A 288,358-nucleotide genomic window follows, 5' to 3' on the forward strand; every position below is an offset into this window, starting at 1 on the left:
ACTATTTGGCAAGGTGAAGGTAAGCTATTGCGTTTTTATTCATCCAGGTTAATTTGACTATCACATCTTGATACTGTGCCACTTAAAAAGCAATAATATAGCAGAATAATATAGCATTCCCCTCATCTTATCCTAAATTGGTACTATAAAACACATAGGATGGGAAGGTAATGTTTTCAAATGGAATCAAGTGAAAGGCGTTAATTCTGTTAAAGGGAATAATTATAATTTTTCCTTAATAAAGTGATGATTATTCAAAACCTAGCCAAAAGCTTGTGTAACAGTTGGTTTTGAGGAGCTATTTTCACTTTATATCGGCTGATATGTCCAGAAAATGAGCATATTTTGATGAAATTGGATTAGACAACAGATATCAAACAGACAGATGAGCTCCTGGAATTTGTGCGGATCTTTTCTTCGCCGATTGGTGGCAGCTGGGAAGAAAATGATGGTACAAATTTATTTTTCCCACCAACAGCAACACAATACATCCATTCCCCCTGGTAACAACAACCGTGCATATAACCGAGTGAACTGTAAGAGAAACCCAAACCTCTTTAACATTGCAGGAGAGTGTACTACATGAAACCAGGTCTATATTTACAACCAGAGAAAATCCCTCCTCAAGAACACCCCCCGAGGGCAAAGCTACTATATTCCATACGAAGCCTCCTCCGTGGAGGTACATACGCTTTTTCTGAGTGCTTTCCAGTTCCACGTGTTCCACTCAGAATTCAAGCTAAGTCTTACCGCATGGTTGATCTGAGGTTGGCCGTTGATAAGTGAACAATAATGGTCCAATATGTTTGATGGGGCGTCATTAATAAGCGACACACAAAGAAGCCGCGCGGAGGCCATAGCGGAACAATTACCATGCATCCATAAAGTGGCATGTTAACAGAAAGCCCTCTGCTCTGCCTCACAATGATGGGCTTTATGGGGAATTTAATAAGCCCCTCTCTATGTATTGCCCACATGCCTTATCGCTGTCAATAGAAAAATATCAATTTGGCCTCTGACATTTTTAGAATTATGAGCCCTCGCTATTTATGAGCCCATCACCTCACACACTCTGCTGCCACTGCCCAGCTCATTTTGTGACTTATTGAATCTGCCCCCCCACCCCCCCCCCCACACACACACACACACACACCACCTCTATAGTTTTATCTTATACTGTAAAGGCAACATTCAGCCACTTAAGCCAAGGGCCGATCTGGATCTTCTTAAAAGACTAATTTCTTTGAGAATGGAGGCCTGCAGAGGTGGTGGTGGCGGTGCTGGGGGGGGGGGGGGGGGGGGGGGGGGGCATGGGGCACGGGTAGGGGACCAGCATTCACCTACTTGCCAGCCAAAAGCTGATATTTAATTAACAGCTTGCAAAGACGGCGGGATCAGTTTGCACGTTGTTTCATTCGTGATCATTTCGATCTAATGAGACTGCCGCTTTGCAAGAAGAGCCAAGGACATTAGCAACAGAATACTGCCGCAGCAGGAAGAATCTACTGGCGTGCACATGTGCCCAACACGGTGATTTTTGCTGATGTTATATAATGACACAAGTTCATTTATTTTATTGGAACACGGTATTTATTTCTTGCCACTGTTATTGTCCCTCCAAATCCTGAATAAAAGTAATGAAAATAGTCAGAATTTTCACCGTCTCTGTGTCATTGTCAGTTCATCAAATCAGGTCTTATTGTTTGTATGTGACAGCAGCAGGTTTGAGCTGTTGCCTCCAGGGCGGTGTCTCTTTAGATGGAAACACACACACACACACACACACACACACACACACACACACACACACACACACACACAAACATGCTCAGCTCTTTGCTTGTGCAATGACGCACAGAGCAAAAGTGCCAAGAATAGCACAGTTCAGTTTCGTTCTGCCACATAGTCTCTCCAGGATTAATAGACTCAATTGGGCAAAAACAATCTAGTTATGTATTTCATGTTAGTCGACTTGATTTTTTTTGTTGTTTTTGTGTTTTTTGATAAGTGGTACTAGAATTGGATTCTACAAAACTTAAGAGGTGGCCATTATTAACAACAACAACAACAAAAAAAAAAACACTTGAGAAAGAGAAAAATAACAGTGACAGACATTAATTATGAAGTCCGATTGGTTCTACCCGAGTGAGAAAACAATCATAACCTTCTAAATTGTTTCCTGGGTAATTGTTATTTCTGGCCAAAGACACCGCACAAATGATCGTCAAAAAGACTGAAGGACCTGCTGTTTGATAATTCACTCATTGTTCTTCACATTTGAACACTGTTTATCACCTGCAGATGTCTTAAATGAAAGATAAATGTTAATTGATCTGGTTTGTTTGTTTGAAGCTTTTTCGCCCAGTGGGGCCAAAGACATTAGCGATCGTCGCATTTTCTCTCTTCTGTCTACTTTGACTTTCTCCATGTGTGCATACAAGTGTGGTTTGATTAGTTTGTGAACTGCGGGCGCCAAACTCGCCTCACATACATCTGTGGTCTGTTTCGGCCTGAACGGAGACATTTGTCGCTTTGTAGAAGGGATTAAAAATGGCCCCCTTGTCTTCTTACAGCCATGAAAAATAACGACGGAGATATGGATGTAATTGATGCAGCTTCACATGGTGTTGTACTCAACATTAATCTTTAACGTGCAAATATTTCATGTTGTGAATACTAGACAAAACTGCAGATTGTGCGTTGACTTAATATAGCATCAGAGTAAACAATGTAAATCAGTGTTCTGTAAAGGAAGTCATATGTCACGGTTACAATGTCAGGCTGAATGAATGAATGAATAAAGAGGCAGCAGGGTTACTTTGATATACATCTGGCACTTTGAAATAACCACTGAGAGACTCAAAGTTGGTATTTGCTAACGGGATAATGAGGTTGAATGGGCCTACAAGTGCGGTTCTCACTGATATTATCTTATCTTTCCAGATTTCATCCAGAAGCATCAGACATATTTGATATTTATGAGTTGGAATATCGTTGTGTGAAAAGAACAGGGAAAGAATTCTGAGTAGAAACCCACAATAACCAGAGGAAGCAAAGCAGAAAGTGTTACCAACCCGATGTTTTGTCCGTTAGCTCATAGCACTAGCCTAGCTAGCGTTAGCCCCATTAAGACTAGCAATAAAACTTACTTCCAACTGTGTCATGCTAAATTTGTCCTCTTAAGTACCACTTTTCCACACAAGACATTGCACATATATCTTAACTCGTGTTCTTACAATTATATTTTAAAAGTTAGTTTAAATTTATCCCCCAGTTTTTAAAAAATGATCAAGATTTGAAACAAGAACAATGACCACCTTGAGAGAAAAAAGATGATGTATTATGAGTTTTATTTATATTTTTGATGTGATACTTTTAAAGAAACAAAGGTAGTTTTGCACTCACATTTTTGTTTTTGTCTCACTCTGAAACAATGGAACCATTCTTTACATCCGAAGGCCAGAGGCATCATGTTTTCAGCTTGCCCGTCCCGGTACTGGGTTGTATCAGGGATTCTTTAATGGAATTTCTTAAAATTTGGCCAAAATGCTTACTGGGACCCAAGGATGAACTGATAGGATTTGGGTGGTCAGTGGTCACTATGACAGTACATATTGTGTTGGCATAAAACAACAATACAGTATTTCAAGTTTTTAATGTCAAAAAAAAAAAAAATCAAGCCATTTTTGTGGAATAATCTTCCAATGAATTGATGAATTATCTTGTCATTTCAGCTCCAGTTAACATCTCTTCTTTACCTTCCCATCTGTTACTACATCATGGTCCTGGTAGTCTAACACGGGCTCCCTCATTATGCAAAAGAGTGTTGAAACTTTTGACGAAATCTCCTCTGTTTTGTCGTTTCCTCCTTAGGGACTTTTTGTTTCTAACCTGATTGTGTCTTCAATGTCTCAACAAGCCATAAACAAGCCTGGGCAATGAACAATTAATTTTTAGCCAGAAGCTAATACATTTTTGGAAGGGTCAAGTTTGTAATCATGTCATAAAATCCCTCAATCATGAAATTACAAAGGAGCCCTGAGATGAGTTGTTTGGGTTACAAGGGTCAGGGGGGGATGAGGGGGGAGGCGCGCTGGCAGTGACATCTTAAGTCTCATTACAGCAAAGAGAGTTTTTCATCCAGTGACATTAGTGAGTCCCCAAAGTCAAAGTGAGAAATTCAATTAAAGCCCTTTTAATTTAGCAATTAAGTAAGGATGTTAGAGTTGAGCAATGAAAGTCGTCTAGAACCCAGAGCGTTCAGGACTTCTGCGGTCCGTGCTTGTGAAGTACAGATGGGATTTGAGATGTTAATGTGACGGGATGCAGGAATTATTTCCTATAAACACTGTCAAAGTCTGTCATTACTTTACTGAATGGATTCTGATGACCTCTCGTTCATTTCCCATTATACAGGACACTTACCAAGTATTCATTACGTATATGTATTGCAGTCTAATACAACACCTAGGCCATGAATTTTCCATTTATGGCTCTTATAATTTCTCAATAGTTGTTGACACTGTCAGAAAAGGTCATGATTCTACTTGATGTTGATAACTGCAGCTTGTAGTGGGTGGCGTTTTAAAAGCTCATTTTATAGAAAAGTGTTTCTTTTTCATATTTGTAAATGTCAGCAACGCCTCCCGTTACAATGTAACTACAATCCGAACTGTCTCTCTACATCAATCAACTCTCATCACAACTGTTGTAAAGGCAGAAATCAATGCAGAACCGTTGGACTGGATCATATAAGATTGTACAAGAGTACCTAAAGAACTAAGTGCGTCACACTTTTTGCATGATGTGTTTTCTGAAGTCTTAGAAACTCCACACTCAGAATAACGTACGCAACTGGCTGAAACACAAGTAAACTAAAAAAAAATACCAGAGCAACTTTTATTGAAAAATATATAAAACCCTCAGTCAACACACTAGAAATGAGCAAATTCCAATTCATGGAGAGTTCTGAGAGGACACATAAAAGTGATGAACACGTCTGAATACACTTTTTTGTTCAATTCCACAGTACATTGTTGAAATATATTCAACCTCTTTTTCAAGAATACTAAAAGAAAACCGACTTCAACGGCGTCATGAGATGAGCTCTGGTCACAGCTGCCAAAATTAATAAAGTTAGGGAAAAACAAGTCTGTTCATCAATTTTAAGTTGTCATAAAGTGACGCGGAATGGGTCCTTAATACTGGACGTCGGTTTGCATGAACTTCTGGCTCCTTCATCTCAAATTCATTGGGATTATTTTGCCTCATTATTGGTTGAATTTATTAAATATTAGACTTAGATATCCAAATTAAATTCAGCAGCAAAAGTTAGCACGCTGGAGAATTTAAAAGTGTTTGTGTCTTAAAATGGTGGTTGCTAACAAGCATAAAGTGGAAGAAGGGCAAAGCCAGTTGAGGCAACACCGAAGCATAGCATAACGTTAGCTTTGTACTTCTACGATCGCATTTTCAAAAAAAGAAAACATTAGAGCGGTGTTAACGTGTGAAAATTATCATTAGAAACAATAAACCTCCAAACTCTGTTTCCACTGAGCTATTTTTTGAAACTCTGTTGTCCAAACGAATTTAGTCACGAATCATTTCCTACGTATTTTCCCGGATATTTGTCCATTTTTTCCCCCCTCAGACAATGAATCACCTATACTCACACTGTAGTGACTCATTTTTCATGGTTGACCCAAAACATCAGGAACAACCTGTATTCAGAATGCTGTACACCACCTCTGTCAAAGACTGCAAGATGTCATTTACCTGATCAAAATGTATGAAAGCACACACCATAAAGGAAGTAATGAATCTTGTCTTTTTTTTTTCCTTTTTTTTTATACTTCTGGAACATTACTATAGCTTTGGAACTTGTGAAAAACATTCTCTGCTTTCCTTTAACAGGTAATTTAACAGTAAATCATCAAGAGCAGAGAGTGCTGCTGTGTCGGTTTGAGGTTTGAAGGACGTTTCAGGCTACGCCGCACTGATGAACACACCTACTGTGATATCACAAGTGTGGAGAAAAGTGTAGCAAACCTGAAAATATCAGCCTGTGAGGAGGACGAACATGTGCAGCTTGCTAATGTAATACTCTTTATTGAAATTTGCCGTATTGCTTTAAATAATAGATAACACAGCTTTTTGCAAAACCTCTGCTTTTATGTGCATCTGACTGCTTTACACTTGGGGTGTATTTTCTGTATATAAATGACGCGTTTCCATCTGCATATTTCTTGCATATGTGCCATTTACTATCTGGGGTTGTTTCTGTTAGCTCTCCTGCATAAACGTGGGTAGGCAGATCTGATGGGGCTGGACAGAGCTGGCAGCTAGCCTCTGTATCTTAGTTAAAGGGCAGTGTGTGCATAATGCTGGCACGGCGGAGTATCAGGGTCTATAATCTCTTCTGGAGCAGTGTCATCATGGCGGGGTCAGAGTCCCCTCTCCCAGGCACAGAGGGAGAAGGAGAGCGGACTTGACAGTCTGGATACCGTAGGCCATGCTCAGTCAGGCTGCAGGCCAGCCAGGCACAAGGACAAATGACATATTGTAGCACACATTAGCATTTTTAGTCTGGCATAGCATTTAGTGTTAGAGTTAAGAAGTGATACAGATTTTCCATGTGATAGATGTGGTAAAATTAGCTCAGACCAAGCTGAAAGAATGTAAAATAATAAAAAAAAAACAGCACTAAATGGTGGTGCCACATAATGCCAACTGGTCATTGAATGTCCAACGTGGTCTTCTTCCGTCCTCCTTCACATCCCATCTGGACGATTTCAGAGCATTATTATTGTCTGATTTGTGCTGTAGTCTGCTGTCTAGTCATGACTTGCTGTGTTTACTTTAAGGAAAACATAATCTGCGCTGCATGTTAATCCCAAAAAAAAGAAAAAAGGGGCTAATTTAGTCTGTCTTTTCATGATAATTTTGATTCTGTACTTTGACGTGTTTTGTCTGTCAAGCTTCAAGCAAAAACCTGAGATAGGACACATCGCAGCAACATCACGTGATTTTTAGAAAACTGCAGCAAGTTTTGCTGTCGAAATGGTACGAGATAAAGTTTAGCTCGTCTGATTTAGATGCACGTTTAAACACAGAGGCTGTTTTACTTTGAAAATTAGCCACATTATCCAGCCAAAATGTCCATTTTACAGGGTCATTTGGACCAAAAAAGCACTCCACAGGTGTTCAAATCCCATAGAGTGTCGTTGAAAACATCCTTCACAACCACCCACAGTGCTTTTCTGACATTAACCAATTGTTTTTGTGTTGAATGGCGGGTACATCGGTGGTATAACCGCACACTCCCCTCAGTATCAAGTGCCTGGTTTTGTGTGGTTGATGTGGGATAAGAGGCAATGTGGAAACCCCACTTAAATTGAGTGTTACCTATCTAGGCTAACAGGCTAACTTCTGCTAACTAGCTCATGCTACTAGCATCTCCACCTGCGACCTCCGCAAGATCTATACCGTACTGGAACATCATAGAGCATTCTTACAATTTCATTTCAAGAAGCTGTCATGAGTGCTCAACAGTAAAATAGTTTTCTGAAAACGACATTAATCGTATCATAGTTTTACATGTCCGCCATAACAAAAGGATCCGTATGTACGCCAGGAAATGATTCTAATTAACATCCCCGTTTCCATGGTGACGGCACTTCATTTTAATGTTGCCACCGCCACGTAATATGCGGGAGGTCATGGTCACCTCACATATTTCTTTTAATCATTTTGAGATCAGGCTGTATTAGCATATTAGCATTCCGTGCATCAGCTAAGACGTCCTCCAAGGCCACGCCGGCTAACCCTTAGCACACTGACAGGCACTTTTCAAAGCATCAAAAGGAATGGTTGATTTTCGCCGTCTGCAAAGTCTTAGGTGAGCCTATTGTGAATTTTAAACCATTGCACTGCTTAAGGATGCACTGAATAGGCTACTGTTACACAGCTTACTCTGGCAGCTTACTCTAGCACTTAGCTCAGCGCAAACAACAAAGTGTTCTGGAAATAGAACTGCAACAACTGCAGATGTTCTAACAATGTCAAGAAACCGGCCCCCGTTTGCCATATTTGTGTTTTCTCTTCTTCGGATGATTACCCCAATAAGCTGATGGTGCACTCCGCTAGGCTGAGTGAAATGTACACAGAAGCAGGCTTCAACAAATGCTGCATGTATCCCCCCCCCCCCCCCCCCCCGACACCACCATCACCACCACCAAAAAAAAAAACCCCTCCCACTTTTTGCAAGTCGACAGTTTGAACGTCACAAGAGCTGCTTGTTTTTTTATTCTCACTCTTACTCATCTCTTCCCTCCTTCTGAGAGAGAGAGAGAGAGAGAGAGAGAGAGAGAGAGAGCTTGCGTCTTAAAATATTCATCCCATTTTTCCCTCGTACTTCTCAACTAACTTTTTGTCAAGAGAACAATTTTTAAAGTCTGTTCTCTTGCTCTTTTACAGCTCATGCTCTCTCTAATTCGCCCTCTCTCGTGTGTGGACTGTTTTGTTTGCCCCTCCAGACTTTCTGTTGTTGTTATCTGGGTCAGTTTGCGCGTGGCGTTTCTCCTCCCTTTAATATCCACCCCCCCACCCCCCCCCCAAAAAAAAACAAAACCAAAAAAACCCCAAAAGGGTGGATTCATCTATTCTTAGCCTTACACCAGTAACATGGCTCCTTGCATTGTACTCGGTGACATGAATATTGCACAAAAAAAAAGAGAGAGAAAAGGACATAGAGTGTGGGGAATGAATTAATGCTATTTTTCCACTTGAAAAAGGCCTGTCAGTCTCTGTTACACATATGCACCTGATTTTTCTGGGACACCTGCTCTCTTTCTCCTTTTTCTTCAACCTCAGCATAACAAAATGAGTGATGAATGTTTTATTATATTATTTCCCTGTTCCCACAGTTGCCAGGAGAAATACGCATGGGAGGCATTTTCTGCTGCCGCCTTTGTGACATTCCCCCAGGGTCCTACTGAGGATTGAAGCATAGCAGAAAAGATTAACGCTTGCATGTTTTGTATTATTACTCTAAACCCTGGAAGGTGAATGTGGAAGGTCACTATTGTATATTGTCTAATGTAAAGTATGCCCTTCCATTGTTGAGGATTAAGGCCTGTCCAATGGAATTATAATGGCCGCCACAGAGCAAGGGAAACTATCCCCGATGTCTTAAAGGAAGCAATGTGCAAGTCAATATTGTTAGTCATGCAATTTTTCATATAAACGAAGCATTGACGTGCTAATTTCTGAAAGTCGAGGCTTAATGACATTTCAATCAAGGGAATTGGAAACGGTTTAATCACCACGCCTTGTTTCGACAAACCTATGCAGATTTCTGGGATTACCTTAATGAAAGGTCACACTTCAAGGTCAAACAATTTTAGATTAATTCCACTCTATATCCGGACTCGTATCTGCACTGTAGTTGATCAAACTCTCGACGCCTCAGCTGCTAAACCAGGGGTGACGCCGTCCCATTGATTTTACTTATCTACTGCGCTTCTTTCTTTATTTTTTTATACGCCTCCTCCCTTATTGCCTGATTATTTTATCTAACTTGATAGGTTCTGTGTACCATCAATATTTTAGTCAGAGATTAATTTCACTGCCGAATCTAGGCATTGGAAAGCTCTCTGCAATCAGATAACATTTAAAGCCATGCTTGACCCTGAATGTGGAAGATGAAGGGACAGGGAGCGAGAGAGAGGGAGAGGCAGAGAGAGAGAGAGTTGAGGCGGGAGGACGCATGATTGCGGCTCGTCCACCTCCGACTTTCGCCACAGTAACTTGAAAACGACCCATGCTATATTTTAGCCGGTCCACGCCAAAAGTCGTCCGGGAAACCTCCCCCTCTCTCTCTATTTCGCCCCGTACCTACAAGCACGGTGTTGACTTCGTTCATTTTCACAGAGCACGCGGACAACATCGCATTAATCCTTCGCTAAGACTGCACGTTCAATCATATTAAATCCTAATACTTTCAAGGTGACCCTGGGCATGGATTCACTGGGCATATGGTCTCATTTTAAGCCTTGAAAATGCAACAGAAATGGAGGGAAAGGGAGAGAGGAAGGTGTTGGTGCATATTACTTTTCTTAAATTTTCATCCGCGCAATTTATGAAGACCTCTGTGAAATACCCTTTCCCCCGAAAACTACACATCTTTTTTTTTTTTTTTTCCATTTGTTTGTTGGCCGTCGTTAATTATTTCCCTCAAATTGAGTCACAGCTAGAAGACAGGTTCACAAGCATAAAAGCCAATAAACGAACGAACCCTTCAAGCCACAGTTTGCTTTTTAATTTCGATTTTTCCTCAGCTAGTTTTAATTGTCAATTTAAATAAGTGAAAGAGACCTATAGGGTGCCAAGCTAAACATATAAGTAATATATGACCTCATTACTGCTCTTTGACTCATTTATTATGGCTACAAAGTGTTGTAAGCACACTTAACCCAACCAAATGCTATATGGCACTACTGAGGAGTATTGATTGCAGGGCCACCGATACATCATCTAGTCCCATTATTGACAATTTTGTTGGAGGAGAATTGCCTGTATTTGGCCCACTGAGGGGTCTTTATCCCATCTATGTGTTGATGATTGAGATGTTTTTTCTGTATGCGCCTCGAGCAGCTGAGGCCCAGGGTGCCACTACAGGCTGTGACTGAGATGATATGCTGTTGCAGGACCCGCTGTACCGTTGCTGTACTTATTGATTTGAGCACAAGATTTATATTCATGCCACCTTTTTTAATTGTTAGGAGACACTTAAACATTCATAGCCTTCCAGCTCGGTAGATTAGTTCTACTGGTCGGGGGATCTGCCAGCTGAAAAACAAGCTGGGTGTGCTGGACGTGTAGTTCCTGGGGTGTATTGTTTATGTGACAGTCCTCTTATGGCGTTATTGTTTTACAAAGATGAACAGTCACATCGGTTTGTCTCGAACACCGACTATCCAGTCATCTGTGCAATGAGAATTTGCATGCATGTGCTTACTCAGCCAATCAGGAAAGAGCTGCACCCATTAAAAGGAAAGGAGGAAAAAAAAAAAGCACTGCACGGATAGTGGATAAACACAAACAGATGAAGAAATACTGCAAATAACCATCAGTTCCTACCAATGCTGAAAAATGATCCCCGCCTTCATTGTGCAGCAGTTCAGACGCACTGCGACATCGCCGACAACATCAGACAGTAGCGAATCAATAGTAAGCTGCGCTCATCAGAATCCTGCCTTACTTAGAAATCAATCAATGGCCTACAAAAGGCCATCGTGGCGTTCCACTGTGTAACAATTCCCAGCCGAACTTCCTTCAGCCAGACTGGCGAATCAATCACATTCCCTCGGATGGAGACGAGCGCCATTGTCATAACGGCGTTGGTTATCTCGGCAAACCAAATTAGAGGAATTGAGTTGAGACGCTCAGAAATGTACTATTCCAAAATATTGGCGCACAGCAGGCCCGCGGTTACGATTTTGCACCTTCTACTGTCACACTGGCCTGTTGCTGCTGTATTGATCTGTTGTCCTGTACTGTCTTTTGTTAAATGTGAACAGCTCCCGAGGACAGCTGGGACCACTTGTGCTCTTGTTTTCCCCGCTTAATTTCCACTGTGTTTCCAATGATAGTCGAGTGTGACTGTAATAGCTGGGTAAATATGAAAGTTTACCTCCAATTAATTAAATTGAATTGCAGAAAAATATCTCTTATCGTATCCTGTTTGCAGTGGAGTTGTCATGAGATGCTGCCGTTATGATAGTCATACTGAAAATAATCCAATATTTGGGGTTTTTTGTACCATTTTGTCTCATACTTCACCTCGAACCGCTCCTCTTTTGAATGTAATCAAAAAGAGAGAGAGCGAAAAAAAAACCCACGTTCAACAGATTTCCAGATGAACTTGACTGATAGCTTTGCCGTCGTTGTGATCACATTTGTCAGCGATCGCAATGATACAGTGAGTTCTTCAGTGCCTGCTTTTTTCCCCTCATTGTGTCGTGTAAATCTGTACTGTGACAGCCCTCGTCTGCGGTATAATCCTGTTTATCTTCCGACCCTGTCTCCTTAAATGTCACTCAGACATTACCTAACATATTTTCCTGATGAATTCAGGACTCGCTGTGCAGAAACGTCTTGGTTATCAACAGCTTTTTAGCACATAAAGCAGTGGAGATAAGTAAGCCCACATTCAGAAAACGGCCCGACTCAAAAACGGAAGAGTATATCCTTTGCATATAAGAATACATCCATCCATTTTCTATTGCTTATCCTGTTAAGGGTCGCGGGGGGGGGGGTGGAGCCTATCCCAGCAGCCTTTGGGCGAGAGGCGGGGTTCACCCTGGACAGGTCACCAGTCCATCACAGGGCCAACACATAGAGACAGACAACCATTCACACTCACAGTCACACCTACGGTCAATTTAGAGTATCAATCAGCCTCGTCCCCTCTTGATGTCTTTGGACTGTGGGAGGAAGCTGGAGTACCAGAGAGAACCCACACAGGAACAGTGAGAACATGCAGACTCCATACAGAAAGACCCTGCTGTAGTTTGCATGCCAGGACCCTAGATGGCAGTGTAACTTTCTTACACATATTTTACCATTTCTAAGAACGTAATCAAATACATCAAAAGTCCTGAACACAATTTTTTTTCCTGAAACCAAAGCTTCTAACATCATGAATTGGACTAGAAGGGATGCGCTCATATCTGACCTCTTCTTGTTGACCCTGTAAACACATCCCAGTTTGAAGGCATTGTCTTTACCTTCGTTGCATTTAGCAGTTCCTTTGTTCGAGCTTTGCAAGAATTGTGATATCCGAAAATGAAAAATTACACAGGTGTACAGCTCGCTATGGTTTTGTTGCTTAAGTAGGTCTTTGAGGCTTTGCGCACCATTTTGTTAATATTAACATGCCAAATAAAGATAAATAAATTCAGTTCATGGGGCAGCACGGTGGTGCAGTGGTCAGCACTGTGGCCTCACAGCAAGAAGGTTCCGGGTTCGAGTCCCGGCTCGGGCGCGGGATCTTTCTGTGTGGAGTTTGCATGTTTTCCCTGTTCCTGTGTGGGTTCTCTCTGGTACTCCAGCTTCCTCCCACAGTCCAAAGACATCAAGAGGGGACGAGGCTGATTGATACTCTAAATTGACCGTAGGTGTGACTGTGAGTGTGAATGGTTGTCTGTCTCTGTGTGTTGGCCCTGTGATGGACTGGCGACCTGTCCAGGGTGAACCCCGCCTCTCGCCCGTAGATGCTGGGATAGGCTCCAGCCCCCCCCCCGCGACCTTTACTAGTAAAGAATAAGCGGAAGACAACGATGGACGATGGAAATTCATCTCACGAGTCCCAAAGCCAGTACAGAGTCTCAAGTAACTTGTGCATGCTAGCTAATTCGAACTCTAGTCCAAAACCTTTTCTTTTTTTTGGGGGGGGGGGGGGGGGGGTTTACTACGTTCATATTCTGTCCAATAAAGGAGTGACTGACATCCAAAAGATATCACCATGATTAATCTGTGTTAAATCTCAGTGTTACATTTCATTAATTTGTTTCAGCAGCAAGAAACAAGCACTATAGGGGACCATTTAAAGTGTTACATCTCCATTCTTTGAAAGTGATCACAGGAAGTATGATTGCAAAGGTGCTGTTAAGTTACTTCTAATGGATTATCTTGAGGCCTTTTAATCATGAACACAAAGAGGGACTTAATAGAACAATCTACATCAGCAAGTAGATAAATCTCTCCATCAGGGTTTAACAACAGCACAGAAGTCCAAAGTCTCACACATACGCTTCCTAAATAGCCGATATGCATGCCTGTGATGTATTAAAAGACCGTTAATGACCGCTGACCCACTCGCGCAGGGATTTAGGTCACCGACAGAGTGATAGCTCATTATGATAGATTAACTAGTTGCATTTAGATCAGCACATGCCTTATGTTGATATATTAGAAAGCTATAATTAGCATATGAATGTATTTATAGAGTACTTAAATTGATGTAATTTAGATGTATGTTTAAGGGATTAATCCTTGCTGTGAGAGCGGAGAACTGTTCATAGAATTAGCTGTTTATTTCTAATACATCATACTTTCTTTTCCACTCCACGCTTTTATTTATGTTGATTCGAAATTGCCGTCACTCAAGCATCCCCGGCGAATCACACAGAGAAGCCGATAATGCCTCGAGGGTTGCACCAAATCATGGCGATGGAAAAATAGAAAGCTTTAGAATGACACAGTCGGCAGGAAACCCGCGATCACTGTGTGACCGCACTGTTGCTGCTCCGCTCTCCCTCTGAAATACCTAAGATTGATGTGTTCATTTAACATTAGCCTCCAGCACCACAAAGAGAGGATAAGCACCTGGGCCTCTAAAAATATCTCCTTTTTCAGATCATCCGAGGAGGAGAAAATCAGATGAGTGAAATTGCACTCCAAATGGGGCCCCCATTCATATGACACTGTCGTCCGTGCCAACAAGCCGCTGTCTTCAAAGTGACGCATCGCTTGGTACTGAAATATTGATATTCATATGGAAATGCTACCCTTTATTAACATAATAACATAAACAAATTAATTTGGGTCCAAAGAAAGAAGTGGCGTGGCAATTTTTGGCAAACTTGCCAGCAGTCAACAGCTGTGCATCTCGGCCTTGCGTGATGTATGCTGAGCTGACAGGCTTTTGCAGCTACATTTCCATATAAGGAGTATTTTGGGGCCAACATACTGAGCCTTCAGATTAGGATTAGGGTTAAACTAATGCATATTAATTTGAATGGCTGGACCCCACAAAGACAGAAATGTGTTAATGCAAATTGGAGGAGAGTTAAGCATGATTATAAATCTATAAGCTTGTTGTCATAGGAACAATGCCAGGCAGGGTTTATTCTACTTTTTTTTCCCCCTCTTTTATCGTCTAAGATAAACAAGTCTTGGGAGTAGAAAGCCAACAATTAACAACAGTGTGTCAGCCATTTATTCAAAATGAATGAATGTAGTATCACAGGAGGTGAAAAAAACAAAACGCTACTGTTCAGCCTATTTTTGAGCCGGCGCAAATTCAATGTGAACATTTACATTGAAAGTGCGCGTGTGTGCAAGTGTGGTACATAAAGTGTCATCCTAATTCAACAAGCAACACAAGTGGCTACCATTTTCCTCAATAACCCTCAATTCCACTCACTCCACAAGAGAAGAGGTAGCTGGTAAAGGTCAAACACTTAAAATAGATCCCTCCTTGTATGGGCAAATGGTGCAACAAGGCGGCGGGGGAAAAAAAAAACAACCCCACCGTGGCATAATGAGCCTAGTGTCACTCCTTCAAACAGCACGTTTTATCTTTTTATGGAGATATTATTCAGCAGCCATATCCGCTCTCATCACTCAGTGCTTCTCTCCATGTAAGTGAGATGGAAAGAATGGGGATGTGGTCAGTCAGTCATGTCTAAGAAGACCTTGGAGAACCAGAGGGAGCTTCACCACTGGGACTTGACAGTAGGAACCTGCTAGATCAAGCTGAGGCGAAAAACCGGGAGACCATGACTACAACTGGGACGTTTGATCCCACTGGACCATCATTAGGTTGATTCCCTCTAGGGCTTGAGGACTACTACAGTAGGTCCATTTCACGCTAGCAAAGCAAGTTTGGGTGGGGAGGAATATATCAAATCATGATAAAAATGTACAGCTGCAGCTAACGTTTAATCATCATCTTATCTGCAGATTTTTTTTTCCCCATCTATAAAGTGACTGAAAAATGCCCAACAGTTTCTCTTTTGATATCTCCGAAAGTTGTTGGATAAAAACAGAAAAGAAGGATTAGGCTTAACTCCTCGAAGTGGTGCTTGAACTTTTCAAAAGTTGCCCCCCCCCCCCCCCCCCCAAAAAAAGTGCCAAAAAGTTGTGTCTTTCTGAGTGAAAACCAGCAGCACCATATGTAGGGAAAACAAGTACATGGGAAAACAAATACAACGCTACCAGGGTGGACACTCAGCCCACGACGCTGTCACACTTTGGCCCAAATTAGGGGCCCTCGCATGGCACACAGGGAGTTAGGATATTTCAATTTTGCATGAAGGATTAGACCAATGCTTGCGATGGACATGTACTACATGTTACAGAGCAGACACTTGGAATATGTAATTCTGATGTCAATCAAATGATGCTTGTTCCATCAGTTTTACTTCCTGTTACCACAAGGGGGCATTATCGATTAAATTCAGCTTGAAGTTGTCTTCAGGATTCTCGTCATATGTGTGAAATGTTGTGAAGTTCTGACCATTTCCTCTTTTCCTGTCACCAGGTGGCACTATGACGAATCTGTTCAAAATCAGGTGACTTCTTATTCGCCCATTCTAAGCCCCCCCCCCCCCCCCCCTACATTTGGTGAAAATCGATGCACAGTTTTTTGTGTAACCCTGCTACCATCCTAATCATGAGCTCCTTGGTGAGGGTAATATTCATAGCAATGTCAATGTCAAAGCTCCAATACAATTTCTTTAAATGTATTGTAGTGGACATAAATCTAACTTAAAAATGGAGTTTCCATTTCTCCTCGAGAGATTATTTCTTTGTTGCACATATGAAACGACACCATTGACTTTGTAGTCACGCCACCCTGCAGCTTCTTTTGTGTACCCATCAGTCTTGCATACAATTATTCAGCGGCCATCAGGCGGGCACCAACAGTCGCAATTCCATCTGCCCGACGTGAAGGACAAATCACAGGGGTATGTTTGATTCATGTGCCCCCTGGTGAGAGAGGCCCCCGCTGTTTCACCCATTTATCCTGAAAACGTATCTGTGTCACACGCGCGGGGGATACTACGACTACTCCCGCCGTTCTCCTCAGTCCCCGTGGCCTCAAATAAAAACAAGAAAAGCCAGAGATCAGATTTGTTAATTGGGCACAATTTAGCATGTTCCCTCGAATCCAAGCAAACCCTGTACCACGCGCCAAAGCCAACAGCTAAGTGACCTGGTCTTAATTGCCATCTCTTAGTTCTACATGTTAATTAATCACCACCGCCAATGTAGACCCTTTATTTTCTGATATACGACTGAATTTATAGCTGAATGCATCTTTCTTGGATTGCAATGTTTAATTAGGAAATGTTTGCGACACCGCATCAAGTAATAAATATAACAGCAGGGAAGGGTTTTACTATATCCTCAATAATTATAATGGAATTACTACAAATGAATATGAAAAAAGTCATTTGGCTTATGCAATTATTTTGCTCGTAAGCCATGTGATTACCTCCTGAGAAGGCATAAAAACAGACCTTTTCATTGAAAAATGCAAAATAGATTGTTTCTTATCACAAAAAAATAAAGGTTCTGTATCTGAAAGAAGTTCCATTGTAGTTGTTTGGTGCAAAACCTGCAAAGTATATACAAATTACTCATGACTTAACTTGGTAAAGACCTAATTTCCTCAAATGATACCTAAATTAAGGCATTTTTGGTCTGATTTTGTCATTTTTAGTTAAAGTATACAGCAATTTTTCTTTTTTCTGCATCAAACACAAAAGGAATGGAAGAATTTGAGAGCTAAGAATTTGGTAGCTGAGAATTAGAGCTTGACAGTGGGTTTTCTATCAGTTAAGGTTTAAATCCCAAAAACAACACCTCAGTTGAGTTACTATGAGAGAAACTGGAGGCTTGAGGATACATTTTGACGCCTTTAAGGTGCAGTTAAATCTGTGCGAGTCATTTAGTTTTAGTTGTTTTTTTTTCCTGGTTTCTGAAACCATTGCATAGGTAGGTGTATGCCATGGATAAAATCTAGAAGTTGTAAAGCCTTTCACTGTGGAGGGAGAAGTCTCCTTCATCGAAAACGGACAGTTATAGACTGTGGCTGCGCATATTTCAGAGCGACAAGCTAATCGCTCCGAAAAAAAATATCGATGTAAAACAAGCGCAAAGTAAAGCATTCTTCCATGGCCAGTCCTACAGCCTTCTACTAAGTTTCACGTAGATGTTATATGGACACAAAGTTGCAGAATCAGCTGAAAATCATCCTCGGTGGGGGTAACATTCAACCTCAAGTTTTGCACTAAAATTAGACTAATTACTCTCCTTAAGAGTTGGCAACAACCCGGCCAGATCATTTCAGGTTTGGATCATTAAAATGCCAAACAAATTAAGGATTCCCTAACCTATCCTAATTATACCTGACACAGACCAGCTTGATGAATTTAGGAGAGGAGCAACATAATTATGCTTTGGAACTGAAGGAGGGGGAGGCTTGCTTATGCAGCTCCATGGACAGGTCAAGTTTCATTTACATGTCAAGAGAATTTAAAGCAAAACACTGGATATGACACAAAAAAGGAAACGTCAACTGGTTTGGAGTGAATATAAAAGGGTTCGTAATGGTGCCAGAAGGTGGCAGTATAGGCAATGTTACACATTGCTGTGATAAAAAGGGTACAAACAAACAACATAGCAGTCGGGCACATCGGGAACAATACGTCCAAGGAAGGTGCTGGACCACGCGGCGATAGAAAAACTTGAAATCGAGAAAGAAAGCACTCTGTAGCTCCCTTCACGTGTCATTTATTGACGCGTAGACAAGTGACGCTTTGTTTAGAAGAAGAGCATCAGATACAAAATGTCACTCATCGCGTGTTTGTTTTTAAGTCGTAAGAAGGAGGGCAAAGGGAAAACAGTCTCTCAGCATAATAACGGAGAGTACGAGCTAGCGCAGGACATGTTTCGTGCCGGTTGGAGACAAAGGTAAAGTTTGGGAATGTCTGTCAATATGACGGCCGTGGAATGAGCTGGTCAGTCACAAGTTCCAGGGTCGTAACTTCACAGCTTAGTCAAAAAGGGGTAATATTGTCATTATTGGCTTTTATTTTTTTAAATATCACTTAAACCCAAAAGCAAACCAACCACTTCAAGCAAAAAAAGCAAAACTGAAAAAAGCAAACCCCCCCATCAACTTTTCTCAACAGGATACTTATAAATGCGCAACAAAACTTTTTGGTACTTTATTTATTGCCTTTAAAGAAAATTTTTATTATAATGGGTCCGAATGACTTTTTTTTTTTTTTTTTTTTTAAGTACATCAGTGGTGGAATTCAGATGCCCACTACCCCTAAAAAAAAAAGCAGAAAAAGCATCTAGAAGAAGCTCACCAGCACCCCTCTGATCCAGTGTCCTTGAGCCAGACACTGACTCTCTTCTACAGTAGAACTGGCCCCTAAAGCCTTGGGGAGAGATTAAAAAGAGACTTTCCCTACTGGATCGATAAACTATAACTTTGTTTTTGAGAAAGTTGCCCCAGGCTTTTACATTAGCAACTTGTTTTCAGCATCAGTTGTAATGGAATGTTTGCTTGGTCGCTCACGTCGCCCTCGTCTGTATCGGCGTTATGCAAAGTAAACTCACCAATGTAAATGGTGCGATCAATTTCCTTTCTCCTGATGTGGCCTCACGAGAAAGTGTTGTAGGTCTGTTTTTACCAAGTAAGAACGTTTCACAAATGAGGCTTTTAGTTTAGTGGACAATTGCTTATTCATTGCTGCCCTATCACCATTAACATTGACCATTTACTATCACTTGTGCTGCCCAGAGACTCTGACGCCTCTGGAAAAGGCTCGCCGGTCTGATCCTGAATCAGTCTTCGCAGATCCACTAAGGTATTTGCCTTCACACGATAAGAAATTTGCTCTTCGCTTCATTTCCAGTTCAGTAAAGCAGATGAACATGTAGTCAATAGTTACCTGTAGCATTGGATGTAGTCAAGTCTATTCATAAAGATGGTAGCGACTGACAATTTTGCCATACATTGTTACTTCTTATTTTTGCTTTGTTCAGCCACAAAGGTCCCACTGACATACAAGATCTTCTTCCAGGGTCCAGTCCTCGTCAGACTCTCAAGGTTGTGTTTTTTTACCTTTTCAACGTGGTGGTGTACAGTTCAAGGAACCATAAAACACACAATTTTAGTTTTTACATTTCCATTCTTCACTATCAGACCCTCCCCTGACACATTCTGCCTTTATTTTTTTGGTTGCAAGGTTGGTGGGAAAGACGTTCAGAGTCGACATTGAAGCACCTTGTGCAGTAGCAAACCCTGGCTGAGTGCAAGGCCAAGTTGGGTGCCACCGTTCTCCACAGAGAACATGGACGTCAACCCATATCGGCCGCGAGTCCCAGGATCTGGCCTATGAAACTTGGACCCTTGCTATCCGAAGGAATCTTCCAAACCTGCTATTTTCCTTCTGCCAACAAGATACCCTTGGCCTTTCGCTGAATCCTGACTTCTACATTCACCTGCTCCTATTTCTGAATCATTTCCACCTGCCTTTAATGGTCTCATCATTCTCCTCATCTGCTCTCCAGCTTGTTTCCTTTGCCAGATTGTCAATGTTACTTTGTCGCTCATAGCCTTTGCATCCAGCCATCTGTTACCAGTTCCTGACCCGCTCGCCTGTCAAAACCTCTCGGGTTTGTTTGTCTGTTTGGACTGCTATGCTGGTGCCAACTTAAGATTGTTCCTGACTACATTTTTGATTCAGTTCTCACCCCATTGCCTGTAGCATAGATTTCCAAGGCTGTGTCTGTGATTACAGATCAGTACTTGCAGATGGTAAGTTTAGTTAAGTTCAGAACAATAGCCCTGGTGTAGTGTCAGGCCAAATGCAGCCCATTGAGACAAGTGTGGCAATGATCTCCTGACCTAGAAGTAATTGCAAGCCTTACAGGGATAGTTGAGCTCGTCCAGTTTACCCACAGTGTGTCACACTCACGGTGTACTTTAAAATTGCCAGTATGCATTAAAAAAACCTGGTGTGGCACCCTGTCAAGTCTGTACCTCACATGACGCTTTTAAACACAGGAGTCAATTATGTTTTACGTGTATGTTAATTGTTCCTAATTAGGGCACAGGCTAGTGTGATTGTTTTAATTGGCCTCAGTAGCATATGCGGTTCAGTTTAATGGGGATTACGGCAGCATATTAGGCATCAGTTTCATTTATGTGAGTCAAACCCATTTAAGGTTGTGCTTTTTAGAAAGGTTTTATTAGTTGGAGTAGCTCTTGATGACAGAAGGTGATGGCAGTCGTGACTCTAGTAATTTAGCAAATCGAGAATAATTGCCTCCGAATAAATGGCTTTCTGAAGAAAGGCATTTATCTCTTGGCTTCCCGTAGGTGGGTGAATGTGTGTCCTTAACAACTGATCAATAGTTCTAGATTTTGTTTCTTTTACAGTCTAGAAATAAAGTTAAATAGATGCACCCTCTTTTTGTTTCATCAGTAGGCTCACGCTCTACTCTCTGCATTGCATTCAGACGTCATTAGACGGCGTACATGGAGCATGGACATGGTTGAGTGTGTAGGTGTGTGTGCTGACAAGAGGACTCCTTGTCCCCTAGGCGTATTGTCGCTCTTGCTTAAACCGCATATGAGCTCAATCCAAAGTGAGCAAAACTAGCCCATTCTGCAGTCGCAGTTCCTCTGGTAAATGGCTGGTTGAGTGGCTGTAATTGCCTCCCACCCGACCACATCACACTTGGAAAAGCTGCAGAGGATGTAGAGCTGAGATTTTAAACCATATCCCCTACTGCATTAAACAAGTCGGGGTATTGTGGTATTGTGGTGTGCAAACCCCCCCCCCCCCCCCCCACCACCACCACCACCACCTTGCTGAGGAGCTGTACCCTAATATATTCAGAAACAAGGTTGCAGATTTCAAGCAAGGTCATTTTCCAATGAGACACAGAGATGAGAGAGATGTTTACTTATTTAAACTGAAAGGTCATTAGCAGGAGACATAAAAAAGGTCTGACAAATGAAGTCAAGCCCACTTAATGTTCCATTCTTGGAGAGAAGAGGAGGTAACTGAAAAGAAGATGAAAAAATAAATGGAAAATTGCTCTCGTTCTGTGTCTCAATTCCCTCAGTTAGAGTGTAGCTTCTTAGTCATCTTGAGAATGGGCTAAATAAACAGAAGTGTATACAGCCTCGTATTTTTCTTTCATATGCCTCAGACTGTCAACATATCCAAACAGCCCTCGGGCAACTTCTCATTTGATTTTAGCCAATATTGTATTCTCAATATACGATGGTATGATGCCTTTTCTTCTTGCAATTCCGGCTCAGACATCTGTTTGTATGGATGAACAGATGAGGGGGGGTTATTGAGAAAAATGCTTGCGTGACTTCCCATCCCCCTAACACTTCTGCTCTCTTTCTCAGTACATCTTGCCCTCGAGGACACAAGTGCTTAACTAGCACATGCGACTATCCCACCTACAGTGTTACACTATAACACACACACACTCGTATATGCTTACACATACAGTTATGAATGTGTGTCCGTGGTTATGCACATGGACACACAGGCTGCAGGCCAAGTTCACATGCTAGCTGGTGGCACAAAGTCACGTGTGGGACAAATATGTGTGAACGTACACGTGCACGTGCACATGTCAGTGTTAATTCTTGAATTCATGCGAAAGAGTCTGAAGTTGCGTGACAAGCAGGAAAGACTAGAAGACATATGAAGAGAAGCTCAGTGCACCAAGACGAGGCATTCGTGACATATGTTTAGATCAGTGATATAGAAGTGGCAGCAATGCACGTGTATGTGTGTGTGTGTGTGTGTGTGTGTGTGTGTGTGTGTGTGTGTGTGTGTGTGTGTGTGTGTGTGTGTGTCTCAGGGGACACCCCCATCACCGGCTCATCAAAGTAGCATATTAAAATGAGATGACTCATGACGCTGTGAGACCCGCTGCGCCAGCAGTGTAGCAAAGGATAACATGTTTGTCTCATTCTTGTCTTCTTCTACCCTCCCCGCACTTTTGGTCAAGTAAGGAGAAGCTATTTGTACCTGCTGGATTAACGACACATGGATTTTCCAACCATATCAGACACAGGCCAAGCTGTTTTACTGATCTGACAACAAGTCCTCCATCCCACAGCTATATAAAAAGTATTTTATGACCTTCTGAAAGACACAATTGTTAGCACGGTCCGGTTAGGTGGAGGCGTGAAAACATTACGTTTTAGGAAAAGATCATGGTTTGCTTTCAATTAAGTGCTGTTTTAATGGAAATACCGTTAGCAACTGTGCAGTATCCAGATAACCCCGCCCTTACAGGAGCCTTGAACATGAATCTCCTGTACTGTACTTCCTTATCTTTGCTATCTATCCACTGCTCCCTCTACCTCTGTATACGGATTCCCTCCTTTTGTATTGATGACATCTGCCTTCTAACTTTCCTGGGCTCATAGTTACTACAGCCACTAGATGGCAGTCATCATCTAGTTGTTCAGGGAGGACAGGATTGTAGAACTTGAGCTTCAGATATACTTTTATCATTCTAAGACACAAAAAATGACCATAATTCTCCAATTCTAAGAAAGAAATACTATGAATAGCTTGCACAATGCCAAATGCCACATACTGTAATGTTTCTGGTATTTTCACGCATCTACAATGATAAATAACCCATATTTGAGGTTAACAGGGTGGGAAGGTTGTTTGCAGTCTCAGTAAGGGCATTACCAGTTCCAAGTCTGTGCTGTCTCCAGAGAAATGTCTCATTGATCTTCAGTTCAAAGACTAGAGGCCGACGGCAATGGCTAACCATTATTAGGAAATATGCCGCTTACTTCCCTCGCAACACAACCGAGCACCTTTAAGGAGTAAGGATAGCTATTTTATGTAAGAATACACAAGGGCCAATTTGTACTGCACAGACTTTATAAAAAAAAAAAGAAAAAAGAATCAAATCAGTTTCCTTCAAAAATGTCACACTGCCTTTTAACTCTGGCTCTTCTTAGAATCTGCATTAAAACACAGAAAGTAATCTGCAATTACATAACAGCAGCTGCATGGCAGATGTTGTGACCCACTTGTCAATTCACTTGAGTGTCGCAGCAGTGATTGGTATGGATTTGGAGTGATTATTCAATATTTAATCAGATTTGCATATGTGAACACAGACAGGTGTGAAAGACAAATTGTCTGCCAACGGTGACCCAGAAGGTGCTTTAGATGTGGGCAAAAAACTGAATTGTCACAGAATGACTTTTGAAGAGAGCTCTAGTCATCATCAACCTGTCGTCTTGTAAAGAGCGCACACCTGGTAGCCTTCTGAAAACATGTCATTATAAAGTGAAAAGGTAATTCTGCTGTTCTTGTGTGTAACTGCGCACTGTTTAATATTTACTTTATAAAAAGGCAGAGCTCAGTTTTACATTTTTACACTCTTGTTAACTGTTTGTTTTTTAAAATCCCACCTCCAAGCTTTTAAATCTTTTGACAGCTTTTTGCCTCTTTTTCTGACAGATTTCTGTCATTTTCAAACAAAGTCTCAAAGCTGTCACTGACACAAATCATCAACGACCTTTGAGAGATATGGGAACTTTGCCCTAAAGTGAGTTCAGCCTCTGCACACTGATAACATGAATATACATATTTATAAATATAAATATATATGTGCCCTTGACATGATAAAGTGAGGTGGAGGTCCGTAAGTGGTCACATTGCATTAGCATCGAGCAGACCTGACTGGCTGACAGGGCAGTCTGACTGGAGCCCAGTGGTTGTAAAGGCAGCATGGATTGGGGGGGTTGGGGGTTCTACTGTCCTAGAGGCATTACATGGAAGAGTCAGTTGGGATCGGTCAACAACACCAAGCAGCCACCCATCAATGACTGAATCAGTCACAGTCAATATATTTTGGCATGAGATCCGGATGATCAAAACAAAAGACCCTGCAACTGACGTGTTTGGCAAGGGACGGGCGAGCGAGTTCAGTCTGTAAGACCGTGCATGCGTATAAAAACAAGCAGTCCACTGCCCACTTAAAAAGAAAAACCCGGCACAGCGAGTATTCCATTGCTCTTTATGGAGAAGATGACTTTTCACCACAACTGCAGCCCCTCTGTCAAATTAGATTAAGGGCTGCTTACTCATTATTGACAGGAGCTGCTTGCGGTAATGACCCACAGTGAGAGAGTCATTTACTTTGATGTTAAGAACACAGGCTACGCTGGACATTTCCCACAGCACAGCTCTTGAGGGGGAAAAGAGCCTTTTGATGGCTATTAGATTTTTGTGAATTATTTCACATCACAGGGCTCGTTCTCTGTCTGGCCAACTTTGATCTTAAAAGTGTCTGTGTGATTTTAATTTTTTTTTTTTTTTTTTTTTTTTTTACCCCCACACAACTCCCCTTCTTTGGCCCACCCTGAAGTCAGTTGACAGGAAGGTTAGACTTCATAAAAGCCCCTGGGAGTGTGTGTGCGTCGGCATTTCATTTGTTTGAGTTGGAAAGATGACAGAAGTCACATTTAATTACTGGGTTCTTGTGTCAGCCGAAGAGATAAGGGGGTATGTTGTGAATGCTTAATGCATACAGAATGAGAATAGTCTCTACTCTTCCATATTTCCTTTTCCGATGAAACAGATCTGGCCATTAGGGCTGGAGTGTACACAGCACAGGATGCATTTACAATTCCCACTCTAGATGCGTTTCCATTTAATTGTCAAGTGAAATTCGAAGTGAGATGTGGAGTTCTGTCCACCTTGCACAAAAAGCAAGGTGTTATTTTCCATCCACTGGTGAGGAGTCAATAAAATGAGCTACAGAATTCTGCCAGACTTAGTTTTAGGTAGTTTAGGCCACGTCACACAGTATTAGAAGACAAAAAGCCATGTATGAGCAAAAAATTGGCGAGGTCTTGATTTCATGGAGTCTAGACAAAGATGATTGAAATCGGGATTTTTATTTCCTGTTTTGTGCATTTCCTCTTTTTTGAAAAAGGCAAAAATCAAGTGAGCATGAAAACTTTTTTTTGCAAAATTGGAAGTTTTTTTCCCCTCTAATTTCACTGTTTCCATCGACCTTTTTGAGAGCAACACTTGAAAAATCTCATCAAAAAACTCAACTTTGGTCTCCAGCTACGTTTGGCAAGTATGTGGATCGATGCACAGTGTGTGTGTGTGTGTGTGTGTGTATATGCCTACTTGCTTCACATTCCTAATTACTTTTCAATTAGGATCAAACTTTTAATCTTTTATTCGGATCAGACCTTTGGACAAAACAGTTCAACGTGAGATCTCAGTTGCTCTTGGCAGCAGAGCTGAAGTTGCTAATCAAGGTCCAGCACCCAGAGCTGACAGTATGCTTTACTACTAGTGACAGAGACTGATCTGTTGCATAGCCTTGGTACCCAATGTCTCTCCAGTTGTAGATTTAAATGTGAGATTTGAGATGTCCTCCCTGTAAGCCATTGACCTGCCCAACCTGTCACCATGCTTCAACTCTGCGACTTGACTCATGTGCCATCTCCTCTCATCTCAGCGCATATGTTGCCGCCGACGTTTATAGGGCAATGGCAACGTTTCTCATGACAGCACGGTGACATTTTACATGATTTATTTCCTTGCTGATAATGTCCATCTCTGTTGGCCCAAAGGTGTATTGATAAAATCTACCACCCACTTTGTTTTTCTCATGGGGCTTTTGAATTGTGGATGGCTCTATTTATGTCTCTGAGTATGGGGCCTGGCCAGAAGAGTGTGATGTCACAGGGCATCAAAGCCAATTGATGTCAGCTGCTACTAATACAGGACCTCACCCTTTAATCTAGAGACAGCGCCAGTTGCCGTCCTAAAGCTTGATTTATTGTTGTGTGCCGAGTCCACGGGGACCCTGAGCCGTAACCTACACCATAGGTGAGAAGTTATACAATCACGCGATTATACCAACAAAACACAAGTGGGGGGCGATGCCACAGTGTTATGCTTCAGTGTTACGTTTGGCTTGATCAGGTGTCTGTCAATCCACAATTGGCCATGTTTGGAGATCCAAACATGGCATCTCTTCTGTTGGGTTGGGGCCCCCGATGGGGCAATTTAGCGCAAAGATTCAGTTGACAAATCACCATGTGATGGAGGAAGCAGGAGTAATTATTTACTGACGAAATAAAACGCAGAAAGGTTCAGATAAGGGGACAATGGACATGAGCATGCAGCAATGCGGAGGAGGAATGCCATGTTATGAAGTGAATCGGTCATAGCAGTTGTGGTCCATGTCGACACTGCAACATGGAGAAGTATCTGCTCTGCTGAGTGGGTGTGGCCTGTGCGTTAATAACTGACCCACTTCCATATAATACTGTGAGTTCGAGGTACTTCTCTTATATTCAGTTGTTTGTTGCTTTAAAAGAATGCAAATTCAGACTATGGGGGAGAAAAAAGTGGCTGCTGGCGCTGTTTCATTGAACGACTCTCCTGTGTGAAAATGTTAGGCGGAAGCAGAATCCGCAGGAATACAAAAGCACTTGATTGCAGCAATAGAACAAACAACCTCACCCCGTTTGCGCCCCCCAGCTTGCATCGCTGTATCCGGCTCTATGCGCCCAGTTCAAAGCAATCTGGCAGGTGGAGTTAGACAAGAGCACAATGTTGTCAAACAGAAATCAGATTTGCTCTACTCTCCATTAGCCTTAGCGCGCTCACTCTCCCCCCTGGAGATCACATTAAATGACATCTGCTATCATCAGGATAACCTGTGTCAGCTTCGTGACAAGACTGCAGATGTGGGACCACAGGCTGCGAGGGAATGGAGGATACAAGAGATACAGCTAGCTAAGGAGTCCTCACACTTACATTAGAGCTTGTTAGATCTGTCCCAGGATATAATTACCATATAAATCGATGCTGGTTCATAAACCAGGCATGGTACAGTTGAGAGGTGCATTATTCCTCTGAGGGGAAAGAAACGAGGGATGTTATTCAGAGTGTATTGCTGCAACTCATATCGCCAGTCAACTAACATACTGTAGGAGAAAGAGAATTGTGCATGTTCCACAAGAGTGAGGTTCCACTGCCAGGCTAAACCCAATAACAGAGTCCGCTGAGGGATCTGGAACGCCAGCCACAACCAAATAGCTCTCTTATCTTCTGACAGCACCATTTGGAGAGCTCACGCTATTCGATCATTTCACTTCCTCACTCTTTCATCGCATCGGCCCTCCGCTTTCCGCTTGGCAGTGCTAACATACCATATCTGTTGACCCGGTAATGAGAAAATGGGTCTCTTTGTCACTTGCTTCTTTAGCTTCCACTCCATTTTAAGCAGCTCTGCTTTGTTGCCTGTTTGAACACCTGTTTCTATCTATTTCGTCTTTTCAAAGAAGTGCTATCGCATGCCAACTCTTTAACAGCAACAGTTATCTTTGCCAAGCAGGTTTTATCTCTGCAATGCCTTTCAAGAGACCGAACCAGATTGTCTTTGAAACATGTGTGCATTGTGTTTCTGTTGAATCATCCGAGCCGCTAACCTCTTGAAGGCCTCTTTGAGCCATCCCTCTTGCGAACGGTCCTTAATTGTAGTTATTGTGCAGTATAGTGTGCACGCTTTGTGGCTCACCACTAGATATAACATTACCTCCAGGCTTGTGTCCAAGTCCCCATTGAATACTAATCATGTGGCAGAATGTGAATTCTGCTTTTCTGGAGGAAATCATTATAAAGCCTTGCAGAAAGCAGCCTCCAAATAGCCAGGGCTCAGACATTGTTGGACTGAGGCGTCTGCACAGGCGCCTGATTAAAAAAGAAGCATGGGCATTAATTGGCCAGCTGATGTTAGGTTGTCAGCAGTGGCTGATGGCTCATTATGCTGCCGGAGCGGAATAGCAAGAGGATGAGAGACGAGGGTGCCCCTTCACAAACTCTGGTTAGGCCATCCTCACACTGAGCGCACTCTGTAATTTGAACATCAGCACATCACTCAAAGAGTCTGGGGTGTTAGATAAAAAAAAAACTTCCATTCCCATGGATACATGCGAGGTGGGAGCAGCAGCGGAGAGATGGGTATGATTGTGTCTGTTTGTTTGTGAAGCAGGGATTCATGGGGACAGTTTGCTTGGCTAACAGAGTTGGCGGGCAGCACAGTGCTCTCTCAGGCGAGCAGCTAATTAGCAGGAGCAGATGAGAACATGGTGAGTGTGTGTCCAGGATCCAAAGACACACTGCTCAGCCAACCAGGAATTTGCTTCCAGTTTGTCCAATCAGAGGTCCTCAGCTGATATCTCCCTTCCTTATTTAGTGTCTATTGAGCCACTCACCGACATCTTGACCTTTCAACAGACTCTCCCACCTCTCCAATGAAGCTTCCATTTACCATGGCAATGACATGTGTCAAATGGCTCCTTAGCCCTGAGGGAATCTCACAAAAACAGAATCCATCAAGTACAGGGTCATTTAACGTTCACGTTCCCCGATGCTGCCGCTGCTACAGATGAACAATTGGAATGTGAGGAGGACTGTCCTTGAGACTGAATTGAGATTTTGAGCAATAAGAGCGGATGCAGGGGCACAAAGGCAGAATCGCTATGGTAACCGTGACGTCCTACGCCTTTTCTTTTACATTTCTGATAAACTTGAATAACGTCACGATAAAAAAAAAAAGAAAACAACCATAAGCAATTGTACGGAACAAAACAATCAGCATTTATAGACTCTTCCAACATCTGCAGGATTTCACTTCTCCATGTCCCTCTGTCCAAATGACTCCTTCAGGAAACATGGTTTTTCTTCTAATAGCGGCTCCGCGGTGAAACAGTGGGTCATGTCTCAACATCTTTCGGTGATTATACTGACACAAGAGCAAAAGGTGGAATATAGCTCATATTTCTTGGGTAACCATGGCAATGACTGCTGTTTCTGTGAAAGGCTGAACAGTTTGTACAGAGCGGCGCCTGCGACAGTCATGCATCATCATTTCTCCATAAAGGAGCTGAAGCTGGTTATTCCAGTAATTACAAAGATCTTTTGATAGAACAGAAGGAAATTAGGAGCTTCTAAATATTATGAGTACACTGTCTTTACACGCTCAAATCTCTGCTTTTATTTCGAGCCACAGCAATCACTGACCACACTGACAATTATGTTAGGGGTGAAGATTGCCCACAAGACCTCAGCTTTAACAGCTCATTTATCATTCATCTGGGGTCGGCCCAAACCAGCCAGCAGAAAATTCTGCGAAATGAGATTTCCTTGACATGCTATCTCGCTGCATGCACAAGTCACCTTGCAGCCTTGCAGTGTTAGCAACACCATCTGTATCCTCCTGCAGATATGAACAGAGCCCATCGCAGCGACTTTTTATTATGGAGCCCCACCACGATTGAACCAGCATTCCCCAGCTTTGGTGTATTTGCGCAGGAAACTAGAAAGAAGAATCTGATCGTTCTGTGGCATTATAAAGACATGGAGGGTGAGTGCACGCTATGATTGATGGGCCGTGTGCTCGGAGAAAACCTAATATGTCCAATAACTTGACCCTTCCTCTTCATGCGCTTGGCAATGCGATCCTCAAACCAGGACCATCAAAACCACAGCACTCATGAAACATTATACATGTTACAAAAAAATGAGCACGATTATTGGTGAAGATCCAGCAGCAAAAGTGATCAATGCGCCTGCACTACTCACTAACACCTTACTAGACATGCTGGCAACACACAGGACTCCTGTAAGGACGCCAAAGCGTTAGCTTGAATTCAAGGATCTCCTACAGATCAGGCAAAAAAATCCCATTTATTCATCATAGTCTTCATGAAAAATTCTGATAAAATCTTATGAAAAATTATGCACAATCATTTGTGTATTATGAATAGGAGCAATCACTGTGCCTGTGCAACTGTTGCCACACCGCTGTGCCGACTAAACCAAAACCTTATGTGTTTTGTTGCTTGCTCTTTGCTTGTGTCCCTACATCTACACCCTGTCCCTACACCCTACATCTGCACAAACTTCCATCCATCCATCCATCCATCCATCATCTACTGCTCATCCTGTTAAGGATCGCAGGGGGTGGGGGGGGGGGGGTGGAGCCTATCCCAGCAGCCTTTGGGCATAAGGCAGGGTTCACCCTGTACGGGTCGCCAGTCCATCACAGGGCCAACACGTATAGACAGACAACCATTCACACTCACAGCCACGCCTACGGTCAATTTAGATGATCAATCAGCCTCGTCCCCACTTGATGTCTTTGGACTGTGGGAGGAAGCCGGAGTACCAGAGAGAGCCCACGCAGGCACAGGGAGAACATGGAGACTCACACGGAAAGATCCTGTGCTCAAACCTGGAACCTTCTTGCTGTGAGGCCACAGTGCTGACCACTGCACCACCGTGCTGCACCCTGCACAAACTTGTACAGTGAAAAACTTATGCCAAATGATAGATATGCCTTCTCTATCAGTGGAACGTGGCACAAAAAAAACCTTGATTAGAATTATATGGATTGGATTAAAAATACACATTATTAAAAGACAGATGCTTAAAATATCCTGACTTCTCTTTAAAAACACCTGTTTTTCTGACAGAAACTGGTGGCACAGGTCACACTCTCTTGCTAAAAACACCTGTTTTTTTCACTCGAACAATGGCTGAAAATCTCCTGACGTCTCAGAAAAAGCACCTGGTTTTGCTGCTAGAGATATGGCTTAAAATGTTACCGCATTTTACCAAAACAAAATAAACAAAACAAAACAAAACAGTTTTGTTATTAGAAACACACCCATAAAAGCCTCAAAGTCTGGCTTACAACACCCGGGTTTGTCATGAGGCCAATGGCTGAAAATCTCGAGACATCTTGCCAAAAACACCAGAACGAAGGCTGACAGCACCGAACATGTGTTGCTCCTGGCTCCTCCCAGCTCATCATCACTTTATCATAGGCATCCCTTGTTGCAGGTGTAATGACGACTAGTGAATGAGAACAGACGGCATCATTCCATTCTGTCCCCATACCTAGCTCTGCTCTTTTTTGGTATTCCACTCATCTTCCCTGCCATTTTTGTAAGGGGGGCATAGCAGAGAATGTTTGACTACCCACTGTTCTGTGAAAATAGCTTTGATTTTCAACGGACTAAAAAAGCAAATAGTGGATTGGAGCTTCTCTGTATTGCTGCTACTACACATAAGTTGTGTGAAGAAATCCCCTGGCTATATGGAACCTTGATAAGGGAAATAATGCAAACACTGGCCAACTTACACATCTTGAAGGTGACAGATACATAAAAACTATAAAAGATAGCAAGGCTGGTAAACAAAGCAGAGCACATGTCAGACATTCCCCAAAAGGGTAAAGTGACACTTCAGGGAAACGCAGGGCAGGAGCAGCTGTCACAAATAACCTCACACACACAGACTGAACCCTACTGTCCTCACACAGCATATACATGTATATTTAACAAGCCCAGTTCCTGATAGATGTCATCAGGGAGCCGTTCTTGATGGTAACGCGCGCAGCACAGCGGTCAGAGCACTTCAGCAATGTAACACCCAGCATGTTATTCAATCATGGCGCCGGGTATTCACTCCCCTCCTGTGCGCACACAACAGGGTGAAAATCAGAGATTCTCCATCCGCCCTGAAGACAGAGGGAGACGCACATCTATTTTTCATGGTATATGTGGTCATGTGGAATGCAGCAGCCTCAGCAAATTGGCGCTCAGACACTAGCCAGTCTCCGAGGGGAGCCAATTACTACGTCCCCTTCAAAGTGGGGCCAAAATAACCAAAAATTCCCCAATTTTCCCTCAAGTGTGGACAAGGAGCAGCAAGGAAACTACCCGTCCCAGTTCCCCGTTGGCGTAGCCTCCTGGAAATTACACATCCCCTGCATTCATTATGTGCTAACAACTCATCATCCCTCGGAGACAGACGAGAGAAGGTGAAGGTTTAGAGGAAGATGAGGGAGGATCATCATCTCTGAAGACAGATGCGTCCCCGGAGAGGAGGATTTCCAGACTTGATACTGAACGTTCGATGTATGGATATAGTCAATATAGTTGTTTAGTCCACATGTGTAGAAATCCTGGGACTGCTGACCCTCACCTTTGGCGGGAAACACGAAATATCTCAAATCAGACCTCACATGTATGTAGAGACACTGATACAGCCCATTTATATTTGGCCCAAATACAGAGATGAGTAATGGGCCATGATAGACATTTGAACCTGTTGTCAAAAATATGCTGTAGTGCTTCATGTTCTAGATGAGGAGTGACACCCTGAATGACCCGTAGATAAGCCTGGACATTACGGTGTAGTTAATCTCAACCGTGTGACACATTTAGAATGAAATAAACTCAACTGAAAGGAAGTTATTGCTTAGAGGACAGCGGCCCGACCTCTTCCTGTCCTGCTACTTTGGCCAAACAAAACCCAATTTATCATCCAGCTGGGAGATATATTTCAAATTAAGACAACAGACTGCATGCACATAATAAAATCTGCTTATTTGGTGTTAACTTGCTATCTATTTTGTATTGGAAGAAAATATCTGCTATTTTAGATCCCATAATTGAAAAAGTTTACGTGCCCATTATAAATACATACATGTCAATGCGGCCGCCATATTGGTCAGGACCAGCTTGTTTCCTGCTGCAGAAGAAAGGAGAAACACCCACAATTATTATCCTCTCAACTCATTGAAAATGCAGCTGATTTAGAATCAGCTTCATGGCCGTGGACTGCCGTCTTACTCAGGTCATCTTGCCTATTAAGGTGCCTTCAGACTGGTACAAGATGTTGGACTTTAAGTTAACATAAACTAACTTCAACTCATGCGACTGCCCTGCTAGTAATTCAAGCTAGTTTATGTCAGGTAAAGGACAAATCAGATTCATGTTTTTTATTCAAGTAATATATCAATAAGGTGCTGACGATGATACTTGTCAAATAGCTACGTCATTAGATGTGCAACTGTGTTAAGTATGAGAAAACAAAACAGCTTGCAGTACCCTGTCTCATAACAACAAGCTGCCTCAAAAACCGGTTGAAAATTCAATGAGTTATGATGATTTCAAATGTAGATTGACCACCGTCCCTCTCCATCTGTTAGGCTGGTCCTGACCAACATGGCTGCCGCACTGACACACTGCTCCAATGTAGCGCAGCGGCCAAGGAACCGATTACCTTCGAATTCTAGGCTGATGGAACTTGAGAAGATACCTTGAAGTGATCTTGTAATGAATCGAAACAAATATACACCTCTTACAAAATCACGTCAACTTTTCTTCTCAAGTTCCAAAAATTTAAAATTCAAAGGGAAATGAGGACGCTAACATTTTAAAATCATAACAGTTGATTTTTGAAACAAGACTTGGAGTTGAACAGAAGTTTTTTTTTTTAATCCCAAATTTCTCTTGCATAATGCTTAAAAACTTCAAAGCTCCAGCTTTTTGTCTCCATGTTATACCTTTGCATATGATCGAAGCGAAGTGAAATCTGGTCAACTGGACGTAAGTTTATCTTGAGTTTATCTATTCAAGATAAACTTACGTCCAGTTGACCAGATTTCACTTCGCTTCGATCTACGATGACCTGGATGAATGAGAACCTACACAGACACCTTTGCATATGCAAACTTTCTACCCCGTTTTAACCTCCAGTTTTGCATTTTTACTCTACAGTCAACATGTACTCAAAGTTTTGGCCTTCTTTTCACATCAAAATTACATTAAATACATTTTTTTAAGTCTATTCTTCCTTTTAATGTTTAATCTGGCTAAAAAAGGGTTAAATACAAATTTAAAGGAGAGGTAGGCTCCCAGATTTCTAAGTGCTTCTTGTTATAATCCCTGAATTTGTCACGATGGCTCGATGGCAATCAAGAAACTATTTTGTTTAAAAAAGGAAGCATCAAAACCCCTAATAATACATAATGGCTGCAGGGCCGAATTTACCTCCACCCAATCAAAAACTGCTACCAGCAAGATCGGTTGGCCCGTTTAGCTGTCCATCAACTGCCGAAACCAGAATGCACCTGATTGGGCAGCTTAGCGGTCCGTCAAAAGGCTGAGACCGGGAAGCCTCAAGTGGGTATCAACGCCATGTTGGATCGGTGTTGGGAGAGCAGCATCAAGGAGGACGAGCATGAATCCAGAAGAAAACACAGCAAAAAAAAAAAAGAAGAGCAATCGATAAGAGAAAGTACGATAAAAGGCTCGGTGCAGCGCGAGTGATTCTTGGGGATTCGTTTGCTCGCTGGAGGAGTCTAAAAGAACCGAAAGGTTCAGTTACGGACGCGCAAGGAGCAGGACAGGTAAGAGACCCATTTGCCGACTTTGCTTCGAGCGAGAGAGGCTTTATTTGCGGTAATTTATTGTCAATGTAGGTGGTGAGCTAGAACAAAACGCTATGTAACAGTCGCTGATCTATTTAGTGACATCGTTTACCCATTTATCATATTTTGTAGCACTGGAAGAAACGCCTCTACTGTTATTGACCATAATGTCGCTCGTGATACAGGGGAAACAGTGTTATGTTATGTAGCTTGGTATGTTAGATACGTGTGGTGGATTGGGTTGCTAGAGGACGGAACATGATCACGTATCTGTAGCAATGCCATGGCTTCCTACTCTGGGTCATTAGAGGGTTTTAGGGGGAGGATGAGTGGGAGCCAGGAGGGAGCGTTCATGATCAGAGTATGATTCAAAAAAGGATTTGCAAAAGATTTATGCCACATTGTTTGTATATCGTGTTTCTTTTGTTAAATTAAAAAAGAAAATAAAAAAATACATAAAAAAAGAAAGGAAAGAAAAAAAAACGCCCAAAACAGGCGACGCCTACCCCTCCTTTAAATGTATCAAAGTGTGTCCAATATTGAGGGTATTTTCCATTAATGCTTCTCTCACTATCTAGCCAGTCCTTAATCTTTATATTTCAAACAAAACATAATACTGCAGAAATATAGATTCACCCTTGGCATACTTTACGAGCACGTACCCAGACTATAGTGACTTATCTTATCTTTCAACGGTAATTAACGGGGCTATGGCAATGTCAAATAAGACGTCTTTTTTTATCTGGAGTCTTTAAAGAGAAATATTAAGCGATCAGAATAGTATCATGTATCAATTATCACTCAGATCATACAGTAATGTGCAGATTTTACAGATGAGCCTCCGTGAGTTCACCGCGGTCGCAGTGGTGCAGCTAGAAAAACATGGCTAGCTTTTATCCATCAACTGTGTCTGAGTTTATGAGAGTTCAGAGACAAATACATGGAAAACATGGAACCAGTTTGCTGGACTTCAGAAACTTGGCACCACACTTGTGTGGGTAATTGCGTGGCAGCATTTTTTTTTTTTTGCTCTCGGGTGTAAATCTTTCAGTCTCAGTTGGCAGTTCCTTAATTGAAATCCAAGATGAGGTAAACAGTAAAAAAAAAAAAGCAACTGCTGTGAGTCAGTTTGAAGGTGTCGTGTCCATTTGTACACTGAATCTAGAGTATCAGCCAATCTGACATCAGATGATGCTACCACAGAAGTTCTGATTTCAGCACTCTTTGTCAGCAGGGTGACATGATCAGCAACAGGAAATGATGCGTGTTGTTTACACTTTGATGTACTCTGTTTAGAAGCACGTCACCATGCCAGCGAGTGGATATTAAACATGATTTTTTACGTCAAAGTTCCACTGTGCTGTCCTCAAATGATGTACGGTAGGCATGTGTTCTAGCGCCACCTAGAGGCAGTCCCATTTGCACCTATGAGCGGCATTAGTCCACGTCTTCATGCTTTTGGTCGAAGGGCTCAAACCGGCCTTTCAGCACCAGTTCCTTCGCTTCTCTGACCTTTATGCCACAGTTGCCCACCAATTAAAATCTGCTCTTCTGCAGTACACTGTGCTTTACTAACAACTAACGAGTTTCTTACATCAGAGTAGTGTCACGACCTCAAAAAAATGCCTCAAGGTTGTTTTTCTATGCACATGTTTTCAAAGAAAGAAACTGTTACATGCACAACAGTTTTTAACAGTCCGGTGGGTTATTTGTTGCTGCTGCCAAAATCATCGCTATGACCAACAAACTAACAACCTCAGTTTTGAATCTCAGAACTTAAATGTGTATTTGAGAGCAATGTAAAGACCTATTTATGAACAGAATTTGTCTATTCTTATGATACAGATTTGGTCAAATGACACCCATGTCTGCAATTTTCTACGGTGAAATAATTGTTCGTGTCTTTGTGAACTTGTGAGGCGAATTTGAAACAGTGCAGCAAAAACAAAATTAAAAAAACAAGAATAAAGTACAGCCAGCTGTGTTTTCTTACCAGAGTGAGGGGGGGGGGGGGGGGAATGTAGATTGTAATTACTCTCCACTCCACAAAATGTATGAGGCACTTGCTCACAATTATTGTTAAAGTCCAACCCCCACAGTGGGCTGAATTATTGCCATGGATTTTCTGTAGCATCGAATGAGTGTCTTAAAAAGGAGGGGGGGGGGACGGTATTTTCGGTGGCGTTGACTCACACCTTGTTCCCTACAGCAACAGATAAGGTGGTGCTCAAAATGCGACATGATGAAATGATTGTATCTACTCTGTAAGAAGTCCGCAGGGTGACTCATAGACATACTCGAGCTTCCGTCTGGCTACCTTTTCTATGTTTCCCGCACAACCTTAGAGAGAAAAAAAAAGTGTCATTATTGAGCATGCGCAGAGTATGTGTGTATCTCTGAAATCACCCCATGGACATTTACACAAAAAAAAAGAAGAAAAAAAATGGTGGTGTAAAGACTAGAAAGTCCACCCTGGGGTTTTCCTGAATTGGCTGTCACTCACAAAGCTGAGGACACACACTCTCTAGCCAAAGGGTCTCCTTAACTACCGGATCTACTGCTGATAAACTATGACTGCCCCTTCTGAGAGCTCCGTCTCTGAGGAGGACAGCAGGGTGCATCTTTTTCACTCTTCTACACTGGAGTTAACATCTTCTGCTGTGCAATGCATCCAAGTTCTAAAGCAACTTTTTAAAAACATTTTAGGAACACAGCAACATTTTGGGAAATTCGCTGATTTGTTGCCGTCCCCAGATGAAGACACAAAGCTAGATCGATGGTAGGGATTCCCTACATAGAAGTCATGGGGCGACACTTTATAGGTGGACCTGAATGTTATTTTCAGCTCCTGTTGTACTTTTGACACTCAACTTACTCTGTTTTTTTTACAATGTTGTTGTGGTTGGCTAACATTTCACGCCACTGCTAATTCTAGTGCTAATGCTCACTCCACCCCAACACCACACACCCAGAATTGTTTCTGGATGCTGAGACCCACTGAAACCAACTCCCTACTAGTTAGCTTAGCACCGTTAGCTTAGCAATGACTTGTAGTGGATGGGCGGTACAAGTTTATCATTATCGGCGGTGGCTATAAATCCAGGATGCAAGAAGGGTCCTTTGTTGCCCATCTTTACAACTACTGAACAAAATAACCCAACATACCTGATTGATCTTACAATCTGCATCAAAACTTGCAGGTTCCAGTGTATAGGTTGCTATCAGCTAGCTAGCTAGCTCAGAAGTTGTTGTTTCACAAAGTAAGAAGACTATGAAAAGCGCAGAAATTGGAATACTGACTTAAATAATCATTCAACAGCAAACTTCTCCCAACGACGTCCAAGACCTGGAGGACATCAGGTGTAGCATTTGGGGATCTGATGTGTCTAGATGTCAAGCCGTTAACTTGGTCCCTGCTTTAACCTGATAGCTTCCCGTCTCACAGACAGAGCTGACCGTGAGAGAAATGTTCATTACTTTAATCAGAGCCACAACACCTGCGGCGCCTGACACACTAAAGACTGAAGAAAATCTACTGATAGGTCTTCCCACAGGCTGTACCACTGATGGAGTTTTCTACCTGCACTTGGCTCATTCTTGTTAACACGATATGTCAAGAACACCTTGAGGGAATTCTTTCAAATTTTGGTCGTGTCCACTAGGACAGAGGGGCAACGTACGTGGCTCAGAGTGGCTGTCCAGCAACCGAAGACTCGCTGGTTCGACCCTCACTTCCCTCTGGTGGCTTAGTCCAAGTATCCTTGAGCGAGATACTGAGCCCCTAATTGCTCCTGATGACCCTGGCGACCCATCCAGGGTGAGACCCGCCTCTCACCCAATGTCAGCTGGGATAGGCTCCAGGATCAATGTCCACTAGGACTTGAGGATGAAATTACAATATTTTTTTGTGGTCAAAGGTCAAGGTCACCTCACCTAATGCAATATCTCTGTAAAGCCTCAAGGGATTTTTTTCCCCCTCTCTAAATTTTGTGTCAAATGTCCTCTGGGACATGAGGACGAAGTGAAAAGATTTTGGTGGTCGAAGGTGACGGTCGTCTCACGTGTACATGATTTACCGGGAACATTTACGGGAAACGTAAATCACCTCATCACCTGGGACTCATGGATGACCTGGAAACATGAGCCCATCTTTCTAAGTAACATTATTTTGCTGCTATAGATGTTGATTTAATATTCCTTTATGTTGCACCTGAGATAAAGGTGCACTGGCGTAGTTGTATCATGTCTTCTGCTTCATAACAAGAGCAAGAACACTTTTATGGACTTAATTTGTCGAGAAAAAAAAACGTCCCTAACCACTAAAACGTTCTGCTTCACAATGCTTGACTCCTTAAGGGTTTTATGCACGTAAGATGGTGCTAGAAGAGACGTGTAGAGTTTACCTCGCGGCCCCGGCAGCCTTTCACTCAGACACACACGACGCCCACTTGTCATACATCTATAAAACAGCATCGTCTTTGGAAGGCTTTCTTTATCCATACAGACATGCCCAAACATTGCCAGTGATTATTGGTAGAGGGACTTGTGATACTGTCGCTGCCTCTGTGTGTGTGTGTGTGTGTTTAAGTGCGTCACACGTGAAAATTGCTGCCAACAAATTTGGCCTCAGTCATGACACATGAGCTTTGTGTTGTTGTTTTTTTCTCTCTTTCTCTCTCCTTTTTTTTGCCGGCGTGCGTCACAATGAGGCGCAGCGGTTGCATCAAAGTAATCCAACTTCCATGGCACCACTTTTAACACTTACATCCACCTAATCTTTTATTCCCTTTTAATCTGAGAAGGAAGTGCAGCAGCCAAGGTGACACAAAAGAGGAATGCTTCTGCCCCTAACTCTATTTTCACTGAATCAAGCCCATCTGTTTAAACAGTATGCAATTACCAGCACTTAAAGAGCTAAACTCGTTAAAGTGATAAGCCTGTGTTTACCATAAGCCCTATTTTGTACACAAGATAACCGCTCTCATTTGCATATGCTAATGCTCTGTAATTAGCTATGCTCCGCCGGGTAATTCCTATTGAGCCCCCAACCTACAGGCAGTATGAGGTTTTATTTTTATTTTTATTTGGTCCTTTTTTTTATTTCAGAGCAGATTCAAAGCAACAGCAGGGGAAAAAAAAAAAGGATAATTCAATCAATCATGTAAAGGCTAATATATGCAGTAATAAGTGGCAGGGGGGGCCGTTTTAATGTCAAAAATCAAAAGATCTGAGGATTCTAGAAAGGCTGGAATGATTTAATTGTGCTGCTATGACAATTTACAGATTTAACGAGGGAACGCGCTTTACCCCCCCCCCACCAAAAAAAAAGAAGAAAAATCCTTTCTGTAATGAGTTGCCCACACAAACCTGTTGACGCATGATGAACAACGTGTTTTCCTTTTTTAAATTTTTGATTTTAGAGAGAGAGAGAGAGAGAGAGAGCGAGCGAGAGAGATCTAATTTGAGTTTAATGTGTGTTTGCGCTCCAAATTTGTTCTCGTCTCAATTCAAAGACATGATAAACTCTGGAGGCTGTTAGCGGCGAGGCACCTCTGCTCATCTCTTTTATCCTATTACCTTAGACTACACAGGGATATTACCACACCCAACAATATATCCATTCCCATCAAAGCTGAGGCCAGATAGAGGGCAGGTCATATTTTAGCCTCACCAACAAATGCCAAGACCATTAGGGAGATTGGAGAGATGCCAGGTGTGTGTGTGTGTGTGTGTGTGTGTGTGTGTGTGTGTGTGTGTGTGTGTGTGTGTGGTAAGAGAGGGTGGCAGTCGTCGGCTGCGAAACTGTCAATGCGGTGATTTATGGGGGAGATCATCCATGGTTACAGATTGGAAATAATTTTTCTTGTCAATTTTACCACTCAGTAACAGTGTCAACCCCCCCCCCCCTCCTCCCACCCCCCCCCCCAAAAAAAAATAGTATGAACAAATGAGAACAAACAAGTAATTTGTCGGAGCTCGTTTCTAATGCCACCCACGTCGTCTTTAATTCAAACTGAGGCCACTTTGTAAAATTAACAAGGTTTTCATTCATGCGCGATGAGTCAGCTTTTTTTCTAATCTGAGTGACAAGCAGGTGAGGGATTTCATTAACATTGTTTTTGACGCGGTGATGCGACTGAACAGATTCACCTTTACAGATTTTATTTATCTTTGCTCTCACTTGCACATTTATTTTCGTTGGTTTTTTTGTTTTGTTTTTTTCCCTTCACAAATCAGTGGGTCTTTTTCAAACACTCGCAGCTTCATTCAAATGGAGGATATAAATACAGGGTTTGAATCTTTTTGTAACCATGGAGAAAATAAAAATCCCTCTCCAAGCGCCTTCTTATTTTTTGATGCTTGCTTTGAGGAAAATATACAACGAACTACTGTTTTTAGACTAAAAAAAAAAAAAAAAAAAAAAAGTATTTGATCCTAAAAAAAATCTTATCAAATTATAATATTAATTGTCTTTCATGTCTAAATCAAAGTTTTATTCCCAATTTAGGTTTTAAAAGTCACTTCCATTCCAATAAGGATGACACCACTGCTGCACTTGTTAAGAGATTTCAAAGTGACAGACAGATTTCCAAAGTTAGACTAAAATCCGGAGTCTTGCTGGAGTTGCTGTGCGCTTCAGCGGCAGAAGGTTGTTTGGTTTAAGTTTTTCATGAAATTCGAGTCGGACGGTTTGGAGGCAGTCCTCCTCTGAGGCAGATTGTGCAGTTCAATGGCGTGAAGATTGTAAACAACCAAAAGGTGCGCTCTCGCTAGCGCAAAACAGGAAGCTGCGTACGAGCCGTGGAGGGGAGCGCGCAAAGAAACCCAATGGCGTAGAAGCCCCGCCGCCATCTGGCGCTTCGTCTCCGCGCAACACAGTCAGACCAGCACAGAAGTCTTAATGCTTTCCTCATCTTGTTTTGACTCTGAGAATCTATGGTCTATATGACTTGATCTATCACGGACAGAATCCATGATCTCTAAAGGAATTTCGTTGGACTCTTGTAGACACTGACCCGGCAAGATCCCTTGTCTCTCCTAAACCGTAGGGCGTTTTCGCACCCATCTTGAATCATCCCCCTGGTCCGTTACCTCTCTAGTTGCGGTTCGTTTGGGCGGGTGTGAACACAGCAGACCGAGACCTCCTCTGCAAGGAGTTCACAAACGAACTCCGGTGCGGTTTGATTGTGGTATGAACGTGATCCCACCTCGCGCTGACCCAGACGCGGGACGCACCTTGAATTCATGGTGGGTAAAACCCGCCACGGTAGCCTGCTGCGCTGGGATGATGACACTCTGTGTAAGCAGTTCTAGCTGATCGCTGTGCAACGTGAACCCAGGAGTTACCCTGGAGCGGCCAAGAAGTTTCGTCGCTGATCAGACATTTGTAATAACGCAAGACAATCTGGAAGAAAACTAGCTGGACTTCAACCCCACACCCCCCCCACCCCCCCATGTGATTTCTGACCAATGAAGAGGCGACAGCTCTCGTGGCTTCTGTTGATACATTCAGGTGCACTTGACATTTTGCCTGCGTGAAACCAAACCAACCCAAGAGGGAACCGCACCGAGTCCACCTACTCATCAACCATCCACAGCAAACAAACTATCGGTGCCAAAACACCTAAAAGAAGGCCAAGATGCACCAAAGTGGGAGTGCATAGGGAGAGAGTGGCAGAGGGCTGTTTTTTTTTTTTTTTATGAATATTTAACCAGTGAAACGAACCTTGTAACAAACATAAAGTGCCGCCCACAGCAGAGCCAATGGTACCGGAGACGAGGTGATTTTGTCTGACTCATCTTAAGTAAATAGATCAATAAAATGTTCAACAAATTCCTCATTTCCTTTCATTGTCAAGGTTCCTATCTGACAGCGACGATGACTTGTGGACTGAAAACATCTTTGATCATCAAAGAGTCGACGCGGCGAGGAGAACATCAGTCCTCCATTGGACTTTTATCTTGAGAGAACAGCAGCTCTGAACAGATGATAACTGGGAGTTTTTGCTTAAAATCAACTCGCACAATTTAATTGAATTAATTAGTTCCAGTATCTACTGATAAAATGATGGATTAAGTATTGTTCCAACTCAACAAACTCCTGTTATAATGATCCATTCTGCACGGCCATCGTTTTCTGTTCACGTGTTCAAGAGAGGTTTTAACCAAAATTTCCGAGGACACACAAGAAGAGAGCGTCCCCACGTTTGGCAAAATTTATCAGAGCCAAAAACGAATGTTTTCATCTTCACTGGGAGTATATTCCCTTTCATTTTTTGTCTCTAAAACGATACACAAGCGGAAACATATCACATTTGTTCATGCAAAAGGAAGTCAGTTGTCATGGTGATGGAAAAACTTCACAGGCATTTTATTTCCCAATCATCCAGACTTGGTTTAATGTTTACTGAAGCCATTTTCTTGACTGATAAGCAGCATTCATCTGTCTTGGTTGGTTAAAACGCCATTAACAAAAAACCCCAAAAAACAGAAAAACAGGACAACGTGATTTTTAAAAAAAATAGTTTACTCTCTTAAAAATATCTATTAAATTCATTAATCATCTCACCATTAAGTTAATAGTGGACTTTGGGTTTCATGCCTCCTCAAATGAAAGTAAGCGTGTGTGTGTTTGTGTGTGTGTGTGTGTGTGATGGACAGAAATCCGTAGGAAAAAGAAAGGGATGTGGCAGACCCTCTCTGTGGGAGGAGGTTGCCTTGGAGAATCACCTGGTGTTACCGGGGAAACTAGACAAGCTGGCGAAAAGGCTATTTATGAAAATCAGTGATAGCCATGGGTGGGGTGTGCATGTCAAGGCACACCTGACAGAGCCTGTCGCCATGGTGATGAGGAATTAAAAGTGGATCGAGAAGGGGTGGGGGTGGGGGTGGGGGTGGGGGTGAATATTTATATTTGATTTAGAGTGTGTCGGTACCTGAGTCTGCTCCGCGTTTCATCATGGCCGTATTACAGACAGCGGAATTCTAAAAAAGCTGCCATGACTGGATGAATATATGTGCTCAAAGGGGGGGGGCACATTTTTCCCTTAGAGGGCTAAAACTGAAATATAATGTGGTACTGTCTTTGCATCCCCTATTTTTCCCTTTCTTCTACTTACTGCCAAACAAACTTATTATTCAATGAAATTCCCCCCAAACATTGACCTCCCAGTATGCTTTACTTATTTAATTATCATCATGCATGTTACTTTTCGTGTTCATTTTACAATTTTTGTGGTTCAAATTTTGCCCGTGGGCCCTATTTTTGATCGCCTTGCAACGGAAGGTTTAAAGTGATACTTAACTCAAGAAAAAAAAAAAGAAAGAAGCCTTTTTCATTTCTACAAGCTACAAAGAAAAGGGTGTTTTTAGCTCACAAAGACCTTTTTGTCCTGCTAGCTCTTCTCCGTGACTCCAAAATGCACTAAGAGCTAGCCGTGTGTATTCATCTTGAAGCTAATAGCTATATTAGCCACCATCTACAAACAACCTCAAAACTGTCCGAAAAGTGTAAGTTTACAAACTTTCAAGTACAAAGTGTACTGTCACCCATGTTCTCTATAGCATTTAAAGAAAGGTTGAAGTCTGATTTGAGCTAAAAACAAAGTTTTGAGGGTGACTTAGTGCGCAGCCGGATAAAGCAAATTGGACTGGACAATGTGCTTCAGAGTTTGTGACCTGATTTTAGGGTAATTTTGCTGTCTTTTTGTTATTTTAGCTCCTGCTAGCCACCAAACAAGTTAGCTTCAAGCTACAACTGGCTGGCTTTGTCAGCGTAAAGGAGTAACAAAGACAAGATGATGGCCAGGAGCTCAGGACGCCTATTTGTGAGTATTTGAAAGACTTGAAAACATTGTCTTAGTGAACAGTAACTTCTCATTTCAACAAATGGAGGGTACATCCTCACATTTCTGCTGGTGCACAGTGAGCGAGCTCTAATGGGAAACCATAAAAAAGTTGCAGGTTTGTTTTCAAGTAGCCTGCAGCTTACGGGAGATTAGAACATGGCCATATGGGTATTGACATTTGGTGGGGAAAAAAAACAACAACAACAGAAAGTCCTCAAGCATTGAAAGGTTAGAAAACAAACAAAAAATATAACTCGACGCAAACAGATCTGCTGCGCTCAGGTCACACTTCTGGGTATCACAGAGGAACAGAGTGGAGCAGAACATATCTGCTGACAAGTGTTATGTAGAACCTGTTATGTAATCGTACCATGTCGTCGCGCTACATCTCAACATGCAGACTTCCCACTAACAGGCTCACTTGAAGGCCCGTGATGTCCCCAGCTGCCACCTGTCGTGGCAAGTGCCGTTTCCAGAGTTGCGGGGCATTACCGTGGTATGAAGCTGGCACAGCACAACTCCAGCTAGCACACATCACTCGAGGGGGAGGACGGAGAGGGTTCCTGGGCAGCAGGCACCCCCAGAGCTGTAGGATGTACAAGAGGAATCTTGCATACCACAGCAGGCACCAGAGAGGAGCAGTGTGCCGCTCGATAAGGTTGCTCCCCCTGGGTGGTTTACGCGATTGGCAAGCACATGTGAGCTTGAAGCCACGAGTGAAAAGAAGTGTTGGCTGGATACTTTGAGATATGTAGGCTGTATGTAGACTGACGTGTGTGGGAGGATGTGTTTATGTTTTGTATAAGGTACAAAACATGTCACCGGATGCGGTCACAAGTTGGAGGACAGGAGAGACGACGTGTGTGTGTCCTTGCTGTCATTGTGCGATATGCTTTTCCAATATGTATGCGCTTGGGTGTGTGTGGGTGTCCTGTACTTACATTGTCGGCTTGCCACTGTACCGGAAGTACAGCAAGGCGCAAGGAAAGAGACAGACGACTGGCCATGAAGCTCGCACCCTCTGGTGTGTGCTGTCATTTCAGAGGAGCGGTTCCTTGGTCCAGGCACAAAAGGAGAAGACAGCAAAGGTGAACAGGCGGTTTTTACTCTGATGGTGTGTGTGTATGTGTGTGTGTGTGTGTGTGGGGGGGGGGGGGGTTGGCCTCCTTTGGACTTCAGCCAACATCCCTTTAGTCCTTTCTTTTGTGTATTAGCATTCAACACTGATCTAACTTTCTAATGAAACATAAGTTAATTTTGGTTCTCGAGTACAAGATGCCATCATCCGAATTGAAGGTATATTGTGTTGAATTATACATGAGCTATTTAATTACATCTTCTTCATTAAATGTCATGGTAACCCTCTCTAATCAGATATGATGCATATTAACTACTTATTTGATTCCCTAAATGACTGAGTGAAAGGTTGGTGTCAATTAGTCCCCGGTTCCTTTAAAAGAGCATCATGGAGGTTCTTACTTTGCTCTTTCAAATCAATTATAAGCTGACATATAAATAATGACGTGTCAATATTAGCAGCCAAGACACCAATTTGAAGAAAAAAAAGATCTTTTTAGATCCCAGGAAATGTGTGTTTTATACCTTTGCAATGTCACAACTACCAATTTAAGATTGGCAAACCTATCACAAGGTAGTCTCTCACATGTATTGTGCAAAAATGCAACGCGGATCAGCTGCATGAAAAATTAGCTGTAGGTTTGGGAGGACTTATCCAAATAGCAGAGGAAGAAGAAGAATGTGTTTCCTCCCAATGATGTTCCGCAGAACAATGTAATCATACAGAGAACATCTGTGGGCTATAAATGCTACAACTACACATGGATCGCACCCAAAACATGTGATGCTAACACTAGCAGCTAGCTTTGTTTGGTGAATGTTTGCTAGTGGATATTAGCTACATTTGCACCGTGACACTTTCCTTGACTGAGTTGTCCCAGTGCTTATCCAGTATTGGGTGTACTCTCACTGACAAAATAGGCCTTTTACCATTTTCGGGATAGGGAGCTTATGGTGGCTCGCTGTGACTCATGAGGTCATTGTTCAAATCCTATGGTAAACTCAAAGTCTTTTTTCTGAAAATGATTTATCGCACAAGAACGTCGCGCAGCAGTGAGCAAGCGTATGAAGACTCCACAATAAAACTGTTTTACATGTGGTAGGTGCTTAAGTGAACAAAGACCTCTTCTTGTGATTATTTATTGATGAATTAGAAAAATTCATACGGTGGCACATCCTTTTTTACTTAATTATTCATTTATTTCAACTAGCTTGTGGATAGCTCTTGTGACTCCAGAGGTGCCTGTCAAGTACTTGGAAGGTTACTGGTTCCCCCAGGACCCCTCCACCCCCCACCCAGGACCCCAGAGACTACACTAAAGTGTCCTTGAGCAAGACACCAAAGCGCCAAGTGCTCCTGATGAGCTGGTTGGCATCGTGTGTGGCAGCAGCACCTGAGTCTGTGAGGATGGATGGATGAAACAAGTGGCAGGCACAGTAAAGCGCTTTGAATCAAAGTGCTATGTAAATGCAGTCCATTTACCATGTCAGCCTTCGCCAGCTCGGTGCAGTTAAAATAATTGTGGGTCTATAATAATATTTCAACAAAAAAAAAAAAAAAAAATTAGATGGACAGTTAAAGTGAGCTTGTAAAGGCCCTAGACTATTGTACTGAAATAGTAATCATTTGGCTGGCTTACCAAAAACAGTAAATTTTGTGTGATGGTGCAATAACTTAGGCTCTATCCTAAAGCTCGAAGATAGCAAGTATCAGATTATAAACAGTGAATGAATCATGTCATTTTTCCCCCTTCTTCAATTCAATATCGCCAATCCACCCTCTTTTACTTCCGTTGGGAACTACCAGGTAGCTCTTCACGACTTTCCAATCATCATCAGATCACATGGATCAAATTGTGACTGTGAAACGAGTCATTTCACCCGGGCGACGCCCATATCCATTTACAGCCAATAACATTATAGATTATTGCAGGCCTAAAGTGCATTTGTGGTCTGGAGCTTTAAATCTGAAACACAGTTGTCGGACATTACATCAGGGTGTTAAGTGAGAATTGATGCCATGCCTCAGATTAAAAAACTAAAATATTAAATTAGAAAAGGGCAATTATGTAGCCACAGCCAATAGACAATTCATTTAGAGAATATTACAATAATTTGATGCAGCCTTCATTAGATTTAATTCAATTAAACCTCATTTTCAAATAAATCAGCTGGCGAGGTGTCTTAAAGGAACATGAACACATTTCAAAGGATAACCGCAACATTTGGAGTACAGATAGAGCGAAGAAAATAAATGCTACTGATCAACACTGGGGAATCACATGTCTGGGCATGGACAACCTAACACCATGGATGACGCACACACTTGCTGCACAGAGGAGGAAAACAGACGTGTCTGAATGGCATCTGATGAGCCTGAAAGGCAGCGCAACCAGATCATTGTTAGATTGTTTAGGTCATTATTTAAACACACCAAATTTAAACGGATAAAGCTTCATTTTTGAGTATTTCGTAGTAAATCCAAAGGGCGACCTCTGTTGCTGTTTCCATCTCTGTTGCACCTTGTTTCCACGAAACTCTGTGTACTAAACTACATTTCTCCATCCATCCGTCCATTTTCTGTTAAGGGTCCCAGGGGGGACTGGAGCCTCTTCTAGCTCACTTTGGGCCAGAGGCGGGGTTTACCTTAGACGGGTCGCCAGTCCGTCAGGAGCAATTAGGGGTCTGTGTCTTGCTCAAGGGTGCTTCTCTTTCACCCCAAGTGGTCGAGGCAGATGGTTTACAGTTTTTCATCACAGCTGTTGCTCATGGGGAAGCGTTAAACTAAATCAAATCAAAGAGGAGTGGTTCGAGACGTCGTCCATTTTTAAGGTAGGTACCTGTTGTTGTAATTTTGAACTATGTCAATAAAAAATGAAGGGAAAAAAAAAAGGACTCAGTCAGACTTTTGTTTACTGAAAACCTTCAGCGTATTCTCAACGACGAGAGACCACAACTTTCTCACTCATACTGCTAAGGACAGCTAATGATATCTGAGTGGGTTACATAATCGCCACGCAACTAAAGTGCATTAGCGCTATAGTCATTCCCTGGGAGAACAGTGTGCTATACGTCAACACTTCATTGTCTGGGCAATGCACTTTAAGTGAATGCTGCCCCCTCCACCCAAATCAGAGTCAACTCGGGTCCAGAACATGACAAAGGTGGAGACTTTAATAGAGGCGCAGGCTCTTGGCCTTGACAGAGCAGCTGCTATGAATCAAGGCAGCAGAATGGTCTTTGAGAGAGGATGAACCTATATTTTCATTCAATTCCTCTTCGATTTGCTAATATTTTTTTTACTGACTTTTCTTCAACTGGCCATCAACAAAAATGTTATTCTGGATTGATTGGCAGCTACAGTCGCTGTCAACCCTGATTCAGACCTGTTTTAAGACTGTATGCCCTATTTATTTTCCAATACTGCAAAGACCCCGCCCCCCACTCCGCCTTTGATTGACAGGATGGGGGGGGGGGTAATGCTGACATAGTGCTGAGTGTGTTTGGAGTAGCCTCAGACAGACAGTAGAGAAAGCAGATTTTGACTCCATGTCTCAAAGATAACACAAATAATACATCCCATCTTGTACCTGGCGAACATTCTTTATTGATATGGGCTTCGTTTATTAAAATTGCCCTGTAGGCTTTGTTGACGTGATGATACACCAGAATGTATGAGGGTTTCAAGTCTATAAGACACAGTTCAAAGTATTTTAACGACCCCCTACTAAAATGTTTTACCTGTCTTGTATTCACTGACAACAGAAAATGAAATTAACATTATGTTTGTCATGTAATATTGGGAGGAAAATAGCAATGCCGTTGCCATGACAACAGTGGGAATTTTTTCCTAAAGCCGGCACCACACTAGAGGATAATGAGGTTGATTCGGGGGTCTGATTAACCCCTCCAGACAAACGTGGGGGCGTTTTAAATTCGAGGCTAGTCTGAACAGATTAGCTGCCCACCAGTGGTGTGATGGATTTACAGACATAATCTTTACGTTCGTGACTGGATTGGAGTCTCCCTAATTTCAACCTTCAATCCTGAAGCGAGAAAGTAACAGTGATATCCAGCAAGTCCACTCATTCTGATGGAAACCTCTGGAAACTCCAATGTGTCTGAAAAACTCCTCTTTCCATTTTTATGTTTGTTTAGCATAATGCTCATTTGTAGCAGTAGCTACTCCAACGGAAGCAGCCGCTACTCTAACGGTAGCGAGCACGAGCCTCATTCGGGACCAAAATGTTAATTCCAACTCTCCTCAAGTCTGTGCTGCAAATTATAGACCCCAACCCTTCCATCTTCAGCAATGAATTCATCTACAATTAATCCGCGCTGACGATGGCCGCTTGTGGGTTGTCCAATTTATTTATAGTTAGCATGATAACTCTGGATTGGGGAGTGTCACCTCACATTAACACCATGTTTTTGTTAACACTTTAAGGGTTTCTCTCCAAACATGATTCAGACAGACATCCACAGGTACACATACAACCCCGACGCGATATTTCCACTGTTTCTCTTCAAACGCTAACATTTAAAAGAAAATTTTAAAATCGGACATATCTGTGTTTTTAGTCCAAGGTTTCAGCATCCAGAGATAGTTTTCTTTCAGTCAGTATCCAGTACCGCATCCTGGCTTTGAAGATGATGAACACAGGTCACACTTGCATCAGTTGGACGGTATCAGCTTTCATTTCACGATCCGTGTCTCATGTATCAACTGACAGCGATGTTTAATCATATGAGGATGATGCATGCAGCCTTTATAACCTCTCACTTTCCCTCTGCTCCTCCGACTGAAGTGCATTTGCTCTCTTGTATGTGACTTTCAGTTTCGATTCCATCAGCGCTCAGATCAATTCGCACACCTACGTAGCGCAGTTCTGCTGTCAGGATATATATATGACCTTTGGGAGGGGTCAGTCTGCCACCTATACGAGTTCAGGCATTGCACCGTGTGCCTGGTCTGACAATCATCCTTCACTTATTGGAAGTAAAACATACAGTATATTGGAAAGTGAAGCCAACTTTTTTTTTTTTTTATATACGTAATTCCCATTCTTTGCTCTCTGATCTGAGTATAATGTTCAAAAGCATGTCTCAGGTGGTTCGACTGCTAATTAAATTAGCCTGCAGGATCAAATCCTCACTCCTGTGACCACAACAATAACTTTATCGTTTTCTTGGACCTCCAAAGAAAGAGGACTGCTGGTTGTAAGAGCTTTAGAAAAGAAAAGAAAAAAAAACACTCTAGGGTGTGAAAATGCTTAGAAGCATGATTGCACTGAAAAACTAAAATGAATTATATGTAAATCAATATATTCTGGATCATGTCTACCTAATTAAAGTTGAATCCTGGCTCTTGAGGGCGTCTTACACAAGTGAGTAGTTCTTCAAGCGGGTTGTTATTTCATTTTTTTTTTTTTTTGATGATTATTTTAAGATCCAACCTGCTTCCTTCTGGGAATTCAAAAGAACAAATTTGATTGTAGTATTCAAATAAACTGATGATAAACGGTGACATAAGAATAAACGTATGAGTGGCAGCTGAGACTACAGTGGGCGTGAATTCATTTAGCCTTAATACGATGAACGATGAAGCCGAGTGTGGACACTGGAGGTCCAGAGGGAACAGCAGTGGTGGACTGGGATCCCAGCGGCTAAGCTCAAAACCTTGTACTTTATTAACATTATGGCTGTGCGGATGTTCAAATATAATGGGTTGGAATAGAAAAGTTCACCCAGGACTCGCTGGACTGAGACTGATGAGATTGAAAAGGCAAACAGCTCCTCTGAGTATTACGGATTTCAAGCTAGTTTAATAAAAAAAAATTTAATTCATCGAGATTAGCGACAACCTTGAGAACCTGTCTGTTTGAAGCATTAAGAACTGGTATTAGTAGTTTTTATTAAAATTAATTTTCATATTAAATATGCAAATGTATTCTGAATTATATACTGCCTCCATGAGGAACGAGGAAGTGAGAAAGTTCTGTGTAAAGCGGTGTAATCACACTTCAAAGCTCACCTTTACCAGATGAGGGCCCATGAAACCGGGTAAATCTATTGTACTCTCATGTAATAATCTACTTGAAATGTATAATACATGCCAACATCAATGTGTGAAATGAACTGAAATTAATACAATAAAACCAACTGAGGGTCTTTACTTTATTGGAGGTTTGTACTTAAAGAGCTAATGTTAGCCTGTTAAACTCTCACTTCAATAATATTCTTGTTTGAGTCGTGACTTTCCATAGAATGACTCATTTTAACAGTGTTTTATAGATTTAAACAATATCATATTACATTCATATTCCACCTTACTAAAAAAAATATTTCCCCCCGTTAAAAAAACTGCCTTAAAAGGTGGAACCATTTCATGGCCCAATAGATGGCGCTAACAAGCCGGCCCATTAGTTGAAAACACAGATCTACACCGTATACCTGGGAGGAGCTCCGGGGCTTCCATGTACTCAAAGTCAGTACATACATAGTTTTGTGATATGAGCTGATTGTTTTTGAAAAAACAACCCTGACGTACACAGTCAGAAATGCCCGCAGAAGTAGTTTGATTTTAAATGCATCAATCGCAGCGTGGTTCTATGGCTACCCCCAGTGTGGTGCTATGGCTGGCCCAGCGTGGTTCTATGGCTACCCCCAGTGTGGTGCTATGGCTGGCCCAGCGTGGTGCTATGGCTATACCCAGCGTGGTGCTATGGCTACCCCTAGCATAGTGCTATGGCTGGCCCAGCGTGGTGCTACAGCTACCCCCATTGTGGTGCTATAGCTACCCCCAGCGTGGTGCTATGGCTACCCCAGCGTGGTGCTGTAGCTTCATCGCTACTGGCATTCCCGTTTCATTATTATGAGCTCAAATAGCATTATGTAATTTTTCTGAACAGTTGTGAGCTGTACTGTTAATTTGAGAATCAACAGATGGCCAACCACAATTTTATAACATGTTTTGAAGCGGGAGGTGGTGAATCAGTGAAGGCTGATCCTGACGTGACTGAGAGGATATAATAATGAGATAATAATGGTTAAACAGCAGGGGAAAAAAAACTTCTTTCGACTCAAGGTACTTACATCTTAAAAGGCAGTTGCTAACTGTTAGCTAGCTAGTTTTAAATTCAATGTGACCTGTGTAGTGTCCACAACAGTCCTAAATTACAGCCACGGCATGGGAGCATAACGTGCTAGCAAGGAGGCTGAAGCATGTTAGCATTCGCTGCCTTCAGGGATACTTAACCAAAAAAGTGTTTTATCCTTTCAAGTTAACAAATGTGTCGTATCAGTCTAAGCGACCCGTGTCTCATTTGATTTTCCCTCTCTTTTCCTGGACCCTAAATTGAAATTTTCATCTTCTTCTCAATGTCAGATCTAGCATTTAACAAAGGAAAGCGGTAGCATGAGCTAGCTTGTCACAATGTGACCTGTCCATGCACTTCTCTTTTCTTTATTTTACTGCATTCAGGTCTTCTCTGCAGCAGCTCAGCATAAGCGATGCAAAAGCAAAACACTCAAGCTAGTGATACAATTTTGCAGTTTGAAGGACTTTTTGATTTTTTTCATCATTTTGAGTTACGTCACTCATTTTTTTCCCAGTGTATTTCTGATATCAGCTGAACACACAAGGCAATTCTTTGATCATAATTCTCCATTTTGGAATAATCAGTATTCACTGAGTAATGCTGGTAACAGTAACTAAATAACACATAAACTGCCCTGCCAGAGGACATAAACAGTTAGTAATGAAATGTTTTTCTTCTGTGCAGCGTTTTCATGTGTCCCTCCTATGGGATCGCTCCAGGTGACTGGGCTCCTCCCACAAATCTAACAGGTTTTGTTAATTATCATGATAAAATTAAACTAACTTATGATAGTTCCCAGCAAAGTAATGCTATTCTGATGTTTATATGCAATTTTATTTCTTCCATTAACATTTTTAGCTCGCACAATAAAATCTCCAAATGCTGAAGTCATTTTACTGCACCATCTGTCTGATTCCCATGTAGTTCCAACCATTAGAGACCATTAGGCAGGCTCGTCACTGGGACACGCGTGAGCACAGTGCTGGTCACTTGTCCTGCAGTAAAAAAAATTCAAATAAAATAAAAAATACTGCAACTAATTTGATTCAAGTCATTTGATTAGTTAGTTTTACCTCCCTACAAGTGTAACATGGCATTCTGCACCAGTTTGATGTTTTATGAAGCATCATTCTTATACCAGACGGGCGGGAAAAGTCCAAGTACCACTGACGGTGGCTGTGAAGGTACATTTTCGGACATTGAGGGGAGGACAGAAAACGACAGGAGGCGCAATGAAATTAATGATAAATTAAGACTTTAGATGAGCAGATTGGTTTGATGGTGGAGGGGCGGAGCCAGTGAAGCACCATCTGTAGTTTGGAGAAGCCTCACACGACTGATCCAGGAACTTTATCCACTTTTGGATAAAATTACGACAAAGAAGTTACTTGATGACATCACCACACCCAGAGTGGGAAAAACTGGTGTCAAACTTCCTCTCTGTCTCTGTTTATCTGTAATTATTTCTTAAAAATTTGTCTTAAGGTGGAAAAGTCCTGCAGTTAAGCTCCATGCGCACCTTGCATTTTCCAAGCGAAAGACCCAGAACATCAAAAATCTAAGAATGTTTGTCAAAGTGCATGTCAGTTTGTACCTGGCTCAACTTTCCTTGTCTCTTTCTTCCCACTGCATCCATCAAACTGTGACCAGAATGAACTGGACTTTTACAATGCTTTATTTAATCAGTAGTAAAAGGGTCTAAATGCAAAGCACAAAGAATGAGAACACAATAAAGCCTTGCAATGGTAAATAAAGTCAAATCTAAGATAAATCATGTTGGGACTGGGCTGACGGGAAAGCTAATGCAGCGATCGACCCCCAAAAAATAAAGTCAATCATAAAATACGACAAAGGCTGCATTCATTCATGACTCAGGAAGTCCTTAAACACCACAGGAGGATCCCAAACACCGCAGGAGGACCCCAAACATCGCTCTCCTGCATCACTTCTTGATGACTCCCGAATGCAGTAAGAGCCGGCCACGTACATTTAGCTTTGAGCTAACAGCGACTGACGGCTAACAACTACAAAACTCGTTCAGCGCTAATTCACGTTCGCGCAGCCAGCGGCTACCAGCTGCTTCATCAGTTGGACAATAGCTACTTCGAGTTTAGCTCAAATTAAAGTTTTGCGGATGACTGAACACACGTGTGGGTAAAGTAGCCGGACGACTCCCTTGAGAGCTTCTAAACTGGCATTTTTTTTCCGGTAGGTGGTAGCTTCAAGCTAAGCGTACATGGCTTGGCTCTTTCCCGCATCCTGGAGTCAAAAATAAGTGACGCATCAGTGGAAAAAAAAACAAAAAAAAACGTTGTGAACTCACAAAATTGCTTCCGGTTACGTTCATGAGGTAACTTTCTCGTTGCGCTACAATCTTCTATTTATTTTAAGGGAGTGTCCATAGGGGATAGCATGTAGTCCTCAGCCTTGCGATACTGCTTTTTGGTCGAGATTTTTCAATGTTCTTGACACACACACACAATTTTACTTGCTTAAAACTTCTTGCACAACAAACCAGAGCATGTTTTTGCCTGCCTACTCTGCATTCAGAGCACAGAATCCGTTCATAACGATAAAGGAACTTTTAAAGATTGCAGCATTTCCAGGATAAGTCAGGCGACTTCTTATCCAAAATAAAAGAAAAAAGCAATAAAATCCGAGCCCACGGAAGTGACTGGAGGCGGAGGGGCTCAGAGTAAACAGCAGTTTGACACTTATGATCTTTGTGACCCTCGGTGTGTTCACATCTACCTTAAACACACAAACCAAACCGCTGAAATCCATCCAACCAGATTCCTCTCAACTCCAAAAAAACGCATGTAGAAGCATTTTCTTTCTTTCTTCTGGGGTTGGTAAATTATTGAGACGGGTTTTATTTTCTCCTCTAAACACCTCAAAGGGGAAAAATGCTTTGGGTTCATAAAAAATATATATTTCTTCCTCTGTTGCCTTTTGTTTGCAGGGAATATTGATTTTCTTTTTGCCTCTTTCAGTCTTGCAGCTGCACAGGTAACACAAATGGGCGGCTAGATCACGGAAAACTGCCATTTAGTTATTGAATAAAAGGACCTAAGTGATGCTTTACTCATGTAAATCCTTTGCAACACTGCAACATTTCATGCTTTAATTGTTATTGACACAGTTTTTGATTTAGCTGCCTCGGATGCTGTAGAAAACAAAATAATCCACAATTCCAAGCAAAACAACTTGCTGACAACACTTCTCTGTAATCGGCTCGTTACGTCTGCTGGGCATTGTTTCAACTATGACAGCTTAACAAACACGGGAGATGAAACGGCGAGGCTTAACGGGGACAACCAACGGAACTGACAAACACTTTTTATATCTTCAGCGATCTGCTCGGAGAGGAGGAGGAAGCTAATGGAGAGGGGCTACGATGGATTGTTTTGGACAATTAAAGACAGCGAAAGGACACGAATCGAACAAAGTCGTCTGGGTAACAAGAGAGACAGGATTGGTAATTGCTCCGAGAGCATATTTCTCATCCCAACCTCTGGTAATTGCTCATGAGCTCCGGTGATAAATTGCTCAGGCCATCTTTGATTTGGTGGCTCCTGCTTGTGGCACCTGGAATGAAAAGAGGCGTCCAGCAGCGACAGTTCCCACCGTGTCTCACGTGGGTTATATAAGTTATTCAATGAGACCTCACAGAGTATAAAACACACTCATGAATAGTAATTTACGCCTTCGGTTCTTGCTGTAATCATGCAAAACTGCGCGTTATCTATGGACCACAGAGAAAGTCATAAAGAATACAGCATCTTGCCATGTCTGATTGAAAAACATGTCTTCCAGGGCTCGGACTGTATTTTAAAAACCAGAATTTGAATGTTAAGTAGGTACAATTCCATCTTGGTCATACTCTTTAGAGGGCAGCAGCAACCTCTGGTCACTTCTACTGCGTTTGATTAGGAGGAAAAGTTCCTTTTCTCATATATATATAATATATATATATATATATAATATATATATATATATATATATATATATATATATATATATATATATATATATATATATATATATATATATATATATATATGAATTCAAAATGGAGAATTATTGCCAAAGAGTTGCCTTGTGTGTTCAGCCAGTATAATAAATAAACGGAAAGAAAAAATTGAGTTTAGCAACTGAAAATGATAAAAATATGTAACACATAACTGCATTGCCATTGCATGTTTTATTTCTGCCGATGCTCTGCAAATCAAATCCTGGCTCGCCGCGCCCCCCAGAATAGACACAATTTAATATCCTTAGGTTTATGTGTGCTCGTCTCCAAAACCGTGGACTTGTTTTTCAGCAAGTAAATGTCTTGTAATGGTAACTGCGTTGACAGATAGACGATCGCTAACAACCCGGCACAGCCGTAAACTACGATTTACTCCAATCTAAATTAAAAACACGCTTTCTCTCGCCTAAAATCAGCTGTTTTATGGTGCATCTTTGTCATCGTGTCTTAACGCCTCATTCGCACAGCCTACTCTGGCTCAGGGGACACTCCAACGCCACTCTGCTAACCGGACAAGAATGGTTACGGGGTGTAATGTCAAGGTAACCGTTTTAGTTGAGTATTTGTATTTTATCTGCAGAATTATTTAAGGGTGATCGGTAATGCAGCTTTTGTAAATTATGTCCCAAAAAACTGCTGAGCACAATGCAAGCAGATATCAAGGAAGCGGCTCGCTAGATATTTCAAAATAAAGCTTCAAAATTGTATCTGTACTTTGGCCTTTACCCTGCTGCACTTTTGCTCTTTTTTCACGTTGTTATGGAAATTTTATTTTCCATCTTGTAATTCGTCTCCTTTAACATGTTTCCAGAGTGAAAGGTACAACGTATAAAGTTCCATGATCAGGATTTACCCCACTAAGGTGGAACGTTTGGGTTATAGGAAAGCTGCGAGTGGTTTTAATGTTTTGGCTGATCGGTGTAGTTTCCTGTGCAGATTTCCCTTCTTTTTAATAAAATTACTGAATGTTGTTGGAAGAATGAGTGTGTTCAATGTACTCAAGCATCAGAGAGTCATTTCCATCATGGCTGAGTGCTGTCTGGTGTGTTTACAGAGAACTACAACCACACATACTGAGCTGTCAATCTAAATAACTGACAGATGGAGATGTAGCCAATCAAAGCAATTCATTTACTTTGAAAATCTGTAAGTTTCTAGACTGATTTTCTCATCAAGGTGACCTTGCTGATGAAAGTACTGCAGCATATAACAGTGTTGTACTGCCATTGGCTCATTCTAGCATGAACCAGTTCATGAATTAAGCTTTAAAATATAGATGTGATGCTACAAGAAGGCAGCGATGTGGTTCATGCTGAAGCGTGCGTGATCTACACCCAACAGTATTTTAATGCGGATGGAGCATTTATTTATACGGTAGCCTGTATTAAATGTTTATGAGAGCTTCATTATGTACTGTGGAGGATACGGCTGCAATCAGTTTCAAATGCTTGACCCGAAATACAAATTACACTGAAACAAACCTAAAAAAAAAACAAAAAACAAAACCACTGCAGTAATTTTTCATGCCTTCCAGCTGTTTCATGAAACAAAGATGAAAGTTGGATAAAAAGAAGTGGAGGCAAATTTAATGCAACACTCAGCAACATTCAGCCGGGATTAAGCCGAGATTCAGCCGAGACCGAGGGCAGGTCATTTTATATCCATGCTAATGTGTAAAATCTTAATTTCCCCGATAAACCTTGAAGCTAAAGATGGGATTTTCATTAATTTCTTGCCTACATTGATTTCTTTTTTTTTTTAATGTTTTTGTTGATCTTATCCCTTTTAAGCGGGAAAAAAACAAACAAATGGAAAACGACGTTAAATTCTCTGAGTCCTTTATCACCCGACACACTTCTGAAACACTTGAGAGAACCATTTCCCATCAACGCTGGCCTCTATCATATCTGCCAGAGGTCAGAAAGGTAAATGACAGTTGATGCTGCAGATATTTTTGATCAAGGTTTATGCACATCTTTTACCGAAGCATTTCTATGAATTTTCTTCACGCAAAAGCGCTTGCAAAAATTTTGTTTACACATAAAAAAAACGAAGAGAAACCCACGTTTACCGAAAAGTTACAACGTAGAGTTTGTCAATATGAAACAGGAACAGATTTTTAACGTGTACTCTCATGTGCAGGTGGATGTGAAGTAAATTGCCGTAACTTCACTGGCTTTATTTATTCATCAAAAACTCTTTCTACCGGTTTTAGTCAGGAAACTGTCAAAAACATTTAAACGAAAGGGGGGGGGGGGGGGGACCCACGTTCCCCTTCAAAATAAACCCTCTAAGAATAGTTCATTATGTTAATGCTGCAGAAGCCCAATTTGCATTTACTGACACAAACTACACAGGAAAAAAATTCTCTCCAACACGAAACTCTGTGATTTCTTTTAAAGGTTTTTTTTAAAGAGACTAAACTACTCCAAATTGAAATAGGCTTCCAAAACATGATCTGCATTGCTAATTTCACATTGGCTGAAAAGACTGCCAGGCTTAATCAAACTTTCCGGACCGTTTACAGGTAGAAAAATGAGAGAGGGAGAGGGAGAGGGAGAGGGAGAGAGGCCCTTATATTTGAGTGCATCTGTTTTATTAAAGACAAACATTCTAAATTCAATCATGAGTGGAATATGCAGCCTCCTTCCTCAAGGACTCAATTTTGAAAAATTCTAATCATCTTCCGGTCCCCCCCCCCCCCCCCCCCCAAAAAAAAAGGAAATCAGAAGACTTTAAGTTTGCTTATTTTTATTCAGGAGATTTTTGATAGAATGTAAAGGTCCATAATTAGGGAAACAAGTTTCTGCTATGGTATACAGAGACAGAAAGAAGAGACCGCCGACGACAGTTCATCACCATCAGAATGTAAACTTTACAGAGGAAGAGAGATAGAGAGCTAGAGAGATGAGAAAATACCACATGGCTTCCATATTTACTGGTCATAAAAGTGTGACAGTGAATAAACGACAAAACACTGCCCACGAAAACGTCTGCAAATGTCATCATCACACAGATAAACACTGAAGACAAAAATAAACTCCTCCTTTTTTTTGTTTTTTTTGTTTTGTCATCTGTGTGCCTCCACCTGCGGCATTCCCCCTGATATAAATCCATTTACAACACATCCTCACATTTACATGTAGTTCATTCGGGAAGCATTACTTTGATGTAAAAATGGAGCGTTCTGGGTTAGAACCTCAAAGAACATGATTGGCTGAAACACGTTTATGCAAGTTATCATGATGGTTCACACGGTAAAGAACACATTGGCAATAACGCAGGCTTGTTTGAGCTGGCAGTGGCCCGTTTTTGGTACAAATAAAGAAAAAAAATATATATATAAGATGAATTGAAACGGATTCTTGCGTGATTTTTTTTTTGTAATTGTTTTGAAGTGCTAGCATGTGAAGCTACAAGAGCTAGCCAGAGAAACATAAACAAAACAAGAGAAACTCATGAGCGGAAGAGAGAAATCAGGACTGGAGGGATGAAGTATTACTTTAAATGGAAGAGTGAGTCAATGCTTGTCGTTTTTGTTATGTATTTTCGTCGTCTTCTGTCCAGTGAGTCACTCGCCGTCCATGTTGGTCTTTGGAATGGTGTTGATTGGATGGTCGGTTTTGTTGAATTTGCTTTTTTTTTTTTTTTTTTAACGGCTGTAGCCAAACTCGTCGGCGTCGTCTGCGCGGAAGTCTCCGTAGCGCCAAATGTTGAGCTGTTGGAACGACAGACAGATTCTATTATTTTCATAATTATTCTTCTCTCTATAAAGGAAAAAGTAGGGGTGAGTGAGGTTTTCTCTTAATCCCGGGAGGAAAGAGAATTTCTAGAATGCAGAAACCAGCAAAATATGAGAGAAAGCATGTCTCGCTCTCAGGTTTTTGTAAGTTAATCAGCTAAAAAAAAAAAAAAAGCAACAAAACGTAGAAAAGCAACAATCGTGCACCTGTCAAAGGAACACACATGGATACAGGACAAAAAGCCAAACAAGGAAAAGCAGGTCTGCACATTGCTGAGGCCCCAAGAAACCTTTACTCTTTGTTACACAGCAACATTTGGATCTCCAACATCTTTTTTGGAACTGACAAAAAAAAAAAGAAAGAAAGGAGATGCATTGCTACCAGAAGTATCAGGAACTACTTTTCTTTGAGGAACTAAGAGGTTGTTGGTGTGTTTCCACTGCGGCCTCATGTCCCAGGAAGAATATGTAAGTCAGGCTGATGGCCTGTGGTAAAGCTGCGAGTACTCGACCAATCAGAGCTCTTCAGTGGTGCAGCCCTGCCTCCTAAGTTCCTGGGCCATTGGAGAGTACTACCTCTCGAGCAGAGACTCAGGAACTGAATTCAGACCCAAGATCCAGCAGTTCCTCGAAGAGTTCCTGCTATGGAAACGCAGCTCTGGACTCTTAGTCTCTCGTTACATTAGTCTGAGGAGGATTTGGGGGATGCAAATGTTGCAATGTAAAAGATGAACAGTTTCCTGGGTGCTCATTAATATGTTGAACTTCAGCCTCTTACTTAAACGTCAAAAATCAACAAGGTCCGAGCTCATCAGTCCAGCTAGCTTAGCAGCTTATGTAGCCGAGCAATTCGGAAGGTGAGAGTAACACTCGTAAAAGAGGAGGGATGGGAAAATATACCGGATGCAACAAGGGCCTGAACACTTGACTTCCTGTCAGAAGTTTTCAAAATAAGGCTATTTTCAGAAAGCCAGCTCTGACAATACCAAAACAGTAAAAACAAACAACAAAAACACTGTTGCTTTTAATTTGAAGGGATTTTAGTTGGTATGGGATCCTGGATGGATCTTGAGAACACAAACGAAACAAAGTAGAAACGATTAAGTTGCCCCATTGACCCCTCTGATGACGGCGAGTAATTGAGTAATCTATTACTCACGCCCATCCCTACAAACAGCCGTAAAACGCAGTTGCGTTCTCAACTTCTCGGACCTCCATACCGTCGCTAGCTACATTACCTGCTAAATGGTCGGGGGAAAGACAAGAAGGAAAGCCATCATGCAATGAGAGAGTGAGAGATCTCTCTCTTTTCTTAGGCCTGCATCATCATCACCACCATTTCATCCAACTCTCTCCGCTCGCCCACAGCAACTCAAATACCCACCCAGTCTATTAATTCCTCGATTCCATTACATTTACACTCCTGCATCGCCTCATAAACCCTCGGCGTTTCCTAAACGCCGCCTATATCACACAGGAGCTGCACCGATGAGGTTTTAGGTATTTAAATGTGATTGTAAAAAGGTTGTGTGTGTGTGTGTGTGTGTGTGTGTGTACGTATGGAGGGTTTGTGTGGGGTGTTTCTTTTTTTTGCCACGCTGTTAACGCTGTGATTCATAGCTAATTAGCGACTGTGCGAATTAGCAGCAGTTATTACATAGAATGAATGAATGAGCCATTTTTGTTGTTTTTTTGTGTTTTTCTTTAAATGTTCGGCCTTTCCTCTGGTCTCACTCTGCTGCTTTCTTCATCCTCCTCCCTGTCAACACGCTAGGAAGTCAGACTGGGATTAGTCGCTTCCACCTCTGCCTGCTGCGTTGTCTGGGTAACTTAGAGAGCGCAGGGGAGGTGGCTGGTGACGGGTCGCCGCTAGGACTTTGAGCCACCATGCTTGACATTTACATGAGTAAACAGGAAACAGGATCACAGTGTCTGTTCTTGTGAGAGGCATTTCAGATTGTGTGCCATCAACACTCAGCTGTCAAAGTTTAAAGAGAAACCCAGAAGTAAGTGTCGTCTCTGTGAACGGGGCTCCTCCACCTCACCTGAGGGGCTTCACTTACACATACGAGCGACAAATTAAAGGACAAAAAAAACGAATGGAGAAATGTAAAGTGCAGATCAGTAAAATCAGGCTCGGTGGCAGGCAAGAGAATGTTGAGCCGCTGATCTGGATGTTGGACCAAAATGACAACTGGGGAAGATTTTATTGGCTTTGCAGGGTGAATCATTGTTGGTGCATAAAGTGACATCTGCATTTAGATCATTGGGAAAGAAATCAGTAAGTAGGGTCCTCCTCTTCAGACGACTGAAAATATCAATCAGACTGTCAGGATGAACATTGAGCTGGATAATAAAGTAGCTCTGCAGTGCATAAACTCCCCATTACAAAGCACATTTGACAGTTCAGTGTAAATTTTGTCAGCCGAGGGCACACGAGAAGGGCAAGTTGCCCCAAGAGGAGCAACTGCAACTAAACCAGAGCAGACATGACTCCTCTCTTTGTCCTGTTCTCCATGACACACACAGGACGTTCTTGCTTTGTGAGCTTTGCTCTTCTCGTCCAATGTGCTAAACCCCCACTGGGCCTCCAGGACAAACTCTAAAGATTTTGGTGGTCAAAGGTCAAGTTTCTTTTTGTTTGTCACCTGGCTGTAGAAACAAGTCCCCTCTCCTTCTTTAAATCACTCATTAAAAGCTTTTCCATAGTAGATCATTACTAAAAAGTTTCACCTCAAAGAAAGGCCAAATCATTTCCTTATACACTGTAATTTTAAGCAACATTACAGGAGTAAATCGTCCATAAGTTGAGAACTATTTTCAAAGGCAAATTTAGTGCAGTAATGAGGGGTGGCAGGAAAACTACACGGAGGGACACTAGTTCATACCTCTCTGATATGGATTATTATTTTTATGACTCATGTATTTGATTTTAATATTGTTTTGCGGCCTCTAATATGGCCGTTTCCACTGACGGCGCCGTGTTTAAGCTCAGTGACATCTTAACATGGGAGCCTCGTGTGTGTGTGTGTGTGTGTGTGTGTGTGTGTGATGTCCTTCCTCCTAATTATTCTCCCCGTTTTTTTCCTCCTCTGCACACATTTTCACGCGTCCCCACCCCCATTTTCACACTATGAACCTGCACAGACTGTGGGCAGCAATCCATATGGGGCAATGGTGATTGCCAACGTAATATGCATCGAGAGAGGGAGAGGGAGGAGAGGTGGAAATGGAGAGGCAGAGAAAAGACTCTCATTGTTCGTTGTTGTAGGAAAGCAATTAGTAATGTGGATGCTTGTTTTAGGAACCTATCAGGCGAAAGAGGAAAGAGGAAGCTCATGGGGACACATGATGGAACTCACCCTGGCACTCTTGGCGGATTCTTGACTGTTCAGGTACTCTGTCACCTAGGGCAGAAAGAACAAGTCATCAGCATATCGCATCACCATGTAACACGTAGGAATTAAAGGATTAAGGTGAACCAAACAAGCTCTGCTTACATGGAAAGTTTCACAATTCTCCAAAGGGTTTGATAACACACACACACACACACACACGCACACACACACACTGAGCGGTTATGTCGCTGTGTGAGGGTGAAACACACGGAGCAAGGACATTACAGTTCACCGTTTACGGCTGTTGCTTTCATCCACCTTCCATGATTCAACTCCAGCGAAAACCACTCGGATCAACACATGGCACTTTGTGGCGCAATTTCTAATAATGTGCTTTCGCAGGACGACTTCAGGGGGTAATGAGCTAAAACTCCAAGGGGTGAATGCCAAGGTTCTACCTGTGTTTCATTTAGCAGAGGAACATAGTGGGAGTCAGCAGACGATTGTTGGAACAGAGAACAGAACTCCCCTCTAAGTCCCCTGAATCATTCAACCTTTTGCTGTGTACCTACGCCATCTCTGATGAAAGGCAAATCTCAGAGTGGCTCCATTTTCCTGCATTTTTTTTTATCATTTTACTGGTTAAAAAAAAAGGAAAGACAACAAAGTAGTTCTCATCATGGCATTACAATATTTTTTATCTTTTTTTTTTTTGCCCTTTATTCAACCTCATGAGGATCTCATAGCCATCAAATAATAATAATGACACACTTTAATTGAGGATGCATCTGTGCTGTCTGTGAGCGGCTAGGCTAGCACTGCTAAGGCTAGCTCTGCCAGACCGTACACTAGAAGCCCTGTAGAGGATGGTGCTGTTGTGCTGCTCCCACTGGTGTAGGGTGAAGTCATTCAATCATTTATACATATTTAAGCAAGTTAGGGAACATATCAAAGGAAGACCCCACCCGTACTCCTGCTTGACCTACGATTGGTTGGTTCCCGGTGCCTCGGTTAGTCATGTGATGAGAGAGCCAATAAGACGACGACCAGGAGAGTTTTTTTTTTTTAAACTTTACGTTTGTTTTTTTTTTTTTATCCCAGATAAAACAAGTTTACCAGAGTTTGGGAATAACGTTTTAAAATAAGCATAGAAATGTCACTTTGGTGCAAAATTATGCTGAAAAAACCCAATTCTTTCATTTTTAAGCAAAAGTTCCTGTGGTTGATGTAATATTATAATATTATATTTTCTTATTCCTAAATTGTGTCGTCCTGCATACATCTTTTAATCAAGTACGCACCAGATGCACATATTTGTAACTCCATGTACTGTGAAAGAATGACCATCTATCTCTAATGTGAAAGCAATTGTCTGCCTTGTTCCACATCAAAAATCTGCAATATGGACGTAGTGAGAGGACAGAAAAGAACAAGAGAGCGTAGGAAGACAGTGTGTGTGCAGTGTTGAACATATTGACTGCTTCTGCTAGAGCAGCCATTTAGCCTCATTGAATGAACCAGTGATGAGTAATAGGGAAGAGGGTGGGGGAGCGGCGAGGAAGTCTTTGGTTAGATGAGTACAGTGCAAGTGGATGTATGTACCTTGGAAAGCCGGAGCAGCAGACCCTCTGAGCAGGGCTGTCGTCCACCGTACCACAATGTCACAGTGACGACGGAGTGTGAGGACATTCACACACCCACAGATTGCTGCCTTGCCACCAAAACATTTAATCCTGCCTGTGAGTCATATAGTTCTGTGAGACTTGTACTGCAAATTTATGTGAATTTAAACATGAAGATAGACTGGTGCATACTGATTACTAGGCTGAGCACATGGAAACATGAGAATGATGCATAAATAAAAACAACTTTAATGGAACAAGACAAAGAAAACAAATGCTTCTTGAAAGAAAGAGGCGGTAATGTGCTCACTGTGTTCTTGTAATAGATTCAATTGTGCACCATGTTTTGTAGCTTATTATAGCAGCAGATGAGCTGGCATTCACACTCAGACACACGCACGTACTAGAACAAGAATGCCAGATGTTAAAACTGCAGTGTGTGTATGGGGCGCTGGAGTTTAATTGCTTAGCCGGCGCGTGCACGTAGGTCGACACAGTCACTCTTGAGAGAGTGCATGAGCAAGTGTGTGGCTAGGGGAAAGTGCAGTTGCTGCACAAGTCATCCATCAAAGCCAACTAAAGGAGAGATTTTTTGGAAGCCAGTGGAATATGGCATCTTGGTCCCATCAGGCAGATGTCACCATATGGAAGACCCAGCCGACAATATTTCACAGACACAAAGGGCCAGTGATGTCACTTGGGTTTTAGAGGCAAGCTCTCGGTCCTTGTATTCGTTTTTGCTGATCTTGATCCACAACATGGAAAACTAGAGAGGAGAAGTATCTGAGGTGAATTGGAAATATTCATAACAGAAAAGTCAAGAGGAACACGGCCCAACGCGCACAGATTATATGCTGCGATTCTGGAACCCACACGGTCGCCTCTTTAGTTTGACAACAGTCTACTTAACAGCGCAACACAACAGTCAATTGGTGTGCAGCTGAGCACCGGTGAAGTCTGCTCTATGAATATGTTCCAGATCCTCCTTTCAACAGCTTTTCTGTCGGCGCCAGTAGGGAGGCGGAATGGCTCATTTACGACAGCAGCGAAACTCATCTGGAGATGCCTTCAAGTGGAGTAGGAAGGGGTTCGTGTTGAGGGAAACAAAGTGTGATATTAGATACATGTTTTGGGAATGCAAGAGAAGCTGTGATGCGGGATTGTGATCGGCAAAGAATGTTCGCTCAAGGCAGAGGAGATTTAGCTCAAGAGGGATGCCTGCTGAGATTGTGATGGCATACCTCTCTGATAACATCTGTAAGGTAAATATGTTGGTGGGCAGACAGCTTCACTATGGACGGAGCCAAACTAGTGGTGTCACCCCTTGCAAACTAAGCTACAGCTTCAAGGACATATCCAATGTCTCACTATGTCTAATCAATGAAATCGTATCTATTAACCCCAAAATCAAGGATCAGAAATTGCCCCTCAGTGCTTTACAATCAGTACAAAAAGTAACACACTCTGTCCTTTGACCTTCGACAACTTGACACTCCCAAGCTCTTAAAAGTTTGATAGGTGCTTCACAAAAAAAGTTTCTTTTAACACTTGTTTGAGGTGGTTTCGATGCTTTTCTTTCAATAAATGAATCAATGTGCCGGATGAACAAGCTAGAACATAGCAAATCCTGACCAGCTGTTTCTGCCACTGTCGTCTTCATGGATATTCACAAACTTTGCCTTCGTCTCCAGACAGCGAGCAGCATGTCCAATAACAACTGGCACTCCCCATCGAACTCTTGTCCGAGCTGCAGACCTGCGTAAGGCTGCCTTTACTGCCATCTCTTGGTGGCACTGCGTAGCCTATTGAGCTAGTTGATGGAAACCTAAAACACATTTCCTTTTCTTCAACATTCACTTATAAGTTGAATGGGAATTAAACCTCAACACCTAATGAGGGAAGGTACAAAGCAAACAAAATGCAGTGTTTCGAGGGCGTTTGAATAGCAGAAGACAGCAGGTGACGGCGTGCTCGTCTGGATGACCCTACAGAGCTCCCATATGTCAGACAGATGCCATGTATGGTGGCCAGTTGTCATGGACGCTGGCAGGAGCAGAGTCCTGAATAAAATATTCGGTTTGGCTAAGAAGGACGTGGTGAGTGTGTACCTGAACGTGTGCCATGTTAATGTTTTCGCAGAAATTTAACTTTCAAAAGAGTATGCAACTAAACCAGCATCAGAAAGTCATGAGATTCATTTATTACAATTTCACACCGACAATTTGCCAGTAAATTTGCCTTCTGAGAATAAACGCTATCTGATACAGTTGCGTACAAATTCATATTGTTATCTATTTTAAAATCGAGGTGACTTGATAGATGGGGAATCAGTGAGAGACTATGTGGATGTGTGCTGCTTTTTGTGAGCGGAACGACAGGTGGTGCGGGTCTGGTGTTTTGGCACTCATCAGTGTGTATGCCTGACTGTGAATCTGTCCCCGCGAGAGTGAGAGAGACAGTGTATTTCCCCACGCTGGCCAGTATGCTGTGCCCAGGTGGTGTTCTGGTGAGCATGGTGTGAAAGTGACAGATCTGAGCAAGAACTAACATGGCAGCTTTCTGACAGGTTGTGCACGATCTGGTGCGTAGGTGAGTTGCCCCCCTTCTATTTTTTTATGTCACCGCAAAGTGAAAAAAAAAAAAAAAAAAGCCAAGGGGAACCAGATTTTGTTAAGAGTACATATGAAAAAGCAAGCGGCTAATCCAGTACTGGTTATGCGCTGGATGCCAAGACTGGATGTCAGGCAACGTAAAGACAACTCGTGTGGAAAGGGGAACAATGAGGCTCGTCTTCCATGCATGTAGAGCCTCACTCATTAACAGCAATGACGATCAGACACACAGCCTCCCAGACATGAGCAGTCAATCTCCAACCAACCAAAAAAAAAAAGAAGAAGAAAAAAAAAACCTCCCTTTTACAGGCGTTTCTATGTTACAGCAATGCTCTTTTTTAGCAGTGCTTTCTCAATCCTCATTACATTCCCTTTCTCCTGCCATCTCTGGTCTCTTTTTGAGAGCATAAAACTGTTCATAAGACAGGTTATCATCAGAGCATTTGCTGAAACAGAACAGCTTTTATGTCTGTAACTTGCCAACGTTTCAAGTTGAGTGTACATGGCGGCGCTGTGGATTGTAGCCCTAAGAGATGTCTGTCATTCAACATGGCAGCGCATGAATACTGCATGGCAAGCAGCGAGGAGGCCCGGGTTTGGGGGAAGGTCTCTTCAGACTTGTCATTGTACAAGTGGTTTGAAAGGGAAAGGCTTGTCACATAAGCACCATGGCCGACCAGGGAGTCTGGTGTGCGGTCATGACAGGAAGGCGAGGAAATTTTGGCGTTTCTGAGTGAGTATAGGACAGAAACGCTCAACACTGAAGGTGACAATTTTTTTTTTTTTTTAACAGATAATAAAACTTTAAAGACGTTCTATTGGAGAAAAATCTGTTTTAATGTCTTTGTCCTCGTCAGGCAGAATTTCTCCCTATTTCATTGTTCTAATAAGGCTGCTGCAGGAGATCAGGCGCTTGGATGGGAATGTGTGATGACAAGCCCACCAGCAGCATGTGCTAAGGAGGACACGCGTGTGGAGCTCAAGCACATACGTGCACACTCAACAAATGCAGAGCCTAATAACAGAAATCACAGAGAACATTCTCTTCTGCTCTCCCAAGGGCACTGTGAAAAGAAAAAGTCTTACGTCAACACTAATGTCACACACAAATATGCGATACACACATACTTTTTTTTTATAATAGCTGCATTAAAAGTTTTGCTTTTCTTTCCTCCAATATCAATTTTCCCTCTCCTACAAGGTCGCAAAAATAATGTGAGTTTGAACAATCTGGTTCATCCACTCCCTTGCAGGCTGGCTTCCACTCGGCCTCAGCGTGTGTGTGTGTGTGTGTGTGTGTGTGTGTGTGTGGGAGGATGAAGTGTGTGACTACGTGTAGACCTGTAGAAGATGCAGTAGTGTTCAGGAAGTGGCGTGTGTCAGCTAGAACATGTCAAAAGGGCCCTCAGAGCAGTGGCAGCAGGGAGACAACTGCTGTTTGTTTGTGTGTGTGTGCATGTGTGTGTTTGCATGCGGCCAATAACTGGGAAGCAGAAAATATCCACTAAAAAGACCCCATCCCTAACTTGTAAATTAGGTATTGAGCCATTGGTGGTGAGCGGCCACGCTGTCACACACCCATGAAGCTGTGTGTGTGTGTGTGTGTGTGTGTGTGTGTGTGTGTGTGTGTATTTTATATGTGCCCTGTGGCATTTCTTTGGGATGAGGTGGGGGGTTCTTGATGGGCTGTGACAGGCGTTGGGGTTGAACAGGGAGGGCAGCGACCTGAAAGCCAGTCAATTGGTGTTCCGGATACAGCTAAAAGCCATTTATAGATGACACGGTGGAGAATATTTGGGTTGGGGTGGAGGCGACGGGGACCTGATCCAGTGTGGCAGGCTCCATGGGGTGCTCGCTGCCTCTGCTCGGACACATAAACCTTAAACCCAAGCCCAGCTGTTGTTTATTTTCTTCTTTTAAAGTGTAGTTTCGAATAAAATAGGGCTCCGTGATTTGTGAAAATGATGTAATTGAGTAATTATGGATGTTATATGGAGCGGATGGTGGGGGCCAAGTTGAACGAAGAGATAATAACACTTTTCTAATCACTTCCTGTGTCCTTCTGATCTTTTCATGTTGCGAAATTTGACTCTAGTCACTAAATTTAGAGAAAAGCAATATTCAAATGACTGAGATGAGAGAATGACTCAGGAGGATGATTACAGTCATTTACAAAAAAATTGAATGTTCTGTTTCAGTGACGCAGTGTATTTAATTCATAAATAACATAATGGGTCATATGGAGGATTAGTGCTCATTAAATTTTGAATGTTGCAGTGTTGAAATTTTATTGATCCTTCACACAAATTAGAAACCGACGAGAAATGTATTAGGATTCCTAAACACAAACGACACAAAAAAGGAAAATTAAACGGAAGAAAAAAGTAATTTAAAGGGCAAAACGATTTGCCTTGCTTTTATTTTCCACACTTAATTGTCTTGGGTTTGTAAGAGTTCAGGTACTGAATTTATAAGGGATGTGCTCGGTATATACCGAGGTCGGTATATTCAGTGATATGGAGCATCTAGATAGAGCTGTGTTTCAGGTAATTGAAAGTGTGTTAGAGCTCATGAGGGACACCACTAGCGTCTGCAACATAGTCCACATAGCACAACTGCATGGAATGTTGTTTACCCTCGAGGCCTCCTTTTGATACAGTCAACCTACCCTATAAAAAACACCGAGTGTCCCATGAGGCGTAGCATCAGTGTCCGGACCAGCGACGTGACGGTCGACTACATCACATGAGCCACCTTACGTGTAGCAAACAGCACAATCGCACATTGATAAATGGAACAACCCATCCCTGGAGGCGTCTTGTGTATGCGTTTCCTGTATGGATTCCACACATGTGCCTACACTTCTCATCCCACCAGTTCGTCTTCATCTACGGTTCAAACCCCCCCCCCCCCCCTCCAATTTATAAAATTATGTTACCGATGGCGATATTAACTACATGAGGGAATCTTAACTGTGAGCTGTAAGAAAACTACCTGATAAATATAATAATAATAAAAAAAAACACGTCTCATGCGAGCGAGACCTTAGAGGACGTCCGTCTAGCCCCACGTAGCCATTCACAAACTACACAGCCTTGATGCGAGCACTGCAGCACTACACGGAGAAGTGTATTTCCCAGGGGGCTGAATGGTAATTAACCATACCAAACTAAGATCTGACGGCTCCATTCTTTCAGCTGCTGTGACGTCAACAACTGAAGCTGGTCAGGAGGCCCTTTCACACCTCAACCTCTGCTGGGCAGGTCCAGAGGTTTGTTCTTCCTTTAAAGCTGCACTTTAAGTGCCAAAACGGGAATAAAAGCACTGAAAACGCGACGCTGTAGTTGTACAGTTTTGTGTGACACCACAGGTATGCTAACAACATGTGGTGCACTTGAAAAATGGTGTCAAAACAAAGTGAACCAAATTAAAAATGCAAATTTGTCACACCTTTTCCCACAGACCAGAGCTAAGTCTACAAACTACAAATTCACGCTACTTTCACTACAATTTTGATAGAAGGTAACAACCAGCTATTTCTAGGGTATCTAATTATACATCAGGTCCATCACTCCCTTCACATCCTCTTTTAAATATCCAACAGAAACACGTTCACGCGTGACTATCAAACCAGGCTGGGTTTACAGGGCAGATTCAGCTGATGCAAGTTGCAAATAATTGCAGATAACAGCATTTTAAATCACAGCTCATTTACTAGGCCAACACCAGGTCTGATCCAAGCGCCTCTCCACTTTCATTCCCGGTGATTATTATTCATCATGACATAGCACTGAAAGACAAAATGCAAATGAGCGCACACTCCAAAGCCAAATGAGCCACCTCCCCGTTGCTGTCTAAATGAAGTGCTCAAGCTCAGTTTGGTTAACATGAATAGCAAAAGGTTAAAAAAGAAAACACAGGAAGATGAGGGGAGGGCGCAGGATTGAGTGAATCTTTGAGTGGGTGAAAAAAAATATATTTTTTTTCAATTATGACAAGCACGGTGAAGTGAGATGTGTAGAAAAGTGAAGAAATGTAGCAGTGGAGTAAGAGTAATGGGCGAGTATACAAGAACGTAAGTGGCGGGGAAGAGAGGAGTGGAAAGATGAGAAGTGATAGAGGAAGAAAAATTGTGTAATGTGATTTAGTGAGCTCCGGAAAGAGAAAGAACGGACAAAATCTGAACGACGAGTTGGGGAGAGACATTAATGGGAATGAAAGGAGAAAATGAAGTGTGTTAGTGAGTGCGTGTGCCAGTTTGGCAACTTTCCCTTCCAGCAGTGTATCGCTGACAGTGCCAGGACAGTTTAAGGAAAGCTTAGTATATCCATTCGACCAGAGGTGCAACTTTTAGGTTGGAAGTTTGGCATACGTCCATCACGTGATGGCTGCCAATGCTTAGTTCACATATTTCAGTAGTTTAGAGTTATACTTCCGAATCAACTTTCTTCATTTTTTCTGTTGTTTGCCAAGTTCATTTAAGGCAGTTAATACCTACGCCCTACTGATTTGAATCATGTTAATTCAGTCTGACTCATTTCTGAACCAATTTTTCCCTGAGAGAAATCACTGTGCACTTATTCATGCATTAGCTGAACACAACTGAGAGTAGAAGTCGTCATCAGAAGAAAATTGCATGCTTGAAACCACTACAGATCTGGCTGCTCCAAGCCACTGCTGCTCCACAAAAAGCTCCTCTATGATAATAAACCTCACGATACGACGTACAAGGCCTACTTTGCGTGGCTGAAAATGTCGATCTGCCAGTCCATGGAATCTCAGAATCTCAGAAGTGCACTCAGAGACAGAGGTACAATACCTCAAGAATGGTCGGTCGTAGACACATGCGTTACCTCAAAGGCGGAACATTGGTCATTAAAAAGCTATAACTGCAATTTTTCATCAAAAGAAATGGAAGGGTTGACAATTGTCAAGTGGATTTTAAAAATGCTGCATAAAAGAAAATCAAAATCAGCGCCTTCAAGCCAATAAACCGGGCGACGTAGGGCAGAGACGAGGAAACGCAACAGGTCATTCCACAGTTTCGGTCTTCAGCAGTCTACCGGTGAAAAACGGAGGTCTTGAGGAATGACCTCGGGCTGGAAGAGTCATCATTATTCTTTGCTGCTGTCCACAGATGAAGGCAACGATGGAGCACGTCTGTGTAAACAACAGCGGTTGGTCACGTGAGTCAGAGTTTAAAAAGCTGTCTTGGGAGTTTGAGGTAAGTGGGGACATTATGCTCTTTACATGAGGCAAACTGCAAAAAAAGGATGCTTCAGAGAACAATATTTACAAGCTTGTTACACATTTACACTGGGAAAAAAAAAGGTTCTGAATGTCTGAGGTTCAGTAGATATCCACGTATTAAAAATAATGATGCCGTGTGACAAGAAATCAGTAATTTACAAGGTAGAACATGTTAAGGGCCAGATGTATCGCCGCTATTGGTCCCGAAATACTGTAGCTACTGTATAAAGCGTCAGCTGCAGTATGTCCATCTGTTGAAATGCAGTCACACAATTATATCACTCACGTATGATCACCTAAATATCAATGCCTCATAAACAACAGGTGCAGAGGAATTACACACCGTACGCCAGATGTATGACAGATTACACTACCACAATAAATCTGCTATAATGTGCCTGCACACTAAGCATGTGTAATGGATATTAATGGCATGAAATGTATACGGGATGTTCCGATTCAGGGTCTGATGGTATTTTTGGCTCATTCCATTTTGTAGGACAAAATGTCAGTTATAGTTTAATCCCATGCTTTATCGTCCATGTACACCTCTGGGTCACTCTGATATACTGTACTTAGTGAGGGGAAACTGACACAGGGCATGAAACATCATTTGGTCGGCGATTTTTTTTTTTTTTCCCCCCTCCTCGCTGTTATTCATCCTGCTTCCCTTCAGATACCAGCAGCTGACATGGATATCGTTTCACCTATGCTTCGAAAATGACTTTGTATCCCTTGCTATGATACTGTTGGATCGCCTCGACAATAACCATCCATATGGCGCGCGTAGTGAGCCTGCGGAAATGTAGGGCTTAAGGCAGAAATGCACATGAAAAAGGAAATAAAGCCCCAAATGGATAAATATCCCTCTCTTGGGACAATGCCATCCTCAAAGACGGGTGTTAACCTTCAGTGCACTTATGACTGCCTATTGATAGTCGCTGAAGTGCCACTGGAAATTACAGCCCATCTGTTACGCAATGTTTAGCACGAGAGTTGAGATTACAATGACCGTGTTCCAATCCCTCGGAATGGATAATGAATAAAGAATAGAGCCAAAGTGGAACAGATAGAAAGGACAAAAGTCACTTTTACAGGGAGGATGATAGTCTGGGTGAGTGAAAAGAGAGAAAGGAGGAGAGAATGAGCTCGGGGGCAGCTGGCAAAGAAGGCTTGGATAGTACCCTATCAAAAGCTCAAGGGGAACCTTCTGTATAAAGGGAAAGAATAGGGGCACAGATCCAAGGGTCAACAAAAGGTTGAGTCTTAGAACATTTTTTTGGCTTTACTGCTCCTGTAAGATAATGTACTCGTCTGTTGTAGCAGCGGCAGCGGTCCTGCTCATGAGCCAGAAAGGCAGCTCGCTAACAAATGAATCAAATGCAACAGTAATTATACAGCAAATTAACCAAAGCAACCCGATGTTGATGCAAAAAACTGGGCATGTTTTTTTGGGTTTGTTTTTTTTTTAACGCCACTACACTAGAAAAAGAATCATCAATCACATATGACAGAGCCTGATAGTAAAGCTGTTGCAGACCTTACAAATCAGCCACTTTATTCACAAAATGTAAGCGTATAAAATTCACCCAAGCTTGCGTTTTCGGTTAAGAGGCTTGAAAAGTGGTCTGATTAGAGTTGTTTTTTTTTTTTTGGTGGTTATTTTTGTTTGTTTGTTTTATGGAGTGGGAAATAAGATCTTAGCTTCCAGATCTTTGAGCTTTGGAAATGACGCGACTGCAGTGGAATTATCAGCGAGAAAGAGCTTACTTTAACACACACTTGTAAGCACATTGGCAACACTGTTGCTTGTTAAGCTTTCTCCAGATCAAAATATTGCAGCCAGCAGGGAGGCAGCGAATGCTGGAGACGCAGATGTTGAATACTAAAGAGAAAGCATTTGACCAAAAAAAAACAAAAACAAAAAAAAAAACCTAAATCTGTGCAGTCTATAAGCCTATTAGTGGTATGGCTGCGAGGTTTTCATCATTGTCTTTTGTCTACAGGGTCCATTACTTGGAGACTGTATTATGCTGCTCTTGCAAGTCTTTGGGGGGGGGGGTCAGGGGTCAGAACGCACTCACAGTGATGCAAAGGAGCATTATTGACCGACTGCTAGGCAGGAAGTCCTTTCATCTGTGCTGGTTCAGTGTGTACATTTATTTACCCGCCAACATGGGAGGGAATTTTTGTCATGGAGTCTCTGCTGTTTCCGCGAGCCATTAATTCCTATGAATATACATTTTGAAAGGTTTATGAGCAATTACATTCTCGAGAACATATTTCTCCGTTCCTTTGTGCGTTTGAACGTTTAAATAAATGACACTGTGAGCGATATTGGGAGGGAGTTGTAGGGGCAGTAATTGCAGCAGGAATAAATATCCTCCATTTTTCTCTATCTTGGTGTACAGAATGGCTCAGAGTCTGCGGGGTGAATTAGCATAATGAGGATAAAGTAAATGAGTGATGCTTCACGGTTGGACAAAATGACTGCCATTTGAGGCAAATTGTAGAGGTGTGGGTATGTATATTGGTTGATTGGATTGACAAGTGAGGAGAAGTATTAGTCTCCTGTGTCATAGTATTCCTTTAAGAATACATATGGCCTTTCTGCATAATAGTTGCTTTCATGTATCAAAAAAAAAAATCCATACATGACAAAACTCGGGAGATGAGAACCAGAGGGTAGATGCTCACTAGCATGGCAATGTGGTAATTATTGGACTGTCAGGAAACCATAGGCGGCATATGGTGCTTTTAACATTAAATAGTACACAAGGGGCCCGTTTATGAACGGGGACACTAAACATTTACTGTGCATTTACATTTAAGGAGCGCTTGCTACCAGTTGACCCATTTGGAGAAGTGGTAGCCATTTCCAAAGCACTGAATAATAATACACATTAGCCATGTGTAATATTTCAAAAGATATTGTGATTGGTATTTAACCACTTGGTGGGATGAGGTAGTTTTATTGCACATCATCCTGTAAAAAAAAACAAACACTCTAAGTCCTGTTTGTTTTGTTGCTGTGCGCACACTTTCATGTTGAAGTTGTTTTTGGCGGTATAATTAACCAGGAATGGGCAATAAATTCATAAAAATTGAGATTCGTCAAGATCATGTTATGATTTCAGCTGAGGCAGGGACTGAGCCATGAACCTGAAAATGTATCAGACATTTCAAACCTCTCACAGCTCATTGCTGCAGAACAGATGAGCGTGTTCTGTGAGAAAAGCGCATAAAAATAATCCCCCCGTTAGTCCAAAATGAAGCGTCTCTCCACTCACCATCTTCTGCAGGTGCTTCTCCTTGCGGACGTCCACCATGACCAAGCCCTCTTTGACCAGGCCGAGCCCCACGTCCTCCTTGGTGTCGGCGAACTGTATTGTGACATGTGGACAGGAGGCGCCGGAGTACTCCACGTTCAACAGGCACTGGCTGTTCTGGATGTCCCTCACCACGCAGTCAACCACATCTGCTCGGGCGTCCTCCTGGAGGAGAACGGATCAGAGTGAGGAGGTCAATCAGTGCCCTACTCCTGATTACTTTTATTGATAGAAACACGAAAAGATGTAGAGTAAAATAAGAGTCCGTACACGCTTGTAAATACAATATATTCAGTAAAAGCATAATCAAACACGCCGATCGATGACAATTACACCATCACCTACAAAGCCATATGCTAGGTGTGTAGCACTCCATTTACACCAACACTTCAAGACAGTTCAGTTTGACTAATGGTTTCACTCTCCACCACCATCCTCCCCTCTTCCTCTTTCCTCCTCAGCCACTCTTATTCCTAACCTTCTTAAATGTGAAAGGCCAGCGTTTGATTGAACATATGGTGTAGAAGAAGATAGAACAGCTGCAATGCGGTCCTGACCTCCCATCCTCCAGCATTGAGGGCAAAAACAAGACAAGTAAAGCGAGGCGCATCTTCAAAGGCAGGAAGACACTTAAAAACAAAAAAGGAGAAAAAAAAAATCAGTCCCTGGCCATCATCCATCCCTACCCTCCACCATCCATCTCTTCGCTTCCCTTCTTCTCGCCCTGGTCTTGTCTCCATGGCAACCCCCCTTCCAGCTAGCTGCCCTTGGGTATGTGCATTTTCTGGTGAATGTGCAAGCATGTGTGGGCAAGCGAAAGGTTGTTCAAGGCACAAAACTAAGGGGCCTTTTTTGTCCCCCGTCCCCGTCCCTGTCCCCCATCCTGCCTCCCGGTCAACTTGTCACAGGCGTTACAGGGGAGCTTCAGGGCGAGTGAGGGGCAGGGGGGAGGAAGTGTGTGGGAAAGAGGGAGAATGAATGAGACGGCTGACACACAGACAGACAGAGATGAACAACCCGGCGAGAGTATTACAGAACATAAATGGGGTGGTGGTGGTGGTGGGGGGGTGATACAAGATAAATGACAGAATTCTAGTGACCCTCTTGGATCCACCAAAAGAGGAACAGAACGGACCTGGCAGATGATATTTGCACTCACTTAAATTACTAATCTGAAAGAGGCTTTTCAGACCTCTTTTGCAGAATTTATAATGTTTCATCTTAAAAAGCTAAAATTTCTCAACTGCAGAAGTGTTCATTTTTGACAAGACATGAAAGGCGTATACTAGTTTTAACAAAGTGAGGACGGAAAACCTGTTGGCCAACTAAAGGTTGCATACTTATAGAATAATCGACACTCTGCTCTCCAGGAAGAAGCTCGATATCAGGCCGTTACTGGACGCCATGATAAAGACGAAACAGAAAGGATCAGGAATGAAACCTACAATCCAAAAAACAAGTTAGTATTGATTTATTTTTTCCCAAAGGGCTGAAATGATGTCAGTAGGTAACACCAGCTTACCATATTTTATTGTTATGTTGGTCACTACAGCAATTAACATTTCCACTTGTCTCCTATTACAGTCTGTTGTGTGGCAGCTGGGAGAAGTCGCCTGGCATTTTTGTTAGAGTTTATTTTGCTATTCATCACTATTATAAGTGCACTTTTGGCATGCGCCACTACCTTTAATTAGCTGACCGGGCATTATGAAGAAGTGGCGGGGGTGTCCCGGAGTGGAAGCAGCTTAAGAGTTCACAACAACCATAAAAAAATGGGATTAGAGTGCTAGAAATGAGATGTGGTAGCAGTTATTGCTCTGTTAGGGATAGTTGCCATCACAGTTTGATGTCATGGAAGTAATGTGTGCGCTGAGCCTTTTGCTTGACAGATTTTTAGGTAAGTGTTTTTACCTCAAGACAGCAGAACAGTGGGAGGGCATCATGGTGCTGCTGCCGCCTTTTTTTTTTTTCTCCCAAAAGATAATGTCACTGCGCAGCATTGGCAAGCAGCAGAATGATCCCACTAGCATAATGTCACTGGTGTGAAGAGACAGATTTTAAGAGACTGTGAGCCCATATAACTTGTGAAGACATTTTGTGCGGGGCACCAGGTGGCACGTTTGAGAGACAAAGGCAACAACCTCTTCTTTTTTTTTTCTTCTTTTTTTAATGTGTGTATGTGTGCAGCACAAGTGGGGCACGGCGTCGTCAGTGTGAGTGACACAGTACAAAAGCCTGAGATAAAACAGGAAGGCGAATGCATAAAAAGGGGAAGGAATTGAAAACAGGAAAAGGGTTGGGTAGATACGGCGTGACAGAGAGAGTGAGGAGACGAGGAGGAAGACGCCCGTCAGTTTCCAACGTGTGGTAAAGCTTTGTGCGACTAGGTGGGTGTTTGTGTGTCTCGAGGGTGGCAAAGTATAGGCAATGCCTGTGACGACGGGGCTGGACCAACAGATGGGCCACTTCACCCCAGCGGAGATACTGAGTCAGGGGACGGGTGACAGCATCCACGCAGTCTCTCTCTCTCTCTCTCACACACACACACACACACACACACACACACACACACAGACACACACCTATCACTGATACACTCAAGTGACACATTCACCTACAAAATGAGAAGCTTGTGTAATCCAATAAACTTTTTCAAAATAAGTACACTTGAAAAAAAACCAACAACAAAAGAAAGAATTTCATTTTCAAGTTCGTAGAGCATTTTAACTTAACGTTAAAACACCGTCAGTAAAATTCTTTTTATCATATAAGTTGATTGTATCAACTTGTGCTTGATAGTTTAATTGGCCTTTTTACACAGCCAGAAGCTCACAGTGTTAAGATCACACCTCGGCTGACCACAGCAGGGTGATCACACTGACCGTTACTACCTCTTTATGGCTTTTAAGACAAACTGCAGGTGTAGCCGCTCAAACAAGGTAAGACAAACTTCATTGATCAGAAAAGGTGCTACATGTAGGACCGCTAACCAACGGGCACCCGAAAATATATACGGGGCAGCACGTAACCAGGAAGTTGGGGTCACCCCTTCTTACTACAAACATGGAAATCCTCTTAACAGACAAGTTGAGACAGCCACTGAGATCATAAACGGCTAAATAAGGCGTGTTTTTGTGTATGTAACGGAAGGCGGGTTGACGCGTCATCAGCAGTCATACAGGTTTGATGTGTTGCGTTTCAATTTAATGGTTGATTTACATTCTCACCTACAGTCACAAGCTGTGACAGAAAGAAAATGATAAATTAACCACTGAAAGCAGCTTCCTTGTGAGATGGCTGCTGTACACTAGCTACTTACAACAGAAGCAAAAACTCTGATGGGATCCAAGCATAAAAGTCCAGTTCAAGTTTTGTCTTGACAGAATTAAAGGCAAAAAGAAGAAAAGGTTATATATATTGATGTATTTTACTGCACTGTGCTGTATCGGTTAGTGTACCTAATTAACTGGTTTATGAGTCGAGATAAAGAAATTCAAAGTGAAAAGATAGTTCCGATTAATTAAATTCTTGTGACTTCACAAAATATGCTCCACATCTTATCTGGCTTAAGTGGAACAAATAACCCTTGAGCTAACTTTGTTTTCAGAAGCACTCAAATGCACATGAGCTCGCTCTCTCTCTCTCTCTCGCTCTCTCTCTCTCACACACACACACACACACACACACACACACACACACACACACACACACACACCCTCACACAGATACACAATTAAAGACAGGGCTTACTACCGTGCCAATCAGGCACATACCGAAAGAAAACATGTTTGTGTCCGTTCCAACTATTCAGGATGCTGCAGGCTCAGGATGCTACCAATGAGTCGACCCCCCTACACACACACACAAGTGGTCACCAGGGGTTGAGTAAACACACTCAGCTGTAAACAAGCAGATTAGGGCTGCGGGAGAAAAAAACAGTAACTGCTGCTCAGCTATCAGATGGACATTTGCATGCACGAACACTCAAACAGGGTACCTGGATGGTCTGTCTCCCAATAGGATGTGTGAGAGGTCAAGCTTGCTGAAGAAATGTAGACGACATTATCAGTCTGCTCATTAAATGACAACGTGTCTTAGCTAGTATGTCAATTACGCTCTTATTTTTTTTTACAACCGTATAAATCACCAGCTTGGTGTTTGTCTGCTTTGCAGAGCATGCATTATGCATGAGTATACTTTTCACTAATACTTGCTTGGAATGAAAACCCGACCCTGCCTGTCAGTTACAGACTTTATTACCTTGTGCAATAAGTGAAACAGTTTTTTAAAGCCTTGTCAGGGAAGTCAACTTTAAAAAAAAAAAAAAGCTGTCAGGCTGGAGAAGTTGATTCCTGAAAGTTAATTTCAAAGCTTTCAGCTGCAACACATATTTCTTATTTGCACAAGTTCACTCGTGCACTTACATCCTGCGGAACCTGGATGAAGGCAAAGGTGTACTCTGTGGCCTGTGGTGGCAGGGTCCTGGTGCTGAAGGCAGGGGGGATGACGGCCAGACGAGTGGATGGCACGGTTTCTCTCTGAGGGAGGGTGACGACAGGACAGAAATCAGACACAATAGCCGTCATGATCACATTTCCAATAAGGGAACGGGAAAAACCGTTAAGTAACGCTTAGTTACATGTAAAATTGCATTAGTGAAGCACAATTTACCATTTATTAATCCTTTTTGTGACCTTCTTGTAAAGTGGGGGGCATGAAACACTTCACGCTAAACCCACCCTAATCTACCCCAGTTTTCAATCCATCTTTGCTGTAACACATGAAATTTAAACGAAAACATCAGTTATCTGTTAATCATTTGTAAACTAAGCAATAATAAAAATACTTAACTAAGGGTTACTAATGGTTATGAAGGATCCCTTTTACCAAGATCATTTCACAAACACTGGGTGTACGCGTGCTAAAGTACTGTCTTCTGATTTCTGGTAAGAAACACGGAAAATGAAGGTCATGTTTTTGATGATCAAAGCATCAAAGCAAACATGACAGACACCTGTTGTTACCACTCAAAGTGAAGCGGATTTAGAAGAAGATGTCCCGCCTGTTCAGTATGATTACATAAATTGTTTAACAAGGTTTTTTTTTTTTTTTTTTGAAAGCTTGTGATTAAGATTACTTTTTGGATTGCTGGCATTATAAAGTGAATCTCTCAAAGCAACCGGTTTTCCAAGTGAAGACCGTAAGATTAATTTCTTTTTCCCTAAGCCGAATCAGTTCTGAAAAGCTGTCTGTCACTTTAACGGAGATAGTTTACAACTGTGAAAGAAGGACAGATGCCATTTTCTAGTTTAAGGGCTGCACGCTTTTATATGTCACCTTAGCAATAATTTCACAGCTGTTTTAGAGCAGTAGAGAGGCTCCTTTCACTAAGCTCCATCTGCTCTCTTATTTAGCTAAAAGCAGAGTAAAGATGCCAATAGACGTCGAGCTGATAGTCGCCAGATTCGTGTCGGATTAGACAACAGTCAAAAGATGAGTAATAGATGAAAGGGGCAACAATTACTGACCCTTGATGATGTTATGTATTTTAATACAGTGAATTACTGCTGAGGGTCGTGTGTTACATAAACATTTTGTGTAACGGGGTCATTAAAACAAAGTAGAAGTGCCTTTAAACTGTCAAGGTCCGCTTATTTTTTCATGAGAAATTCATAAAAATACCCAGAGAAAAGGGCTGTCACTGCGTGTTCAATATTTTAATAAAATTTACATATCCCCAGGCACTGTTTGACCCATCGTTAGAATCCACAATAGCAATATATTAAAAAAATGGCCTTGCCATTATGACACCAAGGAATTGTATTAGCGTGAATCTTTTTTATAAAGTCATGTTCTTACTTACAATGGACATCAAATAAACATATATAAAAGCAGTTAGCTTCGTTATGGAGCACACAGCCTGCATAATGTTCCTACGTTGACACAACATTTTCTGTACATATAAAAAAGTATTTACTACATTTCATTGATGTAATAAAGTTAACAGATCCTGTAACCAGCTACCGACAGCCAGACCTTATTGGGAAGAAGTCAGACAAAACCCGCCATTAGAAGTGGGGAGTTAATTTAATGACCACTATCTTATCTTAGCTTGTGTTCATTAGACTGTATAGTCTAGACAGAGGATACCTTGAACATTTATTATGCGTTTGAAAGATTCATTGACGCCATATTTTATTTTGACAGGACTGTAAGTGTAGACTTTTAAAATGAAAGACAAACGTGGTCTGCTGTGTTTGCCAACGATCACATCATAATTCAACAACTGTCCTGTACCTCGCAGAAGTGGCAACATTAAAAACTATCAAGGCCAGAGTGACTCAACTGGGAATGACGTCAAACTACGGACAATGAGGTAGATATGTGCAAGTTTTTTTTCTTTTTTATGGTTTTGTTTGTGTGTGTGTGCGCGCGCGCGTGCGTGACAGGTCGGCCTCAGAGAATCACACTTTGAGCAACATGCCAGGACGCATTGCGTCTGCCAGCCAAACTGCGAACCGTGCCGCCCCCCGACACACACACACACACACTCTGAAGTCAGTCGCACACTGTGCTGCTCCACTGCATCATGGGAAATCTCCTGCAGGCCTGGGGGTTGTCTGCATGAACCACTTGGTGATGCAATCATGTGCATGCACGTGGTTCGACGCACACTCGCAAGGATGCACCGCCTCTGTCATCACAGAATAATATAAGAAATCCAAAGAGAGGGATTTCTTTTTTTATTATGAAAAGGAATAAAAATGATGCACTCAGTGGCACTCTTTGCTTCAGTCATAAACAATAAAAATGAAAACAAACACGACTGCATAGTATTTGTCCTAAATACCCCAGCTGAAAGGATACATAAAGGCCGTTCGGCTGCTTTGAACAAGGAAATAAAAAAAGAACAGAAAAAAAAAAACACAAAAAAACAAGCGAACAAGAAAAATCCCTCTTCAGATAGAACATTCCTTCTGGCTGTTGTTTTGGCCATTACAAAAATATGCTAATGTGTGTGTGTTTTCCTCAAACAATAGCATTATTTTTTAATGACCTTGCAACATTGAGGACCTTTTTTTGTTGCCCCCCCTACACACACACACACACACGCACACGTTTCAAAGCAGTTACTCACATTGCCGTAGTCGATGTAGAAGACATGAACCTTCGCAGGTGACTCAACTTTCTCCACTCGGGCTCTGTACCTGCAGCAGGATGGGGGCGGGGGTGGGGTTGGGGGGTAGAGACACAGATGAAGAAAGAGGGCAGATGAGTAAATGATTCCGCACTTATTTCCCTGGGGAGAAGGGGTTGGAGGAACTGTCTGGTGTGATGGGGCAGTGGGGGGCCGGCAGAGACGACCCGCCAGGACATGGCGGGGCTATGAAAACTACAAAGATGGCTCTCGCAATGAAGGACAGAAGTTAAAACCTTCGTCTACCTGAGTAAATAAATGTAATAACTGCCCGTCTTTGGTTCTATCAGAGCGGATAGTAAGTATGATCGAAAAATGGTCACACAAATAGTGGCAAAACAAAATAAAAGACAAACTGAGATCCAGTTTCTTTGTACGGTTCTGAACTCCAGGGCTCAACAAAGAGAATGGTGTCTACAGCCTGAAAACTATCCTGGTAGTGGTGCTTTACTCTGCTGCTGAAAGCTTCTGTTGTTCGACACATCACTTTACTTTAAACCACGCCAACTTTTTAGGAAGTTTGTTCATTTTGCCGTGCTGCCCCAGAGCCAGACGAGAAGACAGACAGCCGTCTCTCCTCTGGGTGCTCATACGGGGGCCTACAGCTTGACCGGCTAGTTAGCTTAGCGCGATGAATGGCAGTGGTTGCGTTGTAATTGTAATCGTTTTTTGTTTGATTTGAATCGTTTCGGCAGCCGATTGTGAAAACTCTCCGTATGGATTTCTCACACACTTTCCTGACCTGGCATTTCAAAACAAAACCGACCTTAAACCCTGAATTCAAATAAAAGCTACAGAAGAACCTTCTCATCTCAAACTCAATTCAGGAAGTGTCTCTTCATCTGACCGTCACCCTGTCGACTGTCGCCTCTGCCAAAAAAAAAAGAAAAAAAATGAAAAGAAAGTGAGAAAGACAAACTGGCCGAGAACCAAGGAGAGTGGGAGAAAGCCAAATAATTAGGCCCACGTGGGCAAGGAGAGACACAAGAGAACCAAGTTAAAACTGAATAAGTGATTAACACCAAGACAAAGAACAGAGGAACACACAGAAAGAGTGAGAGATGAAGAGTGAGTGACTGATCAACTGAGGGGTTTTTTTTTCTCTCTTTTTTTAGTGTGTTTTCTTTTTTATCCTTTTAGACTCTGGTGTTCTGAGGGGCCGTGGAAGGCGATGGATTTCTAATTAGCCCCCTAATGAAACAACCCCACATACCATATACATCACAGCGGAGAACGCTACGGAACAATATGAACATGAGCGTAATTAGACGGGTAATGGGGGGGGGGGGGGGGGGGGACAAAAATCTCAGACAACTGGGAAGGGATGACACATTTTACGAAACACACTTCTCGTACAAACAGCAGCCCAACCGGAGGTGGAACCTGGAGAGGAAGGAAGGGAAAGACTGAGGAAAGAGCGCATCTAACCTGCGTCAGGGGAACATTTGGGTTTCTAATCAGTTTCACTTTTTTTCTTTTTTTTTTTTTAATTCTCGATGTCACCTTCTTATCATAGACACACACACACACACACACACACACACACACACACACACACACACACACACACACACACACACACACACACACACACACACACACACACACACACACACCCTCTCCTTCTCTCGGCCTCCCTCAGACACCGTGACTTTTATCTGTCCCCATGACCATCTGTAAACTTCTAGCATCGGGAGAGAAAAGTAGATGAAGAGAGGTGTGTGCGTGTGTGTGTGTGTGTGTGTGTGTGTGTGTGTGTGTGTGAGTGAGTGTTAATGTCAAGCTACTGCTGATTCTAAAGGGCCATGGCTGTGGCAGTGAGCTAATTACACCCCGTGGGTGTCTGCAGTTAACGCATCACAGGCTTAAATAGAGACAAGGTAAAAATTAAACGTCAGGTATGCTCGAGGAGAAAAGAGGAGAGCTAATCATAGGAGAGCGTATACATCCAAGAACAATGTAAAAAAATTAAAAAAAAAAAAAAAGGATATTAAAAAAAAAATTGATTTGTTGGATAAATGTGACCTAAAATGTAAAGGGTTCTTTCATAGCCCATGCTACACCCTCTGCACCAAGTTTCAGGAAATCATCCTGCGACTGTTTTTTTGGTCTTTTTTTTCTTACTGACGCTTAAAGCTCTCAAACATCCCACTTTTGAGAAAATTCACCTTAGCAGTACAAAAAGGAAATGTAGCTCCAATAAACAGTAAAATATTTAAACTGAGGTGAGATTTGCCTCAGATATTCAAAAGTCTTATAATACTCTAACTATAAAGACAGTACTTTTTTCACGAGCTGTCACGAGAAAAGCTGCTTCACGTCAGCCAACGTGCGTCTCTCGGTTGCAGGTAGGCGAGCAAATTGTTAGTATTTCATTGATTCCGAAACACATGTCATAAATTAACATTTTTTTCTCTCCTTAATTTTAAATCATGAGCTTCTCTGATCTGCATTTCCCTTTTGATGTGTCGCTCCGCAGAGATTTTCAGCAGCATCTTTTGGTATGAAGTGAGGCGGAGGACGGTCCGGAATGGCAGAAACATACCAGGTTTCTCCATGGTACGCAAACGTGAGCGTTACGACGGTCGTTGCAGTCACTAACCATTGTAAATAATTGGAGAGGCCACGTTGACCTTCATTTTGCGAGAGAAGCGCGTGGCCGTGCAAAAGAGCTGCATTTTTCTTAAGTGTATTTTTCTGTCCTCATCATACAACAATGCGGTCCTTCAGACATTTAAAGGACAGAAACTCTGTAAAAACAGCAGTACAGTGCCAGCAAAGCAGTATCTGCCCCGCTGATGTAACGCAATGCGGATGAACCCTGTGTTTTTACGGCGGAAGGTAGACAAGCTTACCATTCGCCATCAGCAAACTTGGCTATGCAGTAGTCCCCTCGGCGTGGAGCGTAGGATCCTTCCACTGGTGGCTGGGTGGCAATCTCTGCCCTCATGGTCTCCATCAGACTCTCCAACTGGCCTCCTGGGAAAGATGGTCATTGGAGAGGTGAGACAACAACTTCTTACATTGAAAATTCCAGTGTGAGTGGTGCTGGCTAACTGTTGCTTGTGAATGGTAAATGAGATTCAGTGCTTTGCATACTTTATTGCTTGTTATGAGACACTTCTGTCCTGAGTGAACTGCTTCAAACAGCTTCAAAACTCGATTCATATGGCAGAAACAATCAGAAATCCATTTTGGTAGAACACACAGCCTTTCACACAAAAGAAAATGTAAATAACATTCTTGGCTTGGCACAAGGAGGCCAGTATTTCACCGATGTTTTCCATTAATACTTAAGTGCTCTAACCTATCGGGTCAGCAAATCTATTTCAATTCCAGGCGTCCAGCAGCGAGCCGGCCCTAAAAATACACAAATGAACACGTGTGTGATTTTCGTAGCCGTTAAGCCATTAGCATCATGCAGCTAACGCCCATTTGACCCTGTTGGAGATATACAGCTTTGAGTAAAGCCAGGCAGCTCTCGCAATGGGCCTTTACGGCCTATCAAGCCATTATATCATGCGAGGCAGAACTATTACAGTGGATTCAAGGCCAGAACGCGGCTGCAGACATAATGGAAAATTTGGGGAAATCAGGGAGTCTGTCAGTGCTCGGTGGATTCAGCATCTGCAGCGAGGGGGAGCCCGATTTGCACCCATCAGATGCAATTGGGGAGCTGATTGTCAGAGCCACTAAGTACGTGGTATCTCTAGGAGTGCCACTCAGTGGTGTTTGTGTAATGTGTGTGTGTATTTGTTTGTGCCTCATAAAATATGTTTACACATGCATGTGTATCAGCGTTTGCAAGCGGCTGAGTGTGTGCGTGTGTGCATACATGAAGTGTGTTTGAAGCAATTATGGCAGCTAGTTTAGCAAAGTGGCGCAAGTAAAAATTCTATGGCGGTATATTTAGAAGCCATTTCTACTGATTAGCTACCTGGAGAGGGGCTGTGGGAACGTGCGTAGTAGAACAGCTTTGACTGCACAAAGTCATACAACAGCACAGTGAAATAGAGGCACTAAAATAGAATACTAGATCCACTTTTCCATAGTTTTCCTGTGCCAGTAACTGTCAGTCTGCATTTAGATTTCTATAGTAACCAATTGTCTCCAAGTGTAAGAATCTGAGTTTTATAGGTCAAGGAAAGAAAGAGAGCAGCTTAAATTTCTTGGAGGTACAGTATTGGCTAACCTGGGTTTAAAATGGATATGGCAGACAAACCAAACAAAACCAAGAGGACCGAGAAATGTGTCCTTTACTTCATTGCCGCTGCCCGAAAAATCCACTAACACTTGGTTTTTGAACGGCATTCACTCCCATTCAAAAATTCAACTTGCCTGCGTTTAAGCTCAAACAATCAATCTGTGTTGAATTTTTTTCAACCAGAAAAAAAAAATGCAACAGAAACTCTATTCCTCCATGTTACTTGTACCACGACTACCAAAGATTGTACACGAGCCCAAGATACTACAGTCCGGTAACGTTACGATGATGCTTGTGCTTCTCTCTGGTGCCATGACTTCGCCCGTGTTGGTTGGGAGTGAAAAATGTCACCCTGACAAATGTGTGGATGATAGATCTGTAGTTGTCATTGTAACCGAAGCATTTATATCCCATATCTACCAAAACTAAACACAAAAATGATGAGTAAATGAGGTTTTGCAGCTTAGCCAATTTAAAGGTGTACAGGTGTGAAGATAGGATGCCTTCATGCAGCGTACACACTTGAGATAATGCCAACGTTGAGTAAGAGAGGATCAACTTGATTAATGTCCATCTGGATGTAAATGTGGGTCTCAAAGTAACCAGGTTAATGCGGTGCAAGTAAACACATTTCCTTAAGTCTTGACTTGATTTCCCCTACTAACCTTTGCATGCAAATTTGGAAGTGTGTGTGTGTTTGTGTGTGTGTGTAAAATTTGTAGGTTCTGCTTACTATGCATGCAACTCTAAAACAAACAGCTCAGACCCAGACCTTTTACAGCTGCCGCACATTGTCATTAGAAGAAGAATATATAATTATGCAGTTTTCCCAAGGTTACTGGTACAGAGACGGGCGGGCAGCTGCCAACCAACGGCGGAGAGGACACCTTTATTAGCATGATGTCAAATTTGGAGGATAAATACAGACGAGGGCGAAGGAGGGATTTAGAGTGTGAAGGAAAAGCTTGGAGCTTGATTTGATTGAGGGAGGGAGGTGGGGTGGGGAGGGCAGAGAGGGGTGACTGGGGTGTCCAAATATTTCATTGGCCACCCACCGTTACACCAACTGCTGATGAATGCGGTGAAAGAACACACACCCACATGCACACACACACACACTCTTAAAACAGAGCAGCTTTTTTTCGAGGGAGCCGTTTTGGGGGAACATTTCAGATGAATTGTTTCCCGAAACCCTCACCTCAAACGCGTCATTGTGCGCCACTGCTGCCGTCTTGCAGATTTACTGAGCAGAAATGGTTGTCACCTCCTCCGTTTATTAACCTAATTAAACGAAAATTGCGTGTGCATCCTCAGAGTCTACATTCATATTACACACTGACTTATTCATCTCCATTCCTGGGCCATGTTCCACTTTGGGTCCAGAGAGAAGCCAGTGAATGACACATGAACTTTTAAGAGGGTTCTAGCTGCTATATAAATATATTTAAATCAGCACATATGGAGCCTTAATGGATGAATCCTGATGGTCCAGGCTAGTTAGCGATGCTTTATTAATGCAAATGGTAAATGCAGGACTGAGACCATATGGAGGCAGCTCCTTTAATATGGGTTGCATTAATTTAAGAAAAGGCCAGATCACGGATAGCGTTCCACTCAGCAGATGAGATCCCGAAATTGTACACTGCATCCAAACTTGAGGGAGTCTGCTTCAGTGCTCTAAACGGCATCATGCCATGCAAGCTTTGAATTACATTCCCGACTACTTGGACTACTGACTTTATTTGGAAGAATGTCTGCTCGGTTACAGCTCGTAGCAAACACGACTTTCACCCACGACTTTCACCTTCTGAATCGCATACCAAACAAGTTAACAAGCGGCATCCATGTTGAACTCCAAATCAAAGTCGACTGAAGGAAAAACGGACAACGCTACAGCAGTCTGTCGAGAGATGCATGGCTTCACCCAAGCAACCGCCAAACAACCCAAGCCAGAAGGATAAAAACGACCCCCCCCCCCCCGACTTCAAAAAGATTGACTTAATGTAATTTTAGCTGCATGTACTTTGAAAGTCCAACTTTACGTTGATAAATCCACCTTTCCTATCATTATGCAAACACCCTGCGAGTCTAAAGCGTTTTAGTATAAATTATGAACAAAAAAATGCTACATTTCCTCAGATAGAGGTGAGGAAAGTTCATGTCCTACCATTTCCGCCTGGGAAAAAGAAAATCACCGATACAACCGGGAAATTGTGTGCAGTTGATAAAAGTCTATGGTTTTCCTGCGGTGCCCACGTTTGTTTTCTATTCTTACGGAATTGTGACGAGCTCCTTAAAATGAAAACTGTCGGTAGCCCAACTAACTAACTTACTTCACGAACTTACTTTCTCGCTGAACTAGAAACTTTCTGGTGTGGCTGTTTTTTGGAGAAGCCACAAATGAAATCAGGGTTGAAAAGTCGAAGGGATTCCATGGCGCTATGGTTTGAAGTGATATCACTATTATAAAGGTTGGAGTTATGCAGTCAAAGGGCACAGTTATGGATCAGCAGTTTTACCGCGCTGATTTATGATCTGTTCTGACCTTTAGATTAACTCCAATTACTTACAAGCCAAGTCCAGTCACACTTAAATAATAAATCCATGTCCATGACTGACCTCTTTTTTTTTTTAAGAAAAAAAAAATCTCATAACAACAATTTACAGCTTCATTTTATCAACAATTTAAGACGCGCTGTGGACAAATCAATATGTGGTACTTGGACTGTACTTCTTTTAATCCAAACTCTAAGACATTAGATTTAGCATGCAGAGTGCACCTCATGCATTATTATTCTGTGTTAGTCTCATTTCCTGTTGGATGAACTATCTTTGGGGGAGCAAATTTATCAGAAACGCAGATTAGACGATCTAAGTACCAGTGATTGCTTGTCTGGAAAGGCACTGTGAGAAAATCACCAATGGAAAGAAGTCATATCACAACATAAAAGTAAGAAAAGGCAGGCATGTGCAAGGAATAAATACGAGCAACAGCAGTAATGGCACATTGTGAGTGCAATTAGCATGGAAATAAACTGAAATGAGCTCAAATGCTGCAGGCCAAAGAAAAATCTAGGCCTGCTGGGGTAAACTGCGCAAAACTCTTATAAGAGGACCGAGGCAGATTACTGTTTAATATCTGTATAAAGACAACTAAATATCAGCATGCGGAGGGAGTGAACCATGCCGAGCACGAGTGTTCATTTTTGTATCGAGCCAAAGCGATGATCCAAAAAAACATAACCCCCCCCCCTTAAAAAAAACCCAGAAACAGCCAAACCACTGACTGATGCTCGCCAATTTCTGTCTGTCGTCAACTCTTTATTTCTCCGTTGTCTCTTGTTTTTTGCCCTCGCTCTCATTCTGTAATCTGTTTATACACCATTATGACTGCAGCTGTTTGTAAATCATATATAATTACATTGTGAATGCCCAGCGCAGACTGAGGGAACGATTAGGCTTTTAAAAAAAAAACACACACACACACACACACACACACCAAATCAATTGAGAAGTGAGGGAAAGAGACAAATGGTGGAGAGTCGGGCAACAGTTTTGGTGAGGACCATTTGATTATATTGTAGCACACACAGGGACAAGAGTGTGGGGGTGAATGAACACAATAGATGGCGTGTCTGTTTACTCTGCATCCCAAGGCCACACGTAATTCTATTAAGCTTTTCTACAAAAGCTATTAAAGCACAGAAGGGTAAATAATCATGATAAAACAGAGGCCAAGAGAGCAACGGTTGTATATGAAAGCATTCTAATTCCCCGGCTCAGAAGAATGAATGCAAATAAGACACTAAGTGGAGTGTATTCATGAGAAAGACACCTGCTGAGGGAAATAAGCGACATGAGTGGATCTGATTATACAAATCTGCAGACCTGACTTCTATCCACACACACACAAAAAAAAAAGGAGGGTGATGTTTGGGCGAGACTATGCGGGGTCTTTGCTGCGGACACGTGGGTGGGTCACAATCGACCATCCGAGAGATTCACAGCCCGCTCACCGGAGCTTGTTGTTGAGCTCACCTGTTAGGGTTGTTAAATATGCATGAGGTTTAGACGAGCTTTATCCTCTGCGGAACGGCGAATGGACGCATTTCAGGACATGCGAGCGGCACTTCAAAAAGGGGGAGAATAAAAAAAAAAAAAGGCAGCACTGACAAACAACAAACACAGGCAGGGGAGGCCCTGCGTTTCTGTTGCAAGTCTAATGTAGATGGTCAACAAAGAGCCGGTGCTCCGGAGGTTATTTGTAGTTTTTTTTTTCCTCGCCGAGGACAGCCTGTGAGGCGAGAGCTGAGCCTCTCTTTACTCCCCTTCCTGCATCAGTCTTAAACCTGGTGTCAGCATCCGCAGAGTGTTGCGGGGAGGCTACTATATTAAACAAATACCCCCCCCCCCCTCCTGTTTGGCTACGGCTGCCCCGCTCCCACCGGAGGGCAATACGTATTATATCTCGTGCAATGACTCCCTACAGCCACCCATCAACGATTACCTGGTTCCACTCGAGCCTTTCCTGGCAGTCTGGAGCTTTTATTTTTTTACAGCAAATTTTTGTAATTGAGAAAAACCATCACCCCCCTCTCTGTGCTACCTGTCATACCTCACTGAATGAAACTAATGGTTAGAAACATTTAGGGGAGGGGGTCGGGAGGGGGCGGGCTAATTTTGAGGAAAAAACACTCCAGCCGGAGCTGAAAATGGTTCACTAACTGACACAAGAATAGCGTAAGGGTGTGAATAAAGGCACTCTTTTGCCGCTGGTGAAGCTCTGCCACATATCTAATTAAATAAAGCCTGCGGAGGGGGTGCAGATCATCCAGCAGGCATGGGTCGAACCCCTAAATATTGCATCTGCTGGAGTGGCGGGGGGGAGGGGGGGTGCTAGAGAAGTCAGAAAACAGCAGCAGTGAATTGGAGCGCTGCTTTTCGTTCACCTGCTTGCTTACGCTTTTCATATATGGTCCAATAGCGTCTTGAATAAATCTTTAAAAATTGAGAGGAATGACAAGAAGAAAGTTCTTTTAGTCCTGAGAAATTGTTTAGTTGTGTATTTTGTTGTTCTTTTGTCCCCGTTTGCACTCCCGATATAAATTATTCCATTTCACATTTACTTCCTTTCATTGTTTTGCTCAACAAATAACTCACATGATTAAACCCTCTTTTCTCAAACGACTTTGATGAAGTAATTTCATAACGCACTGGTATAGGGAGTCAATTATCTTAACCCATGACTGAATTTGGAGTGATGCCCGTAGTGCCAACAGAAATTTAAAAAGAAGGTTGAATAAAAACAACAACTGCAGCTTAGCAACAAACATTTCTAAAGTGTGTACCTTTGTTGCTGTTGTTGTTTTTATCTAATTCTATAAAGTAATCATGGCTCTGCTTTGTTGATGTGATCGCTCATTAGTGGAGCGCTCAACCTGATCAATACGAAATGCTACAGTAACTCATGTCCTGTTTCTGCAGCGACTTGCCTCATCATAATGTCAGGTTGGACCCGGAGAGAGCCGGGTACTGATGATCTGTTATCGCTCGTAGGGTTGCCACATAATGCAAACTATGTCTTTGACTGGAGAAGCGTACATTAAAAAGGACACCGAGGCGATAAGCCAATATAAACCGTCTCATTTGGCAATTCAGACAAGCGCATAAGAAGATAAGATTGAAATATATTTCAAAGTAATGGAGTTCTCTTTCAAAACATAAAAAAAGAGAAAGAAAGGGGCCCTTGGTTTGAAGTGCAGCCAGAGAGAGAGAGAGAGAGAGAAAGAGATAGAGAGAGCTACTCCCTCGCTGCCATGCTCCATCAGTGGCTGGGTCCAGCATCATTAGGTGGTGAACAGCTGCTGCGTGTAAAAGGTAGAAGTGTGAATAATGTGGACGGAGTGGCACCTGGTTGTGGTTGTGGTGGTAGTGGGAGTGGGGGGGGGGTGACTCTACTCAATACCAGTCTGTATGGGTGCCAGGAAACAAGCACTAGACAGGATGTACCGCCAACTGTGCTGCAGCTGAGGCTCGGGTTGGGTTGAAAATGTGTTACTGGGAGTACAATCCAGTCTCGAGGAGGTCCAACTAAGGAGGAGGCTGCTAGCTAGGCAACGTTAGAGGACCTTTTTACAACGGCTAGCTGTCTGAGTAGCACGCCGAGGACACAAAGGCCTGATGGGAAGATGTTGAGGTATTAGGGACATTAATCAAAGACTGCCACAGCCCATTAGACTTCCCACAGAGAATTTTTTAATGTAATATTTATTTTGTGTTTTCTGTGGGCTTCCTGCATCCCTAATTTTTAGTTTTCGAGTACCTTCTTACCCCCCCCCCCTTCCTGTGTATTGCTTTGTTGAATAATAGAATATAGCAAACTCAAATCAAGAGGATTAATCAGCATTGACTGACTCCAAACAAATCTGACTTTCTATTCTATCTCATTGTCATTGATGAGGACACTGAAATGTAACTTTAGCTTAACTCAGTAAGCCAGTAAAGGGATCGTGAGGTCAAAGTTGTCCAAAAGGTTTTCCTGGGAGCTGTCATAGTAAAGAGAACTGCAATCCCTGAACTCATCAGCTTTGGGGCATGACTTAGCCTCTGGGAGCAAGGGCTGGTTTTTCGGGTGTCCGGTATAGCCAGCGGATACACAGTTAACTAAGTAAACTTTTTACAACTATCGACAAACTACAGAGATTTTGCTGATTGATGTATTCCTCCTCTTCTCCGTTTACGTGGATGCAACTGAGGCCCGTTCAGATGTGACAGGACAAAACTGCTCAAACAGAAACCGTAAGCGTTTTCTCCCTCCCCTACAGATTCTCTACTTATAAGCAGTGTCTGTTCATGGAGATGAACAGAAAAGAAAACAAAGACACAAGCTGAACCTGACTTTTTAAACTTTGAAGTATGTTTTCCCATCTTTGTGTTGTTTTTTCACTCTTCAGCTGATGATTTTCCCACATGCCAATAAAACGCAATTCGCTAAGATTTATCCGTCAGACAGTCTTTTATTAGTGTGTACAATAGACTTAGGGCCACAGCTTGCACATTTATGGAGAAACTTATACTCGTGTACTTTATGTCTTTGATAACAACCACCAATATTGAGGTTGCAGCTCCACACCCACAAAGACTTCAGGGCTATATTTAGCAAGTTTTTAATTATGTCGACTCTCCGGCATAGTAGGGGGAAGAAAAAAAAAACCCACACACATAACAGTGTATAGAAGAGAGTTTCTTCCTCCCCCTGTGCCTGGAGTGGCCTCTGTCTTTTCCAGTGTCCAAGGTCACACAGATCTATGCAGGTCCCCCCTCTGACAGTAATTACATATAGCCTCCGGAGAGAGAGACCAACACAGACGAGGAAAATAAGGGGGAGAAAAGGAGAAACAGTAGTATGAAGACGAGATAAGGTGTGTGTGAGTGTGTGAGTGTGTGTGTGTGTGTGTGTGTGTGCGTGCGTGCGCGGTGTGGGCTGAGACAATGAGAGATAAACGAGTACATTAACAGATTAAAAATAAAAACCTTTAAAATGAACCGAGGATTAAAGAGTGCAATCCCTCAAGCTTCTCAGTGACTCGGGAGGGGAAAAAAAAACAAAAACCTCATCCCGAACGTGAAATTAATCAAGCTCATGAAAATAAAAATACACACTTAAGAGTTATTAAATTAAAATAGAGTATGTACAATGTACCGAGAGCGAAAGCGGCCTTTTTTTTTCTCCACAATAGTTTATCGGGCTAAAGATTATTTCCAGTGCCTACAAAATGTTCATTGAAGTGTAAAAACTATTGGGAGGCCTTTTCAATTATCATTGCCCTCAGCAGACCACAGCAAATAATAAATACATCCAGAAGTCGAAGACGGCCGCAACTCCCAAAAGGTTAATGGTTGGGGGAAGAGTGCATCTAAACATTAATGGCTGTAAACATGATGTTGTTACGCCGCTTATTCAAATGTACCGTCAGCTCATGATTTGCTGGTAATACGTTGAGGTGTCTACGTGCGCTTCATCGTGGTCGGAACAATGAAGGCACAATCTGCTGCAACTTTGTACCAGTTTAACTTAGCTGCCACATACAAGCGCATCTAGATAAGACCAACGAGGCGCGGCTATGCGATCAATCCTCCCTTCCAAACAAACGACTCAGTTCCATTTTTATTGGATCTGTTCAAGAGAGGTGTTGATTTATTGAATGCATATCAAAGAAGGTGTAATTTGTGCTGCTCTTGAACTGTACCGCTGTTCTAAGTGTTTCTAATATATTTTAAAAACCCAATTCATATAAATGTGACAAAATACTTTCCTTTAATGACTGTATTTGATGGGACACTGCGTTGGATAAACACTTTTAGACTGGTTTTAGAAATGTGGGAATGATCAAGTATTAATTGCAGGATGAGAGTACTTTGATTTGGTGTACATATTTTATCAGCAGTTTTCTAAAATGTAATTCATTGAAGGAATCTTTGGGTGTGTGTGTGTGTGGGGGGGGGGTAGTTTTAATACATTGATGTGATTTGTACACATTTAAACTGGAAATACCATTTTTTCCCCCCCTCTCCTCCTTTAAGTTCCACGAGGTTTCGTCCCCAGCTTCCAAACGGAACACGAAGGGAGCGACAGACCAGGGAAAAGCCGGTTAAGTTTTGAGCTCCCTGTCGTAAGTGTGCTCAAGGATGGTCAAGGAGTTCTCAATTAAAGTGTTGCCTCCATCTGGCAAATGGAGTGCTGGCAGTGGCTGAAAAGAACACTGACTGAATTTTGAATATGAGCTTAGCTGCTAACAGCGTAACAGGAGGGGGGAAAAAAAAAAAAGAGAGAAGGCGGTAGGTGTGGTGGCTGGGAACACTCAGACTCTGGTTGCATAATGTAGGTCTCTGAAGGTGAAGTTTTTCGTTAAGGATGCACAGTGCTGATGCAAATCGGTGGTAAGTTCAGGGAGTTGTTTGTGGCGCAGTTGTAATGGATTGAACATCAATATGAAGGTGTTCTATCCCCTTTAGATATTCTGCATCACGGAAAACACCAGAACAGTGCTGCACTGCTGCAATAATCCTACATTCGACAGAATCAAACGGACAGTGTGAACTGTTTCCGACTGTAGTTTTGATAAAACACTGCACTGTTTGCTGTTCAGATTCAGGCAATTGTACTTACAAGGATCTTTGCTCAGGTGCAGTTTCGAAGTATCTGTACTTTACTTATTTGAACTTTTAGTCCACGGCAGTTGTGAGGAAACGTTTACACTCGGCAGCATTTTACGAATGCACGATAATGATCATCGGTATAAGAAGATATCGACCCCTTGTTTAACTTAAATACAAAAAAAAAAAAGAAGAAATTGTATCAGTCCAGTTTGGCTCAGGTCTCCTTTTCTTTGCTCATTATCAGTGACACGGAAACAAAAAAACGCATGGTTTACTGGATTTGTCAAATGTTTTTGAAAACAACCTTTCGCGTGTTCATGATTCACATAGAGTACAAAATGTGAATATCATGTCAACTTGGTTTTAATACAGAAAAAAAATGGTACTAGTAGCAAAACATCAGCAAATCTGTAAAGGAAATTAAAAAAAACAACAACAACAACAAAAAAACAACAGCACCAGAACAGGACCTTTAGACGTCAGCAGTTCCCGAACTCAACGTTCTTTAGCCCCGCGGAGCACAAACATGTAGAATGTGTACATATGATCCAATACTACTCTCTGCTTCCGTAGAATTTCGAAGAGGTCGTCACTTCCACCGGAGTACTATTATATGTAGGTGTTTCTACTTGAACTGATGTAAAGGAACTTTGTACTTCCACCAGGGTCTGAAGTGATCGCGACTTGACGGGACCTTTCTGGACATGATTTGCGAGAGGTTAAGTTGTGTGGCCAATTGCTGCACACACGGGCCGTCGTATGTGTCACATGCTGTGGCACCGGCGTTACGAGCGCGCTGACTTTAACGGCATGTGAAGTGTTATGGTGTCATCAGCTGCAATCACAAGAGCGTTTATGAAATTCTGCCTCTGAGCTTATCGGACCATATACATTTCTACACTCCAGAAAATTGAGGGAAAGGGAAGACACTTTTTGTGAGGAGGGGGTGATGGGGTGGGGGGCATGTAATGTTATTGCAAAGCACTCAGCTTGTATGATTTTACAGGCTCTAACACTTTGATATGCTCTTCAAGGGGTTGGTATGACTTAATGTAGCTTTGAGGAAGCGTCAGCGAAAATCAAAGAGACCAAGGGAGAGAAAGAGATGGAGGGAGGCAGGGAGGTGCTAACAGGCCTGACAGAGAGGGAGATGAGGGGAGGGAGGAAGAGGGTGAGGACCGGTCAGGTTTTGCTTCCCTGCTGAGAATAACACTTTTTTTTTTTCCCTCCAAACTAGCGCATAAGCCTCTCGGTGGAGGAACACAAGCCAATTAAACGGAAAAAAAATAAATAAATAAGATGGCCGCTGCATTGCTGGATCATCTAAAATCAAGCTTTTATGTAAGATGAAATAAGTTCCCGCTAAGAATAGGCCGAGGGCCGCAAGTAAAGATGTGTACAATTTCTATAAACGCAACACTTATGTCACTAATGAGAAAAAAAGTACAACACTTTGCATGTTGCTGTTCCTCTTCTTCCCTTCTCCATACAAGGAGCTAATGAGAACTGGGCTAGGAATCAGTGCAAGTCTTTGATTCGCTCAGCATGTTTCCCTAAACTGTTTTGGATATTCCATATCATCCGCCTGCCTCCAGTGACGCCGAGGGCGTAAACCCCCGCGTCAGTTCAACACGTGTGAGGTACAGTGCATTTAACAACCTCTTCCCAGCGCCACGTGAGGTTGATCAGCGATAAAGCTGAGCACGTAACCTTAACATCACTGCCGACTTAAAGGCGGGTGAAGCTGCAGTAGCCAGAGGCAGTGTAAGGGCTTTAGATTCGAATCTACAGCTCGTGGCAGGAAGATGAAAAGGAGGCGTCAAGCACACACTTGGTAACATGGAGAGGTTTTAAGGAATAGTGGGTCTAATGAAGGAAACAGAGGTAGGGGTGGGGGTGGGGCTTAAAAAAGCACCGCTGTGGTCCAAATGCTTTATACATGATTGGATCATTATGGAGCCAGTGACGCTCGGCCTCTCCTATTGGCTGCGGGTGAAGTCCAATGAATTAATTACAACAGTGAGGCAAATTAAGAGGTGGCCAAAGTCAATTTCACAGACTCAGGAGTCGACTGCCAGTGAAGCCAGATGTGAAGGCTGGTTAAGAGGGGAAGACCTCAGTGTCAGGCACCACTGATGGAGGCTTCAGGTCTGTTCCAGCTCCCCCGGAGGTGCTGGTTTGAGAGGAGGAATACGGAGGTACAAATAAGTCACGAAGCCCAAAGTTTTCAGGTTCTTCCTTCTGAGGGATCAAATGCTCACCAGCTTAACCGCTGTGTTGTGTTCATTGACTGTTTAGAAGCCATTCATTATATATTATCAGCAAAATATGTCTTACACTCTTCTAGTGAACTTCTTTCATGAAGTTTCATTTTATTTATTTTTTTGGGAATTCGGGGGGAGAAAAAAAAACTTATCGAAATGGAACTACGCCTCAAACTGAGCAAACAAACCTCTTTTCAAAAGAGGTTAAAAGGACAACATGATAGTTAAATGTTTTCATTTTATCTGTGTTGCCATACTTTTATTGACACGCAAACTCAATCACGTAGCAGAGGGAATAATAATAATTTTTTAAAAAAAAGTCAATTATTTGGCATAAAGTCTGTAGAATTTCATGGTTTGTTTTTTTTCCCCATTCAGTTCAGCATCAGCCTTCTGGTAACGTAACACATTTTAATTTTAATCCAACCCACCCCCCCCCCCCCCCCCCCAAAAAAGAAAACACAACCTAAGCTGTTATTTAAAAGGCTTGTTCAAAGTTAACATTTAATACACTTTGTCAATAATGTATTACTCATAGAACAAATATTCCAACAAAAATAGTCATTTAAGAGCAGTTCTCTGTTGGAGAGAACCTTCAACATTTACTGCAACTGAATGTCAGCTAATAATTGCTATGGGCCCTGAAAACAACCAGTATCTCTATTTCTAATCGTGTACTTCTCTTAGTATTTGACTTCGGAAAGCCACCAAATGAAAAGCTCAGTGGCCGCTGTCGTTACCTTGGCCAGCTTCCCCGGGAGCAAACATGTGGGATTGTGATAATCAACAAATGTGCGGACGATCAAACGCGGCGCGTGTGTACACACCTTGATTTTAGAACGGTGAGAGACGGCTCATTAAGCACACACCTAGAATGTGGACCATTAACCAGCCCAAACCAGAAAAGGGAGAAAGGGTATTATGAGAGCATTCATTCTGTACCACCCCCCCTCCCAGACAGCTCGTCTGAGGGAGAGACCATGATCCATCCCTCCCCCTGTCACCGCTGACAGGAGAGGAAGGCGTGATTTATTCCTGTCATTCACTAGAAATAACAAGTGGGATGTCCTTTGTTTTGTTTTTGCTGGTGGGAGGGATGCTGCGGCAGAAGGATGAAGTGAACGTCTGAGCGGCAGAGGTGATCGTCATGAATAAAGTCAGTGTGGTGTTGAAGTGAGAGTGCGAGCGAGCGAGAGAGAGGGAAGAGAGAAGAGTCCCACCTGGATATGGAGGAGTGTTTTACACTGTCAGCTGCTACTTGGGATCATTTACGTCAGACAAGTGTCTAAATCTGATTCACGCATCTAAAGAAGAGGCTCTGGGTACCTGTCTCCACATCCTGGGCGTAGAAGTGCAGGGTGTCGCTGATTTCGGTGACATATACTGATTTGTAGTTGGCCACGCGTTCCTTCTCCTCCGATAGATGCACAACTTCCTCCACTGGTTTCTCCTCGTAGTTGGCCCAGATCTACAATACACACAGTTGACAATGCAGTAAATAAAAATACGCCAAAAAAACCCAAACATAACATTTTCAATCATTGGAGGAAAACAGAAACATACATGTTTGCACGCTGTAGAGCAAAGTCTGACCGATGCTTGAAGACGGCTGCACGCGTCTTTATTGCTCCGTCTAGGAGTTTTCTTCAAGAATTTGAGCAGAAACCATTTATTTATGTAGCAACTGGTACTGGTACTCGAGCGCCTACGTGCTCTAGTAGATCTTTTAGGACAACACAACTCGATAATGAGACGAAGACTGGGTTCCTCCCCGTGTCTGATTCGTATATTCAGATTAGAAAAAGCAGTTTACGTGGCATTGCATGCAAGGTATCATTTCATTCAATTTGAAAGAATATCGTCGCCTGTGTAAACGCAACCAGTGAAATCTCTCACTGCACATTTTCTGCCAAAATTTCTATTGTTTCCACTTTATTCTTATGAACTGTCGCAATGCTATAAAGACGCTTCGAGCTTACTTCAGAGGAAACATTTGTCAGCCGCATCAACATTCAAATGTGTGAAAAAAATACTTTATACTACATGAATGCTGAGGCTGAAGAGTTAGCTGCCACATATTAAACGTCCGCTTCGGGTCAAACAGTTTCCATGGAAGAAATAAATGGATTATTTATGAGATACGTGATTGTTTATGATTTGGTTAAATCATCCCTTGAAGTATTTATGGACCAATTTGGCCATTTGGGGGAGGATTTAGTCTCGGGTTGAGGCTTGGATTAAGGTGAGGTTAGCCTGACGGTGCTGGTGAGGACATCATAGAAATGGGAATGAGGATCCTCACGAGCTGTGTGTGTGTGTGTGTGTGTGTGTGTGTGTGTGTGTGTTAAGCAGGTTACATCCTTTCTGTGCTGCATCAAGGTTAGTTCACTTTCAGCTCCCCAGGAGAAACAGAGGGCAGGAGGCTCATTAGGAAGAAGTGCTTTGCCTTGGGCCACATATCAAACTGCACAGATGTCAGTTGATGTGTGGTGTGTGTGTGTGTGTGTGTGAGTGTGTGTGTGCGCGCATGTTTACAGAAAAGCAAGGGATGCGGTAGAAAAGAGTGGGTGGTTGTTCAGACCAAATACAGTGTATTTGTACGCAGCTTCAAGAGCAATAATAGTGGCACGTGCATGGGCGCACCAACAGAGAAAGGAGACAGTCAGGATGAAAGCGAACTAATCAACTCCCTGGAGATGAAGCGTTAGGAGTGTAAAGGAGTGAACAGGGAAGTGTGTGTGTGTGTGTGGGGGGGGGGGGGGGGGGGGGTGGGCGCGACTCTAAAGTCAAAAAGTGCAACCAGGCCTAGCTTAAACTTCTTGTGTAGCTGCTCGTTAACCTGCGAGTTATTTGAGAAGTCTTTATAGCTGACGGAGAAAATCATCTTCTCTGAACGTAGGAGCCATCTGGCTCGTTTTTTAAACCGTGTGCTTTGACTGAGATGATTTGAGTCGCCACTTTTAGCGTTGTCAAATTTTTCACTTAGCCTTTGCTTATCTGCAGAGCCAGGCTTAGATAATCACACCCAAGGCTGCTTCTTCTTTGTTCTTTTTTTTTTTTTAATGGCTTTTAGATCATCCTTTTACCTCGTAGATTCGTCAGCGTACACTGGCGAGAATTTTTTCCAGCGCGGGCTTCTCCGTAGGTAAGAGACAGAAAAGGAGGAGAAAGAAATATCATCCTTGAAGACGAACACGCTTTCAATTCGTGGCCATTAAACAAGTGTCAGAAGACGTGAGAGCGCCTGCCCCCCCACTCCCGCTCGCTAATAAGCGATGGGGTCATTCTACCCAATTAGGATCAATTATTCAGCCCACAAACGTAGCAGAAAAGCAGGAGAGAAAAGAAAAAGACAAGGAAAGCAGGTAAAAAAAAAAAAAAAAAATCTGAGGGTGCAGCAAGGTTAATGAAGACTCCAACAGCAGTCATGCTTCATAAACTCAAGATCAAGTAGGATTTCTATCTTCTATTTTTTAGCGTGTGCAGTATTAGCACGCGCGTACGCACACAAATGCCGGAATATGTGGATGCTGATGCTTCCCACACTAAAACCTGTTCGTGTGCGTTAATTAAACCTACAGCACCGATTAGGAACGACGCAGATTTGAGCGTCGGTGCTCATTAGCCTGGTGACATCACTCAGACGCCTTCTTGTGGGCGGGATCACGGTCAGACCGGACATCAAGAACAGCAGCGTGTTGAGCCTGGACGTCAAGGTGACAAGAGGCAGGTTTATAAAAAACAAAAACAAGAACAACTCGTGCGTCCAGTGAAAGTTCATGTAGATGAGTGACATTTAGAGGCTAGAAATGAGGTGACTTCTGGATATACAGTCTCTCACCTCTCATTCAGTGCATTTTTTCTGGCAAGCCTGCAACCTTGTTTGGACTGAGCCTGTTATTTAATATTTACATATTCAGCATTGCTGTAAATAGCTGTGTATTTGTTTCTCTTTGGCAACCAACAAAAGCGCTATTGTTTCGTTTGAGGTGTCAACTTGTACGCTACAGGACATTTGTTGAAACCTGCCACAACTCTCAGTTGTTGCGCCACTCAACTGCTGATTTGCATCTCTGCAGCTGTGGTGACCGAATCCTTGTGATGCAGGTTTACGCTGAGAACGACTGAAAGCCTGCTGTGTTTCATCCTGATTGCACGAGTGCACGAGCGGTTAAGACACAAAATCTAGGAGCGAGCACAGCTTTCCAATTGTCACTCGCTGTACCCCCTGGAGAAATAGTCTCATTTTTTTGAAAAACAAAAACTCAATTTTAGACAGAAGCAGACAGGAGGGCCTACAATATGCATCTTAAGGATAAACTGAGGGTGTTAAAATGAGTCAGCACTGGAGAAAAAAAAAGTACATCTCACTCCATCTTCTCTGGGTAACAAGTGTCACAAAGTTGAACCATAACTAGCTTAAAGTCCACAAAATAATAATCGACACTCAAGAAAATCACTCTCTTTTTTTTTTTGCATTGGAGTCTACAGAGTGCTGCCTTGAAAGCTGCGCTGTGAATGGCTGGTATGTGTTTTGGGGTGTGGCTTAGCAAAGGGTCAACTGCAAGATTATCACATGACCTCAGCATTAGCGCAACTAAGCTGTGTGCCTTTTTTTTCTTTCAATGCCTGAAATTCATGCATTTATTTATGTATTTTATGCCGTAGAACACAATTTTGACATTTAAGAGCAAGAACGGTTAAAAAAAAAAAAATCAATAGACTTTTTGACAGTGGAACTGGACGTCCGACAATGCAAACTTACATGTGTGTTCAGGACTGACTCCTTCCCAAAAACATTCCAGTAGTCAGTCTGATAGTCTAAAACATCAGAAGGTTGTGTGTGAGTTCGCCATTAGAAACACTGTAGAGCCTCATGTCTTTTTTTTGAGCACGCACACACACACACACACACACACACACACACACACACACACACACACACACACACACACACACACAGTGCCCAGGGCTGATGACCTTCCGTGAGCAGCCAACCATCCTGTTTGTTCCACTTGAATGCAGGTATGTGACTGCTGCTTCTGCTCTGCAACTGCAGCCAGATGCTAGAGCCACCAAGCTGCCAGAGACAATAAGAGAGACAGCGGGAGGGGCAAGAGATGGAAAGATGGAGGGGGTGAGCGGGTGGGGGTGGGGGGTGACTGCTGACCATTAAGCTCAAGCCGAAAAGGACAACAAGTTCTTATAATGGAGGCCAAGCTGAGAGAGATGGCAGGTAAGACTGACCTTGACAACTCCTGCATAACAAAACACACTTAGCGCAAAAAAAGTGGGGGATAAGTGAGTTCAGCAATTTGAGGAAGGCAGTAAAAGTTGCTCTCATGTGGACCATCAGAACCTCAAAGCAGAGAAGGAGTGTTCCAAAGCTTGTAGGGAGAGGATTAGGCCGGTTCCACTTCACAAGTACGTGTTCTTCCCATCAACCTCTCGTTCTTTTTTGTTTCCTTGCTTCTGTCCGCTTGCGTCCAAAACTTTACACCTCCGCAACGTCGCTTGATTTATTTATTGATTTATTTATTTTAATACAGCACAAATTAGCACAAATGCTCTAAATTCAACAACTAAATTGGTTTTCATATCCAGTGAAACATTAAAAAAAGTGAGGCTTTGGTCAAGGTTAAGCGGTCTGCTGATGAGTGAAATGGTGGTTAGACTGAAGTAAATCTTATACTTGATGAAGAGCGTCGAAGGCCTACTGGCACATTCACACGCACGGACAGATGGATGCACACCCAACACCAGAATGAGGGGGTGAGGGCTGGTCAGAACGCCTTTTGGAAAAAAAAGGTGTGCAGTGTTGTCAATTCCAGTAGAGTGTGTGTGTGTCTGCTGAGAGTGTCATTTGTCTCTTTAACCGGGCTTTTAAGGACATAAAAACGCTCTTTTGTATCCTTCTCCTCGATTCCGTGTTCATCGATCTTCACGCAGGGATTGAAGCACTCAGCAGACGTCCTCGGTGGACAAGCGGCACTCAACCTCTGAGAAACTCGTGTAGTTCCGCTGCCACAAACCGAATGTGGCGCAGAACAATACGAGCGAGATAATATAAAGCTCTCCTTCCTTCTTACATGGGGAACTTGCATAGTTCCATTGTTAATTCATTACCCGATCACACTTTGAGAACAATTGAAATCAATGAGAGCCTGTTATTCATAAGAGTGCACTTTGTAAATCAATTTAGACCCTATTATATCCCTAATGAATCCCCTTTAGAGAGAATGGTTCATTAATTCAATGGAAGGAACGTTCTTCCTCATCCCGTCGCTCCCTGTTCACTTGTAGCTTTTTTTTTGTGGACAAGCTCATATAGAAGTTGTTCGACATAACAGAGGGGGAAACAAACAACACATGAGCTTGTGAATTGCTTGCCCTGTTGCGATGCTAGGTGTCAGGAAATACCGATCCCTCTTTTGACTTTGAGAGATGGAAGTGCAGTAAAGTCAGAAAGGGATGTTTCAATTAAATTCAACAGCCTGAACACTTTACTTTGATTCCCATCCTGGACAGATGCTTCATTGAGGGGCGCCCGTTACGCTCTCTAGGTTTGAAATCATTGGAACTTAACACTTAAAATCCTGACTGATCTCAACAAGAAAAATCTTTGTACTTGGTTGTGCTTGTAGTCAAAAGACATTCATGATTTTAGGCAAAACATCAAAAAGTATTCCTCAAATATATAACCGTGTAAAGAGCTCTAAACTCACACAAACACACACGCGCGCGCACACACACACACACACACACACACAAAACAACCGCCAACAGATGGCAGGTGACTACAAATTTCATGGCCACTCCTTTGGAGCAGGTTCGCTGCAGCTGATTTCTATTTACAAGCTGTCGTTCGTGCTGGTATGATTTAACACATGTAATCTTACGATGGGGTTGTCAGAAAATTAGAGGACAAACGGGGCTTTTGCAAAATTCAAAAGCCTCGGTGTTCAAATATCATTTCAATTAAAAAACAACTTGCATCAAAGAGGTGCGAAGAAACATCTTCCTCTGGGAACAAGAGCCAGTATTTCAGGGGATATTCGGTCCAACGCCTTCCTTGTTCTGTCCACCGCTCATTTTTTACAGCCCATATAGCAACTGGACACATTTGCATGGAGTTAAAAGACGACAAATATGAATGAATTGTTTCACAAGTAAGTTCAAGGTGGGTACAAAGACAGTGGCAGTAGTGGTTGTGGTAGGATGTGGAGCAGCTTCCCTGTCATTCCCTCCTTTGCTGGCCTTCTTTCCAAATATAACACGTCAGCCTGTGTGGTTAACATACTGGGAAAAGCACACACTAACACATGCATGTTGTGGCCTCGGGAAGAACAGGGGCCATGTTGAGCTACAATGTGGTCGCAGCATCGCTCCTGCCACTGTGGGCTAATACAACCCGACTGCTCATGAGCCTGCAAGGACATACACGTGGACACGGTAGTGAAACGTGTCAGCGGCACACTGGCATAAAATCACCCATCGCTAGTGTACCGTGTCAGGGGATGCAGTTGGTTTCACATATTGTACCCACAGAATTCCTCGGGCAAATTATTTACATAAAATCAAGGGGACATAACCGGTACAGCATCACCCCTCGGTTTGACGACGTCGCCATATGGCAGGTGGCAGTTTGTACGTTAGAGACTTCACAAGGTAACCGCAACCCAAAGCAGTGGTCACCAACCTCTCAGCCTTGAAATAATGGCTACTTCCCACTTGGATTTCGATAGGACTTAATTGAAGTAAATGGATCAAAATACAAAAATACAATAAGAAAGAGATTTGAGGTGTCCACTTCCATCGTTCAAGCCAAACGGGTTTTCCAGGGTGAGCAGAGAAGCAGCAGAGGGATACAGGGATGACTCCCCTGGATGTGGTTACTTAGCAGATAAATTATGCATTAAAACTGCACAGGTGGTGCAGGTTTTTTGGTGGTGGTGGTGGTGGTGGTGATGGTGAGGGGGTTGCTGAGCAGCTGGGGATTTCATAAAAGAAATGTAAGACCAAGTAAAGGAGAGAGGAGGAAGGAGAGAGAAAAAGAGAGAAAGAGATCCTCCCTAGCTTGATATCACAGCCAACAGATGTTCTCCCATCAAAGAGGCTGCGGGCAGACAGCGAGGCTACTCAACCCCGGCTTACATGGCTAATATGACCCCCCTTATGTTGCCAAACACACACATATACACACACGACAGTCGGGGGCTTACAGTTAACCGTAGGCTATTGTGGTGGCAACTTGTTACACTTTTTAAATGGACATAAATTGATCCACTTACATGTGTGGGGTGGGCGAGGGTCTGTCTTCCTGCTGACAAAGTATTATTAGCAACAAGCACAAACTTGCTACCTTACTGGTGGTATGTGTGCATCAACCAAAGGAGGGCATGGCGTTACCATGGAAACAGGACATGTAGGTGCATATGTAATTGGGGCGCTACGTGCGCACACACACACACACACACACACACACACACACACACACACACACACACACACACAAACTTACACCTGTGACACCATCCACACCATTCTGCTGCTGGTATGGGGAGCGGGGAACCAGACGGCTGTGAGCACGCACCAGTCGTTGAACACAGATCGTGCGCACAACAACACACGTCATCCCCTGAGGCAGTTGCACTCAAGCATATGGAGCCTTATGTCAAGTGGGCCGTTTTTGATCCGGGGCAGTGTGTGTGTGTCTATCCGCGGTCATTAAAAGATGATCAAGCCGAGCAAGATGTCGTCAGAGCAAAACAAAAGCCGTGCTGGGGAATAAGCATGCAATTAAAGCCCACCAGCTGCAAGTGGGAGAGCACATGATATAGACACTCAATCTTCCAATGGCAGAGACAATGAGGGGAAAGAAAGGAGACGGGAAAATAATTCAGATGGAACCAAGAGACACTTTTGATTGTGTATCGCAAGTTCCATAAAAAGCGGCGAAGGCTGTACAGAGCGACATTGTCCTGATTTTTGTAATCCAGCAGATGAATTCTCAGCAGTCCTTCGCCCTTCACATTAGTTTTCTGTTTTGCCCTACGACAGCGCGCCCTGTGACATTGATGCAAAACGGTTGCAGTTCAGCCTCCCTGCAAATATGACCCGCCTGGCTAAACAACGTGCTGAAGAAAAGTGAGCTGAAAATTAATAAGGAATGCACAACATTTTAGCCCTCTGCCTTTTTTTCCCCCTCCTTATTTTCCTTCTCTTCCCGCCCCCTGTTCTCTATAAGATATGTTTATCAACTCAAGCGGATTATTGTCCACGAGAGCACGGCTCGGTCTCAATGCTTGAAATGGAAGAGCTTAAAAAGGAACAAGGAGAGGACAAGACTGGAGAACAAGAAAAAGGCTGCTGGAAAAGTAGAGAGATTAAGAATAAAGGACCACCTTGATGTTACAATATATGAGTATGCAATGAAAATGCAGTTAACCAACTTTTTAATTAATAGGCTAATTCCTCCAGTTGCCACAGTATTGCCATGACAACCTTTTTTTTCCCCCAGAATGGTGTTATCTGCCTCTTTTTCTAAAGAAGGCCTCCTGATCAGAAACATTTAAGAAAGAAGTAAAAACAACGGAGGTATGCGGCAAGGTGGCGCGGGGGGGGGGTGGTGGGTGGGCTAGAAAGCAGAGGTGGTGGGGGATTAGGGCACTGGGAGAGATGCGGGATCGCGGCGAGTGACAGAGAGGTTAATATGGCTCTGGCAACGGCGAGGAGCAGAGAAAGAGAGCGAAAACTGGAGGGATAACTAGAAGGAGGAGAGGGAAATGACGAGGGGGAGGGGAGAACTGAAAGGGAAGGGGAGAGATGGCGATATCATCACATCAGATGTAAAGTCTTCTGAAGTCTTTGAATGGGTAACTGCATCTCGCCATTCACAGCCTGATTCAATGGTCTTGTTTTGTTGGTGTGAAGAGCTTCTCTCAGTCTGATGAACAACTGATCCAATCGACATCTTTATAGGTGGGACTGAGATTAGCACTCTTATCCAAATGTGTTAGACCATGATTCCAAACAAGAATGGAATTAGCATTTTTTTTAACAGCCTTAGAAAATAAGAACTTCATGCACTGAAAGCAATTCTTTTGAAAACATTTTCAGAAGTTTATCCCTATCAAGCACTCAGTAAGGGCCTGTGTCTAGCAAAGCTGTTTTCCTGCAGCCGAAGCATTTTCACGTTATGCCACAAACACTAGCGGCATGACAAGGCGCAGAGCGTTCTGACTTTTTCTGTTTTGATTCCATAGTGCAGAGCTATACTGTACATGGTGCCACCCACAGGGCCTGACTAATCTATACACATTCATACAAAACAGTGGGACAGACAGAGAAACCGAAACATGAACTTTAGACATAAGTGGCGATTAGTCAGCGTCTCAAGTGTCACTTGTTTCGGTTACGTAAATGCGAGTGCCATCTCATTGGACGCACGCAAATTGCTGTGGCAAGACCCTTATTAACGTGTAGAAATACAGGAGAGAAGCAGAAAAAGGAAACGTAACAATAAAGATTTTGAGAGGAAAAAGAAACAAAAAATAGATAAAGAAGGGGACATAAGAAGACTGGTACAGCGGCAAGAGTTGAAATCAGAGATGACGAGAGCCCGTTTATGTAACTGTCGCTCCCTGAAGCATGAGCAAGAGGAAGAGAGATTCTGTAAAATTCAAAAAAATAAAACAACAACAACAAAAAAACACACACACAGACACATACACACACACACACACCAAATCACAGTCCCAGAACTAGCAGAGTGCTCCCATTCTCTAGATTTACTGTGTTTCTGCAGGGTAGCCAGCCAAGAGACTGAACACAGTAAAAGGGGACTAACCTAAATAACAAGGGAAAGCTTGATAATTTCTGTAAGTATCTCAAACCTGGATGTTCATCAAGAAATGTGTCATGTTGGGGAAAAGAAACTGCAAAATCCTTGACAAGCCATGCTCCAAGTTGTCAGTCAAACCAATGTAAACAGTCTGTGAAACCTAAAAGCAATTCAGCAGTGTGTTACTCCGTTCTTCTTTATGTATGTCACTGTGTTCCAGTGTTGACAGACCATGAAAGAAACCCATCAGTGTTGTGTTAAGGAACAACGTTTTTAAGGTCGAACAAACATGTTGAATGGCTTGCCTCAAACGAGCCACGGTAATATGAAATGCACTTGAATTTTATGACTTAACTAGGATCCCGACAACAAACTTTATTTTATTACTTCCTCTAAAGTGGTTATGTTCTCACCCATGTCTTTTTTGTTTGTTCTGGCCAAGCTGATATGCATATCCTCTACACATGAGCACAAACTTGGAGGGATGCAACAGATGGAGCCATGATCAGGCTCCGGGGACCTTGGCTGGAGCCATTAGTGCAGAAGTTGAGATGGTGCCTTCGAGTTGGCTGCTGCCTTCGTAACAGCTCAGGAGAGGCAAACACTTGTGCTTGGTGGACCTCAAAAGGCAGCTTCTCCAATGATATTGCAACCACCACTGCAACCAGAAATTGTCCTTGTGTCCACCAAGCAAGCAGTGCTTTTGGAAGTGCCAGCCCCAAGAGAGGATTTCTTGGATGAGGCCTTTGAAAGGAAGTTTTGCAAATGCATGATCTGTCAACAGGCGCGCTAGAGAGCAAGGAATCTCCCAGTGGAAGCTGGATGCAGCAGGGTGCGTAGGGAGAAAAGAAAAAAACGAGGCATCCGCAGTGCCACCAATGCGGCTCAAAGAACTTCCAGATGGCCGTGGCTCAAGTATGGAGAGCCTTTGAATCAAAGCACCTCGCCATTTGGACACAAGCCGGGATCTGTTCAGGCCTTGCTGGAGGATATATGATGTTATAAGACTCTCGACGGTTGATGATTCCAGGAAATTACTGATTATGTGTCCAGAAGTATCAGATGTATGTACAAAGTTGTCAGCTAAATTAAAGAACGAGCTCTCTAGCTGGCTAATTGTTAATGAAACTTTGGTGAGGGGAGTAACGTGGGCCAAGGAAAAATACACTGGCCTCTACTCCCGGAGTGTACTTTTAGCTGGACAATGCGACGATCCTTCAGATTTCCATTTAATGACTGAGTGCCAGACACTTCAGTTTGACAGATAAACACAAGAGCTTACATGCATGACCCTCTAGAGTGGGCAGAAAGGTTGGTACCCATCAATCTCCTGCTGGTAAAGAAGAAGGGTAATAGCCCATTGATACTGGTTAGAGGGCTCTGCTCCATTAAACATCCAATATTCCTGAATACATGCTAGAAATTTAGCAGCGAAGTGGTGCCATCAGAAAGACAAGAGGGCCGTAGAAGAAGAAAAAAAGGCCATGAATGAATCAATATACTTTGCATTCACCTCACAGTGAGAAAGCATTAGCGAGCATGTGAAGTAAGGGGAGAATTATAAATTGGATGCCTAATTCGGGGATTAAATTGGCAATGTGTAAAAAGGAGAGAGGCGGAGCCAGAAAGAGGACAAAAAGGTTGAATTAAAGATGATAACATTTGAAAAAGAAAGATGGAGATAACAGTGTGTAGGTAACTGAGGCAAGAGCAAAATATGCGAGAAGAAGACGGAGTTGAACAAGGATAAAAAATTAAGAGAAAGCGGAAGAATAAGAGGCGGTGGGGGAGCTGTCATGAAATGAATGGAGGAAAAGAATGAATATATGCCTTTGGGGCAGGGATTGGCTGATCGACTAAGACCCACATGCCAATGTGTGGAGGACTGTGTCCATGAGCAGGTATTTAAGAAAACTGATCAGGTGGTAGCATCCCGGGCTTCTTCTCTCCTCACTGGGTGGTAGTACATTTACTTCAGCTGGCTCAGCGAAGACCTGTCTGGAAGATCACTGTAACCGTGATATTCATAAATACCGGTACATATTATTGCAAGGTCAGAGAAAAGACGCAGCACATACCACCGGCCTTTTTAGGTGACAACAGGTGATTGGGGCAAATTCAACAAGGTCTGACTAGAGTGCCTTAGTACGAATAACACAAAAAGGTTTGAAGGTCCATCCAGCAGAGAGAGAATTTAAATGATGCCCTCAAGGAACAAATATTTAGCCTTTATGCGACAGCAGAGGAATGCAAAGGAGAAGGGTGAGCAGAGAGAAAAGAGGAAGGGAAGAGTATTTCACTGCCGACCCATATTAAATGGAGCCAAGTGTGGCTGCAAGCAGGGTCCCTAAAAAATGTCAAAGTCTGTGTAAATGTCTAACTTGCGTGTCTTATTTTTAGAACAAACGTGGACAGGCCGCACTGTTTTCTTCCGTCCCCTGATTAAACAAGGACGATTAGAGAAGACACCAGAAGCGCATGCAGACTTAATGTTTTCACAGCATCTGCCTGATGACTCCAAAAATACATAAATGTCAGTTATCTGCATGAGAAAACAGCACTGCCTCTACCCATATTGGATGCTCACATGAATTGCCGGGCCAATACATCATGGCAGGTTGTCTGTACAGATTGCAAGGTTCTCGGAATGTCACCGCCACGCGGTAAAAACTTCTAAAATATTTAATGGCAAAGTTTATTAAACTGCATTCAAGGATGAACACAAAAACGACACCTTCAAACGATATTCCTTGGTGAATATTTCAAGGATAAGTAGTTTCAGGTAAATATGTGCAAGCTTATTAAGTAAACACTAATAATACAGCATCAATTAATAGCCATTGCACAAGGATATAACCTTTGCGGTAACAGACTTATCAAAGCACTGCAGTCTGAGGTCAAATATATCCGTGTTGTAAATTTAAGCCTCACTGCCTGTATTTCACACAGTCATTCTAGTGGAGGTAGGAAGCAGTCAGCCACAGCCAGTTCTCAGCAAACCAAGTGGAAAAGTGTCTCCTTCCGGTGTCCCAGGAGGGACAAACCAGAAAAAAAGGGAACAAATAATCCGCAAGCCCAACTCCAGTCAGTGCATGTCCTTCACACTCACTTTCATCAGCAGAGATGGGAGAGAAATAGGAACAGAGGAGGAAGGGGGGGGGGGGCAAGATATAAGAGGCAGGGGGGGCAGAGGCAAGCAGGAAGACCTGAGGGGGGTTTTCTTTTGCGGGTGGCGGAGCTGAGCATGTGATAATCAGCCATAATGCAACACACTATGTCATATCACATTATTCTCTCTGCCAGTGTTTCACCTCCTCGCACTCTTTTCAGACCTCTCTCTCCCCTTCTTCAGCGCTTCATCCCGACTGCAGAGTGAAGGGGTGAGGGGTGTGCAGCGGGAAGGGGGGGTTAAGAGGAACGGCCTGAGTTATTTCTGCACTAATGAACCAGAGGCAGCCGCAAACCTGCCCCTGAGGACCGCCACTAACAGCCCACAAGAATTCTGTGCATGACTAGAGAAAGGGGAAGGCCAAGGACATATAGACAAATACATATGACACATGCTTATGATTGGCATCTACTGTATACGACAACAAACATGCACATAAATTGATGGGGATACAAACAATATGAAGACGCATTGAAGATTATATGCAACAGTACAAGCACAAATTACACATGCAGGCAAAGATTTCTGAGCATGTGCACTTCCTAAAAACTATGGCTGGATGCATTTTTTGCAGATGACAATTTTCCAAGTCAGCATGTAATTCTGCAACTTGTGTTAATGTATAATTCAGCGATCAAAGCGGTGAGACTGTTGAGACAGACTCCCATCACTAAGCGTGTCTTGCGGGTTTTATTTTCTTGATCATCAGAGCGAGTTTGAACGACACTTTTGCAGGTGATCACCGTATGAACAAATGCACTTCACGGGAGAAGTGGGCGGATAAAGACAGAAAGACAATGTTTGCACATTTGTATTCAGAAGAGTGCGAGAGTAGAGCTGACAGACTGCTGAATTTGCAGCTTGGAACTGGGGAGAAGGATAACTACATTGAGACGGAGAGAGAGAGAGAGACAGAGAGAGAGACAGAGAGAGAAAGAGAGGCACACACATCACTGGGTCCACTGATCTCTTTCTCTGTCTTTCGGTCTCTCTGCCTCGGGGCACTTAGGGTCCAGCTTGCCGTCTACAGTGGAGGGGCTGCCCCCAGAGAGCGTGTGCATGTGTACGTTTGTCTGCACAGTCAGCCTGCACATGCTCAAAGTGTGTTTGAGTAAGCAGGAAAGAGACAGTGAGAATGTGGTGTGTGCATGTTTGGCGATTCCCTCCATCTGCAAGCAAGTTTGTGTACGTGAGTGTGTGTAGATGTGTACACAGTACACTGAAAATCATATTATGTAATCTTTTAGCTATAGGAAAAAGCCTCTGTCAGCTCTTTTTTGTGCAGTAGGTGGTTCATTTTATGCACACAGCATTGAGAAGACATCACAAAGACAGGGATATACTCTCACACAGGCATGCAAACAAACAACGAGAACAGTATTCACACAGACACACAGTCTGGATCCTGAATATTTGTGCTATATAAATGGAAGGTACAGTCTCCTCCATCTTTTCCAGAGATGTGAGGTCTCATACGGGTCACCTCCTCCATTGTGGCCACCCTGCAGGCAATAATGTCCCCCCTTGCTGTGATCCCGCTGTCCTCTCACACTTGCCAACAAACCCTGCAACCTTCATCTCGCTCCTGTATTGACACGCTGGCAACGAGGCCAAGCGTTCGCTCACTGTATTGCGTTGTAATTTCCAGCTGAGAACAGGCTCCCCCCGAGCCACTGATTTGAAAGGTGATAGGCTATCGCAGAAAGCTCTAATATTGTTCTGCTGTCATATTCCGCCTGGCTTGGTGCTGCAAAGTCCATGTGTGAGTGCGCATTTACTCTACTGTGAACTTTGATTAATTACTACTTATACTGTTTAGCATGTAATTTTATCAGAACTGGATTGTGAAATCAAAAATGTATTACATATTCCTACAACAGATGTGAATGTACCCTGCTGGGGGAACACGGTGTAGCAAATTACTGATTCAGATTACAAGAGACTTTTTTTTTTGTTAGATGTTCATTAGCACCAGCTATATTAAGGTCGCAAAGGTCATTTTTGGCAATTAACACCACCATCATCCTGATCCTCATTAGATTTCCAAAGTAATGGTTTGCTTAAAAAGAAAAAAAAAAATTCAAACCATTTTTAGTGTTATTTCTAATGGCGTACATAATTACTAGTACTTCAAACTCAGGAAACACACACACACACAAGGATTGCTGTTATCCTGCAAATCAAACTGTTCGTTTCAAGCTACACATGCAACCCTAAATACGAATTTAGCAGGTCAGGGGGATAAAAATGTGCATCTGTGACATGAGCTTCATCAACAGTTGGAAGAAACTGTTTAATGATGTTCAACCGTTCCTTTTATAGATGCTGTGTCGTGGGTGCCTGGACTCCTGGAGGATTTGTCTCTTCCATCCAACTGGTGTGGAGTTACAGGCTTTAAACTTTTACCCCCTTCCAGAGTTGTTAAGGTCACAGGGGAGCTCTTGGTTTCACGGCTGTTGGGGGTCACGTGAGAGTCGCTGACACGAGGGTTGTTAGAGAGTCTTTGACCCAACCCCTACTCATGTGGGTTGTTAGCGGATCACCTGGCTTTAAGGGGTCACACCTTCACAGAGTTAAAGCCTGCAACTATCCACCAAAGTCAGTTCAATTTAAAAAAAGCCTCTTGATTCAGAGGCAAAATGCCTTAAAAAAAAAGCTAAAACAAAAGTCTTGGGGGGGGGGGGGGGTCCACAGTCGGGTCGCGTGAGAGTTGTAGGCACAACCCACTTGGGTCGTATGGACCAGGAACTGAACTGAAGAAGCCTCCCGGAGAGGAGAAACCTCTTAAAGAAACCTGAAACGAGTCCAGTTGCCTACAACTCAGAACTTTTACACAGGTTCTCCCTACAGCTCGGAGGCTCCACCTAAAAAAAACAAAACAAAACAAAAACCGGATTCTGAAATTGCTTTAGCCAGTGTTACTGCTTCATAACCAAATCCTATATTATGTAATGCCTGAAGGATGCATTAAGATGCCTCTAACGGGAGGAAACACGACAGGGAGAAGAAGAAGAAAAAAGGAAAGTGAGTCTCAAAACAAACAGTGGCCGAAGTCCAAAATTCTTAATTAACGATGAGGGAGTTTGCAAGAGTTGGCTCTACATGACACGACAAAGTGCTATTTTTTTTTCTTCTTTTTTTATCCGAATGTTACCCATTCAACCCAGTCGGAAAAACAACTGACTAACTGCAAAAAAAAACAACAAAAAAACAACTTCTGGCAAATCGAATCAATGTAGTCTTACTCAGACAGACTTATCTGGTGCTAATTGATAATCTAGACCATTATAATCATTTATTTCTTTTAATAATGACCTAAACCTGAGTCACAAGGACTTCAAGTAGTACAAGAGAAATGTCAGGGGGATTAACGTTTCTGTGATGACTCAAGTGTGTGTGTGTGTGTGGGGGGGGGGGGGGGCACACTCCTCAACTGCTCCTTAATAACTTCCTCCTCACTTTACTGAAGAACCGCAGAGGCATTTCATTTCCATTCCCGGCGTGAGAAGCAGTTTCCGGCGCCTTTTATTACTGTTGGACTAGACCCGTTTCTCACCTGCGTATCACTGCCAATGACTGTTGTTACCGTCTGGACACCACAGCCTCCAGAAGTCACGATGAAGATAGAAGACAGAATAGAGAGAATGACTAGAAGGATCATAAAGGTGTAATCACCTCTTTTGCCCTTGAAGGTCATTAGGGCTCCTTTTTTTTTCCTTTAAGGTCCTTAAGTACAGTAATTGGTGCTAGAAAAGTAATAACAGTAATCATTTCATGTTTGCCAAGAATCTTTCTGTGACTATGGGAGTGAGCACAGAGCCAGGGCCCTCTCTGACTTCAGTATCTATCCCCTTGATTTTTGCCATGACATTAAATACCACTGTTGTTTCCACAATGAGAGGCTAAAAAGAAAGAAAGACAGAAAGAAGTCGGAGGGAGGGACAGGGAAAAGGATTGCAACCCTGAAAGCATTTCAAGCGGCCTGAGGGCTGAAGAAAGCAGTGAGCATGGTATTAATAGAAAAGAGACAGTCATCCATGGAAACCAAAGGCTGCTTGCTGTACATACAGACAACAGAAGGAGCACGCGTAACAGAAAATGCTCCTTTTCGCTGTACAAATCATGCATTTCCTTTAAATTCACGGACGGAAATGGCTTCAGGTAAAAGGGCTTGACGTCGACTTTCCTATTCTATTAGGGCAGGCACGAACGCGAAACGCAGTTAATCCTTGAGTGATACCAGTCTCTGGAGGTAAACTTCCTCCAGCCATACTAAGAGACACAAGCCTATTTAGCTTCACTAAGAGCCCAATTATCTTGATTCATGCACAGCGTGTTCCTGTTTAGCCAGGTGTGTGATGTGCTGACTGCTGCTGAGAAGACAAAGCTTAGATGGGTGGACAGGGACATGTGTGGGTATTTTTGCAGTCGTTGTTGCGCGCACAGTACAAAAATCATGGCAAATGACAGATTTGTGGCGGATTGGGTGGGGGCTGGGGGTGGAAGGGGTTAACAACATGACCCCTTGAGAGTGAACCACTCCAAGTGAGATGAACGCCGAAACCAACCAGTAATATTAAATCCAGGACTTATTTGTTCGTTTACAGAGGAAAAATAATCGTTTTTGAGCTATGTGGTAAAGGTGAACAGCATTTATACTTCAGTGAGAAACTAAATTATAAACAAATATGAAAGAAGATAACAGCAGGGTAACATCTAGCTTCAATAAATAGAAGAAATTTATATCTGAAGGTACAAGCGGCATATGTTGTGTGACAATGAATCTGTCAACATCTAAATAGGCATCAAAATCCAACCAAAAAGTCCAAGCTGAGGAGCAGCTTATCCGTTGTGTTGATAACATTATCGCTGGTAGCTTCAACAGCGACAGTAAATTAGACCCCTGTCAGGGATACGCCGGAATTATTGTGAATTATTAACAACTGGGACAGAAAGAAACATGGCAGGGTTCTATCTCGCTGATGTTATTGGACTTCCTGTGGTGTGACAAACCCTTGGCGATAAGGAAACAACGGAATTCCAGCGCTGATCCCGATATTTAAAACCGGATAAAAGAATACAAAAAGTTTTTAAAAAAAAATCTCTTCAGTCATTTGCTGCTTGGATATTAAATGGCGGTTTCGCATTCAGCCGATTCCTCGTGAGGCTTAAAAGATGAAAAAAAAATAAGAGCGAGTCACATTTTTTTTATAAGCTTCTTTTTGAGAAGCCGTGGTATGGAGAGCCAAGCTTCGGTCGTTTCATCAAAAGGTATAAATATGTATCTTATTTAAATTCCCACTTAAATATCCAATTCATTCTACAAATTAATAGCCTATAATCGATACACACTAAACATGTTCTGGCAGTCAGGTAAAATTGATACCAAGGATACACGATATTTAACTTTGGCGCCAATATTTTTTACAACCTTTATGACTGATATTTACCAATATTGATAGAAAAAAAAACATGTTTATGTGACATTTACGTCCTCAAAAATGTCTGTCAACACGGTGAATGTTGAAATTTGTTCTTCAATTCTAAATCATTTGGAAAAGATCATAATTTATCCATTTACCGTTTCTTCCTCATAACCCAAAGATAATGAGACAGGCATCGTTTATAAGTGATTTATTTTAAAAATGGCCAATCTCTGCTGATATTATCCTGCATCCCTAATTGATACGTGACGCATCTTTATAAGTTTTTTTTTTTTTTTAATATTCAGAAGAAACTGGTTTATGCCAAAAATTTCTGTTACTTGAGGTGCTGTTTTTGTGTTTTTCTGTCTTGTGAATGGATTAAACAACCCTCGGTGAAGAAAAATTAAAGTCTGAGCAACTCTATCCACGGCTGGAATGAACACCAGCGTACAACGAGCAAACTGAGAAGATATTCCCTCTAATCGAATGAACCAATAAGAATAATTGCTGACTATCCCTTTTGAATGTTTTGGCAAGCGTGCAGACAATCGGCCGGCAGGACAGTCAGTTTGGATTGTTTTGCAATCCTGGATTCTACCCAAAAAAAGAGGGGAGGGAGAGAAAAGGCTATGTACTTCAATCAAGCATCATCAAGGACACGTCAGCGAGCTCAATGTCAAAACAACGTCGGTTCAAGTGCTGTGACATGTGGCATTGATGGACGGCTCAAGTATGAGGAGAGGCAGCACTGGATCGTAGCTTTATGCTTCCAGGGATTTCTGGGTTCTTTTCCTCTTAAAAAGGTTAGAAACAATGCAGGTGCTGACTCACTCAGACCAGAGTCCACGCCAAGAAGCCAAGTCGACCCAAAAAAAGGAAGTGGCAGCCGCCGGGGGGGGGGGGGGGGGGGGGGGCAAGGGCATGACACAGGGCATCTGACAAGACATTAATCCAGTTAATAAGAAGGGATTGAAAGATGATTAGTTGGAGAAGGATGGAAAAGGGGTGGGTGAAAGCGAAGAGCATAAGGATGTGAATAGATAAAAAAAAAAAAAAAGGCTAGTCTATGAAGAGGGCTGAGGAGGGCTTGTAGGAAGGTGTGTGTGTGTGTGGGGGGGGGGTGGTGGGGGGTGGGGGGTGGGGGGGTCAGGCGCTGATGAAAGAGTCCCGTGACATGAAATATCTTTAACGGGGGTTGTCATATCCTCTTTTGCCCTTTCTTTCTCTGCGCTCCCTTTTTCTTTTCCATCTTCCTTTCTCCCAGTCGGAGATCCACTGGAGTGCATTAATCTCCTCTAAGGTCGGGTAATTACAGCAAGGAGGGGGGGGGAAAACCCTCAACAGAAGCACATACTGGTTACAACTGAAGGGCTGACTGTTGATTCACCCACTCCTGTCACAAGCATGTTCCCTTTGGTTGATTCTCATTCAAAAGTTAATTCAGAGCTTTTCTTTTTTCTTCTTTTTTTTTGTTTCTGTATTTTCCCACTGAGGGAAAAAAAAAGGGAAAGAAGAGGAAGTCCCTTGAGGCACAATCAAATATTGACAAACCAGCTCCCACACCTGTTTGAGTCTTTGGGGAACGTAAATAAAAGCTGTGCCTGCAGTCAAAAAATTAAAAAAAAAAAAAATCTGTGCTTTTTTAACCAAACGGCTGCCATCTTAGTCAAAAACTAAATGTCTTTGGCCTGGAATACTGGAACGTCATGAAGCTACAATGAGCCGTCATGTAGTACAATAACACAATGTGGTGTGAAAATGAGTCTTGTTTACAGAGATGCCTGGTAAGCAAGATTTAAGTAGGGGTTTTTTTTCTACCTAAGAGGAGATTTCAAATAAACAAGATTTGCTTTAGCAAAGGCGGGAATGAGATTTATGGGACGGCGCCGCTTGGCAATAACAGACTCATTGTTAACATGACACGAAAATATAAATGTGTGCGTCTGAAGCTGGAGAATGGGTTTCTGACAGGGTGACACACTTCAGAGAGATTTATGGAAACAATAGCTTAAAAATAAATAATAGGGCGAGAAGAAATGGATTATGCCGAGGCCTTCAGCCTTCTGGTGATGTGGACCGCTTCAAATATTGTGGGTTGTTTTTTTTTTTGTTTTTTTTTGAAGAGGTGCTGATACACAAGATCAAAATTTGCTGAGGCTCCTCTTCAAACCCTTTGGAATGCTTCATTTAGAACACAATCACTGTATCCCTTTGGTCTCATTGTAGCAAAAAACTCATATTCACTTAAGTCACACGAACTAAGCAGTTTTGGTTCAGGATGCTACTGCAGCAAGCCTCAATCCCCCCTTGTGGTCCCTGAGTCCCTGCTGGACCACCAACGCAAAGTTGCTTTTTTTTTAATGAGTCTGTGTGTGTGTGTGTGAGAGTGTGTGTGTGTGTGTGCGCGCGCGCGCGCATGCACGTGTGTCCGCACGCCTCCTCCGAGTCCATTTCATTACGACAACCTTGTTTTCTTGTAGGGACGCCTGACACAGCAGTAGCACTGACGCCTTCCATATCCACAGCCGTAGGGACAATAAAAGACAGTGCAATGAGAAAAGAGGAAGACAGGAAGAGATGCAATCTGCCCTACCTCTTCTTCTCCTAAACCTGCACAGAGAGAGGGGGGGGGGAAACCAGCCAGGACTTCAAAAGACAGAAAAAAATTGCAAAGCTCTCAGCTTTTCTCTAGATGGTCTCTGTGGGTTAATTAGAACTACGACCCCCCCCCCACACACACACACGCACGCACACACCCCTCATCTGCTTCCAAGTGCATACTATGCATTCACACATACAACTAAGTGCCCAGTGCTTTATTAACACAGCACTCTCTCCACTGCACACACTAAACAAATCAGGCTGTGGTTGATCCGTGCAGGGGTGCTCGTGGCATCTATCAGGAGGTGAAAAATTGTCATCAGAAATGTACTCTCTTGGTGAAGTTTGATTAAACATAGCAGGTGTGTGTGTGTGTGTGTGTGTGTGTGTGTGTGTGTGTGTGTGTGTGTGTGTGTGTGTTCGTTCAACATCCCTGGCGAGTTTTTCCTGTTTCTTTGAGGAAAGAAAGTTTCACCTGTGAGCGAGAGTGACAGTATGTGAAAGAGGGAAGTCGAGGAAGATGAGTCAGAGCAGAAGATGGAAAAAGAACACTGGCCTGTTCTTTCTCCCGCGATACTTAAAATCTATATGATGAGAAGAAGCATTTGTGTCTCCTAAAGGACCCAAATAGGTTAGATAGAGGGTAAGAGGAGGGAGGGGTAGAGGATAAAAGAGATAAGTTAGTGAGATAGAGGGAAAAAGGGACAAGGATGGCAGCTGGCTGGGCACTTCATGCATCTGGCAGGGGTGACTCGTGGAGCCATAATGAAAATGCAGGGCGAGATCGGGATCAGTGTGCAAGAGGCCTTCATCCATCAATGGACTCCCATTGAGGAAAGGAAATAGATAAAAGCAAATGCGTGGCAATTTCCAACCAAAGATGGACTGTTTCTACATTTCTCTGGCTGCGTCTGGAGGAAATGACAGGATGCTGCTAAAATACTCTGAGTCCAGTCGGTCCAGTACAAACCAAAGTCTGCCTCCAAGTAAATTCATGCGCAATCGAACAAAATTCCAACCCTTACACAAAAAACCAGGGAGCTTTTCCAGCTTTTTTGTTGAAGCAGGAGCCGTTGTTTTCTAGGAGCGACTTCAATTCCATGACGCTTCTGATTTGGGGGTTCTATTATCAAAAAAGAGGTTTCAAAAAACAGCAGAGGTCTTTTTTAAAATAAAAGGAATTGGGAACTAAGATATTCTCAAAGGTAAGAAATTACACATGTATAGTATTTGATAAGCAAAAATGGTAAAAAATAAATTAATTAATTAACGGAATCCTTGAGGGACTGGTAGTAGGACAACTTAGCAATGCCTCTCATGATCGAAAGAAACGCCGTACTAGATGTACCTTTCCCCTTCACTGATGTTTTCATGTAAACTGATGGAAAAGAAAAGCTCGTTTTTTTGTTTAAGTGGGAACCGAAGGTCATGGCAGCACCTGTCCTAATTTGCTGTCAGGCAGTTACAGGGGACGGGCTTTGCCTTTGACAAGGGCAGTATGTGAATGTTTATGAGGGAGAAGAGTGGAGCTGCTGTTGAGAGTACGCTGGGTGTTGCCAGAGGAGGCACCCTGTTGCCAACCTATAAAAGAATGCGCTTTTGTCTTTTCCCTCACTCGAACAAAGGGCCTTAAAAGTTTGCTCGCCTCTCAGTTCGGAAGGATGGTGCAGTCTATAAATGAATGTGAAGTACGCTAAAATAAATTCAGGTGATTCTTTCACTTCACAGACGTTTTATGTCGACAGTTTTATGACTGCTGGGAGTGTACTCATCACTTTGATGGTTCCATAGTTGCAGTTCTCCATCTAAAGGGGCCTACCTTCTCTTTCCTCTGTCGGCATGCTTCCTCTGCTGAAACCAGGGTTTTGTAGTAGGCGCTGCGCTCGGCTGTAAAGTGGACCTTGGACAGAGCGTTTTCGACCAGTGCGACAGACAGATTGACGCCTTCGATGTGCAGCCAGCCAATGAAGTTCCCTGCTTTGTCCATGCTCTCCACTTCAACTTCCACCTGGAACGGGAAAGGGAAAAGAGACTCGGTTAATGTTCTGTACCTCCGATTAGGTTTGAGATTTCATTAAAGCAATGAAGTGGAGATACCACCTCTGAGGAAAGGCATCGATGGAGGCCCGAGAGCACTCTATTGATTTGGTTGCACACACACAAGATTCTATTTCATTGCTCTACTGGGGATTTCCCAGCCCTTCAAACACACACACACACACTTTTCATCTTATGTCATGGAAATTTTGGTGAACTTCTGTCCATGGCATTCACTTTTGTGCATTACAGTCTATTTCTATTTGCAAGCAAAAAGACATCGCTGGACCTTTGCAAACACGACAAGCGCCTTTAAATTAGTTTTGCGTATGCACTTCAACCTTAATTAAGACTCTTAATATTGTCACGCTACTTTTTTGCAATGTAAATCATTTGCAATTAGTGACAGCCACCTTGCAATTCCCTAAAGTCAACAAATGAGGGCATTGAAAGAGCTAACCCTGCTGACAAAGGAGGAAAAGATTTCACAACATTGCCCATAATGGTCTAAAACTAAATTGTGCCTATTCAGACTAATTATCTATTCATTAGGTTTTTGTTTCATAAGTGATGGACGAGCAGGGGGGTGAGGAGAAGAAGAAAAAAAAAAAGAAAAAAGAAAGAAAAATCGATTGAATTTTTTTCATCTACTCTAAAGCCTCAGTCAGCGAGAAAGTGAGAGGGCAGGTGTGCTGAGGAGATAGGGAGAAGTCAAGCGATTAAGACTCAGGCTGCTTAGTGCTCCGGCCACAAGGGAAATCTGAGGGGAATTAAGTTTGTAAACTGCTCTGCCTTGTTCTCAGCTTTTATTAATGAATGTATAATCTGTTCTATTATCAAGCAGAAAACTGACAAGCTCGGCATTTATGGTCGCTACATAGATTTCAAGCTTTTTAGATCGCTGCGTTTTGATTACGCACTCAGGGCAGGACTATAAAAAAAAATGGGTCAGAACTAGTCTTCGGGGGCACAAATGCCTATTGAGGGCTCCTGCAATTTGTGACACACGTAAGTATTTTTTTAATAGTCTAATTGAGTAGAATACTAATTGATCACCTGTAATTAACTTCTTGAAAAGGGGCCACATCTGTTCACTTGTGACCACCCTGACGAAGGCACGTTCCGAAGAAAATGTGAGAGTGAAACACTTTTTTTGGCGTGATGTTCCGTTGGTCTGCACATCTAAATGTTTGGGTCTGGTCCACATTTTTAGCCTCAGAAATGTAAAAGAAGTCCTGTACAGGCGAAATAAGAAAATAAAGCAGCGGCTTATAACAGTTACATCGATGGACTCCCCATGGGTCGCCCACCTTCGCAGCTCTGCAGTCAGTTTTCTTTAAAAGAATAGAATGCGTTGAAGCCACTGCCTGTTTTTCTTTGTTCTGCTTTTTTTTTTTTTTTACTCAATCAGTGTGAATATCAAACACGTGCATTTATGAAACCGAATTCGTGGGTGGAGCCTTAACTCTGGAACGTGACGACAACCAGGAGGTGCTGAGGAGGAACAAACAGTTTTTGGACCGTGTATGTGCGTGTGTTGGTGCTCTAACCATGAACGGGAATGTCGCAACCCCCCCCCCCCCCTCCAATCAGACAATACGCATTTACCTGTGTTGAAAAGAGCATGTTTTAATAACCGACTTGTGAATAAATGGGTTGCTGATTCTGAATGATTAAAGCCCTTGGTTGATGATACGAACGTAATTATTGGTATGAATGTGCATACATTTTCAACTGAAGCTGTGCTGCTTTAGAAATCTCCAATTATAACATTGTGACACTTGCACCCTTGTTCATTACGTACCCCAGTAGCAGTTCTACGTAGCTCTGTAAAAGAGTATTTTATGGCTGAACTGTTGTACTGAATCACATTACATTGTACGAGTGTATGTAATGAAGTGGCCGGTGAGTGTGTATATCCTCCCAGGTCCTGACCGTGATACAATCCAAGTTCGCTCAGACCTCTCGTCTCCTCATGTATAATCTGCTTTTTTTTTCTCTCTTCCCTCTTTTTATTCTCCGTCTGTCTTCCTCCGTATCGCTGTCAAAGACACTCACCCCATTTTATCTCTCTTTGTCTCTAAGTGCAGAAGCGGTTACATAACTAGGCTATTAGGACAGAAATGGTCCTCAGTGCACCTGAACGTCAAACGAGGGAAGTGGGCAAGTGCAGGGAAAAAAGAAAAAAAAGAGTAAAGGCTAGAATTTACGAGAACTATCAACAGCCAACAAAATAGAAAATGCAAAACAAAAAAAATTTAAAAAAGGGGGGGGGGGGGCGCGGGACACTTCCTGAAAAAAAGACCGCAGTTAGTTTTGTAAAAAGAATTTCAATTTGGCAGAAAAATAGGAAGTCTATTAGAAGTTACCGGCTTTGATTGGTGCAGCCAGTGGCCTTGTGGAACAAGATCAATCGTGCTGTTATGAGAATTGATGTTAACATGTGACACCCAGAAACTGGTTAAGATACACTGTGGATAATATTGAAGGGTAAATAATTGACAACACACACACACACTCAGTCTTGAAGTCTCCCCATAATAGAACAAATTAGCCTCCTTTTTCTTTTTTCCCGGAACACTTCGAGGGGAAAATTCATTAACCACATACTGTCAATGTTATGATAAGGAAAAATAGCCTGCAACAGTACTCCACTGACAGATGTGCTACGACTGCACATGACATTCCTATCAAACAGGCCTTCTCAGGAGTAGTTCACCAGAATGCACACTAATCAGTGCGCCGCCATGATACACAACTCACAAAAAGACGCGCTGAAGGTCATTTTTTTGAGCGGGGGTGAAAGCTGTGATTAAAAATAAATGACTACAATGGCGCAAATATAAAAGTACGTAGATCATTTTAGTCTTCATGTTGTCCTGGGGTCAATTTTTTTTCTTTTTTTTTTGTAGTTTTTATGAGTTTATTTTTAACTCAAAAATGAGGTGTAGGTTCACGCAATTCCAGGAAAGTAACTTGTGGCATTGGAAAGAAGTTCACTAAAAGGGTGTAACACTGAATTTGGTGATGATAGATGATTTATGGCTCGTGATCGGAGCAGAGGGGCTCAAGCTCGTAGTCGACGTGAAGTCAACATAAATTGTGCGGATTAGCGTCACACAACACACTGACGAAGTAGCTGGTGTGTAACACTGAGACACAAGTTTAAAAAAGGAGGGGATGCATGAATTCTAACCTTAAGTCAAGCATCCCCACAAATACAGGACCTGCCATTAAAAAGGTGGAAGCAGAAAAGAAGCTGGAAAAGGGTAATTAATTGGTTATATTTGATATTACGACGGGAAAATGAATGTATAAGAAGAGAGCAGAGGCCCAATTTTACACTGAAAGAATAATATCGGCTTGGAGACGCTTTAAATCAATACCAAGACAGCAAAGTAATGCTGTGTTGGTACAATATGTCACACTTAATATCACTGAAAAATTAACTGATCATAGCTGGTTTATCCCTCAAGCAGTCTTTGTCAGTAATGAGCAGCTTTCACTTTCTCTCACAGCCGTTCCTATTGTGCTTTTTTTTTTTTTGCTCGTTTTCAACCGCTTGTCTGACGAGTGTTTTCAATCATTCCTCCGTCACGTTCCTCTGCTTTTGACATGCTGCTCTTTGTGTCTTTAAAACATCTTTTTTTTTTGATTCAGCTATTTAGTTAAAAGGCACTTTGAAGGGGGTTTGAGTTGTGTTGCGGCTGGTCTTTGACATTTTTACTCGACAAAATGATGAAAACATGAATGTAATCTGAAAGGGTTGAACGGTATTTTTGAACGATGTATAAATGCATTAGGATTTGATTTATGAATAGAAGGACGTATGTTTTTGTATTTTTTTTTGAAAAACACAGAAATGTGTCTGTAGAATATTTGCTTGCTGGAATCTCTGCAGCCCTTCAATATGTCATTTGTTTTCATGCAGATTTTGCCTTGAATACATTTTGTGATTGGGTTACTGCAATTTTTAGACTTTTCTGAAGTTATTGCATGGGCCTTAACTCTTGAAAAAAAATTCAATTTATCGTTCAGTCCTAGTTCAAAGTATTCCTTACATGGATCCAAATATGACAATAAGCAGCTCTGCCACCCACCAACTCTACAGTTTGGGTTCATTCTTAATGTCATTTTTGGCCTCAAGGAGCAGCTAACGTTCAGTTAGCGACAAGCTGCAGAACCTAGAGCTGACTAAATAGACTGGAAAGAGTAGAAGAATAAATAATTAACTTAAATCCGCCAGGTAGAGAAACCAAACCTTTATATTCTTTGTAACTTCTAAAACTGTTTGCAAAGACATCCCTTCTTTCAGGTAAAAATTTTATTACTGACGAATTTGCAAATTGTTTTCTGCTGTCTCTACACTCACTGAGAAATGTGACGAAGTTTTCCATCCATTTTCTACTGCTTATTCCTGTTCAGGGTCGCGGGGGGGTGGAGCCTATCCCAGCAACCTTCTGTCGAGAGGCGGGGTTCACCCTGGACAGGTCACCAGTCCATCACAGGGCCAACACATAGAGACAGACAACCATTCACACTCACAGTCACACCTACGGTCAATTTAGAGTATCAATCAGCCTCGTCCCCTCTTGATGTCTTTGGACTGTGGGAGGAAGCTGGAGTACCAGAGAGAACCCACACAGGTACGAGGAGAACATGGAGACTCCACACAGAAAGATCCCGTGCCGGAACTCGAACCCGGAACCTTCTTGCTGTGAGGCAACAGCGCTAACCACTGCACCCCCATGCCAACGTTTTTTTTTTTTTTCTTTTGCTCCCTTTGGTTGCTCCGATAACCTCTCCTCACTCTTTTCTTAGAAAACAGCATGAATACAACGTTGCCATCCCAGAACACAGGACTAAATTTCAGAGTTTTAACAAAATACCCACATGGATTTTTGGGTTCCTCCTCACTTTAAAGTAAATAGCTTTGGTGACAATGTGGAGAGGACAGGGGGGGAGGCAGAGTGGAAACTGCTTTGAGTCGAGCCCAGATGGTTCCCAGCGGAGGCCTCCTCCGAGCCAAGATGGCTCCCGCCGGAACACAAATGGGCTCTGGTAATCTCATAAATGCCGGGATTGTGTCGACGCGGTAGATGGAAAGAGAGAAAAGGGAAAAAAATAAATAAAAATAAGCATACACAAAGCCACATGTTTGTGTGTGCAGGCACATACGCTGCTGCAGTCATTCAAGTAAAGAAGACAAAGCCATTTGGTAGCATTGAAGTGAAACCTGGCCTAAGGGCATGTTTTTAAACCGCGGCAGATTTAATTCACTTAACTGTTTGAAAGTGAGAAAGAAATTAAATAAAAAAATAAATTACATAAAAGACTGGAATCTATGTCAGAGCCAAAATATGCACTAATATAAATTGAAAAAACCCACTAATTTAAACACAGGGAGGAAACGGAAATTAGTTTTTATCAATAAGCAATTTTAAATACCCAATGGGCAAAAATCAGGACCCAAGTCATGTAAAAACCCAAGTGGCACACAAGTTATAAAGAATATTCATCTGTTACTTAATACATATATTATATGCTCTGCTGTCTCTCAGAGGGAAAACAACAGTCTATATAAATAATGCAAACCATGGAGGAGTACAATTGGTCTGTAAGCACAGTGGATCATCATTAACATGGACGTACACTCAAGTTTGCATGAGTGTGTGTGTGTGTGTGTGTGTGTGTGTGTGTGTGTGTGTGTGTGTGTGTGTGTGTGTGTGTGTGTGTGTGTGTGTGTGTGTGTGTGACAGAGAGAAAAGTGTGAGCTGGTGTGTCCTGTACTGTGCAAATGTCAGCAATGAACACCAGCAAACTGGTAGGTGGAGACAGTCTGGCACGTCTTCATTTATTCTCATTAAGCAACAAGGAGGCTACAGTGCTAAATCTGTGCGTGTGTATCTGTGTCTGCCAGAAAATTACGTGACATATTAAAATAATAGTTAAACTAACAGTTTAAGTGCCAACTCAACAGCGCAAGCCATGATCGTCATTTAGGTTTGTTTTTGCATGCTTAAGTGGAATTGCAGACTGGAGTAACAGGGTCAAGTGTTCATCACAGTTAATCGGAGTGTGTGTGTGTGTGTGTGTGTGTGTGTGTGTGTGTGTGTGTGTGTGTGTGTGTGTGTGTGTGTGTGTATGTGTGTCCAAATATAACAGGTACCTGAGGCCAGTATTGCGTTTTTCTTTCTGTCCTACAATTACTGCTCATTTCCCTCACCCTCCAGACTCAGACGGATCAAATGAAACATGAGTAGTCACAGTTCAAACACAATTGTACCTGAAAAACTTTTCATGGTTCATCCATTCAGCTTTGACGTCAGTTTTCATGACCAGATATTCTGTTGCCGGCTGATTAGCTAAAATTAATGACACAAATGTGCATTAACATGTAAGGAGAAATACCCCCCCCCCCCCCAGTCAATTACCATTTTGCAGACATTCATGAAGCAAAATTCCATAACTTTTCAAACATTTTCTGTTTTTATTTTGTTGTGTTTGTGAATGTTCTATCATTCCAGGCCTTGACACAGCCGTGACTCTTCCAGGTTTTTCATTCAGTGATGGAGAGGGGAAGCGTGTGGGCTCCGGGGCAAAGGGATCAAACCTTGAAGCAATGAGTGATCCTAAGCCCCAAGAATTAGGTGCTAAGTGCAGTGAAAAGGGAACTAACGGGGGAGAGCGGGCAGATGGTCTCTGTGCCCTAATTCATATTCCCAACTTTCCTCATCCACTTACAAAAATCAATCGCTCTATACACTTTATTCAGAGCCATGAATGCCACGTGAGAAGGACAGTTTGTCCTTTATGTGCACATGTGGATTTAAGTAGAAAAAGCAGAGTGTTGGCAGGTCAGTCTCACTTCTCTCGGCCCAGTCTTGCGTGAAAACTCCATTGGGGGATATGTAGAGCCCCATCCAAGTGAAGTCCATCATCTTGCAATATTGCCCCATCTGATGGCTTTATAAGGCTCATTTTTCGAAGTGGACACAGACCTGTATTCGAGGATACATATATTTTTTACCCCCCCCTAAGCAACTAATAAAACCATAACCTTGATCAGATTTGAACCAGAAATCAATATCTTGTGAAGGTGTGTCTGTTTGGCGGAGACGGTTAATCAGAGCTCAACTGCAAACGAAATCAAACCGTCTGAGACGACTGATGAGGATGGAGAAAAATAACGGAATGATAGCTGAGTAGTATATACACCGTTAATGAGACCGCTGCAGGAAGCCATGACAGTTCTGACAAAAAGAACTGTTTTGGCTTCGCGATGCAGTCCCTCAAGGATTCCACGGAGCTGTTTTTGGGATTGCTACAGTCCAAAATGCTCAATTCTGTGGCAATTTCTCTCAAAAATTTCAAAAAAAAATTGCAGATTATTTTTTTGTTTGATTTTTGCAGAAAAATATGGATTGCCTCCCCCATTGTTACTACATAGAATTCTACTTATTTACTCCCTATGGTGACGTTCTAAATCCCAGAAGGAGCTGAGAACATTTTTTTTTTCTAAATTGTTAAATAAAAGACCCCTGCTATAAAATAAGTGCATACATTCTTAATGAACAAGAATCAAACAGTGGTTCTATTATGAAACCCAGAGTAATTAACCACAAAACTGTATGCACAGGCGTGCAATAGTCAGTTTGAGCAGCACGGGAGTGCAATCTCTTGCAACTGTAAGGTCATATGAAATTCATGTATTCAATGAGACAGGTTGGCTTCTTCGTTGTTTTCACATGGATGCTTGCGCAAGGCCATAATGCGTCAGAATTCATGTCACTCCATGAAAAATGCACCTTTTTTCAATTATTGCCGAATTTTGTAAATGTTCCAGACCCAGCATTTTCTTCGGAGTTTGGCCAATTTCGCATTAAGTTACACAACCGCAGAATTGCAATTTTCTTGAGGGACTGGCTATAGGAAGGTGACACGTGACCAAACCCCCCCCCCCCCCCCCCCAAAACAAAAAAAACCCACCACTACACCATGTATGTCATAAACTCAAAGTTCGAGAGGGATAAAAAGGTAAAACTGACAAGCTGCTCCTATTTTTGACACCCTGAATGTGTTTGTGTACAAGATGAGAGCTGTCGTTCGATTTAGAAGCAGGAGCCACGTGGCATCCTGTTACAATCATACCACAGCACTTCATCAATAGTGTATGAAAATTACCAAGCTCCATAAACTGCTCTTAATGGAACACGGTAGCACAGCATAACTGGGAAATACAGAAACAGGTAAATCCCTAAACATACATACAGTACACTATTTAATTATGATAAAACACTTTTTTCCCCCCCAGAGGTTTTCTCTCTTTTTTTTTTTTTTTTAAATGCCTAACTATATCGTCACCAGTAATGCTAAGGCAGAAAACAGCTAAGTGTGTTAGCATGTGACTAATCAGAAAGGGCTAGTTGGTATGGGTAAAAATCCATAAATATAGATCACCTTCTACAAAGAAAAAAGAAGAAATGAATGAATTAAACAAACCTCTATTGATCCCTTAATGGCATAGATCAGGCAAGGATGTAAAGTGTGTGTTAATGGGGCCTGTAATTAAAAAAAAAAAAAAAAAAACACACGCACACAGGGGAGAACAGTTGCAGTCTGTGTTAAAGAGTTGAGCTTGCAAACTGATGAACTGTGTATCGCCCCAGTACAAAAAAGGTATATTAGAACTAGAGATGCGAGGATATGATTCCAAAAACGATTCATAATAGATACAGAGAGACTTTAAAGAAATTTGATTGATGCAAATGGAGTTTATCATTATCCTGACATGACTCAAGTAGCTAATTTGCAGTGAGAGGTGTGCTTTCTTCACTCCAAGACCATTATTACAGAGAACAGGGAGAAAGCTTAAGTCACAGTGTGTCATCATTGTGAAGTGACAACCTCCTGAAGCTCAATAGCAGCTACTCGAGGGAACAGGCAGAGTCCTGGTCGTCACCCTGGGAGAGGAACCGAAGAGGGTGGAGTCATACTAGTAGTTTGGGGTCCAAATCAAGAAAATTAAAAAAAAAAAAAAAGGGGGGGGGGGGGGACTGGGCTAAAAGGCAAATGAGGACTGGATTGAGATTCAGAGACTTTAATGTGTCTCCAGATTCCAAGACTGCTCAGACCACATTCAGAGGCGGTCTTGGGGTTGGATACGGTGACATTCTTGCGCAAGCAAATGTGTCCTGGGCTTCTGATTAAGCGGAAGAACATACTTATTCTAGTTGCTTCATATTATTGTGTCTTGAGGATAGAGATACCAAAACACATATTACAAGTTTGCAGTTTGGTCTGTCAGGAACCCAAGAAGGAACTGACCCCATTGATACCGTTCTGATCTCGTCCTTTAGTTTCCAGCAGACAGCACATTGGGAAGTAGGCTTTGTCATGGTATGGTTTTACTCATTATGTTTTTGTTTATTTGTATACAGAGTTGAGAAGTGAGATCCGACACAGTCTATTGCCCTAAACCCTAATTTGTCGTAATTAATGATTCGATGCCAAAAGAATCATTCTGACAGGAGCCATTTGTCATGTTATGTGCACAGCTGAAAGATATTGGCTGACCTCAAAAAATTAAACACTTTCTCTCAATAGAATAAAAACAATGCAGGAAAACGATGGTTTACTTTGAAAAATGACCTTGGAAGATAAAGACTACTTCAGCCAAACCATAAATAAAAGAGTGGTATTCTTTTGGAGATGAAAAGGTTGGATCAGGTGAAGCTTCGCATCAGCCATCCTAAGCCCATAGGGTCCCTGTGGTTGCAAGTTATTGACTGTTCCTGCATTGGTGAACTGGCAGCACAGCTTAACACTAGGCCAAAAGGGCCAAGCTCTGGGACCGACCAATACTAAACTAGGTTGGTTCATTAGCGACCAGGCCACAGGCCAGCATGGACAGCTATTTGTCAGATGTTGATCGAACTAAGTCTGGAAGAGGAATGTTGTAGAATACGCCGGTAAACAAATGTTTCCCATGTCCATAAGCAAAGATGAAAAGTTGTAACAGCGACAGGGCCGTTCTTGACAATAGACTGGAAGTACCTTTGATTGTACAATAATAAACATGGAGAGCAGAGGTTATGTTAAGTGAAGGGCTCAGTTTACCGTGTGATGCCAGAAGGGGCTTCACCTTTGTAGAATATTGCTGCCTATGATGATCCCTGCAGAGCTGAAGTGTGTCTCAATATGGCTAAATTGTTTTTTGAAAACAATTTAGCAGCACAAGGGCTGTTCTGGGAATGACTTACTTACTCGCCTGGTCTTAAGTTATGGCAGTCCTTGTATTAAGCGATACAAATACTTTATTGGCACAACAGCAAAGTAAATGTTGCATGCCTCCACCCCTATGCTTTTGAGTGCTTTTTCTCTGCTTGTCCGCCTGTTTTTCGGACAAAACACAGTCTCTCACTTCTAATTCTGAAGGGTCGCAGAGAGGGATTAACTCATTCAGCTGTCTGGAACACTTTTGATGGCCTGTCCTAGCTGCACATGTGCTTGCTTTTTTGTTTTTTGTTTTTTTTTTTCTTTTGGTAAGAGGCAAGCTTGTATTTCTATTAAAAAAAACATCTTTTATGAATAAATCCCTCAATGTTGATCATGTTTTTAATTGTTTTGACCCATTTTAACAATGACTGCTTCTAGGAAACGTAGTAAATCATGCACACTGGACAAGAGTGGGGTGTGTGTGTGTGTGTGTGTGTGTGTGTGTGTGCTTATGTGTGTTTAGACTCTCCCAGAGTGATCAATGCGACTCAGGGGGTCCCATGTATCACTGTCAGTGGCAGGCTGCTGTCTGTCGGTGGCAAGGTGGAGAAAAGTCAAATAGCTTTTCAAATGGCCAGAGCCATTACGGTCAGCCAAACAAGCATGATCCCCACCATTAAACCTGCCTGATAGCCATTAATGAGTTTTTCTTTCATCAATGGACAATTGATGTTTACTCCACATTATTATTCTGACAGAAAAAAAAGATAAAGGGAAATTGGTGGAGGGGGTTAAAGGAGGATATACCAATGCAGACGCGAAAAGATGATTCAGACAGATGATTTGGCCTTGTTACCCGTTCGTCTTTTTGAATTCGTAATTATATCCAGGCATTAATGTGCAGGTTATGCTAGGATGGTTTCATGCCTCAGATAAGAGCCCGTTAGAAATATCACCAAATTTAAAAGATGTCTTTTAAGTCCACCATCTGTCAGGTTTCATCCAGCTGGAATGATTTTTTATTTTTTTTTGGTCAAGTCTAAGCCTCCGCCTGCACTAAGCCAAGTCTGAGGTCTAAGAGTTAATCGTACACAGAGAAGTCTTTTCAAAGAGCTTCGGAAGACTTGTGACGCCCTCACAGAAAATGAGTCAAAGCCAGAGAGAGAGAACACAGAAGTCAATAGTGAGTCAATCAGAGCAGAAGCTGGTATTGTCCCTCTGCAAATGACCTACAGTAGACGACCAAACTAAAGCAATAAATTATGGAGAGATCTCCCGCTGGGGGGGGGGGGGTTCAATTGACTGTGCTACTGTAGGCATTTTAAGTGAACTATTGTCAGAATGAATGTGCGCTATGCTGGTGATCTGCAATCTGAAATGTCAATGGCCCTTTTACTTTCTGTTGGGCTGGAGTCATAGAAAGTAAAAGAACATGTAAATTTACACATTTTAGACATTTGGAAATCCATTTACAAATGCAAGAACAAGGTGATACTGAGTAGTAATGGAAATGTAGACCCTGCAGGCATTTCCAATGCTGGGTGACCAAAGTGATCACCTTACTGTGCTGCCTGAAGTCCCCACCCCCCCCACCACTTTAAAATAATTAGGAGGCTAGGAGTTGGTCAGTGATGAAGTAATGCAAGACCCATGGCGATGTAATGACCGACAAGCTTCAACATCAGTCAGTCCCTCTCGCTCTCTATCTGACCTGATGGATCGATACTGCTGTGAGGGAGCTTGATCTTTCTACTCTCACACCGCATCTCGCTGCCGCGGCCTCCCATTTCAGTTCAGCACCTAAAAACACCTTTGGTCCTGCGATTTTGTACTAAATTCACACTTTATATATCAAACTCCTACTGTATCTGGGAAGGTTTGAGGACCAAAAATAAAGGATCGGCAAAGCTAATCATGCCAAACCTTTAGTTAAATTGGTTTATAGATCCTTTGTTATCGAGATGAAATAAAGGCCCGGCTGACACACAGCCCAAGAGGCAGCTGAGCAGGTGCATGGCACCGCATTGGGCCTTAACAGACCAGTTATTAAAATCAATATCAGCAATAACTACAATCCATCTCATTTTTAAGAGAAGGGCAACATGGCATGCCAGTCGATTAATATCGAGCCACATTTGTAATATTGTTAATACTGGATAATTCCCCTTAACTGGTTGATTCAAGGGTGCGGGTGGGAAAATGAAGTGGGCTTTAAGTTACTGAGTACATGTTTAAAACAAATGTCCCAAAATCATTCCCCTTTGGTGCATTTTCCTCTTTTTTTTATCAACACCACAATATGTTGTAGCAATCTTAGATCAAGACAGGGAAAAAAATGAACAAAAGGAAAACTACCTAAACTGCATTTTGGAAACATGGGGGGGCGGCATTATCGGAAGCAAATCACAGAGGAACACAATTTCTCATTTGGATTTTTGCCACAACTGAAAATGGTTAACATCGGGGAGAGGGTACCAGTGGCTTTCCGCAGACATGTAAGGTAGAGAAAGAACATTCAGGCTAATACTGGGCCTGTGTACTCGCTGCTGTAATGAGGACGGTGCGGTTAACGATGTGCCGACTGTCATTTACAGCACTCGTCCAAAATAATCCTGTTTATTAATTAATCTCTTCTGAGGCTTACAACTGTAAAGATGATAACACAGTCTACCGTACCTTCCGCGTTTGTCAAATCCCCCAACAATGAGTGCAGTAATTCAGATCAAATACACGGACACCCTTTTTCCTCACTCATGCTCCGCTTGCTGAAGCTTTATGAATCAAATAAAGAATTCATAATGGAATTTTAAATATTTATAATTCTGTGTCTACAATGACAAAACTATCACATTGCACCCGAGATAGTCCTATGTGTTTGGGGAGGGGGGGGGGGGGGGGGGGTGGCATGGAAGAAAACCCAGCAGCAATCTTGTCTAACACAGGATAGTGAGTGACAACCACATCAGATTCTTCTTCTTCTTTTTTTTTCTTTTGCTCAAATAAAATTGTTCCCCAAAGAGGAATTGGGTGCAGCACTTCCAAGAAGATGTGGATAGAATTCCGTTGATTTAGCACTAAGTGCTATATACTGCAGCAATTTGGTCAAAGACATAAACTGCCATTAATTGACTTTTACACAGTGTTACATTGCATTAACATCAAGAGAATCTGACGAATGTTCATCACAATTTCTCAGAGCCATTTTTTTTTTTGTCCATCCAACACTACAGGACTCATCATTTCTGGTTATAAATCAAAAAAGAGAATAAGAAGAATTTGTAAATGTTCTCATTTAAGAGTCTGAACTAAGCACATTTATGGAATTGTTGCTTGGAAGAAAAAAAAAAAAAGGCAGAGAGCAAGAAGACAAAGCTGCATTGGCACTGTCAAAACATTTCCACACCCTTCTGGTATTGTGGCGATGTTACTCTGACTACCGTGACCTCACATGGAGAAGATGGCGAGTGAAAGTGAGAAAGGGGCCGCGTGACAATCATGGAAAAGGCCATAATCATTTGTCTCCACCTCCTTTTCTATCCTCTTCCACCAGTTGACACAGCAAATGGCATAGCCAGCCTGTGTCACTCAAAAAGCCATTTCTGTCCTCCCAAACTGTCTGTGCTGACAAAGTGAGAGAATGAAGGAGAGGGAGAAAAAAAGGGGGGGGGTGACGACAGTGGCATTTTTCAACATGGCGTTTTGTCTATTTCTGTGTGCTTGTCAAAAGGAGAAGCTCTGCCCGGTTGCTAGGGCTGGCTGGAGAGTTGTTAGGCAGGGGTTGAGCTTTGAGTGCGGGAAAAGTGCTGGAGATGAGCAAGTGAAGAGGTACTCCATATTGCTATAAAACAGTTGTACAGTAAAGACTCAACAGTGCAGGTGAGGCTGCCAGGAATCCAATGAGCCGAAAGACATTACCGCTTCATCTAATGGCGTTTATTCTAGTTCCACATTTAATTTTCGAAACAGGTGGAAGGTGTAAAGGGACAGAGCAAATGGGCAAAGCCTTGAAGGATTACTCATTTTAATCACAGTAAAAAATTGTTCCCCTAATTGTGCAAGTTAAGGACATTTACAGACCCTATTACAGGCAGCAACTCTATACCTGCCGTGCCAACAGGTAGCACGAGAAATGATCTGACCCCCTTCTGCAGTGTGCAAGATAAACCCTCTTGAAAAAGATGGCGATATCGCTGCTTAATTTTGGCAAGCCAGCTCAACCCCTCTGTACGTTTAATCTCGTAAATGGCAGCTGACGATCACCAAATGAGATCGTGGAATGAAGTGGTGTGTGTGTGTGTGTGTGTGTGTGTGTGTGTGTAGGAGTGAAAGGAATGATTCAATCCAAGTCGTACCTGCTTTGGAGTCATAGAGTTTGTCTGTTGCTAGACAACAAATGATAATTCAATAGCAAATACGATTTGGCCTTATTTATTCCTTTTTTGCAAATGTATTTGTTCTCTCTCTCTCTCATACACACACACACACACAAATAGGTAATCAACCATCAAGTACTGAACCTTTTCATGTAAGAACAGAGGGGACATATTTAGTTCAGGAAAACAATACGATTCTTATGAATTTCCCTGCACATGGGAGAGTCAATAGTTCAGAGTTGGTGTACTTCCAACCTTTGATTCCTGCGCATCTACTCAAGAAAACATGGATAAACCGATGTTTGTTTGGCACAATAATCATCAACAGAACAAAATTAGCAAAGAGAAACAGCATCTGAAGTCAGTCAACTGTCACAGTTGTCTTTACTCCAATCACATACAACAGCATGTTAGCCGTCATCCCCTCCCATTACTTTTCACTGAGTCGGCTGCTACATTTGCCGTGTAGGGGAACAAGAGGAACAAGGGGGAAGATGGAATCCTGGAACTGCAAATTTGGTGACACTCGCGTTGCATTTCTAAGCGTATTTTTGTTGATGCCACTGCTGAGTAAAATGGAACGCAGCATTTGTTTCGAGCCTCAACCTCACTTTTCCTTCTTTTCCCCTTTGTGGCCGGGACTGTCACAGGCTACATCAGCTCGCCTCCATCCCCACAAAGTGCAGACAAAGGAAAACATATCAACTACAAACTAGTTACACTAGTAATGCTACATAGGTCCATCAAACACATCCCACAGCTAACGGTGAGCTAGCTGAAAATATCTGATGAATGAAGCACACAACCCCAGATGATGTCATTTATATTACTTGCTAAAAACATACATGGCTATGTCCAACCGGGTGAGCTACTAATGCCAATTAAAAGTTACATTGCTTCTGATAAATAACCAACACTTTGTAAACTTTAAACTGCTGAATCTCTGCTTGTTTAAATTAATGTCATTTAAAAAAAAAAAAAAAAAAAAAAAGCTGAAAGCATGACAAAATTAACTTTTAGTTATATTTTTCTGACCTCAAACTGAAATAAAGCTTATGCTTATTCGTCAACTTATTGAAAGCATATCTACTGGTTCTCATTCAAACGCAGCCATGTGTTGATGTGCTGTTGCCTGGGACTCTGCAGCAGAACATAACTGCTCAGATGGTACAGCTGTATCGGGAGTGCATCGATAGCATCTCTGCTAACGGTCCCGTGACACCAGTTTGTAATCACTTCTCTCTGTAAATTTCCAATCATCCCTTTACTCTGTTTTATCCTGGTGGCAGGAGAACAAATAGAAACGAGTTAAAAGACTGAGTATCGAAATGCCTCCATAATAAGGAGACAAGGGAGAAAAATGGGACTAATGTTTGTGCAATGAGATTGAAACAAGAGAGAAGAGGAGGCTACAAATAACGAAATAGTCTGAAGGTGCGAGTTTTTTTTCTCCTCTTTTCCTGTCTTCCCTATTTTTACTCCTCTTTCCGCCTCATAAAACAGAGCAAATGCAGATGCTGCTAATGACTGCCATTACTGTGACAGTCACTGACATGACTGTCGTGCTGAAAAAGAGAGATGGAAGATGCAGAGGGACAAGCAATGAAAGAAAAAGAGGGGAAAAAGTTTGAATTAGATATTCAATCTGAACAAACTTATATAACCTTATAAATTACATTTGGAACAGTGACATTTTTATGTTACTTTAATTTCCCTTTAATAGACATAATCAAAGTGCATTACTGGTAAACTTAAAAAGGGGAGGGGGGGGTGTATGTCTCATGATTCCTAATAAATTAAAAAGCTTTAAAATTAAAATGTTCAGTTTAATTCAAATGCACGTTTGACTTAGTCATGATGTCAACATTGTGTTTTTCCCTCTTGGCAGCGTCTTAATAAATGTGGCTGACCTGAGTCGGACTGCAAACCGATCACTGCTAATTCACAGCTCGATACATTACAATGCCATCAAGTACAATATGCAAGATGGTTGAATAATTAATGAGGGCACATGAACAAAAGGGCATGAAAAATGTCCTTAAGACAAATGATGTCACTACACTGTCGGAGTAGGTTCATCACAGTTTTATGGACATTTCTTATCTTTTTCCATTGAAAATGCTGTGTGTGTGTGTGTGTGTGGGGGGGGGGGGGGGAGATTCTATAAAGCTAATCTGGGGTTCTACTTTCATTCAGGGCTTTAAGCACACAAATCTAAGTAAGATAGCATTAGAAATGATTGAAGACGTTCCAAGGGAAGACTCGCTACATGTTTAACATTTTTGTGATAATTAAGATGTGTCATGACCCACTGCTTGACACATCTACTGTATGTTTGAGAATAACATGTTACAAAGAGCAGCGGTAATGGCTTCATACCACTAGCGGCTCCATCGTCAAGTTGGACATGAGACATGAGTCCAGCTCATGACTCAAAGTCATCACACGGGTTAAATCATAGAGTAAAATAGTCAAAAATGTCAGCCTTTTGTTTGATAAACACCACAGACGTAGAAAATCAGAATCAGCTTTGAGGGTTCAACTGCAGTTAGATGGTAGCTGTCCTTGTTTCTTGAATGATACGGATATTTAGCTGAGACTTTTTTCAAAGGCCATCACCTATTTTTCCTAAATGTTAGGCCAAAGGATCGATAGATGAATACAGTAATACAAATGATTTCTTCATGGTTTAAAAGATGCAAAAAAAATCTAGCAAGTTTAAGAAGTCTTTTTTTTTAGTCGCCCCGGTCTCACACAACATTGGAGTTTTTGGGGCAGGTGGAAAAAGGCACTTTTAGTTAGTTTTTTTGCCTAGAAATTTTTCTGTTGTGGCAAGAAAGCCAAATTTATCTACATTCTAGAGGCGTGAAACTAAAGGCTAAGATTCTGATTTTTTTCTGAGCAATTTCAGCGATGCCTGTGATGTTGGCGAACAAATACGTACATTAGCCCACTAATTCAGACCCGTTTCAAAATGTTGTGACTTCTCAATCCTCAGTCGGAACAAAGCAGCGATTACTTTTAGCGCCTGTACATACCGTATTGTTCCGACGGTGTTTTATATCTTGGAAATAGACCTGGGAAAATGGGCTTGTCTTTTTTTTAATGCAGATTTAAACTTTTACATATCAGTCCATCTCAAGAATAGGTGGCACCCAATACCTGTAAAACAAGTGAGCCCCAAAAGTCCTGGTTAAGGCTTTTTTTTTTTTTAAAGGAAAAGTCTTGAAAAGGGGGGGTCATATTAGGACTGGGATCACGTCATATTCTAAAACATTTACATTTGCGAAAAAGACACACACATTTATCACATCTCAACCCTGTATTAATTTCTATACCACACACACACACACACACACCAGAGATAACTGTACTTGATAAATTCGGCTTTGAATGCACAGGAGTACTTTTAACTCCACCTGGTATAAGGTTTGACAACTGTATCTCCAAATAGGACAGACGACCCTGTTTTGTTGTGACAATTGCACACACAATGTTCATATTTCATTTAAACAATGTGGCCACAGGGAAGAGAAGACACCCTACTATTGCAATATACAGTTAACCGCAACAAAACTCTTGTAGCCAGCTCAGCACTTGTGTTGCCCAGGCTTGCTGCTTGGAAACCCATGCAACACATTTTAAGAGGTAAATCCCAATGCCTGCAGGCTGTTGTCTTGAGGTTTTTCTACTGAATGAGGAAATGGTGAGCTCAATAGCTTCATCAAAAAATAAACTTAAAACCAATGTGTCTCAGTCGTTCAATCAACTTTCTGTCATTCATTGCTCTGCACAGCTGAGCAGTGAACAGATGGATGACAAAACGGTGATAGGCATCGAAGAAGAACAAATGACGCCCCTTGAAGCGTCAGCTTGCACGTAGGTAAGCAAAGCCCCCTCCAGACAAAATGTGCATGACACAGATTCCAAATTTGTTTCGTTAAAAGGTTTGTGAATCAGTTATTCTTGTTCTCCATCCCCCGTGACCACCTCACAGAGGTGTAACAGACGTACACATTTTCAACCCAGTCCATAAGAGTAGTGCCCTCATTGATTCGGCACAATAATGTGAAGCCATCTTAAAAGTAAAAACTCTGAATTAGCCACAGAGACACAGCAAATCCATACTGAAAGCTGAAATGCAAACAATGGGCGCAATCAATGCCTGACTTGGGCAAATTACCGTTGTTCAACCATGTATCAAGACAAGTATGGGTGGGGGGTTATCATGGGAAAAATTTACCTGGCCATTCCTGACTGCGAGACATGGTCTGCAACCTGGATGTGCAGTAGGTTGAAATTTAATAAAAAGTAAGTATTTATTTAATTTAAGTTGTTTTTTTTTTTACTCAACTACTAGCCTGGGTGAAGTGCTCTCTCCTTAGTATAAAGGCTGTAACCCTTTTTTACAGCCTTTTTTCGAGACAGGAACATCATGCCGCTGTTATGCCTCACCGTCTCTAGAAGAGACGGAACGAAGGAACAGATTGTTCTGCATCTGATCCGGCAGCGAAGGTAGTCACAGCGCCGAATCAGCATTTGTGTAAAAGGGACAGCCAGAATGGCAGATCAGCTCGTTCAAAACCCCAAAGCTGTCCCATAGACGAACGTCCTGAGGCACGCTTGCAGTGTCTGTTAGGAAGGAATGGGCTCATTCGGCCACGACCGCTTACGCCCGTATGATCCCTAGAAGTATTCTCCTTGCTGTTGTTTGGTCAGAGGTGTTGTGAAATTGATCACAATCTCTGTCTGTAGCTCCTGCATGGTTCATCTCAGCCCAGGGGATGACCGTGACAATGATTGTATCTTGGTATTGAATACCTTAGACAAACATAGATCATGCTTGCATCACCCGCAGCTGCAAGCCATTACATCCCTGAAGGGACAGGTTTCTCACCATCAGGGTGTGGTCCAGACTATGCTAAATGCTCAGGGACATCTCATGAAATGGCAGAGAAAATGGTAAGCATATTCGGTAGGTGAGCCCCTCATCAGATTCTTGGCTTCATCGCGTGTGTGACTTTCGACCTCTTGCACATACGTCCAATAAATTTCCAAGTATTACAAACCGACTGTGGCGGTCTTCCAAGATTTATTGCGTGTTTTTTGAACATTTGTTAGATTCATCAGCCTCCCATTCCTCTCAAGTTTATGTTTACAACAGTTAAAGGCTAGAATAGAATAGCTACATTATACATTTAGTCTATTCACTTGATATCATGGAACATTTAAATATTTCATCGCATAATAACCCCAGACATGTATCCCAGCATGACTGTATGAGACAACTGTGTAGTCTTTCTGAAAAAAAGTTACCTTGGGGACAGTCAGTGACAGTAATGTTTCCATCCAATGGACATATTTTGTGTATACTCTTACACAAATTAAAAAAGGGTTAGTTACATATGGGATTAAAATTCTACCAACTATAGGAAGTGAATTATAAATTAACTTATATTTTTAAATCCCATTTGTTTGAGAAAAACAAAATACCCCTAAGCATGTCAGCAGCATACCACTGGGAAAATGGAGTATTAAAAATGCAACCTATCAAGTTTTTTTTTTAACACAATCTTCCACTCAGCACAAAGTAAGCAAAAAGTGCAATTTCCCAAACAAAGCATGTCCTCTTCCATACTGTGCAGATGTGTATTGCTGTTACATAGCAGTCATCAGATTAAAAAAAAAAATAGAAAAATTACCACAAATGCATCGCAACACAAGGCCATGTCAGTCAGATGTTCACCCTCTACCATTATTTTCCTTCACTGGTTTCCTTCCCTACCTCTGCTCAGAACAGGTCTGACATGCCAGTTTTAATCCCCCAAAGCTGTGCAGAAGACAAGAATAAAAGGCAAAATAAGGTTCAGCGTGCGTGTGTCTCAGATATGCCCACATTAGCAAGATTTTATGCAATATCTAAATGTAGAATAGAAGTACTTCAATGTAGCACTGAGGCCCACGCGGGTTGGTTTAATCCATTCTCAATGCTTCAAAGCTTTATGTGTTTTCTTATCAGGCGTCAGAGAAGTCAATCACACCTGTATGTGTGTAACAGTTTCGTGTTTGTGGGTTGTGCAGCAAATGTGTCCCTCCCTTCTTCCCTGACACCAGTATTTCCCTTCATACGCATTCCCCCACACAAACCCATGTCATGCGTATTGGTACTTTGGAGAACTCAATCGACATCCTACCCTCTGCTCCCCTTAGTGACTGTGTGGGTGGAATGGCTGTGATAGAATGGACTGCTGTATTATTGACTTCAATTTAGAAAGTGCTGCCTGCTGCCCCCCTTACCCCTCCCCTCATTCATAGCTGGAACCCTGCTGAACCCCACCCGCAGCCTACCTCCAGGGGATATACCTGATTGCACTGCTATGAAAACACATTTATGCAAGGTTGCAGGGCCTGAAAGGACTGGTAGGTTGAAATGTTTGGGGTACTTTTTGTTTAGCCTGTATAGCACATTCATTTTTTTTTATATCCAAATATGCTTTCTAACAACTTTTTTTCTCTTTTTTATATTCCTCAAGCAATGATGTCAACATCTACCTCAAGTCTTTTTCCTAACTTTTAAGCCTTTCTATACTCCACTGTCGCCAACCTGCATGGGGGGACAACTGCTGAAGGGTTGTATTACTGGAGTTACACATACATCCGCCTCACAAATTTGTTACCGTGCTGGCTGAACTGGCTCCCCTGTATGCGATTCACTAGAATTAGCTCAACAGGGTTGCATGGTACTGTCAACCACTGATGTTGCCATCTTTCCAGGGTCCATAATATGTAAAGGAATCCATAAATTTACACCTATTGATAAAAAAGATTTATCTCCAAACCCCAACTCCTGTTATTATGACAAAAGTCATTTCACAGACAGTCAAAAATAAAATCCAAACTGGAGGGAAATTGGAAAATAAGACCTCAGACTGCTTTCTAAGATCAGGGAAGCTTTTTGAAATATTATGCAGTGTGTGCATCCATATACCTGGCACAAGGTAAACTAGACAGATGAGTTAGATTACAAAAGAAGCAGCCCATGAAAAACAAAGATTAGTGGTGTGCTCGCACTCAACCTGTCTCTGCTGACAGTGCTGGCATAATCTGGGTGTATACAGGTGAATTCTATGAAAACGAAAAGCTCATTTCTCCTTTTTTTCCCATCCCTCGGTCTGGTAAAGGCCCCAGTAGGGCTAATCCTCCCCTACATGCAGCCTGATGGAGATTCTAGGATTAATAGTTTCATGGAAATACTGCAAAGAAAGTAATGGTCAACCGGATTTTCGGGGGTGGAGGATATATGAAGGTCAGGGAGGTTTCACAGTGGGAGAGGAAATGTAATGTTTTCACTCTGATAAAAACAAGGGAGTGTCTCAAGAAGCCAAATCAATCTGATTTGAGCGATTTCAGGTAGTCTACAGGCAAAACAAGCATTAGAGGGAAATGAAGACCTTTTTAAAGTAGCAAATGGTTGATCCAATTACCTCCAGCACGAGAAAATTTGTGTTTGTGATTGTAAAAGGCAAGACAAAAACTGCACAATGAAGCATAAGTTACTAAGCACAATAAATCACTTTTTTGCTCATTTTATTCAATGGAACAATTAAGCTCAGATAAGTACAGCTAATGCAAAACCAGACATGGAAGTACTGTCATTTGCTGCTCAATAATAAGTTTTTGTTTTGACTAAGTGAAAGATATAAAAGAGGAGAGAGATGATGGATCACGTTGAGAACAGGACCTTTGCTACCAAGAAGCTTTAAGTCTACAAGATTTAGGCTCTCTCTCTCTGCAATGAATTACTATGTTTTTACCTTCACATTGCTCAGAGAAAGAGACATCCATTTCCTTCGGCCCGGCAGTTGGCAAGGCAACATTGTGATGAACGCACATACAGGGTTGCACAATGAATTCTAATGAGGCCTGCTGACCAACGACACGGCCAGAGCAACACATGGGGAGCATTAGCATATGGTGAGAAAAAGCAAAAAGGGCATCCTGTAACATTCTGGACTCAACTAACAACTAAACCTATGTTTTAAGGACATCTTGTAAAGAATCTTTTGCTTTTTAATCAATTTTCAAACTTTAAAAGACACTCACTTTGATAAATCTGTCACTATCATGTCTCCTGCTGATTTGGTTAAGAGCACAGACCTAGCATCATCATTCTTCTGCATCCAGCTAACACGGCACTAGGGCTAATCCCTGCTCTGGCAGCCTGTATGAACACAGCTCATCATAATGAAGCCCATTAGTCTGGAGACAATGGCTGCTAGCGAAGCTCAAACACTGAACAACACAGTATGACGGGGGGGGGGGGGTAAGAAACACTCATCTTTTTACTATGTGCCTCCAGTTGCTATGACCTGATGTTGCCCTCTTTGGAGTGTATGTACACACACACACACACACACAGACAGACGCACTGACAGTTGAATGAGCAAACACAATTAACTTGAGATTGTCCTGCAAATAGTAGACCCAAAGGAACATGGTAGGAAGAAGCAGTTTTGAGGAGGAAAGTGAGACCAAGAGAGAGGAGGGGGGGTAGTGAAATTAAGAACAAAAGAGGTCAAAAGAGGATGAAAGAAAATAGAAATAGCAAAAGGAGGAGAAGTGGGCAAAGGCCAAGACAGTAAAAGAATGGGAACAAAGAACAGAAGGCCAGCAGACTGAATAACAGAACAATTCCCCAATAAAATGTCTAGATTAAAGCCACCGTAAAGAGTGTCAGTGTTAAATGAAGGTTTATCTAAAATGTTGGTATTATGCTTGAGTGGAGGCCACACAAGGTCACTGAAATCAGACTAACTACGCAGACTCATTGGCCAGACAGAAGCCAAATATAATCTCTCGTGTGCTGTCATATGATTTGATTGTGGGATGACGAAATGATAAACAGAAAAAAATCCCCCTACCAAGCAGTTTAAGCCTTTACTGGGACACCGATAGCTGCGTGTGTGTGTGTGTGTGTGTGTGTGTGTGTGTGTGTGTGTGTGTGTGTGTGTGTACACATAATCTCTCGCAGAATTAATTCCTGGAAATTGAAATGAAAATGGGAAGCAAAGTGTCTGAAGAAGGTCCTTTACCTCAAGGTCAGCATTAGACATTTTTGTGTATGCTGTGTACACGTTTAAATACTGTGGCCTGAGGAAAAAAAAATTTAAGATACATTGCACCAGCAATCAACCAGTCGGGCATCACTGGATACCTAGAACAAACTCGTTCAGACAAACGCACAAAATACATTTGTAACAATTCACAAAGCACAAAACAAGCCCAAAAATAACGCGCCTCGTTTCTCCTTGAAAAAAATCTCTTTTCCTCTCACACACAAAATGATGTGGATTGCCCGAGGATCTGCACTGTAAATCCTTGAATGCCGCCAATGGCAGAGGCAATGACATTATCATTAGATGTATCATTCGACTATACATTGCTCTAATCCGATTGTCATTTCTGCTATAGCATACTGGAGGCCATTCACCCAAATAGAACTACTGACACGCACACACATGCAAGCAGACACAGGCTGCTGACCTACATGTGACTGGCCACAGTCCAGATTTGCTAGCACTCACCCGAGGGGATGGATTCAGTACTGTTTGTATACACCCCTTGAAAGGCTAGGGCTGACAAGCCATACCAAACTAGGTCGTTCAGTACCCCCAAACTACACCCAGTGCCCAACAGGCCTGGTGCAGGAATGATCCATGGGGCCCTGGGTGAAGCAGGGGGGCAGTGGTCAGGGGCATGCAACTGGCATGAAAGCGTGAAGTTACCACATATCTGACAGCTCGTCAGGTCGTCATTGGTCACTAAATCCTGGAGGCAAGGCCTGACAACTCTCCTCTTGTCAAGGCAGTGTCTGTTACACTGTGAACATATGGGGCAACTGTTTGACCTCACTTTTGGCAACTATCCACCGTGGATATACTGGCATACACCTTGAAAGCCACTCCAAATGTAACAGCTTAGCCAGTTATGCAAATTCACCATTGCCCTGAATGTCTAAACACATTCAACTTGCTTTTCAGGTACAGGCCACTAGCTTGGAAAAGGCTTTCCTGGCTAACCTCTTTGCCAGTGTCAGGAATGCCATGTGAGCTGCACATGCACATATGCTGGACCTTGAGAAAACCTTGCCGTGATCACAGCATTTCCAGCCACGTTGGCCAATCTGGGTCAGGATCAAACTCCAACCCAAAGGGTTGACCGCTTTTGTTCAGTGGAGCATTATGGAGTTTGACAGGCCATGACCCAGGCTCCATCACTAGTAAAAAAGGTGAGTGTCCACTGATAACTCCAGGACAGAAAAGAGAGGAAAATGAAAATAGGCAGGATGAGGACTGAGAGCGGAGGGCCACCTGGGCAGTGCCGGTCATGTTTCAGGTCATTGGATGATTCTGGTTAGATAGTACTCTGGGCTGGGTGAGTAAAACACAACCTGAACTAATTCTGGGTCACTTGCTCATCAAGTGGTGGCACACCACACCTACAGGACAGTGCACAGGTACCATCTGACGTCCAAATAAATCTAGCCATGCCAGAATGCACACTGTACTTCATCTGATTTTTGTCATCAGTAATCACACACAGAACCACCAGCCATTATTTGCGGTTGACTTAGCTGACAACAGATCAATGAAATGCAGATGTGGTTTCAAGCAGCGCATTTTTTCCTGTGCGTCCTGTATTATTATTACAAGTTGCTTTTGCATGCGTTTTTGCAAATGCTGAAAATAAGTGCTGAAGATGATACAGTTGCACAGCACTATCACCCCACACATGGCTGTAGGACAAGGGAATCCCTATTTGAAGGGAAAGACAACCTTTCAATCTTCACACAAGAAAATCCCCCTATACTGATGTGTTTGCCACCTCACTGGTACATTCTTATTCAATTGCGGTGAAGTCAAGGAGAAAGAATGTGTGTGTGCGTGTGTGTGTGTGTGTGTGTGTGTGTGTGCGTGTGTGCGTGCATAATATAGGAGTTGGCTCTATACTCGTGCCGGAAGGAATAACGTACTGCGCTACAGGCAGTGTGACCTTTTCTAGCTGGCGTGCTTTCTCCACCTCCCTTGCCTTTTCTCTCTTTCACACGCTTATTCTCTGCTTAAGACACACACACACACACACACACACACACACACACACCTAGCAGCACTGTCACAGCTAGCTTTACCAGCCATCAATTACCCACACTGCTTCCTAGTTTAATGGACATGAGGCTTGTACAAATCATTGGAAATAGAGGGGTGATGGGACAGTAGGGTGCATTTGTTTTGCCTCCTCTCCTGCGGCAAGAAGGTAAAGCATGTCTTGTTTTCTCCCGTTTGCCTTCCTTAACATGACCTTTATTGCCATGTGCTTCCTGGAGCGCAGTTTTGCTCAAATTGAGGGTTAAGGCCTGTGTGTTTAGAGTGTTCTAAGTACCTGCAAAGACATACATGATTGAAGGTGGATGGAGTAACAGAATGCAACTGCTGTCGGAAAATGTTTTGCTTCTGCATTATCAATCGTTCTTTCTCAGTACTGAAATGAGACCTTCAAATCTCACATACAAATACATTTATTCTTCATAAATTCAATCTCCATTGCAGTGTTGATAAATGAGATGCTTAAACCAAAACCATAAGCCCCAAAAACACAAATCAAACTGTTGAGAGAAAAAAATGGCAACCATTAAAAAAAACTGATGCAAATGTAAACTTAATGGAATAAGATTTTATTTGAAGAGGTAAACCCAGCGACAGACGAAAAGTGAGTAGAGTAGGACAGGAAGCGAGGAGAGGTGAGGGTGAAGTGGGCGAGGGGAGTTAATGCACAAAACACACTGCATCTAACCAAAGCACTGCTCCGAGCAGGATGCGTCAGCAGTCCATTCATGTTCCTCTATTTTCCACTAAAGGACAAAACAAGAAGGGTTAGAGAGCAAGGAGAGGCAAAGTTAAGGAAAATCAAAGATTAAAAAAAAAAAGAGGAAGACAGAGCATCCAGAAAGAGAGCAGGAGTGAGAGACCAAGTGTTCCATCTGCCTGCTTTATTCCACTACAGCAATGCTGGAAAGCTTTGCTAGATTTGGAATGGCTGGACTATTGATGGGGAGAGATGGGTTAAAACCTGGTTGCTGCGGGGATACCACTGTCCATCTCTGTCTTTTGCTTGGGCAGTCTGTGTATTCCCCTAAGCCACACAAAGCCCCAGAAAGCCACAGAACAAGAGAGTGTGAGCATTAAAAAGAGTGCAGAGGACAGCAGGAGCAAACTGGTTTTTCAAGCGGTAGATCTCTAAAAAGGTCTGAGTGCTTTGAGCTCACCCAACTACCTCAGGACACTGCAGAGAGAGCAGCAGGGAGGCAGAGAGAGAGAGAGAGAGAGAGACAGAGAGAGCGCGTAAGAGCAAGCGAGAGAGAGAGAGCAAGAGAGAGAGAGCGCAAGAGATATCCAAGCTGGCGCACCATCTCTCTTTTGCTGCTACAACGGATCCTTTCCACATCGACGCTACTGTTAACGTCACGCCTGTAAGCCGCGCTCACCCTGCGCTTGCCTTCCCCGTCTTGCTCCTCTCCCCAGTCGGACGCTGCATTGGAGAGGAGGTACTGATCACCACGAGGAGAGGGGGGGAGAAAAAGAACTGGAAAACAAGAAGATAAAAAGAAAAGACGAGAAAGGAAGGAGAAACTGCGCACCACCCCTCCTCCCTCTAGCCCACCTTGATCAACCCAGCTACAACACCCCCACTCCTCCCAGCACCCCCTTTCCATCCCCCCATCTCACTCCCTCTCTGAAGAAATTGACGGATTATTGGGAAGCGCACGGGAGGCAGGCTGCAGCTGCTGCTGTGTGTGCGCTCGCTATTGCTGCTGTATACTTCACAGGGATGGTGTGTGCGTTTGCAATTGCTGCTGTCGCCACCGCGACCGTAGTGTGTGTGGACAGTTGAGAGGAAGAAGCAGCTAATGAAGGCAGTTTGTGTCGCCTAGCCTTTTCAACCCCCACTGAGCACTCCGGGAGGAAAGAAAAAAAAAAAGACAAAAAGAAAAATCAAGTGGACACGACGCCACATTGAGAGGGGGAGCAAAAGGGGGGAGAGATGGAGAAGGACTGTCAGACTGACCAACCGACCAACTGATTGACCACTGAAAAGTGAACACAGGAATACAAACAGGAGGGGGTCTTTTTTTTCCCCGGTTGTCAATTTCCCCTGTTAATCATCGCAAACAACAGGCAAAGAACATTGTAAAGGACTGTGGAATTTTCATTCAACCTTCACCAATCCCATCCCCACCTACTTTCCTATTTTTGTCCTTTCTGCTTTGGCTTTTGGTGCGCAAAACATTGTGTATGTGTGTTTGTGTGGCCGCTTGTGCTATGGAGACCGGGGTAAGGTGTCTAGCAGGGGGATCAATTGTCGGATTCCAAGGACAAGCGAGAGAAGAGGAGCCGACAGCAAGAAGCAAGCACCGGAGCACTGCTGCTTTGGGAGCCTGACTGGATTCCTATCTACAATCTTTTTTTCCTGATAAACAAGAAAAGGGAAAAACAAACACTCTAAGGGCCTTTGAACCTTTCCATATGGATGCGTGGATTTACAAAAGGGCTCATCTTGGTTAAACTCTTGGGCAATGATACCAATTTTGACAGAGCAGATATAAAAAAAAAGGCTTTCTTTGCTCGTCTTGGGATATACATACACCTTATCTGATCTTTCTGGTTGCAAAAAAGGAGGGAATCTATATATCTCAATTCAAGGACCTGTAATAATAACTTGAGGTAGGTGTCTAGTGTTTCAAACACAATTTGCATCAATTTGTAACACCCTACCCTCCCTGCTGTCTTGTAATACAGATTTCGGTTGCTTAATTTAGCATCATGTCCTTCGCATATACGTTGCAGAAAAGCCAGCCCTCTCTAACCCCTCCTCTCCTTCTCCCCCTGAAAACAGTTCATGGAAACAAAAGTATTGCTTAACTAAGGCTAGGTTAAGCCCCTTAGCAAGCACCCAACCCTCACCCTTTCCTCTTGTCCTTTTCAGTTTCCTTAACCTCTTTAACTCTGGTCTACTAAACACTACTACCAGCCCACCATCTACTTTCCCTGTCCCCAAAGCCCCCAAACATCCCCATCCTCCCCCCCAGATGATGCTGAATTATGAACGTGCCACATCATGAGTCTCCTGGGGCGGGTAGCTGTGCATCGTGCCAGGAAAGCCGCCCTACTCTGTGTAGTCTTCCTGATGGCGCGAGCGTGGAGCAGCGCCTCCCTGGCCTTGGCGGGGGCGGCGGTGTCTCAAGGACCCCAAGGCTGTCCACCGCAGTGCTCCTGTAGTAATCAGCAAGGGAAGGTGGTGTGCACCCGGCGTGGCCTCACTCGTGTGCCCCCCGGCATTCCTGCCAACACGCGACACCTCAATCTAATGGAAAACGCCATTGAGGCGGTGCAGGCTGACTCCTTCCGCCACCTGCACCACCTTGAGGTGCTCCAGCTTGGGCGAAATGCCATACGACAGATTGAGGTGGGCGCGTTTAATGGACTTACCAGCCTCAACACACTGGAGCTGTTTGATAACCGGTTGACAGTAGTGCCCAGTGGGGCCTTTGAGTACCTGTCTAAACTAAGAGAACTGTGGCTGAGGAACAACCCCATTGAGAGTATCCCCTCCTATGCCTTCAACCGGGTGCCCTCCCTAATGCGACTGGACCTAGGAGAGCTAAGGAAATTGGAGTATATTTCGGAAGGAGCTTTTGAGGGCCTACAAAACCTCAAGTACCTCAACCTGGGAATGTGCAACATAAGGGGTGATATGCCAAACCTGAGTCCCCTCAAGGGCCTGGAAGAGCTGGAAATCTCGGAAAATCATTTCCCAGAGATAAAGCCAAGCTCCTTCAAAGGCCTGCGCTCACTGAAAAAGCTATGGGTGATGAACTCTCAGATCACGGTGATAGAGCGCAATGCCTTTGATGACTTATCTTCATTGGTGGAGCTTAATCTAGCCCATAACAATCTGAGCGCTGTGCCACATGATCTCTTCTCCCCGCTCAGGTACCTGGTGGAGCTACATCTCCACCACAACCCTTGGAACTGTGGCTGTGATGCTGTATGGTTAGCACGCTGGCTAAGGGAGTACATCCCAACTAACTCCACTTGCTGTGGACGCTGTCACTCACCTGCCAACATGAGAGGTCGACAGCTGGTTGAGGTGGACCAAGGTGAAGGTGCTGCAACACAGTGTTCTGCTCCATTCATTGCTGATGCACCAAGGGACTTGAACATCTCAGCAGGGCGGGTGGCTGAGCTTCGTTGCCGAACAGCCCAGATGTCTTCAGTGCGCTGGCTCCTACCCAATGGGACTATCCTGACACATGCCTCTAGTCATTTGAGAATATCAGTACTCAATGATGGTACCCTCAATTTCTCAAATGTTCTGGCAGCTGACACAGGCACTTACACCTGCATGGTGTCTAATGCAGCTGGGAACTCCAATGCTTCAGCCTACCTCAATGTGAGCGCAGCTGAGCTTAACACATCCAACTTGAGTTACTTCACCACAGTAACCGTAGAGGTCTTGGGGCCAACCACAGAGATGCCCAAACCTAAAACAACCACGACCACAGCTGCTGCTACTGCAGGTGCTGGAGTGGCTGGAGGAGGAGTTGGCATAGGGACAACAACCACAACTGCCTCTCCCTCAGTTTTTCAACCAGTCTTCATCTCCACGCCAACTGTGCTGCTGCAAAGTACTGAAAGTCCACCAGGTGCAGCCAAACCATCTGCTCTGCCAGGACTCAAAGATGTCACGGGAAAGCCTGGAAAGTCTGGCCCAAGTCTGGATGAAGTAATGAAAACCACTAAAATCATAATAGGCTGTTTTGTGGCAGTGACACTGCTGGCTGCTGTCATGCTCATCGCCTTCTACAAGTTGAGAAAACGCCACCAGCAGAGGAGCACAGTGGCTGCTGCTCGAACAGTGGAAATTATCCAAGTGGATGAGGAGGACCTTCCACCACCCGCGTCTGCAGCGCAAGAGGCGGCTCTCACCTTGCCTGAAATCCGGGACCATAATAGCATACACAAACTGGACTTTCTAACCCACAAGACTGATTATAGCTTTCATAAACCCAAGGCAGAATACAAACCCCAGCCAGATTTCACCCTTCACAAACCGAAGGCTGAGTATACCACATATAAGCCAAATATGGACTTCAGTAGCCACAAATCCATCCCAGACTACAGCACTCACAAATCTACACCAGATTTTAGCCTTCATAGACCAAAGCCTGACTATAGCCCATTTAGACAGGACTATAATACTCACAAACCTAAAGCAGACTACAGTCCTTTCAAACCAGAATTTGGGGCACACCCAAAAGCTCGAGTGGACTACAGCCCTTTCAAACCAGATTACAGTACCCATCCCAGGCAGAAAACTGACTTCAGCCCTTTCAAACGAGATTACAGCACCCAACCAAAACCCAAACATGACTACAGTCCATTGAAATCAGACTACAACAATCAGCATAAACATAAGGCCGAATACAGTCCATTCAAACCTGAGTTTAGCACTCACCCAAGGTCTAAACCGGATTACAGCCCATTTAAGCCTGACTACAGCACTCAGCCCAAACCCAAGACAGAATACAGTGCCCAGAGATCTAAAGCTGAGAGTACCTACAAACCCAAGGACCCTTACACCTCCCATAAACCTGCAACTGATTACAGCGCCTTCAAGACTGATTTCAGCCCCCATAAACTGGATTACAGCGCCTTTAAATCTGACTTCAGTCCTCACACGCAGAGACCGACACTTGATTACAGTCCACACAAAGTGGACTACAGCCCCCATAAGGTGGACTACAGCACTCTTAAGCCCAAATACAACACCTATAAACCAACTGGACACGGGGCTAAATGGACAGACAACAATGTTGGGAACTCTCTGCCTCGAACCTTGCCGAGCGCCATCACAGCAATGGCTGAGCCCTTTGTCATAAAAACTCACACCAAGGAGAAGGTACAGGAGACTCAGATTTAAAAGGCTCCCTAAAAGACTCCCACTCCTTTCCCTAGAACCCTAGCTCCTTCCCCAACCCCCTCATCCTTTCCTTCTAAAATCATGCAATAGAATGCACAATGAAAAAGGGACAGGAACTACTTTTTGTACAGAGTGCAACTTAAAGACTGATGATTTCTTGTTGTACATGCTTATAAATAAATATATATATGGACAAATTGAAAATACCATGGGCTGGTGATAGAGAAACATATATTAAAAAGAAATTGAAACTATTTTCTAACTTGTAACTTCTATTTAAAACAATACGTTGTTTAAGATGCTGTCTTGACTTTGACAAATGAGGGTAGTCTTGTTTTAAAAAAAAAAAGGGGGGGCATTCTGTGTGATTTTTACACCGTGCTACAGAGAATGCAGTGATAAGAGAAATATTTATACAGAAAAGTCTTTCTTTAACAAAAACCTGAAAAAGGTCAGTGTTGATCTTTACAGGTTTATCTTGTAAAAGCACCAAGAATTTGTACTGTGCCAAATGTTATAAATGCAATAAAAAGGATTTTTGGAAGAAAAACAGACAGTATTAGAGAGAAATGTTTTTTTCCCCCTTTCCACTTCTCTTGGCGTATACTGTAACGATCAGCCAAATGCTTTAGACACTGCAGTAAGATGCTGCAGCTATACTTTAACCCTGCGTGTGCTGAATGAGTCAGGCATAATGAATCACAGTGCAGAAGTCGATGGTGCTTTTCTGTTTTAAATTTTTAAAAAAAAATCAACATCTGCAATTATTACGTTCTTTAAATGTACTGAAATCGTTTTTTCAGTTCTCAACTATGACATGGGGCTTTATCTAGTTAAGGCCAGTCACCAGAGTGTAGTTTTTGAATTCAAAACACATTGTTGAATAACTCCAGTGCTATCACGATATTAAATGATAAGTGAAATGTTCATCACACTGCTGCAGAGACAGTTCTTTCACAATATGATGTCTAATGAATGAAAAAAGGTGATAAAATGAGGTGAAATATGTATTAGCTTTTAAGACTATGTTGTACTTTGCCAAAAAATATACATCCTCATTTCACTTTTCATTGCATTGCCGGCTGTTTTGCCTTCATCAATCAGAAAGGGGCTACTTAAGGTGACAAAGTCATTGGGGTCTTGCTTTTAACTGTGCATTTTTCATTTTTGACAATATCCCCCTTCTAAATCACAAAGCAGTCTCAGAGCTTACTCCCAAACAACGACAGATAACATACAAAGTATGCAGCGGTGAGCAAGCTTGTAGCATAAAAGCAGTGCTGTTGCAGTTTTCTTTTTTCTGCTTTCCGACTCTGTTCCCTTCCTTACTTACAAAACTGAGCAGAGTGTTTCAAGCACAAAAATAGAGTAAACTACCATGAAAGTACATTAAAGTGAAAGAGCAGATGGATATAATTAGGAAAGCAATATGTGGGTGGCAGCTGACAAAGAGTAAAAAACTCCATGGGAGTGATTGAAGGCTGCATGATCCATATCTGTCACAGCAACTGAACACGACCCTTTCTTGCTCACCCCTACAACATGGCACTATTATCAAAGGAATCCAAACAAAATAGTTAGCTAGTGATGCATGACTTTATCAGATCCACAGTTACAGGCCTTCGCAGACTGTCTAGTTGACGACACCAGGTTACATAACTAGAAAAACGAGAGGTGAATGGAAGGCTGGTTAGGGAGGAGTATCAGCAAGGGCCACAGGAGGTTTGTAGGATTTTGATGCTTGCTACAGAAATTCAACTGGCGAGTGTCTGAATGAAGATTGAAAGGGTTAACAAAGCACATCAGTGGTTAGCTGAGAGTTTACAATGCGCTTAACCCTGCAGTGGAAGCTGTCAGCAGAGGAGAATGATGCGAGGGTGACAGTCCAGCTCAGAGAAATTAGGAGGTGGCAAAGGGAGCGACAGGGTGAGAGACCGTAAGAAATGGAAGTTAACGAGGACCACTGAAAGAGATGGCCGAGCACATTGTGCCTGTAACATTTAGCAATTTTAGAAGAGGTTTGGGAACGTTTCGAATCTTGTACAGCATTTGTTGTAAAATTGAATAGCTGAATGGAAACTGGAAAATGTCCTTCAACACTGTGCCACTTTACACGGTTAGTTCTGATCAGGAGGAGAGATGATGGCGTAGTCCTGCTTCAATCAGAGGCAGAAAAATATTTCATAGAGATAATCATTTTTCAGCACATGAAAGGGAAAGGGTAAAACGTTCTTCATGAAGTGGCACGCTGGACTCATAAGGGGAAGGGAGGGGAGGGAAGGGTGTCTGGCGTGGAAAGAGAAGACAGACAGATTTTCCTCATCTACCCAAAAAATAAAAAAAGACTAAACAATGAGGGGGTGTGGTAAGAACTTAATTAAGGCTTTGTACAAAATGAGAGTTCTACCCTCCAATAGATGTCATTGGATTGTGGTAAAAATAACCCACTGCAGTGCACCAAGGGCCGTCACAACTGGTCACTTGGGCAAAATACAGGCATCAACCAAAGCTCTCGCTCTCGCTCTCCTCACCTTCTCTCCCATGTCTGTTGATGAGTCAGCCTGCATTTTAATTGTTTTCTGCAAACTGAGCTTGATAAATCAGATATGCAAGCCTGCTGTATTTGCGCAAACTATGCTTTACAGTGTGTTGGGCTATAGATGATTATTTAAGGATATAAATAATACGCTTTATAGTTCAGGAGACTAGCTAGAGGTTTTCCAGTTGTCCCTAATGTGAAACATGTGCTTAACTTGAATGAGTAAATGGGTTTAACTGTATTAAGATGTGTTATGTCATTATAGCGCAGTTGTGCTGTTGCTTTTGTCTATTCCTCAGTGGTACAGCAGGCTTATGAAACAACACTTTGTTCAATAGAAAATGCTGTTTTATGTGGTCACATGTGATGCTGCACTGGGCTATGAAAAAAAAGGCGCTGTCATACTAATCAGTCAAGATGACTCGAGGGTCATCAATCCGGAAGTTTGAAGGGCCATGTCTCCATGGGAAAACCCTCCCCTCCACACCTTCCTCCCCCATGTACTCTTTTTTTTTCCTGTCTGTGTGCTTCATTAGCAATTATGAAGCCATTTGAAAGAGGAAGCACGGTGCACCCATTTACCTACAGTTCACAGAGCCTAGGGAAGGAAGGCAAAGACAGGATGTGAAAATGAAATAAGGGAGGAGGAGAACAGAAGTAGAGACAGAGGGAATAAAATGCATAAAGCATAAAAAACAAAAACAATGTAGACAGGAAAAAAATGGGAGAGGCGGATGAGGAGTTTCAGGGACGATCTGTGAGTGTGAGATGAGAAAAAGATTTGAAAAAAGAAGGGTGTGACAAAGGAAAAATAGAGACAAACAAGTGATGTTTTAAAATACCAAAAAGAAAGAAAGAAAGAAAGAAAGAAAGAAAGAACAGGTGCAGATACCAAAACAGGGGGAAGCAAAGCAGCAGCGAGAGCGAGGGAGAGCAGAGGCGCTTGGGAAAGGAGTAAGGCAGAGCAAATGTGATGCAAGAGTGCCAGCTACAGATGGAACGGGGCTCCCACATGATTCCTGAATGGCCTGTGCTGCAACACATGGTGTGTGTGTGTGTGTGTGTGTGTGTGTGTGTGTGTGTGTGTGCGTGTGTGCGTGTGTGTGTGCGTGTGCGTGTGCGTGTGCGTGTGTGTGTGTGAGGTGGTAATGGTAAAGGGGAGGAGGGGGGTTGTAAGAGGATGAGAAGTGCTGATACCAGTAATGGACAGGACCATTGGGGGTACTTAAGGGTGGAAGACCGGTGAATTTGAAGGCAGAGAGGATAGCAGGCTCAGGAGGTCAGCACAAATGGAACTGTAGGGACAATAACTGCCACGGTACAAGCGTGTGCATACGTATGTGCTTTCTGTGTGACAAAGAGGGCACTGAAATTAACAGGTCCTTAAACCTGCAGTAAACACAAACAGGACCTCTCCTGCAGAGTAGGAGTCATTCAAACTGCCTGAAACCCTGTTATTTTTTTAAGCAATCTTAAATTCTGCCCCCCCCCCCCCATCTGACTGGAGAATTACAAGTGTTAGGTAAATAAAATAATGGTTAACATTTTCATTGTTCTAGTTCATGTGGGCATTGTAGTCTTAATCCAAGCGTTCCTGCTAAATAATCCCCTAGTTTGTGCAGCAGTAGTCGGTGCTTTACTGGCAACTTCATGAGATTGTTTTATGTGGCTGGAGCCAATGTTGGCTTTACATATCGTTATGGATGCTTTTCTTTAATTATTTAATGATGTATAATTTTTTTTTTTTTTTTTTTTTAGAGTGTTGTGCATGTAAGAGCAGCAATTTTGACTGGAGGTATAATTTCATTTATGATTTCATTTGTACTACAAAAAAAAGTAGTATGTGTTTTATTAGCTTTTAAGATTAATCGAGTGGAGGATTAATGGAGGATCTTAAAATTTGCATCAGTAGTTTATGCGCCGAACTACGTGTACGACAGAGTGCATGCGCGAGGCTGTGTGTGTGTGTGTGTGTGTGTGTGTGTGTGTGTGTGTGTGTGTGTCAGCACTAGCCACTAGTGTACTAGTGGAGCAGACAGCAGGCTATTCTAAGCAGGCCTGGGAGCGTGCTGCCTTGTGAGTCAACATGAGTCAGGGCCAGAGAGTTGTTTGGGTCCTAATGTCAAATAAAAGGATGCAGATTCCAGACTTCAGAATTTTTTTAATTATTTTTTAACTCTGCTTCTCAGAAATATTTGGCTACGTCGTGTTACCGCTGCAAATGAATGACTATGGGAGGAGTCGGGAGGTTTTGACGGGCTGGAGGTAAACGGTTGGTGTCTGCTGGTGCTTGTCCCCTTTGACTGTGTGAGAAATAGACATATTCAGTGACCAGCTGGTGATATGATTTGTTGTTACTGAGGTCAAAGGAGGTGGCTGAAAAAAAAAATCCATCAGCGTATACAGTCACGTTGGCGATAAGCCCAGTACTAGCAAGGCATTTGTGTTGATTAGGGGCCATTCAAGCAGATCTGGATGAAGATTTTGCTGAGACGGAATGGCAGGTGTGTTGTATGTGCCGTTTCTGCCATGAGGAGGGCCACTCGAGTGTGTTACACCCCCTTGTGAGACACTTTATGGCCCTTTTGGTGTGTGAAAAACATCCCTATGCTTTCTTGAGACGATGAAGCCTTCCTTTTATGATCCCGTCCAGTAGTTGAGGCCGAGGTGTGTGTGTGTGTGTGTGTGTGTGTGTGTGTGTGTGTGTGTGTGTGTGTGTGCGCGTGCGTTGTAAATCATGTCCACTGAGAACAGCAAATGGGGCTCAGAAATACATGTGAGGAGGGAGGGTGCCGAGGTTCTTGCGTGTTCGCGAACACAAATAAAGACACAGGAAAGCATGCACATACACACCAAGCAAAAAAAAAAAAAAAAAAAAACCCACGAAGCCATTGACCATAAACTTTAATGCTTTTGTTGAGATTTACGGCGAAAGAGAAATCATGATCATAGGCCCAGCAGCATAGTATACTGTGCTCAGGACCCACCCTCATTCATTGACACATAAACACACTCACACACACCATCCATCCAAAACCAGTTGAAATTACTTAAACAGAACAGAATTTTGAACCGCCTACCAGGTCTGCATCAATCTTAAATGTATGTTTGTGTATTTCAAATCCAAATAATGCATCAGGTTGTTTTTATTCCTTTTTAAGCTTATAGTTTTGCACAACTATTAGAAAATTTAAAAATGGCTCACTAGTTCTTTCAGTTTGAGAATTATTTGCATTAAACTTGGCTCATTTCTAGCCCCGACGAAGGCGACGCCATGTCGCTGTCACTCACACGTACAGGGCATTAAAAAGTAGTTGAAGTCAAACGAAAGAAGTCGTGGTGAATAAAAGAAAAGTAAGAAGCCTCTCTGGGAAGTAAGGAGACTGATATTCCATCCAGGGTGCAGGGCAAGCTTGAGTGTTCTGGTATTTTATCTTTTCTTGGACATCTGGGTGTAGACATCTTGGTGACTGCTAAGGGGTGAAACTGGGGTGACAAAATGGCTCCCTGCTTTGCTCAAGATATTTAAGAAAGGCGGCAGAGAAAAAAACACCTAATTAAAGAGAAATACACGTCATTTATGACGCCTTTTTTTTGGGTATGAAATAGAGTGAGAGAAAAGGGCAAGAAGAAAAGACAAGCTGGGAAAGGATAGGGGGAGGAAATAAAGAAAAGGTAATTCAGATTACCAAGAACCCTACCTGACACTTGAAGGAGAGTTCTGTGTTTGTTCTGCAACTGTTGGATTGTCAATTTACACCAGATGTTAACTTTGGGATCACAAGCCATGTGCCAATGTCAACGGGCCTGACAGAGAAAACGTGAAGTGCTGAGCTCAGAATGGCACATGAAAGCAACGTGGAGATGAAAGCGAGCTGCATGAAGCATCCAGGGGTTGAAACTGAGTTTTTTCATGCTGTGACAGAATTATTCAGCTACTGCAGCAAACTGTTGTGTGTTTCAATATCTCTGTCTCTCCCCCCCACCCTTCTTTTTGGCTTATATTAGAGCTTGTTGTGGGCTTATGACAAATCTATCGTCAAGTTGTTTGCAGTGGGAATTTAATTGTTTAGTATGGGAGACGATTTAATTAATGAATTTGGATTCAACAAGGCGTGGTTTGACCTCAGCGTCTACAGTCAAAAAAAAAAAGAGAAAGGGAAATAAGCTCAAAAGCTCTTTTATGAGGCCGCAGGGTCTAGGTGCTGATCCCAGGCACAAGTTTATAAGGAACTCAAATAAATAATGTCTCCAGAAGTGCCTGCTGACTACACAATCCTTATTTAATAGAACGGAAAGTGGGCTCACTGGCAGATCTCGCAGTGAAACAATAAGACTTTTTAGCTCATTGTGAGTTTTTGTTTTGTTTTTTTTCCCCATTCGGACTTCATTTAATCTTATTGGACTTGAGTTTAAGAGAGTGTGCACTCTGTGGAGTAGAGCAGGCTTTTGTTTAGATTGTATATCCAAAAAAAAAAAAGAAAGAAAGACTGGGTTTGTGATTGCATGTGTGTAGTGTGTGAAGGAGCTGGTGTGGGAGGGACTACAGCTGAACCTGCACCAACCCCTAACTCTGCCACCTCAGAGTACATAACTAATCAAAAGCGTAACACCATCACCAAAAACCAGAATATTTTGATCCGGTAGCTGCTTATTAATGTCAGATGAGACAACGCTAAAAACTTTTACTTTGTGAGACTTTTCAAAAAAGCAAACTACAAAGGGACTAGCAAAAGACGAGCATCAAAGGAGGAGGAAATTACAAAATGTAACTTGTTAAAGGGAAAGTGAAACTCTCAAACCCAGCGCAGGAGGGGCTTTAGGCCTGATACCAGAAAAGGAAACTGGCAACAATATTAGGGCTACGGTTCTATATGTAGCAGCACGTAATCGTTTTTACATGATTTTAATCAGTCCAGCAGATTGGTCAACAATTATTGTTTTGAGGGCCGGGCAGGGCATTTCACAAGCGATATTTTTTAACGAGAAGTGAATCAGAGGCTGCGTTGCCCTCAAGCTGGGCGCGACCTCGTTGGCTTGGCTGATACACAAGTACCTGCCCAGCGGGGGAGCCAATAATTAGACAGCCAGTTATACTCCGTCTCTCTGTCTGGTTAACTATATTGGCTTGTGTATTTGACCTTCATATGAAGGTTTTTTTCTGTTGTTTTTGTCATATGATTTCAAATCACGGTACGAGGCATTGATGGGGACCTATTGTGTTTAATTCCGGGACAGTTAATTGCCATGCTTCTTATTTGTTAATATTCGGAGCCTTCAGTTTAACATCTATTCCACAATTAAATTCCAATTTCTGCTTGTTTATTAATTCATAATGCGTATTTCACGTTGCAAGTGCCAGAAATCTACAGGCTTTTCTCTTCTGTCAGAAACAAGCCGTGCTGGCGCCCTTCTCTAAAAGCCCACTTTCTTCTGATAGGCCCACTTCCAGAAGCCTGCCAAGGGGCAGCTTCCCTGGACTTAGTGGGCGTGCTGCACCTACAGCAGATGAGCATCGAAAGAGTACACAGCCGCCGGCGGTTCAACACAACAGTAGGGCTGAATATTTGAAGAGGTGTTCACTGGGGTTACTTTGACTTTTCCAATGTTAATAAGAAGATCCAACAATAACATATATAATAGAGAAAGTAGGAAAAAAGATAACAGGTTGCCTTTTATCATCAGGGCCTGATGCCATAAGACAGGAAGAATGTAATAAAAGTAGGTGGCAACAATGACACAGTAATATGATAGAGAATGATAACGGAAATTGAGAGGGAGAGGAGGAGAGGGGAGGAGAGAGGAGAGGAAAAGAGAGAGACATGAGGGGAGAGAGGAGAGGAAAAGAGAGAGACATGAGGGGAGAGAGAAGAGGAGAGAGGAGACTTGGCAAGCGTTCACCCTCCCACTCTGTTGGCATCAGAAGCCCAAACTGTTTGCTCACAGCAGTACATGCATCTATTAGTATTGTTCCAGGAGATAATAACTGTGTGTGAGAGATTGTGTGTGTGTGTGTGTGTGTGTGTGTGTGTGTGTGCGCGTGTGTGTGTGTGTGTGTGTGTGCGCGTGTTAATTCTCGGTGAAGAAAAAAAAAGAAAGAAGTGGCAATCGAGTTGCAATGAGGTGGCAGACAAACAATATGGGGTAGGAGTGTTAAATGTATGGAAGTGAGCTTTCGTTTTCAGTACTAAGTGCTAAGTATTCACCCTCTAAGAACATCAGAGGACACAGTTGTAGGAGCGACATCATTCGCTCGTCGTCGCGATAGATGACAAGACGACCAGCAGTCAAGGTGCAGCAATAAAAGAAGTCTCTTCAAGGGCCGAGCAAAACAGAAAACTACCCGAACGTACCACATAAGGAGTGTGTCATCTTCATTAAGTAGCGATTGATGAAGATGACGTGAATGGCATCGCTTCATTGGTGTGCGGACAGACAAGCAATGGAGACATCAAAGGTAATGAAATTTAGGGAGGTTTTGGAAGTACTCATTACCTTTCAGGCAAGCCTTGCTGAAAATACACACGCAGCAGCAGCAGCAGCAAACACACACACACTCAAGATAGATTCAGCTGGCAAAAGAAGCATTTTAAGAAACTGCAGTGCCCCAGCCAGCCTTTTTTGGAACTCCCCCTGCATACACCCCTGCACACTGAGAGAGCAGAGAGAGAGATTCCAGCCAGCAAAGGGGTTTAAAGAAACTACATTTCCATAGCTGGCCTCAATTGAAGCTCACACACACACACACACACACACACACACACACACACCTAAGTCTGTCACCCACTTCTACCATTAGCTTTATCTATCTGAATTTGAGGCTAAGAGCCCAATCCCCCATTGGTTATTCCACACACAAAAATCCCCAACACCTGTCTTCTTCTCTATGTCAGTAAGTAACATAGAAAGGAGGCGGTGGGGTTCCTGATGGCTGACATAGCAGCTTAGATAGCCCCCCATTGGAAAGAGGTAGATAAAGAAATGTAGATGGAAGGAGATGCCAAGAGATAAAGAAGCTGAGAGTGAGGGGTAAAGGATTACCGCCTAAAATGTCTCTCCTTTTCAGACAAATTTAGCGCTTATTCGTACGTTTGAGGCGGTTATTACTTCAAAAACCTGATACATGAACGCAGATAAAGGAGGTCTTGTGCACGTGAAGGCTAAACAGAGAGCAGAATGTGCTCTCCATGCAACAGACAAGTCAATAAGCAGGAAAAGTAACAGGGCTGACATGACGCAGCAACTGGGGGGGGCCATGCAAAGACAATCTGTGGTCAGCATCAATCGAACCTCAGCTGTAAGAAAATGAAAATAGAGTGGGAGAAGAGGCGCAGAGACCTTTATGTCATGGCAACTGACTTCAGTAAGAAATGTGAGTTTTAATCCGTCACATAAGGAAAGTAGATATGCGGCAACTGCTGTTGTTGTCAAGGGAACAATTAGCCCAACTGAGAGGCTATTTTCTGAACTCGCCCATGTACACACACAAATGTTAGCGATTCCAGAGAAAATAACTACTTGGCAACAGAAATGTCGATACGCCTCTTTATTCCACTTGATGTATGTGTTTCGAGAAGATGAATGAGCGCTTGATGGTCAGAACTGTCAATATGTTAACACGGGTGTGTCACAGTTATCAACAGAATACCATCAATCCGAGCATCAATAAAATATAGAAGCCGATAGCCATTTCCTCTGAGGCGCTCATCAGACATTCAGCTAGCATATGGTGAAGGACATGAAGTATGTTCTGCTTCTACTTCCGAGTACTATGTGGGTCAAACCCCAACCCAGGGAATTCAAGGTGAAAATTGTAGTTTATTTAGACGTATTGGTCACAGGAACGCGACGCGATGATAGACATAAAATAATCTCCATCCTGTTTATACTTAGTGAGGTACGGTTTACTTCAATTAGACCTAAATGCTTAAAGGAAATCAGAACTACTTCAGTCGTGTCTTGATCAGTAGCTGGATTCTCATCACCCTGGTTTTTTTATGCTCATTTTGAAGTTTCAAGACTTAATACACAAAATGTGAGATGGAAAAAACAACTGAAGTGAACACTGAACTCACGTGACAACAGCTTCCCCTGATGACATCTTTCTGGTTTCTCCTCGCTGTCTTCCGTGATATAAATATGCATAATAATGTGTGCGTTGCCAGGGCGATGACTTGTTTCGTTTTTCAGCTTGTAACCTCTACTTCTAATTCAATTGCAGCCATGTTAGTGTATGTTCTCTATACCACCATCTTCGGACTGAACTAGTTTATCCGTTCCAGCTGCTCTAGGGCAATGCGCAGTATTTGCATTCATTTATTTTTCTCTTTTTGTTAAACTTGGAAACAAGGCTAGTGAAAGTGACTTTGAAACTTTGCGGTGAGCCTGATTTAGTTTTAGTCCTGGGCTTTTGACGAAAATGCATATTAGTTATTTAATTTTCCATTTTAGTCTCGTTTTACTTGAAGGAATCTTAAAAAAAAAACCTAAAAAAAAACGAGTGGTCCACTGAAAATTTAAGCTTACAGCTTCTGTCAATAACATGAACACTACAGCAAATGAGTTAATTAATGCAAGTTCCACCCGCTCTCTTGACTGTTCCCACCCATCTGTACAAACTTTGGCCTTTCTCACCAGGGTTGACGGAAACTGACAAAGAGCGAACCCGTCTAAGTGTTGGGACACTGCTGCACAAAGCTTTGTTTTATGTCAGAAAGAACTTTTATAATCAGTCCTGGATTCATCTACATGGACAAATCTGCCAATTGCAAAGTTCAAGTTTAGATCACAAACGACTCGTAGCCAGAAGATCAGTATGTGCGTCTTGAGGGAATGCGTACGCAACTGTGTGTAAGAGTATTTTCCCTTTGGGTCAGACTGAAAAGAAGAGAAAATAGCTGAAACCAACACGCACACACACGAAGAAAAAAAAATCACTAAGGGGGGGTTTACATTGGGGTGATGAAAGATCATAAACGGGACAACAGAAGCATTTGTGCATGTGCAAACAACAACATTTCTTCAGCGAACGAAGATTAAATACTTGTGAAGGCAGAGGAACGGCGAGGCAAGACGATAAGAAAAACAAAACATGAAGCTGTGAGAGATGAAGGAGAAGCAGCTGACCGAAGGAGGAACAACAGGACGGCGCACGCATGGACGATGAACACTGTCAGAGTCAAAGTCTTTCGGAAAACTTGGCGTGAACAGTTCTTGTGTGGCATGTGAAGTAGCATTTTAAGTGCACAACAGAGGCACTGACATAACCTACATGTTGGGACAGAAAGCCACAGCAAGACTAATTGGTCCAACTGTCAGCCCACTATTGAGCTATTGAGCGTGCCCTACTAGACTGGCAACATTCAATAACACAGTCAATGTGACGCGCTAACACCCACCTCTGATTTTTCGCTAATGAATTCTTTCTTCTATCAATCTTTGTGACTGCACTCTCTTTTTACCGCTTCTCGATGGACCAACTATATTGCAAAAAAAAAAAACTGAAATGTATTTTTGTGATAAAGCAGTGAAATGAAAGTTAAAGAGAGAGAGAAAGAGAGAGAGAGCGAGAGAGAGAGAAGGGAAGAGCAGCAGCCAAATAATAAGACAGGTAAAGACATTTCTATTGACACAGCCAGTGGCTAACTGGCTGGCTGCCTCCGCCATTCACAGACGGGACGAAAATTCAATATGTAGTTTGGCTATTTCCTTTTTCGGTGAGAGGGACTGGAGTATCACCAGGAGAAAGCAAACAAAGACACAGTGGAGACAATGGAAGGCTTTTCTCCTTTTTCCTTGCTGCTTCTATCAGTTATGAAATATATTTGGCCCTCAGGCCTCTGGTTCAATCACAATTTACGATATTTGTCAGTCTACAAATGAACACAAACACTTCTGCCTGACATTCCATACCTTTACAGCTTTAAAGTAGGTTAAAAGGGCAATGGAATACGTAGTAAGAAGTGTAAAAGGTAAAGAAAGAGGACAAAAATATTTGAATACGGTGAATAAAACAGTGTGTGTGAGTCTGTGCAGTGCATGTGAGTATTATTCTGTTGCCCTCATTGATGTGGAAGAGTACTGCAGTGCCCTTCATGTAGAGGGAAAAGCTAACAGGATTCAGCTGGTCCCCAAGCACCGTGTGGCAGTGTCTTTGAACTGCTTGCAGGATATGCTTATCAGAGTGGACGCTGAAGTTACAATTCCTTCACACACACACACACACACACACACACACACACACACACACACCTTAAGCACAAGGTCGTCCTCGTAAACAAGTTGGGGGCGATAAAGCGGTGAGCAGGTTTCTGCTTTCTTTCTCATCTCTCCATCTCTATTCAGACCCATCTATCGCCGGGTTGCTGTGATGGTATGAATGCGTTTATGTGGGTCGCCCTATTCACCTTCAGGCTGTAATTCATGGCTTTTTTTCTTTTTCTTTTTTTTTTTTTAAAGGGACAACGCCACAACGAGCCGACAAAACAGACGGAGCTTTGTTTTGTCTTTTTTTTTTTTCTCCCCCTCTCACCAACAGCTACAAAAGCTTTGGCGCAAATTAGTCAAGGTTAAACTTTAACTGACGAATATTATTTCAATTTAAATTGTGGGGTTTGCTTGTTATTGAGTTATTAACTTCTTCCTCATTTCAGGATAAATCCTACAGCAGAGAACACAAACTATTGTTGAGTGTAAACCTACACCAGATAAACACAAAAAGAAATGTATAGGAACAAATGCACAAACATTTGTGTGCTTTGTTTTGCTTTAAGGGATGTTTTTAAAGAACTTGCAGCAACTGTAAGTAGTGTTAGCCATCATCTGACGATAAAAGGACGAAACCTTCCTGGTACAGATATATTCCAAATGCTGTTCAGCTAATGCTTCATTTATGAATGAATGGGGACACATCCTGTGTGCGGCTATAAAGCAGCAGTAATGTGGGTATGGTGCTGCCGTCTGCACTCATGGTTAGTTGAACTACGGTATGTGGTGGGGAAAAAAGGACCCGAGGGGCAGTTCGGTGTCCCCACCGTCTGTCTGTCTCACTGACCGGGAAACCACACCATGCATTATTCATCATCTTTCAGACAAATACCTCTGATGGTAGAAAAGAGAGCAGAGGAGAAAAAAAAAATAAAACATGCGGAAAAAGGCCTTTATGAACAATGGGATATGAGTAAAGTGTGTGAGTGAGGGAGAGACCTTAAAAAAAGACATCGTCAAAGAGTGTAAGACGCAGTACTTGTGAAATCGGCCTCATGCCAAAATAATTCAAGCGTGATTGGAAATCAATGTGAGAGCATAGAAGCTGCAGAGAAATCCAATGCTGTCCTCTGGCCCTGAAAGGCAAAATAAGACACATAAAAGAGGCTTAAAATGCATGAAGGATGCATTCCGGGTGCCTGTGTGAGGAATGCTAAATGAATTAATCACTGGCCGCAGATGTGCAGGGACAGATATGAGAAAATAACGACAAGCAGATAACGACTGTCCAAATGCGACAGTGTGCCTAATCAAACTTGTGGTGGTGGTAAAATAACTACTACCTCATAAATACAAGCGGACAGACAGCAAAATCCCCCGATGTGACAAAGATGTGGGGTTTTATGAGCATTTAATTAAAAATGCTCACCAACAACAGTTCTCAAAGCAGGAAGCCCTAAGATCTTTGGAGGCAGGCGTTAGCGGGGCATCTGTGAGATCTGTGATGCCACACTGGCACGGTGACTCATCGATGCCTTGACAACCAACTTGCAGGTCGCCAGCCGGCCCAGCCAGCCCAGCCCGCCCCCCACCCCCACGCCGGCGCGGCTTAGTCTTATCACAAGGTGAGCTAGGACCAACGGTGGGTTTAAGGACATCTGGGCACAGTTTAGGATGCTTTGTAGAGGAGAGCAACAGCACATTACACCAAACACTGCAGAGAAAACTGAGGTAAGTGTGTGTTGTTCATAAGGTCAATAGTCATTACGTTCAAATGCTCATCAGACTGTTATTCTTTTGCTTGGTTGATTACTGCAATTATGGCTTTCAATTTTCAACATCTTATTTCCTTTTTTTTTTTTAATTCAGCTCAATTATAGATTAAATTAAGCATTTCTAAATTGTTGTCTATAAAATTCTACGCATGACTGCTGTTGCATCAAGAGTTCAAGAGAGAGGGAGGGAGAGGGATTAATAATATAAATTATAATTTATATTATATATACTGTGTGCAGATGGAATTTAAAACAGCAACTTTCGAGCTGCTGCGTCACCGGGGACCCGGGTGACACGGCACTTGGGTGTGTTTGAGCAAGAGAAGCAGAAGCATCTGTGGCAGAGGGAGAAAGTGGGTGAGTGGGCCGCAGAATGGATGAGACCACCTAGACTGAATTAGGTCAATAGGACCGACAGTGGGCGTAGGCACACCAGTATAGCACCAATCATTGCCCACTTAGCCGGCCCTTGTCCCCGCTCAATCAACCACGACTGTGCTGGTTCGGCGTCTTCCTGAGAAAACAGGAATTGATCTAATAAGGGGTCGTTGGAGAGGTTTTTTTGGTGCAAAACAACAAAGCGGCAAAGAATGAAAAACTAGAGATGGAAGATGGAGAGAAGGAAGAAAATGTTCTGACTGTGACAAAAGCAGGGGGATCAGGACTGATATCCGCACAAAAGTAGCAATTTGAATCAGCGGATGCATGGATACCGGAACTTTTGGCTGATATTTTTGCAACTTCTTTGGCCGAGAGCTGATATCTACTGATGCTTTTGTCGAGACAATTGGGGAAAAAAGTTTATATTCACATTTTGTACATACTTGGGGGGACACATGTAAGCACTGATCTGTTCCCAAAACAAAGAAACATTTATCACAGATGATAAGCAAAGAAGAGAGATAGAGTTATGGGCCACCAGTGCGATACCAAGACCGATATTACTGTGCAACCCAGAACTCAAATATTTAAGCTCTGGAAAACTGTGATGAGCATTTCTCACTCTTGGCATCTTATTGTCTACGAACGAATCACAGACGACGCCTGAAATTCAGCAGCCGTTTAATCAGTGAAAATTATCACTTGCTGCGTCCTTAGCCATGACATCCATCTCTTTAACCTGTGCAGCAGCAGAAGAAGCCGGTTGCAGGCCTGAAAACCCGACCCGCAGACACCTCTGGATTGCGAGTGACACTCATGAAAGATTCAGTATGTTAATGAAGCATTGGAAAACTGTTTAAATATTGTCTCACTGACGTAGGATTTTATTAAGGGAACACGACACCACTAATTATGTCTCGTCTGGAGCTGACTCATCCTCGACGAACACTTAATGCAGTAGAATTCTTCTACCGCCACCACGCATGTGACCATGCTTTCTTTTTTGAAGTTACCACCCGAAAGCATGAGGAAGACTTAACAGAGGTTCAGTGACAGAGAAGTGAATGGATGCTTTTGTCAATGGAAGTGTGTGTGTGTGTGGGGGGGGGGGGGGGGGGGCGCGGCGGACGGACGGACGGACATCAAAACTAAAACAAAAAAAAAATGGAAATGTCTTGGGAGTGGTGTTTTACCGATGCACTTTTTTTTGTCTCAGACTTCTGTGCTGCTGTTTTTCAGCTCCACGCTGGGGTACGGGAGCAGTGTTCTGTCAGAGATTAACACTACACAGAGAGAGGAGGGAGAGGGGTGGCAAACAGACGAGGAAGACGAGGGGAGGAAGTGAGGGATTAAAGGGAGAGACCGAGCAGACAAACACAAAGTGATTTTTGGGGGGGGGGGGGGGGGGGGTCTGAAAAGTGAAAGAAATGTTTGACGCCAGAGAATCACTAGACACAGAGGGGATGGGGGGTGGGTGGGTGGGTTATAAATAGAGGAGACAGAAACCAGGGCTTCTCCCCTCACTGCATGCCACATTAATTATGCGTGTCTGCATCAGGAGAAATTAAGACATAACTGTGTGGCGGTTTAGGGAGAAAATTTGAGAAAGAAGGGGAAAAGAGAAATGGCAGCGAGCTAAATAACGAGACTGGACAGTAGAGAAAAAGACACGGGGACAAATTCGTGGAGTAAGAGCAAAGAGTGGAGACGGAAATGGCCATCAGATAAGAAGAAAAAAAGATCAAAACAACAGCACTTGTCTTTGAAAAGAAAAGATCAGCTTAATTATAGAGGAGCTGAATCCAAATGGCGGGGAACAAAAGTTTAGAGTCAACATGTCATCAGATCAACAAAAGCCCTTGAAAACCCGAAAATGACTGTCGAGTCGTGTAAAGGAGAAAAATATTTTATGAATGCAAATAAAATACGCCAGCGAACGCCATATCAAATGTTATTCACGCGAGGCCGTATCTTCTGAACGTCTTAAAAAGCTCCCGCAATCAGCTGCTATTCAGAGATGAATCAACAGCAGAATCGTATGCAAATGAAATCAAACCATCCATATTCATGGAGCCGAGGGTGACACACCTCGACAACCTGGTTACGGTTTGGTTGCTCTGCAGCGAGAGGATGATGAAGAGCAAGCTGGTTGAAGGACACTTCCTCCCTTTTCTGTCCTACATTGGAAGCTTTTTATTTTTTCGCTCTCCACTCTTCACTCCAGCAACTCCATTCAGTGTCGGGGTGTGTTTTATATTACAGAAGTCTGGTTTCTCTCCATGAATTTTGATGCAAAAGGTTGGTGAGAAGGTGAGAATTTCTTTTCTTTTTTTATTTTCATTTTCACGCTCGCTTTGAGGTCCTTTTTTTTTTTTTTTTTTTTTTTTAAATGGGTAAATATGCAAAACAGAAGTCAGAAATCCTTATAAATATTCCCAAAATCATCTCAGCATGCAACAAGTCCAAAACTAGCTGGTATTCAGTTCCAACTTTGATTGCTTCAAACTTCCCTCCATTTTTCACCGATGTACCATCCCCCTCTGCAGCCAGTCTTCTGTAAAGTTGACTACACCGCCATCTTCTGAAAGCATGACGTCGCCCATTCTAATCCCTCCAAACCAACTGATGCACGTTTCCATTTCTGTGACAAATCCATTCTTGAAACCCGCTTGACAAGTAAACAGAACTACAACAGACTCTGAGTTACAATGGTTTGTCCCTTGCCGTATTCTATTTTGTCCCATCTTAAAGCTGTGAATAACAGAAAGAAAAATGCCACCAACTTATTTTCTGTATTTTAAACTTTTAACTGGGTGAAATAATTGCTTAACTGAGATGTTATGTATGTGTTCGTGTGTGTGCGTCTGTTCATATTAGCCCATAACAGCAGGTCAGTGCAGCCAGCCAAGCAGCCCCCGCACTGGGCTCAGGACTCATTATATGGCTCAGTCCTGCCTTCCAACTCCCACCTACCTGTGAAAAACTTGCTGACACCGCCAATGACTGGCAAGGGACAGAATGTGTGAGAGAGAGAGAGAGAGAGAGAGAGAGAGAGAGAGAGAGAGAGAGTGTGTGTGTGTGTGTGTGTGTGTATGTGTTTGTGTGTATGGATGGAGGAGCTTGCGTGCATGATGCCAAACGCTTAATTTAATCTGTGTAAATAACAAGAAAAACTGAGGAGAGAAACAAAGCAGTTGTGGAACCCTTGCAAATATGTCAATCAATCACGCGGTTGTATTAGAATTTTACGTGATAAAGTAGTGCCATATCATGATGTAAACGATACAATCATGGTATTTCGCGACCACGAATGACGATTTTGCATAGGGAAGTGATAATAGATCTGATTGTGAGCTGAGTGGTGGTGTATTGCGGAAATGACGCGTGGACACGCATCTCACAGCGTGTCGTCTCACGACCACCGGAGTGCTGGGAGCAACTTCATCGGTGTGGAAGTGGTTATCCAGCACAATAAATGTGGAAAATATTCAAGAAAACTTTTGACGGTCAAAACCTGGAAACACAGCAAATGTGTTAAACTGCTTAAAGCAAAAACACACCATCGTGTGCACAGCCGGGAGCGAGGGGGGGGGGGGTAAAAACAGGTAGAAGAGACTTTTCAAGGTTGCCTGCAATGGACCAGGAATTCCATGATGAGCTAGCAGCTACGCCACTATCGCTGGAGTTGCCTCAACCAGGGACATGTGGTCAAGCCCAAGACCCGTACAGATGTTCAATGTGTCAGCATGACAGTTCATCACTGATACGACCATTAGAAGCTACACAACGTCCCTGTGAGTATTACGTAGGTGAAAATACTGCCAATGGTTTAAGGGCGTTTGTTTATCTGTGGCATCTGTAAACCAGTCCGTGCGTGTGTGTGTAATAACACAGGCAATCTGGGATATACGGGTGAAATGTTAAATTATCATTGAGTTACGTTAACCCTTTGCTGAAGCTTTCCAAGGGCAGGTTCATTTGATTTATGCTGCACTATCAATGTCACTACTGCACTATTAATGCTGCTGCCACCTTGTGGTAATAGCCGCACCGAGCTAGTCAGCAACAAGAGGAGCTAATTGGAAAAGGATTGAAACTGAATTCACATCATTTTGTTTGTCCTAATTATGGTATAATATTATTCAATTTTTTTCCCAATAGTGAAAGAAATTGTTCTAAATTTATCTGAAATATTGTAGTATTACTGTAAAGGCATTTTAGCTGCCCCTTGTGTATATACGCACACACTGCAGCACCTCCGCATGGGCCCTATGTGGAAGCATCCCTCCCAGTCAAAAACTCTGTTTGCTTGTATTAATATTGCATTACTGGCCATGCTCACACACGTACACACACACACACACACACTAGCACTACTCAACCTACAACACTGGCCGAAGCTACATTTCCATGACAATTAAAACACCAGAGAAGAGAAGAGTCAGCCACCCAAGGCCAAAAAAATGCCCCTTTAAAAAAGAAAATACAGATAGGGGCTGGAGAGGGGAGTAAAAGATAGCACGAGTGAGTGAGTGTGTGTGTGTGTGTGTGTGTGTGTGTGTGTGTGTGTGGCCCGGATAAGTGGTAGCAGGATTATAGCGAGTTCCATCATGGCTTTGCTCTATTCACTGCTTCCTATAAAAACCTATTAGCATGTGAATGAACAGGCATGCAGTGGCTAGAGTTTTCTAAAGCCCGAAAGCACTGATCCACTATCAGGTGAGGGTTTTTTGCTTTTTTTTTTAATAAACTGGGAGTGTTTGGACAGCATTTGCAGTGGTGGATAGTCTGCTTGACTGTTGCCACCTTTGTCAAGGTTTTGGTTGTGTTTTCAGTCTTCAAATTACAAATCTGGTGATGCCATGATTCATCTCACTAGGAGGGTTAAAAAAAAATAAACACATTTATGATATCGAGCTTGCAGAAGTACAAAATTTCATCTATTCTATTTTCTGAGGTTTGTTTCTGAAAAAAAAGTCAAATCGGTGGAAATGTGTTGATTTTGAAATACGTTGCACAACTAAATGGTCCTGGAAATGGTGGGATCCACACACAACAAAAGAGCAGAACTCCTTTTTTGGGAAATTGGCATTTGTAGCTTTTTGGTAATAATAACACAATAGTCATTATTCTTCCAACTTCGCTGAACCGAAATGATCTTCTGCACAAAGCAGACTTTACTTGGTCTGTAAGTGTGAAAGCAAAGTGCCCAGTGGAAGGTGGCAAAAACTGAGAAACGCTGGGTGTTACCAGCATTGGAATGGGCATTGCAAAGATAAGAAAAAAAGAAAAGAAAAAAGAACCAGGTCCAAAAAAATGCCCTGCTAAATTGCTTACCTCCCTCTGGAGCACCAGCTCTTTAGTGAACAGCATGGCCTCGTCACTGAAGGGCTCAGCCACCAACACCCCCCCGGGTGTATTCCTGGAACTGCGTGGACATTCGATACCTAGACAAAGACAACAATTATGAGTGAAAAGCTCGTTGTGGCAGGTGATCACAAGAACAGCAAGATTCCGCTATTTGGCTTAATAATCATTGGATCTGCACATCTAAAAATAACCCGCGGAAATACTCAGCGTTCATATAAATGGCTGAAAGTCATGTATTAGACTTAGATTTGCAACATGCTCTGCTCTGTTTTAATAAAGATCCAGGTCAGGGTCAAAGCCGACAATATCATGACCGGCATTCAGCGGATAATTACCCATCAAGGGGTCAATCCTGAGGGCATCAAACATTTGTGTATCTCTTGTTTCCACTGAATTGCAGTCTTAGTGGGATTTTTGTCTTTGGAACCTTTCGACATCAGCTTTTCTTTTCTGAGTTTTTTTTCTTGTCGAGATCGCATCGCTTAAGGGTAAAAGTGTGTGTGCGCGTGTGTGTGTGTGTGGGGGGGGGGCGGTGAGTGAGTGAGTATAAACATTAAGAAAAGGACACGTAAGCAGCAAAGGTGTATGGGCTGTAAAGGAAGTGACAGAACATACACGGTTCTGAACCTTATAGAAAATGTGTGTTCTATACAATTTCTTATACATGTGTATTAGTTGAGCATCCTGATTTTTTTTCTGACGCCCCAGGACTTACACGTATGTATACACTCACACTGTGTATTCATGCAATGGGAAGTTGTGCCAGAAAATGTTGAATTAAAAAGGGGGAAATAAAAGTCATGGCAAGAGTTACAGTGTGGTTTTATCTGGAAAGTTCCTTCTTTTTATACTGACAGAAGTCTGCAAGCAAGAAGCATTCGCGAGCGGTAGTTCCGTCAGATCATTCCTCAGGAACTAGGAACCGTTGGAGGACAACTTTCGTTTCAACTGTTTAGTACCAGGGATGGTATCTGATTTTGCTAAAGGGAACAAGAACCCCTAACGGAAAAGAAAACAAGTGGAGCAGAGCCTTTTTAGTTCCAGGACTAAAAGTTCAGAGGGAAAAGACCTTTGGTTGGGAGTTAAATTCTTCAACGAGGTCCCAACAAAGCAAAAAATCTCTTATTTTCGGTCATTTTCCAATCAGAATCTGTGTTTACATGAATGAGCTTGACAGACCTGACAGATAAACGCCTCAGGACCCACAGAGACATATAAAGTAAGGTCGCCCTTGTAACTCATGGCCACCTCACGGTGAGTTGACCCCGGCTTTGGAAGCCGCTCTCCTTTGGCTGTTTGAGGGTTGCATGTTCCGACCCCTTTTCTCCTCGTGTTCTTACGTTTTACCATCAGATAGATACTACCGAGCTCCAGTTCGAAGGCCATTTCCAGACAAGCGACTTGCATTATCCAATCACAAGTGGACATTACTAAGTACATCCATTTAGTCCTTAATTTTTTTTCATCACACTAAAATATCCTTTTGCATATACCTTTAAAATTAGTAATCCAATCAATTTATTGACCGCCAGATCAAAACGATAAAAAAAGTTTTGCGTTTGTCCGACATGACCTCAGAGAAACTTGGCAAGAAGAGAACGTAGTATTTAGTTACACATGCTGTTATGAATGCTTATAAATCTTGCAAAATTAAATTGGCACCATTTGTCAATTACTCTTGTTTAACTAATAAACTTTAACAGCCTTCAAAGCAGGCCTGCATGTGGACAAATTGTCAGACGTTTTGTAAAGACACTGTGTTGATTGATTAAGCTTGAATGAGAGATTTGAAAGGGTCAAAATCTCAATCAATTTCATAATTTTTATCAAATATTTTATATTTGTTTTGTGATTAAAGTGTTCTGTCCTTTGCTTTCTGAAAGCACCACGTCCCTGCCAGACCCAAATTACCGTAAGCAGTTCTGTAATTAAGACCAGCAGCCAAAAGTGTGACTGGAACCATTCAGCCAACCTTACTGGCAAAAGCATTAGTTTCCTTTCATGGTTTTAGAATTCAATTTAAGAACCAACTAGCTTTTCCTTCAGCACCATGTCTGTCCCATTTGTGAGAACAAGTCCAGGATACATTGGGTTATTCACACCAGCCGGGAAGAGAAAATGACCCAGGGAAAGCAAAAATGAGGCCACAGGACAGTCAGCACCGGAGTTCCGAGAAAATATTGAGCCAAGTTCCTGTTCTAAAGAAAAGTTTATCACTGCACACCACAGACAATTACAATTTGCGGACAAAAAACAAATTACATCCCTTCAGCACTGCGTCCCTCTGTGGCCCAAGCTTTGTTGTTAATTACCAATGGTAAATTAAAAGAGAATTAGAAACTGACCTATGTCCTGATCCAACCTGCCAAATAAAAATCAGGGCTGATGTTTCAAAACTCGCAACAACTAAGTGGCTTTATGGACTGTCTATATTTATGTTTGATAAAATATTAAAAGAAAAAAACAAACAAAGATTCCTGAAGAGCAGAGAGTTGGAAGGAGAGACGGAGCTGACCAAGTCCATCTGAGAGTATTTATAGAAGTGGACCAGGACAGAGCTTCCACATGGGACACGGCAACAGCACCAGAGCGAAGAGAGGAGGATAGGTGATGGAAGCAGAATAAAGACGAGAAAGAAGAGATATCCTGAGAAAAACAGAAGGGATACCAGTTCCAAAAAAAATAATGATGAATAAAGTAATTGCCCAAAGAGATATTTCTGCTTGGGCTAGCCAGAGCTGCGATAAGGGTTAGAGCCTCCAGCGTAATCAACCGAGAGACTTCTCAGTAATGTAACACACAAAGAGCAAAAGTTTAATTACACTGCGTGTACAGTAAAATGTCTCACAGGGATTCACAGCTAAAGCTCTTCGAGAAGACAAAAACACACACATCCCCTGCCACCCCCCCCCCCCCCAAGAAAAAAAAAGAAGACAAAAGGAGAAATAGCAGGATTATTATACTAAAATCAGGTCAAAATAGGTCAATAATCCAGCATAATGGGTCCAAGAAATGGTTCCTCTTCCAGGTAAACATGCATTTTCACCTCAACTGAACTTTGTTTTTCCCTTAAAAAAACCTCAATATCCTCACACACACACACAGTACCTTTCATGCAGCATTTCAAGTACAAGCCAGGAAGTCACTTTGTGTTTAACCTGCGCGATGACACATAACTCACACCTGACACAAAGAAACATCTGGGTCAAACTAACAGGCTATTTATCTCATCTGAGCTCAGACACAAACAAGACATGCACAGATCTCTAGTGACATCACAGTAGACAAAAAAAAGGGGGGGGGGACACACACACACAAAGCTGGTGTATAGCATCCTGCTCATTCTGGTGTCTACCCATCAGAGCATTGCATCAATCATAGATTTATATCCCCGGAGGTGGTTGAAAGCGTGTTCTTAACACGCGCATAATCATTCTATAATGTTTAATCGTGTTGAAATTAGATTTGTGGAAAACATTTTAGAACCGTCCTCATCCTCTAGGGTCCCCAGCCCCACTTTAGGGAATCCACGCGGTAAGGCAGTTATTCAAAGCAGTAATAATGTGTATTTTTCGATAAGAAATCAGAAACAACCACCCAACTCTCAGCTCTGCTAAGAACAACGGAGTATTGGGTCCAGGGATGGGGGGAGGGCATGATGGCTTTCTATTTTTTGTGTTTTTGTTTAAGTAGTGCACTTCCAACAAAAAAAAAAAAGTAGCAATGTTGAGAATAAAGTAAACTGAGCTTTTTGAGAACAAACTTCACATTCCGGGATTAAAGTTGACCTTTTGAGGCTATATCAAACACTGACTGCCTTTTAAACAAAATATGAAGGAGTATTAGGTTAGTATTATTCTGAAAGTGCAAAAATAATTTAAAAAAAAAATCTCCATCTTCTGATTTACTTTTTTCTTGAAGCGCATAATGGGAGAAAAAAAAAAAACCTTCCTCCTCTTATTTCCCCCTTCTTCTCTTAACCTTAACATTCCTCCATAGCTCAGCCATATTACTCTCCATTAAAAACTAAGAATTCGATCTTCTGTAGCAGAAACTATAACAGCCCCCACGCTACTTTAGGTGCCTACTTTAAAGTTAGAGACCGTAGTTGTCATGCTTCTCACACCTCCACAACTAACTGGGTGAATGCATATGCATCCACTTGCTAGTAAGCAGTTTCTTTTCTAATACATTTTTCAAGACTTTGTAATTGAATGTGTTTTCCGTTGACCCGTGAAAACAAGGACCGGGATTGGTTCGACATCCCTCCCTCGACAAACCCGGCAGGAAAAATAAATAAAATAAATAAATAAAAATTAAAATCTTGCAGAAATTATTCCGGGTGGCAACAGCGTCATTTTTTTTTTTTTTTGCAAAACTTCACAAATCGTACCGCAGATTCTTTTACTCCATAATATCAATATATGGTTAAACCTTCGTGGTTTTTGCATTTCTGCGAGTATAAATGAATATTTGAGGGATGAAATTAGCTTGGTATTAACTAATTCATTTAAGGTTTCCATGTTACCACAGCTTATCTTTGAGTGGCACGCTGTTGACAGGACATAATTAGCCTCGTGACAGGCAAACAAAGGGCTAAAGCAGGGAAGATGCGTACAACAAGTGTATGTAGAAGACGTGGGTTTTATCTTTTAATAATCTTTCTTGTCCTTCACTGTTCTGGTGAATGTCTCCAAACATCTTATTAGTAAATCATGACACTCAAGCCCATGCAAAGTCACACGAAAACTAGTTTTTCTTCGCAGCGACTCTATTATGAGGCAGCTCATAAAATGAATCCCGAATGTACTGCAATTGTCACCCATGAGGTAAAAATATGTACTGTAGGGATCATAAGACTTTTTATTTGCAGAATATTCCCACGAGATATTATGCAGAAGGGGGGGGGGGGGCACACATACATATTCTGAAGTCCTCAAATTTTCAGCTCCACTTCACCCTACCATCTTTCCATTTCCTACACACCTCACAGGAGTGTGGCAGGCAGCACACAGGTGAGAGAACACACAGCTGTAACACACACACACACACACACCGCGCTATCAAAAATCAGGCAAATGGCACTGAGCTAGACACACACACAGTGATGGTGAATGCCTCTTGCTGACACTGTAAATCTTTGTGTCCGAGTGATGGGTGTTTCATCTTTTTGACAGACTGCTGCTCAACATACCTTTCAGAGTGACTTCCAAAGTACACTTCACCTGCTGTGGCCTCTATCAGAAACTTTGAAAGCTGGTTAACTTTTACAACCTTTTCGAGGCTGCTTCTCCCTCAGCTGCAACAGGCCTCTATACCGCCGTACTTTACATCAGCTGGACTTTTTATATTTCTTTTTGGTCTTCTCTTTACCACAACCCTTCTTTCTTTTATCCCGTCCCCGTTCTCCTTGCACCATCCTTCTATATACCTCAGTTCCCTTTCCTGCGCGATACTCTTACCTTACCTTCGAGAGATTCTTTTACCCTTTACCTTGCATACGGAAGTGGCACTGCAGTAAGAGTGTGGAGAAGAAAAGAAAGGTGATGCGGAAAGAGAGAGAAGGGAACTTCCCCTCAACTCTTGAAGTGCACCTCCGGCCGTCGTCTTTGATGCGCGGGCCTCTCTAGCTATTTCTTTGTTCCCTACCCTGCCCTTGTCTGAAAACACTGTCTTTATCCATCAAAGAAAGAGATAGAGAGGCTTTAAGTTGCCTCGCTGGAGAAACAAGCTCTTACAATGAGAGGGGTTGAGAGTACAATCAGGGAATGGCTGGCAGTTCATATTCAAAGATGCATGTTTTTGAGTCTATAAATTTAGACCTTCCGTGTTAGATCAGTAGGTGCTTTGGGATCCTTTTGTTTGCGGCACAACTGTAAATGGTTTGTTCCTCAATGGCCTCCATCAACACTGTTAGAAGAAAGTTTTGGCGTCAATGAGTACAGGGTAGCTAATGACTTGAACATAGTTCTTTTTGCAAGAATGTAGTTAATGTTCACCTGGAGTGCCTAAGAAGTACTGAGTAAGAGGGGAACTCAGCTGAGCGGAATTAACTGTTCGCCTCAAATATGAAACAAATAGAGCAAAAATAATTGTAAGCAATAGTTATTTTATCCAACAAATGCATTGGAACATAGTTGGACAAAGTCTCTAAAGTCTCTGTCATTAATTAATAACTCAGGCATTTCTGCAGCAAATGGAGCAACAATAAAAACATTGCCTGGAAAGGCTTGAGTGGGATTATGCTGGTATCAGATCCTCCTCTGCCCCGTGTGTCTTACAAGTTTAGCATCTGTGCACCTGATGTTGTCGCATGTGGGGGTCTGCATGGGGTGTTGGATTTTGCAAACTGACCAAATTCTGTGCCGCTGCTGTGTACGACTTCCTGCCTACCTTGATCCAAAATTAGATACGACTGCACCGCTGTGCATCTGGTGGGATCACAAGTGTTGTCTAAAGGGTGGTGGCCGCTGTACTGCAACTATGATGTCACCCGCAGCAGTACCAGTTGGAGTCAGTTCTTCATTTTATACTTGAAGTGAAAATAAAATTATCGTTTGGGCATATGCTAAGGACTCTCTACACTGGGTGTTACCTTTTTTGGCAGATATTACATCCTATTAAAAGTCTTCCAATTCTAGCCTTTGGGATTTCCTTCCAGTCTATTACAGCGATATTATGTGGCTGCACATCTCTACTTTGAGGTACTCCATCCATCATTATCTTGTAGTAGGAGCTGTTCCCTTTTCATTTTCTTTCCCCACAAGTGGTGAATTTTGCTTCCAGAATTTGGAGGTAATGCGTGGCGTGGAGGTTTGCCTGTATTCCATGGGAGGAGTTGGCATGCTAATATTTCATGAAATGCTGCTCCTTCATTTAACCAAAGTCATCGGGCTACTACACTAGCTTACGGAACGCACCAGACTTGTACGCAGAAGAGCTGTTGCGTCTGATCTGATGATTCCATGGTGAGGACAAAGCTAAGGTTGCCTTTCTCCTGACTCTTCAGTGAAGGTCGTGTTTGTACAGTTATTGCTGCATAAATGAAGGGTGGACCAACATTCCTGCCAGTCTGTACAGTCAAACCAGGTTTCATTCGTCTTTCTGACCAGCATAGGCCAATTTGTCAGTATTTTTGGTCTTCCAGATCTCACTCCAACCTCTCATGCAAGTACAATCATGTATATGACTTGATTATTCAACTGTGCACAGAGTATATTTCCGACAGAGCTATTGCTGTAGTTGCACTTAAAATACTAGGCATATCAGAAACAATCTGAAGCATACATAACCAACTCTGGACCTTCTTTGTGTTTCAAACATCACAAATCAGTGATGGAGAGCGAAGTACTGCTCTAGTCTACCACAGAGATAAACAAGAGAGGTTTGGGGTAACCGATCCACTGCATGTCATTTCAGATACACACCATCTGTGCAGACAGGTTAATAAAACATGGAAACTATGATAGCTTTGACAGGAAAGAGAAACTGCTTGAAGCTTAGAGGATAATACGAGGCAGTTTGTGCCTAAGGCCTTCCTTTCATTTATGGCTAAGGGTTCAACGTCATGCAAAGAAAACTATGCACGCGACATCATACTTGCACACTGAAGCCGTCAAACACTAGACGTGATATTATACCTCGAATCTGAGAGAAAAAAGATGAGAAGGGAATAGAGGACATGGGGAAAAAAACATAGCAATCAGGAGGGAGCCCTGAAGGTGACGCAGAGGGTCTAACTGGAATAGAAGTTAAAAATAAGCAATGAATGAAAGGGGATCATGTGCATCAATCAGGGCTAATCTATCTTAACGTGTTTATTCAAGAATATATGTGTCATCTCATTTCCTGCAAATGAATCTTTTCTTCCCAGGACAACCTTAATCAAATACACTCAGGAGCTATCAGCTCTAATGTGCTTCTTACGAGTCTCTAATAACCTTTTTGCTTTAATCAAATCATTCCAAAAAACTGACAACATCTTGTCACACACGTTTGACATTATCTTCTTAACATAGTTGCGTGTGTTTATGCTAAGCGGTCTAATTAAAGGATAATGAAAGCACACCAGAAGCTTATATGCTGCAATATGGGGTTTTCTTATCATGCCATTACATCTTGTGGAAGGCAATTACAAAAAAACGATCAGTGGATAGCAAAAGACAATCAGAAGCAAATTACAAAAATTAATGAATATATCAATGTTACTGTCATGCATAATTAAGCTGAATCTCAATTTCGGTCAGAAATATGTGGTGTTTGTCCGACTGGAAATGGAGGAACTGTAAGGCGGGTAAAACCTCTGACTGAAATGGAGATGGATTGAAATAATTTTTCTTGCAACAACAAAGTACAACTGGCTGTTGAAACCACAGAAAAGCACTGCTCTTCCCATAATCTGGCAGCAGGGGTGGCGCAAAAAAGATTGAGGCTTGTGTTTGTTTTATCTGAACTGTCTAATTCTTTGAAACTGACACCACAATGCTAGTGAAGAAAGATGAGTGCAGTCAGAAGGGATGCATGATATCTGCTGGCCAATATCTGCAGATGCCAATATCATCTCTATAATAACAGGTTTATGGGACATGAGCATTTTGTTCGGGAAGAAAAAAAAAACTATTAAAAAGTTGAATGTGAAAGAGGAATATCACAAAAATGGAGAAGCTAATTTTGATTTACAGTCATCAATATCTGTGATTGGGCAGATATATTTTAAAAAGTGACCAATATCTGCCGATGTCATGCCTCCGTAATTGTTAGGAGTGTTTTTCCTTCTTTAGCCACAAATTGTCTGTTAATAGATCCAGTTTAGCAGACTATCATAAATCATGATAGTATCCTGACTTTCTCCCTATTCGGAAGGATGTACACATCACTGTTGGCTGCGAAAGACACAGTCTCACTGATTTTATTTAAAATAAGAAGGAATTCTCTAACCCTAAAGTGCAAACTGCCAAGTCAGTATCTGAAATAGCCAATGACTCAACCTGCTATCAGTCTATTTCATCCTGTCTGCATTTTGCTCTCAACCTCCATATTGACAATGGGCATAAAAAAAATGGATGGAATGGACAAATTTATTTTCGTTATTAGTCATCTGTCTCCCCGGACTGCCGATTGGCAAACAATGTAAGGAGGAAGCATGCACTAATGGTTGTTAAAGGTCAATAGGTGCGGCTCTACATTCAGAGCACGCACCACTCTCACCAAGTGGATACATATTACAAAATGATTTCTGTCTGATATTTTCAGGAACAGAGGGATTGTGAAAGGTTGAGGAACTGCTGACAGTGGGAGAAAAAAAATCCCGTTTTACAGAGTTTGGTATCTCAATACCTGCGCACTGACTAGATCTGAAACCAGCTTTTGTTTGGGTGCTGATTAGGTCGGCCATTAAAGTAGACATGTAGAGGAGAGACAGATAGAGTCTGTTTCCAACTTGGCAGAGAGAACCAGAGGAGGTAGCAGAGGTCAAAGGAGACACATGCTCCATGCCAACTGCAGTATTGTGAAGGTGGGTGGGTTGGATTCACCCCCCCACACCCACACACACACACACACACACACACCCCTTTGACCTCTCAGGGTTGGCAGCCAGAAAGTGGAGGAGTGGCTTAAACTCTGATTTCCATCCTGGCAGGTAGACTTCATCCAATAAACTCTCTGATGCTACCGAGTAGAGGCTCATTGGCATGTTCTTGAAAGGCATCGAGAACAACCTAGAAGCACGCGGAAGGATGTGACCTTTGTGTCGGGGAGAGAAATGGACCCACCAGCGAGGAGGAATGTGATGAGGCAGGTTTCTTTGGGCATGTACAGCTTGAGGCGGGAGCCACTGAAGACATATTCTACCACAGCTTCTGACCGGCCCGCCCTCTGCAGGAAAGGCAAGAACTGCTTGGCTTTCTGTGTCTCCTGATGGACAAAGAGAGAGAGAGAGAAGACATTAGATGGACATGCAAATGTGTGACAAGACCCTCTATGTTTTAAAGTTAATGTTAAGTAAATAAGTAAGGGCCTGTGTCCACCGAAGCAATATTTTCCTGCTGAAAACACCCAGCTTGGAGCATGTGAGGGCGCTTTGGAGGTGCAGCCTGTCGTTGCTATGGTACAGAAGGCCCTTCAAAGTAAAAATGTCAGCACAAGGTACTTCCTCCTGTCCTTGCTCTGAGTGAAATAAAGACTCCACCACAGAGATAGAGCGGGAGGACAGACCAATTTTGCAAGTATAGAAAACATCTTGCCATCAAGTGCTTCCATATTGTTGTTCATCACTTGTACAGGAAGGACGTGAAGGTTTGTCCTCGTTTTATCTGTCCTGCCTCTGTGCAACTGTGATTGGTTGACTAAGGTAAAAAGTCTCAGTGGGGGACAATGTGTTTTAAACTGAATTTTTTCCCCCCAACTCTCAGCAGTTGCCCAAAAACAAGAAAACACTCGCTAACGCACTAGTGGCATTGTTAAAAACACAGCGCTCCCACTGTGATCAATTTAAAAACACACACAACAGATGCTGGAAAAAATGCTTCGGTCGACACAGGTCCAGACACAGAACATAAATGCGATGCGGCTGGATTCGAATGGTGTGCCTAAATTTAGTGATTGTGATCCTTAAATTTTCAGTGAGGAGCAACAATGCTGCAAGTGGAAAAAGTTTCTCAGGAGCCCTGATATTCTCTTGCTGATTTTCAAGCTACTGGAAACTACTTCGATGTTATTTGGCAATATAAATTATTCATTTTTATTTTGTATTTTCCTCAAAATTTGTGTGAAGCAAAGACGGCGACTATAATGCTCTGAAAAGGAGATTTAATAATAGTAACTTGGTGGGTGAAATTGCTTTCATCTTGGCATTTATCTGCGGTCAGATTGAAAGTTACGAGGCTATAAAAAGTGGCAAAAATCAATTCAAATACAGAAATCTCCCACCCAAAAAAAAAAAAGTAACCCAAATAGACTAAAAATGTTCACTGATGAGAGAAATCTGCAAGGCGTTTTTTTCCAGACATCTTTAAATCTTAAGCGAATGAAGTCTGCATCGCTTCTGAGTAACACGTAGGAATCTCATGCAATCAAACATTATTCCCTCTCTTTCTGCCTTCACCATCTTCTGTCTACCAGGCTGCATCAGTGGCTTATTGATGTGCTTGGGCTCCCAAAATTACAAGCAGAGAGAAATCATGTTTATTCAAGCAGAGCTGGCGATGCCGAAGCGGGACGAGATTCATAATAAACAACCGAAAAACAAAAAAGGGTAATAATAATTTAATGTGTGCCTACTCCAAGCGTGAGCGTGTAGGCACAACAGAAGTCGGTCAGTCATGGAGCAGGAGTGCACTGTGAGTGTGGTGGAGTGGTCATGGGAGTGGGAGCCAAGGCTCGGAGGGGAAGGTAGGAGTTCAAACAAGGAAAAAGCCTGTTTGCTACTGTAAATGGATGTGACAGTTCAGACTTGTACAACACCAGAAATAACACTGACATATTTTAGGGTTCTTTTCTTTTTGGGGGGGGGGGGGGGCACACCCACTTGATTTCTGTCTCGGTGAAAAGCAGATCTTAAAGTTTAGAAAAAGAGAAATCTGAATTAAGTACGTTTCCATCTACTGCTTGGGGAGGAACACCAGTTCTGTCAGGAGATGGCGGCATAGGCAATTTACGCCAACATGAAGTCAAGGTTACAAACTGGAAACAAAAAAGGAGTCGCCCTGGCAACACGCACATTATAATGCAGATGTTTTTAATGGATTTCAGTGAGGAATATTCTGGTCTCCTCGCTGGCCCACACGTATCTGTTGTCAATGTTGTTATCCGCCATGTTGCCTCACGTTATGAGAAAACCAGAAATACGCCGTCAAAGGAAACAGTCATCGCCTGAGTTTGTTTGCCATTTCAGAACTTATTCGCCAAATGTGTTTCCATTTTTCAATTTGTGCACTAACTCTTCTTCGCGTGTGTCAAACACCACCTCATGAGAGTGATGCCATGATTTTCTGATGCGCTACTTCAAAACCTGCACAAAAACAGGGGGATGGAAACCCAGCTAGAGATGCAACATGTTGGCGGTGGGACTCAAACACAGCGACAATGGGACTGAGAGGTCAGGTGCCCTAAAGCCTTAAACTCCACCTCCCGAACTCCACCTACAAAAAGTCCTAAGTGGCCACTTGAGTGGGAAGACAACCGATCCAAACATTCTCCCGTTCACACAAACAGATTTCCAGCACCTACAGTGTGAGTGGGCTGTGTGCAGTCGAACTTGGTTCAGGGAAAAAAAAAAAAAAATGAAGAGACATGAGAGGGGAGAGGAGATCATTATGCAACCTTTAGAGGTATGAGGTGAGTCAAGTGCTTTATCCACTCTCCTCCCACCACCTCTGTTCATCTCCTACATTTTATGTTTATAAACCCATCTCTGCTCTATTTGTGATTGCTTCCCACTCAATGTACATAATCCTTTTCTGCAAACCTTTACCACCAGGCTAGAGGAAGCTGACGTATAGCAGTGTGTATTTTGGTGTTTGTGGGGGTGCGCCTGTGCACGTGTACAGCTGTGCGTGGGCGTGTATTAGGGGGGGGGGGGGGTGGGATTAAACGGAAGGAAGGGGAAAGATGTTTTAGAGGGAAGGGGGGGGGTGACAATGTTGCTATTTTTATCCTTTTATGAGAACGCTCATTACATTAGCCTAGCCAAACAACTGGTGCGTGCCCGTACACAAACGCCTACTCGCCTGCACTGCCTGGCAACCATCCTGGACTGTGCTGCAAAATATATCTATCCATCCATCTATCTATCTTTATTAATAGATACATATATAGACATATAGATATACACACACACACACACACACACACACACGTATGCCATGTCTCTGAGTGGAAACAGAGGGGATGTTGAGGGGAAGGGAGGAGATGCAGCTGCTTATATTGGCACTGACCTAAACCACAACCCATGCTGGGACTAATAAGAGAGGGGCTTCATGTACATATGACAAGGCACAATCATGCTTTTTTTACATATAGATGTGAGAGAGAGAGACAGCGAGAGAGAGAGACAGCGAGAGAGCGAGAGAGAGCGAGAGAGAGAGAGAGAGAGAGAGAGAGAGAGAGAGACCACCGCAGCTTTTGCACGGTTACTCTCCAGCTGGAAATGTGGAGTGGCGTATTGCATCTATTTCTTTTTTTTTTGTTGCATTAATAAAGTGAAATTAATTATTGAGCAACGCCACCCACAATTATTCAAGACATTGTCGTACATAAAATGTCAGTTTAGCCACTTAATTTGGGAAAGGGGGGTTGGGGGTGTTTTAAAAGTCTGAAAAGGCACTAAAACCCTCTGACGAAGCAGCGCTGCACAGTCAGCATAACAACCGCCTTGTTTTAATCATCTTTACAGGGTCCAGTACGTTATCTGTCCTGCTGACACAGTCCTGACCATGTGGAAGGAGTATAAATAGACTCTAGAGTTGCATTTGCATTTAAGAACTTTTTTTTTTTTTTTTTTTGCAATTCCACTGAATGCCTCTGTAAAAATACAAGGTGATGCATCCTGTAGACCATTCGGAGTTAAAAAGGACAAATACTGAATTGGAAAGCCTGATTAATTTAACCAAATGCGTCTCTAGAGCCTACAAGTATGGATACTACACGAGAGCTCAAGCGAGAGAGACAATGAGGTGCTAATGTTTCTCAAGTTCAATTTGGAGTCGTTCACAGCAGACCATTGAGTAGCTTATTAAAATGTATAAGAGACAGCGAGTCCGCACTCACATAGATTATAATGGCACTCCAGTGAATCTGAATAAAGTATTTTACAGCTGTTGTGTAACTTTTATTTGCTGTGTGGTTTGATAAGCAATGTGGGATTTAAAAAAAAAAAAAAAAAAAAAAGAGGCTGAGCTGCACGGGGTTAAAACGCTGTTGCAAATGCACAAGGCTGGGGTCGCGGTGCGTCGCCATGGCTTCTGATTTGTTTGTAGGTGGACAGTCAGTGGATGGAGCTTTTGTAACACTAGCAGCTACTACAGGTTGGTTTAGGCGGTCTGTGGGTGTGTGTGCGTGGGTGTGAGTGAGTGTGTGTGTGTCTGTGTGCGCGATGTGAAGATCCGTGACTATCACCGAGTCTTTCCAGATGTGTTTTTCTCCAAGATTAACAAAGGTTAATATGTAAAGACATAATATAAATATAATATAAGAATAAACAAATAATGATTGATGGAGAAGTAAAGTTTCCCTTTTGTGTGGTGTGAGAATGTTACAAAATTCCTCCAGCAGCGAGGTCAGTACCTAACGAGCTCCGATACCCATCAACATGCCGGTATTGATTATATTTATCAGCGCGTATGTCAATTAATCACTGGTTCTGGCTCCACTTGTGTCACCTCATCGCTACCAGCAAGCTAATAAAGAATCCCACTTGATCACTTTGTGACTTTCTTTGTCTCTCATGTTCATTTGGTGAGTACTCTTCAAATCAGGCTTCATTAGCCAAATAATGCCTCTATCAAGCCCCTGGGCACACATAAACAAGCTAGGACCAAGCATCACTGATGATTCCATTAATGGCTCTGATTATTTTAAGGTTAGGGAACTGGCTGTGAAGATTAGTGGGTGGCCTGCTGAATTGAGGATTAGATTGTCTTCTGAGAATTACTCTGTGTGTGTGTGTGTGTGTGTGTGTGTGTGTGTGTGTGTGTGTGTGTGTGTGTGTGTGTGCGTGCGTGTGTAGGTAAATAGTTCAGTGGTTTTGAGGGCGTTGAGGTCCTGGAGCATCTTCCGAGTGTCACGGGGCGTATTGTGTAAATGAATCCACACTCTTGGCAGATGCTTATCCTATTCAAATGTCGTGAAAACAACAACAAGAAAAGAAAAGACAAAAGGAGCTGAAAATAAGATAAAGCGGTGCATTCAGGCGCAAAGAAAAACCTACCCCAGAGATATCAGCCACTCTGTGGATGGGCACCTCCTTCTTGCTGTGGAGCCCCTTCCCATTCTTGATGGCCCTGCAATCGAGTCAAAGCACAAAACAACACATGTTGCCATCAATGCTCCATTGTCATCATAACACATGGAGGAAGGCTGGAGGCCTAATAGGCCTGACTGAGTGATCATGGCAGTTATAATAAGGGAGCTCGTGTCATCATGAATGCAAAGTCATACCACTTTCTCTTTATTATGGCTCAAATGGACACGCTAGTGGATTTTTTTTTTAATTCCTCTATCCAGATTATCTACAGGTTTGAGATGAAAGGGGGGGGTGGGTGGAACATTTTAATATGCAGGATAAATTATTCTAAGAATCAATGGCGGGAAAGGAAGAGCCAGCCGGGACGGGTTTTCACACAATGATGACTGGTGCAAGCAATGGCTGCTTTAAAAAGCCTGGGGGCCTGCATGAGATGACCGCTGTGGAGGGATTCGTGTCACCTCTGGGTCACTGATGTGCGAGCCATTGGCTCCATGATAAAGCTTCAACACCGAGCATTCATACATGTGCGTTTAATAGTTCCTTGAAGGCCTCGTGCAGCCAGAACTAAAAATAAAACCAAGGCTATAGACAGAAACCTCTCATCAGCTCTAATAAGACCCCACCAGGGACACGGAAAGACCGATTAGGACAGAGCGAAAGAGTGGGAGAGAGCAAGAGAGAAGACACAGAAGCTGGTGGAAGGACAAATTGGAAAACAACTAAGGTGGAGAAACAAGGACGAGATGTACAAAGACAGAAGGCGAACAGGAGCAGGGAGACCTGAGAGGAGTGACACTGCAGCAGAGAAAACGGGAGAGATAGTTCTATAAAAGGAGGCTGTAGCAGCATCTGCTCTACCTATAGCCAGATCCTAATCTATGGCAGAGTAATAAAGCTCGTACTAAATCTCTCCACTGCACCTCCATATAATTATATTCATAGAGTCTGTATAAAGAGAGAGTCTGATTTAGCATCCAATGTTTAGACGGGTGTATGTGTGTCCAGGCATGTATGTGCTACATGTGACCGAGAGCAATGAAGGTTGTGATCTGAGACGGTGGCGTGGCAAAAAATAATAAATTCTGGAAATAAGTGAAATGCAATTTGGGGAAGGGGGGAAAAAAATCCTCAAGGTCATATTCAATTCTCCTCAACATCCTAATAGCTGAATATGTCAAGGTCACGTAAAAGTCGTGGGATGGCGGTGTGTGTGTGTGTGTGTGTGTGTGTGTGTGTGTGTGTGTGTGTGTGACAAGGGGTTTGTGGAAGAGATGATGGTACTGTGTGGATGCGTGTGTTCACGTGAATGCGGTGGTTTACTTGAGAGTTGTGTGTGCCAAGTGTGTAGCAGTGCAGGTTCATATAGGGGAAGACTGAAGGAGAGTGAACGCTATGTGCGTGAAGGTGTGTGTGTGTGCGTGTGTGTGTGTGTGTGTGTGTGTGTGTGTGTGTGTGTGTGTGCGCATGTTCCTGACCGTGCCTCTGCAGCAAGCAGTTCGTCGTAGTGGGAGGAGCGCTGGTCGTCATCCTGTCTGTATCTGATGACTGTGGCCAGGCCTTTACTGACCAGAGCTTCTGCTATGTTACTGGAGAGAGGAAGACCAGGAAGTTACTTCAGTGAAAAGCTGCACAGCTCCTTGGCTTCATACTGAATAAATAAGCTAACACACAAAGACATCAATAACGATGGATTTGATAACAAATAAATATCATTTAAAAACTGACGTTAACTTCACAAACCACTTCCTTGTTGTGCTTCTGTGCATATTGTACATTAATGTTCGGGCCGTGTGAGATACAGATATACGGAGACAAATTAGCTTCGTAGCATTGTGTTTCACGATGTTAAGGACACAGATGCCGACAATATCAAAGGTGTGAGAGCAAAACTGCTAGCAGCAACTAATGCTATTTATCTCAGTCGCAGGAAATGCTATCACCGGGTTCGCTATAATAGTCGTACGTCTCCTTTTAGCAACTTCCACTATAAGACCTCCATGCAGATTTAAGTAGCATGCTTTGTTTTTTTGTTGTTTTTTTAACCTTTAAATATTCAGAGAAGGTTAAGTGAGGTTGTTTTTGCTGGGACAATTTAAAGTTGGGATTAAGAGACTCTTCCCTTATGAGGAATAAGGAGGTGAGGTAACGAGTGAGGAGCAAGCACTGTCCCTCGGTCCTCAGGATTGAACCGGCCACCTTTTGGGTCACGACTGCTTCAAAATATATGAATAGAGTTACGATTATTCCATAATCCATCCTACTGAGCACCCAGGAAGTGAATATACCATAAGGCGAGGTCATACAAAGTTCAAATCTCCACCCAAATTACTGCCCTACCCCCCTGACCCCTGCATTCATGGGAGGCCATGCCAAATGTTGCCCGTGGAGCAGAACGGCTGGTGTAGGGAGCTAATGCCAATTTGTAATTGGAAGGGTGAGGAGTTCAGGTCATGACCTTGCACTGTACCATCAGATATGAAACAGTCGGCGCAATGGCAAACAGGGATCGTGTTTCCGTGTGTGCAATTCGGATTCATGTCTGGACTAATAAAAATCAGGAAGTGTGCTTCCAACCATTTTATTTTTTTTTGGGGGGGGGGGGGTGTGGGGGGGCTGACTTCTGAAGTTTCATTTCAAGTATTGTGACATTAAAGCCCCCCCCCCCCCCCCCCCCCCAAAATCCAGTTTTGATTAAATTCAAACCTCACAGAAGTTCAATATCGTTTATATCTTGGAGAGTGCATAAAATACATGTTTCAAACAGATCATCTTCAAAAAGCGTGTTTGAAGATAGAAAGTAATTGCTTGCACTAAGGTGACCCTTCTCATGAAAAATTAAAATACCAAAAAAAAAGCACTTTCAAGGTTTCTTTGTGATTTAGGATGAAACGCAGTTCTCAGCTCATACAAATTATGACTCTGTCATTTTATGTTAGATGCATTTAACTTGTTCTTTAACTGTTTTATGGCAGGAGACGGGGTTCATTGATGCAGAAAGCGTCTCTGGAATGGTATATTTTATCAGCAACAGGACTATAAATCTGAGCGGTACACAAACACAAAGCAGGCTTCTCAGCAATGCGTTCCATTACTTACATGCCGCCGATCGTGACTGTAGCACAGGTGCGTTCTGGGAAGGCAGGGGTCCCTTCTCCGGGACCAGTGGCTGCTCTGATGTAGTCCACTGTCACGTTGACCTAAAGGGGCATGTAACCACACGAGGTCAAAAAACACACCCAGAGAACTGAGACAAACAATAAGTGTTGAGGGTGTTGTGACGTGTGTGTGTGTGTGTGTGTGTGTGTGTGTGTGTGTGTGTGTGTGTGTGTGTGTGTGTGTGTGTGTGTGTGTGTATGTGAGTGTGTGTGTCTCTAATTCTCAAGGTCACTCCCAGTCAGTGTGAATCATGTCAGGCAGCACTGTAGATGTCCCAAGAGGATGAGTATTAACACAGTGTGGGTGTTTGGGACAATACAGACACACACACACTAATGGTGAAAGAACGCAAATGACTACACTGTGTTCTCAACACAGCTCCCTGGGGAAAGACTCCCACCCACCCTGGAGTTTTGTCACTCAGCTGTGTGTGTGTGTGTGTGTGTGTGTGTGTGTGTGTGTGTGTGTGTGTGTGTGTGTGTGTGTGTGTGTGTGTGTGTCTACAGACGTGACGGGGAAAGCCTGCTGCTTTGTGGGCTAGACTCAGGATGTCAGCGCTAACAGCTGGGATGAAGCCATACCCGTACACCCAATCGGCAGTTAAAGAGCTGTGTGTCAACAATGTCAGACGAGTGTGACGGGGGGAAAAATAATGTGGGAATGTGGTTCTGTATCACAGCATCACAGCGTAGAAAACAAGTCAAACCCAGACTCTGCAGACAGGGCTATTACAAGGACATGAAAGATTCCAACAAGGACACAGGATGACACGGACTTGTCATTACATGGACAGGAGGACTTGGTGACATGAGCAGGGGAAGAGAGGAGCTTCATTCTCAGCAGAACGTATGCAGTACGTTCTTCACACTTTTAGGTATCAGAGTATTTTTTTATTAAGTCTAACCACATATTCTTTGTGGATCTGAGCACTGAGTCACTTCAAAGTAACCGAACTATCCCTTTAAAACACAGTGACTGTCCTTTCAACTTGTGCAATTTGTTAACACGTTTACCCAGAGATCATCATAGGCCGCTAAACTGAGTTCTAATCATTATTTCTATTCATTATATAACCTTGCATTTCTATGCGAATCCATTTTTCCCTCCTCACCCCGACAACATCAATGTATGTTTTATTCCACCAATGTCCTGACAATCCCTCATGTCGTCTTAACATAGTTGGTCATGATCCTCTCAACACCAGTACATTGTGCAGCATCCCAGCTGTCCAGACGCCCCCAAATTGTATTAATTGTGTAAGCACACAAATAAAACCCTTCTTATTGTCATGTAGGAAATTCAGTGAACGTCACCTTCCCATGGACGTTCCTCATGTCCTTGTAGCCCAAACATGACACACAGTTTCATGTCTATTCAGTCTCATTAAAATTTGAGGTAATTAAAATGAAGAGGGGAGGGAGGAAAGAAACAACAACACAATTTGCATTGTTCCTCATGGTTATATTAATGTCTAAAGGGACACAGAGTAATGAAAAACGGAGAACGCAGGTCTGGTAAATTAGATAAGCTTCAACAGCAAAAGTGAATAAGAACATGAAAAAGGGAAGAGCTTTGGGTGTTAAGATTGACACGCAAAAGCAAGATATGCTGGATGCCATAAACTGTGTAACCAGACAACCAGTAGGCTACTTCCCCATTAAGCGAGGAGATGACAGATTATAAACTTTGACCAGGCTATATTAGATTAGAGGAAATCAAGACCCATTCTCCACGGACATCTAACTGATCTCCTGATAAGCCAGAGCTATCTATAAGACCCCCCCCCCCCCCCCCCCATAGAAGAGTGAGACAGAGGGGGAGATGCAGTAGATGGATTAGAAAGTGTGTGTGTGTGTGTGTGTGTGTGTGTGTGTGTGTGTGTGTGTGTAGGGGGGTTGATAAGAACAGGGACAGCAGGAGAGGTGTGAGCCTAAATGTTTTTTGTTCTGCTGGGGGGAACCCTGTAGCATCAAGGGATTCAGTTGGTTTTGTCAAAATTATTCATGTTTGTTGCAACACCAATGCACAGTACACATGTCTAATAAGGTATTATTTGAGTGACACTCCTTTGTGCATCTATGTTACTTCATGCATGCACAATATCTAAATTGATATTCCAACTAAAACCAGAAAAAGCCTTGGTTACTAGAAGGATTTTAATTTTCCATCCTCTTAATTAACTGAACCCTTTAAGGGTACTTCTGCCATGCCTTAAAGTGGGCAACAGTAATCTAGCACAGCATGAGCACAGCAGGAGTACTTTTTCCTATAAGGAGTTAAAAGGCTGCAGTCCTTGACATGTACATACATATGGAAATGACTTCATTTAAACCAGTTCATAACAGCAACCACTTTTTAAACTTCTCCCTTTGGAGCGTTTACAGCTATTCTACAAACAAACCTATACGTATTCATGCAGCCTAATGTGTGCTTTGTGTGCCACAGATACGGCCCATCAGCGGAAACTTGGGTTTGAACAGCTCCGATCTCACGGCAACTGTAAGGCTTGATGTGGCAAATAGGTATGAGACCAATGCAGTATGAGGAAAGCGAGGTAAACGAGAAATGTGTGTTTGAGGGGGAGAAGTGTTTTAGCGGACTGTGATTACAGCTGATGATCATCTGACTGTGATGATTATAGAAGCAGTCATTGTGCTCGGGCACTGTAAAAAAAAAAGACCTGGGGAGGGAATATTTGACGAGGATCCTTATAACGCTTCCAGACTGAGGAGTCAAGACTGACCTACACCTTGCCCACAAATCAAAGCCGGCCAACCTAAACTCCAGTGGAGGCTGGTAAAAATTCTGCAGCATCATTGTTTGGTAGTAGCACATGAAGTCAAGCAGGTGTGTTTTATGCCTCCTGCAGGTAGCTACACTGCGCAGGGGGTACATGGTCTCTGTATATTGATTTGTTATGGTATGAATGATTGATACGCTTATGCTTTGTAACTGCCCCCACCCCCCACCAAAGAATCTTTTCAAGCTTAATGAACAGAGCTATGCTGGAAGGGGGGGAAAAAAACCAAGCTGGGACAGTATAATCCAGAGAGGAAGAGAGGGACGTGGAGGAGGAGGTAGAGGAAGCCCCATCTGGATTTTGAACCGTGGGACCTAGTGACGCTTGGGTCTACACGCTTAGCATCTCACTTAACACACACACACACACACACACACACACACACACACACACACACACACCTCAAGCCCCCCCAAATCAAATCTCACCCGCTAATACACACTATATCAAATACCTCAGTCAATACATGAAAATTCTCATGGCATGCACACTCACATGCACACCAATAAGAGGGGAAAACTCTGGCACTAACAGTACTACACAAGCAGCTGCATAACAGGAGCCACTTTGAGCATGCAGGATTATCCGAATGTGCTCAACCCTGATAAGTGGCTTAATGCAACATTTCCATTGGACTTTTTTTTTTTTTCTGCTGAGGCTGAGACCCAGGCGCACAAGAAGCACTACTTATAAAGTTAGCCAAATCAAGCTTTTTGGGATTATGTCACCATGCAAGCGCTGCCATTTCAATGGGGGCGGGGATATATATATATTTATTCATTAATTTATTTATATGTGAGAGAGACCGACATAAAATGACAGAGAAGAAGAAACTGCTTTGAGGCATATTTAGCCTACCTTAAAGAAATGTTTTTTGTTTGTTTGTTTGTTTTTTTAACAATAAAAGTTAAAGCAAAAGTAAACATCCACGAACACCTGATGATAAACTTTCACGCTCTTATGACTGGGGGAAAGTTAATGAAGTTAGTTTTTGCAGTTCTATTTTATGCTGATTGTATTGGAAGTGATAAAGATTTTGCCATCAGTCCTTTCAAATTCAACAACGGGTTTTGCATCAATTCTTTTCTGCTTTTCACTTATCAAATATAGACTCCCCCTTAGCCAAGAAAAAAAAAGGCAATCTTTTGAATATGGATATCAGATGTGCTTTATAAAAAGATCAAAAGCACAGTGGTGTCCTTGTAGGGATGAAGAATAGCGGGTTTAATAGAGAGAAGGGGGGGGGGGAAATGCGGGTATTTAATGTTGCTTCATTCTTCTGAAGTGGAGCAGTGGCGTTATGGGTGTGAGGTTTAGCTCAGAATGCTGAGACTTGATGCTTAGTCACGTCCTAGAAGGTTTAGTCGAGGAAAAAATCTCCTCGTCTCCCAAATTCAGGGTTAGGGTTAGGGTTATATGGATTATATGGATTGTACACTGAGGACGTCTGATGTTGTACTAAACCTTGTGACTTCAGGTGATGATCCAGTCCAGCTGGAGCTCCATGGTGCACCTTTGGTAGTTTGACAATGAATGTACAGTCACAACCCTGACGGGTACTCTTTAGGGACAACCTCCCACGCAACCACAGTGTACAGGGCATTTCCATTTTAAATCAACTGGGTTAAGGCCCAATTACCCCAATGGTGATTTACTTTTTTTTTGTCTTTGTGTCATAGAAGAAAGAAAGACATAAATATGGAGTTTCCTGGAAGAGAATTTCAAGGGAAGCTGTGGTCTGAGAGTCTTCTACTCATGCTCCCTGCTCCAAATCTGTCTCTATAGAGCTTAGTGTTCAGAGACAGGCTGACAGTGTAAGTGGGTCGGTTAAACTCCTCTCTTTGTTGGAGAGCAACATGCATCTCAACACTTGTGCAGCTACCTGCATCCAACTTCACTGAAGTAGGCCAAGGTAGCACAGATTAACATTAAACCCTTGATTGTTAAAGCATTATGTTTGGGAGTAAATATACACCCAAAGCGAGTGTGTGTGATCACTTCATCCAAAGTACTTCCTTCTTGCTGCCAAGACAGCTGAAGGGTGATACCCCCCCCCCCCAAAAAATATATATATAGAAAAATTCAACATTCTAAAAAGGTTCTGCAACAGCCTGATATCAGACAGAATTGTCAACTTAGGTTTCCATCTTCAGTCAGACATTGACTCCACTCTGACGGCTTTCTGTAAAATTCGATTTACCCAAATCAGTCACTAGAGACCGAAGTATCTGACTCAATCTAATATGATTGTGGAAGTGGAGTGGAATGGACCAAAGTAAAAACAAACTGAGCGATATTTAAACCACATGCCACACGGTTATGAGAGAGGTTTTCCCTGAAGACAACATCTGACAACTGCGTTAGACCCATATATTAGCACAGATTGGATAATTGTTCTCTCCCCTCCTCCTCCGCGGAGCTCATCGGATCAATGTTTTTCTCCAACAAAGAAACTGTTTCATCATGTCATGTTACCAGTAGAATCAGTCAACTCTGGGTGGGTGTATTCAAGGCAAGTTCTGCAATTACTTAAAAAAAAAAACCACACACAAACACACAAAAAAAACCACATTATACAAGGAGACAGAGGGTTTAATTCAGAGCTGTAGCCTTGGTGGATTAGCAACAATGAAGGAATGGAAGAGAAGCAATGTTCCAGAGCTCTTCTGTTATTGATTTTTGGAGAGTAAGTAGGGATGAGGCTGTATTGCTGCTAAACAGGCGAGAGCTTTCCACTTAAATGCAACACACTTCAAAAAGCGCTATAAGCATTCGCCTGGGAGGCCACAAGCTTAGACTGATGGTTTCGGGTTGGGCTTTGGAGGGTTGCTGTGTTGCTTGTGCAGGGATGTCGGTTTTGACTCATTTTGCAACCGACAAATTATTATTATTTTTTAATGGTTTCACATGCAAGAGGCCTTTCCCTTTTAAACCACTACTGATGGTAAGTTAGAGTTGTGCATAACATAGCACAGAGTCCAAGGGAGCTCTTGTGGTCAACATCAATGAAGTGACAGGTGGTAGTGATGTAGCTTTTGTTTTTCCGAGTTCTCCAGCAGCCTGTGGTCAGAGCTAGCTTATTTGCCCCAGCTGACTACACATTTTCCAGTGCGTTCAGTCATGGTAGCTCTCAATGGACTAAAATACTTGGGTACTGCTCTTTAGCTCATTGATTGGCAGCATATCTGTGTAGCAGTGATGTTATCTTTGGCTGAGAGCCATCCAAGGACACTCGGATGATATTCTTAATGTAATACAATAAGCATGCTGCTTCTGCTGCATTTGTGGATGTATTGACTCCCTGCACTGAGCCTTGGTTAGGATGTTTCATTCTTTTAGCTGCCGTTGCATTAATTCAGGTGAACCCATAAACTCAATTTGTGTAGCTGATTTGCCGTTTATCAGTCACAATGCCCAACATGTAGACAAATGACCCTGTGATGACATCACATCCAGTTGCTGAGAGTGATAGAATCTCTGGCATAGAGTGGACACACACATGCACTGAAAGCCATGCATGTGTGATTGAATTAGCCAGAGCCCATTTAAATGTAGGGTGTAAACAAGGTCACTGACTTTGATATTCTAGTCACACTTAAGGTACCAACTCCTTTGGACAAACACACATTTGTGTATATTTCCCTCTCTGACAGTCTACAAACAACAATTTCCCTGAGGCAACAAAAGGCACAAGAACATTTTAGCGGAGTTGACTTTTTTTTTTTTTTTAAACGCCCTCTAACACCCTCGTCAGTCTTAACAAACGGCACAGATCGATCTGAGAGAGTAGAAGGATTTCGCGCGTATGCTTGCTTGCGTGGGGGTGTATCGTCGACAGTCATAACACAATATGTGAAGCATGTCATGTAAATCATGGAGTAGACTTGTTGCACCTCGTAGCACCAGCACGATTATCATGTATTGAATTATTCTACTCCACTGCTATTGTTGTCGTTGTCGAGGCTGCAAGCCTTAGGCTGGAGTCTGAGCGAACACTTCAACACAACAGTCGGGTAAAGGCAGTGTTCTTGTGGATTTGTCTCTTGATGTCTATATAAATGTTTGATGATTTCACCAAAATACCATGTGGACATGCAATCCTATAAACAACCCCAACATGGTGCTCTGCAGTCATTATATGACTTTGTGTAGAGTTAGTTACATACTGGAGACACACATTTTAAGATTTGGTCTCCCTATTCCCATCTCTCACACATTCATTATCTCCAAACACAAGCACTACAAATAAACAGCAGAATCATTATTCTCTCTTCACTCATCAAAAGCCGGCTAACGGCAAAATTATCAGTCATTAAAAAAACATTAATGAGGATTATTAAAAAGGACTGTGATGAGAGGCTGGGACAGGGATATGAATCTCACTCCTGTACTGAATGCCAAAAGGAACTTTTGGCTTTGAGTGGGTGTATGTTTTTGCATTTCTCAGGCTGTACTGCTAATGTGTTTTTGTTGTTGTTGTTACTTTCAACTCTGTAAACTTATGAGGCTGAAGTGTTTGTTCCATCTATTGTTTTGGGTGCTGCGGTTTGGACGACTGCAATCTGTATGTGTGGAAAATGCTCAGCCTGACAGAAACGCAGGCTGGGAATGTCAAAAGCGCACTAAGAATTGATTTGTGGTGGTCTAAGCTTGAAAATCTGACAGCTGGAAGGGAGCCGCAAAACAGCACTGACCTGATGAGATAACATCTGACTAGAGAAGTCATTTTGTCAACGTGATTGTCCTCAAAAAACTGCAATTTCATGTAGATTTTCTACGAGAAAAACGACAGTTTTTTTTTCTCCCCCAATGTGCTGTAGCTCCCATTAGACCGCAGCGCCTCTGAAACTAAAATGCTTGAGTTAGGCGTCAACAAATCATCGTTCCACTCAGGCAGTGGACAACAGCTCTGGGCGTACCCCTCAGAAACAGTCAACCTCTCTCCCTGTGCCATTATTACCACTGGAGGCGGCAAAATTGCCACTGTACAGAAAAGGATGTAAGCACGATTTGACTGATTTACCAAGGGGACCCTGATATGAGAAACAACCCACCTTACAATGAGAACTTGACTCTGGTATGCAAGACAAAGTTGGATATGTACTTTTACTGTCCTCAGGTGCCAGCTAATTATATTATGAATCACTGTAGCTCCATTTTTTTCATTGTGCTGCAGTTTCTGATTTCAATGGGGGGGTGGACGACAGATATTTTCCAAGTGAAAACCCCATTCATTTTCTCCACAGAGGAGATGATTATCGGCCAAACTGTTGAAAATAGGTCTGAGGTCAACCACCATGAGCGAGAAGGTTGTGAAACAATGAGAACTGCTCCAGGACAAGCCTCAAGCTTGTGGGAAATCAACCCTCTTTTCAAAACAAAAAAAAGAAAGTGTTTTACATGCATTCTCAAGGAGAAACGCTACATTTCCCAAAGGGTATGGTTGACCTCTCTAATCTGGGGAGGGTGCGTCGTTACCATGGTTATGCATACAGAATCAATCTCTCTCACTCATTTTCAGTTTCACAAGTTACCATTGTTGTTGAGAGGAACCTGGCTGCAGAAAAATGATTTCCCTTCCTGGCAATTTCATGTTTACCAACATTAGATACATGTTAGCTCGTCACAATGTAAGTTGGTCACCACACGTAATTATTTCAAACAGCGCTGGAATGATGGATATATCATTGGAAATGCCTTCTGGGATGAGTAGTTCTTTAACTTTTAAGGGCATACACAGTCATGTGTCTTTGCCACCTTTGTTTACATATTCCTGTTTTTGAGCGGAATTTTATATTTGATAGTCACAATTCATATGCTTGCTGACCATCTTGGCACCCGACATAAAACTCTTGATATAAATTTGCTAAAACACCCAAGAAGGAATTTGAAGAAAAAAAACAAAAACCTTTGTGACACCGTCGCAGGTGCCGCTATAGAACCAGATGGCTATAATTTTATATGAATCCGCCGCTGTACCACTTTTGGATCTATTGGTTAACTTGATGTTCTGTTTGATGGTTTGGCGCCAACTGCCTTTGTTTCTTGCCTAATCTTAGTCAAACCTAGTCAGTTATTTTAGTCCACAAACAATAAAAGGCATTCCATGCAGGATCCCGTCTGCACATCGTCACTTCCCTTATTCCTAGACACCATCACATCTGCTGGGTGTTAAAAAGTTCAAAACCCTGGTAGATTCAAATTAAATGTCAGAGCAGCAACAGATCCAGTTCAAATCTGAGACATTTCCCCCCTCTCAGACCAACATTCAGCGTAGAAATACAGATGTTGAAGCAGTGGTGCGCACTGGAGTGTGACTGAAGCGCTCTTTAGCTCGGCACTGGGCTGTGCTGGGTTAGATGTGTGTAAATCATAGCGGCCCCCAAGGTATACAGACCCGGCAGATCAATAGACACAAGAGGGAGAAATCAACACTGCTTGTTTAAAGGGTGCGTCCGGGGCAATACCAAGCTCCAGGGCATCTACCAAACGCACTTGGTATTCACACATACGAGAAAGAGAGAAACTGATATCTCGCTTTAGGCTTCAAAATTGTTGTGTGCTTGGCTATTGGCGAAGAGGAAATGGGTGTTGGGACTGTATGTGCAGCCACTGGGGGAGTTCCTTTTTAGACTTATTGTTTAATTCCTTAAAAGCTGATTTGAGGCAATCATGTTGATTAACATTCTGGCAAACAGACTCAGACAGGACACAGTGCCAAAGCTTTTCAAAGTCAATCACAAGTTCTCACCTTCTTTCCAATGAGCTTCTTCCTCAGGAACTCGCGGGCTTCAAACATGTAGGGGATGTCATAAAGTGGACGGAACCGTTTGTCTTTGTCCTTATTCTTTTCCTGAATGGAAAACAAATAGGGAGAGGGGTCATTAAGAGGACATGGAGAATCCAACCCAAGATTTTGAGACTGCGTTTACAAGTCAAGAATTAAAAAGGTGGAAACGTTTAAGTCATAAAAGTTGCTTTATTCTATAAGTGCTGCTACTGTAGAATGAGGATTGGATACTTGGAATCAGGTTTAAAAACATTAAGGAGGTAGCACATAGAGATATTTTATATGAAACACAAAAGACTATCTTGTGATGCGCTGTAGCTTTAACTGTTTGAACATTGTCAATAATCCGATAAAACACAGTCAACAACCCCCGTACGCCTTACTCATACAAGCACAAACACAGAACTGCACAGAGTCAAACTCTTTGTTCCACCTTTCACCTTCTGCTTCCGCCTTACAGCAAGAGATCAGGTCTCTGTGCTCACTATGGAATATTTGAACAGCAGTCTTTCATGCATGCACAACTACACACACAAAACACACCTACAAACAACCTTGCCTGCTGTCAACACTGACAGACACGCACCACAAAATCAAAGTCCGCAATTACCATTGACGCGACAATGCAAAAACACACTATGTATAACAGAGGCATAAATGCCAGCTGACACAGATGTAGCCACACACAGCTCGTACACTCACAGCTACATATAAAACTTCTCTACAATACGCTCACCCACACTCTGACAGAATCACCACAAATAGAACCTATTTGCATTTTCAAAGGAGGCTGAGGTTTTGTGTTGCTCCCAGCATGAAGAGACAAACACACGCATACAAATACACAGTGACAGGTGCCTTTTTGTAAGGGCGGGATGAAAAATAATACAGCAAATGACAACGGTGCAGTAGGAAAATAAAAGACAGCCACAATCAGGCAGATATAGGGCTATGAATGACAATGCCACTATGCTTTCCGCCCATACCCCTCTGAAGTTTCTCTATGAATGCAATCATTATCTGTCATACAAACACAAGTAGCACACTTTTGAATGAACATACAGGGGTTAATTATTCTTAGCCCTTTAGCGGATTTCATCTCCAGTTGTTCGGAGCTGCTAGGTTTGTGAGATGGATACAGAGAAAGGATGTGTGAGCTTGCATTTGCTTAAGGCACCATTAAGGTCTTTAGGACAGACCTTACGGGACAAACTCCACTGGTGTCAAACAGGGTAAAAAATAGCACTAAGCTACACTCACACATCCTCAGCAGCTCATTAAAGCAAATACACTGAACAAAAGTACACACAACACTAGCTTTTGTAGACTTTCGCAGAATACATCAAAGACTTGCTGTTTGGTTGTTGTTTTTTTATTTGCCAGGATAATCTATCCCCTTGCACAGGTGTAGAATATCAAGATGCTGAATTAAAATTTATAAGTCACCACGCAAGTGTTCCATATGATGAGGGTCAATAAAAGGTCATTGTAATCCTCCAGATTTGTCACACATCATAATGTCCATAAATGTCACGACGCAACAGGGAGAGGTCAACTGGTGCGTCAGAAAATGCCTCAGAAGTCAGTTCCAGTAGTTTGGCACCACAGACAAATAAAATTGACAATTTGTCTGCTGCATCTTGCCTAACCACCTAAAACCAGCCACCACAACTGATGAGGCATGCAGTTTGATCAAATGGAGAAGGTTTGCAAAGACTGTTTGCAAGAGGCTGGCTTACGTGCCGATTAGACTAGCACATGCATTGACCTTCGTGCTGTCCGACACAGGAACACATTTCTGTGAGGTAAAGAGAAATTTGATTACCTCTTGCACGATAGAGAAGCAGTTATCATGCCGACTGTAGGGAACGCGGGAGGAGTTGTTTTGGAAACATTTTCTGCACAATGGCACAAGGTTTAGGAGAAGCTGTGGTCCAATGGTATATGTGACAGCCAGACTTGATTTCGGCTGTGTCATTCAGATGGTCAGAATTTGGGGTAAAAATGAAAGCATGGCTCCATCATGCCTTGTATAAACAATTTATGCCGGTGTAGGTATAGGGGATAGTTTCTTGGCAAACTTTAGGCTCCTTAGTACTAGTTGAGTATCACTTAAATGACTTGCCCAAATACTGTTGCTGACCATTTTGCATCCCTTAATGATCAAAGTGTACTTGTCTCAAAATGACTACATTCATCCGGTGGATGTGCCATAGGCAAGCTCATATTCCCTAACTCAGACTGGTTCCTTGAAAACATCCATGACTTTGCTGTACTCAAATAAAACTCTGATGCCACCTTATCACAATTCCACGAAGCACCTTTCGATGTGTTGGAATGATAAGTTTGCATCTTCAAGGTGCACACTACAAATCTGCATGTCGCTTTCTTTCCAGTATGGACCAAAATTGTGAAGGAATACTTCTGTCATTTTGTTGAATCCACAAATTTAGGTACTTCAGAAGGCAAAAGGGTATCAAAATTGGTACAACCAAAGTGTCCTTAGTAAAATGGCTGAAGACTAATTTTTCATTCCAAAACTCTTAAAATTTTGAGTAAGTGTCAAAATGACTGAACAGCAGATCTGCTGGATGGGCCCTGATATAAGATCACTGGGGACTGCCAAATATTTCAGCCAGCAGAGTTCCTTTAACTTTGGCAGAAATGTAATAACCTTTGAATTTAATAGCTTTTTATGTTTCTTTTCTGACTCCCATCGCTCCCGTCCCTCTCCACTTTCACCGGCCGAGTCAGCAGCACAGCATCGAAGCTCGGAGGTGAGTTAATCTCACTCTTGGCCTGTGGAAATCCCCCACTGCTCAGCCAAGAGCCAATGTCCTCCATTTTGTGTGAGCCAGGGCTTATTGTCAGGGTCTTTCATCCCTACCAAGTCAGTCACAGTGGGATGATGGGGGGGGCTTTCAGGAGCACTGCCAGCCAGGCATCTTCAATTTTGCGCCTGAGCGGTGGACTTCGCCCTCTGTCACTGTGGATGAGGGCAACATTTGATGAACTGACCATTTTCAATGGAAACTCTATTGGAGGCTCATTTTGTTAAACTTCGTTGTCACGAAATGTTGGTGTGTTTGCATCCCATGGAGGTTGGCAACTGAGTCAACTCACAGCCAATCTATGGGGGTAATTATGACTTTGACAGACACAGGTCAAAACAGATGACTTCAACAGGGAAAATTAAAGAATGAACAGCGGAGATGGAAAGAAAAAAAAAGCAAGAACATTTCAGCACAATAAGGAGTTTCACAGTGGAAATGGAGCCATGTCACTGAGGGCGAAGAGTGTAAATGTCAGCACTCTATGCCAATTAGGCACAGGGAGTAGAGAAGCAGACGAGGAAAGCAAGCGGTACTACTCGTCCATCTTTTAGAAGGTTAATGGGGAATGTAGTGGAACAGAGTGGATGATGACAAGGTGAAAGAGTCGGACAACAAGAAATTGAAACAAGGAGAGGAAATGTTCCAACTTGGAAAAAACAGGCAGTCAAGAGCAACACACTGATGGCTGCATTCTCCAGACTAATCATGTCAAATGTGACCCTTCAGACATTTAACCCTTTTATTTACAGATATACGATGGTGCCAAATCTAGACGGTAGGGAGACTGTTTGGAACAAAAAAGAGCACTAGTTTTTAAATGGGCATTCACCATAAGCTGTAATATGGTCAGCAATCAATCGTGCCAATTGATTATAACTAATTAACTGATTCAAAAGGGACCTTAAGCATTCCCTGATGGCTGCAATTCAAAAGGCTGATGAGAAATCAATGATCCAACCTGCCAGTCAACAAAACAAACTGGATCCATCTCAAACACACAAATGAAAAAAATGGATCATGACAAAACAAGTGCTCTGATTTAACAGTTGTTGTCAACTTGAAGTTCCAACATAAAGAGATGACATTGGAATCATCGCTCTGACACGACTAACACCGTATACATCATCCATAAACTCTTTGATTGCAGCTGCAGGAGGTTACAGAAAGAGCAGATAGTCACTGCTGTGTCTCAACCATGACCTAATAACAGCAGTTTGCTCTCGCTATCCTCAGGGGGAGTTCTGTTCTATTTGGGGTAAATTCCCTTCATTCCAAATTACCCGCTACTGCTCAGGAATCATCTTTGACTATTGCAGAGGCATGACGCTAGCTGGATTGTACAGTGTCACAAGGCTGCAGGGGGTGGGGCAGCAAATGTGTGGAAGCTACTGCTGAGAGCACTTGAAGCTTCTGGGACGTCAAAGGTGAAATCCTGACTCAGGGACACGTTTTGCTCTCTGGCGTTTGGCTATGGTGTTTTGTGAATGCATATAACAGACTTATTTTACATTTAACTGATTAAGTGTGAGTGTGTTATGTTTTGAATAGCCAGCGCAGCAGTGAGCAAGTCCAAGACAAAAGCAGAGAATTCTTTTTTTTCTTTTTTTGGGGAATAAGCTGCATGCTTGAAGCATCACAACAACATTGCTTTTTGTTACCCTAACAACATTAATCAATCGCGCATGCATAAACATTAAATGACAGCAGTGTTGGGATGGGAACAGGGACAAAAAGAGACTGACAGAGTGAGGGCATACATTTCCTGAAGCAAGAGCATGAAAGGATATAGTTGGTTATTATATAATACAAAATATAATTACATTTAAAACACTATTCACACACAAATGTGAAAATGGATTTTAGAACCAAATTACCTGTGACACCATAATATCAGAGACAATTCGCGATTAGCTGCAAAAAGGCAGCTGCAATTAAATATACAGGGACAGCTGTGTGACCAGTTGCAGAGCCCATGTTCACATTACTCAGCCATTAATACCAATGTCCAACAGACATCGTTAGCTAAAGCACCATTTTAACTGTGAGGCAGAAACACTGGGACTAAATATGCAGTGCTGTCTTCTGGATTAAAAGAGACAGAAAGTGGCCCTGCAGACAGTCAAAACTGATGCAGCATTGTACCAAATACAGTTCTGCCTAAAAACTCCCCTCTTATGCTGAAGCCATTTAGCAACTGAAAGCACAGTGCAGACAATCTCAAACAGATCTCCCATATATAAATGGCCTTTGTCAAAAATGCTCAGAGAGACATTTCAGGTGATGTGCACTCCTTGCTCTTGCACCATCTTTTACAGCGGCAGTAAATGTGCTCCCCATTCCACTCATACAAAATAAGAGAGCCACATCCTTGGACTTTCAGAGCCAAATATTGCAGTGGCACAAAAATATGCATCCAGGAGGAGTGAGCAGAGATACTTTTTCCAATCTGCTTCATCCAGCCAGGGGGCCACCAGTGAATCATGAAGTGGGCGACCCTGCTATCTTGTCATCTTCATCCCAAATTTGGGGTCAAAGCATGCCATGCCAAGCTAGGGGCATGCTGAGGGCTAACACATGTCATGGCAAGACATAGGGGACAAAAGTGAGGAGGATGAAGGGAGAGGGAAAGAGGGAGAGAGAGAGACAAAGCAAGGAAAAGAGAGGGCAAAAGAAAAAAAAAGTCAGAAGTAAAAATAGAGCTGGAGCAGATGGGTTTATCTATCATAAATCAGCAGTTGGGTTTTATAAGACATTTTGAGTTACCATGAAAAAGCAGTGTTTTCAGTGATTTCATCAACAAAACCATGTTTCTTTTGTTTTGTTTTTTCCAGGACAAACTTTATAGAGGATTAACACTAGACCTGTACAAAAAAAACCTTGTTCAAAACTTGATTCAGATGCTTGGTCTGTTGCATCACTGTTAATTGGAAGCACCCGGTAACGCTATGTTTGTCAGTGAAATAATTGAAAGTAACTGAATTTATCTTTGAGTCACAGACAATTAAACAAGACAAACAAAAGACAATAATGCACTATGAGCAGGACAATGCAAATTCAAATCAAACAGCCACAAGTACAGATTTAAAATGCAGAGCTAGGAAAAAAAGATTTAAAAAATTGTGCTTTTTGGGGGGGTTGACTTCAATTAAAAACAAAACAATCAAAAAGATAGAAATTTGAGTTTCGGTGAAAAACAGGTGTCCAGAATAATATCGATGCCAGGTTTCTTACTCACTGGCCTACAAAAAGTCACTATTCTGTTCTCAAAAGGCTGGTGAAAATAAACTTCCTTGAACTAAAACTCAGGGAATACAATACCCGAACCTTCCTTCCAAACAATGTCGTTCATGTTTTGTGGCCCATTTGTTAGCGGCCATCTGTTTGTCTTTGGTCCCACATGTTGTTTTGCTTACTGTAGCATCAAATGTCTGTTTGACAGTATTTGAATGATGTCTGTAGCTTTTCTCATTGTAGCCGAGATCCAGTTCTGAAACAACATGACAGTCTCCATTTTCATATTATGGTGCTCATTTTTTCCTTAAACCTTGACGTGCTGAATCAATTTGTACTTCTGAAACCGTAAAAATGTATAAATTGTTACAAAATATACATGACACTCAGATCTTCATTTCTTTCATGAAAAGACTTTCATATCTATCCTCAGATTTATATGTATTTTATATGCTAAGGAAGAGTGTCAACTTCTGTTGTAGTATTTTCAAACTTTTCAGACCTGTGTTGAGGCAGCTGTATTTACTGAAATGGTAATCACTGTGCAGAGTGACAGAGTATAAATAAAGCCAAAAATGTGAAAGAAAGAGGGTACAGAAGACAGTGGGGGACAGATGGAAGGACACAGAAGAGAAAGTCATCTACCAAGTCCAGCAGTAGGAAGAAGAGGTTGTACAAGTAGAGCTGTAGGGAGTAGCGTGGAGTTGAGCCGCAGTCACCGTTTTGCCTTATATAAGGACAGTGAGCTGACCTCTTACTGTGGTCAGTCAGCACTGCCCTTCACCCTACTTAAACCGCATCAGTACACAATGCATGAGTAGACACACACCAACTCTTAACTCAATGCATGTGCATTGTCGAGGCAAATACACACAAATGCATCCAAACAGAGTGAGTGAGTGAGTGGGAGTAACAATGAGTCACTGCGTAGAACCAACATCCCTCCCTACTCATGTTTACCCTAGGCTTGTCCTGCTGCGCACACACACACACACACACACATACACACACACACACACAAAAAGAGAAAATGGAGACAGAGAGCAAAGTGGGGGGGAGCTAAGAGTGACGATGAGAGAGCAAAAAGAAAAGAAAATGCTGACTTCAACCCCCAAGCTGAAAATAACTCACATCTGAAGATATAGCATGGCAGTAACACCAGGGAGGAGCAGAAACAAAGGGAGAGAAAAAGCAAGAGACAAGACAGCAGGGAAGGCAAACCATGTATGTTTTTGCTGCAGCCAAACACCACTGGGGCCGCATTACAATGCTGCTGTTGTCGAGCTAATAATACTGTTGAACTGTCTAATCAATGCGTAGCAATGCATAGATAACAAACTGACGAAAATTCACACAGAAGTTCTTCGAAATTGTGCTCGAGTGCAAACAAACGAACACTTCCAATTCAGTGCTACCATGAATGAGGGCCAAGAGGTGAGGTTCAACTGAATGCTCCAGCTGGTCGTGGTTGGCGCTACACTGATGAGTGCAGAACCCAAAGTCTAAGTTCTTTGCTTTGAGCTCATTTCAGAGAGTCTGGGGATTACCGAGCATATTACTAGATAAAGAAGATGTTTATAGAAGAGGATTATGCCAGACAACTTGCTTGAGGACGCCTATTAGCACTGAGTACTTGAAGGCAAAATACACTTTTAATCTATGTATGTATGTATATGATGTATTGCTTAGCTTTAGCTAGTCTGATCAGCTGACTCTTCACAAAACAAACAAGCAGCATGAGCCCCAAAAACCAACATCACTCGAGCTAACGACACATTTTCTTTGGTTTAAAATTATCTTTTTCTGCATAATAATCTGAAAAAGTAGACTAAACACCATGTCTCATATAGCTACAAAAGGCCAAAATCTGATGATATAATATGACAGATGATTAATCAGTGAAGCTCTAGTTAGGAGAATAAAAAGAACCAAAGGAGAGGAAAGAGGAAGAGATGGGTTTTGTAAGAACTGTCACAGTTTATCAGTGCACTGGTACATTGCATTTGGCCTCAGCAACCCCCAAACAGTACACACAACCAGACACACACACACACAACACTGTTTGCCTTGCTTGCAGAATGTACAGTCAAAGAGTGCACACATTCAGACAGACAGGGATAATAACAACTGGCACAAGAAAATCCCCACAGACCTTTAAAGAATGCCACACATTCACCCACACATACACACCATTTTCACAACCCAACTTCTAAGTTTGTTTCAGTGGATATTTCCAGGGAGGTTCATAGATAGGCTACATTGCCTCGATACACACACACACACACACACACACACACACACACACACACACACTGCATGTCAGTGTAATCCACGTTCGTGAACAAGCCCGACACCAATATCCAAGGTGTTTCCTAACGTTGGTTAATGCAGCTTAACCAGGCATGTCTGAGTGTTTGTGTGTAAGCCCAGGCTGCAAACTGTGACTGTCTTTGTGTCTGTCGGCTGCACTGTAAGCAAGAAGCCAGCTCACTCATGACAGTGTTAGCCAACATGATGTCAGTGTGTGTTGAGCTGCTGGCTGAGAGACACCTGCTGTGACCTCTCAATCACTGGACATAAAGGAATCAACACGATTGCTCAAAAGCCTCCCAAAATGCATTTTAATGGAGGTAAGAAACAAAGCTTTCCCTAAATTTAAGGGGCTTTAAAAAAGATTTAGGAAACAGTAAAAGAAACTTGCCTAATCTGATGATCAGCAACCCAAACAAATGAGACTGGACAGAAACACATCAACAAGATTTCCAGTCCTCGCTAAAATTCCTTTATTCTACCTTTGACTCATCAGGGCTTCAGCAAAGCTATCACAACTCTGCACTGCTCCCATAGCGACAACAAGCTAAGCTGAGCCTACAGCACTGCAGACAGGCAGGTCTTTAGCTGACAGACAGAAAGGCTTTGCTAACAAACACCGGCAGCAGAACCATGAACTACCCCTCATTAACGTGAAAGTGCTGCTTTGAAGCGGCTTGATTGTGATACCGTTTCATGAGAATGTAAGGCTCCAAATGATACCTTATGTTAGAATTGGGTCTGGATGAATCTGATAAAAACACAAATCCCATTCTGTATGTACAACCTGATGCGTAAAAGGGAGTTGCAGACAGAAAACAGGAAAAAAATGGAAAGGAGTGAAAATGGGAAATAAGAAGAAGGAAAGAAAAGGCTGAGGTAATTTAAAGAGAAAAGAAGTGAGGATGTAAACCAGGAAAAATAAAGCAATATGTCTGAATATGTCGCCCAGGTAATGGTACTATCAGGAGGGCTGAGGAGAAGATTAAACGACTTTTGGACTCCCTTCTGGATAAAGTAAGATCAACTCCCAATTCCAAGAGACACCAGGCCAGAAAAACAATTGGAAGACAAAATGGAGACATGTTTTTGCCCACAAGCTCGTTACAACCACAAAGAGCCAAGGAGGATAAACTCACATGAAGGGCAACTGTGCAGGTCAACAAAACTGACCACAGCGTGTACACCCTGGAGGGAGAGTATAGCAGGAAATAGTGACAGCAGAGGAGAAGACAGAGGAGAAACCCGAAAGAGGAATGGACAGTCTCTTAATGATACAAGGCACTAACGACAGTGGGGAGTGAGAGGGACGAAAAATGGGGGGTCTGAACATGACAGGATAGGAAATAAATATGTCTAGAAAACACTAAAGGGGAAAGCTAATACAGAGTATACCACAAAGTAGAAAAGACGACAAGAGAGGGAGTCGAGGGCTGCTCACGACATCAACACACTTTCCTAAAAAGAGGCAAACCACCCCTCTGTCTCACTGAAATGTGGGAATATGAAAAATGGTTTGCTTTTGAATAGGAAACACACCACGCCACGTGTTGACTGAAGGAACGGCCATCAAATAAAATGAGAAAAGGACTGAATTGAAACAACGGATTTCCTTTGGTCAAAGAGTTGTCTTTCTAACTGAGGACAGTGACATTCTCAGACACGTTCAGCCCTTAATTTTGAGGCAAATAAGGCTGGGTATGTACATTTATTAAAACACGGACAATTATGTCCAGTACTGGTCCTTCCGTCTTGGGTTGATGGGGTTGCTGCTGATCTGATCAGATCTGTATCAGCATCGTATGTAAATAAATGCATCTCTTCCATTTTTTAATTATGTGTTGTAGACAAGTTGATCATCAGCGATCAAGAAAGTGTTGTTGTGGCAATCAGGTGGTACTAAACGGACTGTGTGAACCAGTGTTCCTGCCCCAGGGGGGGTCAGAGAGCAGAGAAATGTACAAGAGCCGTGAAAAATGAAGTGATTTTGATTAAACGTCCCAATTTTAAGCTTAGATTTGGTTGAGATTTCCCGACTAGAAGGGTTTGCTGCTCTTAATTCAAAAGAACCTCATAAAAATTGGATGATACTTTGTGTTGTGTTTTTTTTTTTTCTTCATTCCTTCTGGGTACAGGGATTATAGTAAAATCAACTGGCTCAAATTTTTTTGTAAGAATTTGAGCATCTACTAAGTGGCTGCTTCCTGTATATTTTCCAAGTTAGAAAGGGAAGGACAGAACTGGTTCAGTTCAGTCGTGGATTCTTTTACTACGGGGGGGGACCAACAAAGACCTTAAAACTTGAAAACCAAGTAAAATGCAACTTTATGGTACTGAACTGGGTCATACTGAGGGATGTTCCTGATGATTTTTCTATCAAATTTTTGGGCATTAAGGTTCATATATTAGGAGCAACTCTCACTATAAAGTCATTGCAGTTCAACAGCACCACACATCACATCTTCCCAAATACTCAGTACAACACCTACCTGAGACACACTTAAGGATAAGATTCTAATCCTCATGAAGGAGGACTTTGTGTGGGGTTGTTGTATTATACTGTATTAGTTTTATCTGGGAGTAAATTGGCAAATGAGTGTATGTGCTCACAGTCTTAAAGTGATTCTGAGGCGAAGGAGCTAGTGTGGAGGAGAAGAAAAAAACGAGAGCCGCCTCACCCTCTGCAATGCTGCAACCACTGGGTGTGTGCAAGTGTCACATTGTGTTTGCATGTGCCCCCACTGCAGGGGCGCCACCAAGTGGTCACAATTATTCCCATGGTCATTTAGAAAATGATGGTGATGTGTAAGAGGAGAGAATGTGTGATCATTTTACTGTGATGGATAAAATAGCCAGAAATTTGGAATATGTAAAATAGCTTGACTTCAAGTGGGGGGGGGGGGGGGGGGATTAACATCTTTATTCACACCCAAGACATGTGTGACACCAGTCGTCTCCGCGCAGCTTCTGATTCATTCACCGGCAAGGCAAGGCCACAAGCTCCCTCCCACATATGACGAAACTCAGTCACCTGCTCACACACACACAAGTAGCGAATCGCTCTGCAAGGCTGTGTGTGTTTGTACCTCTCCCTCGATTCTGGGAGGCCGGATGCTGGACAGGTGGATGGTTTTGTATTCTCCGGAGTTCAGCTTGACCACCATGGCATCGGCGTTGACCACCTGCATCACCTGCAAGGGCAGGACAGAGAGGAAGGAGTGGTTAAAAAGAAAGCCAGAGGGAGAATTATTCCTTGGGGTCAAATGAATTTAATCAAATGAGAATAAAGCACAGAAAACAATAAACTTGTCTCCATTAGCAATCTATTTAAGTTGCAACAAAACTTGTATATCTCTGAGGGAGAAAGGGGGGGGGATGAAACTTGCAGGGTAGAGGAGTGTGAGAGGCTTTAACTGCATTTTCGTGAGTAAGTAGATAGACTAAAATAAAGATGGGAAGTGAAGGGGCAGGTAAAGGATAAATGGAGAGGAAGAGATCTACTCAAAGGCGGAAGGAGAGTGACAGTGCAGATCGCATGCTGTCACGCGCAAATGGCACTGAGTGCGAGGTAAGAAAGAGTGATCTTTGAGTGACTGGGTGAGTAAGTGAGCCAAGTCGTCCTAGCAGGCCAGCAAGGTTTGGAGGACAGAGTGAGGACATTTCGCTATCTGGAGGATTGGTGCCGGGTGGGAGGGAGAGAAAAAAAAGGGGGACAGTGTGGAAAAGCCAGTGCTTTCAAACATAAACATACTGTCAACGATTGCCAAGAAGAGCGTTACATAGCTATCTGACCAACAAGTAGCTGGTAGCATTATGTTTTGCAGACATTTACAAGTGTAACTACAGACAGACTCATTTGCATTTGACATTTAAATGCTATTTCTGTGCTCACCAAAAGGTAGCAACTGGTTTTATATCACAGTGCAGTTATAAAGTTGCATTCTAAGCTTTAAACTTGCAAAGATTGCCCAAAAACTAGTACCAGTCAGATACAGAACTACAGCTTTGAAAGACTAACTTGACAAACTCATCCCACCTCGAAGACTCATTCAGATTAGGATGCCTTCCAATCCATCTCTGACCTAAGTGTGGGCTAATCTCAGATTTACGGACCTAAACCAGTTTGAATTTGCAAATTGCGTCAAGGGACATTGTTATCATGACCCATTGGGGCCCATTAGGACTCGTGAGACATTAAAAACACAAAGTGCTATAAAACGTAGTAGCGCTGTGCTAACTGTGTGCGTTTGCTGTCTTTTCAAACCTGTGAAGAGGTATTTTATCACAATGTAGTGAACAGAAGTTGCTACATCCCCATTCACTCATCTCAGAAGCAGCTGCTAACTGGGACAAGTATGACATCAAGCATTGTATTCTATCCAGCTTTCGGTCTCTTTTTGCTCTTTTAAAAATCAAGCCTACCATGGCCTCCGAGTAAGAAGACAGATTGGGCCGCTGTGACTGATACGAACGAGGCATCCGAACCTAGGAGCATTTAAGTAGGCCGCCTGCAAATGCCTGACAAAAAATAAATAAATAAATCGCCCTACACATGATGCCACCCGCACATGCATTTAATGGCCTCTTCATCACTCAACCAAAGTTCACATGTAGGCTGTGATCAAGCCTAAGTCCTAAAACAGAGAGGCAGGTCTAAGCCCCGGACAGGCCGTGTGGGTGCTTGTGTGACTGACCAACACAACCATTCTCAGATGTCAGGACAAAGATGAACATTTGCAATAGCATGTACAGCAAACTGAAATCTAGGCTCCATGGGAGATTCAATATTCTGTGAAAACAAATCAGGCTGCCATTGCATTTGCCACCAGAGAACAGAAATTAGACCAGCCCACATGCTAAATAGACTGCCCACAACAGCAGCCAAAATACATCATATACTAATGACTGAGCTGAGTGGGAGAGATACGGAGACATAGGGAGCAGGAGAGAGACCGGGGGGGTGCCATGAGTAAGTGCGAGGGAGAGCATGCATGTACATGGAGACACGCACACAAGCGCACACACCAGCCCACACAAATTCACACTGTAACAAGGTCGTTGTGTGGCCTGCCCAAGTAAATAAAGTGCAAGAGAGAGAATGTGGCAGGAGCAGAAGAAAATGGCTCGAGCATTTACTGGCTAATTATCAGTCGGAGGAGGTGAGACGAGAGACGATGGAAGATGCATCAACACACAAGACAGGGGAACGAAGATGGAGATGCCAGAAAGATGGAGTGTAATCTCACAGCAAATATCACAAGAACAGAGACAGAGTAAAAAAGATGGAGAAAAGGATAGAAAAAAAAACAGAGCCAAAAGTCTTTGCAAATGTAGCTGCCATCAGGGTCGGGCAGGCAGGCAGAGAAGACAGATAAGCAGGCATGACTCACTGGCCTAATCTGATACTCTGGTGGTAGGGCTCTACTGCCACCCTCTGCCAGTGGCCAACATGACATCTGCAGTGGCCAAGATCAGTCACAGTGCAAGGAGGATCTTGGCTACTGTCAGGGAACGTGTTTGTCGGATCCATTAAGGTGGTTTTAACCAACGGGCCAAGCATGAGCTTCGCCAGGACTTACTCATTACTCATGTCAAATGATCTCCCACGAAAACAAAACCTATGGCAGTGTTTCAGTCTCGCTGCCAGTGGAGATGATTTGTCAGCCAAATGTTTTTGAAAACTAATGTTTTTTGATGCTATGATAAACAATTCCAGATGACTTGTAGCCCCGAGGCGCTACTGACAAAAGGTGCGTATGCAGAAGCATATAAAACCTCAGGAGGACATTACCCTCGGACAGAATAATCTACAGAGACCTTTTCACCTAATCGCTGTTCCTCTCGACTGGCTTTAACTGGGGCACAAACCAATATACCCTACTTTCCTCATCTTTCCCCTTAAGTAACTTTAATTTCTTGAAGACACTGTCTGACCTTGTGTCCATTCTGTCCGACTTATTTCAGCTGGGATTCAGACTTGGACTCAGCCAAAAGAAGCCCTCGTGTCATCTCTTTCCTTCTTAACTAGAGTTAATTTGTACTAATAAAAGCCAGACAGAAGTGCTCCTTCGCTCCAATTGATTTTAAAGCACTCCTCTTCACATACACACAAGATAAGAGGCAAGGAAACCATTTACCGAAACAATACATATTACACTTTTCAGCAACATTACAAGGGATGGGGAAGGCATTTGAGCTTAACAAAGGAGTATAGAATCAGGTCCGGTATGTAAAATGTAGGATGAATAATTAGCAGAAACGTATCAAAATGTCTTATGAATGTTTCCATCCTGAGGAGCCATGGCTCGGAGGGAGAGTGGCTGTCTAGCAAACGAAGGGTCACTGGTTAGATCCTCACTTTACCGGGTGGCCATGTCAAAATATCCTTGAGCAAGATACTGAACCTCTAATTGCTCCTGATGGCCCTGTGACAGACTGGTGACCAGTCTAGGGTGAACCCTGCTTCTCGCCCAATGTCAGCTGGGATAGGCTCCTGTGCCTGATGCCTGTTTCCATCCACATAAAATCCCCTAAAATTAAGCATTATAGGGTTTTTGTTGGCTTCGAAGGACCCTTTTAGTATTCGTCAATATAGTGGTTGCTCCAACTCACTCTTTTGTGATACTTGTTTCATTTTTCATTCATTTCTAATTTCTGTTGTTGTTTTTTTTTTCCAACTTTAGCAGCAAATTTTGTCCCATACAGTGATTTCTTTGCACGGCAACTCCATCGTGACATTCTTTAACCCAGAGACCAGATGAAGGGACTGAAGCTAGACAGCCATCTTGGCGACCACAACGAACACCTACACCGAATTTATTGGGTTGACGGAATTTCGGAAAGTAGAGGAGGAACACAGCAAAAAAGAGAATAGAAGGCTCCAGAGACACTGATGTGAGGAGATTTAAGTTGTATCCAGCTTCCGTTGTTATGGGAGATGCGTGATTGCTGGACGATGTAACTGGTGCGATGCATTTCACAAAGACTTGGCTACAGGAAGATACTGTGCACCCTCATCGCTACCAACTGCTTTCAGAAGCTTCAGGCTGACAAGAATATATCAATGAGGGAGAGAAAAAGAGGTGGTGGGTTTCCTACTCTGATTGTAAACAGATGGCGTCCTGGTCATATACCTGTAAAGGAGCACTTCTGCACCCCAGACTCTTTCCAGTCAACCATGAGGCTACATCCCCACTGAATTCTTGTTTACATCCCTTCTCCACTTAACTGGTAACCATGTGAAGCGTAATCCAGTATGTTGCAACAGGACTTTGCAGCACAGCCAGTCGCATCTCACTGGAAAATTATTGGCTCTTTCCTTGTTGGGTTAAAGCAATTGTAGGCTAATAAACTAATTGCCCTGCAGGGATAAAATAAGATTTGGCTGCTGGTGCTAGCGAATCATTCTTTGTTTGAGAAGCCACATTTTGATAAATGTGCACCGTATATAATTGATTCTACAAAAATCTAATCATTGATTTCACCACTAGAGGTCACTAGAAGTTACACACCCCAAGAACACATTTACTTCTCATTTTCCATGTATCGTGTGAGTAAATACAGTGCAATAATGTAGCATTTTTTCTATCTTAATCTCCATGAATGCATGCCTCATAATACAGCTGACACAATTGCTATGCATCCTGTGCCAGCATTTGATTTGCATACATCTTCAGAAATCACTCTACAGCAGAACACACTTTGTAATTTACTGAAATTGTGATGTGTATTTTATAACTTATACAGATTTTATGAACACTTTATGGATTTGTTAGACCTAAATGCAACAGTGGCATTGTCCCTGACCATCTAGTGATGTAAGGTAAGTAACAGGGTTTATACCACGTCACCTTTTATCCATCACCTCTCAGGTGGATGGTTACCCCAGGGAGACGAGGGAAAAGGCAAAGAAACTGAAGGAGGGGAAGCCTATTGGGACATGGCCTACATCTGCTTCTCCGATCCCAGTAGAGGTGGGAGCAAAGAGGTGAGACAGTTAAAAAGGAGGATGCGTCAGCAAGATTGACTTGTGGGGATTGGACCTGCACCGCCTCTCCACTCTATCCATCACTCAGATAATAAGAAGTGAAAAGTAGAGTGGACATGAACAGTAGAGTAGTGTATGATGATGGGACTGATGGATAGATGTCCCTGAGGGAGTCAGTGCATCGCAGTATTTGGTGCTGACAAATGTCACCGGGACAAGTGCGACGGGAAATGACAGGCCTGAGTAACCTTTGACTGTCCAATATGTACTTAGCCTTAAACCAGTTCAGGAAGTTGCAGGATCAGCATGACATTTCCCATCATAACGGTCAGCTACTTTTAAATGAAAAGTTTTTAGAGTCACATGGTCAATCTCAGAAGCCTTTCACCCCATAAGGAACATCTTTCCGAGCAAATCTTTGATCCCAGCGTACGCTCTCCTGTTCGTAATAATATGGAGGAGTCTTCTAGGCAAAGACCTCAGGATCAGCTGCTGGCTCTCTAATCCCTCAACAAACTTAGCAAGCCTCCTCAGTGGTTCTTGAGAGAGAGAGATGGAGAAGTGGGGATGGGAGGGTGATCTCAAGGTTTAACTTGAAACATCAGCTTGGCAGTTCATTTGAACCTCAGACAAAATGTTTTGCATTTGTTCCTTTAACCCACCCACCACCCTCTTGAGCTCACCACCACACCTTGCCCGCATCCACCTCTTTCATTGAAAGGGTTCAGAGAGATCTGAGAGCAGCTCACACTGACGATATATAAATGTTTTATCCTTTCTCTTGCCTCTTCCCCATTTTGTGCCTTCTTTCTCTGTGCCCATTTTATCAAATTCATTCTGTAAGCACATTGCCAAAGCAACACCTTTTATGTAAGCCTCAGGCTGGATATGAATTTTTTAGGGTCTTAAAAATTCAGGGTCTGGAGGGGACAAAACAGACAAATGACAAACTTTCAGGATCTTAAACTTTTTTCCACCATTCCTTGAGGAAAACATGTCAACTGAAGGGAATTATGCTGCGCAGCATGTCAAAATGCACAGAGGAGACTCTCATCTTAAACATCTCGAACTCTGTCGCATCTTTTCTCACAGTGTCAATTAAGTTAAACTGATTTATCAAAACGTATTGAGGAGTACATCTATCTTGATTGTAACTGATGAGTTCTGCCAAGACGGAGGAGTGCACTCCCTTGTACTTGATATTGAGGACAGTCTTTTTCCTCTCGAGGCCCTGGCCAATAACCTCCAAAGCTAATATATTTAGTTCTCGGCTTTTGGGGGTCACTCTGTGCCGCCGCAACAGCATACGCCAGCGATTTGGCCCTAATTTGACTAGGGAGTGCTTCAAGGTTGCTGTTAAGCTTTTCCTCTTGTACCTTTACTGAAGGGATTTTTTTTTTTTCTTCCCCTACTTTTATTTAGTGGGGTTGCAAATGTGAAAATATGAGGTGTCAGGAGGATATAATTCATTAGAAGCCTCAAAGTGGCCCTGCTTTTGCTGCAGTGCTGGGAGAAAATTGGAATGCCACAGAAGACATCAAGCGGTGGAATCAAAGATAATGGCCAGCCTCTTACTGCTGAAGCAGAGTCTTATTTATGGTGGATAATGTCGACACGTCGTGTTGAAGCCTGTATACTTCGCTCCTACTTCTTCTCTGTGATGTTAATTGAGGATAAGTGAGAACTCTCAGCTGAAGCAAACTGATCCACGAGCCACATGAGGATCCAATGAAATAAATGACAGCAGTGCCAAAAATGGCACATATGCATACAAAAGCCACTTCAGAACCTCACCTTGGCTACAAATTGTCTGTCCTTCTGGTCCAAATTGGCTGTGGGTGCCACGTAGTCCTTCCAGATGCGCGCTTTGCGCTCTTTTGCAGATCTGGACAACAGAGAGATCACATCATAAAATTGGACATCCTCTTCTATCCACTAGTTATTAGTCAATGAGATCAATCAAGTGACCAAAAGTGATCCATTTGGCTGGAAAAAGCTACAGAAGCCCATTAATTAGCCTTTAGCAGTTTCTGTAATGACTAAAGAATGTACTAGACTGGAAAACAATCGTACATACGTGTATGATTTGCACATTTATTTCCTGTAATACAAGAGTATGCGTTTATTCCAGAAATTTACAATACTACTGTCAACTGGGTTCATTTTTTTTGTGACAGCTCATTTCCCACACAAGAGTTTATTTTACTAGGGATGAAAAACAAAACATGTCATAAACTCCCACCTACACATGCTGCTTAGTTTTAAATATCACTAAAGGCTTTGCAAAAGTTTTAAAAACACAAAGTATGCTTCAAAAAGAGCAGACAACTATTTGCTGCCGCTGTGTCGACAGCTTTGTACCGTTCAGCAGCTCGAAGTTTCTCGGCTCCCTGGGTGTAGACGGCCATGGACCAGTCCACGCAACGGGCGAAACCTTCCTTTAGCAGGAGTTCTGTTATGTTACCATTCTGGGACAAAAGAAAAATCAGGGAGCGTTAAGACAAGGAAGTCAGAAGTCTGTGTCTCAGTGGCAAACAGGTGAATATCTCACCGGGTGAAGGATGGTGCCAAGTATGATCTGGTTGGGGCAGCTCTCCAGGATGATCTGAACGTCCCTCTGCAGAAGACGGGATTCTGTGAAGAATTTAGCCTCTGCTGCGAACGCTTCTGGTGTCTCTGTACCATCTGCTTCACGCTTGAATGTAGGACACTAAAGAAACACAAAAAACAAACACTCAGACCTCATCACAGGCAAAACATTTCTTATATTTGATATCCCAAGATAAGTACATATTTGGACTTTTGCAATTCCCAGAAGATTAAGTTAGGCTGGGGTTTTTTTTTCTTCCCTGTATTTGTACAACTCTTATCCTCTTTTAAGTGATGTCACCTTGTAGATGTTGTCTATATACTCCTTTTTAAGTTGAACAAAACACCAGACAGATCCAAAAACCACATGCATGACAAGCAGACGAGCCTTGAATAGCGAGACACCGAACACCTTGAAAGAGATGTAATATCTTCAAGTGGGAGATGAAAAAGATTAGTTATCTTGAGTGGTCCATTGGCAAAGCTGGGCTTGGTGAAAGATTGATGGGGAAATGTAGTTGAGCGAATATACCGCCGCAAAGAACAAACCGACTTCAAGAAGCGACGAAAAATGTGCTGTTACCCTTTTATATTTTAACAAGTGTGAGTGAACTCCCTCAAAATACCTTTTTTTTGTGATAACTAAATGAGGAGGAAACTGTCAAAACATTCATATCACCTACTTGTATTCATTTTATTACTGATCTTGTTGTTTCCTCACTTCAAAAGTAAATAAAAATACACCTTGAAGTGCAGCAGGTGACGTTACCTTGACTCCAGACAGCATGACGGTGACCAGGTAGTGGTCTGGGAGAAGCAAGGCACGTACTACACTGCCGTCACGCACATGCTCGATGATAGCTGGAGGGAAAAGGAGCAAAGAGATACGAGTATGAAGTCGGATGTATGCACACATGAAGGTTACACTAAATTACATTGCATGTCTACAGTGTTTAGCCTCGGAGAAAGTATGACGTGGACTCAATTGTTAACGATCTTAATTGCTGGTTGCTTTTACAAAACCAGCCCTCAGGTTAGTCGAGCCAAAGCAATTAGTGTCTGAGCTTGATCCATATGTCGGATTCTTCCCTGTACATATTTTCTGCTCGATGCATGCCCTGTGCTACACTTCTTGCCACAAACAATTCTGACTCAAACAACCAGAGTTAAGATGTGGGACGGGAAATGTCTCCGATGGATCGCTTCATTACTTCTTAGAGTGCAAAAAAGTCACGGCCTCTTCGGGAGACAGCACACTCCATTTCGGCGACTCTCCAAAACAAAAATCTATATTTGTCAAACATGTCTGGAGCTGACAGAAGTCTAGAAAAAAAAAATGTCTTTCTTCACCCACTTAGAAGGCTGGTGTCATCTTAAATGCATTTTGGTGAACGGTTATTCAATAGTTTTCAAAGCTAAAGTAGGAAGACAATTTGCAGCACAGGGTTTGAGAAAATTCTGTGAATGTTTTGTTACTTAAATTGCTGCAATGAGAACCTTTCGCACAGCCGTAAATTCATTGATACTCAGAGTTATGAGGGAGGATTACTTGAGTTTGACAATGCACTATGCATTATAAATCCTCAGCCATTTAATTCTCAACTTTTTTGTTTAAGGTAAAATGTATGATTCATATCAAAAATGATATCACTAATCTATCCTGACCTCCAAAGTACTTAGAAAATTGCACAGGATGGTGAGTCCCCTCCTCTCTCCTTTTTTTTTTTTAATCACTTGCGTGTGCAAACTGGAACAAGCTAGCAAGCTGTAGAAGCAGATGAGAGAGAGAATTCCGGTTCTCAACCACAGCAACTGCATGCATTCATCAAAGCTTCCTTGCCTGGGCTGCTAGCTCCGATTTTGAAATGAGCTGTCCCTGCCGTGGATGGTAAGGACGAGAAATAAAAGAATGCAAAAGCCTTCCCTTGTTCATGGTCCTCTTTCAATTAAAGGGTAGTGAAATGAGCTGAGCCGCTGTTAATGGCGGTCGCCTTGAGTGAACTGAGTGGCACATTACACCTCTGGATGAACGAGCCACTGAAGGTTGATTTACTGTGGGCCATTACTTTCTCTGGAGTGGATATTTAGAGTGAAATGTCCTCAGCCAAATTGTCGATTTCTGACATAGCCAGTGTGGTTGAGGCACATAGGAAACATTCAGCTTGTACGACTGTGTGTTTCAGCACCAAAGTCCTTACCGTTGATGGGTTTCTGGTGCAAGGAGTCGACAAAGTTGCGGGGATTCTCTATGGTGTACTTGATGTCGCGGATGGTGTGTGTGCCGCTACCCTCGCTCCACAATCCCTTCTTAGAAGCCTTGGCCTGATCCTCCATCTCACAGAGTCTGGCCTGGTCTGGACTGGTCACACACACACACACACACACACACACACACACGAAAAAGGACACATTTGATTCATGAGGAATACAACACCGAACGGCTGTGCAGGTGATAAAATCAACATGTTCTGTGAATATATTGTTCTCTCTGGTGAATAGAGGTAACCTGAAGTGACTTTGAATGCTCAGTCCGCATACATGCATAAATGCTGCTGTTTTGAATGTAAAAAAATAAAATTCCATCTTTTCCATTTCTATCTGCATTAAAAAAAAAAATAGCAAAATGTGAGGGCTGAACATCCAACAATGGGCAGCAGGAATTAATTAGGAATCCTATTAAAAAGGAAATTTACTGCTTAAGGAAGAAAAGGAAAAGTCACTTTAATGAAGTGCCAGCAGGGATACCTGGAAATTGCGAGTGAAAAATAACTTCAAATAGCACAATAAATACGTTAAGAAAAGTCATGACATTTTTTGGTGATTATTTGACATTTCAGCATTATTTTCTAAAGCGATATGGGAGAAACGTGAAACATAGCAAAGTAAAAAGGGTCAAAGCAGGATTTGAGCCCAAGCTGCTGCCATCTGACGGCAGATGGATGTGATTTTTGAACAGTACTACAACAAGGTTCAGGGTATTAATACTGGTAGTCTTCACTTTCGAGATGAGAAGGTTGTTCATCAGTAATCCTCAGACAAAACCGACGTCCTGAATTCAAAATGAAAGATCTGTCAGTTTATTAACATTGTACAGGAAATGTCCCCGTTGTGGTGTGACTAATAAAAGTTGACCTTATCTTTCTGCCATATGTGATTGAGTTATAGACACACACAAAAGCCTAATATTATATTATATTCCATTAAATTAAAGTATATAAATCCTGGAGCAGACTGAAAATGATATTCACCGGTGGCTCTTCACCATCCTTTAAAAATTCCACTGGGGACCATGTCAGCACTAATGCTGCGATAATTCTAGTTTAAAATATTGCTAACAACTCTGTAAGAAACTGATCAGAACATCTTCGAGTGCCATAAAAACCTTTTTGACAAGCCACTCGAAAAATAATACCGCTAACTCAAAGTCTGTAACAAGATAATTCAAGCCATACGCCAGTTGGAAAAGGACGCAAACTGAAAGCTAACGAGTGGAGCTGGATATAATCTAAGTTCAAAATGTTCTCATTGATCATGTGTTTAAACAGTAGTGTGGAACAATATGTCACACACTTCAAAACGCATGACGAAGGCTTTTTTCTCCAGCTGTAAAATGTTTTAGGGGCTGCATACCCCCTGTGAAAGGATTAGTTTCACAATCACAATTTGATCCATTTGTCTGATAACATTTGGAACGTCTTGCAGAGCTAAAAGTTACTAGCTTGACAGGGGCTTGGCAGTGACGTTCATTTATGTATAAGAAAAATTGCTGCACTGGCACTTTAAAAGATGGCTTCCAAAAGTCTGATCCAAACATAAGGGCAATAAATAGCATTAAAGCTATAATTATAACATTGCCATTGAAAGTGGTTTTTATCATTTTCTATCGTGTTGGGTTGTTGGGGTACAGCACAACAGTAAATGCTTATTAACTTCATCAAGTGCTCATTAAAAGTACAGACTTGGCTTCAGCGTGAGTTTGTGAGCCTCCAGCTTTGTTGAATTAAGTGCCGCATCAAGTGCCGTTCCAAACAAACTGCACTGTTTTAGTGGCAACCAGCTGATGACCAGATTACAACTGCTTGAAAAGAACCGATCCGAGCACTTTGTGAGAAGACAACAACAGTGTTTGACAGCTCCTTCAAAAGCAACCACGCAGCTGGCTACAAACGCCACAATTAATTCCACGCTGACTCTCCAAATTGCACAGCCTAATGCTTTTTGAGGGCCCTTGTACAACTTTAATTATTCAAAACTTCATATGGCCAACAGGCTTTTGTTTTTTAGCAAGCAGCAAAGGCTGCTCAACTGATATGGGAGTCGAGATGGAGACAGCAGCTTTTTTAAAAATGAACATTACATGAATGGACTGGATTTTCACATCTTTACTGCCTGAAAGAACAATTCGCTTGAGAGAGGCAACAAAGTGGGCCTCAATTAAAATATCACACACATAAACACAGACGTAGCCTGTTCTCCAGCTGTGTGTTCCTAATTGGTCTTTTGGACCGATGCCTAAAAGTCAGTCAAGTTTCGTCTCTCCTTTGCACCGATTTAGCAACCAACGTCAAACTGAATCGAAACACTTTCTTGCTTACTGAGCAACATTAGTCAAACTTTCTGTGAGGAGTCAATTGTGTTTAAGCTCCTTAGAATTTAAGAGCTAAACAGGAAGAGAAAGCTACAAAAGATGGAGCGGGAGAAACTAACAATGCAATCAAGGAAAGCAGACGTTGTAAAGCTACAGAAATAAATGGAAAGCATCTCTCAAGCAGAGATTGGCTAAGATACTGAAATGACTTCATGTGTGGAGGCAGATGATAGTGAACTTATCCATGTCTCCAAATAGACTGGTTTCTTTTTAGGTCAGCAACTTCTTCGAACCACACATAGCTTCAAATGAGAAAAAAAAAAAAAAAGATATTGATGGGTAAAGAGTGCAAGACTACAGCAAGAAAAGGGCCGGTCAAGGAAGAAACTTTACAATTCCCTTATATTTGAACAGGCTGTAGGCTCAGTCTTTCTTCTTCATATGGCTCTGTTGTGCAACCAAAAATACTTCAATGCTAAACTTTAGTAAGGTATTTTACAGCTCCCTGTTATTTAAAAATAAGGTGTGGGAAGTTGTGTTCCCCTGTGCGTTTCGCGGAGGGTTCCATGCCTCGTCAGCAGTGAGCTCAAATAAACAGAGTTCGCCCCTCCCCCGCACGCACACACACACACGAGCGCACACACCCACAACCTACTTTCCACTGGGGTTCGACTTTAAAAAGGTCACTGTAGTACAACCATCCATTTACAAATGCTTATCCTAAGCCTGGTCAAGGAGGTCAAGGGACCACACACTTCCCTTTCCATAGGAACCCTGAGGCATTCCCATGCTAGTATGGAGATATAATCCCTCCTGGCCCTTGGTCTGGCCTCTTACCAGCTGGACATGCCAGGAAAAACTCTGGAGCAAGTCGACCAGGAGGCCTCCTTCATCTATCCCCCAAAAAACCTCAGCAGTCTTCCGAAAGGAGCAGCGGTTCTACTCTAAAGTCCCTCGCGGAAGACTGGGCTTCTGTCTTTGGGTGTCTCCAGAATAAGTAACCCTATTGCCCATGTCTCCATACTAAGTAGCCCTTTTACCCAGGTTGGGATCAATCAAAATCTCTGCCAAAAATCTGAGATTTTCAAAGGAAAGGTATCCAAGGAGGGTTCAATCAAAGACAACTACACGAGCTCTACTTCAAGTATCTACAACCCAATGCAATTGCCCTTGATTCAACCCTCCTCAGATCACCATGACCTGAATGACTGTGAATCTTCGCAGACATCAAAAGAAAAGAGTAATGCCACAGAATCTCTGACCAATTCTCAGAGTGTAACCCTCTCAGAGAACGCATTACGCATTTTCTTAAAAGGCAGTCTGAGGAGGAAAGACTAATGAATGTGTCCGTTTCAATCACTGTAAGGCTCAACACAAAGGATAGCATTTAAAAGTGTCAAAGTGAAAGTTTCAACTGAGAAGAAATAAAATAATCGGTGTAATTTCAATAAATACAAATCTGCCTGACACCAATAGCTGTGAAATGGAGGATGAAAATACAGAGAACGTACCCCTAGTTCCCTTCTATGACTAAAAGGAAAAATGATTGCAAGAAACACTGAAGTGCTTATGAGGACAAATAAAAATTATTTGAATCCTACAAAGATTTTCTAACTGTGACAAATAAAATGAACATAAATAAGGACACCCAATATTGATTAACAAACACTGTAAGTGACAGGAAACCAGGCGGCACGGTGGTGCAGTGGTTAGCAAGAAGGTTCTATGGCTGTGAGTGTGAATGGTTGTCTGTCTCTATGTGTTGGCCCTACGATGGACTGGCGACCTGTCCAGGGTGAACCCCGCCTCTCGCCCGAAGGCTGCGTTGATAGGTTCCGGCCACAATGCGATCCTTAACAGGATAAGCAGAAGGAAATGGATGGATGGATGGATGGTTGGATGGATGGATGGATGGACAGGAAACCATGTGGACTGCGTGTTTAAATGTCTGCTTTCAGGTAAAAAAATAATAATAATAACTTGGATCCGTTTTGGAGATTTGTTGGAACTCAACTTTTTACAAAGCCCAAGTTCAAAAGCACACAACCACCTAGTCGACAACCACGTAGGAGGTTACTGAGGCCCAGCAATATAATACCAAACTCTGCTGGAGTTATACTTAACAAAAGCCTTTCTGGGATGATGTACACGTTAAAACATTTCGAGATGGGTCGTTCCATTCTTTGCTGAGGTGTATTTATGGAATCTGAAGAGGCTTTTCACTGAGAAATAAAGAGAGGGGCCCCCCCCCAAAAAAGACCAAAATGTTGCTGGAAAAAAAAATCTCCTGCAATACATTGGAAAAGCTGCTATTCTGGTGGAGCTTTAGTTTACTCAATGGTCTTTCATACTCATCTTTTGATACTCAAAGAAAATATTTAACAGAAACACAATGAGACAAAAATGAGACTGTTCCAGTATCTTGAGACACTGAAAAATAACCTGTTAAATATAATTAAAAAAAAAAAAAGTACACCCTGGGATAACTATTGTGCCACTGTGCTGTTCTCTTGTGTGTTGCTGATTTGAGATAAATTTTTAAAAGAAAATGCCTACAGGCGAAAAACTAGGGACAGCCAGGAACAATGCCTAGATGTATTTAAAAAAAAAAAAAAAAAAAGTTATCACACTGTGCAGAAATTCTATCATCTCAGGTTCCATGGAAGCATTCCTCAAACTTACTTCGAGGTGATTTAATTTAAAGAAAATTGAATTTTTGCCAATCAATAATGACATTTATAGATGGTGACGTGTGTTACAATAAATAACGACAATTCTTCAGGCCATCTGTGATGGGGAATCATATGCTCTGTAAGTAATGAGGTTTAAACAGTTTAAAAAGGATGAATATAAATCAAAAGGGTGTTTGCATATCTACTGCTTGTGTCAAGTTACATGTTTTATCTGTGTGTCCTTTCTTTAACTGACAAAAAGATGAAAACCCGTCCAGAACGCTTTGCTCTGGTGCGCTGCCGAGTACATGGGCCCCCTATTTTCTGAGGCAGCGCTCACCTTCTGAACACATGTTCAGCAACACTGTCCAAAGCCATCATCGTTATCATCACCCCCATAATTATCCTCACATCATAGTGCCATCAAAGTACAAAGTCACAATGGGTAATGGATATTGGAGACAAGCGCACTGACGGACAAACTGAGGCCTAAAGCCCTCAGAGTAATCGCCCTCCCCTTTGGCCAAATGATGCCCACTTATACTTAAAGCATCATTTATATTAGTGCTTGTTTGGGGCCATTGCACTGAACGCATTAAATAGGTCATTAGTGGCAAAAAAAACATCCACATCATCAGTGTTCATGTTAGAAGATACAAATGCAGCAGTATGAGTCAAATTGCTTGTAATGTGTGTAATGTGCAAATACTGCCAATGGGTGGGGTGTGTGGTGGTGGTGGGGGGTGTGGGTATGACAGTGCTTTAAAACTGGGCGTGCAAGTCTATTTAAGGGATTACTACATAAGGCCAATGTAGCAGAAAAGGGTTTGAGAGGGACGTCAGTGCAGGGGAAGGGTAACACTGCCCCCATCTGGCAAAGCATGGCTCCATCAACACTCCTCAGACTACTACAGGGGACTCAAGCATACGTCTCCCCATAGATTTAACAGTACTGCTACTCGCTTTAATTAGCAGATTACATCACATCGCCGACAGTTACTTTCTGTCCCAAACACTTGGTCCACGCTGAGTGAGCTTATCCAATGACACACATGGTGAGGTCAAAGGCAACATGAGTGATTACATCATTGTCACACACTTATTACAAATCACAGAGTCTGCATTTAGTTCGTTGTGGTCAGATGATCCTCCCAGAGCAGACAAGCTCACATATCAGAGTTTGGGAAAATATTTGGAGTGGCACAATCTAACATTCGCTTCTGACGCCGTTATTCCCCCACTCGCCACCATATCAAGTTCTGTAAAACAGCTGTCTCGCGCACACATTTACCAATAACTGTCCCTCATTTTTCCACGCCTTTGAGGAAAACATGACCGTACACTCTGAAATGTCACGTCGTCACTGACTCGCGTATATTTGACTGAAATGAATGACAAGCCAAGTGGTTTGACACATTTTAGAACGTTAAAGTAAATCAGCGTCCACCAAGAGACGACTGCCTCCATCTGAACCGCACACCGTAAACGCCAACATCGGGTATTTGTGAAGCACGTTTTCCATGACTTTCCGGGAAATTTCTGTCTTTGACTTTTCCAGGTTTTTACAAGAACCCTGATTAAACCCTGAAATATTATCTTTTGGATTCTAACATTTTCATTTCAGCTATTTAGAGTTAGCTGCAATAAAAAAGGGAAAAACTAAGGTTGAGAAGTCAAACTTACAACCAAGTTACTGTTCGGAATTTCCATTTTATTTATGTTTTACCAAATATATTAGCAAAAATCATCAAGGACTGAGGATCGAGATGTAGCCGAGCTTGTAACTAGGGCTTTAGCTACATTACCAATGACTGTGCAATGTGCTAGATAAATGTTTCTGCAGTTATGAGAGCCCGAGGGAAGAGTCACTGTCTGATTTTGTGAGGAACTTGAGGGGGGCATGTAGGGTTTTGGTTTTTTGCTCTTTTTTGTCCATTGCTGTCTCTTCCTGTCAGTGTCATCATCTGACGCTGTTATGATAACTGACAGGAGAATGCAGGCATACACCGGGTCTCTAGGTAACATCGTTCCCACGGCAGGTTCATTCACATTATTTTCATCCTGCCTGGACCTGCTGCACTCATTAAGGTCACGGCTCCGGTGGCAAAATAATTATGGCTGCCGGACTGCGTTAAGCCCAGTTTACCAATCTCTGAAACAGACTCTTAACTGTAATGAACAAGCAAGCCAGTATTCAGTTTATATGATGTTCAATGAGAATTATTCCAGTTTAATTTTTTCCCAAGGTTGGCAATTCAATTTAACAAACAAGTCTGAGGGCAGGGAAAGACAGAAATGGATAAACACATTTTGTGTTGGTGTCAATTTTCAGTCTCTTACAAAGATCTGACACGTAAGTCGATCCCTGCTTGATATTGGGGTTAATACCACTTCTTTTGTGCTTTTAAAAACACTGCTGCTTCTTGTGGTTAGACTTCAATATTGCTCATGCACAATTAAACAACCCCTCATCATAATTCCCATTTCAAGACAAGAGGAATTGAGGATATAAATGTTGACTACAAGCTTAATAGTGAGCAACTACACTGAGAGAGAGAGAGAGAGAGAGAGAGACAGAGACAGAGAGAGACAGAGAGAGAAGCATAGCAGTAAACTACTCACTTATTTCCTCTGATGCCTTCCTTGCGGACTGTGGCGAGGCCCTCGCTCACCAGAGACTCAGCGATGTTCTCCCCGGTTGTGTCTACAATCGAAGGTAAGAGAAACAAAAACACAGTTGAGAAAAACACAGAGGGGATTGTTCATTTTCCTGTTCTTCTCCAAACAATCACAAAAGATCTCCTTTTTTTTTTTTCACCGTCTCGATAACAGAAGTCTCATTATTTGGCATTAAATATCCACAACAGTGACTACAAAAAAATAAACAGAAAACATATGGAATGAAACAGCCCCCCCCAAGCCGTCAAAGGGTTTGAACAGGCTCAACTGTTAGTTTTAGGGCAGGCAGACCACTCACCTTTCCCCAGGTAGACCATGCCGTACTCTCGACCCAGAGCGGTCTTGATCTCCACAGTAAAGCACACCTCTTTGCCGATTAGCTTCTTCCGCAGGAACTCTCTGGCTTGAAAGGCCCACGGCTACAACACAGACAACAGGGCTCATGTGGATCTTTGCCACGACATGAGAATATTTCAATGCACGCCAGGGCCAAATTTTCACGACGATACATTCAACTAAAATGGCTGACTACACATTTAAACGACGAGCACAAATCCAAAATCTGCCGCAGCATATTTAACTTAGAAAATGCAGCATTCATTTAATGGTTTTTTTCCACCAAAACAGATTCGGACAGCATCGCGCCGTGATAACAGTTGACTTTTTTAACACAAAATCTACCACGGCAGCAGCAGAAAATGATTAATATGGATGCATAGCTTCAAATGCAGGAGAAAAATGCTGCTTTTGACAAGCTGCTAATGACATGAAGCTTATGACATATTATTTTGACTAATACAGAAACGTTTTATTAGAGCTGTGATTGTTTTTTTCTCTTTTGGTACACAGGATACAAAGTGGAAAGTATGTTGATAAAGACAGAGCAGAATATATCTGTCATTCAGATATAAATAAACATTTTTGGAACAGCCAGCGTGAATCAAGTGGTGTTTTTGAAAGTGTTCAGTGATCGAACGTTAGATTACATATCTTTCAGCCTAAAATTTAACTGAGAAGTAGCATGTTTACATCATCACCATTACAACATTGAAACAAAAACAGGCGTGGTGCGAAATGTAACACCATGTGGTTTGAGGGTTACAGAGCAGAACCCTGTTCTGTCTATCCCACACACACACACACACACACACACACACACACACACACACACACACCAAACAATAGGATACATCCTCTAACCTCATCAGGGGTGTCCTTGGTATCAGGCTGGCCCTGAGCGGCTCGTCGGGCCATGGCCCCGGCTCGGATATTACTGAGATTGATCTGACGCTCCGGGGGTGGTCCTCCTCGAGGCTGACCCCGAACAATGATGGCACAGCCTGACAAAACCTGGAGGGACGACAACAAATATTGCCGGTGATTAAAAAAATAATTAACAGCGGGTTACAGTTTGAGCCATCAAATATGGATAATGTTTTAAATCAGTTGCTGTTAAAAAAAAAAAGGATACAAAATCAGACGTAGCTCTCAGTCTATTTCCTCTCACACTTTCAGTAAATTTACATGGCAGTGCAAGCCAAGCACAATGGAAGAATCACGCAGAACTCATCTGAAATCCGTGCAACATAAACACCCGTGGGTCAGCAAACAAAGCAATCAAGCTATTTACAGTCACAGTTAGTTACGTTGAGGCTGATGTGTGTATCATTGCCATAATTCACAGGAGCTGTAAATTTACAAAAGCTGTTACATGGTGGCGGCGGTGAGGGGGAGGGCCTGGCTCAACTGCGAGGCTGGGACTTCACATTGAATGTTGCCATGGTGACAGTCTGTCATTCAAATGCAAGGTAAGATTGTCTCAGCTGATAATGTTGCTAAATACTACAAAAAAAAAAAAAACAGATAACAACTAGTACTCGAGGGGGTTTGACAACCACGGCATTTACACGAATCTGAGCAAACAGCTTTTATCTGCCGACTCTCCAAAGGTGGCTGTTGATCTTAGATGTGAGACAGATAAACTCTTCCATGAATTCACCACAGTTCCCCTCTGGCAGACTCACTGCCTGAGTGCAACTAAAGCTTCATAGCTGCTGTATTTTTATTCATTTTTTATTTTATTTTCTCCACACTGGCCTATTTTTTTGTCCTTTTCTTTTTCTTTTTCTTTTTTTTTAAAGAAAAGGCACTGAGCTTGATTAAAGTGATGAACTGGTGGAGTCACATGTTAATAGTAGTCACAGATTCATTGAGAACATCCCCGGAGATCAAATTATGAATCTGGAGCATTAATATGGAGGATTCAAATCTGTTTCATCCTGGTCTGATTAGAACAAGTTCGCTCAAGGGTTGTCGAGCAAACGCTGAGAGAAACACCAGCAAGGGAGCCCAGGAAGAGTGCAAGATTATAGGGGCAAGAAAAGAGTAGCTACGTGTCAGTTTCCCGTGGTCGGTTTGAGCCGGTACACCGAGGAAATGCTTCTGAGACATGAGCGGTCGGAGCACATTCACAAAGTCCGGAATCCACGCTGGATTTTTTTTTCTTTTTTTAATACTACCGTGTTTTTGAACTTTGACCGTGAACTTATTGCTAACGCGTTGACACAGAGAGAGGCATTTAATGTTAGCTTAGTTAAACTAGTGGGTTTAGGACTGTTTTAACATGTTTTAAGTAATAAAAAATCCCCTTTGAGCGAATATAATCTACCCCCTGTTCCAATGCATCGCAAACCACGAACTTTGCTCATTTCTGTCAACACTTACTGAACAGTGAACGCGTTAGCTAAGAGTTAGCTAGCGTTAGCTGGGAAACTTAACATCTGTTACTGCAAACAATTTACACACAACTTGCGTGTGTTTGACTGTAATTTAATTTAGTCCATTCATACTTGACTTTCGGCGTCTTACTATTAGTCAGAACCACACAATTCCACGAAAAGTGACAGTTTAAATAACTTACAACTCACAGGTGAGCAGCATAGTAGCAAACATGTGCTAACGTCAGCTGGCTATGGCTTATTAGCAGGCTAGCAAATTGGCTAACAAACTAGCTAATGTTAGCTGGTACGCTCCTGCAGCCAGGTGAGCTGAATGGTAGTGACACTCAAAACCAGCGCACTAACAACACTGGAATGTATTAAACAACTTCAATTATAACGTCAAATAAGTTAAATTCAACTTGCATGACAGCCAATTCTGCTTCCATTAGCCCTGTGCTACCTAGCTGTCTTGCCTGACACACGTAGTAAGCTCACACAGTCATATGTTAGGATTCCTACCATCTTAACAATTCCTCTTTGCAGAGGAGCAGCCGGAGCGGAGGCTGTCTGAGATGGAGACGAAACAGATGCCATGTCCACCGGGTCGAGATATAACGCCGTGAAAGGGGTGACCAGGTAAGGGAGCGGGGACTCTGAATTGAGTGACTGTTCTACTGAAAGCCAAGAGAAAAAGGCTGACTACCGATGAACACACACGTTATACCGGAAACACACTTTGCCATGCATACACACACGTCAAAACCGTTCCGGGTCCGGGAGGAGGGGAGGGGAGGGAGGTAGAGAATTGGCAGAATGAATGAACGTAAATGCAGCCGCCTGGCGACCGCGTCGACAAATCGAAATGACTAGTTCCGGGGCAAGACGTGAGACACGTCAGCATAGTGTTAACCCAGTTAATGCTGCCTTCAAGGTGTGTCGGAAATTTTCTGTTTTCCGTCTTGAGCCTTACGAATCACCCAACAGAGTAAAACATCCCATTTGAATCACAGGAAAATAACATCTCCGTAACTTGGGACAATTAAATCCAAGATGTTTTTTTTTTAAAAAAAATAGTATTAAGATGAGTATTTCCCCCCTAAACATCTGCATTCTCTGCTGTTGTTTTTTTTTTTTTTTACTGTTTTTTTGTACTTTTTAATGAATAAATTCCAACGCATATTCTTGTGTTTGCTCTTTGTTTTTGTCTGTTTTAGGACATAATCTGCTTTAAATAGTGTCTATCAGGGTTCTTTGCCCCTCTCTACCTGCAACATTTTCTGCATTAGAATTATCAAATTGAATATTTCATATTATTTCTTCAAGTCATCTCTGGTGCATTTTACCCATGCATGGATACATCTTTGCAGTTCTATGTCGACTATGTAATGAAAAACCTTATAGAACATACAATGAACGTGGTCAATCCTTAAAAAGAGAGGAGGAAATAGAATATGAGCGTACGTTTGATTTGATTTTTATTTTACAAACTTTCCAAGAAAAAAAAGTATGCTTCACATACAAACAGAAGGCTGCTGCTGCTGCTGATGATGATGATGATGATGATGATGATGAAGGGAATTCTTGCCAATTATCTTATAAAATATAAGATGAGAAAATAAATACAAATAGACTTTTGCTGGCATTGGTGATCACATCGGCTCATCAGATGTGAAGGGAGACTTTTTTTTTTTTAATGAAAGTTCTATTCCTGCTCAGCAGAACTTGGCAGCTCTTAGATGGGAATGCAATCGCTGTGAAATGGGGCAAATGGTGAAAACAATATTCATGCTCAGGGGACTCATTCAAAACATTTGCGGGCCAAATACTTTGGCATGTTTTCAAATATGTATGTATGAATATATATGTATTTATACCTTGGCACTTTTCATGCTCTGGCACTAATTTTCCCCAAAAGGAGTAGTAAATGTCAAATCAAGTCAGTTTTATTTGTATGGCGCCAAATCACAACAAAAGTTATCTCATGTCCCTTAACAAGTAGAGCAGGTCTAGTACCACACTCCTTCAATGAATTTACACCCAACAATTCTCCATGAGCGGCACATCCTGCAACAGTGATGAAAACGTTCCTTTTAACAGGCAGGAACGTCGAGCAGATCCAGGCTCAATGGGGACGGCCTTCTGCTTTGACCCGTTGGGGGGGAAAGAGAACAAGAGGGCAGGGCAGAGATAAAGACAGATAATGGAGGAAGATAGATATACTGAAGGAAAGAGTGGGACAGAGATAAAGAGAGAGAGGAAGGGAAGAGACTGATGAACAGACAGGGACGTGAGCAGGTGGAGCTACGGGTGGCAGTTTGAGACTCTTCAGGTCTGCAGCCTCCTCCAGCAACACCCGGGATCTGGGATGAGTGGAGCCAGAAGGCTCCAGAGAAGAAGACGAGTTAGAGACACATATGAGTATGATTTATAAATGACACATATGGGAGGACAGAGAGGAAAGAGAGGAGGAGAGAGAAACCCAGTGCATCATGGGAGATCCCCCAGCAGTCTCAGCCTATAGCAGCATATCTAAGGGCCAGCCTAAGCAGCCTAACTATAAGCCTGATCAAAAAGGAAGATCTTAAGTCTGCTCTTAAAGGTCGAGAGGGTGTCTGAAACTGGGAGACGGTTCCACAGGAGGGGAGCCTGATAGCTGAAGGCTCTGACTCCCAGTCTACTTTTAAAAACTCTAGGAACCACAAGTAACCCTGCATCCTGGGAGTGAAGGGTTCTAGCTGGGTAATAGGGGACTAGGAGCTCTGTCAGGTATGAAGGAGCCTGATTGTTGAGGACTTTGTATGTTAGAAGAAGAATTTTGAATTCTGTTCTGAATTTGACAGGGTTCAAATGGGACTGAGAGAGAGAGAGAGAGAGAGAGAGAGAGAGAGAGAGAGAGAGAGAGAGAAATCAGACAAGAACAAGGGAGGGAGACAATGTTGGTACCACTGTCAAGAAAGAACGTATACATCGATATAAAAACACCCTCCTTGCAATGTTTGTTGTTTGTTTGTCTGAGCTCAGTCAGTCATTGGCTGTGATGGATTAACAATCACTATATTTTTCATTTCTAGTTCATTTGGATGATTTACGATACTCAGTGAAACCTGAGTAGTCCACCTGATCGCACCTGGGGTGACAATTGAAAAAGCAAACTCAACTCATCTGTTTTATCAAGAAGCTGCAGTCTGATGTCACCAACAATGTAAATAAATAGCGTGCTTTTGTTGCTCATATTGACATTGATAATGAATTTATGCCTTGTTGCACTGCAGCACTCATCCCTCAAACTGACAAGTCTGACGCTCATGAGGGGGCAGGTTTATCTTAGGGGGAGGGGAAATAGAAATGTTTTTGAATTTTTACTCAGATGTTAAATGAAAATGATTTTTTTTTTAAATCACCCCATTTATTTTATATTTCTATGTGGTCCAGTGTGTAATGTCCTCTGATCCTATTGAACAGCTAAAACATAACTTGACTCTGCTGCCAAACCTCATATGATCATTTGCCTTATATAAACTCCAACTCCCGTCGTCCTTTGCTCATTACTGTGCATTTGGAAAAGGCACACTGACAGGCCATTGATCAATTTAACATTATTAAATAAGAAACACATATCTGATTATTGGTATCAAGTGATTGCACATCCGACAGACGATCGGAGAAAAAATATTTGTCTCCTATCAAATCATCTTGACTACAAAACTTCAAAGAAAAAGTTGAAACATGAGAGATCTGTAAGTGTCTGACGCATTTCAGCCCTTAGCCTGAACTGCACAAACTCCACTAACCGAGAATAAAAAATTAAAACTTAATAAATGTATTATTTAATTAGGAAAAAAATAGTTTAAAAGTGGATCGTGGTCAGAATCAAGCGCGTGTGACAAACAGCAGATTGTTTTACGCAGTCGAAGGCAAACCGACTGAGTGACTTTTCCGTTAAAAAAAAAAGATGGAATTCGAGCCCGATGACGTAAAATCCTGTCAGAATAACTCATTAACAAAACGGTGCCAACATTGCAACAAGTCAGCAATTTAATTTTTAGGTTGAGGCCGATTTGTTCAAACAATTCTTAAATCATTCCGTCGGCGTCTCGTCGCATTATTATTGCGCTCTTGTTCCAAAAAACAAGCGTCAGTGATTGGATGGCGTCAATGTGCAAACCAGGTGTTGCAGACAGAAGTTAAAGTAAGTGATGGTAGTAGAAATGCACAGGTAATAAATCAATTCATCATGATTTACTAAAAGAGAGGTGAAAACTGCTAGATGTGCGGCTCCGTTGCGCACAGGGTACGTCGGTGCGCAACGGAGAGGTTTTGGCAACTCCTTTTACGCGGCTGAATTTCTCTCATTTTTCCAAGATATTTGGCAACTTTAATCTTTGATAAACGCGTTTGATGTGCAAGACAATCGCGTAGGGTGAGTAAATAAGGTTTCCACATATTTTCTGGTACGACTTAACCTCTTAAACCTCCGGCCCCTCCTTCTGGCGAGAGCTCGGATTTACGCACCAGGATTGTGCAATTCTGTCAGAGCAACGCAACACGTGTACTTGAATAAATCTGGTTTCACACACACGCACAGCAGATGCAATAAAGCACTATAAATCAATGACTACATCACCCCCTCACCCTGGTAATAAATAAAATGGGTCTCCTTATTTGTCCTGTGGCTCGGTTGGCAAGGAGATGATGGTGTCTAAAATGGCTGACCTCCACGTAACCTGGCTGATTATACACAGAGAGTATTATTGTCCTGTAACTCAGGGTTAATGTATAATTTGGACCATATGGCATTTTAAAATCCAAGCCTTTATTTTGGTGGCACTTCGATCTGTGTGGACCAAACTAATGATGTTCAATTAGTCATTAAACAGGCCCAAAGACGAGCCTGGTGTGGGTTTTCACATAGACTAATATTTGCTCGTCAAATATTTCCCTTTGAAACGTTTACAACGCATTTTTATCTGCTGGCTGCCCCAACGAACATCTGTGAGGGTTATTTTAACCTCCCTCTTCAGGGTAAACGAGATCCCCCCCAATTCTCTCTCTCTCTCTCTCTCTCTCTCTCTCTCTCTCTCTCTCTCTCTCTCTCTCTCGTCCATATTCGAGTTTATTTGTTCTTGTTTTAAAAGAAAATGTAATAAAGACAGACTATGATGGATTTATGATTTATCAAAAGCACTTTGCCATATGGCAGTGTCGTTCTTCTAACAGGTTTTACCCTCCCAAATGTTTGTTCTATGAAAAGGGACCAGAGATGCTTTTAATCTGAGCCACTTATCCCGGGAAAGGATGCTCCAAGTCACGTGACTACAGTGTTGATGGAGGAGGGTAAATGTGTAAATCCGTCCAGGTTCAGTCTACGTGCCTCTAAAACACGTCAGTGCAACATTATTATGTTTTTCTAGGTCTTAATATCACCTTTTACAAAGTTTAATATTCGTTTGCGTCACAGATGAAACATTTTTTATATGATTTCGTTTTCTTTTTTTTTGGGGGGGGGGTTGTATCACTGTGAATCTCCACCTTTCTGCCTTCTTGGCTACACTTTCTTTTTTATCTCATTAAAAAAATAAGAGAAGAAAATACCACTATTTTTTTTCCAACGTGGCACATGATTTCCCCTGTTTTTCCAGATGTTATTGGCTGTCGCCCATAGGAACAGCAGGTCCCCACGTCACGTCTGGGGGGTCTGTGTGGCCTATAAATGACCTCAGAGGGGGCGTGATGCTCCTCAGTGATCCACGCGGACTTAATTGCGCGTCATCTCTACGCTTTGTTATTTTTGTGCGTGTGTGTGCAGAAATTACGCATTTTTGCCCTCTAATTAGCTTCCCCGCAAAGCTTGAGCGAACCGATGATGTGCGGAACGAATATTGATCAACCAAATGAGGGTTCATTTCTAATGTTCTACTTTCATGAACTAATAATTGATAGATTCGAGCCGCAGCGTCGTTGAAGATGATTTTGTTTGTCCAAAAGTTATATTTTTAACCGTATTTGTTGTGTTTTATTAAGGTGGTGGGAGTGTCAACCAGTTAGGAGGGATGTTTCTCAACGGAAGACCTCTTCCTGCATCCAAGAGGAGGAAAATGATCGAGCTGGCCTCGGAGGGGGTCCGACCAAGCCAGATCTCCAGGATTCTCCGGGTACGCACGAACCTTCCTGGCACTTTTAGCCGCATAAACGGACCCAAATCAAAGTTGGGAGTGATAGAATTTTAAAAGGATAAAAAAAATGATGCGTCTTATCAGGTCTCCAATGGCTGCGTCAGTAAGATCCTGAGCCGATACCGGCGCACAGGACTCCTGGAGCCCAGGACCATCGGAGGAAGCCGCCCCCGGCTCCTCACCCCTGGCGTCATCTCCACCATCATTCAGTGCAAAAGAGAAAATCCATCCATTTTCGCTTGGGAGATTAAAAAACAACTCACATCAGCGCGAATTTGCAAGACCGCCAAGGTGCCAAGCGTAAGTTCTCCAATTCTTGCCTCTTTTATTTTTATGTTTTTACGCACATTTAAAAAAAAAGAAAAAAAGTTCCAACTTTTAAAATGATGTCTGTGTTCCAAAAAGGTGTCATCCATTAACCGGATTTTAAGAATGATCCATTTGGATCACGGGCCGACGTGCACGGAGATCAGTGCGCACACGTGGACGCACGGTGAGTCGCGCGCGATGGTAGGTAAACAACTGAAAGTGAAGTGAAACGATGGAGAGCAATGGCGGTCAAATCATCCCAACGCCTTTTTTTTTTTTACTTCTTTAATCATTCTTCTGCTACTCCTCTTCTTTAAATAGCTTTTTAGTTGTTGTTGCCACAATAAATATCGAAGTCTTAAAAACTGGAGATTGTGGGAAGTGATTTTGGTCTGTTCTTGTTTTTTTATGCTACTGTGTGTGTGTGTGTGTGTGTGTGTGTGTGTGTGTTTTGCAGGTTTTGACAGCATGATTCAAGAAGAACTGAATGAAAAAGAGATGTCAGAGACTTTGTGCTGTCATAACCAGAAGCAAAAAAGTCCCCTGAACCGAAACCGCACCACTTTCACCCCCGAGCAGAGCAAAGCACTGGAACAAGGTGACTTTAAACTTTTTAAAAGTTTTAGCGCAATGCAAAGAAGAAGAAGAAAAAAAGAACGTTTTAAAAAAAATCAGAAAAGCAGTCAAATCTGTCTTCTTTCTTTTTCCTGGATCAGAATTTTCTCACCGCCAGTACGCAGACATGTACACCAGAGAGAAACTGTCAGCTGAGATCAGACTTCCTGAGGACACCATCAAGGTACACTCTTGGTGTTTATCGTCAAAGACTTCACACACTCTCACAACTTCCATCTGTTCTCCTCCAGAAATGATGACATCTCTCTCTCTCTCTCTCTCTCGAAGGTTTGGTTTTCAAACAGAAGGGCCAAGTGGAGGAGGGAAATCAAGCAGAGCAGTGAGCATTTTGCATGAAATAAAAGATTTTTAATAACCGCTGCAGAAAGCGCCTCAGCATGTCGTCATTCGAGTTCTTTTTTTTTTTAATCTTTTGCAGGAGAAGAACTTCAAAAGTGCGTGTTTCTTCCTGGGAATCCTACAAGGTCACAGAGCTCCACGTCTCTTCAGGTATGCGGCGGCGCTTTGTTGGAACAAAGTGACGATTTCCAGTCAAAGTTAGAAGAGTCGATGTTCCCCCTTTGTTACATTTGCACATTTCTGTTAAACGGCAGTCAAAATTGAAGTGTTAAATCCATCTTTTATTCACTCAGAGGTGGTAAAACATGTAGTCTCTCCTGAAATGGAAGTCTTGCTGAGAGAGACTCAGGTAGAAGTACTGACTCTACTTTTTTACTCAAGTAAAAGTGATTTTAAAAAAAGAAGGCTCTGATAGTTCTGATTTCATCCAAACCACTAAATAAGACATAAAAAGTATCAGTAAATACATAGAATAGAAAGATTTCAGAAGAAGATGAGGGGGAAAAAAAGGATAAATTAGATAAATTGTGCAAAAATAAGTGCTGGTAATGCCAGTTGTGAAAAAAAACCCACACAATTTCCGTACCCACAAGTAGATAAATGAGTAGACAATGAAGATAAAGTTGTAATTTTGAGGCCGTTTCTAGTTGCTAATCAAGCTGAATTACACACAAAGGGTTGAACTCATACGGAATGCAGCATAATTTACAAAGGAAGAGGTTGAGAGAAATGTTCAGTGCAGATGCAGGGGGTTTGTGGTCATGGATTTGAGGCAATGATTATATTTGAGTGGATGATTTATGCGTATATTTAGGATCAATGTTGGATTATTCTGCTCTACACTGAACTAAAGAGCCTGATTTCAACACTTATTTGTTGTAAAATGTGAGAAGTACCAGAAGCAGAAGAACAAATACCTGCAATTCATGTGTACTTACCGTATTGTTTTGAATATAAGACACCCCTGATTTTTAGACCACCCCATTTTCTCCCCCCCATTTCTGAGAACACAGTCTTATATTAGGAACAATACGGTAATTACTCCTACTTTAGAGGCCAGACTTATGCTGTATAGGAACATTTAGATTTTATTTGTTTTGATTGACAGATGACAGGAGTGTCAGGCGTATATGGTGACTCCTCTCAAACATACAACATTCACAGGAAGTTAGCGCATGGCTACATTTACCCCACAGGAAGAGGTACGTAAAATGACTGTAGTCAGCATTTCCTGGTTGGTACTAGTCTACTTTCTATGATACGGACATTTGTGATTGACTAAAGCTGCAATATTTGCTTTTTTGCACCCAAACTTTCTATATAAAATCAAATTTACTGTCACTTCACTTAATATACACTTAGCGTACATGCTAGCGAAATACGCTCATCCACAGAACAGCAGGTACGTCACATCTTTAACCCATAAACCAGTAAGATATTTGACAGACATTTCTAATTTTTTTTAGTATTTGTTGGATAGACTTTTTCTAATAAACAAAAGAAAAAATTGAATACTTTGCAAATGTGAGTTTAGCATCCCTTCTCTTACTGTATAGCCCATATTTATTGCTACAATAATACAAAAATGACAACTGTTGTGTCGAACTCTCAGAAACTTGTGTATCTGATTTGAGGGTTAAGTGGCATAAAAACAAACAAGAGACACAGACAAGATTCTTAATTTGTTAAAAAAAAAAAAAACAAGTTTGTCGATTAAAAGGAGCAGCGTGTATAAAAACACGCATGTTCATGTGCAGGCAGTTTATTTACGATGTCTTTGCGATGTGCAATGTCCAGTTTTTTAAATTCCTGTTATAATTCCTTCAATTTGACCTCCAGGTGTTGGGAATTCTGAATTCCTGACATCCATCTCAATGCCGGCCTCATCCCTCTATCAGCCTAGGGGAGCCACCACCCAGACCATAACAGAAAAGACCCCTGCATTCCCCACAGCCACAAGGGGATGCCCCCCTTTGGGAACCGATCCAGCCCTGACAGACGGCCAGGGAAACTTCAACCACCACACTTTGAGTCACTGTCACACAGACGAGATGTTCCTGCTTAGCCGGCGCTGGGATGTGAATCACCGCCAAAACTGAGTCCACATGACCAACAGCTGTTATTGGATCACCAGCAAAAAAATAATTTGTTTTTCAGCTCAAAAACTCAGGATTTAGAATTCTGGCCAGCAGAGGGCGACAGAGGAGCAGAGGTTGGATGTGGTCCCTCTCTGTTCTGGCTCTCTCTTGAATATCTGGTATTGAAATGACATTTAATAAAGAGCAGAACAGAGAGAGACTGCATCTGCATGTATCTTTGTTTGACTTTATCTCATTATTAAATTGGACTCTGAAATTAATCCACTTATCTGAATGAGAGAGAAGCCAGATGCAACTTTGTCTTCGTCATCTGATATTAATAATTTAAGTATGTTTTGATCATTATTTTCTCATTTTGTTTTGTTTTGTCAAGCGAAATGTGAAATTATTGCTGGTTTTGATCTCTTAATTATAAAGAATGACAGAAAATCTTTGGTTTCCGATTGTCGGAGGGGGAAATAAGTCATTTGAACGTTTCATCAATGGGCTCTGGGAGATTCTGTTAAGCATGTTTACCCCAAATTTTTGTTGACATTTTATTAAACTGTAAGATTCATCGTGCAAATAATCAAACAGCGGATAAATCAATGATGAAAACAACCCTGAGTTGCAGCTCAAGGCTAAAACTACGATAATCGAACCGACGGAATGAGACTAAAACTTCTCGATATTTTTGTCCAGAAAAACAAAAGTAAAGTTAATCAAGTAACTAATATGTGACAAATGGACTGATAATTATGGATTCGATCTCTTTCTTTCTTTCTCTCTCTCTGGGCAATGCTGGTTCGGAAAAATCTATAAAAGTACACCTTCAAAGATGAGCTGATATCTGGTGTACTCACTATCAGTTTTTATGAGTTCTCTCAGATCCCTTTACTACAGCGAAGAGACTCATGATCGGTCACCGGGGGAGGAGTTGGGATCAGGAGACGCACGCACGCACGCGCGCCTTTGACCCCCCCCCCCCCCCCAATATCCAAGTCTGACACCGTGAAGCAGAATCGCCACATCATTTAATCTTCTTTTTTTTTTTTTACTTTATTCATTTGATGCAATTTTTTCCCCCTCCGTATCTGAAGTTGTACGCTACAGTAGAACCGCTGCAAAATATGATAAATGTGTCCTTTGTAATAATTAGACACAAGAATCAGTCTTCTGTCTGGCGTAGGCGTTATCTTCTTGAGCAACCCGAAGTTGAAATTGCATCTTACTACTTGAATCAGTCATAATTCATCATTCAAATTAGTTAAAAAAAAAAAAAAAAGGTTTTAAGGATAAAATTACGCCACTCCAGAACATCGATCACGTCCCGGTGCTCTGAGAGACGTCGGGAGTAAACTGGGGAGTTGCTGTTGTTAATGTTAGGAAGCACAGATTATAGTTCAATGTAATGACAAGTTGTTTATTAAAATCAGAATAATACAATGACTACAACAACAAGAACGACCAAAAAAAAAAGATACAAAACATCTCACTTAACACAAAAATAGCAGCTTCTTATCGTTTACACTGTAAAAATATGAACAGAATCATCGAGAAGTAAAAATATTAAATGTGATATTTACAGAAACAAATGTACAAGTTGTCATTTACAGAATGTGCTTATTTACATTAAATAACAATTACAACTCATCCATTTACACTCTGCTGTCCACCAGTAGGAGGTCTCCCCTTAAGTTTCGCTCTTAAAAACTGTAATTAAGACTTCTGTCCTTTCTGTGTAATACTTTTCGGTATTTTGAACAAAAGAGCGCGATGACTCACAGGCTGCTGGGAACGTACATTCCACTGTCTTAAAGCCAAACGTTTGTTCCTTTGTTACTTTCATGTGATATTCGGAACAGTCATCGAAGAGCTGAGAATATAATACCCTCTCACTAACGTGAGTAAAACACGCCGCTGGAACAAGATACGGCGGCGTGAGGGGAATGTACAGGCATCGTCTGGATATTCGCAAACTTTTATTATTGTACAGTGTTCAAAGTGTGAGGCTGGTCTCCCCTGGGTGGGTGGGTGGTTGGATGGGCGTTTGGGGGGTGGGGGGTCCAGACATCATGCAGAACGGTTTAAACCTGATTTGGTTGAATATATATAGTAGTTTTGGGGTGAATTTGACTTTTTTTTTTTTTTTTTACTACTCAGGAGCGAGATGGTAATAAGTAACTTGTCTTGATGAATTTGGTGTATTCTGAAGTTATACTGCAGAAGTGTTGGGCTACCTTGGCTAAATAGCTGACTGTCTATGGAATCAAATCGTAATAATCATCCTATAGAAGCGTTCAGAGACTAAGTGATGGTAGGAAAAGTTGAGGGCGCGCCCTATTACAACCTTTGTACAATGAAAGGTTGGTGATTAAGACTTTAAACCCCTTTTTTGGCCTGGAAGCTTAATTCCCTCCTCTAAAAAGTAGTTAGCATGAAACTTAATTGTAACAGACGTGTATTCTATCCAAAAAAAAAAAAAAAGCAACAGCTGGTCAACAGGCTGTTTCCAGATTAGCTTTACGTCAGCTGATTGCGGTCAGTTGGCCTTAAAAAAATTTTTTTTTGGCTTTCCAAACGTACTTGTTTCCATTTATCAATTAGCTTCTTAAGCTACAATTATTGACCAGTATTTGAAGTCACTGCCCGACAGCCAGACAAAATAAAATTAGCATCGACAAACGTCCACGAAAAACAAGTCGGACCACGCGAGGCAAGTTTTATTTTTTGCCCCCCTCTCATTTTGTTGGGATGGATGCATGGAAGTCAAACGCCTTAATTACTCTCAGAACTAAGACCCCTTCATCGCATCAAAATCTCGAATCAGTTTCTGATTTAGAAAATAAATAAACCTCGCTAATCTTTTTTTTTTTTTTAAATATTAAACATAATCAGAGGCAAGGAGAAAAGCCGATCTGATATTACTAAGTGAACCAAATACATTGCAGATCTATAAGACCTATAACATTTTATTTTACAGCACGGCAGAAATATACTCAATAAATCCACATTTATGTACATAAGGAGTCAGTTTGCATGAAACAAAAAATATCCTACTGACCACACACAGCCCACCAGGGGCCACAGTTCCCTCCAAACTGGAGACCAAATAGCCATGTTATATTTGGCATGGCTCTTCTCTCTCTCATGCTACAAATATTAGCATAAGATCTGGAACAGTTTGCTCAGTCCCTCTCAGACCCCACAGGGAAACTAAGAGTTACAACTAACTTGGGGAAAGGAAGTCCAGCTACTGCACACAATTAGCACTGCATGGTTTGCCAAGGCTGCTTCAGTTAGCATTTCAAGCAGTAGTGTGTATCATATATACTTAACTTCTAGTATATCTGAAGGCTAATTTTAAACTCTGCTGGACTGAGTTGTTTGGATTTTCATATCGTCACACTCTCATGGGCATGTTTAGAGTCCGTGCTACCTAAAAAAAAACAATGTATATTATATAGCAGCTATGTTATGCTCAGGGTGGGAGGCTAGGTCGCTAGTTAATGTCATACTGCTGTTTTCCAGTCTACAACTTGTAAAAATGTGGGAAATCAGACAAATTGTTGTCATTTAATCACATTATGACTGATCAGCAACTGGAAAAATAATCTAGAGGGCCATACTTTTACAAATTCATTGTATGCTATACAATGTCAAAGGCTTTTGATCTTTTGGTCTTGAAGGAAAGCTAGCAAGCTATCTTTAGCTAACAGTGAGCATTCAATGTCTTCCTGGCTAAAATTGCCAATTAATTCTAAATGATACGACAGAAAAGGAGTAAGTTTAGGTTATGTGACATTACAGTCGAACACATATTTTAGTGTAATGTTCACAAAGAATGCATCCAGCACGCAGGTGTCTTCCAAGTGCCTGGTGTGTTTTATGTAGTGTGAAGAGGCTAGCAAGACATGCCCTCTAACGTGAACCAAATACACTACATGAGGAGAATTATAAGTATGTAGTTTAAGTGAATATTAAAGTACGGGTTCCATTGAATACATACGTCAAATTAATGCGAACTTATTTCTTTACTATTGTGCAGTGGAACACAACGACTGGCAATGTTAGCTGGGCAGAGGCTGAATGCTAATCTGAGCTGCTGCTAATGGAAGCCAAGGGATTCTCAAATTAATGTTCTCTTGCCTTGAAATACGGCTGGATTTTTACTCTATTTTTGTTGTTTCAGTTGCTCGTGAACTAAAACAAGTGAGGAATTGACAATTATTTGTCAAATCCCTACAGATACGAGTTGCAATGCAATGAAATCCTACATTCTAGCTTCCACTCTCAAGTCAAAGGAACATAGCAACCATGTGAATATATTCAATTTCTTCTTCTTTTTCTAAATAAATGAGTACCCTCAGTTCTTTGGATGTTGTATTTATAAGGTATCCTGGAACAGATTATTGGATTTTTGTATGCGTCACTTATTTTTCAAGGTTAAAAAAAAAAGAAAAAGCATGCATGCAGTCCAGCTCAACACATAAAGTCACAGGAGGCTTTTCTGTTAAACCTCCATATTCAAGTATATTCCAGGAGACAATACTGAGTCACATTTCCTTCTCATTGTCTTTGGTTGCATGGCTTCAGAAACACTGAACATGTCAATATACAATTACTGGGTTGTCCATGTGCCCAAGACTTTGGTTGTAAAAGTAGTAATAACAACCTGGATGACTTGATTTGCATATTGAAAGAACGGATGAGATTCCATTTTGTATATCCAGTCTTGATTTGCTCCAATCACTACACTCCATCCTTCTCCACGAAATGACAACATTCTACCACAAACTGGCCACCAGAATGTGATTTTCCTGACATGGACCACATGTCTCCCCTGAGGTTCATGATGGAGACGTTTTGGAATTTTTTTGCCTCCCCTCTCTTCCACGTTGTGGTACGATCCTGTATGAAGTTGATTTTCACATCACACCGTCAGTTCCTCTCCACACTGGGGTAAAGTTTGAATACTTTGTATATCCATTCTGAATAAAAAGCAACGTTGACAAAAAGAGCAGGTTGCGATGAAGCACATTTTGTCCTTTGAATGCTCACGCCGACGATGACTTTTCGCTCGTGTTCTTGACAAACCAACGGACCTCCATTGTCTTTCTGCAAAGACAAAGGTGAGAATATTAGTTACAGCAAACGACTGATGGCGTGATACTGAATTGTAAAGTTTTTTTTTCACGATTTCAAAAGATCCTTACATCACATACACCTTCTCCGCTTCTGCCTCCAGCACATATTCTGCTCTCCCCGGCGTCCCCTTTGATTTGCGAGCACATGTTATTGTCGACCATCGGCATAATCACAGTGTTGAGCGCCTCATCGGATTCTGTATCTGTACAGGAAAAAAAAAAGATACATACAACGGTGAGTCCATTGTGCTCGAGAAGTCTTTTTGTTTTAATCAAAGTTAAAATGGCTTGGTGTATGAGAAGAGGGCAGTACTTTTAGTTTCCCCCCATCCATACATGGTGCAGTTGGTGCCCTCTGGGATGTGACAATCTTTTACTGGAAGATGAATAGTGGAGGCGCCCTCAGAAACGGGGGCGGGACTAAAACAAACATAACACACATAATGATAGTCGTAAATCAAAGTCACAATAAAACACACTGCCCGGTCGCAAATAAAGAATCCAATACCTTTAAAATAGGGTCTGTGTAACGTTAATTTTCAAGCTTAGGAAGGTTACTTACTCTGCTAGTTTCAACATAACCAGGTTGGATCCTTCTGGGCCACAGATCAGGCGCGAGATACGAAGTTTCGGGTGACTTGAGGACTCGTTGAGGTGGCGTAGACCAACCTGAACACTGTAATCCCTCAGATCTGGAACACTGATGAACACGAGGACAATTGGACGAGCGACAATGGCTTTTGTTGCATTCAAATGAAAAAAAAGGGGGAACAATTTAACAAAAATATGGTACCCTAATCAATCCTTCCAGGATTCTGGATTGTTTTTGAAAATGCTGCAGTCAGAAATGCCTTATTTTGAAGCGTTTTTTTTGTTGTTGTTGTTTTTTGCACAATTGCAATTGAGATTCCACCCTCCCCTCCGTTATTTTAACTACTATTCTACGGACAGAATCTTGTAAAATTGTGGACTACTGCTACTGCAAACATTTTCACGTGTTTCATGCTTGAAAAGTTGCTGTCTGGTGTTCATTTCTACCCGTTTCAACACTCGTTTCACATGAACACGCACGACAGGCGACGATGTGTCGCATTTTTCAACTTTCTGATTAGAAGAATGGACATTCTGGTCTCAACTGGTTCAGTGCACTCAGTGACCTTGACCTTTCACCACCAAAATCGAATCTGTTCATCAACGAGTCAGCGTGGACACTTGTACCGGTTGTAAAGGAAGTCTCTCAAGAGTATGTACATGAGTGCAAACACCTGAAAAACATCACGCGTCGCGAACGCGTGTATGGCCTCGGCTAACAGGAGGAATGAACATGCATCCATGGGAAATTAAAAACATTTACACTGATGTGTGTACCTCCCAAACGATAGCCGGAGTCGTGTTTGTGTCTCATGACGTCACAGTGATGCAGGGTTTTGACCTTTTGGGTATAACATGTCATCTCTCCATCCCTTTGTCTTAGTAGATATTTGTGTCATGATCAGGCCATAAACATGGTGACCTTTAACCACCAGAATCGAATCAGTTCATCCTCGAGTTCAAGTGGATGTTTGTGCTAAATTTGAGGAAATTCACTCCAGGTGCTCCTGAGATGTCACAATCATAAGATGGATGGGTGGACAACCCAAAAACACAATGCCTCCAGTCGTGGCTGACGCTAAAGTGGAAGCGTAAAAGGTAATATTTTTCTTTTAACCCGTTTAATACCGCAAACATACAGTCTTTAAAGAACATTACTGCAAAAAAAAAAGAAAGAAGTAAAACCCAGATCCACTCTATGATACACACTGCCCAAAATTTGAGCTAAAAGCTACTGATGTAGCCCATATGTAATACTTGCAGTACAATAGTTTGCAAGAGAGATAGAGACATTTTCATGAAAGCCACCCTTTAAGATGGAGAGATACTATGCATATGACCGGCTTTGACAGAAAGATCTGCAGGCAAAAACACTATCTCAAATCCATCCTGTCGGGTAAATCTCTATAAACAGGACACAGCCTGCATCTTCCCTTTAAAAACATCAGAAAAGATGAGTAGAAAGAGATAGCCAGGGAGATAAAGTAAATAAAAGAGGTACACGAGAGAGGGATTTAGTTTGAGTCAGTCATTAAGGAGGGAACAAAAGGGATGTGAGGTTGGAGCATTACCAGGACGTAAAGCACTGTTGGTCCGTCAAAACCCAGTCTTCTCTGATCAGTGAGCCGCCACACAAATGAACCTTCCTGAGAAAAATCCAGGGGATGTTTTCAGTACGACAGTTGGTGCAAGATCTGTAAAAGCAACACTGCAACGGACTTACTCTCTCTGGATACTGACAACCCAGCTGCCATCAGTTCCTCGCACTTGGTGTCCTCCGACAATTCTGGTGTTTATGTGCACAAAGCACGATATCTTGGTTCTGGAATGATCTAAATAAGAAGACATTTTTGCACATTAGCGGAATGCATTATTTATTCATTAGAAAATATGCATAAAAGAAAGGAAATGGAAAATATGATTTGTTGGCAGGCACATTTCAACAGATGCTAAGAGTAAAAATCCAAAAAGGGCCGAGATAAGAGATCAAAGTCAACTTGTAAAAGGCAGATAAGTCAAAAAAGTACACTCACTGCCCGGTCCAGGAGATGATTCACCTGATAGAAGGGAAGTGCATCAGTAAGAACAGACTCCACAGCAGCAGGAAATAATTCAAACACACACACACACACACACACACACACACACACACTCTGACAGCATGAAACGCGTCCTCATAATGGCATCATTGTTGCAGGCTATCACCATCAACAACCGCAAATACATTTACACATGGCTTCGAAAAAAAACGTCACGGCTGACATGTTTTACATTATGGAAATTGTTGTGCAGCCGTTTGAAAAGAAGCTCTTCATTACAGCACTGAAACCAGCCAAAAGAGGGTCAAGCTGTGTGTGTGCGTGTGTGCGTGTGTGTGTGTGTGTGTGTGTGTTCGCGCGCACGCGCGTTTGCTCTACTGAAAAGATGGCTGCAGAAACCCTTCATCTGTTTGGTGTTTGTGCGTCATCTTTTCTGGATTCTGGACAGAAACAGAACAGCAACCAACCAGGCTGTATTCCAAATCAGTTATGTCACTTGCAGTCAATGAAAGCTGCACATTTACTGCTGTATTCATGCTCAGTTAGAGGCACATTCTTACAATATGAAGGGTTTAAGAAATGTTTGCATTTCACCAATGTGCATAAACGGAACATGTAGCTGGGATGTGAGCTGCATTGTTCACATTCTTTGGAAAGTACTTTGTAAACACTCGCACATAAAGATGGCAGAGATGCAGTCTCGCTATCCTTGAATGACACTGGCGAATCGTCTTCAAAAACTTCCGCTTATGCACAATGTAAACAGCGTTGTTCATGTTAAAGAAACTCGCCAAGTTTTTTGGTTTTTTTTTTTGGGGGGGGGGGGATGCATTTATTTCCATCCAGCCAAGAGCCAGAGAAGAAGATACACACACACACACACTGGAAAGAAGTGTATCTACACTTCTTTCCAGTGTGTGTGTGTGTGTGTGTGTGTGTGTGTGTGTGTATATTAGGGAGCCACTGCTGATCGCTTGTTAGCTTAGCATAATGAATGCTAGTGGATGAGAGCTATTGGCATACGTTTGTGATACGTTTTACTATTTAGAAAAATTGGGTGTTCAGGAACTTAAGATCCTGAACCTGTTCTATTTAATGACTTTTTACAGAGGTACGTTAACACTTACCACCCAATACCATTAATTGTGCTAAGCTAACTTTTGCCAAAAAGTGTGTGTGTTCTTTTAAGACAGAATTAGCAGCCACAACAAGCTTTTTTCTGTTTCTCTTCAACACTTTTACTTCATTGCTGATGTGTGCAGAAACATGTGCATGAGCTAAAATGCTAACAACTTCTTTCAGATGTTGAAACAGCAGTATTTTTTTCTAATTCTCCATTGCAGACAATCTTGCTTTCTGCAGCAATTAACCAGGCGCTGAAAGGTGTCAAAATGCCCAGATCTCCAAAACTGTCGGCACATTCTTTTCTCCACATTCCTGGCATTCCAACTTTCAACACTGCTTGTTCACTGCACCGAATGCATCTGTGTTGGCAGCAACCAAAGTTTTTAAGACATGTGACCAAAACACAGATTAAGTCAAGATCAAACACTCAGCAGGGAATACATGTATTTCCCCAAAAATGTCAAAAAAATTCTACAAAGGATCTGCTGAAAAGATCACTGTAAACCTGCCCTGTGTAGCATGTTCATCATTCACGTCCCCTCTATTATGGTGCACTGATATTTATAGCTGACATAACACAGATGTATCTTCTTTCAACAGAAACAGCCATTAGAACACACACACGGATAATAAAGCCACTCACAATGCTTCAGTTTACAGTAGTCCCAGGCCAAGCGGTTATTTGGGTTGGTGAAACACCAAGGTCCGTGTTTGTCCCGGTCTGGGTTCCTGCAGTAGTTGTCCTCCAACCCTTCATGGGATACTGTAGAGTGAGAATCCCCACTGCAAAACACACAAATACAGATTCTCATGTTCCATTTGTTATTTTGCACAGAGTGTATCAGTACTAACACTGGGCCATAAACAGTCACTCTCTCACACTCACAGAAACACACCAAGTCACTCACACACACACGCAGTATACACAGTATGCCTGGAAAGTCTGACTATAGCTTTCCTAAAATGCAATGAATTCTCTGCATTTGGCTTCACAGAGTCCGTAGAAGGAAACACCGAGTTTTGCAAACAGTGCTCATGGGACTATGAAAGTATGCATTCTAAGCATTCAGCAGGGCTCAGACCATCAGGAGCCACATCCTCCATGGGACGATTTGCTTTTGCTCCCCATTTGTAGGAATTCACATTTAATCGTGTGTCTTCTGCAACATTCAACTTGAGAGTTAAATGTAATCTTCTCAGATATCCCAAATATCCCTTGAAAAGCAATTACTTAGTAGGAATTTGGACACAGAGACAGACAGACAAACACACACACACACATACACACACACACACACACACACACACACACACAAAGAAGAATAATGTTAAGCAACAATTTGTCAGGAGGTGAAGATAATTTCACTTCCCAGGAGAATGTTAAACAAGCTGTAGCTCTCAGTCGATTTTCCTGAGTTGACCCTTGGCCTTGAGCGGGGTAGACTCGCTGGCTGCAGTCAATGCAAGGGAGCTGATTGGCTTTGATCTACTTTCCTCAGAAAGCACTTCCTGGGGTCAGGGGTCAGCTCTGGAACATGTCCATCTGTCTGTGCCATTTTGGCTTTTAAAATTCTTGTAAATTAAGTAATTCCAACAGTCTGCATGAAGCAACAGCACTAGAGTGGGCAACCTCTCCCTCAGGATGGGTCACTCCAGGGCTTCCTCTCGTCAGCTAGATGAATAATAATTGGGCCTGGTATTGACCCCTGAGGAACCCCTTATTTCCTCTTATTGTTTGTTTTCAAGACTAAGCTTCATTCATGTGAAAGGGATTTTCACAAGGCAATAGGGGCTCTGGTTGTCAACAAACACACATCAGCTGAACTGAACAGAAAGTCAGCTGCTCTATTTCCAGTGTTTCCAGCTCAAGTGTGACTAATAGTAACGTTCACTTAGCAGGGTACATTTGTAAATGCCTCTTTTCTCTTTCTGTTTCAACCCTCTTTGCAGAATAAAATGCTGATCTCTCTTGCAAAAATGTTTCCAAAACAGCCTCCAGTGTGCAAATCTTAGACTGGCCAGCCATATGTTGAAGTATTGGGGGGGATGATGTCAACTATTCAGCGAGGGTCTGGTATATGTGGCAGTAAAGTTAAGATGACAAGTTGCCTCCAGCCTTTTCTGATTGATCATTTCAAGTGGCAATACAGCTGAGATATGGAGATACTGTTGCATGACCAGCAGACAAATATGTAAATGGGAAGAAATTGTGAATTCAGTTGCAATAAAACCTAAAGTAAGTGATGATAGACAGCAGGAAGGAGCTGAACAGGGGTAGGCTGGTAGAGCTGACATACACAGGCATGGGACTATCTTTCTATTATTGTTCATTTTAAATGTTGGTGTGCTTTTTATCCCTGTATTTATGCTGACTCTGCAAGATGGTACCATAAAGCAGTGATTTTTATAACCCAGACTGCCAGATTTCTTATTAGATTTTAGCTGATTGCAATCGCTTGCAAACTAAAAAAAAAAAAAGGGGGGGGTACAAATTTGTTTTCACAGAAAAAATAGTTTTAAATGAAAACACCAACTTTTGGGAAATATGGAATTTGGCCAGCCTCCTCAGAATCATACAAGAAGATTGCCACTCGTCTCCTCTGAGCTGAGATCCAGAGAAACCTGTTGATATCCTGTTAGCTAAACACAATTAATGGTAGGGGATGGGCTGGTTAGCATCTGTCAAACGTCATCGAATAGACAAGGTTTACGGTCTCAGTTTGTCCAGAAGGGATCATCCTCATCCTCTTTTACAGTATCTGTCGTAGCTGTCACTCTTCAAGCCGAACATTTTATTCTGTTGCCCAAAATTTCACTTGGGAATTTGAGGTGTGACATGGATCTTTTATGTATCTTTTTCTAAAATTACAATATCTCGCAATTTAAGGTTTTACAGTGAATGTTATACACATTGATGACTTTTGACTGAGGTATGCCAACACTTGCCACCAACTACCATTCATTGCGCTATGCTAACTAGCAGTCAGCCGCTCTCTGCGGTTGACACCTTAAGAGATATCTATCTTCTTGTCTGGTTCTGGAGAGGATAGCAAATAAGCGTATTTCCCGAAGAGCCGGCGTGTTCTTCTCACAGACGGTGGAGGAGTGAATAGTCAAAAGAAGCAAAAAAAACAACAACCATGTATTGAATTGTCTTACCTGTTTATGTGATGTGACCAGTTTGCACAAGGAATTCCTGATCGAGTTGTGGCTAGAGTCCCCCGGTACGTCTCTCCGTTGTCCTCGTAACACTCTGAGGAAGAACAGAATAAAATTATTTCAAACCACAACGTTGAATATTCCACGGGGTGTGCTGAATTACTGAACCCTGCAGTTTTCAGACACCTAAATGTAATCGGTACACGATTATACTCACGAACACACAGCCATGAAAGTGCAGGCAAAGAACTAATTTGGGCACATGTTTCTCTTTGTGGTTGGGATCATTTTGATGTCAAGGGCCCTTATGTTACTGTTACCTCTCAAATATAATAAAACATTTAAACCTTACAATGTGTGTTCTTAAACAGAACCCGAGAAGGGGCCTGTAGTCGCTAACTTACTGGCTACATTTTGACATGTGTGGTCTTCTGAAATGTAAAGCAGAGAAACTGAGGAAATGACAGCGTACTCTATTGCCAAAGTCTGGATTGCTAAGTCTTCCATGAAATGGAATTCATTGGGCAGCATATTGCCAAGTGGTCCAGTCCTTCGGGAGCAATATAGAAAGGGCTTGTGTAACCCCCCCCCCCCCCCCCATTCCCTTTTCTAAAAACACGACAAGTCAAGAAATGACATCGAAACTGCACAGGAATTTACAAGATATTAGCAATTCTTTTGAAGTTTGGCGCCTAAAAAAAAGCACCGATACATTTGAAGAAATATTTCAATATTTAAAACATACTTTCTTTGCCAAGAGTTACATCAAGTCTGTACAGTAAACTCACTCTGCACAAAGGAAACACAATCTGCCTACCAACGCTTTTTTTTTTTTTTTAAATCAGAATAAAAGAAAACCCGAAATGAATAAATGACACATTTCAGTTTTAAGCATGCCAGACTATTTCTTGGCGTTGAGCAGTGATACTTTAGGGCCAGATGCATAAATGCTGTGTATGCAGGAAAAAAAATAAAAATTCCGTTTTCTACAAAGAAACTGTATTTATGAAATAGGAAGTGAGAAAAGTGTGTATATCCACACATACTTCACACAATGAGTCTAGTTTTTGGCTGCGTGCTGACAGAAAATAATATGAAACTTGTAAAATTGTTATTGTAAGATTGACACCACACAGATGTGAGTGGATTTAGTTGTGTAATCAATCAATCGTCATTGGGAAAGCTGAAAGTGTAATGGCTGTCTGTTAAGACAGCAATGGTAGCTTGGATGCTGTTAGAAGACCTCGCCAGCGCACGAATAGAAGCCTTGTGTTCGTCTATCCAGACACGGGTGCTCCCTCGACGCCCAACCTGTGGTCCAGACACTTGGATTATGTGCACCCTCTCCAGTCTTCACCTCGTCCAGGGCAACTAATCACTGATAACTAATTAATTGCCCGAGTGAAACTTTGCCACGCCACATAATTCATTTAGTTCAAAGTGGTACCGCTGCCAAATAAAATAGCTCTCGTTTTGTTTCACACATCCAAAGAAAGACTGAACTGACGATTCAGATAGAAATGAGCTCATTAGGGGCGTGCCATCCTTCATGGTGGCGGTCACGCTTGTGCACGTGCACAGTGAACGTGATTAATAACCGTGTTTACACATCTGACCCTTGGAGTCGATTGGCATTTTTGGTGCACCTTTTTATTTTGAAATTCCCATGGCAAATGCACTTACCTTTTCTGCAACTGTCTTATTCTGGTTTAAATAATATTTTGTTTTTCATTTCATTTTATATTCTTGATTTCATTGTCACATTTAAGAGTTCACGAATTCATTTTGACACTGAACTTTGGTTGATATTTGTGCATTGATAATTAAATGTACTCGATTGCGTTCATGAGCGAGTATCATCTTTTATTGACCGCCAATCAAAATTGTATCGTGGAAGACTTTATGATACTGGCAAATACTGTATCAGTCTATGCTGGTCAGCTGACAGCAATGTCACATGACTGGAACATGAGTCTTCTCATTTAACTCTTGGCAATAAAACAATAAGTCTGTTTCCTTTCTGTCCAAACTGAATGTAGAATAATTGGTGTAGAATAATTTACCCGTTTTTTGTGTGTCCTCAGCATCACACCTGGGAATGTTGGTGCAGTTTGCTATCCTCTGATTGGGGTTTGTAGTGAAGCACCATGGGTAGTCTGAGCCATCAGGGTTACGGCAGTAGTTCTCTCTGAGGTCTCTGTGACACACACAAAAACTACAATTTAAATGATGGTGCTGATGACTGCATTTTTACAGATGAGCGATGGGTTTTTGAACTTTTGTTTCTTTTTTTTGGCATTTCAACAGTCGGTTGAGCAAAAATGAATAAATCACTTCCTGGATGCAGCAGAGAGAAGTGAATCCAAGCTTCAGGAACCATGAAATAAGGATTACTCACTTGCATTTGAAGTTCTTAGGAAGAAAGGAGTGCTTATGGGGGAACTGGGAGTCCCAGCGCTGACACGCCACCCCCTCGGGAGTCACATTCAGTGTGCCTCGGTAATCTTTGCCCTTCCCTTGGACGCAGGATGTCGTTACATTGACATCTGTGTCTTCGCTGGAGTCTGAGTCTAGCCGAGAGATAAAAAAAAAAAAAAGAGACACCGAAACGGTGAGCGTGAGCATGAGACAGAAGGTAAAAGTTTCAAAAAAAAGCGAGTGAGGGAGAAGAGGGAGGAGGGAGATATTAATCCTTAGAAGAATGTGTCATGTCTAACCTCGAGACAGATGATCAAAAACAGTAGCGCAGCCCTCCTCCTCCCAACTGTGATAGGAAATTTTCTGTTTATTCATAACACCGGTGCCCCACATTCTTGCTCACAGGGACAACAAGGTTATTCAACCGGCTGACATCACACGGGCTATTACGAAGCAATCTTCGATTCTGATTAGTAATTTCACATAAAAGTTGGATTTCTGCTGAGTTTTGCAGCCTCGGCCGGTTGGGGCAACTTTATCCGTGGGAAAACGATTCTGAATATCATCAGGTAGAACTCTGCTTTTCAGCAGAGCGGGCATAAGGAGCGAGCAGACTTCTGTCTCTGCTTCTATGGCCTTTGACAAATGAGATGGGAGAAGATGGAGGAGGAGAGGGTATGTTTCGAGGCCGAAAAGCAAAGGTGGGTGGAAAAGAGGGATTCTTTGACTTGATGTAACACATGCCAGTGTCTGTGCGCTGTGTTGTACAGGTCAGCGGTTTTTATCTTTCTGAGGGCAGGCATTGAGGGATACACACATCTGGATAAATGCAGATCCTCTACCCTTGCTGAAAATCATTACCTGTGCTGTAAAGAACATGTGCGTATGTGAGGTAATCTGTGTGTTTGTGTGTACATGTGGGAAAATGAACAAATTCTACTACCGCACAAATTCTTTGTGGCACCTATTCTTTCCTTTTTCCGCTGTCTTTATGACAGCATAAAATGTCAAAAATGATTAAACACAGCAGGATTTAACAACTTTGCTCTCATATTTGTGAATCTGACATTTGGCTTTTTTCGAAGGAAACCTCAAAACAATTTGGGACCACATATCCGACGAGAAACTTTAATAAGGGCGAAGATTTCGACACTTTTACGCCTTCACCAGAGTGAAACATGAATAAGGTTCCTTGCTGGATATCTGTGTGCTCGAACTACTCTGGACCCTTTTTCAGAACGTTCCTCCACAGAATTGCCCCCACGGTGAGAGCACCGGACAGGCCACGGTGTGAGTATGTTAAAGAACATTCAACTACTTCCTGTATTTGGCTTTTTGAGTAGATAAATAATTAGAAACCACTGCAAGAATCCACAGACATCAACTATTACATTGAAAACAGGTTGATAGACGTTGTTTTCCGAGACATCAACCATAAGACAGCAATCAAGATGATTTCGGGAAGCTAAAACACTCTTCAAACTTGTCTTTGGTGCACCCAGAAAACCAAGAACTATCTTCAGGATTGCCTCGAAAAGTTAATCACTTATTTCTTGTAAAATTACCCACCTTTCCACCAAACTGCATCAAAGTCCCTCCATCGGATTTTGAGATATCCCACTCACAAACCAGCCACACAACCTCCCTGACATATGTAATGATTCATAAAAATAACAAAAACATTTGCAACGAGGCGCCAGACAAGCTTAAGCGTGCTGCATCTCTAAAACTCAAATTATAGTCTGTCTTTGGTCAAACTAAAATCCTCCATAGCTCCCAAAGAAATTGATGAAACTAGCAAAATACGAAGGTCTTCCTATAAGCCTTTCAGTGACCCCTTGTGTTGTGTTTGAGGGTATCTTTGGGTTAATTATGTTTTTCCATTCCAAATTTTCTTCAGTTGTCACTCGTCCGCACGTATCATGATGCTCCAACCGCTAAAACGACTGTGAAACCTTCCAGTGGTTGTGTGAGGCTTCTCCATATAGGAGCCTCTATTGTAATCCTCTTTTGAACAGCCCCTTGACATCTGTGAGTGTTCTCAATAAAACACTTCTGGCTTTCTGAAGTCAGTCCTTCCCCTTTACAAACAACCTATTTACTGGTCCTTGTTGAGGTAGAACGATTTGAAACCGAGCACCACATGAAACAACATGCGGGGTAAACAAATGTCTTATGAGACTCTGCAGGGGAGAGGGGGGCACTTATTACTCGGCTCACCACAACTACCCTGTAACCACTAAAGTCCTGTATGTAACGAACCCCCTGGCGCCCTCAATCCACAAGCTCAGTCTGTCTGTCCAAACCTAAGCCAAGGAGCCTCTTTGCCATGCTAATTTCATCTTCAGGTTTGCTGAAAATATCCGCTGTCCTTTCTTTTCATATAGTGAATTTATGAGGATTTGGAGTAAATGCAGTAAGTAGATGCTTACCACACACTGTGATGTTGCAGTACTCCCATGGAGTTTTGGGATCCATGGTATAGCACCACGGACGGAGACGGTTATCTGGGTTACGACAGTAGTTGTCTTTTAAATCTTTGTCCCGGTACCTGACAAAAGAAGGGAAAAAGGAAATTAGAAGGGAGGGACACGCTTAACGAGTGGTGAGGTAAGCGTCTCTTGAGTTTTTGCATCATTTATTTATATGTCTGTCGTGGGAATGCGCTGGCAGTGTTCATGTGGAAGGTTCGTCGGATATTAACAGTTTTGTGGCTTACTTTTTGGGCTGGAAGTGGTGTCTATGAGGTCGTGTTGAGTCCCATCTCTGACACTCCTTGCCACTCTCTGTATGGTCTACTTTGCCTCGATAATCCTCTCCGTTACACATCATACACACCTCTGTCGGAACATTTCAACAGTTTTAAAACTTCCTATTCCCATCGGGCATAACATAACCTTTAAGAAGAACAGTTCTTGAATCACAACTCCATTTCTGCTCTCCGACATGACTCATTTTGTCCAAATCTCGGTCAGAGTCTTACCCTCTGAACAAAGCGGTACGCCACACTCCTCAGCTCGTACATTGGGATCTGTGGTGTAGCACCATGGACCACCAGGATCGTTGCTTGGATTCCGACAGAAGTTCTCCCTCAGGTCCTGCGTTGGGTACCTTTCGGGATAAAACCTACAGGGAAGCAGACATACATTATTGAGAGTGTGAACTGATACTATAAGCTGTTTAAATAAATTTTGGGGAGTGCTTGCACACATGGCTGCTCCACTAGTGTATACAGTTCTGTGGCTGTCTGCAGGTGCTCTCAGTAACAAGCCAAATAAATTTGAAAGCCATTTACTTTCAGATGTAAGCTTCATGCTAAGGAAGCCTCCATTGTGACAAGGTTATGGTTTAAACCTTAGAGTGATCACGCTGAGCACTTCTATGCAAACTAAGTCATTGATATGCTGCTTCTCTCCAGGTTTGCACCTTGTGTATGATCGCCTTACTGATTTCTACCGTATCCCAGCTTCCTCATGTGTGTAGCAGCCAGACGCTGTCACAGTACAGTAACTACCAACAGCACAGAACAATGCTACGAACCACTTGGAGTGACCCAAGCAGGTCTTTAGCTGGCAGCCTTTAAACCTAATCCCTGTCTGTCAACTGATACATTATGTCAGTGTGAACAAGTAAGACGAGAAGAAAAAGAACCTTGCAAGCGCAGACATATGGGATGTAATAATGTTGAGCGGCATGGTATCCCTTTACTAAACGGACAGGGTGTGAGCGCAGGATGATGACAAACTGGCATGTCATCTCCTGATCCATGTTGACCACACCGCCCACCCTCCCCTCCCACCCAAGGCGGCAAAGAGGCAAGACAGAAAAAAGTTTGGCCAAAGATGAATGGTGAGAAAAAACACAAAAACATGAACATTTATTTGAGCAAAAAGGCGGGGCTCGGTTCTTAATTAATGACAAAAAAAAGGAAAAAAAACAATCTGCTGGAAAAGAAGAAGGAAAAAGACCCAGAGTCCTCCCTCCCTTCAGCAGCTTGTCTGAACACTCTACCCTCAGCAATGACTCTTGTCTTGAGGGAGTCGGCTCAGCTCTCCCTTCCATGCCCTGGGGCTTACGCAAGGCTTCTACACTAATGCACAACATCATTCAACCCAGAACTAGAGGAAAGCTCAGGCATCAAACTAAGACGAAAAGAGAGAGACTGCAAAGGAGAAGGGGCATGCCTCTATAGTCTCCGCTTCAGCAAATTATAGCAGACCAACAGACAACACACTTGCTCCCCTTCAAAGCGGCGCTCTGCCAAGCCTCAAAACTCACATCTGTTGTGCGTAACTCACACTGTCAATATATTTCTGTCTTACTACAGTATTGTTTTATAAATGGAATTACAAGGTTCTTCACTTTACTAAACAGGTTGCATCTGGTGAGAGTCCATAAAAGACCGAAGCATTGAGAGCAACTTAGCCATAATGATGTTGCGCTAACAGATGTTAGCCAGTTATTCATCTTCTTGCCAAAGTCTGTTCCCTTCGGAGTGCAGGCAGACACTATGCACACATGCTTCGCTCTGGGACAGCTAAACATATTGGCAGAAGTGGACAGCACTGAAAGTCTGTGAAAGTGTAGTTTCCTTGTCACAGAGCAGCTACAGTAAAAGTAAAAGGCTATGTACTAATTTTTTATTTACTTGAGACAAATGCTTCAAGTTGGACGTTGTAAACACATTTAAGTAGAAAAAGTAAAATTTGCTCATAACCTTGTTAAAAAAAAAAGACATCTGAAGGATTATTTAGGGAAATGGGAACGTGGCAGAGAGACATTTTGAGCCTTTTTTGTTGTACTTTGTTTTCCTTCGAACATAGAAATTCTCGAGAATGCGGTTGTCAAATAAAAGTAGCAATTCCTGTATGTTAAAAGGAATGGGATAAAAGTCAGAACACACAAGTGAAATAACAAAAAATTCCTTCTTAACTAATGTCCACTTTTGGATATTAGCTTGATTTTGAGTGTCCCTCAGAGTGAACTATAGATCTGAAGTACCTGCTAACAACATGGCACTTGGCGTTTATAGAAAAACATGGTTGCTTCAATGCAAACACAACAAGAGGAGAGAAGTATTCAATAATTCAAGCAAGCAAACAGCAATTTTATGACTTTAAACCCTACAAAATTTATTTTCCAGCCCCCTTTGTGGCAGTGGAAAACCTTAATATCAGAGTTAAAAAAGAAAAAAAAGTTAGGTATTGAGATGCAACTAGCTAGCTAAAAGTTGTTTGCAAACAGCAGATTGAGAGGAACAATAATATATATATATATTTTAGAGTATTTCTGGTCACACTTGGCAAATGTGAGTCTGATATAAATTTTCATTTTTGCTGTGAAAACAGCTGTGTGAAAATAGTGAGAGCCAAAACTGTGAAAGCCATAAAGCAAACAATGAGCTAAAAGATGCTAATAGCTACGCCCCGTAGGGCCTTGGGGAACTACAGCGTGAGGTGATGTTTCTCTGGGTTTATATACACGTAACACCTTTCATATGCGAGAAGTCAGGGGATCCATAGTTCATACGTATATAGAAAATAAATAATATTTTGAGACAGGTTGACATCTGCTATAAGACCACTGCTGAAATGTCTGTAAGTAAGACATTAAATCCTAGCTGAAGGGTTCTTCCCTGACCTTCCTGTGAAAATGTGCACTCCCTTAAAATTATGACGGACTGCCCTGATATCTGTTGTTATTAATATGCACAGAAATTTTCCATCATCCCCACACGTCTTGGCACCAACATACACTTTTTTTTTTTTCAAAGGTTCAACACTAAATATAGACAACAGGTAGAAATCCCATTCCTGGAAGGAAACCTCCTGAGAAATCACCCCTGCCCCATGGTGATCGGTCAAGCATGAAAATAATAGTTACCTGAAACTCAAACAGTGCGTGGGTCATCACGGTGGTACCTCGCGCACAGTGGGACAGTCCCATGTTAGCCAACCCTCACTAGCACGAAATCCCCCAGCTCCTTTTGACCGCCTAAATACTAAAAATTGCTGACAAGCCGGGGCAGTGTTCTCCGTCATTACAGCTGCCACCTGGGATGGGTACTCAAATAAACAATGACAAAGCGTTCCTGATGGGAAGAGGGCTGCTTCTAGAAAAGGAAGGGAGGATTTTTAAGGATAGACAGAAGAGGAGGTGTCCAACAGACGACCAGCGCTGCTTTAATCACTATACTTGTGTTTTCCATCAGCATGTCTGTGGCTTTTGGAGCTCAGCTGGACAACAGACTCAACCTAATCTCAGTCTATTAATCTTTGTGCTTTTTCACTCTACCTCCATTCTGTCTCCTTTTCGCTCTACACTTCATAAACCCAAACCCATTTCCTCACTGCAAGTAAAATATCTTGTAACTAATGAAAACTATTAATGAGGAGCTGGCACACAACCATCTTCGCAAATTCACTGAGGGAAGCTAAAAGGAAAACATCTTTAGGATACATCGGATGCCCTAAAGGGCAGAGGAAAAACAGCCTCATTTAGGAGGACATCCCTGCATGTGTTGAAAAGAGATCTGACCTAACTGTGGCTAAACATTCGGCTGTCTGCGAGCCTCCACCTTCCCTTAACCCCTGAGGTGCAAGGAGATGATCTGAGCATCAATAAATCAGACAGCGGGGCCTGTTCAGTTTCAGGCACAGAGAAACAGAGTCGAAGCACCCAGGAAGGTGCTGGAAGTCTAAAGATTAGGGGGGAAAAAATTCTGGTTCAGGTCTTCAGGAATCCGGCAAGAGGAAGTGACTGATTAACACCTTCTGAAACTGCTCGAGCTTCAGCAAGCAAGGCATTGCACCCTTGGACGACCAGCAAGAATGATCGCTGCTGGTGTGGGAATGTATCCACAATGACAATGACTCTCTACATGGTTCCCAAAAAACGTATTCTATTGACTCTGTTCACTGACTTTTTTTCGTGTGCCATCGTGAACAGTTTTGCGTGAAATATCTCAAGCATGGAGCGCAAAACCATTTTTTTGTACATACAGTCAGGTACCTCACATGATTCTGGAAGCTTTCATTTATACCAATAAAGAACTATTTGTTGAAATCTAAACTAGTTAGTGCTTGTTCATCTCATCCCAAAGGCAATATTAGCACAAGGGAGCGACACTATGGAGGAAACTAAATATCCACAATCTCTTATTTTTTCCAATCACAACCTAAAGCTCTTGACCACTGGGAATAATTTCTTTTTTAACATTAAAAGACAACCTAAAACACCTCTCCCTTAAACCAGACAGTATTTTGCAAAACTGAGAACATATCGAACCAATTGAGTTGTTCCAAAGGCACGTTTCCCCTCTTGTCTCCAAGACGTCCAGTCCATTGCTGCACCCTTTCTGCCTGCAGACTTCCAGGGCTGGAAACAGAGCTGCTTCTTTTCACCTGACACTGAGGAGTTTCACCAGCGTGGGAGTGCCATTCACCCAGTCCTCCCCAGGAACAAGCACCCTAGCTGACCAGGGAAGGAGCTAGCGCAGGGACCGGGACGAACATCCATTTCTGCTTTCCAACCCAAAGACACGGTGGTGTCTGCCTCTTCCCTACCTGGCTACATGGCTGCTCTGAATTTTGCACCAGCAAGAAGGAGCCTGTGGACTTTGTCTCACTACAACAGTTGATAAAATTCAAAAAAATCATGTTCAGACCCTGAAGGCTGCGCCACAAGTACCGTTTCCCCCTCCTTTTTTTAAGCAAATATAAAATTCCTTTTTAGTGTAGTTTGATGGCACAGATTCCATCTGTTTAGCATCAGTAGGTTAGCGTTGTCAATGTGAGCGTCTGTGTCATGTATAAGAACACTTCTGCGTCCTCGAACAACCTCACATACTTGAATCTTTGTGGTTCTGTAAGAGAAGACTTACGTGTGCTCATTGATGTTATTATCAGACCAAGCTTGACAAGTTATGTTCGACTTTGTCCAAGACCTCCTCCCTCTGTAGTTGTCCTTGGTGCCAATGATACACTCCCTTATGTAATCTGAGTGAAAGAAAGAGAAAAAGCTTTGAAAATATCCATTGATGTTCTCAGGGTTACGAACGATCCTTTGGAAGTACATTTTATTGTGTTTCATTATTGTTAAAGCAATTAAATGTTGATTTGTATACACTGTCCTGACCGCCTGGGTTATATTTGGACTCTGTCCATGTATGATCAATAACGCTTTTCTTGCTTTCCTATGTCCCAGGTTGTGTGTTATTCCCAAAACAGACAATTCCCGTAAGTTCATTAAATGTCACCGTGGGGAGTTTCTGTAAATTTTGCAGTAAATTCTAAAGTACATTCAACAGCTTGTATTGGAGAAATCCTTTGCACACCGGCTGTAAACAATGATTTTCCTTCTGTTTACACACCACTCGAGCCCCCTGCATGTTTATGCCGTGCGACTCTCCTCATCGGACCGATTACACAGCGGGGAGCTGTGGATTTATGTGCTTTTATTGTGTCAACAGAGAGACGAAAGCCCTTCAAAAGTCCGACGCCAGCGTGACGATATTGAGAACAAGAAGCCACCATCACCAACAAACATTTGCCCGTGTAAAATCCTCTGTGCACCTGTATGTTCTCAAGAGAAACACACTGGGAAAAAAAGAAAAAATTCCTGGAAAATGTTAACGTTTACCTTTTTTTTCATACAAAGTAAAGTTGGTGTTGGCCTGCTTCTGCACACCGTGGGTGAAACGGTCAAAGGGGAGCAAGTGGCATTTCCTGTTGCGCCTATGAAAGTTGAAAGCCCTGTAGAAACACACAGGAAGTAGTTGAGATGAACAAATGATAGAGAAGTAGAATATGTAAATATAGCGTGTCTGCACGGCAGGAGGGCGAGGGCAAAAATAGCCATGCAGAAACAAAGACAAACCAACCTGCAGGTGAAGTTTTTCTTGACCTTCTTGCATTTACGGGCACAATGTTCCTGCGATCGACAATTTCGTACCAAAGGGGTCTGAGGACAGTCCGTGCAAACCAGCATGTGGCTCTCAGTCTTCTCGTACTTCTGTAAGGACTGGTGAGTCCTTCGACAGCAGCCTGCAAGACATGACAACCCAAGAGTAAAAAAACACATATCTAAATGTTTTGGTCCAAGTATTGTAGTATTACAAGTGAAAATCCAGCTGTCTTTTGAGTTTAAGTACAGTCCAGTTTGAAAGGGTCATTTTAAGTTTCATGGCTTTTGTCTTAACATGTCCCCTTCTGGTCACCCTGACATGGAGTTGAGTACTGGAAGCTGTACTTTTAAGGGTACCAAAGAACTACATCAGTAGTACAAAGCTCTGAGTGAGCCAGACTGTGTGAAGTCTCTTTGGCATATGTTGCTTTCGCCAGGGTCCCGAAGGTCTTTCAAAATGTGACTCGCACAAAGCAACCAAACCTACGGGGACAACAAAGACAAAATATGCAAATCATATTTGATACCCTGAAAGCCAAATCCCTCGCAGCAACTCAGGTTAGCAAGAAGAAGTTTGCTGGACATAGAAGAACCAAAATCACACGTTAGCTATTGCAGAGAAGCTAAACCAGGGGTGGGGAACCGTGTGCCGCGGAGGGCCGCGCGCATGCAGGTTTCCCTTCCAACCAAACGCTTTAACAGGTGATTCCACTGATTAACACACCTCCAGCCACAGAAGAGTGTTAATCAGTGACATCACCTGTTAAAGTGTTTGGTTGGAAGGGAAACCTGCATGCGCGCGGCCCTCCATGGCACACGGTTCCCTACCCCTGAGCGAAACGAACCAAAAAAAAAGTTGGACACCCGTACAGTGATTGCAAATCGCATTCGTCTGTCGTGGACGCACTCTAAAAGGAAGTACGGTGAGGAAGGTGGCTCTGTGTAGATGTACTGATGGCTCCGAAGTTAAAAGACATGGGGTTCATTCCCTGACAAAGTATCCAAAAGCTATCATTTTTGGTTGCTTGTACCCGAAAACTGCTGCCTAAATGAGGGGGGGGGGGGGGGGGGGGTGACTGACCGATGAGAACATTTTCTTGAGACTCTGGAGTCTGAATAGCAGTTTAAGGGTCTCAAAAACAGGAAATGAAGACAAGATTTAATTACTTTAGTTAATGAAAGCATGTTTGCAGCCACCCCTGACAAACCTGAAGCATCAAGATGTGAGCCCCCACAACTTTGCTCATCTTCTCCGACTTCCGTTTCCATCTTTTAGGTTTTCCTGGATTAAAGTTCTTATGCAGAATGTCACGGATCAAAGCCCGGTTTAAAATCCCCCCCAACAGAAATCCTTCAAGCTAAGGTAGCCGCTTGGGAGTTGCAGCATTGTTGCCGAACTGCGATGACAGCCAAGAAAACACAATGATGTCTGTCCAACAGTCGAATGTGCTTCAGTAACTCAGCGGGAGATTTAACATTCATAAAATCTCATATTTTACTACTTTCACAAGCCAAGAAACTTTTTTCTACTGTTTTACAAGTCCACTGTATTTGTCATGTTATGGATTTATGTGAAAAGATGTTTATAGTTTGACAAGGCAAAAGAAAAAAATACTACAATGCCAACTTTGACAGGACTTCCTGCATGGGTGGAGGACGGGCCAAGAAGTGGAGGAGGATCCAGATCAAAGGTCAAGATTCAGGAAACATTTAGTAAACCTTAACGCATTTTTTTCCCCCAGTAAATTTGCAGAGGTACTGTATGAAATGAGTCGATTTAATGCACATCCTGATGAAAATTTAGCCTCAGTGGAACAAAAAATGGATTTTCCTGATTGAATGATCTTAATTCCATCATTGTAGAAATAGTTCTGGTAAAGATCTGCTGCACATGTGATGGTTTACGTTTCTGATTTACATTTTCTGCCTCTTTTAAAGGCGTCTTTTAAGGCTGACGTTCTGAGGTCTTTTTCCGCCAAAAGTTAATTTATTGGGGCCTTTAAAGAATTTCTTGCTATGAATAGACACTTTAATATCTATAAACCTGACCTTACCAATAATCCAAAACCAGTTTATACCACATTAAAGGAAAAGAGCGATGCAGGTTGTGGTTGCGGGTCAATCTGATCGATATCCACGATTTGTACGCGTGCTGCTCTTAATCTTTAACTCAAGTGAGTTAAATGAGCAACATGAATTCCATTTATATTTGAGGGAACAACAAAAATAAAGACGCTACAGAGAGATGTTTTAATATTTCAGGATCTATGAACGCTTCTCCTGGCGTCCAACACTTGTACTACGACGTGACGAGGGGAAAACTGCTCACTTTGCACGAGTACGCATCATCAATCACTCTCGTTTCCCTTCATCTGCCTTTGTTGAGAAGTATTTATTCAAAAGAAGTACATCGGTATTATTTCTTAGATGTAGTATAATGGATATGAGATCTAAAGTGGGTTCAAAAGGAGGACAAGCCCATAAATCCCGCCTGATACAAACCATCCTTTTTTTTTTTTTTTTACCTGTAGGAGCGGCAGCTCATCGCTCAGCCGCTCCTGGCGAACGCAGCATCCTCAGATTCGTGATGTGTTCACTTACAATACTTTTCTGTTTATAATTAGGGGGCAAGTGCAACATAAATCACGCAGGGGTTAAAAAAAAAAATCATGCTACCGAGTTACAGCAACACGCTCGTGTGCCAAGATCAGACACAAGTCGTTGTGTGTGTGTGTGTGTACTTAGGATAGTGTAAACTCTAGAGCGTTTAGAGGCTCCTCGTGGTTGAAAATGGGTTTTTTTTGGGGGGGGGGGGGGGTTGAGCGGACGCGCTATTAATGTTTGGGCTCTTGCTGGACCACATCTGGCACTCATCACAGTGTTGTTCCAGCCCTGATGTCTGGCCAGGCTGCTCAATTAGATTTCACTTAGCCTCTTCCTCTCCTTATAGGAGTCCTGCTACCCCCCCCCCCCCCCACCTCACCTCCCGCCCCAAAAAGAATCTATGTCGAAATTGAAGATGATAATAAAAGGTGAGACGTAATGACAGAAGGCAGCGATAGCTTGGAGGAAGAGGTTTGAGAATCCACTCTGACTTGAAAAATGTAGGGGAAAAAAAGTGAATGACTGACACTCTTCCACTTCTGGTGCCCTTGAGCAATAAGCACCAGGGTTCGAGCTCTACTGGAACGTCACTGATAATCACAGGATGTGTAAATTTCAAGCAGAAATGTAGGATGTGAACAACAGGAAAGTAGCAGGTTAAAGGTGTGCCTCTGTCTGGGAATTAAGCAGACATTACATCTGCTTCAGAGAGATGTGGAACATGGAATCAGCAGCCAGATGTTCAACCCCAGCTCTCTCTCTCACACACACACACACACACACACACACACACACACACACACTCTTTTCCATCCAGAATACCAAAGTCAGTTAGGACCTTTTACTTCCCTCCACTCCAGGACAGCCAACAGCTCAGGGTCGGTACCCTGGAGGTGGCGACTATGGAGTCGGTGCTTTATCAGGGAGCGGAGAGGACCCGTGTGTGTGTGTGTGTGTGTGTGTGTGTGTGTGTGTGTGTGTGTGTGTGTGTGTGTGTGTGTGTGTATGCGCGCGTGTGCGTGCGTGCGTGCGTTCGCGCTCCTCTCAGCAGCTGGCTGTAGTCCAGCAGATGCAGGGGTGTCTATTACTGAAATGGCCATGACCTATATAAAAAGTTTAATGACGAAGCAGTAGGTAACATCCGTAAATGTACTTCAAATAAGCGCCTTGGCTCGCTGACACGGCACGGCGCGCATCCTTATTTAGAAGGGGAGGGGGGGGGGGTTCTGTTTATCAAATATGATCGCTCTAAATATAAGACCGTTATCTAATTTTTTAAAAATGTATTTAGAAACACATGGTTGGCTAAAATCGCGCGGACGTAGCGCTGCTACTGCGTAATTGTCGCTTTTTAAAACACATATTACGCCTTCACTCTCGCTTTTTGTCCTTTTAAAAAAAAAAAAAAAAAAACAGTGTGACGACGTAAACACTGCAAAGCAAACTTGATCAAGTTCATTCAGCGCCGCTACAACGACATTAAAGTTCGGGTTTTTCTTGCGTTTTTTTTTTTTTTTTTTTTTGAAACGCCGCAAAACTGGAAATCCAAGTTCAAACTGATTTAAAAGATGTTGAAAATATTTGAGATGAAAGATCAAGTCTTTTTTGCACGTTATTTCTAACTTTTCAGTGTCATTTTTTCAGTCTTTCTGCTAAAAAAAAAAGAAGAAAGAAATGCAGACCAAAAAAAAAAAAAAATCAAACCTGCCAGGATTAAATATGAACATTTCTGATGCATCAACATCCACATCTCTTCATGTCTTACCTGCATCCAACAGAGTGACCACAACACACACCACAGCTTGGTAAATCCACGCGTTTGTCCTCATGGTGAACTATATGTGGCTGCAGGTAAGACTCCGGAGGGTGTGTGTGAGAGTGTGTGCGTGTGTGTGTGTGCGTGTGTGTGTGTGTGTGTGTATGAGGCGGTGAGTTTGTGAAGTCCTGAGTGGCTGAGGACCAGGAGAAAGACTCCGCTTCCACACGCAGATGACAGTTTTCCAAGAAACCACACGTCCTCGGTTCAACCCCCCTTTTTACTTGAGTTGCTGCTCTTTTTCTATCACCCCCCCCACACACACACACACACACACACCACCACCACCACCACCCAGTTCACTCCTCCTGTCAAATTCACGTTCATAAATTATACAACATCCGGTTGTTACTTTCAAAATAAAACCGCGACTGCGTAACGAACGGACTTTCCGCAGATTAAAAAAAAAAATATTTGAATGAAAGGACAGGGGGGAAAAAAAGTAATAACTCTTGATATTTTTTTTTTAAAAAATGCTTGAATTAAAACTCTGACTTTTTCTATGAAAATGCAAACTTTAACACCTGCCGTGAATACAAACATACGCAGGAAATACATCGAAAATAATTTCATTGAAACAAACAAAATAGGTGAAAAATTCTAGCATTGCCCAAAAAAAAAAAAAAAAGCAGAATATTTGCTTCACATTTATGTTAGCATGTGGCTAACGCTAGCAGCGCCAATAACATTATGGCTGTTATCGGCATGTTTACCAATCATAAATTAATCTGGTTGTCCTGCTAACATTTTGAGTGTTTATAAGAGCCCTCGGGTCCGAATTAATTTATTTTATTCCCATCTAAGTAAACCCATGACAGAACTCTCTTGGCCGGAACGTGGGAGACTTCAGCCAGAGGTCAAACTTTTTTAGACTTCAGGCGTCACTCAGAAACTTAAAGGAATAAAACAGGTCTCACCGGTGATGCTGGGCTGAGTTCTCTTTACATTCTCCGGCACGAGATTAACATTAATGTTCTATATTGTTCCTTTAAGGAGGATTTCTTTGTTTGTAACCGCTGGTGCCCCCTTGGAACTCTGTTCACCATCACCACACACACAGTGACATCAGGGGAACTACCAGCATCTTTCAGTGTCCTCTCAAAATCCTCCATAAGGAATAAATCAGCTTTGTATGATTTTTTTTTTTTGTCCTCCCGCTTCTACTCTTGGGCAATGAGAGCCAGCCAATCAGAGCGCGGCACCGTCCGTGGAGGTAGAGGTGGAACACAGCAGGAAGCTGCACGTTTGAGTGGGTACAAGACTTCTAAAAGTTTAGGAGTTTCTGGACCAAGGAGGCCAAATGGAAAAGTTTTCTAATTTGGAATCTTTTCAGTTTATACTGGATTATTAATGGATTATAGATTGTAAACAATTTCTCTCTTTTTTTTCTTTTTTTTTTTTAAATTTCACTCTTTTTACCTCTGATCGTCTGGTAAAAGGCTGTGGAACATTTGGGCCAAATAAATTCAGTGAGGGTTCACGAACATTTCTTTAAAAATAAAACTTGTATTTGAATCAAAGAAGCGTCCCGCACGCCGCGTTTTGACAGCGAATGACTCTTGGATCACGAACAAGGCTGAACCAGCTGAACCTTATCATCGATTATTCCCGCAAATTGAATAACTCATTATTATAAAATGAAGCAGGCTTAATTAATCAAGGAGACAGATTTCGCTCCAATCAGCCAACTTTAAAGTTGCTTTAATAAGTGGCATTTTATTGATTTATGAAGGGTTCGTAAATCATTTATTACCAATTCTAGCGTGTTTATCATATTAACGCTTCACGTTTGTGAAGTAGGATATGGTACTCTTCCGTGATACACTTCTAGGCATCATGAAGTGATTGACGGCTCTCTCTCTCTCTCTCTCTCTCTCTCGCCCTCGCTCTCTCTCTCTGGCTGGGCTGAAACGACATATGGGATTCTTTGCATTTTGCGCCAAACAGCACTCTGGAAAGTCATGATTTCATCCTCACCGGATCAGCCAGTTGCAAAACAACTTCATGTATCAAAGCGCGCAATCATTAAGTACAGAATACACAAATCAAGCAGTAAAAAAAAAAAAAAATCTCAAACTGAAGTGTTTAGGAAGAAGTTACTGAGTTTTTCCTCCATCCAGTCAGAATTATTTTTAAAGTTTGAGCATCTCAGGAAAAAAAAAAAAAAGAAAAAAAGAAGGAATCTTCTTTCAACCTCTGATGTAAGATTTAGGAAACCTCTTTAATTTGTGACAGGCTGAGATAAAACTGCAGAATGTTTGACTTTAGTGATGTTACATTTGGGACTGTACTAGAAGCCAAGTAGAGGTCAGGACCTTCTGGGAGGTCGGGGGATACAGATCAGGGTTGCAAGATGACTTAAACCTTATCAAAAAGAAATAGTAGTTATACTATAAACAGGAAAAAAAATTGCAGTTTGGCCAGGCTTACTGGTCTGTAGTCTCTGGCACCTTAATTTTAGGGGTCTTAAACTTATCATTCCGCTGTATCGACTATAGTGTTTGTGTTATATACGGATTCTAGCAGAGAAAGATAAGTACAGCGTTTAATTGTGTCATATATCTGCATTACAGGATTATTACAGTGATTGTAAGAGTTTTAAAGTACCATAAATGTGCAATATTGACCACCGCGGACACAGTACCATCCCCACGGGGACCTTATAAGACATGAAATGTGTGTGTTTCGGTGGGCAGCTGGAAGTGATCCTATTTAGGTACCAACGTACAAGACTTTTGTTGGGCACTAACCCTCATTCGACAGGAAATCCACACTTCAGCCGTTAATGGGCGGCGGGCTTAAAGCCCTCCAGAGAGCGAGCTGCATGGGGAAGAAATGGTTTGGAGGTATACGCCAGACGCCCGGTCCTCGCTCATTAAGACGTGTGCAGGTTATTTCATTTTTCTTTGGTGGCTTTTCCTCCCTTTGGTCTTGTGTGGAGGAAAAGTACCAGCAGGTGTAGGGGTGTGTGTGTGTGTGTGTGTGTGTGTGTGTGCGCTCAAGGGGCTACAAACAGCAAGCACCTCCACGCCCAAGGCAGCAAGCATGGAGCATACACACATCACACCCGCATTGTCAATCAGTGTCAGCGTTAAGAAGAATTCCAGACACTCAAAAAAAGAAAAAAGTCTGTCTCGAAACAAATTTTGGAAGATTGGTACCTTTTGAACTACAGCTAGCTACGTCCCGCGGGCTTCACAAGGCTCACGTAAATAAGTTATGTTTGACAGCTGATTATGCATCCAGGGAGAAGATGTTGGAAGTGGGAGTGCGTTTTCATAACAAACCAAAGCAATGGGAGTATTAACTTCCATGATTTTGGTTTCCACTCAAAGGTCCAGGCCTCTCCTTAAGGATTCCAAAATGTCAGTCATTCGGCAAGCGTAGTTAATTAGAACATGGGAAGCTTGGTAGCGCCATTAAAACACGAGCAATCAATGTCACCGACTTACATTCGCCATCAGCCAATAACAATAAGGAAGCATAATCAAACGCAACTTCTAATCAGATAGAAAAGTGACTCTCGGATGATTTGCAGCTCATTAGAGATCCCATCTAACAAATTCCAGCTTTGTCCAGCTATCATGATCTTATCCGTGCTTTGTTTCTCCTGATTAATCCCACGGTTTTGGATTTTGCCAACAGGAATCGATTCAGAGAGACACCAGAGAGTTGTTAAAAGGGAGCTAATTATGATTGGATTTGTCTAAGATAACTTTGTGTACACTGGATTTCATATCTTCCTCTGTAAATTAATATATTCATATAAAAAAACAACAACATTATTTGCTCTTTCCTGGCTGCACTGGTAGATGACAATGTAACCCATTACCCTACTTATGCATTTGACCCAGTGACCCCGAGGCCAACAGGGCTGAGAGAAATACGCACAAAGACCGAGCCCACCAGAGAGGTGGAAGTCAGTTATCAAGTCAGCACAGTTCTTTAAAAAAAAAAAATCTTGTGGGTTCTGATATTTTATTTTAATGTTTATTTTGTTTCACACTTTCTATTTCTCTATCGAGTTCTTAATGTGAAGGTTTTAGAAAACTTGAACGATCACTTTACGGCTGCTACTTCGTACTTTACGATGACAATGAACGCCTCTCAATGTGACCTTGACCACCAAAATCATGTCAAGTGGAACTTTTGGGGGGGCAAAATTTAACAGTTTACCCAAGAGATCACAATAATGACAAAGGGTCACTCCACCAAAATCATTTTCAGTTCGTTCACAAGTTCCAGTGGACGTTTGTGGCAAATTTGAAGAATTCCCTCTCGACGTTCCTGTGACATTGCCTTCACAAGAATGGGGCGTACGGGCACGCGTCCCACTGGACAACCAGAAAACATAGCGCCTCCAACCTTTGGCTGAGGGACGCAAATACGAAACAGAGCCACACACAGCTTTGTTAAATCGTGATTGGTGCGTTACCTTTGCTGAGCCCCGCCCTCCTCAAACCTGTGACGAAAGCACAGCAATTTTTCATTCTGAGTGTGATATAACACCATTCAAATCCAGACAGAAAATATTCATTCCAGGAGTCGTGCTGAAAAATAAATCAACCAAAAGCAGCACTTTGTCTCTGATGGATTTTTACACTTGTAGGCACATAAACACTCACCTGTTCCATGGCCTGAAGAGCCAAATAAAGAGGTGTGGACAAGGGAGGTGAAGAGGAAGAGGGATAGAAAGTGTTCTTCACCATCATCCATCAGGAGGAGAGAGGGAGTGATGCATCGGAAACCGCCAACAGCATGTGATTCTACGATGAACTCACTCCACACACAGCTGCTGTGCTTGTCCAGGTGGTAGCTTCAAGTGTTTGCCAATATCATAAGCTCTTGTCAGGATGTCGTTCACCTGCCAAAGCTACAATTTTGAACGGCGTCCCTCAGGAATGTAATGCAAGCACACACATCTTTCACATATACTTCAGGATATTATGACAGCCCTTTGGACAGTCCTGAAACCCAAAGCTTCAACAATTTGAAAACTTAAGCTGTTGTAGCCTTCCTATGTATCCTGCGTGGTAGCATGTGTGCGTTTACCTGCATCCACGACTTTTGGAAGAAACCAGCAATTGAATTTTGGAGGTGTATTCTATGACAAAAGTTAAAAATCAAAATAAGAACCTAAATACACAATTATACATGATAATATGAGATACAGATGAGGTATTTTTTTTAGGCCAACTTGGAAATTAGCATCTCGGTCAAAAAACAATTTGAGATTTGCACTGGATTTTTGGATTATTGGAGGAAATAATCGCTCTGTGGGGAATAAAGTTTAATGTGACACATTTTCTTCAGCGAGACAGGATATTTTTAACGAAATGGAATCGTTAGCACTGAAAAGCTAACATTATATCACATGCGAAAAAATGCGGAGGACTCTTGATGGCATTTCCAGTATTCTACAGTCACTTATTAGCCATCGGGTTTTTATTGCCACATAATTGCTTTGAAATGAATTAAATGTATTTATTTACATGTTTTATTTCATAGAACAAAATGTTAAAAAGTCTTATTTTATGTTATGTTCAGTAAAGCTAACACTGCTTCCTGTACCCTTTCCTATGCCACTCCATTAGAATAGAATAAAAATGAAATAAAGTAAAATTTCCTGGTGTAAAAAATGTGGCAGGGAATGTGCCTGTTGTGCCAAATTTGCATGATTTGCATTCCATTAATCCAGAATTTCACATTTCCCTCTAATTATTTTTCACCCCAGCTGCCCAGCAAATAACCCCCTCTGTCCCACCTCCTTCGAATCCTGCTCATGAAGGAGGCTAATCACCGGTGTGATCTCCCCTTTTTCACCTCTGACCCCCCCCAACACTAGAATAACAGCCTCCATACCAGCCCCCCAACCCCTCGACGCTTTTCCCCCCAATTAGGAGGGTGCCTTTCCCATTGCAGATGACAGATGAGGGGTCAGGAGGTTGTCAGACCCCCTTGCTAGTTTCTCCTTGTGCCCACTGAGGGATGAAACAGGAGGACGTCCTTGCCTTTGGGAGTGACAAGGGAAAAGCTGGAGACATGGAAGTAGTATGACATAGATAAATGACTGTCTGAGAAGCAGACAGGCCAGAGAAAAGGTTCAGGAGCAGCAGCAGATGGAAAATAAGACCTATTGGATGGTGGAAGAGAGATATTCAAGAGGTTGAAAATGGCTTAGATATAAGCTGATAAGGCTGCACCTGAGAGGAAGAGCAGAAAACCTGTGACATCGAGCTCAGACAATGACTTCGTGAAGGATTGAATGACTGGAAGAAAAACAGATGAAAATGGAGAACAGGGGGAGGAAGAAGACAGATAAGGCAGCGCTCGCTGTGCTGAAACACTGCAGCGAGTCATTTTCCTTCCCTGCAATAAAAGCAGAGCTGCAGTCCAATGAATCAAGGCATTGGGGGCTTTCCTCTCCGTCTCTGTCTCCCTCTCTCTCTCCCTCTCTCTCTGTTGTGTGTTATGTCCACTGCTAATGGCCAGCAGATGTGGTGGTATTTCACAAGTGTGGCTTTGGAAAACATTCCCGCACATAAATCCAATTAGGTCGGACTCTGCACATTGAGCTAGCTAGCATGCATGCATGCAGGCGAGTGCGCTCAGGACCGCCCAAACACTCCTGAGTTGACTTAAATAATCAGATTTCACACTGCAGGTAGAGGAAGATGTAGACTTAGTGGTGGTTGAATAATCTTAAGTAAACCTGTGTTCTAATTAAGGATTTTGGCTGTTTGGGTTTGTCTGGTTCTAATGTTATGGTGGGTGATAATTTTGGACAGCTCAGGGGTCGCCGTCTTTTCAAGGTGGTCTGAAAAACAATGCACAAAGAGGATCCGCGAGGAATTGGCGCACCTTTGTTACAGCGAGTTTCGAAATCAGAATTGGACCATCAGATTCAATTTCGAGCCAAACTTGTATCCTCTTTGGAAAAGCTTCATCTCTCCAGATCACCATCAAAGGGATCAAATGTTGCAGACTGTATAACCTTGAATTCCACGCCAAACTAATATAGCTGGAAGCAGCAAAAGTGGAACGTTTCCTCAGGGAGTCATTGAAAAAGAAAAATGTCACTCTCCCAAAGTCAGTTACTTGTGATAGTCTAAAGCATCGCCCGGACCCGAGACGGGTAGAGGACACCTGTCTTATATCCATTATTTTAATGTAATGAAGTGAGGTCAATGGCTTCAAAGCTTTCAGTATTAAAGCACTTAAATTTTAAAGTTTGGCTGCAAATTTAGCCTCATCTTCTTCTCACGTTGTAGAAGTCGCAGATTAAAAGCTAGAAGGCACTTTGGGGACACTGCCTGTCAGCGTTCCTGGATCCGCATGAACCTGTCCTTTTACCTCAGTGACATTATGACCTGGTCCGCTGGGCTTAGCTGCAGTTGCTAAGCTAAGTTGCCAAGCTTGGACAACCAGAAAACACTTCCGCTGATCCAGCGTTTTTAAAACCGTGCGTAAACTTGAGCGCTGGTCTGAAAATAAAAGGCTAAAAAAAAGTCTGGTTTCTCACGAATTTGTGAGCCAATATCTATTTCCAGTACAAAGCAGAGAAAAGTCATTCAATAGATTTACAATCGCAAAATCCAACAGTATTTTGTAACAATAAAATTTGTGAGAGATGGAAAACTGCATCCGACCTTTTGCTGTCAGAGTCAACCGTTTAACCCGTGACCTCGATGCACCTGCGCCAACGAGGGACTTTGACACGAGACAGCAGCCATTTTTAATATCCTGAATATAAAAATAATGAAAGAATATTTGGCACTTGTGTTCTTGGCCTCCATGCCATATGAGAAACCAAGTTTTTATGCAAACACAGTAACGGCCAGGTCATAAAAGACAAGACAAATATTTTGACCATATTTGACCAAAGCCAATAAGTAGCCTGTTCAAAAAAAAAAAAAAAAGGAGAGAGAAAATAAAATAAAAGTGAGCATGATTCACATGAGCTGGGTACTGACATCTCGGCGATTACGGCGGCGATCTGAGCTTGTCAGCGCTGCAGCCTACTGGATCTGCATGGTGAGCTTCAGGTTTCGAGAGCAGCAGCTGCTGTTGCATGCTTGTCTGGCACCTCATTCACTGCTAACTGGCTCCACGTGTGTAAAAGGACAGGTCCAGATACATTACTTGTACTTTCTGCACCAACACACCCACACAAACACACGCACACACTTTGAGGGCTATACATATGAAGGCATAAATGCACACCTCGCCACACGCCACGGACAGACACACGTGCGCTCACACACACACACACACACACACACACACACACTCACTCACACCCGCTGCTCCCCCTGGCTTTAGTGGCACAGCAGGAGGGCACTGGTCTTGTGTGGTTTTATTAACTGGGGTGGGGCACGCAGAGGTGAGATGGTAGAGCGAGGGATGGAATGAATGGAAGGAGGGAGAGAGAGAGGACAGACTGGGGGGTGAGCGGGGGAGTCCCACCAGGTGCTAATAGATTTCCTGCAGCTTTGAAACGTTTGCTTGCGCGAGTCCCTTGGTATGGAGTCGGGTTTCATCTGTGGCAAATTACCCGGACCAGGGTTTGACCTCCCTTCAACACACACCCCAGACACACGCCTGCGACACACTTACCAAGTGGGACAGATGTATATATGCGCGCACACACACACACACACACACACTTTCAGACCTATGTAGCACTAACACACACCCTCGGAGGAGAAACACCTTTGTAAAGAGACAGTTTTTTCGAAGACGAAATATCGAAAACCTTTCCGTACTGCACCCAAACATTTTAAAATCTGATTTAAAAAAAAAAAAAAAACCAGCCGTTTACGCCTTTAAGCATTACCAAAACACAAGTTTCTGTTTTTCTGCCCTTCTTTGTCTCATTTGAAATGACAAACTTAATGCGGGCCGAAAGACCTTAGGTCGCTGCTTCAATGCAGACGGCAAAAAAACCGTTGCGGAAGTCTCCTGCAGAAGTCGGCTGAAAATGACCCCAGTCACCTGATTTTGGCGTCCAAATCGATATCGATGGCATCCCAGAGTCGATAGATATCTGTGTCATTTGACCTTCGATTGAACCCCTGAATCTCACAGCAGACAAAAACCAGGTGCTAGCGAGAGTTTTAATACGAGACTCGTGCTGTATATAGTTTTTGACAAACGGCCGCAACAGTTGCGAGCATCCAGACATCTTTTCATCAACATTCAGGTTGCCAGGCAAACCAGCACCTGAGGCCAACACGCTGCACGCTGGAGTACTGGAGAAATGGATCAACTGTCAAGCGATGAGTCCAACATGTAAAATCCCCTCGTCGCTTATGAGGTTTTTCATACCTGGTTACAGCAAAGTTGCTTTCTCGAAATGCGCCGCATCAACACGCCAACTTTTTATGTTTTCCAGTCCACATTTTGCATATTAAAAACAAAATAATAAGCAAGCAGCTGGAGAGCTTTGACTGGAAATGTGAGGAAAAACATATCTGGAAATCAAACGTGAGCTGTTCTTCCATGACAGTTGTGATGCTACACACATTTACACTTTCTCCCCGATTAATCCTGTGCCACACACACACACACATTTATTGTTGCGGTGAGAACGGTTGCTGCTGCACTTGCCTGTTTGTATGCTTTCAATTTCTCCCTCTCCCCGTGTGTGTGTGTGTGTGTGGGGGGGGGGGGGGGTGCATGTTTGCGTGAGTGGTCTGCAGAGGAGCTGAGGGTTTATAAATGAGTCAGCAAGAGTTACCTTTGCTCCAGGACCAAGTGCGTAGGCGTGAGCATTTACGAGTTTGATTACCGCTTGTGTGGCCGTATGTTTGTATGTATGCGTGTGTGTGAGAGCAGAGTTCTGCCGTGTCAGTGGATCTTTAAGAAAGTCAACAACTCGTTGACTTGGAGCTTAATCACACGGAGTCATTACGCACAAATTTTCAAAAACTCTGATGATTCGCTGCCTTGATCAGACACCTGGGGCTCCTGGAGGAGGAAATAACTCATGCTGCTCTAACAGTAAAAAAAAAAAAGAAAAAAAAAAAAGATGTCTGCCTGACCTCGTGTGTGTTATGTAACTAACTATTATCTGATCTTTGTGTAACCAGAGCGAGCTGTGCGCTGGTTACTGTATGTCCTCAGTCTCTCCATCAGTAAGGAAATCAATCAGACAGTCCTAAACCGTCTGCAACTGGAAAAAGGACCACCAAGAGTCATGGATGACAAATCCTCAACGCAAGGTACAATTATCATTGACTCGGTTTGCATGGCTGATTCACGCTGCATCACAGCTTTGTCAACAAATTTTCCTTATCAGCAAAACCCATCATCATTTCCCTTAAATGGTTTACTCATCAAAATTATGAGAAGAAACCCTCACTAATTCCACTATTACTCCTCTCACGCCAGCCGCCTTCAGAGATCCATCACCGAGATTTCCGCCTCATCTCAGTTCCACGGAAGCAAATTTAACTATGGCATTGCGTAAAAGTGCAAGGACAAACAGGAAGTAATGAAATAAAAATAGCTTTGGCAAGTGGCGACGACTGTGCTCATTTAGTTATCCGCCGCTTTAGAGAAAAGTCGAGTCTTTTTATTTTTTTGGGGTCGTTTTGTCATGTTGTGGCATCAAAACCAGAGGAATGAGGCTGTGGAAAGCTGTTTTAGGGAGTAAAAGTAAAAAAGTTATGCGAAATATACATAATAAAGTATACTTACCGGAAAAATCTGTACATTAAAAAGTACTGGTAACTCTTTACAATGAGGGTGCATTAATAACAGTTAGTTGAAAGCTAAGTTTTATTAATTAACAATACTACAGCATAATTAAGCATTAATGCTTTATCAATTCTTACTGTAAACCTTCAGTAACTGAGCAACCCAGCCTCTCCTAGTTTTTCCATCTTTGCTAACCCGCGAAATTACCTACACACAATTATTTAACACGAGACAGTTAACTAACGTCCTATAAAGCATTGCTAATGGTTAATTAACTATTAACTAACTCTTAAGGGTACATTAATAAGAGTTAGTTAATGGTTTATTAATTAAATCTAATTATGTACTCTTATTGTGAAGTAGTATTTGTAACCCTTCACAATAAGGGTACATTAATAAGAGAGCTAGCAATGCTTAATGTCCTATTAAGCATTGCTAATGGTTAATTAACTATTAACTCTAAATAAGGGTACATTAATAAGAGTTAGTTAATGGTTTATTAACTAAATCTAATTATGTACTCTTATTGTGAAGTAGTATTTGTAACCCTTCACAATAAGGGTACATTAATAAGAGTTAGAGCTAGCAATGCTTAACGGCCTATTAAGCATTGAGAATGGTTAATTACCTATTAACTCTTATTAATGTACCCTTATTGTGAAGAGTTATAAATACTTCTTCACCCTAAGTACATGTTTTTCTCTGGGCAAATATGAACCTAAATATCTTTAAATCATCCGTGCTCCTTTACTCTTTAGTAAATGAAACAGTACTTCTACTTTCTTTATACAAGTATCTGAACTTCTTGTACCATGAATGTGTCAACTTTAGACACCTCTAGTTACAAGACAAGCGTAATTAATGCACTGAATATGTCCTCCATGCTTAATGGTTCGGTTTTTATTTCATCACCAAAGGTCTGAACACTGTTTTTACAACTAAGTCAATAAACTATAACTTCCAGATCAAACTGCTTTGAATTCCATGAACAAGTTCCAAAACACATTTTCTTTTTCGCCCAAACTCTGAGGGTTGATCGACATCCTAAACCAACATTTAGAGACAAAGCTGTGACGGCCTGTTACTCTTGCACAAACTGTTTTCTTCTCCCCCGAGATAAGAACCACTCATACCTCAAGTGAAGGACAGATGGTATAAAACCGTGGGTGATGCTGGAGATGAAAAAAAAACAACAAGACAAACCAAAAACCCCCTCAAACATCAAACCTCTGTATTGATCACTGCGCGGTTCAACAAGGGAAGGTGTTTCACATTTGCTTGTTTTCCCTGATCGCGCTGCTTTGGCCCTTACTTTCTCCGAAGCCAGACAACATGAAAAGAACATGAAAAGCTACCAGACTGTAACAATTACAACCAAATGAGTACATCAATGAGCAGCCGATGAGTCATAAAGAAACTGAGCTCCCAACAGGGGTGCAGAGACAGCCAAGCAGGTGGAGGATATCTGGGGGGAAACCTTGAAAGGAAAGAGTTGCTGGAGTAGTTTTACCTAAGAATTACTACAGATTCTATTACACGACACTCTCAGCCGTCAACACCAATTTGATCTTTCAAGCCACTTTTCTTGAAATTACTAGCATTTTCTCAGTTATTTTGAATATATTTACACATTTTTAGAACAATTTCCACCTCATCTCAATGTCCACGATGTACTGGTTAAATCTTACTGTATAAATAGATGTTACTGAGCGGCACTGGAATGAGTCCTAAAACCCAACCGTTAGCACTGTTTAACATCCAGTTCTCTCATTGCTAAGTTAAAGATTTTTGAATGGGTTTTTGGCAAAATGATAGAATAAGATCCATGGTTCCCACGAGAATAGATTTTGTTTTGTCAAATAAAACAGGCCATTACTGCACTTGCGAATTTTGAAGTCTTCAAAGGCAGAGGCTGTTATTACGTTAACGTAACGTTAGCTTTGTACTTTTGACATTTGCTGTAACGCTTCAGACAGGAGTGAGCTGCAGGACTCAAACTTTTCCGGCTTGTTACGGAGATCATCTCCAGTGATTATCCAAAATTTAATGTTAAAAAAGAAACATGTTAGCGGCGTCATGAGTCCCTTCAATCAGAAGCCATCTGGGCTTGGCTTAAAAAATATATAATCTCTTCAACAGTTGGCTCAAATTGAGAAAATCTGGGGACAACTTCTTGCGCTTTCGCAACTGTTTGTTTGACTTGTCTGAATCAAATACTAAGTTTGGTTGATTTATTTATTTATTTTATTAATTCTGTTTGGAAAAGCGCGAATTTAAGTGTTACACATAAAACGTCAATTCCCTGAGGGTCATGTATGATGGAGCAGAGCCACAACTGTACTCAGATCTTTCTAACTGGTCAAATCTTGCAGAAATGTGTAACGCTGTTGTTTCTCAACATTTTAATTTCTTTAATGTTACATAACGTACATTTTAGAATCCATCCACAGGTTCAGGTTGTTAGCAAACCTCGTTTCGCAGCGTACCTGGAGCTCCTTAGCTAAGGCACATCACGAAGGAATGCCGTTCTTTTGCTGTAATCTCCTTCATCATAATCTAATATCTAAGAAAAGATAAGATGTTGCATGCGTCGGACCACTGACCCTCAGGGTGCAGACTTTCTGAATAAGAGTGGCACAATGAAAAATTTAATTCTGTGGGGAGGAACAAGACATGCTAAACATATCAATCTCCATAGCCTTCCTGAAACTAGATCCCCTTGTGCCTTGTAAGTATCATATTTACCACAGCAGTTGTGATTGGGTTTTGAATCGGTGCCAAAGAAATGCCTTTATGAGGTGTTTGAAATTTAAATGAAGGGGCCCCGAACTTCATTACAAATGTTCCTCCTGAGCTCAAAGACAACGTAACCACCTTTAAAATCACATCGAGGATCTCAAAGACAGGATAGGTGGAGACAGCCCGAAACCTCAGCCATGCTTTGGTGCGTCGTCTGTTTACGCTTTGCCGGGAATTACCAATTAAAAAAAGAATCGTTTTTGTCGATTTAGCCTCAACCCACAAAGTCCTTCTTTTCCAACGAGCATGTTCCTGCATCTGTGCAAGGAAAAGATAACAAAACTGCCTCAGCTGTTTGTCTGGAGGTTTCATGTTGAGTCAATGTCTTCTTCAGAACTGTGAAACCAGCCAAGGCTCCATGGAAGAGAAAAGGAGACTGCGTTAACACAGTACATCTGCCCTCATGTAGCATGGAGAGGAACGCGAGAAGCTAGCAGCTCCAGAGAAGAGGGGACGACTACGGTTTCCTGGGCGGTGTGGGCATGTAAACCAAGTGGCGAGTTTTGTGACCACTCCTGAGTTCACTAACAGACCGACAGCGTGCGACACTTAAAAAGCCCATTTTTTTGAAAAAACAAATCAAGTGTTGTCATGAGAGGAATTTTAATCCTAAAAACTTCTAATTACTTCCATAATAAACTCTTCATATTTTCTCTCGGGGACCAACAAGGACTTGAAGCTCGATAAAAATCAGTGACAGAGGGACACAAGCGTCGAGTCTCAGGATAACAATCAAAACCACAACACGCTTGACCTCTCAGTGTAAACCAACTGGGTCAATCTTGTAGCCAGACGCGAAATCCAGAGCTTTTGGCATAGAATCCACCATGTGCTGTTGACATCGCAACTCATCCGTGACAGACAAGGAATAACACTTTTGGAGAGGAAGGGTTCGGGGACGGGGGGGGGGGTGAGAGGGGGGAGTTCCAAGACGGACAGGTTGTTGCCACTGAAAAAAACAAGGCTTTCAACAGCGCGATTTCAAGGAGAGAGAGAGAGAATCAATGAGAGAGGGGAAAAAATAAGATGAATTTAAAACTATATTTCATTACTTAGTCGTGCAAGTCTCTATTAATTTAACAATGAGCATAAATAGTGCAGCTTCAGCTCGCATGGCTTATTTCCAGCTGCAGTCCCCCGCTCGTTGACGATATAGTCGTCTCTTTTTTTTTTTTTTGCGCTAAGCTGCTTATTAATTATTTTTTAAACTGGTATTCATTTCTGAGAAAAAAACAAAAAAAAACAACCTTAAATGGCTCTTTCCTTAAATTGTAGTTGATGCTGTTGTAATCAATTTCTGTCATGAAGTGGGTAAAAAAAAAAAAAATGTAATTTCATATTATTGGTCTCTGTATAGTCATTTACCAGCTGCGCTACCAACAATAAAAAGCTGTTTTTTATTAAAAATAAATACTGAAGACATTGTAATTGGACTCATTTAGAATGTCCCCAAGCACCTGAAGGATTTCCTTGCTGGGTTAGCAGCGTAGCATTCAGAACCAGGGGTAGTTTTTAATGTCCATAATAAAGCGTAAAATGAGCCCGTAGTTTGTCTTTGGGGGGTAGTGAAGAATAGTGGCTTTAAGAATCTGGACTTGAGCACAGCTGGTTTTAGGTTCAAGTGTTAAAAAAAACAACAAAAAAAAACTAACGGACTAACGAGAAAGTCACTTGCCATTTAATCAGCATGAAAAAAGGGAAACAGAAAATTACAGTAAATTTACGACCTGAGGTGCTTCACGGGTCACTGTTAATGGACATGTCCTTGAGCCAGCGAGAGAGAGAGAGAGAGAGAGAGATGAGACTGGGCCCTCTTCTCCGTCGTTTCTTTTCCTGGACATTGTTGATTTTGGCCGGAGGTCGGTTACTGATGCTGGCTAGACGCTGGGGGAGCAGACTCGGGGTGCTTCCTTCTCATTCTCACACACATTTGGATGGGAATTGTGCGTTGGCGATGTGACAGAAGTTCGTAATCTGATCCGTGGTGGAAAAAAAAAAAGAATAAAAATCCACCACCAACCCCCCCCCCCCCAAAAAAAACCAGACTTTCTTCAAATACATCAGCAAGAACTGTAAAAAGCAAATGCAACAGATAGTTATCATAAACTTTTATTCTGAATATACCTTATTTGCACATGAATAAACACACTTTCCCTCCCCAGGATTATAAACATTGTTCTTTTTTTTTTTAATTTCATGACTTTGGTTTTTTTTTTTGTACAAATTTTTACAAGACTGATTCTGGGGAATCAAGTTAACATGATAAAGCACAATCGAGGGAGACGACCACCGAAACCCTCCCATAGTTGAGA

General features: G+C 42.3%; 4 protein-coding genes across 5 annotated transcripts; 2 read left to right on the forward strand and 2 right to left on the reverse strand.

Annotated features, from left to right (window-relative positions):
- Positions 1–59,929: 59,929 nt before the first annotated feature.
- On the reverse strand, positions 59,930–235,978 carry snd1 (staphylococcal nuclease and tudor domain containing 1). The gene is made up of 24 exons (XM_086202009.1): positions 235,728–235,978; positions 233,689–233,838; positions 232,787–232,907; positions 232,432–232,513; positions 224,748–224,908; positions 223,319–223,410; positions 222,512–222,670; positions 222,322–222,428; positions 221,755–221,845; positions 215,060–215,164; positions 203,560–203,661; positions 193,949–194,049; positions 192,328–192,438; positions 190,814–190,886; positions 185,661–185,802; positions 175,855–175,964; positions 123,771–123,959; positions 101,239–101,380; positions 87,141–87,264; positions 84,226–84,295; positions 81,512–81,625; positions 77,049–77,252; positions 64,299–64,343; positions 59,930–60,912 (listed from the first exon to the last, which is right to left on the reverse strand). Exons 1-24 carry the CDS (start codon positions 235,800–235,802, stop codon positions 60,847–60,849), a joined length of 2,736 nt encoding a protein of 911 aa, XP_086058135.1. The 5' UTR covers positions 235,803–235,978; the 3' UTR covers positions 59,930–60,846.
- lrrc4.1 (leucine rich repeat containing 4.1) lies at positions 150,855–157,867 on the forward strand. The gene has a single exon (XM_086202008.1). The coding sequence runs from the start codon at positions 152,752–152,754 to the stop codon at positions 155,614–155,616; it is 2,865 nt and encodes a 954-aa protein (XP_086058134.1). The 5' UTR covers positions 150,855–152,751; the 3' UTR covers positions 155,617–157,867.
- A 4,554-nt stretch (positions 235,979–240,532) lies between the features above and the next one.
- On the forward strand, positions 240,533–246,226 carry pax4 (paired box 4). Its single transcript, XM_086202515.1, has 10 exons — positions 240,533–240,542; positions 241,230–241,360; positions 241,466–241,681; positions 241,787–241,874; positions 242,148–242,288; positions 242,407–242,489; positions 242,594–242,645; positions 242,745–242,815; positions 243,774–243,867; positions 244,505–246,226. The coding sequence occupies exons 1-10, from the start codon at positions 240,533–240,535 to the stop codon at positions 244,762–244,764; spliced, it is 1,146 nt and encodes a 381-aa protein (XP_086058641.1). The 3' UTR covers positions 244,765–246,226.
- hgfa (hepatocyte growth factor a) lies at positions 245,851–272,752 on the reverse strand. 2 transcript variants are annotated; one of them, XM_086202012.1, is made up of 18 exons: positions 272,496–272,752; positions 268,104–268,266; positions 267,863–267,975; positions 267,105–267,219; positions 262,206–262,348; positions 261,942–262,062; positions 261,655–261,773; positions 259,203–259,374; positions 258,868–259,001; positions 256,805–256,898; positions 254,289–254,428; positions 252,515–252,538; positions 252,205–252,313; positions 252,053–252,127; positions 250,453–250,590; positions 250,204–250,310; positions 249,960–250,093; positions 245,851–249,861 (listed from the first exon to the last, which is right to left on the reverse strand). In XM_086202012.1, the coding sequence occupies exons 1-18, from the start codon at positions 272,557–272,559 to the stop codon at positions 249,685–249,687; spliced, it is 2,142 nt and encodes a 713-aa protein (XP_086058138.1). In that variant the 5' UTR covers positions 272,560–272,752; the 3' UTR covers positions 245,851–249,684. The 2 variants fall into 2 exon arrangements, with proteins under 2 accessions (XP_086058138.1, XP_086058137.1); XM_086202011.1 differs by having other exon boundaries at positions 258,868–259,019.
- Between the last annotated feature and the right edge of the window lie 15,606 nt (positions 272,753–288,358).

This window comes from Aulostomus chinensis, chromosome 4 (genome assembly GCF_037954235.1).
Source record: "Aulostomus chinensis isolate RoL2024-O1b breed Wild chromosome 4, RoL_Achi_v1.0, whole genome shotgun sequence".
Taxonomy (NCBI): domain Eukaryota; kingdom Metazoa; phylum Chordata; class Actinopteri; order Syngnathiformes; family Aulostomidae; genus Aulostomus; species Aulostomus chinensis.

Excerpts from the sequence above, each read along its gene's own strand:
- lrrc4.1 (XM_086202008.1), top strand. The coding sequence starts at position 152,752 with ATGAGTCTCCTGGGGCGGGTAGCTGTGCATCGTGCCAGGAAAGCCGCC.
- snd1 (XM_086202009.1), bottom strand. The coding sequence starts at position 235,802 with ATGGCATCTGTTTCGTCTCCATCTCAGACAGCCTCCGCTCCGGCTGCT. Across the intron at positions 192,439-193,948 it reads ACAGTCACGATCGGCGGCAT|TAACATAGCAGAAGCTCTGG; the intron begins GTAAGTAATGGA and ends TCCTCTCTCCAG. Across the intron at positions 77,253-81,511 it reads TCATCCAGGTTCCGCAGGAT|GAGGACGCCCGAGCAGATGT; the intron begins GTAAGTGCACGA and ends GTTCTCCTCCAG.
- pax4 (XM_086202515.1), top strand. Across the intron at positions 241,361-241,465 it reads AGATCTCCAGGATTCTCCGG|GTCTCCAATGGCTGCGTCAG; the intron begins GTACGCACGAAC and ends GCGTCTTATCAG. Across the intron at positions 241,682-241,786 it reads AGACCGCCAAGGTGCCAAGC|GTGTCATCCATTAACCGGAT; the intron begins GTAAGTTCTCCA and ends TGTTCCAAAAAG.
- hgfa (XM_086202011.1), bottom strand. The coding sequence starts at position 272,559 with ATGAGGACAAACGCGTGGATTTACCAAGCTGTGGTGTGTGTTGTGGTC. Across the intron at positions 252,128-252,204 it reads GTTGTCAGTATCCAGAGAGA|GAAGGTTCATTTGTGTGGCG; the intron begins GTAAGTCCGTTG and ends GATTTTTCTCAG. Across the intron at positions 250,311-250,452 it reads GTTATGTTGAAACTAGCAGA|TCCCGCCCCCGTTTCTGAGG; the intron begins GTAAGTAACCTT and ends TGTTTGTTTTAG.